General features: G+C 40.1%; 3 protein-coding genes and 2 long non-coding RNA genes across 15 annotated transcripts; 1 reads left to right on the top strand and 4 right to left on the bottom strand.

Annotated features, from left to right (window-relative positions):
• Positions 1 to 45,485: 45,485 nt before the first annotated feature.
• LOC125895242 (uncharacterized) lies at positions 45,486 to 49,864 on the bottom strand. Of its 2 annotated transcripts, none has more exons than XR_007450160.1 (3): positions 48,596 to 49,864; positions 48,238 to 48,429; positions 45,486 to 46,610 (listed from the first exon to the last, which is right to left on the bottom strand). It is a non-coding gene; the product is annotated as an uncharacterized LOC125895242 (long non-coding RNA). The 2 variants fall into 2 exon arrangements; XR_007450161.1 differs by having other exon boundaries at positions 48,978 to 49,864.
• A 1,817-nt stretch (positions 49,865 to 51,681) lies between these two features.
• Positions 51,682 to 262,735, bottom strand: LOC125895241 (uncharacterized). 3 transcript variants are annotated; one of them, XR_007450158.1, is made up of 9 exons: positions 262,619 to 262,735; positions 260,939 to 261,020; positions 259,217 to 259,263; positions 239,723 to 240,005; positions 239,330 to 239,397; positions 106,191 to 106,489; positions 70,302 to 70,374; positions 56,717 to 56,802; positions 51,682 to 53,875 (listed from the first exon to the last, which is right to left on the bottom strand). It is a non-coding gene; the product is annotated as an uncharacterized LOC125895241 (long non-coding RNA). The 3 variants fall into 3 exon arrangements; XR_007450159.1 differs by lacking the exon at positions 259,217 to 259,263; XR_007450157.1 differs by lacking the exons at positions 239,330 to 239,397; positions 239,723 to 240,005; positions 259,217 to 259,263; positions 260,939 to 261,020; positions 262,619 to 262,735 and adding an exon at positions 149,470 to 150,127.
• Positions 100,494 to 103,044, bottom strand: sox2 (SRY-box transcription factor 2). The gene has a single exon (XM_049586902.1). It carries the CDS (start codon positions 102,464 to 102,466, stop codon positions 101,498 to 101,500), a length of 969 nt encoding a protein of 322 aa, XP_049442859.1. The 5' UTR covers positions 102,467 to 103,044; the 3' UTR covers positions 100,494 to 101,497.
• Positions 262,736 to 262,778: 43 nt separating the features above from the next.
• dnajc19 (DnaJ (Hsp40) homolog, subfamily C, member 19) lies at positions 262,779 to 266,054 on the top strand. The gene is made up of 6 exons (XM_049586903.1): positions 262,779 to 262,913; positions 263,332 to 263,383; positions 264,261 to 264,334; positions 264,498 to 264,577; positions 265,672 to 265,742; positions 265,845 to 266,054. Exons 1-6 carry the CDS (start codon positions 262,911 to 262,913, stop codon positions 265,913 to 265,915), a joined length of 351 nt encoding a protein of 116 aa, XP_049442860.1. The 5' UTR covers positions 262,779 to 262,910; the 3' UTR covers positions 265,916 to 266,054.
• Positions 266,055 to 267,051: 997 nt separating this feature from the next.
• Positions 267,052 to 278,814, bottom strand: fxr1 (FMR1 autosomal homolog 1). Of its 8 annotated transcripts, none has more exons than XM_049586894.1 (19): positions 278,660 to 278,814; positions 276,457 to 276,509; positions 276,243 to 276,336; positions 276,082 to 276,153; positions 275,616 to 275,764; positions 275,276 to 275,369; positions 274,940 to 275,056; positions 274,257 to 274,427; positions 273,938 to 274,016; positions 273,737 to 273,846; positions 273,477 to 273,572; positions 272,125 to 272,256; positions 271,727 to 271,961; positions 271,418 to 271,511; positions 271,174 to 271,295; positions 270,849 to 271,058; positions 270,505 to 270,582; positions 269,641 to 269,726; positions 267,052 to 268,968 (listed from the first exon to the last, which is right to left on the bottom strand). In XM_049586894.1, the coding sequence occupies exons 1-19, from the start codon at positions 278,708 to 278,710 to the stop codon at positions 268,804 to 268,806; spliced, it is 2,208 nt and encodes a 735-aa protein (XP_049442851.1). In that variant the 5' UTR covers positions 278,711 to 278,814; the 3' UTR covers positions 267,052 to 268,803. The 8 variants fall into 8 exon arrangements, with proteins under 8 accessions (XP_049442851.1, XP_049442852.1, XP_049442853.1 ...); XM_049586895.1 differs by having other exon boundaries at positions 273,477 to 273,569; XM_049586896.1 differs by having other exon boundaries at positions 273,477 to 273,563.
• Between the last annotated feature and the right edge of the window lie 9,544 nt (positions 278,815 to 288,358).

Below are 288,358 nucleotides of genomic sequence, written 5' to 3'. Positions count from 1 at the left end.
GCACCCCCTGCTGGCATGATGCGGCTGCGGTTTTTTTTTTGTTGTTGTTGTTTTTTACCCTCATTGGTTCCGGGGCAGGTCCCGCCCTACTGTGCTGTGATTGGCTAATACTCATTACCTCGTTGTTGTGCTTGTATGCTCTCAGTATTTCGATTTAATACTATACATTAAAGAGTAAAACATAATACCTTTTATTGCACTGTATTTTACTAACAGCTTTAGTTACATTAGTTACATAAAAAAAAAACTATGCTTTTATGATGTGATGCAGTAGCCTATTCTACAGATTTAGGCTACCCAGTGGTGTAAGAAGTATCAAATGAACTACAGCATTAAAATGCTTACATGTATTTGTCAGTGGTAAAAACAGAATACAACAATAATTTATTATAACACTGTGAAATTAGCCTTGTAATACTTTAAGTATTTTTCTTTCTGATAATACTGAATTGTAATATTGATTCAAGAGTTTTACTTGTAGGCCTAATGGAGTGTTTTTAGACCATGGTATTTCTACTTTTACTTCAGTAACGGACCTGAGTACTACTACTACTCTGTCTCTTAAAAGGTCTAGTTAATAAATATTCCCTCTATAGAGGTGTCAAAGCAAACATCTGTTGTTTCTACGCTAAAACTCCGTCCTAACAACTGACACACAGCCAGAACTGTGTCCGGAGGCTGTATATTTAGAAGCCTACTGTGGCATGTGTGTAGATTGTCCAACAGGCAACGTGTGAGTGTGCCTCAACTCTACATTGTTTTTATCAAATCTAAGCAGTGAGATGAAAACATACAGACATAGTTTAGTGAAACTTTTTTATTCCACAGAGGTCGTTGAACTTGAATTTGAAGGAATAAAAAATAAATGACTGAAATTACTCATGTCTGACTTTGATTATTACTGGCTTTCAAGAAAAAAGATATATAAAGGTTCAGTTTTCTTTACCAACTGGATGTTTGATAAATGCATCAAAGAGTGACTCTTTCTTTCTTTTGGATGCAAATTACAACAGGATTCTGCATTACTTTATCATGTATATGCTGAAATTATTTATTGAACATGATCCATCTATCCCCACTGTTGCTGTATTTCTATGTATATTTTTATAAATACAAGCCTTAAAAATCTGTCTGCAGTTACATCAGTCAGTGATGACCAATAAGAATTCATCTTGCTGAGTGGCTTACTGTCAGCCAGTGTGACAGAAGCTAGTTTACAGTATGTATGAGGAAACCATAGTTAGATACTATTTTTAGATAGTAATTTTTTAGGTTCAATTTCAATTTGAAATATTGTTTGAACAGTTAAAGTAGTTTTCACATGTATAACAGCAGAATAATCTGTAAAAAAAATTCATTTTAGAGGCAATAATTCACGCACACCTCTATGGAGCACAATCACTGTTTGTCTCATAAACCTCACATTACAAGCATTTTGTTGTTGCATTGCACTTTCTTTTCCTCCTGTTCCTCGTCAATGGATTTCTACCTATTGAACATAAAAATGGTTACTGTAGAAAGAAAAAGGCTTTGCTCGATGTTTCTGAGCAACGTCAAACATTACTTGGGAAATCTCAAGGTGAAAGGAGAAAGGAAAAGGAGCAGGAAGGAAACAAATACACCGCCAAGTGACAAAATGAGAAAGACAGACATCACAAATATGGCTGGTTTTGTGTGTAAATAGTGTTTGAGTGGAATTTTAACATTATGCAAATTCATCAGCATGCTGCAAAGCATTTTTCTTTGGAATACCATACATACTGCATTCCTCATGAGAAAGATTGTGTGTCTAAAGACAGACACTTAACAGCGAGTCTGGTGTTTGACATTGTACTGTAAGTTGACAGCTCACTTAACAGAGACACTGAGACAGAAGAGCTAAACAACTAAAGACTGTTGTGTCTTTTCATCTCTCTCTCTGTCTCATCCTCTCTGTCTCTCCTTCCTTCTCTCTCTGACTGAGACAGACAGAGAGAGAAACCACTGAGCAGCAAGAGCAACAGTATCTGCTGTAATCACACTTGTCTGTCTGCAGCCTATTGACTCTGGTTAACTGAGACCCACTCTCTATGTGTGTGTGTGTGTGTGTGTGTGTGTGTGTGTGTGTGTTTCTTTTATTTATTTAAAAGGGACAATGTACAGCTCAAACATAAATGTCACCATTTGATGCACCGTACCAGATTATAGCTTCAAGCTAATTCGCATCTGTAGTCCCTGTGTGTGTGTGGGTTTGAAGGTCTGAATGTACATCCAAAGTTTATGCATTGCTGCATAGCTTTATTACACTTAAATCCCCATTTAATATGCTTTATTTGTGTTATTTCATACAGTATGTATTGTATGTATCGTTGACACACTGGCCATCATACCTACAGTTTGTTCAATGCTTTCTGTCCGCTAGCCTAATTTATACATTTTATATTACACATACACAAGTTCATATTTATACTTTTATTTAGCTGTAGGCCTACCCTTGTTAATATTTTGTTACTTAACTTCTCCTCATTTTTCCAAACAAATATACTGTAAATATTTGAAATGAAGCTAAGCATATTATTTGACTGTGTGGCCAGACCTCATGCTTCTTCTCCCCTCTGCTCACTTCATCTATCTCTCCATTCCTCCCTCCCTCTTTGTCCAACCTCTCTCACTTATCTCCTTGCTCACTCCCTCCTTCCTTCCCTCCCTCCCTCCCTCCCTCCCTCCCTCTTTTCCTACCTGCCAGCTGCTGCTCAGGGCCTCATGGCTCTTACAGTTCCCAGACAAAAGAATGGATAGAACTACAAAAAAAAGAAAACGAATGACAGCTATGAACTCCTTTGTTCCCTGCACCACTGTTCTAGTCTAGTTCTCTCTCTCTCTTCTCTATTTTATCCCTGAGGGAGTCTTCGTGGTCTCTGGTGTCCCAGTCTTGTCTAACGGTCACTCAGACCGTCTTGTCTGCACAACTTGAACTACAATGGCCCACTCTCTAACACAGGGCCTAACACAGGGCCAGCTGGGGCTTCATCTTCACTCTTGTTTATGTTACAGGGCCAAAAAAGGTCAGTCAGGATATATTCCTCAGGTCCACTTCAGCTTTCTCCAATGTCCCTCGTATCATTAACTTGCAGGTCATTCTTTTGCCTGGGTTATCTAATGTAGTTATGTAATATCTGTATGACCGGGCAAAAGATGGACTCATGTATGAGGGCTCAGTCCGTGTAAAAGAAAAATGTATTTGTCATTTTGGGTGGAAAGTTAATCACTGCTTCAGTATGCTCACTTGTAACATCTCTTTCCCGGTCCAAATGTTATAGTCATTTACTTGTGGTCATGGGAGTCGATTGTGTTGGAGGTGGGCATGCAAGGCGCAGGACTTTGTTACCAGTGTCCAACATTCACATGCTGTCCTGCGCCCCAGATCATGGTAAAATATTGTCTCCTACTTCATATTAAATTACAATATAAATGTAACTTTAAGTTGACAGGTTTGTTTATCCAGATAAAGTTTGGACTTGTTTAACAGAACATTTTTCAAAGAAGTTGTTCAAATACTTTTTTCCACATTTGGTCCTGTACTTACTACTACTAAAAGTATCACACTTTCAAAATTCCATTTTTTAAAAGAATATTATTTATATAACCTACCACAATCGCAGTACAATAATTACATTTACAAAAAATATAAATAATAATAAAAGATAATTAAAAAAAATATTAACTTAAAGAGTTTCAGACAATGTGCAAAAATTCCTGAAAGCACAATGATATTCTTTTTTATTATTCAGCTATACACAATTAAATCATAGCAGCTCTGCATTCAATAAAAAATATTGTGTGTTGCTGACATTATAAAACCAAGAACGTCTTGAGCACAAGGTTAGTCTCAGTGTCTAAAAATCAATACAATCCCTTAATGTACACCTGTGATGTCACATACGACGAGATCTGATTAAAAAGCTTTCAGGGTCTTGAAATTGTCCTTGAGATTTTTCAATAGAAGCATTGGACAAAATGACATTGACATGAATTAAAGGTATATTATTTAAAAGAATAAACACAGCTGATATAAATTTGTCCCAGAAGCCTGACTAGCTGACACACTCAGACTTATGATTCACTGTCATTCGCCCAAGGCTGCAGGACATTTGTGTGTTAGGACACACAAAAGACAGTTGATCTTTGATTTATTAGGGTCCAAAAAACTTGCTCCGCCTCAGGAAGAGTCACAGAGAAACCCGAGCTTTATGTTACATGTCATCAGCAAATGTGGATGACAGTTGCAGGTGAGAACGTTACTCTTCAAATATGTCATATCCTGAGCTTAGGCCCTGTATTAGAGTAAAATGTGAAAAAAACTGGACCATGGAGATGTGAAATGTCAAGATACCAAATGGACAATGAAGAACCACACATGCTCAGGTGCATGCTGGTTGTATACCCGCCTAATTATACATCCCTGAGCTGCCTATGCCCAACTATTACATGACCAAACCGTACAAAAAGATAGCAGAGGAAAATAAATAACTCACAAGTGCAGGATAAATAAATAAGTAGTTCTCCATCCTAACATGAATTTCAATTGTAATTGATCAGTGTGCTTCAGTAGTGAGTCAATTATGGCTAAGTGGCACAGTCAATGCAATAATGATAACACAACTTCTTATGTGCATGAATTATGATCTATCCATTAATGGGGTATTCTGTCAATTTGTTGAAGAATTTTAATAGATTTTATTTTTATTTTACTTCTCATCAAGTGACATCACATACAAATAAATACTTCAGGATAACTCTTCACTCTTAAAATTTTAAAAATCTTTTAATATGATTCATTTACTTTCTATCAAATCTACACTGTCTAAAGTAAACAGAGAACAAAGTTTTCATATTTAGAAAGTTAAGAGTGTCTGAGAATCTGTCAGAAGTATTATTTTACTTTTATTTCTAGAGATCTTACTGGTATAAATTATATGATATTATATGAACACACCTTCACCCTCAGAGGCTGTGCATACATTATTCATTCATATATCATATATTCTTAAATCAATTTAATACAATTAATTAAATCAAAAAAGTAACTTATAACAGAGGTTAACTGATGTGAAGAAAGCCTAAGGTCAAATTTGTCAGCATCACTTCTTGAAGATGTGAATTATGTGTGCGCAGAAACAAGGCTGAGATTCAAAACATTCAATCTAAAAGGAGGCATTTGTGCAATTCAGTAATTGATTCTACAATGAATAGTTCTGTGTGGATGGGTAAATGTTTGTGAGCGACAGAATCAATCTGTTATGATAAAGACCTCCAGAGAATGAATGTTAATATTTTTTGTTTTGTTTATAAGAATGCAGCAACAAGGAGGCAAAGACAATTTTCCGTAAGGTACATCATATGTTATCATTTTTATCTGCCAAGGTAATGGACACCTTTGTCCCTGCTGTCAACAGCTTTCTGATGGAGTGAAAGCAAATGTTATATCAGGGCTGAAAAATGAAATCAACGTCAAGTACCAAGAACTGCAGTTCCTCTAATGGCCACTTGAGGCTGATTCAAGAAGTGAGTCAATCCCCACAGACCCCTATGTTAAAATTCCCAACTTTACAGCTGATAAATAATAAACTGATAAGCCTGATACAAAAACAGGTTTTGGTCTCTATAGCTAATGTCAAAATACATGACAACTGTGCAGGGTTAAATCTTTATACAACTAACCTCTTTACATTTATTAAGGCTTTAAGTTATGCATAATTAAAGGCAGGCCGCTTTGCATTCACAGGCTTCTGCCGATAGTATCCTCAGGTTTTCAGTTGGATCCCCTTATTTTCTATTTTATTTTTAGCTCTGTTGCTTCGGTCCAGACAGAAATATCTTAACAATTATTTGATGGGCTTCTGTTAAAGTTTGCACAGACATTCATGGTGCCCAGATGATGTGTCCCACTTACTTTGGTGACCTCCTGACTTTTTATCCTGCACCAAAATGAGTTTTTTCATATATGATTTACAGTTAAATGTACTGGTTTGCTATGAGATTTTCCCTTAAGGATGAGCTGCAATGGCTTTTTAAGGACTGACTTTACCTCTAACACTAGTCCACATTTTTGGCTGTTTTATGGCTGTTTGTTGCTACAATCAGCCAGACCACTTGTGCTCCAGTTGACAGTATTGAATGTCTTCTTTTGCAGTCTGCGTTGGTCGATGTTTGCTGTCCACACTCCACTCTTCATTTTGTCCTTGTCTCTTTACACAAATAAAATCACATCCTGCAGTTGGGATATCCACAAATATTTCACTAATTCTGAGACAAATCCAGCACATGAGGATGTTTTTATCTTACCTCATACCACATAGAGTGAATCCACATCTGTTTGTATCCTCTGCATAGAGATATCACACACTGCCTGATTCACACTGCTTATCAGCCTAATGACTTTAATAATTTATCACAACCTTCATCTCCATGTAATCAGATTACTGTCATTAAATCCCTTTGCATGTCAATCAATTTCACGTCTCTGTCTGACAAGCTGACAGGCCGTATGTATGAACAACAGGATGTTTTGAGACAAAATATTTAAAGCCACAGATAAGTGACGTGTAAGTGTGTGTGTGTGTGTGTGTGTGTGTGTGTGTGTGTGTGTCTGTGTCTGTGTCTGTGTCTGTCTGTGTCTGTGTGTCTGTGAGTGTATGTGTGTCTGAGTATTTTGTCAACCCTTTACTGATTGACATCTGACTGCATTCCTCACAGGTGAGATGAAGTGCATTGTGGGAAGTGTTAATGTTTAACAGAGTGTACATATGAGGCAACGCTGAGGCAAGAGAGGAAAGATGGACGAGAGAAAAGAAAGGAGGGAGATGAAGATCTATCTATCTATCTATCTATCTATCTATCTATCTATCTATCTATCTATCTATTGTTAAAGAGTTCCTCTTATTAACCTGCTGCCCTCAGGATGTTAATAATACAGGAGGAACTAATTTTGAATTTGACACCAAGGATTGCCGGCCTTTAGCTTTACAAAATACCTCCTCCATCAATTATTGAAAGAGCAAATCCAATATGGGAGGGCAGGCCACACTGACGGACCGACAGAGGGACAGAATGAAAGATGGACTGATGTGGAAATAGGCCGATACACAAAGAGGCAGACAGGCAGGTAAATGTAACACACCTTGTAGTTTCCATCCAAATGTGGCACAAATTTCTAGAAAGTCTACAAAAGAGAATGTGAAATCATATGTGCATCCATCCACAACTGTTATGTGAATTTCAGGAATTGGTTCATGGAGAGGTGGTCATTCTCAAGTTAGTCTCTAGTCTAGTCAGTCTTGGATTGAAGAGCATGTTCTGCTGCAGAGGATTAACAATAAATGTTATTTAGTAGGGAACATACACACATTCCTTCAGTCGGTGTTCCTCTTTTCTGCCTGAGACTGAAGTACTGTGCTGTTTTACTAAAACTATGACCTACTGAACTTTAACCACCCAGAGCTGCTGAATCAGGAAACACACTGCATGCAAAATACAGAAAGCAAAAGCAACAGAAACTCTGGCACAGTCAAAAACGTGTGTGATCATGGACAAATAGCAGTGATGGAACGTCAGTACAGTTCTTCTGGGTACTTTGCTAGAGTACTACCATTTTATGCTACATTAAGTTCCCCTCCACTGCACTCCAAAAGAGTTTATGGTACCTTTTACAGTTAGTGTAGTATTTTTCACATTGCAGTATTTCTCCTTTTACTTTCTATCAGTCTGAGTCAGGATTTCTTGCACACATCTCTCAAAATGGAGGTGTCTGAGCCAGTTGCTAGCAGCTAACAGTGCTAACAACACAAACAGTGCTAATAACAGCAACAGTGCTGACGGTATTAACATGACGGGGTGATGTTACATTGCTGTGATTATCACTGCCGTATAAGTGCGGTGCAGAGTGGTAGCCAGTGGGATACAGACACAAGGATGACATAGATCACATATGCTAACATACACACACGGTCAGCTCATCTACCACAACAAAACACTGACTGAAACAAGCAGAGGGAGCGTGACTTCCTTCTCACTCAGGACACCTTTACTCCAATATATCTTTACATAGCAAATAGTTGTTTGCTGCTATATTAATGCTTTAAATGTTGCATTCTTCCACCACTGTCTAACATGGCTGCCAAGGGATGGTTATTTAACCTGGAAGCTCTCTGCTGGAATATTTTCTCGACCACAAACCGCCCGCCCCGAGAGCAAGCTGTGAAACACTTCGATGCAGGACAGGGGAAAAGCTGAATGTGATCTGCATGGGACTGGTGCGTGAGTATGATGTGGTGTGAGGATTACTGGTGCTAATACCAGGTGTTAGGGAGCAATCACCCTACCCATACACACACACACACACACACATACACACACACACATACAAACACATACACGTCACAGCCCGTCTCCAAGCACCTCAGCTCTCCATCAGCACACAGATAAGACAAACACAACACCCACGCACAACTGTGTGACTCACCGCACACAAACACACTCACACAGGTGTGCGCGAAGAATTTGCACACCTGCGCAGAAGCGCGTTCAGAGGGAAAAGCACGTACACGTTGTCATTGGCGTGCACGCGCAGGCACACATACACACACACACACACACACACACACATATCACAGTGCATTTGCAGAGCTGGCTGGCTGCCTAAGCTGCTAATTACAGCTGTGTGTGTGAACTCTCACTCTCACTGACTGAACAACCCAATATTAAACAGCAGAGAGAGAGAGAGCGAGAGAGAGAACCTCAGGGTAGTTCCTCCATAATCCATATTTAATGGCTTATTATGGTACAGCCTGTGGTTGTGTTCTGCTTGTGTTTTCATTAGGCCGATTAAAGGGATATTTACAGAAACCTTCTGTTCTGTAAATAGTTTCTGTGTGTGTGCATGTGAGTGCGTGCGTGCGTGTGTGTGTGTGTGTGTGTGTGTGTGTGCGCGCGCGTGTGTGTGAAGATGCTCCTCTCAAGCTTTACAGTCTTTGACCTTCATGCCCTTTTCTCTGTAATATACAGTCTACAAGCAAGTTGTGTTCAGCTAAAAGCCCTTAAGCCACAGTACAGTAGACTGTAGAGAGCAGCTCAGATGGCTTGTAAAAACATATTTTATTCACTGGATTATGTACAAATAATTCAATTTAACCTTTCATTCCCATCAATGACCATTCATTTGTGAATGGAGGTTAGGATCAGTTATAAAGTGAGTAGCATAGCGGTGTACTTACTGAATATTTATCATAGTTTTTAATACTAAAAGGCCCAAATAAACTCTTTTATCAGCCATATTCTACCTCCTAAATTATATTTGTGTAATTTAATTCCTGGTATTTTTTGTTCTTTCTTAGCTGCTCTTATGCTCCAGCATGTTACAGGAAATGAAAAGTCTTTTCATTTCTTATTTCTATTCTTTAGCCTTGAAATAATAAAACTTCAGAGATGCTTCCCCAGACTCATCATTAAATGTCTTTCCTGTCACCAGAAGAAAATGTTGGCATTGTATGTTTCTGCAAACCATGAATATGTTACATTTCATACGTATCATATCAGTGTTTCTAAGGGGACGTAGTATGTGAGCCGACTTTGTCATCAGGAGGTGGAGGGGATGGTGGACAGCATGTCACCTGGGCGAGACGCCTGCCAAGCTGCAGACCACTTTTTGTGACCAACTAAACATAACAATTGTGATTTAGTGAGTCATCACTATGTTTGCAGCGGGGATAGAAGTGCGAAATTTTTTTTTTCATATATACTGTATGGACCGAGACATGACTACATTTCCTGTGGACATAGCAGCACTAAAAGCAATTGTATTTTAAAGAGACATTGCTGCTTTTCCAGCGGGTCTGGGTATTTTAAGCCAAAATATGATCTTTTCTTAACAATAAGTGACTTTTTTTTTGGGCTAAACCTAATTCGACATTAACCTCAGCATCCCTGAATTGTGAAGTATCCTCTCAATATATCCTCTACACAAAAATGTGCAAATGTAACATTGGTGGTTTGTAGAAATGTAAAATGCCAACATTTTCTCTAGAAATTGGATTGTTCCTCTTCAACCTCTGTGATCTAACAGTGGAGACAGGCTTTGATAAGGAGTCATACGAACATGGGCAGATGCTGAAAGCAGAGAAGAGAGTACAAAAGTGGAGTAATTAAATGTAGAGCAGGAAACAGGTTTATCATTGAAGTCAAGACGCAATAGCTGCTTAGGCCTATTCTGACACCATGGAGTCAGAACAGCACACATTGTTGCATTCTCAGATCAGATTATCTTTGAAAACAGATGACAGTAAACTAACAGACATTATTTACGCACACACACACAAACACACACACACATTGTAAATAATGTCTTTACTTTGTGTGTGTGTATGTATGCGTGTGAGTGTGTATGGTTTTTAGCATATTATCTATGTGCAACCTCAGTAAGGAAACGAAGTAACGATTCATCCTGATTCAACTGAGGAGATGAATTTAAGGCAGTTGACCCTTCACACAGTTGTAAATCCTCCACAGATGATTTGACTTGTAACTTGTTGAGGCAAAAATACAAATGAGCAAATTATGTATCACTGATATATATATATGGTCCAGGGGAAAGTTTACTTAACTCAGCATAGTTTACTTATTGTATGTGTTGTTATGTCTTACATGAGTCCGTTTTTTTGCAATCAGGAGCACACCTTTTGGTCTGACTTCACACTGTTTATCTACTCGAGGTGGAAACTTTAGTTTGCAGTTGTTCACTCACTCACTCCAGTATTTCCTAATGACTTAGTCAACACTCAAGCTATCTGTGTGCATGCCTTGGTGTGTGTGTGTGTGTGTGTGTGTGTGTGTGTGTGTGTGTGTGTGTGTGTGTGTGTGTGTGTGTGTGTTTGTGTGTATGTGCATGTCTTGCGGTGCCCTGGTGAGCCAGCTAAGCCTTCACTTTGCCTCAGACATGTGTGGAATTTTCCCTCTTCATGAAAAATAGTCTTGAAGAAAATTTAACCTAGAGGAGGTGTCTTTGTGCTGGAAATGTTGATGGGAGGGTGGGGAGCTGTTGGGAAAAAAAAATCTACTATGGAAAGGTGTCAAGTTGTATCCAGTCTTTTAACTGCCATTGCCATAAAAGTCATATAGATTTATTCAAATTATTAGAAGCTGCACTAATCACTCTGTGCTGTGTTTCCCCTCCACCCTACAGAACATTTTAGCATCTATGAGTTCATTGTTTAGGTTTCATGGTGAGCAGATCATTCTCGCTGCTCTCATCTGCATTGTTTTAGTTCTAATAAACCCACTGCAGCCTACACAACCTGATTAGCAACAAATCACAGACAAAATTAACAATTTCCCTGTGAGAAAAACAGAGTGTTCAGGAGGTGAACAGCCAGATATTTCCCTCCGGAGTTGGTAGAGCCCAAAGCAGAGCTAAAAGGAGAGTGAATATGGATGTTTTATTGGTCATGTAGTCAGAGACATGTCTCCAAATGAATGCTTATGTTGCTCCACGTCTGCTAGATCAGCCTTAACCCCTAACCCTTAACCTAACAGTAAAAAGAAACTGTTCATTAATTCCAGTGGCCAGAAATCGTGTGAGGTGACACCATCACACTCATTTCTCAAAGGTTCCAAACACATAATTGATGCAAAACACATACAAATATATGTGCATGAGGAACACGCTTAAATATTTTACATTTTCTGCAAATGTGTCTGCAGAAAATGTAAAATTTGTGACATTTACTTTTTTCATTTTTTCTTAATGATTAAAGCTGTAATTTATACATATATTCTTACATAGAAATCTTTCTAGCATTGTGCAATATTTTACATGTTTTCCTCCACCCAAGAAGCTTTAATTTGGTAATATTAGTCTGAAGTACATTTAGATTTCAGATGTTAGAGAAATCAACAAGTAAAGTGCAGTGATTCAGTAGCAGTGGTGATAAAGGTTCTCTTAAAGGTTCTCTTTTCATTTTCTTTTAAAATAGTGATGTGGATGAAATATGATCTTCTGTTTTTACCTTGTTCACACTCAACACTGTATCCATAGACGTGGAGAAGGACAATAATAACACAGGGTTTTGGTGTGTGTGTGTGTGTGTGTGTGTGTGTTCATGCACTGTGTGATGGCGGATGTGTCCTCCCTTCTTCTGATGCTCGGGCCTATGTGTGTGTGCAAGCATGCATATCCCCCAATAATGCCCGTCCTGTCTGTTTACGTGTATGTGAGTGTGAATGTGTGTCCGTACAGTATGAGGGTGTGTGTGTGTGTGTGTGTGCCCACAATACTGTTAGGTTGAGGTGTTGACAGAGGAGGAAGGTAAGAGTTGCAGAATTTTCCAGATGACTGCAGACACTGATGGCTGAGCCCGATATAATATTATAATGACCAGACTGAATGGGCCAGACAATGTGCTGGTGTTATCTGGAGTTAAGAAGAAAGTCACAGACTCCTCCCTGCCCGCCTGGTTGTTGAAAAAATCCACAGGTCAAATACAAAATATGTCTGATGGACAGGTGTTTAGGGTTATGAACATCTCTTTAAAGGAGCATTCTGCCGCTTGAGGAAAATGATCATTTCTATAATACTGAATTCAACTCATCACTCATTATTTGACACCTTTTTAAACAATATCTTACTCTATTGTAGTTACACTGTTTTATTTTCTGCACTTTTATTCAAATGATTGTATTTACTTGTAGTGTTTAATCTTTTTCTCCCTGTAGAGGGCTTTGTAACTTTGTTTTGAGAGGTGCTATATAAATAAAGTTTATTATTATTCAAGGAGTTTGCAGCTGTATTTACTTGAATTGTTTATGTGATTCTGTTTTACTGTCAGCAATAAATAATCTGTGTATATTGGTGAAATTTAATTAACCCCAACAGGTCTGAATAATCTTAAGTCAATTCAAATCAAATGTTTGCTCCAACGAAAAGTAAGAAAAGGCCGTCCAACAACTCAACGCTGTCTTATGTACGTGTTATATCTTGTCATCTTGCAGGTTAGTCACCAATATATCCAGGCATGCCCAGCTGCTCCAATTTGAAACTACTTTTATCACCAGAATATCTCATTATCTAAAATCTACATTTGTTAAAAACATTAAACACATTATATGCATGAGCCATGAAAAGCAAGTTTTCCGTGGATGGACACTTATTCTAAATTCTTTCATGCAGTAAATCTACAAAGTGCAAAACATGTCGGTGTCGCAGGAATTTTCCAACTTCAGAAAAGTGTAACCTGCCAATTATGGATTGAACCTTTTGTGTCAAGCCTGGGCCAGCTGCTGTGAGTGTGTGTGTGTGTGTGTGTGTGTGTGTGTGTGAGTACACGAGGAAGTGGTGGGGATGAAGCTCTGTCAGCAGGCTGGATTAGACCCAGTGCAGCTTCAACAAGACGAACCTTTTCAGTCCTTCTCATCAAAGAACCCCACAGACACACGCGCACACACATACACACAACCGTCCTTCAGTTTCACACTCGAGCAAAATCAGTGTTCACACTGGGTACAACACACCTGTTGGTGTGTGTGTGTGTGTGTGTGTGTGTGTGTGTGTGTGTGTGTGTGTGTGTGTGTGTGTGTGTGTTTGCGACTGTGTAAACCCTCCTCCAAGCAGCAGGGTTTTAGCGAGTGCATTTAGAGATCAGAGGTTTCTCAGGGCGATAATACAGCAAACTCCACTCCCTCCCTCCCAACCAAACCAAACCAAATACACCTGAAAACACTCACACAGGTGTGTGTGCATGTGTGTGTGAGTGAGTGAAAGGGGGAAGGGGAGGAGAAGGGTGTGGAGGGGAGGGGAAAGTGAACACACAAGCACTTGCTCTAATATACAAAAACAAACATGCAAGTTCGCTCTCATATCTCATATTCTCTCTCACACATGCATGCACGCACACACACACACACACACACACACACACACACACACACACACACACACACACACATTGATCCAGGGCTCGCAGGCAAAGGATTATGGCTCTGTGGTGCAGCTTAGCTCCGATGTGAAATGTGAGGAGGCCTTGGATTGAACTTTCAGACTAATTCAATAATTACAGCTGTTATGAGCAAGAAGATCTGACAACCTGTCTGTCTGTCCCTGTACCTGTACCTGTCTGTCTGACAGATCTGTCAAACAACATGTCTGTCTGTTTCTGTACTTGTATGGCCAACATGTCTGTCTGACCTGTCTCACTTAACCACTGTCACTGTACCACCTCTGTATTTGACCTGTCGCTGCACCTGTCTCTCTGGCCTGTCAGCCTTTATACCTGTCTGACCTACCTCTGTATCTCTAACCGTTTGCCTCTGTATCTGTGTGACCAACTTGTCCTTCTGACTGTCTATGTCTTTACCTGTTTGTTTCTGGACCTGTCTGTATTACCAGCTGTCTGTTGTTCAGCATCCTATCTTTATATCTTAAAGATGTCTGTCTTTACTACCTGTGCGACACTATCATCCAACCTGTCTGTTTATCATCTGTCTTCCTGACCACCTGCCTAACTTCTTTTCATTTCGCTTTCGCCTATGTGTGTGTGTGTATGTGTGTGTGTGTGTCACCTGGTAGTTATCAGGTCACAGAGGGTTTAGTGGTTGACTGCCAGAAACATAGGTGTACTGTAGTTGCCGTGGTAACATAATATGGCAAGCATGCTGAAGGTTTTAAGCCCCGCCTCCTGTAGACCTCACCTAGTTTTCTACTTTGACAAAGTTTACATGAGGATTTTTGGCCAACCAGCTTCAAATGACATTTACAAATGACTTTTATGGTTTTGTAACACTGCGTTCATTTCCCACACACACAACACATGCCAGGAACGCTTTAGACAATCACAGGAGGCCTTTTGAAAATGACAACTGACAGCTGATCTGATATGGTAAAGGTCACCCACATGATGTCATCAGGGCAGATGTGGGGCATCCAGAGATCTAAAAGTTTTACTCAAGGCTGTAAAAAAGATAATATGCTTTAAATAAAGTTCATAGTTCCATAGTGAATGACTATACTACTAATAGTCATTCACTATAATGACTATTATAGTACTACTAATACTACTAATGACTATACAGACAAGGAACACTTAGTTTCACCCAAAAACAATACAAATTGTAGTACTTTTGTACATGAATAAAGGCTGTTACACACTTGAGGCGTGATGAATAAACGACATGTGAAATACTTGCCTGCCAATATTTGGCATCAAAACTAGTCATGCCAGCAGCAATGCAAATTTGCAACACTTTTCAACACAAAAGGTTTTGATGAGAACAGATTTGCCAGCAGCGATACGAATATGCAACAACTAGTTATCAGGATCCTGTTGACCCAGAGCAGTGCCTAGTCGTCTGTCTGAGGTGAGTCGTTGTATAGCTTCAGCTACTGTGAGCTATTTTATTGAGTCTTCTTCATGCTTCAACTGAATTTGAGCTCCCTCTGGCTAACAGTTATGTGTCTAGGGCTTTTATTATGAAAGGACAGAAGGAGTGGATCTGGTATGTGCTGCCTTTGTCAAGGTAGGACTAATAAAGTTTTCCATCTTGGTTCAAAATACGGATCATAGACAGAGCCTCAATGTTGTTGTTTTATAATCCTCTTAATTATAGGCACAGCATAATTGGTTGATGCCTTTATTTGCGGTATGAAAGCTCAGAAAAAGCGAACTCATTGGCTTTTGATGAAAGAACAATAGTTTGAAAAATTGCAAATTATTTGCATGATAAAAAAAAGTCTCGCATGTCACTGTGGGCATTTAATAGGACTACAAAAAATTAGGTTGTCATAAAAAGTTTGTTACAGACACAGAGGGACAGGAGAGAAAGATAAACTACATAAAATACAACAAATATGATAACAATCAATTTCTTCATGTCTTTTTTGTTACATTGCATGTTTAGATTGTTATAGCTCTAAAGAGGATACCATTGATGACATCATCAGTGTTATTTTCTCAGGCTTGACAAAACTCCCCCAGAGCCACGGAAGTCATCAGACAACAGCATAAGTACCACTCCTGATGACTAGTGAACCGACCTTTACGTGTAAAATCTGCAGAGGTGCCCTTTAATATTCAAATGAGTCTGAAACATGTAGTTAAATGTTCCTGCAAATGAATGTTATTAAATTTGAGAAAATGTTACATTAAGATTAATTAAAATGAAATTAATTTGCAAGTTAATTATAGCAGCTATTATTTGGCCTGATTTTGGTCAGTGAATTTACATTTTCACATTTAGGCAATAAGTTAATGCTCTAATCCTGAGTGATTCAGCGTGGCGGTTAAACCACACTGTCATTACAAGTTACCAACAGCAAAGCAGAGTAGTTACAATGTGTGTTTGGATTAGATATTCTTATTATTATTTGTCATTATCATTTGGAAACGAGAGAAAGGAAGTAAAACATTTACTGTGAAGGTTTTTCATCAGTGGTCTAATTAATGTTATGTGTTCATAATGACATACAAATGTGGTTTTGTTGCATGAATAATAAAGACATAACACTTTGTAGCTCTGTGAATACAACACACAACACTGTGAGGTCTCCCAAATTCAGACCCAGTTTGTTTGACCAACATTAATATTTAGGACAAATGTAAGAAGAAATAATGTTGTCAACAGTCAGAAAAAAAGTCGGGAGATTTAGACTTCAGGATGTTCAACAGAGCCTGCATTCAACCCCAAAACAGTAGTTAGTACAACTTGAACTGAGGTCATGGAAAAGCTTGAACATAAACAACAAACAAAAGTATGATTGAGCTCACATTGTTTGTGTTATTACAGCAGCTTTGTGGTCCGCGCATCTGTGTTTATGTAAGTGTGTACACATGCATCGCCTGTGTCGACGTTCAATTAAGTGCATGGAAATATGTGCATGTGCGTATGTGTGTGTGGGTGTGTGCGTATGAAATCAGATGAGCTCACTGTAGCACTATGAATGGTAATCATACAGCCCCCTCTCAGCAGTCGTGTGTAACCTACTGAAACCCAAACAAGAGATGAAGTGTGATAATACACACACACACATGCACACACACACACACAGACATACAGTGTGATAGGAGATGCAAGGCTATTGTGGAACTTGAACCCTCATGTCTCACTGCCAGGTGATCTCATGTTTTGGCCCAAATAAGACGGGGGGTGGGGGTGGGGGGTGGGGTGGGGGGGGGCACAGTAATAAATACACCAGCAGTGATACTGTAATCTGATATCTGCACTTGCTGCTGTGAATGTATCTTCACAAACCTGTGGTTGACTGATTACTGTCTGTCAGTTATTAAGCAGGGACAAATATACATATTTGGCAGGAGCAGGGATGAAAATCATTTTTTTCCTTCCCGCATAATCACCTGTGACCAACCCAAATAATGAGAATAAAATTAACCTAGCAGTAGAACACAATCTCCTCTGCAAAGATAAAACTTTGTTCATTGATGTTTAGCCATAGTTGTAAAGAAATGTGCTTCATGGTTGACTTTAACTTCCAAACAGTTCTTTTAAACACACTGAGCTAAATGTTGTTTAATTTTTATCATCAAAGGGGACTTGTAACCTTTTCATCTCTGTCTCTGTCTCTTCATTCTCTGTCATAAACATAACGATAGAATGTCGGATGTTCATATTAAAGGTGGCCAAAGTCTTAAATCACAAGGTACAAGCTGACGTCAGCTTGTGATATGGTGCTTCATCAGGTGTTTATATCATTCAGCTTACACTCCCAGCTGGCACTGGACGTCAGTATGATGTCAGAAAGATGTTGGAATCTTGTCTCAGACAGACATCAAATTTTGGTTGGAATAAAAATCAGGTTGATGATATTTTAATTTTATGTTGTGTGGATGTAAACATTAGGATGTTTTGCAGACATTGGTTTTGTTCTCCATGCCCTACCACTAAATGTCAGTCTATGTCAAGGTGATGTTGGCATAAGGCATTTGGAAGACACTGGATTTTGGTCACTTAACATCAATGTAAAAACAATACAATATCTACATTGGCATTACATTGAATTATGGTCACCTGACATCACAACCCATATTCAAATAAATGTCAGCGTCTAACAACATCAGTGGCTAGCTGGGCTGTGACATACATCCTGACATCAGGGAAACGTGATCTTAGTTGCCAATATTGTTAATTTCTCCCTAATTTTGCATATATTCTTGCTGGAAAAGTTTGTAGATTTGGGTTTAAAAGCTTTTGTTGATTATTTTTCACAGTAGAAAGTGCTGCTATACTCAGTTACAATAACTCCCACTGACGGTGCACAGACACCAAGATATGGAAGACACAGAAACGTCGACCAATCAGAGCAGTCTGGGCTTCTCGGGAGGAGAAAGAGACAAGTATTAAAATGAAGCGTTTCAAACAAAGGGCAAATACAGACAGCACAGACTGTATGAGGACTGTCAAGTGTTTTAACTGAAGCATGTTAACATGTTCGAATAGAAACTTCAAATACAACTTTGAACCTGAATATGAGCGTAATAGTGCCTATTTACATGACACTATGTCTTTCTTTATTATAAAAAATCCCACAAGAATATAATGTATCTACACAGTAGTTCAGGTACGATTCAGGATGAGCACAAGTGTAAAAATAGAGGAGCAGGAGTCACTGCTATGGTAAAAACCACACAAGTGTTTTCACTTATTTTGCCTGATCAGACCTCTTCTCAGAGTGTTTGACATCTCCCTCTCCCTCCTGTCACTCCAGTTGTACCTGTTAAGGCGGGATGACTTTCACCCTCATCATTCTTATTGGTACACTGAGTTGGTAAAACGTAGCAGAGCTCAACCCAACTTAAGCCTGAGCAAATAAGGTCTTATCAACTAGAAAAGCTGGTAACACCTGTGTGACCGTGCAGGGCCTCGGAACAGAGAAAGAAAAATAGCAGCTGAGAGGAAAGATATTCAGTAAATGAAGATTTATGTTTTGATCATCATCAAGATAAACACAAAAATGTCTTAAATCCACTTTCATGCACTACAGTTGGAGTTCAGAAGGAGTTTCAGGAAACAAAGCTTACATTATAAATTTATTTTGAGGGAGAAGCATCGGGTGCATCACAGAAGAAAAGCTAAGTCACGTTTTTCTTACAAAATTCCTCATAATGCTTACAACCACACACACACACACACACACACACACTGACAGGTCGTGACCCCTGTGAGCCCCCACAACCCCTCAGGTTCCCCACCAAGTGGAAATGGCATTGGCGGGGGGGGGGTATTATTTGTTCTAATTAGTTTGGTGGCCTGGAAAAAAAACAGACTCCTCCTAAACTTCATTTGGTGCCCCCCAGTCCTGGATAAAGAAACTAATATTTTTCAGTCAGGGCGGCTTAATAATAGTGTTTTGTAGCTACACAGGCAGATTTTTCAGACTTCAGAGACGATAATTATAAGTTGTTGTTTTTTTTTTAAAGATATTTTTTGCCTTTAATGGATAGGACAGTTGAGTGTGAAAGGGGGAGAGAGAGGGGATGACATGCAGCAAAGGGCCACAGGCTGGACTCAAACCCAGGCTGCTGCGGCAACAGCCTTGTACATGGGGCACCTGCTCTACCACTAAGCCGCCGACGCCCCAAGTTGGGGTTTTTTAAAATTTCTTCTGCAATGTTTCCCCCATAACCCCTAAACTTTAGCATTAATTGTTCAGGAGATTGCAGAATTGTTGTAATTTTCTGCATACTTCAGTCATGCTCTGAGAAGAATTTTATCTTCATACAGTTCAATGTGATGTAGCTATACTTTGCTGTGCCTATGGAAGTGTTACAAACTTACAAGGGAATACTGACATTTTTATTCTGGGCCTAACTGTTCCTTTAAGAAGAGAGAGAATTACTGGGGTGAGAGGGACGACGCAGGGAAGACTGGAGAACAGAGGAGGGAGGCAGGGCAGAAGGGATGGAGGGCAGTCACCTGTGGTGTGGGAATGGAGCAGTGCTCTCCACGGGGGTTGGTGGTTTCTCCTGCTCCCCACTTCTCACCCCATCCCTCCCACCACCACCACCACCACCACCACTCCACTTACCTCATCCCCCTTTTCATCTCCTCCTCCTCTCTTTTGGATGCAGCTGCAGGAGGGGAGGTGCGGGTGGGTGTATGTGGGAGAAGCGGATAGGTGCACAGTTAGAGGGGTAAAGTGACAGAAGAGTGACAAGAGACAGAAAAGACAGAGACCAGGATGGGTGAGTGGATGAAAGCCGGGGAAAGAAACAAACCCAACTGACTGCGCGTTTATGTGTAGCGTTATCATATTAGAAACATTAAAAAATACATAACACATACAAATTGTGGAATTCAAAATTGCTTTGTTATTTGGACTGATTGTTTGCCTGCTAACACTTTATTTTATGACTGCATCACTATATTAATGCACCAACAGTGGCTTGCAGTGAAGAAGTTGTCCTTTGCATCTACAATGTTTGTGTTGTTGCTGAATGCGGAGCTTTATGCTTGCTTGTACCAATTGTACCTGCTGACACTTCTTTAGACCTCTAAAACCCAGAACTAAAACTTTTTTGTACCTCTAAAATCAACATTGGATTTTTTTTTGTACGTATTAAAAACAATTAAACATGTTGAATACCCTAACCCTAACCCCTAACTTCTCTTTGGTACCATGTTATCGTGGCTAAATATGTTTCCTGTCACTGAGAATTTGCTGCAAACGTGTCACTTGAAATTGTAGTGATAACCCGTCAAACTATACACGATGACGTACTTGAGTAGGTGTGTGTGCGTGTGTGTGTATGTGTGTGCTGCCCTCCGTCCCCGAGGCAGCTGCTTCCAGATGACCTCCAGCAGCGAGCTGTCGCTGGACATCTGCATCACACAGACACACACACACACACACACACACACACACACACAGTTTGTGTGCCTGTGCGTGTACATACAAGTGTGGTGGCCTCTTTTCTGCTTGGTTGGGATTCTGTCACAAGTATTCGAAGCGTCTCACAGCCACACACACTGACAATCACTGACACTAACTACAGGAGACGGACAGACAGATGTGAGTGTGTGTGTTGCTGATGTTAATGATGAGAGAAAGAGTCGTGTTACTACAGTGCCGCCGAAATCACGGCCCGTGACCCTTTTATTAGTAGACACATGCATGCAAGTGTGCACATATCATAGTGTAAAAATCGTTGGTTGTAACATAATGAAATACAGTTTACATAAATTATTATTTTTAAATGAAAAGAACCTATTAAAGACATAACATTGCAACCGAGAACTTTCCCACAAACTTTTTTTGTTAAATCTTTTAACTGATTGTCAGCTTGCTTAATTATCACAGACTCTCCACCTTGTTCATTGTGCTTTTCCCAAGGTTGATTTCAATGCTCATTCTATGTTTCCTCATTGCATTGTACACTTGCAACTTTAGGGGAACAGTGATCTCTAGTCTGTAATATAGCTTTTTATTGTGATTTAAGTCGAGTAAGCATCAAGTTTAATTCTCAACCTGAGAAAAACAGAAAAGAGATGTCAGAATCAGAAAATATATAAGGTCTGCTTTTCAGCAGTAAACTTTGGGAGAAAAAAGGTAAGGTGAATATGTAAACAAATAATTACAGTAAGAAGTAAAGAATATAAAAGTGTAAATCACTTTGCTTCTGTTCTTGTCATTTAGTTAATATAGACTTACACACAATTGCTGTGAATGAGTGTGTTTATAAAGTGAGAGTGGTAATAAAGATTCTGATTTGTTTTCACAAGCTAAAACTGAAGCTTCAGGGTTTACTTTGCGGTGGAAGGAGCCCAATTTAACTAAAATGCTGCAGCTGTAATGGGCCCTGACACACCAAGCTAACGGTCGGCTGTTGGTCAATGTTGGGCTGTCGATGAGCGTATGTCGCCATAGTTTTTGCAGTGCGTCCCACACCATCGGCCCTTGTCGGCCCTCATTGGCCTTTTTTTTTTCTTTTTTCCCCATCTGATTATCATGTTGAATTGCTGTTGGAGATGGCAGAGCCTGTCAGTGAATGAAATCAATCTGACTGGCAATTCAGTTCAGTGCACGAGAAGAGAAACGGATGTGAGGAAAGCAAACAAACGACTACATTCAAGAGATTGAAATATTAGGTTTACTGGGTAACTAGGTAAGATTTCTTTTTAGCCATTGAGCTCTTTAGCAGAAGCAGTTCACAGTTGTGTGTGTTACTGTTCACTAGTGCACAGTAACTGTTCTTTCAACAAGTTGTGCTGTTAATGTGCTAACTGGCTAACTCATGACTTGAATTCGTCTTGTCGGTCTTCCAGTTTACTCTTTTGAATAACAAATACAGACCATTGCAGCCTGCTGCTGCCGGAGAGTTATTTCATCTCATGCAGGTGCAGAACGTAAGTGTTCATTGGCTGCTGGCTGTAGTGGTGTGTTCAAGTGCAAACTTTTGGCTGAGACACAGGCAACATGAAGCAATGCAACAGTCAGCCTTCACTGCAGCTAGTTCTGTGATGTTGGTTTGGTGTGTCTGGATCCGTAATACACCACAACTTTATAGGTCCAAGATAATATATGGATAGATTTTTAATTAGCACTCATTACACACACAATTACTGTATTTACATTACAGTAAAAGCACTTCTAAGAAGCTATTTTGTGTCTTATGCTGTAAACTCAGTTCTTCTTCTCATTGGTGATAAAAAGGATTATAAAACTGACATTGATCTTATTATCACTGAGAACATTAAACAGTGGTAGTTCCTTTTAAATTAAGTCAGTGAAAAAAAAACAAAACAGACAGACAGACGGACAGACAGACGGACGAACAGGAAGACGACTTTCTTTCCAGTCGTCTCTAAGTCTTTCTGCTGTGCACACAAGTTGAACGTCTGACAGAGTTTTCCGGCAATCTCCCCTAATCTGTTGAAACAATGTGCTGAGGTGTGTGTGTGTGAGTGTGAGTGTGAGTCTGTGTGAGTCGGGTAAGGTAGGGTAGGGTCCCACACCACTGTGATTGGGGTCAAAGGTCGTCAGGGAACCAGGGAGCTGTCATGCTCTATTACATGGTGCTTTGGGACAGAACTAAAACCAGAGTGAGGTGCACTGAAAACTTTTTTAGTCCACTTAACAGCCCCATTTTACACTCATCTGGACACTTACAGGTTATGCATGACCACACACGCACACACACACACACTCTCACATACTGTATTTGAAGGGTTCTTTAATTCATAGATGACAGAAAAGGTCATATTGGTGCTTACATGCAAGATGTTGGATGTATACTACTCTTTTATACTATCGATATGAAGGTGTAACTCTTTTCAAAAACATAGTTTTTTAACATCTTTTCCCCAGTGTGTCTCATTAAACCAAGCAACTGTAGCAAGGGTTGTTTTCTTGAGTCGTCCTGCATTGCTAGAAATTATTTTGGTCACAATCAGTAGCTATGATGGGGAATAGGGGTAGGTGATATAGATAAAATCCAACCCTGTCACATAGCAAAGCTTGGTCAGTGACCCATCTGTGTTAGACACCAACAAACAGTGGCCCCCCTCACATGGCAGTAGGAGATGCCCTGGGCGATGGCAGTTGTTTACGCTCCAGCCAACTACTATATTAAAAAGAGCAAGAAAGTAAGCATGGGGTGCGTGGTGCATTTTGCACCTGTAACTGACAAAACTGTCCAAGAGATCATCACCAGTCTGAGTTCGTCTACATGCTGCCTCGATGTGTTACCCACTAGATTTCTAAAGTCTGTGCTGAGCAGTTTGTTACCACCACTCGCTCACATAGTTAACATGTCACTACAATCTGGAACATTCCCAAAGGCCTTGAAAACTGCGGTCATAAAGCCTCTCCTAAAGAAGAGCAGTCTTGATGCCACAGTACTGAACAACTACCGGCCCATTTCAAATCTGCCGTTTTTAGGCAAAGTCCTTGAGAAAGTTGTTTACCAACAGCTTACTGACTTTCTCCTAAAGAACAACTCCTTTGATGTTTTCCAGTCAGGTTTTAGACCCCATCACAGCACTGAGACCGCTCTTATTAAAGTGACAAATGACATCCGCCTCAACACTGACGCAGGCAAAGTCTCAGTTTTAGTCCTGCTAGATCTGAGTGCTGCTTTTGACACTGTTGATCATGAGATCCTTTCACAGAGACTAGAGGACTGGGTGGGCATCTCTGGCACTGCCCTAAATTGGTTGAAGTCCTATCTAGAACACAGGAAGTACTTTGTTGAAATTGGTAACTGTGTCTCAGACCACATGGCCTTGACCTGTGGGGTGCCCCAAGGGTCAATCCTGGGACCCCTTCTGTTCAATCTCTATATGCTGCCTTTAGGCCAGTTAATACAAAGTAATAATGTGTCCTACCACAATTATGCAGACGACACTCAGATCTATGTCTCACTGACAGCAGGTGAATATGGACCAGTGGATTCACTCTGTCACTGCATCCAACAGGTCAGTGTGTGGATGCAAAACAACTTTCTCTAGCTAAATTCAGACAAGACTGAAGTCATCATTCATTTTTACAATACCTTTGGTCTAAATATGGTATTTCATCTTTTTTTCTGATTTGTGAAACAATAGTTTATTTGTCGCATTATATACAACACTCTCGTGACTCTGTACCAGGATAAGCAGTTACACATGATGAATGAATCAATTAATGAATGAATATACAATGCTGGTTTCAGTTTCACATTTGCCTCCAGTATAAACTTTGCATTTCTCCTGTCAAACAACTTTTTTCTCAGTGAGTAACTGTGGTACGAGGTTGTTATACACTAAAAAAAGGAAACACACTTTCATGGCCACATTCTTGGCCTCCACCTCTCCTTATAATTGATAAACCTGCTACGCCATCTAGGTAAGCAGTAGGTAAATCTCTAGATATCACTAATGCAGTATCATGGCTGTTTCACGGGCGTAGAAACTAGCCAAAAACACACCAGCTTCCTGCAACATTAATGTCTTCTTCCTGCACTGAAGCATGAGACGGCACTGAAGACAAAATAAGAATACTAACCAGGAATTTCTGGCTTCTTTTCTGACGTAACGTTTGGCCATGCATCACTGTACCTTGAAAATGACCACTAAAGAATGTTGATTTGAAAAGGTTGTAATGGGTTTGTCCTTTCTATTCTGAGGCAACTTTCCACCATCTATGAACAGACTATTTCCCTGACAGAAGGTGCTCCCAGCTGTCCACAGCCTATTCATCACTCCAACAGGATGGCTGACTTAATGTCTGCTAGCGCTGCACACAGAGAGACACGTGATGATGGAGCACAGTGCACGGTATGCCTGGGCAGCAGGTGTGTGTGCATATGTGTGTGTGTGTGGAGAGAGACACAAGGAGGTAGTCTTTTATCTTTCATCTTGTCTGGTCAAGTCAAGATATGATCGATTGGTTGAATGACCAGCGGCGGAGCAGGGAGGTGGCTTCTGGGGCTCCAGCCCAGAATGTTTTCTCAAAAGCCCCGAATCTATGCTGTTCCCTGAAGAAACCTCTATGGAAAATTCAGCTCACAGTAAAAACCTCCTTAACATCTGGGTCAGAAATAAGGTGAGCTTACATGAAGTTATCAGAGAACATAGGTGAGCACACATTAACAAGTGCTGGGCTAGCAGCCCATCTGCGACATCAGAGAAACATTGATTTCTAACCTGAAACTGCTTTATTCAGTGTTTTTACTGGTTTTAATCAGCTGGTCTGTTTGTTTTGGAGAGGAAGAGACCTCTGCGGAGTATTCAGCCTTCGTTGAAAACCTCCTGAAAAATGAACAGCGAAGGAATTGGGAGACTTCTTAGCTGGTTGCAATCTGCAATTCTCACCACTAGATGCCACTAAATCCCCTGAAATCTTACACACTGTTACTTTAAAAATCGTAACATTAAACATTTTTAAAACCTACCTAAGATAGCATGAGTGAAAAAGAGTCATCCTCAACATTTGTTGTCTTATGGTTTCAGAATGATGAAGACAGCATAAGAACAAATAGATAGAAAATGGGATGTAGACTCTAGAGGACGACTATCATGTTTTTCCCAAATGACTGATAGATTCTTAGGCCTTCTGTTTTGTCAAATGGCTTGAAAAATAATGTATAAAGTTGCCTTAAATTAAGGGGAAAAAAGCTCCCCTAGGTTTGGACTAAGTCCCAAATGTGTACAAAGTTTGGCTCTGACTTTTTACTATTACTATTTGCAAAATCTTGGAGTGTTGGGTTATGCAATTAAAACTGCAGAGAGTCCTGAACTGCCCCTCTGTGTGACATCACTACAAGACAAACTACTGTGTTTAACTTTTCTAATAATGGGTTTATATATATTGCAGTGTGGATTCTGAATAAACAGTTTGTTTTTTTGAATTCGGTATAAGTTGGAGGTCTGGAAATCAAATATTTGTTGGAAACACTGCATCAAGCATACATAATATCTCCACATAGCTCTACACAGCCAACAGACAGATATCGTAGCCATGACGATATATAGTACAACATCACTCCCTCTCGTGTGGTATTGCTTAATTAGCCCAAAGACCGAAAATGGAGGGAAACAGTCAGCCTGGCTCTGTCCAGCGACAGCAAGAATCCTCCTACCAGAACCTGTGAGGCTCACAAAGTAACACCGTATATATCCCATTTGCCATTTGCAGGGGATTATGTACCGGACTATTTCTCGGCTATGTGCATTTACTAGGCAACCAGTTAATTACTCATGTGAACTTGCGATTAGCAATGAAAGAGCTGGATTTGGCCAAAATGACATGAGGTTTTATGTGGACTTTAAAAAGTCTTAAAAACAGCTCAGAGACACAGAGACATCCCAATATCATCTCATGACCTTGAAATTGTATTTACTGTACCGTGTTTGATTACAGCTAAAAATGAAGTGAGTATCTTTCCTGACCTCTGCCACTCCTAACTCTAACATTTTCCAGTACTTTACTTGCATCATCCACATACCTTCGTACTCTTGAACAACACTGCCCTGTTGAGAAACCGATAAGGGGACACAAAGGTGAGCTGTGAGAACTGCTGTTGCTGAGATGCTGGGATTACCAGCCAGCAGGTCTGTGTGAACTGGGTGGTGATGGTGCAAGCTGCTCCTAAGCAAGCAGCTCATGTTTAGTCGCAGTCTAGTGGAAAAAAACCTGCCTAACCTGTCCAGTACTCCCGCTGCCATGTCAGTGTGTGTGTGTGTGTGTGTGTGTGTGTGTGTGTGTGGGCTACTTACCTCACTGGGTGCTGTAGGAAAAACATCCGAACATTCATCAAAACAGCAAAACACAGATGAAGATAAGGCCACTCTGTTTTTGTATGACATGTCTGTTTTTGAGCGTGTGTTCCTCACAGAAGACAGAGAGGGGTTTCCGTGTGTGTGTGTGTGTGTGTGTGTGTCAGAAAGAGGGAGACACAGTGTTTGGGAAAGACACAAGACAGGACATAGAGACAAAGAGCAGGCTACATCTAGTTTTAAAGCCATATGCTGCCACCAAGTCAAATATCTGACTTTGATTGGAGCTCTCTGGAGGCCAGATAAGAAAAGCTTCAGCAGTGTTTGTGTATACGTGGTTTTCAGCTTTCAAGGCATCTCGTTTTTCCCTAAGTCTGATAACACACATTAAAGGCTGCAACAGCCTGAGCTCCTTTATGAGCTGTGTAGGGGGGCATAGCATCCTGGCAACGGGAAACAAAATAAGGCAACAAAATGTCAAAATAGGCTGTTTATCAAAAATGACCTGTGTGACTTTTTTTCAGAACAACTCATATGAACATTTGTTGATCTGCAACCTGGTTAAAGGAACTCTTAACTCATGAAAATGATCATTTGTATAACAAGTACTCATCCTGTATTATGTTCGTGAAAAAAACTTTCACGTTTTTCTCACATGCCTCCACGGTAAACAAAGAATCTAAAAACAGAGAAAAAAATAATTCTTCATGAATTGGAGTAAATGATGGCTGCATTAAACAGCGAAAGAATATTAAGTATAATCCAAATCTCATTTATCCAGTTGTATGCTGCTAAACACTTCCATTCGACCGGTCTCGCCCCCCTGGGCAAGCATTTGTGTTTGAACTCTGCACAGTACAATGCACACGCAAAGTTCAAATGCACTTGCTTACTCAAGTGCACTATTTGTGTTTTGAATAGAAAGGTTTTAGACAAAATGCACATTTGGGAAGTACTGTACAAATGACTGGACGAATGAAGCTTGGATTATACTGGATGGGTTGAGTGAGGTTTAATCACAGAAATAATATCATAATTTGTACAAAGAAAAGTACAGACCCGTACAATCTTTTAAATTAGTCATTTAAACCTTGTAATTATTAATTCATATCCACACACTAACACAAGACAAACAACATGTTATTCTGTATGTTATATTTAAGCAAACCAACCCCCAAAAAGATTTGGCATTGTAGATTTCTGCAAACTACAGATTCAGTACATTTGTACATTATTATGTAGCTGTTAATGCGTGGTTAAGTTTAGTCATATAAACCATGGTTATAGTTGGGAAAGGGTCACGTTGGGGCTTTTGTGGCACAATCACAGCTGGAGAAACTGTAGATGTCACAGGAAAAAATAGTCACTTTTTGTGGCACTGTCTTCGGTGGAAACACAGCAACAGGTAGCTAAAAACCACCCACATTAGGTGACTAAAAAGCCGCTGGAAACACAGCAGTGACTCGCTTAAACACAACAGGTTTTGTTGTTTGGTGGTCTCTGACAGTGATCTGCAGCTTCTATCTATCATTTAATTGTGTATACACACATATATGTATACACACACACACACACACACATATATATATACATGTGTGTGTGTGTGTGTGTGTGTGTGTGTGTATGTACACACTCACTGGCCACACCTTGCTCGTACCAGGTTGGATCCCTTTTGCCTTCAGAACTGTCTTAGATCTTCGTGGTATAGATTCAACAAGGTGCTGGAAACGTTCCTCAGAGATTTTGGTCCATATTAACATGATAGCATCACACAGTTGCTGCAGATTTGTCGGCTGCACATCCATCTCTCCATTTGATTGAGATCTGGTGACTGTGGAGGCCACTGGAGTACAGTGAACTTACTGTCATGTTCCAGAAACCAGTTTGAGATGATTTGAGCTTTGTGACTTCCTGCTGGAAGTAGCCATCAGAAGATGGGTACACTGTGGTCATAAAGGGATGGACACGGTCAGCAATAATACTCAGGTAGGCTATGGTGTTATCCACCACACCATTACACCAGCAGCAGCAGCCTGAACTGTTGATACAAGGCAGGATGGATCCATGCTTTCATGTAGTTTACACCAAATTCTGACCCTACCATCTGATTGTTCTTAGCTGACAGGAGTGGCACCTGGTGTGGTCTTCTGCTGCTGTAGCCCATCTGCTTCGAGGTTCGATGTGTTGTTGGTTCAGAGATGGTCTTCTGCATACCTTAGTTCTAACGAGTGGTCATCCGAGTTACTGTTGCCTTTCTATCATCTTGAACCAGTCTGGTCATTCTCCTCTGACCTCTGGCATCGACAAGGCATTTCCACCCAGAGAACTGCTGCTCACTGGGTGTTTTCTCTTTGTCAGGCCATCCTCTGTAAACCCTAGAGATGGTTGTGTGTGAAAATCCCAGGAGATCAGCAGTTTCTAAATTTCTCATACCAGCCTGTCTGGCACCAACAACCATGCCACATTTAAAGTCACTTAAATCACCTTTCTTCCCCATTCTGATGCTCGGTTTGAACTTCAGGAGTTAGTCTTGACCATGTCTACACGCCTAAATGCATTGAGTTGCTGCCATGTGATTGCCTGATTAACTATTTACATTAACAAGCAGTCGAACAGGTGTACCTAATAAAGTGGCTGGTGAGTATATATACATATAAACACAACTGAAAGCAAAAATATAAGAAAATAAAAAATATAAATAACAAGTAGCTGACTGAGTGTGTTTATAGTTTGAAAACTGTAATAACTTACATTATTTATGTGTACAAATTATGGATTCATGTGCCCGCATTAAGTAAATAAATTACAGCTGCCAGGCTTTGTGGAAGAGGTTTACTTTTCAGTCTTACTAAGAGAAGCAGGAACCATAAATTTAATCCCAACAAACTGAATTCTGTCCCTCAGCTCCTGTAGCAATGTTGAACTTGATGCCAGCGCTTGGACGACGTAACCTGTCATAATTTCTCTTACAAGTTGCCCAGCATGTCACGGCCTTAACATTAATAAAAGTGTAGCTCCTCAACAATCACAAGCAAATCTACAACACTTTCACATGTTGGCAAAGCTTTTTCAGCTAAGGAATAATATTTAGTGAAGTGTGAGTGGGATTTTATATATCCGCGTGAAGCCTTCTGTTCTTTTCATTTAAAATAGCTAAACTTATAAGTGAGTGTTAAAATTTGATGAGGGATGGGCTCACGACTTTAAAGTGTTTAACTTTTTTTTTTCTCCAAGTCTTTCATCTCTCCCTCCCAGAGACATTTTAATATGTTACACATTAACTCTACAGATGATGTCGGAGGCGACAGACCAACGTGTGCATGGCAGAGGCGTGTAATTGTGCCGTCGCTCGACTCGGCGGTTTGTTTTCCGAGCTGGGAGATGATTGGAGCTGATAAGACGAACCTCTAAATATAAAGTTTTGGAATCATTAAAACCATGTAAATATTCCCCTCCAATCCCTTTACACTAATCCCCACCATGGCCAATGAAACCATTCATTAGAAAATCATCAGCTTTGCAACATTCCAGGATTTTTGACTTTATGCGTGTGTGTGTGTGTGTATTTGCATGTGCATGTGAGCATAGAAGTGAGGGAGCCTGTGCATGTGAGTGCATGTAGCGCAATTATGCATCTGTTTCCGTGTGTGTGTGTGTGTGTGTGTGTGTGTGTGTGTGTGTGTGTATGCGTGCATTGCCCTGGTGTGCGCTGCTTATTTATGCAAATCACTGTGCCATTTTTATTTAGGTATAACTGACAACATTAGGTCTAATCCTGAGGAGAAAGTATAAGACATTGTTTCTGGTCCATTTAAAAGATTGGCAACACAAATCCTACCTGGTTAACATTTTGTGGCCCAGCTTCAAGGTCAAGAAACTGTTGGATCTTTGAAAAAATGTATTTTATTAATATCTGTTTTAGATTTGAGTATGCAGTCTCTGGGGTTCAGGCTTCTAATCAACTCTGAAGCTGGAAGTATAGAAGCTTCCTGATGTGCAGCTCACCTACAAATTAGGTTTTGTTTTTGTGTTGGAGACTACCATAACTTTGCTTGTACTTGTGAGAATAGCAGTGGTTTTATGACTGGGAGTTTTTGTTCTTGCCTTATATTTTCCAGGAGGTGATATTTCTCCAGTTTCTTGGGTTCTTTAAATTAACAAATACTAGTTTAAGCCTAATGTGGCTCTATCAAAATTTAAAACAAAGTATTTCACATGTAAAATTAAAAACTAAAAAAAGCTTACTTTACCGTAGTTTGGTGTGGTACGACGTGCTCAGAGACACTCACAAGCTACCTGCCAGCAAGATGGAGGAGTGGGCCTCCATTTCAGGCCAAGCAGTGGGTATCGGTGAACCTTCCCCCAGGTGTGTGTGTGCGTGTGTGTATGAGTAAGAGAGAGAGAGGCACCCTCCTTGGCAGCCAGTTTGAGGAAAGATTATCTTGACAAATTGGATAAACATCTTGTGTGTGACAGGATGCTGATGGAGGGTCTGCCTGCCCACACACACACACACACACACACACACACAGTCATAGTCACACACACCTGGGGTTGTTGGTTTGTTTAGCCAAAGACCGTGTGTGTATTTGTGTGTGTATGTGTGTGTGTGTGAACCCAGCCTAAAGGCAGGTAACAACAGGTCTCCCTCCTCAAACAGAGCATGCAGGTTCTCAGGTGTGTCTGCCCGCTCTGCTTCAAATACCCGATGCACATTTGTGTGTGTGTGGAGAGTGGTACTCTATAGAGAGTTTAAATTGATCTCAATGCTGTTTTCATCCTATGTTTGATTAAATATGCATATAATATCTACAGCTATCCTCTGTGCGTAGCTGTAAAACCATAACTCTTTGTTGATTTGTGGTATTTTCCGTCTCCAATTAAGTCTGATGTTTTTCTTTTATGTTTACTGAAATGTCCAGTGTTCTGTGTCTGTAAGCACCCATAATTAAGGAACCAACATTTACCTTATCTTAGTGTTAGAATCCTCCAGGGCGAGTATCCAAGCTTTTCTTGCCAAGAGCCACATGCAAAAAAAAAAAAGAGAACTTGAACTGAGTTGTAAGCACTTTGTGTTGCACACCTTTATCTATCAGAAGATGATTATATCACTGTTAAATTTCACTCACTGGTAAATATCACCACCTCAGTCAACCACCAATTTGTCATGACAAAAACAGGGAGTCACACATGAAATGAACTTAAAACAAATTAATATAACCCAACTATGACTCTTAAAACAAGAGCTACAACTAACATTACCTAAAAGAAACCAACAATGGTAATTAAACCTCACTACTCAACCTAGCATCCCTGCTGCTAGCTTTCCTATTCATGGGAGTTCTGAGTGTATGTGTTATCAACAGTGAAATATTTCACTTTAAATGAGTACACATTTTTTGAATGGCTTTAACTTTGTTGACAAATGCATATTGTGTTGTTTAGGACTTAAAATCCCAAATTTAGAACTTTATTTGATAGGTAGATCAGGGCTTGTCTTAAGATTTGAATGCCAAGACTTGCGTATTTGGACACAATAACTTAAGCCATGTTTCTACCAAAAACTATGGAACAGTTTCTTTAGAGCCAAAAGTAACCCCTATGGACATGTATCTAGACTGTAGCTTTGTTTAGCGTTTCCACAGCAGACAGTACTGCTACAAATGTGGGTAGGATTGTTGTCACTCACTGTTTCGTCCAGCTTTTGCTGTATTTCCTCTTCATCGTGGATATAGTGAAATGTCTGCACCTTGTTCATCGTCCACAGATCAGGTTTGCATGCCGACATTTTTAGAACAAAAAGAGAACAAGCTGGATTGAGAGTCTCCCACTGTGGTATAATTCAAAATAGTGGGTTTGTGCAATGAGTCCTTGACGCCGCTGGAGCGCACCTGAGCGACACTCCACCACGTTTTTCCTCCAAGCGGGGATCAGAGTATATGCCAGTTGTAATTCATATATATTTTTTAAATGCTTAACGATCCAGTGATCACAAAAAGTGTATGTCATTTAAGAGAGGCAATAAAAGAAACCCAAAATGAATGGTCAGTGTTGTCATATTGACATTTAAGGTGTGTTGATTGATTCATGTCGTCAACTCATGCATTGAGTCAAATAACAAGTAAATGTTCCTCCTTAAAAGTGGCCAGTAGCTGACAGCTGTCTGCACAGTGAAATGAATAATTATTTCTCAGTCTACAGCTGCTGCTAGAGGCAGCAAATCATAGTAATAGAACTTGCCACAGTAGGAACAGTGGTTTCAAAACTAAAAAACAGCCTCAACTCAGCCCTGAGCAAGAGATATGGTACTTTATTGACCAATGCACATATTGCAGTGTTTCTACCTCCGCTTTTTAGTACCGGATCAGTGTGTTAGGTACCCCAGAAGAGGGGTGATGAAAAATGACAACGGTTCTGTTGGTACCACCCACAACTTTTTACAATGGAAAAAGAAAAATAACCATTCTAATGTGTACCGAACGGAACTGAACTGAACCAGACTGCTTGGTGGAAACAAGGTTTTAGTCCAACTTCTGCAACTTGTGGTAATACTTTGATAATTGTATCATTATATATATTATAGAAAACTTTATCCATTCCCTGTGGTTTTTGTGATATAACTTTGTTGGAGGCTAGTTTAACCAGTCATACACTCAGATACGCTGTAGTAGCATGCCGTTAAATCCTAAACACATGCAGCACATACAGTAGATAGTCACAGACACTGGAGTCATTGAGAGGTTAATTCATCCACTCCCACCCTCTTTAAGTCCCACTTTGATGGGTCCATCTCTTTTTAAATCCAGGATTTGGCGATTCGTTATCGCTCTCCCTCTCTTCTTCTATCTCTCCGTCACTCGAGTTCCTCTCTGCTCCACGGGGGGTTCGAGGCTCTCGCATTTGGAGGATTTTCAGGGCCACTTTTGTCTTAATTAAACCAACAGCCCAGCGCTGAGTTCCACCAGAGGAACAGAAGATGACTATGGCGTACAGAGGGACACTGAAATCAGTGTGTATGAATGTATGAGTCTGAGTGTGTGTGGGGATGGCACAGAGAGGTCACAGGCTTTACTGCTAGCATAGCAGTGCCATGCTTGATGCTCTTATATTCACACTTTCCATTTCGGGCATTTAGCCAACGCTCTTATCCAGAGTGACATAAAATAAGCAAAATCCAGCATCGCCTCTCCCCATCGTGGCTGATAGCAGAGTATTAAAATTCCACAAAGCACAACATGACCAGCAAAACCAGCAGGGCGGTGGTTTTAACTGGGGTACATTGTGAAGTAATAATCATGAAATAAAAATGAAAGCTTTACAACAGCCACTTCTCACATTAGCAACTAAAATGAGCTTCATTGGCACTGGAACACGCTATTTGTTGCCAAAAGAAAACACAACAATACATAAGAAGTATCAATATCAGTTAGATGTGCTGCATTAAAAAATATCTGTCAAATGAACATTCATAGAACAAATATAAGAAACATTAGCAGTAATTAAAACCTGGTGTTTCTTGTTATCATAGCACTATCAGCAGCTGGTGAACACTCTTTAACACTCTCTGTAGAAACATTTGGTGAAGCTTAAAAATGTTCTGTTTTCTTGCATTTTCCCATCTGGTCAAAGTTACTATCTTGAAGTGCAGCAACAACAAGCATTCAATTTAGCTAACAGGCTACATGCTAATGATACCCAGCTCAGTTGTGTGTATGTCAAGTAATTACCCAGGCATAAAATAAACCAGATAACAACATTAAAATGGGGGTTTGTTTATAACATGACTGTTATGGTGTCTTACGAGGCAAATGTGCTAAAACGGCCCCAAATCACTGTCATCGGGAGAAGCATGCTGCAGCTTCAGGAGCAATGCCAGTTAAAGAACACATACGGCAAATACAACGAAAGCATGTTGCTAATGAAATAACAGGCTGAACAAAACCAAAAACAAATATGATGACATGCTACAAATACAGAAACTATGTTAAATGTAAAACACATAAACCCCGAAAACAAATGCAACAGAAATATTGGGTCAACACAACTGCAGTTCTCCTGGCCTCTAGGGGAGCACTAAATGGAAAAGTTTGATTTTTTACCAGAGAGAGAGACAAGACCAGAGAGTGTGTAAAGAAGCAACATATAAAGATACTTATCAATCAATCAATCAATCAATCAATCAATCAATCAGTTTTATTTATAAAGTCCAATATCACAAATCACAATTTGCCTCACAGGACTTTACAGCATACAACATCCCTCTGTCCTTTGGACCCTCACAATGGATAAGGAAAAACTCCCCAAAAAAACCCCTTTACGGGGAAAAAAAATGGTTAAAACCTCAGGAAGAGCACCTGAGGAGGGATCCCTCTTCCAGGACGGACAGACGTGCAATAGATGTTGTACAGAACAGATCAACATGATAAATTAACAGTAATCCGTATGACACAATGAGACAGAAAGAGAGACAGAGAGACAGACAGAGACAGATGCATATCCATTTTTACATTTGGCCATATTATTACACAAAATTATAAAAGAGAAACAGATTTACGTAGCAACTGAGTGCACTGTGTTTTCTGGTTATGTGTCAGTTTCTGTTACATCTGTCTTCCACAGTTTTCGTGTTTCTGACTTTGCATCATTTCTGTAATTGCAGCATGTTTGCTGTTAATGTGTTTGTTTTGGACTTGATGCGCTTTTGAATTGGCTTTGTTTCTTAAGCTGCACAGTCACAAGGGCTCAGGGAAGTCCCACCTCTACTTCTGCTTACTTCTTCATTGTTATCCAGTGTTCTGGCTGAAAAAGAGCACAAAATACCAAAATTACATTATCGAGATACTCTTTTATCTCACACTGGCAATGTCTTCTATCAGACTGTTCACATACACAGGCCCAATACAAACGTAGAGTTTGCAAGGTATATTTATGAATCTTGTTTCGGCATTCACTATCAAATAGGTCATGGCTGAAAAACTGCATCGTCAGCAATAGCAGCTTGTTGAAAAATACACACTGACAAGCATCTCCGTAGCAAAACAGACATACACCATATACAGGAACCCAATCTTTATCCTCACAAAATCCAATAAGATGTGACAGAGCTGTTTTTTGTTTGGTTAATTAGACACTGCCTTCAAATGGACATAGGAGGTCATGTAATATGCTTGTCAATAAAGTTAAGCTATGAAAGCTCAGCTGCCAGGCAACAGCAAACTGACTGGCCAACAAGCTAGCAAGCTAGTGAGTGGGTAAAGTAATACAGGAAATAAAAAGGCATAATGACAGAGGGAAAAAATGAGGCCATTGGGAATATCATCATTTCCCTCAGACACATATGAATACAGATATACACATGCATACACATCTAGATGGTGCCACGAAACTGAGCGTCTTGAGTGCTGCTAGCTTTGTGGCACTGTTTACCACATGGGACATTGCTAGCTAGCATTGCACCCATACTAATGAAGGTAATGAAATAATAACACAGAGGGTCTGTAGTCTGACCCAAGACGACAAATTTGTTATTGCCTCCCACATTGTCAGCGGCAGCACATTAGCTTCACTCCTTCTGTTCTTACCTTTCACAGTTTACACTGCATCACCGCTTACCAGAGTGAACTTACTCACACACTGAGGCCATGGTGATGAGTTCTTCAATATATCATAATATCATTTTGTTTCAGATTCTGCATTGACCTGTTCTACAAGTTTGTATTCAACACAATACCTTAGTATCTAAATGAAATGTACTAAAAATGTATATGTGACACAAAAAGGAAATGTATTATTTTGGCCAGTAAAAATGATGCCTGGTTGGTGGATTTGTTTTTTCATCTACCAGTCCACCTGACCGGTGAGTAAAAAAGTTAATTTTGGACACTTTCTACCATTCAACCCAAAAAAATAACTTCCATGGCACCTACCATGTCTAAAAGAACATGTCACAACTTGTGAACTCTTAGCTTTCAGAAAATGTCCACTTCAAAGGTCTGCAATACCAAAAGATCTTGTGAGCACAGTAAACATGACCCGTCTGAAGGCAGCACCCATGTATGTAGGAGAAACCAAGAGAGTCTGACTTGTTTACCACAGATGTGACACACCTGAGAGAAGCCAGGAGAGAAACAGGATAATCTTGACAGGGTGAGCATGTTAGATGTAAGGTGGGCCATGTTTTAGCAGTAATTTCCTGCTGAAGCTGAATTTTTCGCCATCAAAACACATTGATTAGCAGGTGCTTTTTGGAGTGTCTAATATTCGAGACATCAAGATGTCACTGTGAATAGATCTCACTTCAAAGTCCATGTACAGTACTTAGCATTAACTAGATATAGAGTGTTGAGTTGTTTTAGTAACACCCAGTACGTTTACATGCATGCAGTAGTCAAGCTAAGCTCGTAGCTCGGGTTAATCAGTCAAGTCGGACATCTCGTCTTGTCTGAGTATACATGCAGAAGAGAAAATCGAACTTCTGACCAAGTATGTCTGACTCCGCCTCGATAGGCAGCGCTGTGTCCTTTTTAATATAGTGTGTACTGAACTAGTTCCAGTTGACCTGAAGAGAAAGCTTACGACTTATGAAGATGGAGGAGCATGAATGCAGTTTCCTCATCCGTCCAGAAGTGTGTCTTCTGCTTCTCGGTTGCCATGGTTTGTTTGTTTTTTTAGGAGTTACTGCACTGCTATACTGAAGTGCTGCTACGTCATCTCCTTCTTCTTCCGGGTGAAAGCCTGCGAATGAAAAAGTGGTGCATGCGCAGAATGGCGAGTCCAACTCCAGTGGGTACATGCAACAATAGTTCGATTTTCAATCAAATTATCTCGGTGTGTTAGTCAAGCTACAGATAGTACAATTTCAGTTGGACTAAGCTTGCATTTAAAAATCTGGTTTCAGTTGGACTAAGCCAATAATTCGATTTTCTCAAGCTGCATGTAAACGCACTGACTGTGTTGGGGTGTCAGCAGTGTGGGAATATCAGTGGACTGTGGGGAGGTTACAGGGTGGTGGTGAGTGTCACGACAGGCCACAAAAAGAAAGTCTGTTCACTGACATACAGTGCTCACTATTAGGGTTTTGGCAAGCAATGGCCAATGTAGACCCTCAAAACGCATATTCAGTAATGAAGCCACACATACACACTCATCTAGTGGATATCCCTCTCCCTCTCTCCCTCTCTCCCTCTCCCTCTCTCTCTCTCTCTCTCTCACACACACACACACTCTAAATAACGCCACTGTTGTCAAAACCTACTCAATACAATGTTGCCAGTCTGTGCATTGCTAAAAATACTCCAAGCAAACAACCTCATCTGTCTCGTCTGTGTGTGTGTGTGTGTGTGTGTGTGTGTGTGTGTGTGTAGCAAGTGAAAGAGGGCACTAATCAACTAACAAAGAAGAGCTTTTGTGGAGAAGAGAGGAATAGAGATTGAGAGAAGAGAAGAATGGTAGCCAAATGCTATAGATAAAGGGCAACGATAGACAGAGAAGATAAATGAATAGATGAGAGTGAGGGAGCTGAAAAGACTGAGTCATGACAAGGCAGAATAAATGTCATTTTACTGAAACACAACTGTATATTTGTACATATATGATGTTGTGTGAACAGCCCTTAAATATCAGTCTTATGCTGCTTGGGCTGCTAGTTTGGCATCTTTGTGAAACACACTGGACTTTCCTCCAACTCTGATGTAAACCCATCTGCATCATTATTAGATGCTCAGACCATAGGATGTACACTGAAGAGCGTGAAAGTACACTAAAGCTGAGTCGGACGGGAAGTGGATGGGTCCAACAAACCCTAGACTTTGACCTCGAAGAGCAGAGTTTGAGACCAAAAAATAATAGCACTGGTTGTGGTGTCTCTGCCCCTCAAAGCCAGGCGTTTTTAGCAAAATCTGCAAACTTTGCCTCACGATAGTAATTTTGTTGATTACACCTAACTGCACAACCCCTCTTACCGCCACAGTTGTGCCACTCAAAGCCGGGTATTTTTTAGTGATGTCTTTTCTTAACTTTCCTATTGGTGATCCGGCATGGCTGTCAAACTAGGTGGGGTGGGCCTACCTAGGTGTAGAGCCTGTGCTAGTTTGAAAAGGGCATACAAAGGGACCACAGCTGATGAGAGATGTTTAGCACCGTGAGGAAGACACATGGTGGAGTTTCCTCCTTTCCCTATGAAGTACTGTTTTAAGTTATTGTCCATGTGTTTAGTATCTACAACTGAACTGTCATTGCAGTGCCAACGCTAAGAAGTGGAGAATGAGTTGACTGAGTGATGGCCGTCGGATCAGGACCAAGACAGCAGGGCAACAGGTGGGCCCACATCACTTGCCTTTAGCCTGGCAGCCCAACGTTCACTCTGTGGTATATGTACAAGCTAGCAGAGCCCTGGAAGCCCTAGACAAGTGTTAACCCTAGGTTTATTTATTTTGTTTTTATTCATTCTTTATTTAGCCAGGGAGGTCCCATTACGACACAAGATGTCTACTAACAGGGAGTCATGGTCAAGTAACAGTTTCAAGCGCCCAGGGTTGTGCTTGCTGTGAAACTAATCATAACCAGGGTTGTTACTAGGAGTTGAAAACATCTGGGGTTTTAGTCCTGAAGTGGTAACAATTTTTTACCTGGGGGTCCGGGGGTTTCTCCCCCGTGAAAATTTTGAATGACTTCCTTTTAAACACATGACTTTAACGTATTTTGACAAAGAATGAACACTCTTCTATTGGGCTGCTCAAATTGTTGGTTAAAAACCCTAAAGTCCCCCAGTTGGAACGACTTTGCAAACACAGAGTGAAACAATGCAGTAATCAAGAGGAATATGCTGATGCTGCACATCAAATTAAACAGCAGAACCTGGGCTACAAGGCTGTATAAACTCTTTTTACATGCCCCAAACACAGCTCAAACAACAAATAAATAAATAACAACAAATCCAACTCCATACAGCACCGATATCCCGACCCAATTGGCATATTTTGGGCTCTCCTTCAACGCCACATTATGCAAAACACACGCCGTTCATCTCAAATGAAAGCTGAGACTCCACTGTTTCCAAACCATCAGAGAGCTAGAGGCCAAAGAACAACAACAACAGAAATCTTTTAGCCAAATTATATTTGTAATATTTCTCTTACCTTGTTGTTTTTGCCGTGAAAGCTCATTCTGCTGGTAAACATTCCTGGTAGACGGACGTGTTGTGTTCAAATGAATCCGGGCGAACATGACGGGCTTTAGGTTCTGGGGGAAAAACGGCACCTCCCCCACAATGGCGTTCTGCTGACTCTGATTGGCTTACAGTGCTGTCAATCTCGTTTTGGTGGGTATAGCGTCATTCTATTGGCTCTAACGAATCAAACGAGGTGTCAATCACTCAAATCGACCAATCCGTTGCGGAGATAGAGCCTCCAATGCACAGAAGAGAAAATCTGTTTCACATTTAGATGGTGTGTGTGTGTGGTCAGTTTGGAGTGGGAAATACATGACAAAAACGAAACGGACAGTTGTGTACAAGACTAAAACGCGGCGACTCTGTGCTGGCCACCAGTATGCACAATAAATACACTTGTAATACAGAGTAGCCTGCTGCCTCACGCGCGTCAGATTCAAGCTAATGTTAGAACCAAGAAGTGGTGGGCCCTAAGGGGGTTTCAGTGCTGCGGAGCTGCAGAGGTGCCGTTGCACTGGGAGGTTTAAGATGGTTGTCATTGCAAATGTGCCTAATATGAGTGGCCGTCGGAAACCATTTCCGAATTTGGGGGCTCCAACCAATTGCCTGGTTTGCCTATCCTGTCTGGGCACCTCTGAACCTAATAGGTGTGAATCACCAAAAATACGTTCGGGGCTAGAATCAAAACATCCGGAGCTGAAGCCCCGGAAAAAATGCTTGGTGATGCCACTGATCATAACCAAGTGGTTTTGTTGCCTTAACCTGACTGCCGACCCTTTCTGCCTCAATATACAAGGCCTCTTTAGTACCGTCTGGGCTTCCGTCCAAGTGGCAAGATATGATGAGTGGGGATGAGATCATGTTGAACAATGATATGACGCCAGATGTGTACATCACTAACACGCAAGTATTTCACGGGGAAAGTTTTATAAAATGTCAGTACTATTGGCATTTCGGGGCCATCTTGGGTCCGATGCTGGTTGAGGAGATAGTTCTGTACATTGAGTTGAGCAGGACCGTGATGTTGGCTCTGTTTTCCCTTGTGGTACTGCAGGGCTAATTTACAGCTTACACACAGGAAATGACCATAATCCCCTGAGCTTCCCTTAATCTGCAAACTCTTTCTGTTCTTCATGCTCCAAATGATTGGGTAACACACACACACACACACACACACACACACACACACACACACACACACACACACACACACACACACCTACACACTCATAGTCCTGAGCTGCTCAGTGGTCAATGGTAAAGGAGATCCCGTTCAAGGTGATTAAGTCTTCTCTTCAAGACAACAAAGAAATAATCCGGAAAACTTTGACATTATGCCCAGTGGGACTGACTGTAATATCTTAGCAGCTGCTGTTTACCCTCTGTGCTTTAACTGAGGAGGCTAACCTGTAACTATGTATCTTAATATCACTCTTTGTGCACTTCCAATAAATGAGACAACGTTTCCAGGAAACTCTACTGGCTTAGTTTCTCTCTGCAACCGAGCCATTATATTTTTTATTGGTATTGTTTTCCAAGAGCAGAGGAGACGTCTCCCTGTTTATTAGGCTGCACTGGAGCCATATATATAAAATAATGTTTGGCTTTTTTTCAGTAGCATCCTGTGAACCCAAAACAAACTGCCAACCGGAGACTCCATGCCAGTGGATGTTTCGGATGCAGGCCGTCTCACCTTGGTGATGATACGGAGGATGCTGTTAGGGCCAACAACACTTAGCTCTGAGTGCTGCCAAGGTAAACGGCGTCCTCCTGTGAAATGCCTTTCGGCCCGTTTCTAAGTGGTTAATGTGGTGTCTGTTGCCAAGGCAACACAGCACCTACCAAAATTATGTTTTAGATTTTTGGCAGTGCCTAACATCCATTTTGACAAAATAAAGCGTAAACAGGTACACAAATATTTACAGGGAAGCGGTTTTGATTTTTCACACGGGCACCCCCGCTGAGATGTGAGACCATAACACACACCTCGCTGTGATGGGTAGTCATGTGATCCTCTCAGGTATTATGGCCATTACAGCATTTTCACACTTCAGCTAATACACTTTTCAATGGACAAATGTGCTTTTAAATTACAATAAATTCCTCTTGGCTGGCACAAATTCAAGACAAATTTGTGAATTTGTGTGTGTGTGTGTGTGTGTGTGTGTGTAACAACACTCAAACACTTGGCCATGCTCCCAGTATGGGCTGCCATGGAGCACAGGTTAGGCAACCAGGGCCTAGATGAACTGAGAGCTGGACAGTGGTGGATAGATGCATGACACTCCACCATCTGCACTTTAATCACTACATCTCCTTCTCTCCATCTGTTAGTTTCATTACGTTTTCGTCAAAAGACTTTTAAACTGTGGTCTGATGTAATGGCATTTTCTTACACCAGAACCCCGGGAAGACATGTCCATATTGGACAGTTCTGCACCTCATGATTTTCACTCAATGCCCGCGTTAAGTGCCAATGCAGGAAGTAGTTTACCCTTCATGTAGTGAGGCTGAAAGTAAGAGCGTCAAGGTCAAGGTGGTGGATTGGCATTAAAACTTTTATGCAGGAGACTGAAGTTTGCATCCTGTCACAGACCTGCAACTCATGTTTGCCTTTTTATTATCTATAATCATGATCTCCTCCTAACCTTAACCAGGTGTTTTTGTTGCCTAACTCTATGCTGAATGCTTTTAAGAGTACCTTAGCATCAGACTGAGTGTTTCACTGCCCTGTCTAGTTGAAAATTTCCATCATGTTTCAACCTCTGGGTTCTGGAGTACACCTGTGCTGTACATCCCTGCAGCAAGGCGAGAAGTTAAACCCGAGTATATAAGTAAATATAAGTGTTTATAAGTGAAAACAAGATTTTCAAGGGTTTCAAGTTAGTCTTTCCATACTGGAAAATGTACATGACAGTTGTCTGCAAACTGATGTTTCCCAGTATTCATGGCCTGTTGTATGTTTTCATGAACATGATGAAACGCTGGGAGGAATACATGCTTTTATCAGCACTGAAGATCCTTCAGCATATATCTTTAATGTGTGCATGTGGTCACTATTACTACACTTATCTTGCCGTGCACATAAATTGTAGAAAGTGAGAATTTTAGAAGCATTTGCATGAATGTAATCTGGGGTTTTGTAGAACTGATTTCTCACAGCTATGTTTTAGTTTTTAAGGTGCATTCCAAGTTTGATTTCTCTATCTGTTTCACTGTTGCTCCTCTCCTTTTTCACTTCTTACCTTTCCTTTTGACACAAAAACAGATTTTCCCTATACTTTATGTCCTCAAGAATCCAACGTTACTGGAACAAAGCACGATTGACAGTGTTTTTGGTCCGTGCAGTTTAGCAAATGCTTAAAGGTGAAGTATGTAAAAAATAAAGGGGGATTTAGTGGCGTTTCATGGTGAGGATGGAAGATTTCAGCCAGCTGAAACCTCTCCCATTTAGAGCTGCTTTACTGTTCATTGTTTAGGAGGTGTTTTTACTGGGAGCCGAATTAGCCACAGAGTTTTTTTCTTCTTGAAAACAAATGGAGCTGAGATTAAAATCAGCAAAAACACAGAATAAAGCAATTTCAAGTACGAGTCACTGTTTCTCCAAAGCTGTTTAGGATGACGGAGACGGGCAGCAGTGATGTAAACCGGTAAAAACACTGAATAAAGTAATTTCACATTATAAATTAGCATTTTTCTGATGCTGCTTGTTGCAGATCAGATTCTAATTACAGTGCCCAACGTGAAAACATGAATGGCCATATCTGCCATGTGCCAGTGTTGGTTTGTCTGTTCTGGGTTACAATAGAAACATGGCAGTGAACGAGGTGATGTCCATAAATGAGGACCTGCTCCCTACGTAGACATAAATGCCTTTTGCTAAGGTAAGACAAGGTAACACAATGATTTTTATTTTCAAGTGAACATACACTAAAGAAAATATACTTACTATATCCTATTCCATTTCGGCTAATACACTCCCTAAATCCTACATACTGGACCTTTACGTGAGAGGACAAAGCACAAATGAGGCATATCATGCACTGAAATTTCTTAAAAACCATTAAAGAAATGATAAAAATCAGTTCAAATAGAAGTGTCTGATTGAAAATGGTATCAGTGCTTTGCAGATTTAAGGATAAAACGTGTGTTTCCTGTTGTGATGAGGAGGAAAGTGTCTCCCCTGCTGTTGTCTCTCGCCCTGAGACTGCATTGTGTTTCCTGTTTGTGACAATCAACGCCATCAACTCCAGTCACCGCCTGCACTTCATTAGGACTCTGTTCTAGATGAAGATGAAATGGCATGACACAGTTTGATATGAAATGAAGAGGAATTGCTTTATTTTACCTTTAAGACTGTAACAGAAGGACTGACGTGAGGTTATTCAGAGGCGATGGGAAGAGATGGAACAAATGATGAAAAGGAGGGAAATGGGGTGAGATAGGATGAGACAGAAGGAGATTAAGAGATGAGAATAAATCAGATTGAAAGTGAGGAAATAAGTTCAAGGGAGAAGATGATACAACACATAGGCAATATTTAAAACATAACTGGGTCATATTTCTAACAATAAACAGTGTTGTTTACAGCACACACCAGTCTTTCACTGCACAACATATGAAATGTGTTGTTTTATTTACATTTAGGAATTATTATTTTCTGTTTCTGTGTCAAAATACATTGGTGAGTTTATCTGGATTACATTATAACAAACAAAAAACCTTTACCTTTACTACTTTACTATAATATTTTCCATTGCTTGAAAATGTATTTTTCTGTTGATTTCCTGTGATATTGTTATTGTAATATCACAGGCTTGACAAAGACAATAATGTTTTACTACTTGTATTCATGTTTGTGCAACAAGAGTTAAAATAAAAAAAGATGTATGACATCATTGTCTGCAGACACAGTCGTGTGATTTGGAGAACCGGAGGCGAGTGTGTGGCACCAATTCACTCTCTGGCTGTTGGGCTATTCAGCCTCTTTCAAAGGAGAAACTGATGACTTACACACACTCTCACACATTTATCAGGCAAGTGAGTAGGCACATTTGTCTGTTTTTATGTATGCGTGTCTGAGAGAGAGGGAGAGCCGGGGGAAGCCTATAGAGGAAATCTGGCATTTATTTGTATTTTACTGAAGCATTGTAGACACAGAAAAGTAAAGCCATTATGATTACTTGTCATGTCACATCATGTTTGAAGATATTTAGGGAGTTACAACAAAGCCTAGAAGCCAAATATCGACTCTTAACATATTCTGCATGCATACAACAAACCCCAGGCCACATGATATGGTTGAATTATTAGTATCTTATGGTACAGTGAGACCAGCATACATAATACAGGGGTCTTAGGGATCTTGAATCTCTTAATAAACACCTGTAATCAGTGGTGCAGTGGAGGGTATATGTGGGTATACAGGGTATACCAAGCTGTCCATTTACGGCATAGCCACCTACCAGCCAAAAAGCTGTACATCTTCATTGTAGTACACCCATCTCATCAACAACCATGACACCACTGACAGGGATTCCCTGAACATACGAAAATGAAATCTTGGTGGGGTCTTAAAAATGAATTATTTTCTATTTACAGTGGTGGATTAGGTATTTGAATCCTTTACTTGTAAAAGTAGCGATACATGACAGGCCTTTTTTGTCCAACATATAAAGTTCTTACATCAGCTCTTACATCTCTAAAGAAACTAACATTATATAGTTTTTGGAGATCTGCTAGTTCACAGTATACTTAACCAGGAAGCTTTGTGGAAATGTGTAGAAAATGATGACCTAGCTGTTTTATCACAATTTGATGGAACCACGATGTGCAGTCATAGCTTGCGTTTGAATATTTTACATACTGTCATACAGCTCTAATTGAGTGTTGAAACAAGCAGACACATATATGACATTGCCATATGATGTTTATAATATATTTGAAGTGAACTCTTAAAACGTAAAGTAGGAATTTAATTATAAAGATACCTGTGCTCAGTGCAGAGCTTCAATGTCTTGCTTTGTCTCTCCAGAGAACAGAAAAGAGAAGAGATTGTTTCTCTGTATTACTAGTACTTTTTACACATATATTGTGTTATAGGGCTGCTACAAAGTCCTTTATTTATGCCTCCTTCGCATTTTTACACAGTGCCTAACGACGACGGCATCATGCTGCTCCAGTGTGTGATTGTAGACTGCATTGCAGCATCCTGCAATCAAAAAACATGATGTCAGAAGTTACAACAGCATAACACCATCTCTATCATATGGCAGCTGATCTCGTCCTCTGCTCGGAGGGTAAGAAGCTCCCAAATCTCATTGTTTTCCCAATTTGTGGACATTTATGGCTGCTGTTCTTTGTTCTTGACTAAGCTGCTAACTGCTAACAGCTACTTTTTCAAAACTCCTGTGGTGGGTCGCACGCATAACACGTCTTCAGAACGTCTTCAAAACGTCACATCCATGCCGCCCATGATCCCGTCCTGTCCAGCTTTCCTGTTTAATACAGACACAGTCTTGGTGCTGTTACTTCCTCCTGTGGCGAGACCACTCTGAACCCCCATTCCACGATCGTACAGAACGGTGAGGCGGCATAGCGGTGCGATATTCTAATCCTAAACAGGTAGTGTAAAAGGGGCTACTGTCACCTGTCCGTTTGTCTGTCAGTTTGTCTTTCTCCTACAAATCTAACAGATAATTAGCAGAAGTCCCCTTCAAGGGTGAAAATCGAATTTTTAGTTTTATGCTTTGGCAGCTAGACAGAGAGCGGAGTGAGGAGTGAGAAAGACGGATGCCTCCTCACTGACCTTGTAGCTAAACTGTAATAATGTTGAGCCATTTCTCTTTCTCGTTCTGCTGTGTGTGTGTGTGTGTGTGTGTGTGTGTGTGTGTGTGTGTGTGTGTGTATGTATGAGAGAGAGAAGGAGGTGAGATGAAGAGAGTATTCCAGAGGGCTTAAGGGCATTTCACAATGTTAAAGGGGTAGGTTTTCAATTACAGTGTGTGTGTGTGTGTGTGTGTGTGTGTGTGTGTGCGTGTGCGTGTGTGTGCGCGCGCACGCTCACATGCCACCTACACCTCTCTGCCACTACAGCAGCTGCCTTGCATGCAGTAACATTCACTTTTTATGACACCATAACTGACAGGATAATTTACTGCACGATTTATTTTGTCTTGTGACATGAACATGAGAGTGTTGAGACGTCAGTGTGATTACAGTAAATACAGGAGATCACTTAGAAGCCTCTGATGCCTTCTAGACTTTGTTTTACATTCTATGTCACCGGGTCAGATATGTCTTAAAATCTGATGCCTGAAATGCTTAAAATGATTTATTCTCATGTTTACCTGACAAGGGTCTCTTGTGTCTGCATGTGTACTGATAGTTATCTCTCAGGAGCCATGTTGACATGTTGTTACAGTGCTGCAAAAGCTCTAAGCGAGGAGGGGGATAGTCAGTGATACGTAGTGTTTGACATGTGAGACTGTAGTTAGCATACTGTATCCTGTCAGCAGCCAACATATATAAATACATATAACATGTGTTTATCTGCAGAGACCCTACCCTCAGCCTGTATTTTCTTATTTTCTTCTGCTGTGGTTGCGACATTTATTGGCTGCAACCTTTGGGCAGTGGTGTGTTGCCCCCAGAAATTACAGCACGCAAGTGAGGTCTGGGCTTTATAAAGAGGTAGTGACTAGGTGCCAGACTATAAGCAGCACGCACATTTCTATGGATGGTATCTCTTTAGATCTCCCTTTACCTTTCCCTTTAATTGATTTGAAATAAATTAATCCCAAGCATATGTGTATTTGTGTTGCCATTAACAAGCTTACCTTTGATGCTGTCTATCACCTCTTCCTCATTTTTGCTGTGGAGTTGTCACCTGAGGTTATGCATGAATCCGCTCCATCTGTTTGTATTTTGTGCAGCCATGACTCTTGTATGCTCATTTGCCCACCTGTCCTTGTTAGCGCTGCGCCCAGGCATTCATTCCTCTTCTCTTACCCAGGGTGGTATCTGCGCCTCTATGTCGATCAGAAAATAGTTTGAATCTCTTGAATCTTACAGCATAGTTGAATAGACATTCTGGGAAATAGACATATTTGTCTTCTTGATGAGATTTAGATCAGTGAAAATTATAAATAATAAAATAGAAAATAATAAATACAGGGAGATATCCCAAACACCCACCTGTTGCCACACTCAGTCATCAACATCCTCTTTTTCTCCTCTACTTTTGTAAGCTGACACCATTTCCCTCAGTGGAAATGAAGCTTTTATTTACTTTCATTTCACAGATGAGAAACAATAAATTGTCAAGACAATAAACCCCCAAGAAACTGGCATTTTAAGTCTTGTGTGATATTTATCCTTCAGGAGGGATTTATCCAGGTTTCATATGAGCGGAAGAAATCTCTGCCTGTCGCTAGGCTAATTTACGCAATGTAAAATGCCATAGGCTTGTGCTAATAATGTTAGCATGTTGTATTTGTTTGGAAAATGTGTGAAGTATGACAGTTGTTCTGTCTGTGAACCTTGTGAGTAATAATGAACTCAAATTATGTGCCGTTACCTTTGTTAAATGTTGCTGTCGTCCCTGGCTTTATATAAGAAGAGGAAAAGTTTGCTAACTGCTAGGCTAATGTGTTACCTTCTTCAGCTTTGTGGTTCCTAACGGTAGTATGGAACCGCTGGTTTCTAATTCTAAGTCACATTTTGCGTTAGCTTGGCTCGTTGGGTGCTGGTAACTGGCAGTCCAGGCTAATCCCACACACAGAGGAGGAGTAAAGACGGAGTATTTTAACACAAGAGCCGGTGTTCTGACACTGACACTTTTCCGTGCCATCACAGGACAACTACAAGGCTACGTCACACACACTGCCCATAAGGCCACCTTCTTAAAGGGGATGCTCCGGCAGGTAACAAATGTAAAATGCCAAAGGCTTGTGCTAATAATGTTAGCATGTTATATTTGTTTGGAAAATGTGTTTTGTACAAGACAGTTGTTTTGTTGGTGAACCTTGTGAGTTGTAATGGAGCCAAATTATACCCTTCCCTTTGTTAAATGTTGCTGTTGTCCCTGGATTTATATGAGAAAAAGAAAAAAAATCGCTAGGTGCTAGGCTAATTTATACAATGTAAAATGCCATAGGCCTGTGCTAATAACGTTAGCATGTTGTATTGGTGGGGAAAATGTATGCAGATGAATGCAAGTGCTTTGTCTGTGAATACTGCGAGTTATAGTGAAGCTGATTTGTGTATCTGTGTTTGAAATTGTCTCGATTAAGCCATGTTTAATGTGTGTTTTGGGTGTGTTTGAATCAATTAAACTTTACAGCACTTTACAGAAACCTGCAGAGTGACACAGACACACCACCACTCAAGTATAAACGCTCACAACAGCATAGGCGACGTGCGTAGGCTATGTCAACAGGGTCTGCAGCACAAGTATTTAAATAGCAGTACATCATCGTATCCAGACTAATTAAACTGAAACTGAAAGCCAATATATCTGTTTAACTGATGAATCATTTAAGCAACTGTATTCACTGAAACAACATAATGTGACTGACATATTGACTTATTGAAAATTAATGAAAAATATTGGAGTTATAGTTTGTTTACTGCAGTCTTACATTTTGTTTTTGAATGTGTCTTCACAACGAAGGTCTCATTTTCTTCTTCTGCTTCTTTATTCCCAGCAGACTTAACACTGCAACAGTGTATACTGTCATCAACACATAGTTAAACAGAGAACGTCCATTAACTTTGTGTTGAATACCTAACTGTTGCCGCAGTACATCCAGATACCTCTCTTTTAATGTTATCTTTTATGGCCATCCGCCATATATGCGTACAAACCCACATATACATGAGTGAGTAGAGTTTAAGTGTCTGTCATCACCCTGTGTAACCTGATTAATCTCTGTGTGTATTTCAAGTCATGAAAATAACACAGAACATACACAGACACTGTAAGATATCCATCATGAGAACACTTGCTGTCCTGTTTGAAGCTTTTAATATCAACATGAAAATTAAATTAAAGCGTTATTAATAATATAACATTTTATTATTATGATAACATTTCAGTTACCAGGACAATCTCTGCAACAGGTGATCATGCTGCTGAATTTATCAATGTTCAAATGATTAATTATCATCATCAGCAGAGATATGGATCAATGAAGACTTTTGGACAAAAGTACAACTGTGAGATCTTGGTTTTACTAAAATTCTTATTTCTGTACTTGTGCTTTCATAATGATAATAATGTAAGCCTAAACACAACACTTTTTTCTTGCTATTTCCTATCATGCTAAAGTACAGATTTTTGGTTTGTTTCACCAATGTTGTCTGAATGTGTTGTGTGTCTAATGAAAAAAGTCAGGTAATCCATATTAGACTTAAATAAGTTGAATTTATTTGTTTAAATATTGATGCTCTTAAATTTGAAAGAAAAAGATGAAGATTCTGCAACAAAAGTTTCAGTTTATTAATTTTAAGTTAGGGTTTTTTTTTTTTTTGTTTTTTTTTAAGATCACAGTGAAAATGTGAGCCATTGTCACTTGTGTGTGTGTGTCTATGCTCCTCACTTCACCGTGCTTACTGATTAATCTGTCCATCGATCAATATCAGCTCATCTCCACCCTGCAAACAGAGATATCAGTGACGGATCGCCCTGATTTGTATCAATAGACAAGACCTAATCAATAAGGTTAAACACACTAATGTGGTCCTAGAGTGTGGGCAAACAAGTGTGTGTGTGTGTGTGTGTATGTGTGTGTGTGGATGGGTGGAGGAAAAAGGCAAGCTGGGGGGTTTGACTCTGATGTAACAGAGTCGGTTTCATCACCTGAGGCATCGGGGATGAGGAGGAGAAGACGAGAAGAGACAGAAGGGAAGCGACATGAAGAGTCTAAAATGACACACACTCTCTCTCTCTCTCTCACACACACACACACACACACACACACACACACACACAGATAGAGACATTAGGTGTCACTTTCCACCAGTAGCCTGTATGACTGTGAGTTATGACCACAGCTATGCGATCATTTACACTCACTGCTGCAGATAGCCAGGGGCTACCGTTTTCTGTGTTCATGTGTGTGTCTGTGTGCAGAGATTTTGTTTGTCAATACACAACACTTGCTGGAGTATGGTCTGTCTGAAGGACACAGCTGAAGATAAACCCAAAGTGGAATTTTTATTTAATTTATTCACATCTCAGAAGACACATGTAATAAATCCAACAAGACTTTAACTGCAGGCATTAAACCTTAACTACATTTTACATAAACAGGTTACATAAAATGACAAGGTGCTTTAGTTTTACTGTCCAGCGCATTAGTAGATACACATTCAGCTTCAAGTGTAGACAGAAAGAAACATGTCACAGCTTTTCAGAAAGACTCATGGGAAACTTTGTGTAAGAAAAAGGCTAATGTGCTAATGTTTTTTGTTTGTTTGTTTGCTTGTTTGTGCCACTTGGGGGCAGTCTAAAAAGACTTTAACAGAAAATCAACGTATCACATATTAAGCTGATATAGAGAATGTGTTAGCAAATGGTTGCTGATGTGCACATCCAACAGTTACAGAGCAACATGATCACTCATGTGGAGTTATGTTTGTGTCCACCTGATGAATGCAAGTCCACTAGTGAGTCTCTTTTAGCTCTGCTTTTGGTCTCTACCAACTCCTGACGGTAATACAGTATGTGTCTCTTTAGCTGCTAAATGCCCCACTATGTTCACCAGATACAGTCATTAACCATATGGTCCATAAAGCTGAGGGGAGCTGCAGATTCAGGTTATAAATCTCTGTAGGATCATATCAATAAGCAAAGCTTTTAAAATTGTCATCTAATACATTGTTATGGGGGGAAAAAAATCGATTATAGCTGCTCTGATGTTCGAATGTGCACATTTGATATAAATACTCAGAACATAAATATCACAATAAACTAATAGTTTTGGAAACGTTTGGTCTAAAATAAAAAAAAGTTTTGCTTCTGTTCCTTCATCCTGAACTTGTAGATTGCCGTTTTTTGTTTTTTTTTTTAACAGAAATGCCATGCTAGCCATGTAAAACTGACCGTCATAACACACAAAAGATACATTTAGAAGATAATGTGTGACTTCTTGAAACTTCTATTAAAAGCAGAGCAAACCTTAGTGTTCTCCTGACCATGAGTGTGAGGAACTCAGGTTCTTAGTCAAGAAGTTCTCAGGTTAGGGCTCCAATAGCATCAGGCTACATCCACACAAATATGATTTCATTTCAAAACAGCGTTTTAAAATGAAAACAATCTCTGTACCCATGAGCATTTTAGCACCATTTTAGAAATAATTTCTGTCCATACTCACACGCGTGAAAACAAGTATCACATGACCATTCACGTACACTGGGCATGTGCATTCCAGAAGAAACAGGAAGCAAATTGTTGGTTGGTTGATTAGTTACAGAAAATACTATAGAGTAAAAGTTCTTTGCGTCATCCAACCAAGAGGTCGAACTGTTGCTGAAAGTAACACATTGGTATAAGGCAGAAAACAGATTAGTTGCAAAGCAATTACGGCGTCATTTTTGAGCAGTACCAGAAGCATTTTTGATCACCGGAGGAAGCCATTGCAATGGGAAAGAAAAACCCACACAAAAAAAGAATGAAATCACAAAAGGTATATAGGCCTTGCTATAATGTTTTAGTTTGACAAATTGTGACTGATAAGACACAATCAGGAAGTGAATATGGGTGTCTGCATCAGTGTTTTTAAAAGTCTCTGTTTCTGCCTGTCCACACTAAAATTTTCAAACTAAAATAGGGTCAGCAGCATTTTCAAGTCTCAGTTTTTGGGGTTTGGAAACACCATAACAGTGTGGATGGATGCTAGGTGAAACTGTAGCAAAAGTTTTAAAACAAAACTATATTAGTGTGGATGTAGTTTCAGACTTTTACTTTAGGATGATTCCTTCAGGTGTTAAAGGGACATACCCGTTGTTATTACCAACCCTTCGCCAAAAATGTACAGTGGCACTGCAGGTTTCTAATGTAAATTTTTCATTGTGTTTATGATAAAACGAAGACAAAACACATATGAAAGCTGACATTGCACAGTGTCAAAATCCATACAAGTTTAATCCATGTCATACAACATAATGTAAATGTGAAAACACAGGCAATATAGCATGGAAAATCCCCCAAAACAACAGGCAAAGAAGGTTTTCATGTGTAGTCCTTCAAAGTTTTTCTCTGCCTGAACATTTTTTTTCCCAAATCCTCAGAGAGCCGTGTGTCCTGTCCAGCTGAAGAATTCGTTTCAGTTCAGGTCAGGTCATTCCGGTTCAGATCAGTTCAGCTTGATTCAATTTAATTCAGTTTGCTTCACCTGCAAACTGCTCACACCACTGACAGCAAGCTCTCATTTACTCTCCATCTCTTGTACTCCTACTGGCTTGATGTTCCACCTACAGGGAGACAGAGACGCAGCCTTAGTGTGTGTGCTGTTGAGAAAAAGACACACACGACTCAGGTGTGTGTGGATTTAATACCTCTAGTGCAATTACACTGTTGTAATATGAAAACCTCCAGGATGTCTACTTTGAGGAATAACAGGGTGGTGTTTCTTTAAAAAAGCTAACTGTGAAAAAAACATACATTTGTGGAAAATATCAAATGTGTTTTGTTTACGTCATGAGAACATAGTGAATTCTTCATTTAACCAATGACTAAAAACATTATAAAATGATGTACATACAGCAAAAGGATGAGGTGTCTGTCAACTCAACTCAACTCTCTCTCTCACTCTCTCTCTCTCTCACACACACACACACACACACACACACACACACACAAAATTCAATCATGTCTCTGCTGCTGCCTGGGGGAAACAGTGTGGAAGCCTCACTATAGTGGAAAATCACCTTTTCCATGTTATTTTACACAGCGGCACCTTCACTACACACGCACACACACAGAGGGTCGGGCTGCATTTACACCAGGAACCAAGAGATCTGATTTTTTTTTTTTTTTTAACTCTTTGTGGTGCGGATCTCACACCGTCATGGCTGTCTCAGCCAGAAGAGTCAGTGAGGAATGTGATTTTTATACAACCGTGAAGAAGAATCTGTGCCTCAAAGAGCTAATGTGATCTTGTGACAATAGCAGGTTTGGTGCTGCGAGCTTTCTAAGTAAGGTTTGTATCACATGATGCTGGACTTGACTGCCAACAGGCTATATAGCAAAAAAATATACAGTATTGATCACTGCTAAAAAAAACAACAAAAAAACAACCTCAAATCTCTCAGTCATTAACTTTATTTTAAAGGGTGTGACATCAGCCTTATTAATATACAAGTACCCTAAGTGTAACTCATAATTTTTTGTTATTTATATATTATATAGTAATGAATGTATTATTGATCTTCCCAAAACCAATTTCTGTTCTTTTGAGTGGAGATAAACTTTATAAGCACACTAGGGACCATATGAGCCAAATCAAATTACACAAAATTCTAAGAGAACACAGATATGTGGGAAATATTTTGAATGCACAAAAAGTTTTGAACATAAGCATCAAAATCATGTGAGCAAATCAAGTTCAGGGGTTTACAGATTAATTTAATTATCAATTAATGTGTCATGGATGTGAATAGGTGCCACATGCACATTTAAAAGGGTTACTTTCAGAAACAAACAAACAAAAAAAAATCTAAATCAGTTCTATAGGTGTGCTGACTCAGGGACAGCGTAAAATGAAAAAAAGTTGATCTACACTAGTATAAATATTTGAAAGCAATTCAGAATGCTTTACTGAGAGCTTTACTGTATTATATTACGTTATGTTTATATATTTTGAATTGTCACCTGTTACCTGAAATTTGTGTTTTCCTTTACATAAATGAAGACCTTCCCATCATAAATTGGTGCATAAAAAAATCACTAGAATGCAGGAAATTAAATGTATGATGCTTAAAATTTCTGAAAATTTCTCCTAAAACTATGTCTCCCATAATGTTAAAATGAAGCCTATGCCCTTGGTGCAATCAAACAAGATATATGTTGTAGGCAGCTTTTATAACCTTTGGATAAAGCCAGACAAACTGTTTCCCCATATTCCCAGTCTTTATGCTAAGCTAAGATAAGCTAACCAGCTGCCATCTACATATCTGCCATACAGACAAGAAAGTGGAGTATCAATCTTCATATCTAACTTTTAGCAAGAAAGAACATAGCTTGACACAAGTATCACAAAGGCAGGTCATATGAGCATAATCCCACTTTAGGTTTCAAAGCAACTTGATACTCAAAGAGATCCAAAGAGGCCAAATTATTTGCATCCAAAGTTGCAGAGCATTGGTCAAAATCATTGAATATGTCCGTGGGAACAGCCTTCTGGTGCAAAGAAACCAAAGTCATGAGTTAAACAGTAATCAACATGGACCCAAAGCACATACAGCTCATGTTGCAGCAGAGTGTTTTTTCCATTAAATGTTTTAATTAATTTGTCTACCTTTCATTCTGTCTACCAAAAACACAGTGTGTTATTGCTCCAAAGGAAGAGTTCACTGCTGGACAAATATCACATAACTACATGAGGAGATAAGCAGCACTGAGCAGGGATCTGTGGTGTTCGGCTAATGCTACAACCATTTGCGAGGCCTGTGGTGTGATTCAGAGTGTCAAAGAGGAGGGAAATAACATGTTGAGCATCTCGTCAAATCGCTCCGGCTTTAAACGGCCTCTCTCCAGAGTGTGTTTAGGAAATTAAAGGCCAGGGATTTTTTTTTTCATAATTGTCTGTTTTATCATTTTATTACAGCTAGCTTTCCTCTGATGGGCTCCCTTTATGATTTATCAAATACAATTATTGCGTGACTTATTTCAGGAGCCTCTCCATTGCTGAGGACCATTAGTGTGTGTGTGAGAAAGACTGTGTGTGTGTGTGTGTGTGTGTGTGTGTGTGTGTGTGTGTGTGTGTGTGCGCGTCAGCTCTGGTGTATTTAAATAGCATTAAGTAATTGGAAAAACAGGAAAAGAGGCTGGAAAAGCTAAATTGTCTTTGTGGATTTATACCCCCCATCCCTCCTCTTTGGCTTTCCCTCTGTTGCTCTTTCTAAATATTCCACAAGCTTCTATTTCAAATGTAAAATAGGATAAATAATAAAAACCTACTGTTTTAACTGAAACAGAGAAACTAATATAAAATAGTTTCATTTTTTTTTGCTGCTAAGATATTTGTTCTGTCAGATAGGGAGAGACAGAGAGAAGGAAAGAAGCAGAGAAAGAGAGAGAGGTTAATTCCATACCTTCCACTCGCTGTTAATGAAGTGTAGGTGGCGTCCCGGTCAGTGTAGCTAATTGAACACTGGAGATTACAGCAGCCGCTGCTCCTCTGTGAAAGGAAGGCCGTGTTCATTAGTTGCAGCCATATAATATTCATTCTCTGTAGAGATATGTAGATAGTAATCTATGCAAAGAGCCTCTAAAGCTCTCAATATGTACTGTGGTAACAATAACTCATCGCTTGAAAAATGACGGGTGTTGGGCTGCAGTCCCTCCTGTGTTCGTCGTATCTTTGCCTTCCTGCTTGGATATGTGTTTATCGAATAGTTTTACATATAGTGAGCTTAGTGTGTTGGCAAAATTGTGGCACTATCCCAGCAATGTTCGAGGACTGATGTGTATAAATACTCAGACTCTTGCATTCAAAATCTTATTGAAGTAAAAGTACATAAAGTATATACATTAAGTACCAAAAGTAATGGTACTGGTCATGCAGAAATGGCCCTTTTCAGAATAATATCATCATTAGACTGTGATGCATTAATGTGTACATTACTTTAATGTTGCAGCTGCTGATTGTACAGTTTACTGTAAACACTTTATATACTGTTGAGTTACTTAATCCATAATAATAATACAACTGTAAACTGTACTTAAGTACAGTACTTGATTAAATGTACTTAGTTACAGTCCACCAATGCCCCGGGTAGCTATCATGCTCCTTTAAAAAAAACAAAAACAAAAAAAAAACAATAAAAAAGTTAAGAATACACCCCTTGTTTGTGTTCAGAAGCTGTTTTAATATTATATCAATTTACTTATTTATGTGAAGAATATTGCTAAATGTCTGTTTAAATAATTTGATACACACTTAGTGGAAAAAATAACTGGTTTTAGAAAAGGTTAATGTCAATGTCTTGCAAAGCTTTCTACTTATTCTATGTACCATATATCATAGAAGAGTGACTGTGGAGAATGTACAGATGAAGGTGTCTACAAAGATAAGCAGTTATATAAGCTTTTTGCATCTCTGTGAATGGGTATGAATATATATGTATGTGTACACACGTAAGTACTTGGGTATCTAAGCGCAAGGATTGGCGTCTTGTAATGTAGATTTACGAGTAAAACAACTTCCTCTAATGAATGCCATAAATAACAATGAATGACCCTGGACCTATGCTTGGGACTTTCGGTGGAAATGCTCATTGTATGGTCATAAGTGGATCCATATCTTGAAAAGGACACAAATTGATTCAATGGACAATCGCACTGAAGGTGCTGAGATGGACTGGAGTGAAACAGCTCCTGGACTCGGCCCCTTTCCCTTTACCAATGATACAAGAGCGACTCATTGACCTGACCTTTTGTTTTTGATTTCTTTTTTATGACTGTCTGTGCACTTTTCTGTTCTACTCTGTTCTTTGTCTTTTTTTCCTGTACTGTACATCATTTATAAATATATAAAAATAAAGTTTAAAAAAAAAAAAAAAAGGAAGAAGAAGAGTGACTGTGGAATAAAAATTATTCCTACTGTCGCAGTCTGCCCTACTCTATGACTCCAAGTACACCGGGTGAGTATTTTAATGAATACAGCGAGACATTATGAATCACAGGGTCTGTTTTCAGTTAAATGTTCTGCCAATTTTAAGGAAATAAGTGTGCAAAACAAGATTACGTAATTAAAAGAAGCACCAGTAACCCCAGTAAATTGTGGCGTTGTATTGCTACCTCTTGGCGTTTCCTGTTATTTTCATTCATTTAATTTCGTCTTCACACCATGTGACATTCATGTCTGCTGCTTCTGTAATTTTTTCTTTTAATGTGGTTTTGCAGTGAAGTAATGTAATAATGTCTGGGGGCAATATGCTGAAGTTTTTCACACAATAAGAGGTTGTTTCTCTGAATAAACTGCATCTATCTCCCTTAACTGCATCTTGCCTCTGTTTTTTTTTTAACTTAGCTCTAACTTAGCTATGGATGCAAAGTTTTTAATAGGCCTATACACATTTTTTCATGTACTTCCGAACAGGTGGATGGGAGCCTGGATGGGACAGTGAACAAGCAGCCGTGACGCTGAGTTTCCTGATGCTGCAGTCGCTGCAAATAGAACTCAGTAGAAACCCAGCACGTCTTTATCAGGAGAAAAACAAAACCCCTCTCTGCTTCTGTCACTTTTCTAACCCCACCGAACCCTCTCCTCTCCCCTTCTACCCTCCCTCCCTTTCGGGTTGCCCATCCAGCTCAGTGGGACCCTCTCTCTCCCTCTCCCTGTTTCTCACTGTCTCTCTACCTCTCTCGCCCCCTCCCTCAGGGCAGAAGTAAACCACGCCTTGAGGCCCTGCTCCCATTGTGTGTCCTCTGCTACTTCTGTTTGGGGCCTTTGTGTGCCGCTAATCAGCCGTGGGGCCATGCTCAGCCCCGAGTGTGTGTCTATGAGTGTGTGTGTGTGTGTGTGTGTGTGTGTGTGTCTGTGTCCCTTGCCCTCATTACGTAGCCACACTGGGAGGCCAGCATGGGAAGTTTCTGCCGCACTATACACCTCCCTCCATCCCTCCATTCCCCCTTCTCTCTTTCCCTCCCTCTAGCTGTCCATCACTCCCTTCCTCCCCCTGTATCATCTCACCACCCCAAGACTTAAAGCTACACTGGCCATGGTTTTTTATAAAGCTACTCCTGTTTAGCCTAAGTCAAGCATCTGTCTTCTGTTACAAACTTGTCCTAATCCGATATATTTATTATTAGTATTATTTAGTATCAGAATGGTCGCTGGCTTGACATACTAAAAGTTTCACACGTAAATTGATAGTCGAAAAGTATTCTAAATAACATTTAGTGAGATCTTTCCTACGTCATCACACAGTGAGAAGATAATTGGCTCACAGGATTTCTGGTATTAACATTCTCAAAAGCAAAAGTTGCTTCTTGTTGACATTAACTGGTTAAAAATGAGCAGTTAATTACTTCACTTGAAATATCGCAACAGATGCAGAATAATTATAAACTGTCTGTACTTTATATACTGTACTATACTGTGTAGAATGTAAAAAAAAAAACAAAGCAAAACATTTTAGCCTACACTTGTGACAAACCTTGAATACAAGCCACACAGCCACTACATTTTGTGTATCTATTACAATCTATATTACAGTCTGTAAACACCATGACAACTAAGCAGACTATCTGCTGATGAAGGCCACTGAATGTTGCTGAAAGCTCAGGAACATTGCCAGTTTCTGAAATCAACTATTTTTTTCCATGGTCAAAAATGATGAACCTTCAAACTCAACTTTTTATGTTCAGTAATTAGTGTAGACTCTTTGATATGACATTTCATAAAAAATGTAAATTGACAGGTTATATCAATGACAGTATGAATAGTATTTGACATTTTAATTGCAGCACACAAATAAAATAATCTGTGAGTGTAGAATAAATAAGTATAGAGCTAAATAAGTGATGATGGCAAAATGTGAGCTTCTCCCCTCAGGACAGAGATTACTAAAGACTGAGTCTAGCAGGTTGAGAAACTCTTGCTATCAAGTTTTTACATGCTTTGGATGAGTCAACTGATGATGAGTAGTTTTCCATGTAATTTGCGGATGATGATATTATGCTGGCAATCAAGTGAGTTATTTTAGGTGAGCTTGTGTGATGGGTTTTAATTCATATGCTTTTTCAAGTCTGTGTGTGTTCTGTGTTTCACCTGGCTGCAAGAAAAGTTTATGATTGGGGACAATAAAGTGGAGATAAAAATGTTTCCCTCCTCTTCATATACAGTATACCAGGCTCAGTATCAACACAAAGTTGAAGGGAACAAGATCGCGGTACATGACACACTGTTTGTTTGGCAGGTGATTGTACAGTAACTAGAGCTTATTGTACAATAATGGAAAGTGTGAGAAAAGTGAAGGATTATCTCTGAGAATTCTGTCAGTTTCATTGTTACTTAAATATGTGAATAAGCTGGACCACATGAACTGTCCGTTGCTCTCTATTGCGCCCCTCTGTCACCAGCTGGGTGCCCCCTCACCCTCCTGTTTCCCTCCTCCTCCACTTCACCTCCTTCTCATCTGTCCATCCCTTCTTTTCACTCTCTCTCTCTCCCCAGTTTCCCTCCTCCTTCTCACATCCATGATGTATCACCTGTCCGTGTGTGTGTGTGTGTGTGTGTGTGTGTGTGTGTGTGTCTTGGTGCCCGATGGGGTTTTAGCCACTGGAGCTCTTTGACTTGAGGACAAGCGTTGTCTGTTCATCGCTCATCTAAACACACACACACACACACACACACACACACACACACACACACACCCTCTCTCTCTCTTCAGTCAACAGCTACACTCCTATCTCAAATTTCAGTGTGGGACCGAAAACTTCTCTCTCCCTCTGTCAGTCTCGCCTCCCTCATTACTTCCTTCAAATGAGTTATCACACAGGTTGGTCATGACCCATATTTGTCATACAGCACATAATGAGGTTGTTGCTATAGCCTATTTTACACTGTCTGTTCAAGGTCGAAATTTTGCTCTGTTATTCCACCTCACCATTCTTTATATAAGGTAGAATCGCAGAATGGGGTGACAGAGTTCTCTCGCCTTTAAGTCAGCAGTGGAGGTGGTAACAGCAATGAATCAACGTCTGTGAGAAAAGGACAGCCAGCAGGGCGGTACTATGAGCGGCACAGGTGTGATGTTTTGACAACATGTTACTTGTGTGACCCACTGTCAGGAGATTTAAAATGCAGCTGATAGTAGTTAGCAGCTAACTCATGAAAATCAGTGGCCAAAAATGTCCAGAAAACAGTGAGGGCCGGGAGCTCCTTACCCTCCAAGCAGAGGACAAGATCAGCCGCCATATAATGGAGATGGTAAATGATAATTATTGCCTCATTATTTTTTAGAAAGTGCTGCTCGACGCATATGTTACATGTCACACTCGAAGCTGATGCTGTTGTGTTGAACATCATGCCCATCGTGCCTCTTTGGCTTTTGGGGTGCCGCAAGCTGTCTAAAATCACACGCTGGGGCGGCATGATGACACTGTTGTCTGGTTCAGCGTAAAAATACAAAGACAACTAAATGGAGGAACTTCGTCGAGGCCCTATAGTGTCCGTGTAAAAAGGGCTTATGTTTATTACCATTTCTACCGAGAGTGAGAGAATCAGGCTTTGTGTCTACTGTGATGTATGACATTATAGCAGATTATGTCAAGTCACAGGCAGTTCTATTGACTAGGAATTCCCTGTCAAATTACTAGTCCAGTTAGGTCATTAGGACAGTGCAAGTGGAGGAACAGTGTCACTTTCTTACGGTAAGATTTACTGCTGAAGTTCCTTTGATCAAGGCATCTAACCATCATCTGTCCAGGTGGTGCTTCAGAGGTCAACAAATGCCCAAGTTCAGCCCCACATGCTCTGCGAATCACACTTATTTCAGCTGCTTGAATCTGTGAACTCACAGTTTTGGTCACTTCCCCAAATTCATTAGCACTGTAGCACAGATGAAACAGTAAATCAAGAGCTTCTCCACCAGGCTCAGCTCACTTTTCAACATAACAATCCAGTACAACTCCTGTGTAACTGCATATATTGCACTAATCCACCTGTTGATCTCCATCTTTCCCTCAGTCGTTACCAAAGACCCAGAGATTCTTGAACTCATTCACTTGTTAGCAACGTACTCCCCATCCTGAAGGGGGGATAACACATCATGCTTCCAGCAGAGATTGTGGCCTAAGAATCTCTTTCCAACTGGTTCACACGGATGACCCCAACAGAACTACATCATCTGCAAAACGCAGAGATACAACAGAATCAACAACAAATACCAGATGTAGTGAAGCCCTCCTACCTGGAGCATACTTTATTGACCATGAAAGGTCTGAATGACTTTTCAGGGCCTTGAGAAGACACCCTGAGGGACAACTGCATACCCTCTCCAAGGCCCAAAAGCAAATGTAAACTAGTAGGGCAACAGCACTACAGGGACTTCCCTGGGGGACCAAGAGCCTTTTGAGGAACTTACCAATATTACCTGTGTTACAACCAGAGGAAGTGGGAACAAAAGTTTGTTCCTCTTCAAAAGTTCAAAGTGGCAGAAAAAGGTTTAATTTGCGCTGCTTGTTTTAAGTCTGCGTTTTGACAACTGGTCAGTTGTTCCAGCACCCTTGCATTAGCTTTACCAACAAGACAGAACAGTGTGATTACCGAAAACTGCAGCAATGACTGGAACAAAATTCAAGTTCCACAAAACAAAAACAAGTTTAAACCAAATGCTTAAAATGGAAAGCCAAAATGGAGTTAAGACAAAGCAACAATAACTACCTACCTACTGCTGTGAAGGATTTCCACTGGACAAAGGTGACAAAACTGCTATGACCTGAAAACATCTATTAAACCTCTTGAGTTCGGTGCAGGGAGGGCAATACGGGAACTTTGTGTGTGGGTAAAAATAGATGATAATGAGCGGTGACTCAAGGCTTCCCTGACCATAATCCCCTGAACAATCTGCATTCATACAGGTGTTCACTAAAACCAATTACCAACAGAAGAGGAAGAGCAGAGGATAGTAAATTATTATTAGTAGTATCAAATAACAGTTAAACCTCTTATTTTTCCTTTTTCACTTATTAAATAATACAGTTTTCCTTTTACTGCCTTCAGTGAAATGGATGGGTCAAAATGAATATATTCGCAGTACATCTACACTTCAGTCAGACATCGAGTTTATAGTTTATAGTTTTTCTTAATTAACAACTGCTTTATATTTTGCAGAGTAAAGTAAACAGCATGACCAACATCCAGCTTATGCCTAGTAATACATAACACAGTGGACTTGCTGCTCTTACATGTTTACAGAACAGAAACAGAACAGAATTATATTTCAAAGGCTGCATATTAATGTCTGGACAGCTCTTAGAGATGGTAATTGAGCTTTGGTTCAGTTCACGGCTAATTACCCCTCTAAGACTGTCTCTGCTATGTCTTTTGTATTTGTATGTGTATCGGTTTCAATATGTAAGTCCAGATATTGTGTACAGTAGATCCAGTATGTGTCACTGTGGTATTGTGTACCTCATCCTCTGATCCTCTGTATGGTTAGCAGACCACAGAGCTCTGAAGGGGCTTTTGCAGCTTATTCAAATCAGCCCAGTCTTCTATGAGAGCTTCTATTAGTTTAGCTTATACTGGCTTGTAAGTGAGACTAGACAAAGGTAGAATGCTTATATTGATTCAGCTGATATGTGATTTTGCTGCCACTGGTGAGAGCTAGTTAGTCCCAATGATTTTGGTGACCATGCCGAACGCAGGCTGTTCTCGTGCACTGCTCCTACGTTTTCCTACGAAAAGTAATGCACCACAGTTTTTACAAATCCCACTAAATGATGAGCCAGTAATTCTTGCATAACCTACATATTTTGGAAGGCTGCGATCCCTGACTGATGCCCTGACTGGAGGGAAGAAGGAAACAGTCCCATGTGGCCTAGTTAGGAGGCAGGTTGGGGAGGTGGACAGGTCACAAAACACAGGACTCTGATCCGGGACATTCCCTGGGAGACTGTCATTTGGAACCGTGTGAGTCATTTTAAGGTACGTCCACACAATCCTCAATAACTTTACTCTCCTAAACCTAAAGACACCCATCCATGCTTCTTTTCCTAAACCTAACTTAATTTGCCTGAACCTGACCTCCATTACTTTAAGTTTATCATCCTAACTTTATGGGAAGGATGTAATGTCATTCATGGGGTGATAATTTGTAAAATATTATATGAAGTGTTGTGTGTGCATTTTCGAAGGATATCATATGAACCTTTGAATGAGGACACATTACCAAACCTTCAGCTAAATTCCAAAAACAGCTTATTGATCACATTCATGCTCCCCAGAGGATAAACTCTCCCCCTTTTGAAAACCTCATAGGTTTTCCTCTTTCAACACCCTTAAGCTAAAATATTTCGCCTCTTGCACACAAGATATTTCATGTCCTAATTTGCAGGTTGTCATTAACTTATTCTGTATCCAAGCAACCCATACACCTCCACAAATGGAACATGCACACTGCCACTGTTTTGTTGTTGCCATGTCTATTAAGATTTCATATAAAAATTTAGTCCCCTGAAAAACAAGAACATAATGTACAGGTATATTTCTCTTTTGGTGCCCAAGGGAACAGTTTTTTTAATGACCTTGTTGCCTTCTCTACAGTGCCAGCATTCAGACTAATTATTTATTTTATAACCACACTATGAGGAAGGCCAACACTTTGGTGTCAGGCTGCCACCGGGGCCTTGATTGCTTTTTAGCCATGTTGGGTTCTAAACATTCAAAAGTAGCATTCAATGTTTGTCATAAAAGCACATGATGCATTTCAAACAACCCTGGAGAAGACACATCAAACAGAGAAAAGAGATTCCCGCTTGGAATTTATGATTTTGAGGGCCAATCTTGCACATTTTAGTGCTGCCACAATTTCCATGAACCTGTCAACCTGTCTTGTTACTTTCAGACCTGTTACTGTGAAGTGATGTCGTAGGGGCCATTGTAAAAGCCTCTGCTATAACTGAGCTGTAAATCCACAATATTCAAATCATGTTTTTTTTCAAAGATCAAAGTGTGGAATCATCATCGGAATCTGACTTTGGTATTTTTATAATTATTCAGGATATTAATGGTACTTTGTTTTTTAAACGAGTCTGGCATTACAAGTCAAGTCACTGGTAAACACTTTCTCATGTTACACACTTTTCAGTGGAGTTACGGTGAAGGTGGTGGAGCAGGAGTAAGGTGCAGCAGACACACTGAAGTGAGCAAAAAGAGTAAAAGAGACTCTTGCTTCATTCCCCCCAAACTTGTAATGGAGGTTTGATTAGCAAGCATGTAATATACTTTACCCCCACGGATGGAGACAGAGGGGGAGGTATAGCAGGAAGGAGGAGTGTATATAGGCTGCCCTCTCAGCAGGTCTCCTCATCTCCCCTCCTCCCTCCACCTCCTCCACTTTATTCCTCAACTCCCTCAGACCAGGACGTAAGTTTCCCCCCTACTTGAAAACCTACTCACCTCCTCTGCCTACACACACACACACACACACACACACACACACACACACTAAAGCCTAACGCCATCTCTCCACCACCTTCTTCCCCCCTATAGCTGCACCATGCTGTGTAAGCGGTGGGTGTGGGTGGGGTAGGATGGGGTTGGAGGTCAGAAGCAGGAAGAGGTTTTTTTTTTTGGTTGCCCGCCCCCATTAACAAGCTGCACGTCTGCATGCAGGAAGTTGTTTGTGCACAGACACAATGCAAGTTTATTTGAATCCAGCAGGGAAAAGTCGGCTGTGTTGTCACTCAGCTGGTTTTAGGGTTAAAGGCTAAAGAAAATGTCGAGGTAGCATCCATCAGTGCGTTGCTTCTACTGGCAGAAAAGATCAGGAACTAACAGTCATCAGAAAGAAAAAAAAGCCCTTTTAAATGCACATAATTAAACTTCCATCCATAAGCCCCTGACAGTTAGCTCTTAAATGTTTTTCTTTTTCTTGCATTGTTATCTAAAAGCCTATTTCTTTTAATTTTTGCAGGGTGGGGTCGTTTTAATTGTTAATAGCAATTCACACCAATAATGCCTCCACAGATTTTTTAAATGTACAACACTAAAAATCAAGTTTCCTTTCTGAGAAAAAGGTTTCAATCCTAGACTTGTGTTTATTTAGAGGAATATACCATTTTTTGGCCATTCTAGATTGTGTTTTTTAACTCTTGAACAACTTTTTACACTCCATCATTTTGTTACAGGGCATCCTAACTTTAATGTCCTATTATACTTTGAATTATGGAGGCAAGACACAATAAAAATGCACAAAAAATTGTTGTCAAAATTAGTCACCAGTGGATTCTTTCCTCTAAGACAAAAGAAAAAAGATACAACACTATCAACATTCACTTTACTTTGGAAACACCACTGATAAGTCACTGAATTTGAAGGATTCATTAAAAAAACTTTATATGAACAATACAATTCCTCTTCATCCCTCTGTGCCTCCCACCACGCCAGATCAGTGTTTCTCTTTCCCCCTCCGCCTCACTGTGCTGTCGGCTCGGGGTGTGAGCAGAACAACGTTAATGTGTGGAGACACCTGACAAGCCTGCTGGCCTTTAGGGCTCAGCCTAATCACTCTGGACCCGAACCCATCGGGAATTAAACCTGCAAAACCAAACAGTCACTGTGGGAGCCGGCTGGCATTTGCTGCAGCCACTCGAAAGGCTGCTGAGGGACAGGACGCTGCACGCTGCATGTTGGTGAAAATGTGGTGTTTAAAGAGAAGAAAAATTCAAGTCAAGTCAGCAGATTTATATGCAAACATGCAGTGTGAACAATGTGGTGGGATACATACATTTTTTCTAAGAAATGTCAAAGATTTTGTGACAAATTGGAGCAATGGACAACCTGTAAATACGGAAATTTGTGCATGATTTACTTGTTCATGTCACTCACTCTGCCATATGTAAATAAGAAAAGACCAATTTATTTGCATGCTGCATGCATTGCTTATTACTTAGAAGTTTTATTGAAGCAGAAAATATCAGAGGGAACTCCTACATCTTCTACTATTGCTACATCTGTCAGTAATTCTATACAGGTTTTTGACTGTGACAGTAAATCTGGCAGCAGTGAGGTCTCAGAGTTGAATCCTGCACACATGCAAAAACATATTCATGTGCTATTGTATTAAAAAATGTCCAAAAATTATAATTCTGTATGACCAGGCAGAGTCTGATAAATGTGGGCTTACTCCAACATAAAGGAGGCTTGACAGCGAGAGGCCAAGAGTCAGTCTGAAGATGTCGCTGTAATGTGTTTGAACTGGCATTAAAGCTCTTTTGCCACCATCTGGAGTACAGTAGTGCGTTAACTTTAAAATTAATGGGGATTTTCCAGCGTTTAAAGTACAGTAGCTTGTTAACTCCGGTATCTGTTAAGCCACGCAGGGCCCCTCTCCACTCTCTCTCTCTCTCCAGATGCCCTCATTAATTTTAGATTGGCTCTAAATGAGTCTCCTTCATCGTGGCCGAGGTTTTCTAAATTAGATTCATTTATATTTAAATTGTGAAACAGGCGTGGTTAATGAGAGAATCATTATTTTTGGGGTTATTTCAGATGGGCTGATAGTTGGGCAGCTCAGTGCTGTGTGAAGTGAAGCCACCAGAGGAGGCACACATGATGTGAGAAGCAGCAGCATTTGGGCTTTTCATTCTCTGACTAACAGTGAAAAAAAATCACCTTTTCACAGGATTTCAAAATAAAAGCATTGGTGGAAAAAGATCAATTGCCAGTAGCAGCACAAGCACTGTGTAAATCAGCAAAACAAGAACAAATGAGGGACTGATGATGGCTGAGTTTTGCATGTGTGAGAAACAAACAAATGAAATTAGAGATGGGGAGAGAGGGGAGTTTTTTTGCCGCTTTGGTCCAATTAATGTATTCTACATTTGTTTCTCTGTCTAGAAAGTTGGTATGTTTTCTGCATCTTATGATGGTAGGGAGAATATGCAAAGTGGGATACACCTGTCATACATACACCACATTGTTTGTTTCCGTTGCTAACACCTAATTTAACACTCTTAAAACTAATGTGTCATTTTCAACACATCTGTGTAGTTTTCAGCACCACATGTGCCAAAAACGCATTACAAGACACACATGTTGACTTAACAGGTGCCTCTATCGACACATGCGGCCCTGACAAAGCAGCAGGACGCCTCTCGACCTAAACTGCTAAAATTGGAGTGTTGAAAATGTCACATCTGAGGAAAAGTGCACATGAGGTGGAACAACAAACCCCCCCCCCCCCCCCCCCCCGGTCCCCATGAACCTATCCATCCTTCTCATAAAAAACACAAATCACACAGCGCTTTACAGCTGTACGTCTCCTTACAAGGCGTCCTATGGCAACCCCCAGCTTCTCCCCGCCAGGAATTTGACTGTTAGGAATCTAAGTGCCAGGCGTTTAAAACCCGAGGAATGCTATTGTTCTGGTCACAGCTGCACTAGCACTGGCCGGGCTACTGCTGCCACTGTGTGAGTGAGAGTGGGTAGGAGAGGGGAGGTGAAGGAAGAAGGGTGGGAGGAGGCCAAGGTGTGAAAAAGGCAACTTTACGTGTTTCCAGTGCTCTGCGGTCTCATGACAAAGCAGCACATAGTTGACAGCAAGTTGACACATTCCTCAGGCCTGGATGGTTGCACACTTCCTCTCTCTCTAAGTCTGTCTCCCTCCAGCATCATATATCCCACTTTAAGTCTGTCTCTCTTTATATTCTAAATCAGATAAATGTACACAACACTAGAATTGCAGAAAACACTATTTATAAAGAGAAAAAGCTGAGGATTAAATGTAGGTATGTTCATGGTAAATGTACTGTAGAGTGGGATGAACCCCGTTAAGTAAAATATATTTTAAAGCTTCTTAAAATACAGAACACATTTTAGTCTGTAACGGTGAATGACAAAATGTGTAAGAATCAGCACCAGATAGTTTTGCTTGTTCAAACTATGTCATTTTTTGGGACATTGTAAGTGTTTGTTGTCAACCAAATAAGACTGTCCTCACAAGATATAACAGATTTGATCACATCACACCTGTTTTTGCATCTCGGCATTAGCTTATGGTCAGTTTCACAATTGATTTCAAACATTAATTTCCTGTCTATAAATCTCAGTACCCCTCTTATCTGCTTGTCAAATGTGAAACTATTGTACACCTTAGGTCATTGAGCAATTGGCCTTCTGGTTGTTCCAAGGGTTAAATCAAATGTTGGTGAAGTCACTTTCGTTAGTTTAATGGAACTATCTGCTAAAATTGCATTAAAGGGGCTCTTTCATTACAAGCAAAATCAAAATACATTTTTTTCCCCACACATTTGGTTTGTTTGTAATTTAACCTGTGTCTGAGTGTAAAAAACAAAAGTCTTGACCTTGGAATCAGTACTTTTACAATAAATGACAAAAAAATCTTGACTCAATGTTCACTTGCCAGATTTTTTTTTGGCTCTTTTAACCACATATCACAGTCTTCTTCAGTGGAGTTTGTTCAGTTGTTGTGGAGAAAGCTCAGTCATTTTGTTCACACTACTTACAGTACTTGCGTAGGTCACATGATGAGAACTGGGCTTCAATGTATTTCCATGACAACTGTGGATATATATATATATATATATATATATATATATACACACACACATATGTATATATACATACACACACATATATATGTGAACCAGGAGTGGCAGCATAAGCAACTGTTGTGTGGTGGGCGGCCCCCCCCCCCCCCCCCCCGCGCTCTCTCTCGCTGTCTCTCTCTCTCTCTCTCTGTGTCTCTCCCTCACTCTTTCTTTCTAGTAATTACCATCCAGCTGCTTGGAGGAACAATGCTTGGCTCTCTTCCAGACGGCTGACTTCATACACTCTGTGCCACGCTCAATTTGGAGCGCAGCGGAAGCTGGGCATGACTGGCACCCTCCAGGGCATTGCTGTGTCTCTCTATGGGACTTACTATGTGTATGTGTGTGTGTGTCTGTGTGTGTGTATGCGTGGGTGTGTTCCCCTGAACCTACCAGTTCCCAATTGCCATCCGGTTCACGCATTGTCCCGGTCTCTTGATCGTGTCTTCACTCTCCAGTTAGGTCACTGGAGAAGCAAAACAAATTGAAAAAAAGAATTAAAAGTGATGATCAGTGACAGTGTACAGAGTAGAACAGCAGAGTGTTGCAGGTTGTCATTAGGGAAATCTTCATGTTATTTGCAGTGTTTAGGTAAAGATCAGGGTCACAGCAGCATGTGCAGTGATAGCCAAACAGAAAATTAAGATTGACACCTATAGAAAACCAGACTTCTTTGACAGGTGATCCAGCACTTCACAAAAACACCACAAAAATATTAATTGAATGTATTTAATGAAATAATTGTGACTGAATTCATAAGAGGTGGATTTCTCTCAGCCTTGGTTAAAAGCTGCAGAGACTAAAAGTTCACAGTGAATCCTTGCACACCTACAACAGTCCACACTGCTTCCTGATACAAAGTCCCTCATTATATGGTTCGAAAATGCGTGCGCGCGCGCGCACACACACACACACACACACACACACACACACACACACACACACACACTCCAAACTTGGCTGAATAGGGTGCAGCACGACTCGGCTCTTCCTCCTGCAGTACAATGAAGACCTGTTTGGGTCCAGTATGCCCAGTTACCCCAATCCCACTGCCCAAAAAAGCAACACAAACACACACATACACATACACACTATCAGTCCCAGTCTGTCTCTTACTGTTTTGGACAGAAGGGCATTTAAAGAGCAGAGACAAACAGCAACAGTTGCTAATTGTTGTGTAACAGTTCGACGAGGAGATAGCAGCATTAAAACAGAAGTCTTACAGTTCTTTGAGACAGTCACACCATCCTGCTGACATGGTACGATCTCACATGGCACTGTTTCAAAGAAACTATAAATTAGAGTGCCAACTCTCCTGTTAGATTCCCACAACAAACTCTTCCAATGCGACCAAGCAACCCAAAAGTCACCCAAGTTGCAAGTTTTCAGTCTTGTAAATCTCTCAGGGAGACTGACTCCTTTTTTCATTTAACACTGAAGTCTGTTACATAGAAATTAACATACCTATTGTAGGGAATTAAAACATTACAATTGCACCCTCATTGATCAACTCTGTCACTAGACAAAGCCTTGACTTTTGATAACTCTACAAAACCACACATGTTGCATTTAGCTGTGAAAGTTTTTGAATGTTCGGTAAGTGCGTTTCCATCCACCTGAGCATTTCTAATTTGCACATTAAAAAGTGGAGTAGGAACAGCAACAACTCGAAAGAAATGTCAAAATTCCACTAAAAGTTTTCAGCTTTGCCTGAGTAGGAAAAAGTTAATGTTTCAATAAAGGCAAAATGTGAAAAGGTGTAATGGAAACTGTAATGGAGACTTGGCAAATAAATCATGACGTACATGAAGCATGTGAATTATTTGCAACTGAAGCTTTGGAGAGATTAAAAGAGATTAAATAAGGATAGCAAAAAAAAGCAGCAGACCAAAACATGAGATCCATGTGGCCTGTAACGTTCCACCAAGTAATACATGAGAAAAACCCCCCCAACAACACCATATTTCCATCATGTTTTCTGCCATATAAGGATTGACTGTCCCTCTTTTAATTATGTTATCTTCTTACACCCTCTTCCTCTGCAGTGGTTTAATGGCACCCAAATCCAGTATTAGGGCTCATTTATACTCCCCTTATGTACCATTGCAAACATCGTAAACGCCATGCTCTCATACCTCCATGCATCCTTTATGATAGCGCTGATTAGGCCAATAGATGGTACTAGAGGGCAGAGTCAAAGGTTTCAGTTTTGGCTTTTCAGTTAAGGCAGTTTTGTAGACGGGGATGGTCTGTGATGCCATTAAAAATATCGCGACATGTGGATGGAGAATTCTTTTCACTATATTTCTGAGTTGTTCTGTTCTGCCATTTTTTAAATGTCTTCGTCGTCTCCTACGGTTGTATCTCGCTTGAACTATGCTACACTTCCTCAACAATCTGTGATGGTACTGCTCCATTTCATCCATATCTGTGAGCTTTGAGAAAACATGCACAAATACAGACGAAATTATCACAGAGTATGGACACAGGGTCCATCCATGTCTGTATATGTATAATACTGAGTATAAATGAGCCCTCAGTGCCACTAGTGTCCAACTCCTGATAATCATATATTAGTAGTGGACATTAATTTGCAATTTATTTTGCTGATTATCTGGAAATTCTGTTAAAATTTGCGCTACATTTTGACAGAAACATGACTTGAATTACTTTTATAATATGTGTGCATTGTATTGACGGTATTGTTATCATTACAACTTTGGTACATTTTTGTAAAGACCATAGTTATGGTAAACATGATATAGTAATTTATTTTTTTAAAAACGCTGGTCTCTCATGTTAAAGTAAAAAACAGTCTTTGTTTTCATCTCTAGATATCTAGATAATGGTACACTACTCTATACTTTGGCAAAAAATGTTGGCACTGTAAGTAAATTAAGCGCTACAGAGTGTTTAACTTGAATGCGATATCTTTGGAGACTTAGCTAGTTTCGTTTTATAGTTCATGGTTTGTGTATGGCAGGTTAAACAAAAAAAATGTATTAAAAATGTATGGCTATACTGTACGATGTCCAGTGAGGGTTAGGAGTTGAATTCTCATGTAACCTAATGGGTACAGTAAGGTAGTTTTACTGCCAAGCCACTCAGCTACAACACACAACGGGTATGGTTACATAGCTACTTCAACCTAACAGTGATGGCAGCGAGGAGAATGGTAATAGAAAACCTGTAGGGAACAGTGCTGCCAGTGTAAACAAATCAAATATTGATATTTCCGAAGTGGAGGTGCAGATATTTTGCGATTGTTTTCAGCACTCTAGTCCGCCATATCAGTTTGAGCTGACATCCTGGGCCCTTCAGATAAGCATTTCCATCAAACCGCCTGAGCTATGTTATCTAAACACGTTATCATATCTATATTAACGTCTGCTTCAGTACAGTCACAGTATATTCATATGAACTCCACCACGAATACAATAACAGTAATGTCATTCCCCATTTGCAAGGCATGCGGCTGAAGTTGTCGCAGAGTGGCAGAGGGCCAGCCCAAAACAAACAGAGGTGTGTTTCTGATTTGACTGCTCACCCACTGCTGTTACAGAGTTAATAGAGAGACACAGTGCAGTGTACAAGCCATGGTTGTCTTTTTAAAGTCTGTAGATACTGACTGAATATCTAAATGTCTTGAGGGCCAGTTTTACTTTTCTATAACAGTAAAAACACTTGGTTTGAAGTATTTAACAGTTGGTTCTGCTATCGTCAAAGGTACTTAATAGTTAGTTACTTTACTTCCCCAAAAATAATCTCAGTTGGTTTCACTTGCCAAAATATACTTTGAGCGGGTTTTACTTTACCTCACTTTACATTTGGTTATGTTTCCTAAAGTTATAAACTGTGTTTTGTTTTATTTTACTTTTACTTTCCTATATGTACTTCAGAGTTGGCTTTAGTTCCCTAAAAGTTAGTTAAATTTGATTTTACTTTATTAGATGCAAATTACAATTTGCTAAAGTTTCCTTGCAATTGTTTTTTACTTTCTTAAATGTACTTTACAGTTGGTTTAACCTACCTAAATGTAATTTACACGTAGTTTTAGTTCGCTACAGGTGCTTTACAGTTGTTTTTACTTTCTGAAATGTAACTTACAGTTAGACTTAGTTCCCTAAAACCACTTCATACTTACTTTCCTACATTTAATTTGTTTTAGCTATCAACAAGTACTTTACGGTTGGTTGTACTTTCCTAGATGTAATTTACAGTTAGTTTTAGTTCCCTAAAGGTGCTTTCTAGTTGTTTTTACTTTCCTGAATATAATTTAAAGTTTGTTTTAGTGACCAAAAGTACGTAACAGTTGTTTTTACTGTCCTACATGTACTTTACAGTTTTAGTTCCCTAAAGGTACTAAATAGCTGTTTTTACTTTCCTAAGTGTAATTTACAGTTTGTTTTAGGCCTCTAAAGGTGCTTAATGGTTGTTTTAACTTTACTAAATGTTATTTACAGTTACTTTTATTTCCCTAAAACTTGCTTTATAGTTAGTTTTACTGTCCTAAATATAATTTACAGTTTGTTTTTACCAAAAGTACTTTAAGGTTGGTTTTACTCTCCTGAAAAGCACTTTACAGTTGGTTTACTTTCCTGAATGGAATATTATGTATAAACAAAACAAGTCTGATGTATCCCAGTGTAAATGAACATGAGGAAGGACTTACTGCACTTACTATGCATATAGTATCTATGTATGAGTAAACGACATCTATGCCCAACTTAGCACGTGTATGCATACGGTATAAGCGAGCTTGAGTTCACGCCGCCTGTTTTACAAGGAGGTATGTATATATGTAAGTATGGATGCACGTATGCATATCTGTGTGTTTACTGACCTCATGAACGCAACTGCATGTGTGCTCATTTCTGCGTAGCTGTGTGTGTGTGTGAGCTTGTGTTAACACGGGTGTGTGCGTGCGTGTTAACGGCAGCGGGCCCCCAGGCAGGGCCCCCCACAGTGTCCAGGGGGATTGTGGGTAGTTGGGAGAGGGTTTGGAGTCTGGCTTTGTTTGTCACTGTGTGCTGACATCACTGTGCTGATGGCACCAAATCCCCCGTTCTACTGCACACAGCACTTTCTATACAAAACACCAACACACACACACACACACACACACACACACACACACACACACACTAACACATGGTGCAAGTAATGCCAACTTGGCCAAAAAAAAAAAAGCTCTTTCTCTTTTTAACACACATGCAGACATCCATGTACGCAGATATGGATGCACCACACTCACACACACCTAACACAGGATGCATTGTGATTATCATATTTGTTGCTATATTTGGACTCCTGTAGGAACTCCAAATGACAAATGTGCTCTTTTAAAAACACATTCAACATTATCTTCCACCTGTTGATAAAGTTTTATGACCCCCGCGACGCCTTGGCTTATCAATGGCAACAACAGATACTTAATAAATCACTAAATAAGATGTCATAGGAGTTTTGAGATTAGTTGCGAAAATCCCACTCCTATGTACTGTGGGCTCTGATGTTTAATGCTGATAATACATTATAACTGATGGTTCAGAGTTGCAACAAACACAGTAACATCTACATGTTAAACATGAAATAATTCAACATATTAAGTCAGAATATAGTTACATACATGTTTTTTTTTTTCAAGTATTTCACTGCATCTTCAGTATTTTCATACATGTCAGCCATCGAATTGATAGCTGTCTCTCTCTCACACACACACACACACACACACACACACACACACACACACACACACATACATACACACACAATCTATTTACTCATAAGCTCAGCTATCTGACTCTGTCTTTACATAGCCTGGTTAAACATTAACTGGGAGCCTTTCTCTCCCCTCCAGTGCTGTCTTTGGTATGTATGGGGCAGGAGGAGTTGGGTAATCGGGTTGATGACACTTCCTCTCAAGCCTGAAGGAAATGGGCAGCCATTTTTCTTTATTAGTGCATTGTTTATTGGTTGCATTTGTTTGTTATGGGCAGCAAAAGTCCTCTTCCACCAGTGTTTATACGCACATACAGCATAAGCACTCAATCTTAATGAATCGAGTCATGATATCTCAATGATGTGTCAGTGTCTTGCTCAAGGACACTTCAGCAGGGCAATTGCTTGGTGACACCATTTCAACCTGCATCCTTTAGTTGAATTGCAGTCTCTAAAACCACTCAGCCTGCCTGATGCCCTGGTATGGTTTTGTGGTTTGTAGGGCATACAGTGACTTAATATGGTCATACAGACACACAGAAATCCTGAGCAACACACACAAAGAAACAGAGGTACACACAAAAGGCATGGCAACATGCACACACACATACACAAACACACAACCCACTGCTCCTAAGGACCCAGGAAAGCAGTTGGGATGGACCCAGCACTCAGAGCCACTCAAAGCCAATCAAAGCTGATGATAGCTCAGACATTTACACCATCCATCCACTGCCTCTCTCACTCGCTTACACACATACAGGCACACAGAGGAAAAAAATGTCTTCAGGTGATCGCCATCATCGTTACTACATCACTCACTCAAGGAGGGGAAAAGAAAAAAGACAGAGGGAGCATCTAGACAGAAAAGGGTGGTATAAGACCTGCACTGAACTCTGTAGGATTTGAACATACTATTGGTGGAGGTCAATATTTGAAGTGTGGATGAGATGAAAGAATAATGCAGGGGAAAACATAAACCTATTGTAATGAGATTCTGGCTTGCAGATGAAAAATATTGTGTTGAAAATGTTGATTCAAAGAATTCAAAGTGTAAACACTGCAGCAGGATTACACTTCTGCATGTCTTTGATTTTTTTGCTGATGTGCAAGAGGATGCCAAATTTAAAATCAATTGAAACAAGCAACACAGTTCACAGTTTTATATTATAACGGTGAAAATATATAACAAAGCAGCTTTAATTCAGTTTTTGATTGATATCGTTTGTGGTCAACTGTATCCAAAATCTCTCTGTGAAATTGGTGTTGATTCTCATTTTGAATGTTGTCACTATTCTGTATGAACACTTAAAGTCTGCTCAAATATACAGTGTATTTATTTTCATATTCTTCATTTTACACATTACTGCCTATACATGACAGTGGTCGACAAGAGCAAATGTGCTGCAATGGCCCTAAACATTTCCATTAGGAGAAACATGCTGCAGTTTCAGAAATGATGCCAATTGAGAAAAACATGAAAATCCAAAACACATACAACAACGTTAATGTGCTACAAATGAAAAAATGTACTGCAGAATATCTAAACATATACAGTAACAGCAAACAAGCTGCAAATACAGATATAATGCAAAATCAAAAACACAGAAACCCATACAATAAATCTAACAGAAAACCATGGCACAATCAGTCAACTCAACAGATGTTCTCCAGGCCTCTGGGGGCAGCAATGAGTGGAACAGCTTGATCTTCAACCCGAGACAGAGACCAGGCAAGAAAATGTGTTTGCATTAAAAGTTTGAAGAAAATTGAAGTAAAGGGGCGACATAAAAAGTATGTATTCTTTTTTACCTTATGTCATTTACAATGTTCTATAAGAGCACCAGATTTACATAGCTAGAACTTTCGTGTGTGTCAAAAATCAAGCTGTTCTACTTAGCGCTGCCCCTAGAGGCCTGGAGAAGTCCCAGTGTGTTGACTGGAAATGCAGTGTTCGTATTTGTGTGCTTTTAGTCTCTATACACAGACTCTACATTCAGTGAATGCAAAGTCTGTAGGCAAACCCCGGAGATCCTGCCTCCGGAAGAAGAGCGGAAGAACCCTGGTTTCCAGTTGTGGGCTGTTTGTAGTCCGTATGATATTGACCAATCAGGTTTGAACCGGCTGCAGTTGTTGCCAGGTTAAACGCTCCGTATGATGAACTAACGAGGCGGAACATAATTGCCATCACTGCAAACTCTGAATCCATCGCAATGGTTCAGCATATTTACTTATATAAAAACAGAAGTTGGAAACGGAAATTCCGCCAAAATCAAACCGGAATGCCAAAAAATCGGGGGTCTGTCCCCAGAGGCTGTATCGCTGTCTGCCAAAGTCAGACGCCGAATACAGCCGATGGGTTCTGAGAATGGTGTGCTTGTGACTTTGCATTTCTGCATTTACAGAATGTTTTCAAAAACATCAAGAAATATTGATTTCTTTTAGCACTCAACTGTTTGCTGCACTTTTGTGTTTCATCTGACACCATGCTCTGAATGATTCTGAGGCACAATGACGAACCAGTTTAGTTAAATGAGTGATATTATCAGTGTCATTAATCATCTTGACTCTAATTATCACACTCCTTAACTTAAGGAGCTGTTTTGGCTCTCCAAATAATTTCACTGTATAATTCTTCAGGAAAAATTAGTGTTTTTAAGGCCTGATGATTCAAGGTCTGTGGTTACAAGAATGAAAACATTTGTTTATTAGAAATCACACTGTGTGTCAGGTGTCATGTAAGATAGTGTTTCAAGTTGTTTAGAAACAGAGTGTGACTGAGTCAGTGTGAAATATGAGTTCAGTCAAAAAGTAATTACAGTAATATATTTGGTGGTGGTATTTAGCAACAAATGGATCCAAAAGAATGGGAAGAGTATTTGTGCAACAAGGTAGAATAGTAAGGATACAAAAAAAAAAAGTATACTGACATAATACTCATTATAGATTTATCATCTTTAGTTAACAGGTTACTCAGGGATTATTTTGTAAGTGTGCAATCGACTTAATTGGTGCACCTGCTTCCTCTCAAAATACCTTGTCTACCATCTCACTACAGTTCCCAGAATGCCTCTCAACAACTTGCAAACAATGGGCCTAAAAACTTGCATTCATCAGCTAGACAAAGCAACAGGTGATAATGATAATGTGGTGACAGAGACAGTGTGAGTTTTTCAGGAATTTGTTCATGGATGGAAGTGACAAGTTATATGGCAGAGATGAAAAAGTCATTATGTTTCTGTGGTAAGGACGAAGATGTAGCAGAAAGCTTAGTCACACACACACTCACACAATATGCACAGTTGCCTGCATGTTCACTGGTACTCAAACACATTTTCCCAATGGTTGAAGACTTTTTAATAAACTTTTAATGACCACTCCAAGAACACACCCCGTCCTCTGAGTACTGCTTCTCTCTCTCTCTCTCTCTCTCTCTCTCTCTCTCACACACACACACACACACACACACACACACAGGGTCCTGTCAGGGCTAACTAAGCGGAGTGGCGGGCAGGGCAGCGTTTGGATTGGCTGGACAGGGGTTGCCGGGGGTTACGGTGGATTTGGTGGACCACCTGCTGAGACTCAGCCGCCAACTGACTGAAAACATTTACATCAGAAACCACCCAGGATAGAGACAGAGAGAGACTCAGAAAAAAATGGAAGTGAAGAAGAGAAAGAAAGTATTTTTAATGGAATCAAGAATTCATCGTGGCTGTAAACTACACTCATAACATCAGTTTCCTTTTCCTGTTACCTGTTGAAATGGCACTGATGCAGCCTTACTGGCCTTTAAACACAAATAATGAAAGTTGTGGTGCCAGAAAAACTAGAAACATCACGTATGATCTAATACTCACATCATCCAGCCAACAGAAAATGCTAGAAATCTTTCTAAATCTTGCTGTTTTTGTAGCACAGAGGAAGGTTCTGGTGGCTTCACAGACACACAGGACATGAGAGTGAGGGGACTACACCTGCAGTGGCAGTGGGGTGGCAGTGGAGGACTTTTGTGTTTCATGGGGTAAAACTACTTCCCAATGCGTAGAGTGTTCAAGGTGTCCATGTGAGACTAAACACAGCCGGAGCTGTTTATGTGCATGGAGGGGGTTTGGCCCACATTCAAGGCAACAACAAAGTTTCATTGACAACAGCACAAAAACTTTGGTGACCGCTGAACCTCGGCTGGGCCAGAATTAATGTTTTTGTTTTTTTGGGGTGTCTGTACAGGGCCGGACCTGTACCGACTTGTGTGTCACATAATTTCTGAAAACATGACCATGCTCACTTTGAATGGTTTGAACTGTCCGCTCTTAGCCAGAGGATATGGAATAATGCTCCATCTTAAACTTTTTGCGTGTTCATGTAGTCATGTACTTTGATTAAGAACAACTTTGACATACTAGTGATTGAATAGTTTCATTTTACATTGCGTACAATATTTGTACTGCCCTACATTTTCGACCATACCACATTTATTTGACCGCCTGTAGACAGTTAGTAGTTAGTTCATAGATTAAGTTAAGTTAGTTACATATAAATACATAAGATCATCTTAGAACTAAACAAAGGGTCATAAAGTAGTGGAAAAGTATAACTTAGCTTTACCTTAACCAGCTACAATATTAAATGTTGCCTCTATGTTAATGCATCATTAATAATGATCCAAAAGTCTGAAAGGATTCACTGATACTTAAGTGCATTTTGTTAATAATACCACTGTACTTTTGCTTAAGTAAATTTTGACTTTCACTTGTACTGTCACAGTGTGTTGTTGCTACTTTTACTTGCTGAAAAGATCAAAAAACTTCTTCAATCACTGCTTTTTAGGAAAGTAAAACCAACCAATTACTTAAACTTGTAGTGGAGTATTTTACATTGTGGTATTGGTTCATTTACCTCTAATTTCTTTGGGATGCTCACCCTGGTTTTCTCCCACTTTCCAAAGATGGATTGGGTACTTTGAAACAACTATTAAGTACGAGTATGAGCATAAAGCATCATCCTACTAAAGAAATGGAAATGAACATCAGGGTAGCTGAACTGCAAAAAATCCAATTACAACAAAGATTCATTCAGAGTCAGACATTCAAACACTCATAATCAGCTTAATTTCAGTCCCAGAGATTGAAAAAGTTCTGGTACCACAAGTGTTTTAGATGCAGAGCTCTGCAGTGGCCCCTGCCCCTCCAAAAACAGCTATTCCCCCTCCTCATCCCCTCATGTATAAGGGCCAGGGCCCATATGGGGGCCTGGGCCTACTTTCTCTCTCTCAGGTCCTCTGTGTGTGCATGTGTGTGTGTGTGTGTGTGTGTGTGTGTGTGTGTGTGAGTATGTGTGACCCGCAAACTGACCTCCTCAAACTTCAAACTGAATACTTCTGGCAGTTACCACGACGACAGAGCTCTCCAAGCCTTATCCTACTTACTGAGACGAGACGAGGAGCGAGGAGGAGGAGGAGGAGGAGGAGGAGGAGAGCAGGAGCGAGAAAGTAAAGAAAGAAGAGAAAGACAGAGAACGGTGTGGACAGAGAGAGACACACACACACACACACACACACACACCGGTAAAGAGAGAGAGAGAGAGGGGGAGGCAGAGGGAGGGCAGCCTGGCAGAAAGCGAGACTTGCTGCTGTTGCATCTCTGTGTTTTTCATGAGTAGACAGTTTACTGGGAGATTATTCACAGTCTGGTATTTAGCCTTATTAGGCCACTGCTCCCAATACAGACATCCCCTCCCATCATCCACCGGCCACACTGAGGCTGTATTGTTTGTTTGTTTCTAGGTTTTATTTTTTACATTTTCCTTTTCTCCATATAAAACTTTTATTCAACACACAGTGTGTTCATTTCTGCTGTTAGCTCACAGTAGAGTGGGAAAAGGGATTTTAGGCATCTGAAAGTAAAAGTCCTGCTCATTTTCTGCACATGCAATGTTGACTGACCGGCAGTTGGAACACTTAAAGCTTGGATGAACATAAAGCTCTCCATCCCTACAAAAGATTATCAAGTGTCATCAAAAAATCTGTTTCTGTCAGTCAGAGGTACAATCCTGTGTCCATAAAAACTAAAAGAGAGAAGTCCACTACAACTCCCAAAAGGCATTTCAGTTAGAAACTTCAATCACAGAACTTAAGAGTAAACTAAAAACTATACAGTTTCAATCAGTTTACTGTCAGATTCTGGATCAATTTTGGACAACTAGTCTCCCAATTAGGGCTGCCACTAACGATTATTTTCATTGTCGACTAATCTGTCGATTATTTCTTCAATTAGTCGACTAATCATTTCATCGAAAAATGTGTTAAAATGTTGAAAAATGTCTGTCAGTCTCGCCCAAACCCCAAAATTACGGCATCTAATGTCTTGTTTCATACTCACGCTGAAGGGTTTTAGTTCACTGTCATGGGAGAGTGTGTAAAGCTGCCAATATCTGAACGTAAGAAGCTGCAGTAAGAGTATTTTGGGGTACTTTTATAGTACTTTTCTATGAAAAATGACTCAAACTGATTAGTCGACTACTAAAATAGTCACTGATTATTTTAATAGTCGATTAGTCATCGATTAGTCGACTAATCGTGGCAGCCCTACTCCCAATTAGGTCCAGTTCGATGTTTGTAATTGCCCTCCGGAACAACACTATTGTACACTTTTTCTGCTGTTTACTGCAGGTGTTTACTTCTATGGGTAAGATTTAGGTACGAAAACAAACTGATAGCAAAAGCATTGTTGTTCTGCTCAAAATAGCTACTTGGTTAAGTTTGGGGAGAGGTCGTGGTCATGGTTAACAGACATCAGCTTTAGCTGTCAGTAGACAGCAAACAACAGTCTCCCGTGTTAAAATCCAGTGTTTTGTTTACCCATCCATCCATCCAACAACCCAATCTTTGTGGCTTATTACAACCAAATCACCAAAATAAATGTTGGCATTGTACGGCCCTGTAACCCATGGATATGTTACATTTGTGTATTTCATATGTAGTGGACATTAGTGGTTAGGTTAAGGCACAAGAACACTTGGTTATGGTTAGGAAAAGTTCATGTTATGGCTGATATATACCGTACTGTTGCCACAAATGCTGCTGGAAAAGTCACAATGTGTCGTTAAAAGACACAGCTGGTCTCGAACATCAGTCTGCAGTGAACGTTCCCAGGTGAAAGTTAGTGTTTTTTGGACCCATCCACCACCCCTCCCAGCTGCCCTACTCGGACTTTCGCCGCCTTAACTTTCGTTGTTGTCACACAGTGTTTCCCCGTGCCGTTAAACAATGATGGTGACCGGCTGTGTATCATGCTGATGTGAAAGGATGCCATTTTTTATTGGCGTCCTCAACAACTTCAGAGTTAGACCAGGTTGTATACACATGTAAACAGAACTACGTGATTTGAGAAACGTTGATATGATACTTTGAAACATAATGTAAAATGTAAAATATCTGTGGTTTGCATGAATGTAAGTGTCAATTTTTTATTTTGGCAACTGGGCTAATTTATAACTATTTCACACTTTGTTCCTGGTACAATAATCATAATATAATAATATAATCAAAACTTCTAAAAGCCATAAGAGGTCTTTGTCACTTGATTGAAAAAAATATTGCTATTAGCCATTTACTGAAACAACTCATGCTGTCATTTTTCTTGGTACAACAGTCTCATTTTGAACTTATTTATTGGTGTAATTTTGTTCACAACTGTAATGACAAATTCATGCAGCTCTGTTTCTGGCTTCCTCTCCACAGCAGCCACCTCTATGGTAAATGGGTATGGCAGTATTTAGAGTTATTCAGATACCAAACTGATGAGAAAAAAATGTTTCTCAGAAACAAAAATGAAATATTGACAACTGATGGCCATAGCATGATGCTACTGTATTGTTATCTTATTGTTGTCTGCTCGTGTTTCTATGTTGAGGAACACTGAGAATATCCGTAAAGTAAAGCTCTGAAATGGGAATTTACAGAGACATTTTAGTAAAAACCATTTGCCAACTCCAAAAGATCCAGCTGAGCTTTATGTCACAGATTTCCTTGAATGCGCATTTCAAGATTTGTCATTGACAGAAGTAACCTTTGTTAGATCATTTACAACTCGTAATGAATTTTTGTTTTCAGGCTACACTTCTTCACGAGTTGTAAACTACTTAGCATATGACATTTTATTGCTAATAGCTTCCTTCAAGTGCCATAGAGACCTCCCTCCATGCTGCTAAATATCCTGCAGGCCCGTCAGAAAACATGGCCAGAGGGCCATTCCTGCTAACAGAGATTCACACACAGCAAGGGTCCTGACAAGACTGAAGAGATGGACAGACAGACAGACAGACAGAGATAAAGACACAAGCTCTGTCATCATTGTCTGTTTGTAGATATGCAATTGTAAATGTTTGACTGTGTGTGAGCCTTGAGAGGAGCAAGTCACAGAGATCTGATGGAAGGAGACTCAAAATCAATAGTGTCCATGTTTGTGTCCTCGGGCTAGCTGTCACTCACCGGCCCAGAGGCTGAAGTGAATGATCCATCTCTGCTTTAATCTGTGCTCAACAGCCTCACCTGGCTCGTTCCCAAGGCCACACACTTGACGTGCACACAGCAAGGCAAAAGTCTCAGTGCTGGGACAGTTGGCAGCAGTAAATGTCCTGTCTCTCCCAGTGCTGCCAATGCTGTTGACTCACCAAACACGTAGAGACATTATACTAAAAGACGGAAAGGAGACAGCAATGTGTCCTGTCCTCTTCAGACCTAGACTGCCTTTTTCTCCCTATATTTCCCTTTCCTGTCCAGTCCTGTCTGCCAATTCTGTACTGTCTTTTCCTATCCTACAATGTCCTGCTCTGTTTTACCCTAACATCCGATCTGTCCCATCTTGCCCTATATCCTGCCCTTTCTTGTTCTTTCACACCCTGTCCTAGTCTGCTCATTCTTTGCATGTCACCTCCATTACTGTTCTGCCCTGCTCTGTCTTGTCCTGTCCTTTTCTACCCTGTCCTATCATAACCAGTGCTCCCCTGTCCTGTAATGCACTCTGTTATGTCCTGTCTTGATCTATCACACAATATACTGTCCTGTCTTGCTCTGCTCGCTGCATTCTCGCCCTGCCCTGCCCTTCCTGGTTATGCCCTGTCCTCATCTGTCTTGTATGTATATCCCTGTCCCTAGACCGCATATGTTTGCACTGACAATGTACAAACCAATTTACATTTAAAAAATAGATTGTGCTTTTAAGATAAAGGACGCTGACAGAATCTTCCTTCAGCAGGAAGCTAAGACCCAACGGGCTGCTAAAAAGCTTGTAATCAAACTTCCTCCTCCACATTAACCTTCTCGTCACCTCATTCAAAAAGTTTGAGTGCAGCTTTTCATTTGTGGAGCTTCTCGCACACCAACAGCAAGTTCTTTGTAAAGACAATTTCTATGTGGAATTTGTTGAATAAAATCCTTCAAATAGGTTGCTATCATTAACACATCTGCCTCTAGTTTTTGCATATTTTCGTGACTACATTTGGTCTATTTTTTTTTGTCCTGTACTGACCTTTCCCGTTCTCTTATATTTTGTCATGATCTTTTGTCCCGTTTCTGTTCTTTCATATTATATATTTTTGCCACCATTTTTGCTATTCTGAACTATTCTGATCTTTTTTTCCTCTGGTCTGCTCTGACATATTCTTCACTGTTGTACACTGACATTTTGTTAAACAAAAGGTTTCTTTGAGCCTACCAAAACCTCTATGTGGTTTATACTGTAAATCAGGTTTTTAACAAGTTTACTACTGAAATATATTTTCAAGGAAACGGCTGTTTTAACAATCTGGGCCTTATTTGGTAGTTCGGCATCATTCCCAACCATTCTGACATAATTTTACTGTTATAGTTTATTGCTAAAATCAGAAATGGAGCAAAATTGACTTCAAAACATGGTTATTAACATCCCTAACATCTTTATTTTTACTAGACTGAGTGTCACAGTGATTTAATCTGCATTGGCACATGTAGTTATTTGTATTGATTGTCTAAACACCATATATGACGTGTAGTCTCTTGTGTGTGCTGCGCAGTCAAAGTGGGATAGCGATGATGTCCTGAACATAAACTGCAGACTGCCCTGGCTAACAGTCCTGAGCTCTCCCTCGGGGCTGCGTCTCACGTTTGAGCTCCGTCAGTTGGTAAATCGGTAAATGATCCTGGCTGTCATTTAATCAATATGAACAGGCAGCAGCTGTCACATATCATTGTCTCCCCTGGGGGTCGTTGTCAAGACGCAACATAAAAAAACATGAGTGCGTGTGTGAATGTGGGTGTGTGTGTCTTCTTTGGTGCTTTATTTGATCCATTTTTCAGAGGCCTTTATTGTGACAACCAGACTAAATGAGGAGCGTTCGCTGGTTTCCTGCAGTGTTCTGCTCAAAGCACAGGGGACCATTAGGATATTAAAAGAAGCACTTATTTTGTTTAAAGCTGAAATGATTAGTTGATTAATCAATTAGTCCAACAATACAAAATTAGTTGCCAATTATTTTGATAAATTACTTAAATTATTAATTGTTTATCAAGCAAAGGAGCCAAAGAGTTACTGATTCCAACCTCTTAAATGTGACTCTTGTGGCCTCTTTAAGGGTTGGGACAGCTGGTGTGATAAAACAAGCCAAAGACATATTGGACTCTTTGGAAATTGTATAGGCATTTTAGAGATTAATCGATAAATCAAAAACACAACCGAGAGATGAATCAGAGGTTCAGATCACTGTCCCTGCTCTTCAAAGATCAAAATAAATGTTTGAGATAAATTGGAGCTCCAGTATGTCGAGCACAATGTTCAAATGTCAAGAAAAACAGTAGAGTAAATAAAGTATGGCTCTGAATGGCGGTGTGTATGCATATCTGATAGCTCCACGTAATAGATTGTTTTCTTGCAATACGTCTGACAGATAACAGGGCCAGTGACAGGAGGGGTCTCAGGAAGTTATAATACTGCAGGGGGTATTCCTCTCCTGTCCTCCTCTCCTTTCTTTCCTCTTCCTTTCCTCACCTCTCCTAACGTGAGACAGTGAAATCTCATCCAGCCACTCTGCCTGCCCTTATAGCCAGCAGGGAGGGACATGTCATTTCACTTGTGTGCATGTGTGTGTGTGTCCCTTACTGCCGCAACACACAATGACGAGAGCAGAGGGAGGAGGCAGGTGGGGGGTGGTGGGGGGGTGACAGGGCTCTGATCTCTCAGATAGGGAGATAGCCACCTGATTCAAATGGCTCGCTTGTTCCCTGCAGTCACTTGATCGGCGTGTGAACTGACTCCTCTCTTATTTACAATCAAATGCTGCTGCACTGACCTGCCCAACCCAACCCCGGCCAGACCTGTCTCTCTCCCTCTCCCCCTCCCTCTCTGCCCTATATTTTCCATGTCTCACCCACGCACACATACAGGTGTACTCAGAAACACCGTGATGGAAACTTCCACAGATGAGGCCAGTTATGATCACGCAATCTTTTGAAATATGAGCTCAAGTAAAGGTCAAGCTGATTTTGTTCATATTCATAAATGTGTGTTCTGCTACTCTTTATCAACACTCAATATCACATAATATTAAACATAAAGCCACTTCATCACAGCTTTAATGTTGGATTAGGTATTAGGTCTTGCCCGGTACACAGGATGCAATATATCAAGAAGCATCAAAAGCAGTGTGTTCAGTGTAAACTGAGAAAAAAGTGAGTTGTACAGTGACAATAGAAATTATATTTTTAAGAAAAGGATATCTAAGATTACCATATGAATATACTGTCTCATGAAAACAACTAGTGTAAAGCTTTTTGCGAAGAACAATTTGACTAAAAGTTACAGGTCAGCTTCAGAAAATGATGTTTGCTGGTTTCCCTGAGCGGAAAAGACCTTGTAGCTTTGTGATTTATGTGGGGTTGAAGATCAAGTCCATGTCATGCATCATTAGGGTCCGGGCAGCTAAGCTGCCAGGACACTATTGTAATCCTAGGTATTCTTCTTCTTTCTTCTTCCGAGGAAATCATACTTCCCATGGATGAAAACTCACCAGACTTTGCACAAAGGTCCGGTCTCATACCAGATATCCTCAGCTGTAAACTCAAGCCAGTAGTCCTGATGGTGGTGCTACAGCAAGCGTCTAAATTTCAAAACTTTGAAAATTCATAACAAATCAACCATACCTGCTACAACTTCACAACTATCATCAAGCTATAGGCCCAATACTGAAGAAACTTTTGTACACTTAAACCTATTAAAAACTATGAAGTTCATCACTCTGTTTTTTTTTTCAAAAACTGTAAAACTTCTTAAACCTATCTCCTCCCAAAAATTTTGCTTCAGACTGTCCTACACAAACTACCTTTCTCAGATTTTTGATTTATGAAAAATAGAGCCTACAGTGCATCAAAATGTTTGACTGTAAACGGTACTGTAAACATATACATGCAAATTCTTGCTAAATAAATATTCAGTGTTCATGAAAAAATGACAGAATTCTAGAGTCATGGTAGATGATGTGTGGCAAATTTCAGAATTTTTGACAGCATTTTGAATTTTGCTCTGAACAATCAGAGTCAATGTAAAAATGGAAATTTTAAATATCAGTTTTTCACTTATGAAGCAAATCAATCATTGTTACAAACAAATTACCAACATCTCCATGCTGTCTAGATGCAATATGTGTATTTTCAGATTTTTGTCTTAATAACTGAATTTTTTACAATGGTTTGAAATCTGCCTTTCCATGCACGGATGGCTGCTTTCCTACACAACAGTGAATGGCTTACTCAATTTGTGAAGCCACTGTTGAGTTGCTACTTGCCAGTTAGCTCAGAGCGGTAGATGACTGTCTTAGGTTCCAGAGGTTGCTCAGAATTGCCGAAAAATGCCTGGACCTGACCCATCACTGCACAGCAGCTATAATTGTTCATTTTATGATTTCTTAAAGGCTACACCTTTTTAGTAAAATGTCCTTAATTTCTGATGAGTTTTTGTGGTTGAATGATTGTGACCAACTACAGCTGTGTTTTAGGTGTTATTTGTAAGTTTACTATTTGCAATTTCATGTCAGATGTTATGCTCATGCAAAGAAGGTGTCTTGTCAGTCCATGTGAGCTGGGCACCTAAATATGTGCATGACACAATAAGTATCATAACTAACTGACTGTATATGCAGAGTAAGTTCATATCTTTCAATTTAAGATCCAAGGGTTTTTGGTGATGTTTTATTTGATTGCTATGCTTTGCTCCTATTTAACACACTGTGCTGTGACTATCTAATGCAGGAACCAATAACGCCAACCAATGAGACATCTTCTAATCTAATCTCATCTCATCTCATCTCATCTCATCTCATCTAATCCAGTTTAACCCAATCTAATCTGTGTTTTAATGGTTTATGCCTACGCTTAAGATGGTAGAAGATATTGTCAAGACTTATTCACCGGGCTACACTGATTTAAGAACAATGTTACCAGGATCTAAACCGCTGAATTTGAAGGGACAATTCAATGCAAAATCAAAAAGACATATTTTTCCTCTTACCTGCAGAGCTATTTACCAGCCTGGATTGTTTTGCGTGAGTTGCAGAGTGTTGGAGATATCAGCCGTAGAGATGTCTGCCTTTTCTCAATTACAATGGAACTAAATGGCACTCAGCTTGTGGTGCTCAAAGCGCAAAATAACAATTGAAAAACTCAACAGCAATGTCTCTTTCAAGAAATCATGATCCGGTTACTCAAGATAATCCACAGACCTTGTTGTGAACAGTTTCATGTAGGAACTATTTTCTTTCTACTGAGCTTAACCTATCAACCATATCAATGTGCAGAAGGAAGAGTGCATCTACTGCTAGCTCGCCTGAACGTTTCAGCTCAGCCAAGGAGGAGATGATGAGTAGATGCACACTTCCTTCTACACAGTGATATGGTCAGTGGGTGTAGTTTGGGAGAAAGAAAAAGTTCCTACATGAAACTGCTCACAACAAGGTCTGTGGACTATCTTGAGTAACCGGTCATGATTTCTGGAAAGAGATATTGCTGTCAAGTTTTACAAATGTAATTTTGGCACTTTGAGCACCACAAGCCGAATGTCATCTAGTTCCATTATATAAAAGAGAAGCCAGACATCTCTTCAGCGGATATCTCCAACACTTAGCAGCTCACACCAAAACAATCTAGAGTGATAAAAAGCACTACAGGTAAGAGGAAATATGTATTTTTGATTTTGGGACTGCCCCTTTCAGCAGTGAAAAAAAGGGGCAAAATTCAACAGATGACACACGTTAAAAACTTAAAACTCCTTATGATACAAATTTCAGTTTATAACTTGAGGAAAATAAGAAATGCTCATCTAAAATTCTTCCAAATGGGCCTCGGTCTGAGTCAGGGAGAAACAACTTCAGTCTGCTGCATCTGTCTGTCTGCCTGTCTGTCTGTAACTGTCCTGTCTGATTATCTCTCCCAGTTGGCCCCGAGGGGACACCCACACTGAAAGAGGCCACTCTTCCATTCAACAACAGCTTCTGTCAGAGAGTCGGGGAGAGGGAGAGGGAGACCTCAGAGTCACCAGCTCCAGAATAGCCTGATAGTGACTGATGCAATCAATCGAAATCTACACTACAGTCAACATGATCGACTGGGAACGAGGTTTTATGCTTAATAAAAGAAAACCGCTCTGCATGGGAGATGGACAATTGTAGGAAAGTGAAGACGGAGGAGTCCATGCAGCGTTCTTCCAAATTCACCGTTCATTTCTTAGCAAAAATACAGAGAAAGATTTGAGCCACACGGTGACATGAACAGCCTTTAACTGCATTTCAGAGAAGCAGCAGTTCATGGATTAAACGCACCATTATCACCTCATGTATAACATAACTGCCTGGCTCATATCAGCCACAGCAGTCTACACCAGTCAAAACAAAGTGATGTACATACATTTAGTGTCTCAATGAGCTTTACAGATGTGAGATACTGTATAATCTGTAGGATGACAAGATGTCTGATTACATTACAGCACTAATTGTGATATTATCATGACATTATCATTATCTTAAAGATTAACGGTGCCAGTAAATCGATCATGTCACAGCTTTTATGAGCCCGGATCTTAAATGGTTATTAATTAAGTGGAATTTCCTTCTTGACAACAACCCAGAGTGGGCACTGCTGCTTATATCACAGCCATTTTCAAAGCTTATGGTGTTTTATGAGTAGTTTTCTGTAGGAAAGTTCACTCATAAAACATACTTCATTTATGCAGGATTTAATCCAATGTCTGCACAGTTGTAGTTCCACTATCTCTGTGAAGAATACATCCTGAACAAAAAGTGTAACCTGGGATTCATTTAGCCAACACGTAGAATACAATCCAAGTAAACCAGCAGAGGTCCGCAGGTCAGATGAATAATTCACCACTGAAAGAGATATGACATTTCCACATGGAGGAATGTAATCTGGGGTGATGTTCTGTGTGTCAACATCATTCACTGTAACAGCCCAGTATCGGAGCACTGAAGGGTCTAAATTCATCAGCATGTCACACAAAAACATTTGGCAAATGACATTTAGAGGAGGCTTTTATCTGATTCCTGAAGAGAGGAGGAAATAAGTGCAGACTGAGGGGAAAACACAAGTGGGGAGTGTTTGTCTGAAGGATGAGCTTGGCCTATATAGCCAGAGTGTGTGTGTGTGTGTGTGTGTGTGTGTGTGTGTGCGCGTGTGTGTGTGAAGCTGAGAGCGCTGTCATGTTGATGTCACCAACAAAGCCTTTAAACAACTCCAGCATCTCTGTGACACTTTGTAATGTTAGCCTACCCTTAAAAACACATTAACACCTTGTCCTGTGGGTTAACACATATTAGCAACATCAAATAATGACGTGTGGAAATGCGATCGCCTATAAAACACTTTCAATTCCAAACACATTTTAAATAGCCTTGATTGTTTGTTTAACATATTAGCAGTATTGGCAGGTCTTAGTCTGTATGGTAAAAGCAAACGCAGCATCAACAGTGACAGTCTGCTACAAGTGTCGGGACATTTTTAAAAGCAGTTTTTAAGTTTGTAAAGTGACCTTAAATCATATAATGAAGGCAGTTGTATAAAAATATATTATTGGTAAACTCTCTTAAGGTTTGTAAGAGTGTTTATATTTTGGTGACAGTGCCTTATTCCTCAAAAAGAACAACTATTAACATGTTAAGTTTCGGAGGAGACCTCTCTTTAAACAGCTCACATTATTTTTTCTTTAATTTTTTCAAATCTAAAAATCTCTAATTTAATGAGAACTGCATATAAACATGATTTTTGAACTAATGATGTGTTTCAATTCTAAAAATATGCATCATCTCTGGTTATGTCCCAATTTTTTCATCTTTATTAAAACCTAAAGAGCTTAGGTTGTTGCAAAACGTACCACTTCAATGCTTTCCTACATATCTGGTTTTTAATAGGGTTGAAAGAAAAGAAAAAAAAAATATTTGAAAAAAAGAAAAGAAAAAAAGGATGAATTATTATTATTATTATGATTATTGTTATTATTATTATTATTATTATTACCATTATTATTATAGTTAACATACACCTCCTCACTGCTGTTTTCTTCAGTAATACAAATACAGATTTTGCATAACCCCATTTAGTGCAGTGTCATTTGGATTATGGAAATTACAATATATGAAAATTCATACAGTAGTTTTAATCTTAATTCATTAAAACACCTGATATAAAATATATATATATATATATATATATATATATATATGAGAGATTATAGATACATATGGTCAAATAAAACACACTCACTAACACATCCATACACATACACACAAACACATTCATTCTCTGCAGCATTCATTCAGAAGGCTCGCGCATGTCCCCGAGGGCTAGAAAGGCACGCGGACTGTGGACCCCCCTATTTTCCTACTGCCCCCCCCCCCCCACCACCATTTCTAAAGCTTTTATTCTGAAAAGCAACACACGCAGCACAGACGAGCAAACTGTGGCTGCCGTGTGTACATCCTGCTGTTAGTACAATATAGCACTGCTGGAATAATGAGCGCTTTTTTATTATTTAAATGTGAAAGTAGGCCACTTTATTATCTTTGCAGAATTTTAAATCAGAGTATTTGCTTCATTTGAATCTCACTCAGGCCCTCCAACATGTGACTCTACACCTCTTCATCCACTTTTTCTCTCAACCGTTTCTGGATGTGTGACATTCTAAAATAGGACAACCCCCCCTGCCGCCCCCCCCTCCCCGTTTAATGTGCGAGTGGAGTTGTTGGTCAACAGTTGGGTCGGGGGGCCAGGCAGAGGGAGGGGAGGGCCGGGAACAATGGACGGTGCTGTTGTGTGCTGGAGTCGGTGGAGGGAAAGAGAGGAGAGAGAGAGGGAGAGAGTCAGGCTGATGACAGAGTGAAAGAGGTTAGTGTCTATGCTGGGAAATGAGACCAGAGGAGGGGGGTTCCTGTGTCTGTTGGCTTGTTAATGATGATTCAGTCCCATCAGCTCAACAGCCTTCTCTATCAAGGAATCTCTGAATGCCTATAAAGCAAGCTCAGCGGTGCCATCACAAGAAGCACAACTGTAAAAATGTAATTATAAAAAAAACTTTTTAAATCACCAGTCCACTCTGTTGCACATAGAAGTAAATAAACAAACGCGCATGTGCAGAAATTAAAATAAATCGATATAAAAACAGAATACAGAATATATTCCTTTTAAAAATCAATCAGTTGTTCCATTTTTTAATACCACAGAAAAATATAACTGCCTTAAACCATTTTATCAGTCTCAAAAAATATATAAAGTTCACAAAGAGTGAACAAAAACTGATTTTTTTTCTCATTTTTTTCTCCACATTTAAAAATGAAATTATGTGAGTGCAGGCTATATTTCGTTAACAGTTCATTGTGAAACGAAAAAAAATCTTCACTCCAGAAGCCTCCGTTTAAAAAAAAAATTCACCCTGATTCAACAAGTGACGGTGCCGGAAATCAAAGCTGTGCATGCATGAGCCGAACGATCAACACAGCTGCAGCACCTCAGCCAACTGGATCACAATCTGCACCCCGTGGGTGCTGCGCGTTAGCCAGTCACTGCAGTGTTGCCGTGTGTGAATCCAGCAACGATTTTGTGTCTCCACAAGGCATCCCACCCTTCTCCCCCTCCGCACCCCCTCGCCCCTCCACCCCTCCTGGGTCTGCCAGGCTCCTTGAGCCGGCCATGGGTGGCAGTCAGCCTGGAAACCCGCTGATATTGTTCCAGACGAGCGATGTGCTGCATGGGAGCAGGGATATGGTTGTTCTGCTTCAGAGTCTGAAGACAACAACCTAGAAATGGTTAGAGGCTGTGGCTCTGGGCTGGGCCACTCTAGACAAGTGATTTAGATTGTCGTGATTACTACCACTATACCATCATTCCTCCTGCTATTGTTTTATGCGCATTTTTTAAAATAGATTTTCCTGAGAAATTATATCAAGAATAAGTCGGATTTGGTCTCTTTCTTTTTGCTTACACTGAGTGTGCAAACTATCAAACCAACCCCGCCTTTGCCCTCTCCCCCGCCTCCCCAGGCCCGAGGAGGGACATCAGTAAACACAGTTTCCAAATTTCCGGACAACAAAGGACCAGCAGACCGTGCGCTACTTTCACTTGGAGCTGCGCGATGGGCCGGTCCCATACAGTCAGTCACCTGTTGCTTCAAGCTGCCCGGATCAGCTGAAGAGCTGAAAATATCCAGAATTAAAGTTAAAACAAACAAACAAACAACATGTCTGCGTTGTGGATAATTGCCTTTATTTTTTTATTTGATTTAGAGACTTTGTTTGAACCTAAAACCCCCCCCCCCCCCCCCCCCCTTGTGCCTTTTCACACTCAATCTGTTCACATTTCCTGCTGAAAAGCCTGTGTCCTCTTCTCGCTCTCTAGTTTTTTTTTCAGTGACCATATAGTTTGTGAGTGGATGTCCTGAATTGGAGCTGCATTGTGCTCTCCCCAACACCAGCCAGCGGGCTCAGCAGCCAGCACAGCCAGCCAAGCGTTTGACGTTATTAAATAATAAAGAGATGCTGATCTGGTAGCATTGTTGTGCAGGAAAAAAGGCCAATTAGCGTGCCGTTATACTGTCATTATGGCTGTATTAACTCGAATTAGTTATAAGACAATGTGCATATTGACACTTGCATTTTGCTTTTTTCCCTATAGGGAAAATTAGTCTATACATTGAAATAATAGCCTGCGAAAATCAGCGATTCTAACAATGTAATGATCTTCCGTACAGTGGCTTAGACATACAATAAGAATTTGAAATACTTTATGGAATACAAACCAGAAAAATATGTAAACAAAAAGTTCATTAAAATAGCCTCTAAGTAGATATTTCAGACTCTAAGGTTTATTATCATCTTTCTAAATATCAGGTTGAAATTTATTATCAAAAATGATGGAAGTTGTTGTGAAGTTAAGGAGTTTATAATTCAGAAGCAGGCTACATTAAGTGGCATAAAAAAAGTAATAATATTACTTAAAATGTGTAGAATAATAGCAGCTTTTGTGCAGTGAGCTCATCTGATTTATTAGTGACCCTGTTGTTTTTTATGACAGAGCTCAGATCGATCGGTGTGAGCGCAGAGCTGCAGGCTTCCCTTGGCAGGCTACAGTACAACAGGCCTTATATTGTTGTTTGTCGGCTCCTCTCACAGAAAAATCCCCCCTCCCCTCCTCCCCTCCTCCTCTTCCTCCCCTCTCTTGCACTTTCTCCCGGCTAATCGCTTCAAGAAGCAAAATAGGCATATGTTATCAGAGGGGTGAAAACTGAGGCTTCATCAATAAACTGCTCTTAGAACTGCAGGTGTTGACACAAGTCATCTTTAAGACTTCATTAAACTAAAATATTTTTCATTTTGATCCGTAGTTGTCTGGGGTAACCAAAATTGTAAAGAAGCTTAACAAATACAAGGAACATTTGAAGGCTTTATGCTGCATCATGAATGTGAAACATTAGTGTGTCCGCCATTTTTACAATATAGCCAATCAAAGCCATGACACAGAGATAGTAATGATTGGCATTTGGTGATTGTTACTGTGTAAAAAAATCAATCCAAATAAATTATAAAAAGAAAAGAAAAGAAAAATCTAGATAAAAATGTTAAAAGTATGTAAATAACTAAAAATAGGCTAAACAGAATCAACATTTTACTGCATGGTGTCACCAGCCTATTTGGGCCCATTGTTATCTATTAATAGATCATGTTAAGAATTTTACACGGACAATTTTTAAAGTGACACCCATAATGCTCTGATGTGCAGTGAAGCAGAGGTAAAAATAAACTTTTAAAAGTCTATACAGTTTCGCACATGCATTTAATCATACTCGTACTCTGTCCAACAAGTTACAGTTACATTAAGAAGAAAGAAAAACAAAATTGTTTGTTGTTGTTGTTGTTGTTGTTGTTTGTAAAGAGTTGTTGATCCGCTGCAAACCGTGCATTCCTTTAATGATGGCGCTCTATAAAGCTGTCAGCATCAATGAGCAGAAATGATAAACGGAGCTCGAGCCGCTGGTGACGTGGTGGGGGGAGGAAGGGGGGAGGAGGAGGAGGAGGAAGGAGGAGGAAGGTGGGGGTGGAGGGGGTAGCAGAGGCCTCGAGCCTCTGAGAATGCAGGCCCAGAGCAGCGCGAGGCTGATGGCATGCTGGTCTGTGTCAGTGTGTGGTCCTATTCAATGGAAGTGAGGGTGTGTGTGTGTGTGTGAGTGAGTGAGTGAGTGTGCGTGCGTGAGTGTATGTGTGTGAGAGAGGGAGCCCTCTCTCTCTCTCACACACACACACACACACACACACACACACACACACACACACACACACACCGCCCGCTTCCCTTCCCTGCACCTGCGCTAGATCAGCAGGCTACTGGCTGCCATTCAGTCCCTCTACCCTCCACACACACACACACACACACACACACACACACACACACACACACACACACACACACACACACACACACACACCAAAGCTCTCTGCTCTGACAGTTTTGCTATTCACCCATTCTTACAGTCTGTCTCTGTGATGAAGGCAGAGATGTTGGGCAGTCTGCAGAAATATTCTGAGATGCAAAAAAAAAAAAAAGAAAAGAAAAAAAAAAGAAAACACTGGATATTTTTTTGGAGAGATTTTGTTTGTTTTTAACCTTCATTCACTTGTACCTCCTTTAGGAATCTAGATTCACTTGATGAACTTTCCTGTACTTTGACTTGCAGAGCCATCCTCATATGAGACAGAAGCCTATTCATCATTACAGAGTCAAAGTCTGGCTACTAGGTCCTCCTTTGCCTGTATAAATCCGACATGGCCTTTATTCACATAATGGAATCAATACTGAAAAATGTTAAGTTTTTCCAACCCATCATCATTAAAACAATTCATGCCAGGTTTGTGTTTGCATGTTGTAAAAACAGTCTGCCTCAGGTCTTCCTTAAAACAATGTCAATCAGTCATGGAGTAAACGCATATCCTGTGTTTTAAAATCTGAGACATTAATGCATTAATTAACTTTCTAGAAAACATACACAATTTTAATTTAGGCCAAGTTATTTCGTGATAACGGAGGTGAGCATATCGGCCTCCAGGCTAAACAGCGTCCAGTTCAAACAGGCCTACAAATTAATTATCGGTTTCCATGATGACAACTGGATTATTTGGCTACCACAGAAGATAAACTATATTAAAGTAAACTAACCAACGGAAACACACATTAGGACCACTGAACCGCTTCATTTGCGGGGTGACGTCATGCCCCCTCCTCCTTATTATCCGCAACGTGGTGAAAAGGGAAAGTAGGAAAGTGGCTCTCGTGGGATTACAGGCCACTAAGCTCGTTTTGTTTGTGTGTGTGTATGTGTGTGTGTGTGTGTGTGTGTGTGTGTGTGTGTACGTACGGGTGAGGGGGGTCATTTGACCTAATTTTAAAAATCATATAATCTCAACAACAAACACAGGACTTAGAGAGCGGCCAGTATAAACTACGGATCATCTAACTGGGCTGTGTTCTCGCATTGTGGACTAATAGCATTTTCATTTTTTAAATTCTACTAATTTATTTTTACTTTTCCACCTTTTATCAGAGGTCTGTCTTGTCTCTACCTTGTTTTAATAGGTTCACGATCCGCTCAACCAGAATCCTACAATAAAAATGACCCTGCATGCTATTACAACATTTATAATAACGCCTACCTGCCCATAATAACTGATTATTTAAAGTGCACAGAATGTAACACGTGGATGTTGTGATAAAGGCCACCAGAAAGAGCCCGACACGCGCCAGGTTATCATAGTTAACATCTGGGAGCTTTTTTTGTTTTTTAAAGCGGGGGCAAAAAAAGCAGAGGCGCGCGCTTACCACCTGTTGCAGTCCAAATATCCTCGAGCTGCGACAGCCAGACTCTGCACGCGAGCAACAGAAGGAGAGACGGATGGATGGATGAACGGACGAATGGGTACATGGGTGGATGGAGGGTGCGTGCGTGAAAGGATGGAGGGGAACACCTTGACCGGGCCTCCCAGCTCCTACCTATATCACACAGAACACACTTGTGTTGGTCCGCGTGCTAAATGAACCATTTTTAATAACAATCAGAAGCATATTAACCGCACCTTTATTTTATCAAAGTAGGATCACGGTGGATTCAATCCACGTCCACGCATTATCCCCAGGTGTAACATTTTAGACACTTGATTCCCTGTGTCACCGTCAGCGCTGCCGTGCAGCGCCTTTATTTAATGTTTGAACAGGAGCGCCACTGAGCTCCAAGCGCCTCTGAGATTAAATCACATTTTGGAAAGCGCAGGGGCTAAATGCGGGCTAATATTTTTCTACTGAGATAGCGCGATATCAGTGTTTTCAGAGTGAACATTTACCGTTGCCCTACTTTGTGACTGCTTGGCCTCTCTCACATGGGAAGGGACTATTTTATCTAAAGGCTGCAGCAAGAAAACACCAATAAAGAGTGACAGATTAAAGCATCAACTGGTTTTGATCGGCCAAAACTCGTCTACAATTAAAAGCCAACACCAAACCTGGAAAAAGGGGGCATCAGTATCAAATGATACAAGTGTGAAATCCTTTGCCTCTGGTTTTGTTTTCAGTTTTACAAGCAGCCTCGGCCTTAAACCCACCATCCTGACTGTGTCAACAGCCATCTTCACAGGCGTTACAAATAAGCCACAGCTTTTATGATACTCCTCAGAACATATAAGTTAACCATCAAATACATCATGTATTCTCTCCATTCAAAGACCTTTTCCAACACATCAAAGGTGCAGCGCTCAGCCGGGGAAAATAATCATTTCGCGGGGCCTCCGGGCCTGCAGGGGCCCGGTGTTCATGGAAAGAAAAAAAAAGAGACTTTAATGCGTCTACGCGTCCGACCTTTCAAAAACAACTTGTTTATCACCGGTGTTCTCGGCTATTACAACCAATTCAGCTGCTTGGATCAATAATTAATGGGGCAACCAACGATCCCTTGACCTCTTGAAGGTCCGGCTGAGAGGGAGGGTGAGAGGGGAGAGAGGGGGAGAGAGGAGTGGACGGATAAATACCGAGGGGCCTCTTCAAATATTCATCTGCCGGTTAATGTGAGCTGCGCTCCCCCGGGACCCAGCCTGCAAGACACAGCGGCCCTAATCTACCTCGCTGTACACACACACACACACACACACACACACACACACACACACACACACACACACACACACACACACACACACAGACAGAGACACACTCCCCGCAGATTTAAAACCGTTAGTTAAATTCAGAGCGAGCAGTTAGCTCATCATAAGGATTAATATGAAAGGAGGGGGGAGTAACCTGGCTGGCACAGAGACGCATGGGAACATTTTTGGAACCGGTTCCGTGTTTTTACGCAGGAGGAGTGTTGGTGGTGTGGAGTCACCGGAGAGCTTGAACCGTGAGAACCGGGGTTAACGGGAAACAGCAGGGCCCGTTTGATTAAACATTAAATTGAAATGGCCACACTCGAGACTTTATGTGGAGCCATTACATCGCGGGAGAAAAAGCAACCCGGCTGGTCCCGCTCGTCTGGCTCCTTTCAAGAGGGCTCACCTTCCATTTAGACCTAATTGAACATTTAGGCTGATAAGCTGCAGCTCTATGATTTGGAGGAAGAGGAAAAAAACACAGCAGAGAAAGCGTCCAAAAAAGTATCAGAGCCTATTAGTTAAACCAAACATCAAGAGGAACGGTTACAACATGAAATAAAAGCCTGAGCTCATGGGATTAGGTTGGTGTAAATACTCCAATATCCAGCTATGCTGTTGTCACAGTCAAGTGTCATTAGAAAATTAAAATGCACCAATGACAGAAATGCTGCTGTCACTTTACACATATAATGAATGAGGGTAATAACCCTGATTTATGCTTGTTTATGAACAACATATCTTCTCCCATTCAAAAACAGGCCCAAAACAATAACTACAAAATAATATATAAATCCAGTTGTTAAATTAATTTAAAAAGAAAAATAGGTATTTTAAAATGTACCTTGGGCCTCAACAGAAATGCTCATGGTTTTTTTTTTTTTTTTTTTTTTTTTTTTAGAACTGATGATAAAAGAGGAGAAATGACAGTCTATACCTGGGGATGTTGGGCATTTGGGTGGAAAAATCGTCCCCCTTTTGAGGAAACATGGCAACAAACTTTGGCTTGATGGGGCCATCCGCAGGCACTAGAAAATAGAAACCACGACGCACAAGCTGGATTATTTGATCAGTGGAGTTTAAAAGAAATTCTAATATTTATATTCATGAAGATGTAAAAAGTCAATGTTACATTTACAGTAAATGATTAACATCAGAAAACAGAAAGGCTCCACAGGCGGGTGACAATTCAACCTGCACATATTAAAAATAAAAATGACTGAGGAAAATAAAAATCAAAACTCAAACAATTTCAAGTATCCAAATTTCCAAAATTTATTCATTTCAAACTGCATATTGAAAAAAAATATACTCAGCTGAAATTGTAACTGTTATAAGGATGGTATTAGTTCCGGTATATATATACATGGAGTGGTTGGCTTCTGCGTACAGGCCACAATTTTTAAAATACAACTACGGGAATGAATTTTTTTGAAATAAAAACTTAAAATATCACAGTAAATATACAGAAATTGTACAAATCAATTAGAAAATAAAGAGCACAAGCGTCATACCTCTAACAGATGAAAAGTGGGAGACGGAAATATAAATTAACAACCTATATTTTAAGCTGTATGAGAGAAAAAAAGTGTCTTATCTTTTTTTTTAAAGAAATTAAAATGTTTAGTAATATTGACCTTAAATGAAAAAAAAAGCATTACCTGCTTCGTTTTTATGTCCCTTTTCTTTCCAAAGTTTGCAGTAATAAAGGAGCATAACTGATCGCTCCCATATAATTCCAGTTCTGCCATTTTCACTTTTAATATTTTCTGCAGAACTGGCATTGCTTTATATATAAAAACAAAAGAAAAGAAAAATGCAACCTCTTGCAGTTTAACAAACAATTTCATCTGATTGTAATGTTTCTTTGATAAATACTGTACAAAAGGTGATTGCAATAATAAAACATTTGATTGCGACTCCCACTTTCTAGTCTTCCAAACTTCATCCACCAGTGAAGAGGGGATCTCCTACCGTTCCTCTAGAGCTTCCTTAGAATAAAATGAAAGAAAAAAAGAGTCGTGTGTCCTTTTCCTGGAGACTTCTATACAACTTTTCCCACCCCGAAATTTTTCTGTACAAAAATAGTCCAACGTTAATAGTCCACAGTTTCTCTTATAAAAGTTCATTTTTTCTCTCTCTCTGCTGTGTGTCTCTTACATGTGTGTTAACGGCAGCGTGCCGTTGATCGTCGTCCCGGGCACGGCGCTCTGGTAGTGCCCGGACATGTGTAGCCTGGTCTGGGCGCTCTGCTCGCTGACCTCCGCCCCGGGCAGGTACATGCTGATCATGTCCCTCAGATCTCCGCTTTGGCAGCCCGGGGCGGCCCGGTGGGACGACGAGGTGACGACGGGCGGGCTGGAGCTGCTGGACTCGGACTTCACCACCGAGGAGGGCCCCATGGAGCCCAGCGCGGTCATCCCCGGCGTGGTTTGCTGGGAATAGGACATGGAGTAAGTCGGGGAGCCGTTCATGTAGCTCTGGGAGCTGGTCATGGTGTTGTACTGCAGGGCGCTCATGTCATAGCGGTGCATGGACTGCATCTGGCTCGGGTTGTGGGCGTTCAGCCCCGGGTGCTGGTAGCTCAGCTGGTCCTGCATCATGCCGTAGCCACCGTTGGTCCAGCCGTTCATGTGCGCCGCATAGCTGTCCATCCGCTGGTTCACCCCACCGCCCAGCCCGCTGCCCACCCCTACACCGACCCCAGCTCCCATCCCGTTTCCTCCCGGAGCCAGCAGCCCACCGGGCAAGGTGTACTTGTCCTTCTTCATGAGGGTCTTGGTTTTCCGCCGGGGCCGGTATTTGTAATCCGGATGCTCCTTCATGTGCAGGGCCCGCAGCCTCTTGGCTTCGTCGATGAAAGGTCTCTTCTCGCTTTCCGACAGAAGTTTCCACTCAGCGCCCAGTCTCTTGCTTATCTCCGAGTTGTGCATTTTGGGATTTTCTTGCGCCATCTTCCTCCTCTGGCCCCGGGACCACACCATGAACGCGTTCATGGGTCTCTTGACCCGCTCCGGACTGTTTTTCTGGTTGGGGCCGGTGCCGGACGTGTTGGTGTTGCCCGAGCCCCCCGTGTTGGTCTGGGGAGCTGGGGGCTTCAGTTCAGTCTCCATCATGTTATACATCAGGAACAGCTTTTAGTTGGAGCTCCCGAGCAGAGGAAAAAAGAAAAGCCACAGAGACAAACTCCACAAGCCAGAGGCAGGACAGTGAGGAGCGCAGGGCTGCTGCTAAAAGTTACCTGGCAATTTTTCTCTGCAACTTTTTTCTCTGGACAAAAACAAGCACCAAGCCGCGTCTCCACACACTCTCACTCTCTCTCTCTCTCCCTTCTCGGTGAGTGTGTGTCAGAGCGTGTGTGTGTGAGTGTGTGTGACAAAGAGCCTTCTCCCAATAGGTCCCTGCTATGTTGTGTCCACAAAACTTCTCCCGTCGCTTCTCCGAAAAAGCATCAACAAACTGTACTTTTTCGCCTCTGTCCGCCTGAGCCTTGACAACTCCAGATAGTTTTTGAACAAGTTAATAGACAACCATTCATGTGACGGGGCTGTCAGCGAATAAATGGCTTCGACCTGGCCAATCAGAGGCGGCCTGCTCCCCTGACACACCAATGGGAGGCATTAATTAGCATAAAGGGGCGGGGTCTGCTCTGCCCCGAGACACACGCATACACGCACACTCAGGCTGCCCATATGAGCCAAAATAAAGTACATATTTACTATTTCCAGGCACATGGAGAGATTTCTCTGGGAATATATATACCGTGGCACTTTGTAAACATTTGCTATGGTGGAGAGGAAGCTGCAAAAGCTGGCTGGCTGAAATTAGAAAGTGTCATTTTGCAAAGTGTACGAGAAAAATAGGACTAAAAACTTTCTAAATAAAAAAAATATATATGTCTAACAGTTTCTACTTAATAAGGGGATTTTTTAATGTTTTGGTTCACTTATTTATTCAAATGTGAAGCCTTTATTCTAACAATAAATCGGAAGTCATGCATAATAAAATAAGACTAGCCTAAAATAAATAAATAAATGTTTAATACATTCATCACATGTTGACATTAATGGTGTCTGTATCATCTTATGTTGAGCAGCATTGTTCTCACACTGAGTCCCAGCCCGTGACACTGCTGTTGTTCAAAATCAAAAAGTCACTAATGCCCCACTTACGGCCCCAATAACATAACAACACTTAAATAAACTTTGTTAGTTAACTCAAAGCATTGAATAGCGGTGGTGTGTGTGAATGTGTGTGTGAGAGGGGGGGGGGGGGGGGGGGCAACGGCTGGTTTTTAGCGTTGAAAAGAGGAAAGGTAATCCAAGATGTTTCCCCCAGTCCTTTTGTTTAGTGAAGTTGAATGCCAACACACAGAAGGCAGACGGGCTCATCTCAGCACAAATAAGCGGTTTTTGTTTGGGATGTTGTCGCTACATCTGTCCGGACAAAGACCCAACTCCACTCCACTTCCACTGCCACAGTGCTGCTGTTGTTGTTGGGGCTTTGTAGTGGGGGGCTGTGGGGTGGAGTGTAGGGTGGGGGGGATACACGGCCTACCGGGGACACGAGGGGAGGAGAAATAAAGGTGAGGAATATTTTAAGATAAAGTGTGTTTGCACAAAAGGCGCAGCTCATTCATATAAGCCTGAACAAGCGTGTCAGCCAATTAGTGTGAATGAAAAGCAGGCCTCCACCTGCTTCACTTGATTCTGGATCAAACCAACCACACTGAGATGATTATGAGATGAAAACCAGCATCATCGCATTTAAAAGCGGAATCACTCACTCATATAGTTTTAATGTCCAAAACGACTTAAGTTTTTTGGAGCTTGGAAGTGTTGCTGCCACTTGTTTTGCTTCCTTTCCTCAATCCCTATCTAAAGACAAGGCGTCCTGCTGCGTGACACCAGTGCCGCCTACTGGACAGAGGTGGGACTGCAAGCAACCCCAACCGCCAGACAGGTTTTTCCACACAGTGCAGAGCAGGAATAGAGGATGGCTGTTTTTGGAAGTTTCGTCAAAGACACGGGAAAAATATTATTTAAAATACATTTACCACCAGCAACAGTATAGAGCTAAAATACCTGACAAGAACAGGAGCTATTTAGTCACAACACAGCTTGTCTGGATCTGCAAGCCACACAATCCCAATAATTAAAGATAGATCAAGTACATACACCTGAAATAATTTAATTTAAATGCGTGTCTCGAGATTAAATCATAATTGAAAGTGAATAGATCAAGCCTTATTATTTTGTTTTAGTCATTTGATAATAAATGGAGGAGCGGAGCCCCCGTGCTCTCATTATGCCGGCCCCGGCAACCTTACATAAGATTCATCTTGTGCTTAATAGGCTGCGAGAGGCGACACATGCAGCTCGGTCCATTATAATGCAAGGTTGAAATGGGCCGCTCGGCTGCTATCTGCATCTGAGTGTGTTCCCCGCTACCTCTAATCTGCTTATGATAATAAAGGAACAGCGGGGCCCTGCAGCTCTCTGAAAGCAGGCCCCCATCCAGCCGGGAATGGCCCCGCATCCACAATCATCCTGAATTAAAGCCGTTGTTTGACAAAAACCAGGAGAAACTAGCGGGGCGGCTCCCTCGGACCACTTGTAAGCCCCCTGCTACACCAGGTTGGGATGGATACAGCAAATATAGGGAGCGGCACGCTGTGATATCAAAATACTGTTTTTGTGGTTGCACAAATTTACGTGATGGGATCACTGCAAAAAAAAAAAAAAAAAAAAAGAACAACAATATAACACACAAAAAATTATATTCTATTAAAAGCCGCGCAGAAAGACGTGTCATCGTGTTTAAACTCTTAAATAAACTAACATACAAATTATAATTTATGAGTATCGCTTTTATATTGGTGCATGTGAATTTACCCAAATAAAATGCAAATATCAACAAAGGGATTCATTCTGTTAAAGGGAAACAAATGGTAACTCTATATGGCAATGAGACAGACAGATTTCAGGTGAAATGGAAATAAACTTGTCTTTTCTTGCCACTAGGGGCCGTACCAGGGGCTGGGGATGTAGCCGAGAAAATACTTTATGAAAACATTAATAAGTCCCTCTTGGAAATAATTGTAGAAAACATATAGGCCTGTAGCACTATTTTTTTCAACATGAATAAAGGAATATAATTGTTCATAATTCTGAAGATACCAATAAGTCAGATGCTCAAAATATTGTTTCTTATATGATTCTTCCTCTTTCTGAAATAAACTTGGACAAATATGTATGTAATTTAGCCCGACAATAAATAAATAAATGCGATTATGGCATAAAACATAAACGTCTATCAAGTTGTAAATTTGACAAGATCTGCGTCGACATGTTAGACTATGATGAATTCAAATATAAAGTGATAATAGTGAAATATAAAGTGAGAATATAATTTAAAAGGTGATATTCGGCAGAGTAAAATAAAATTAATCTCTATAATAATGTGATAAAAGCGCTTCAGTGTATATAAAAAAAATAATACAGAGCGTTTTGTTTGATTTGTAATTTAAACTTTATGTTATTTAACATTGTTTCAATAAGTACTGAAAGAGGAAAAAAATAATTTGAATTAAATTACAAGCAGAAAGCAAATGTAAAATGTGATGACCATAGAGATGGTCTGTGTGTAGCCTATGTTGAGGAGAAACCCAAACCGGCCAACAACAACTCAGGCAGTCAGTCAAGCTCATGATGCCATGCGGTGTCATTCCACAACACTGCATGTTTTACACACACACCCCGACTCAAACACACACTAACATACCCTACACACCGACACACACACACAAACACACACACGGCTTCTCCTCTCCACCGCACTCCAACTTACTGCCAGTTTGGGAGTTGTCTTCCTCTCGTCTTGATTGGCAGAAATTAAACAAGATGCCATTTCGCTCAACCTCCTCCATATCTTCCTCTCGCTTCCCCCCGGCGAGGAAGCCTCAACTTGTCCGGGACAGAGCTCCCGACGCCGGCCGTGCAACGTCCACCCGGCACTCTCCGCGCCTTTCCCCCCATCCCCGGTAGTCCGCGCGGTTTCTATCCGGCAGCCGGCTCGCTTTGTCCGGCGTGCAGCCCCGTGGAGCCCCGCTGTCTGTCTGGAGCTCCGCTGTCTTCTTTCCGCTAGCCCTGCAACAAGAAAAGCCGTTTATGGCGACACACAATGTGAAAAGGGGGCCGATTTAAAAAGGAGAAGAATGCAAGCAAGAACAACAAAAGTCAGTTATAGCAAAGTCTATGCCTCTCCTCTCCTATCTTCCACCCCCTAGCTTAGCCCACATAATGAGCAGGAAAAAGCTTTATATTTTGTTCACTGGGTATTCACAGATAATTTGAAGCCATTGTTTCTGCCACAGATGGTTCTTTTTAATACAATAACGGTGCTCTTTGTGAATAGCGAGCCCACAATAAAAATCTAAAGCGTCCTCCTGAATAACCATTTTGTTCTCTCTTGTATAGGCCGAACAAAAGCGCCAGTGAGGTAATGGCCTGCCTTATTGAAAGCCTCAGAATGGGGATTTGATAAAGATTTTTTTCGCTCCTTTTTCCTTTTGCACAAAGTACACGGCAATGTCAAAGAGAAACTGACACGGCATGAAAAGGGAAAAAAGGCTCGAAAAAGTGCATGCTGTTGCAGGTTGCAAGCATTATTATAGTTATTATCGTCATCACGATTTATTTAATGACTAATATGATTGTTGTTTATATTATTATTTACATTTCTTAACTTTGTGCAAAAGTCAGAGGTGAGAGGTTGTTTTGGGGGCTGCAGCAGAGCAGGTCAGGTGCAGGCGTGTTATGGATTTTACAATGGAGCTTAAATCCAGAATACATTAGCCTCCAAAGGTCTGCTAAGGATTTGGCACAGTCTCATAATTTTGCATAGGGTGAGTCAAGTTGTGCTTGATAGAATTAAGGATTCAGGGCGCATACCCTTGGTGTCTTGCAGAAACCTCCTGTTTCTAATTCTACCCTTTTCACTACAATGGCCCAGAAAATATTGCATGCCCTTAAAGCATTGATAAGGCACTGTGAAATGTCATAAATGCACGGATGTTAATAGTAGGGGGGAATCAGGTAGACTAATGTAACCTGCTAAGGTTGAGATGCACGCCTGCAGGTGTGTGCAGTCAACATGTATTAGCTCCTCCAGGATGAATCCTGCAGCCATGTGCAAGCCACCTCAGTCTGCCCACGGTTGATGTAATTTGTAATTAACTCATGGCTAATCAATAAAGCGTTTAACAGAAAGCACAATGGACACACAGGGGATGATCCCAAGCCAAACATATTGGATGTCACTGATCGTTACAAGGTGAGGACACCCTGTCTATCACAGAGGTGGAGGGCGAGGGTGGAGGAGTGGGGGGTGCAGCAGGAAAAGATATGGGCACTAGATGAGGGGAGAGGGAGATGAATGGAGGGAAGGAGAGAAGGGCAGAGAGGAGAGAGGGGATAAAGGGGGGAATAATGGAGGACAGGAGAGGTGAGGAGAAGAGAGCAAAGAATCCCATTTCAACTGGCCTGGCGTAGTTCATAGAACTACACACACACACACACACACACACACACACAGACAAACACAGACTCAGTTTTCCTTTGCAAACATTATCCCTGCGTCTTACACCAATCACACGTATCAACACTTACACACACATTGGATTAAGAGCAAGGCCTTGCATCTTCCAACAGCCTGCATCACACATAAAAAAAAAAAATCAGCAGCAGATACTTTGCAGGTTTTTTACTGACTCAGTTCATATCAAAAGAGAAATGCCTGTACACTGACAGAACACAACACGTGGCACTTCATATGACAATCAATATTAATAATCATGTTTTGCTGCATGTACAAAATGACAAAAAGCTCGTCAACAGCTAATTTTTCCCATGATATGGAGCAGCACAAACCTTTTCATATTTGTCTGAACTAAATGTGTTCTTCTCTATGTCATTGCAAAGGTAATATCATATAAACGGATACTCCAGTTATTCAGCGTCTTGACACCATCAACAGTGACAGAAGGCTCTAAAACTGCTCCTAAAAAAGAAATAATCTGTATTACTTTCATAAATAAAAGCCTATTTTGCTGAATTTCCATCAATTCATGAAATCTCTTTCACGTGCTGCATCGCCTTGCTGCATTTTTCAGGCTAAAATCCACTTGCAAACAGACTAAGTGATGCACTTAACATTTCTAGAATTTAGCGGTTTTCAGCAGCACTAGCCACGACGGCTGAACAAAAACAACAGACAATGACAGAGACATCCACGGACACTGTGTATAGGTACACAACATTCCTAATGCCTACTCATCATTGAGCTTATAAGGAAATTACATCTACATCCAACAAGCAAAGACACAGAGTTGGTGACAGGTGATATCTGGAAGTGCAGTGCCGAACACCACAGCAGAGACCAGATAGTAGTCCGTTAGACAGGTTGAGTTGAGTGAAGAAGAGGAGAGGGGAAAGCAGCCGAATCAGTGCCAGAGGAAGGTTTAAAGACTGTGACAAACACAGAGGCAGAGAAATACAGCGAGGATGTCAGAGAGAGGCAGGCACAGAGAGAGGGGGGGGGGGGGGGGGGGGATCAGTGCTCTCAGTGTGAATAGGCTTAGCAGTAAAGAAATATGACTATGCCTCTTTATCTGATCAATCTGTGCCATACAGTCTAAATCACAGTTGTACCACTCATATTAGAGAGCTGGAGCACTTTTAATTAGAAACCCATCCACAGAGGCTCAGTGTGAAAGCACGAGTCCAGTGGCACCACCAGAGCCTTTAGAAACACCAGCATCATCACTGAATGCTAATGCATCTAACACTGAATCTGTCTATTGACATGTGCACACACATTTACACACACACACACACACACACACACACACACACACACACACACACTCATGTCAGCATTTCCATATGCATGAGAGTGGACACATTTGCTGCATCTGTTTTGTGTGTTTTCTCGTACCTCGGCCTGATGGGAGATCCACAGCGGGCTCCCTTTGTGTGTCTGCATAGTATTGTGATAGTGTGTGAGTGTGTGTGTGTGTGTTTGTGTGTGTGTCATACAGAGGCATTGACACAGTAATCAGTGAAAAGGGGGTTGCCCTATTGAGGGAGATGTGGCCAGCCAACTGTCAATCATGTCACACGCAAAACATTACCACACACACACACCCATTCATTATCACTGCTATACTTGCTCTTATGTGGGACATTATTACGAATGGCTGTTTTAAGGGTCATGCTGGGTCACTCACTGTTAAGGCTCATAACATGATATAAAGTATGCTCAGTACTGAGTTCTGATGAAGTCTGATTTTCATGCCATGTACCCTCACACCATCACACACTCCTGCCCTGAAATGTATAACCTTAAAGGCTGATCTGTATTTGTTTTTGGATGTTCCAAGTTAATCCTCAAACAAGATATTAGCAGATACTGAGTACTAAACAGTTTGAATCGAGATTTGGAGCATTAAATGCAATGCAACATGTTCTCATTTCCAGCTTATCAAATACAGCAGCCTGGTCAAAGGCCCTACGCTTCAAACTATGACGCTCTACCTAACCCTCCCCTAGTCTCCAGTCGTTACATGCATACGGTGTCTTTTCAAAATAAACTTTCGTTTTTCTTACAGGAAACAACACATAAGAACAATAGAACCAATATGGTGCAACAGGTGCAATTTGGTTAGGTTTAGGAAAAGATAATGGTTTGTGTTAAAATCATAGACTGGCTAAAATAATGGATGTAGCCACTGTGACGTCCCCCATTAATTTGTGTACTCCCATTTTGAAACCTTGAGTTTGGCATTATGGCTGTCGCCATCCTGGATGTTTGAAGCCAGAAGTGGCCATATTTGGATGAGAGGCTGCAGCTGTGAAGGAGCGAGGGGTCGATCTGACTCAGACTGTGGTGACGCCTCGTAGACAGACTGTAACTGAAAGCAGCCACGCCATCGATTATGCATAACTTTAAGCCTTAATAAAACGTTAACAGGTGAGTTACATACAGGTTTTCCACCTGTACAGTTGTCATGAATGTTGAAATTAGCTACATAGACTAAAACGGTTTTATGTACCAGGTTGTAAACATGTTTATTTCTGCTGTAAAGTTGGGCATTTTAACATGCACGTCTACGAGGATTGACTAAGTTAAAATAACTTAACTTACATTATGATTTAAGTCAATTACCAAGCCATGACCCTCTCCCCACACAGACTTTGTTGCTCAATGCTCTTCAACATCACCTGATTTCCTTTATGTTACCATCACAATCACTACGGCCATGTAGAGCGTCACAGTTTGAAGCATAGGGCCACAGACCAAGCTGCTGAATTTATGAGTTGGAATTGAGAATGTGTTTTATAGAACCACCCCTTTAATGACTTAAAGTATGTGTAAAAGCACTGCAAGATACATTCATTGTTATATTGGTATTTGTTAAAAAAAAAAAAGAAAAGAAAAGAAAAAAAAAAGATATGAATTAACTTCGACTAAGAGCCTCTGGCCAAAACAAAATCAAGAGAATATAGGACCATGTTAAAAATTGCATTTTAATATCACAGCATTAATATTAATTTCATATACTTAATTTTCCAGTTTTACGCACAATAATATCACCTACAAAGAATTTCAAAATATTACTATAAATTTTTATTTCATTGTAGACACTGTGGCTCAGGAGTTACAGTGGGTCGTCCACTAATCAGAAGATAGGTGGCTCGATCCCCAGCTCCTCTAGTCCACATGTCAAAGTATCCTTGGGCAAGATACTGAACCCCAAATTGCCTCTGATGATGGTGGTTCCATCGGTGTATGAGTGTGTATGAATGGTTACTGAATGGCAGGTGGCACCATGTATGCTATCCTGGGCTACCAGTGTGTGACTGTATGCGTGAATGGGTGAATGTGACTTGTAGTGTAAAAGTGCTTTCAGTGGTTGAAAGACTAGAATAGCACTATACAAGTTATACAAGTGCAGTCCATTTACCATTTAGACAGGATAAATGATCACATATGCCTACACAGACAAGACGGGCAGGAAGTTAACAAACTATAGGCCAACTTTCTATAATCAAACTCTATAAAATTTGTAAATGTCCACCACTAGAGAAGAGTCTGGTGATACTGAAACAGTAACTGGCCCGTCACTGTCCTACTCTACTAGATGATGTAATGCCCAGCTTTGATGTTGCTGCAAGTTTCGGCGTGGACGGACAACTTTTCAAAAGAGACTTGAAAATGCTAGAGTGGACATAAATTTCCATACTGTATGTAAACAGCATTTTCAACTTTATCAGCTGTGGTATGGACATGGTCAGACTCTGAAAAGTGCAGGACAGACACTGTAAAGTTGAGGATTAGAGCTTTAAAGATAGTAAAAATGCTGACCACCAGAGGGGAGGGTGGTTGGTCAGTCCTGCAGCTGTTTGTTCAGGAACCAAAGACACGCAGACACAGCTGTCAGATATTTACAGAACAACACAGCTCAAAGGCATGTCATTAATAAGGAATGCAGCATAAACAGTTTAAACAGAGCAGATACAGAAAGTGTTTGTTAGAAAGGCCACCATGCTTTTCACATATGGTTTATGTTAACATGTGTTGAACAATCTGGACTTCAAAGTTGAATGTTAGGTCTTAATAGATACATAAGACTTTGATTTGACTCTAAACTTTGTATTTTTCAACCAGCTCTGTAACAGTAGCCCCTTTTAAACTGCCAGATTTTCCGCGAAAGCTGCGAGCGTTTAGACACACAGAGCCGGATTGGTGAGTTGATCCGAGGTGCCCAATTTTCCGCCTCGTAGGGTAGTCATATTTGGCGGAATCCTTTTAGTTTTAAACAGACCGAGGCAGCCTTCCGCAATGGGAGGGGCTATTAAAGACTTGTGGGAGGAGCTGTTGATGACGCCACACGTGCAACCCACTGGTAGTGGACTAACAAGAAACAGCTGATAGCAGGAATTAACGAACAGCTAGTAGCAAGAGGGAAATGCAAACCTGACAGACACTGTAAAGATGAGCAACTGGGGAGACAAGGAATTGCACGCCCTCCTTGCCCTCGCAAACGAAGAGGCCATTAGCTGTCGGATGACGGGGACGGTGAAGAACAGGCCAACTTATGAGAGAATCACTGAAGGACTGACCAGCCGCGGCTTCCCTCTCACGTCACTGTTTACGTCACACGCTGAGCTACACGTTTTGTTACTTGCTCACACCCCCCCATTGCCCCGAAAAAGGCACATTCTGTATCAACAAAAGTAGGTAGGCGGCATTTTGCCGCACTCCCCAATTTTGTTTTTATACTACCAATGCTTTCCTGCAAATTTGCACAATTTCTGTTTAAAAAAGGCTAGTGTGACTCGAAGGATGGATATTCATGGCCCTGAGAGGATAAAGCCCACTGACTTTCATAATCTATTGGCAGAAATGGTATATAATAATCATAACTATGTTTTCATAAGTGTAAAATCACCTAAAAATAAGAAACACTGTGATTTTGTAACCTCAGAATGAACTGCTTATGTTTACATATGGAGCAGATCCTCTTCCATGGAGTCTACCATGTTGTTCTACAGTAACCCAGAACAGACAATCTAAACACTGACTCTAGATAGGGCCATTCACATTTTCACATGGGCCACCGTAGCTCCTCTACACATTTGGGAGAAGTTTCAGGTCTGCAACCTCACGGCTCGATGCCACTAAATCCTACACACTGGATCTTAAAGACATCCACGCATCAAAGATTTAATCTGTCTAATAATTGGGTTTATTTATTATATTTATTTACCAAATACCTGCAAAACTAGTTGCATTCAGGCTGAGCTGGACATTTTACTAAAGTACAGCTATGTACTTTGTGCTAATTAGCAAATGTTAGCATGCTAACACACTAAACTATGATTAATGATAAACATATTGAACATTAGACCTGCTAAATGTCAGCATGTTAGCATCACAGACCCGCTAGTGTGGCTGTTAATCTTGTTTCTAAACTGCTTCAGTACATTTGGCCATTTTGCTCCTGTTTTGTATGGTACAAAGTCTTGACTACTGGATGAATCTTTAACTATGAAATTAACATAATGTATTTAATGAACTGATCCATTATCATCATTTATCTCAGGTTTATCACAGGCATTTCATGTACAGCTGCATCTGAAGAGTAGCGTGGTACCTAAGAGCAAAAGCACAAATGATGATCCACAAAAATCCTGCCATATAGCTGAAATTTTTATTCTTTAGCCTGATGCCGGTTTGTTTGGTGAAATGTATTAGACCCTCACAAGAGTGACGCAATTATCGCCAGGTGTGTAGGGGAGGTACTGACATACAATAACCAGTTGTATATAACAAGCACGTTTCACAGACTACATTCCACCATTAATATAAACACCATTCTAAAGATATGCGTGTCATTTTCTACTTGCAGAGATCAGTTATCCTGTCAGAAAATATCCAAAACACCAATTAAAGAACCAGTGAAACATCCACACATTAAGACGACAGATGTTTAGATTTAAGATGAAACATGAAATTAGTCAGGATGAATTAATGTCACTACTGCAGACTTAGATTATCTAGATGATGATGATGAAAATGACATTTTTGTAGATTAGGTATTAAAGGATATATTATTCATAATTTTTAAATACTTGATTACAGGCTAACTTGTGTTTAAGGATCTCTTCATGACAACCAAACCATCGTCACTGACTGATGGTTACTAAAGGCTAATTATTTGACCGACTACGTGACTGTCATTATAAACTAACAAGTTAAAATGATGATCATCACTGGTCTGATAAAATATTGGATGAAAACACAGAAGGCTGATCATCAGATCAGCTAAATATTCCTCTGACATATTAAAATGACTATTTGTATAATAGCCAATTCAGTCCATTTGATTGACAGCTAATAATGATCAAAACCAATAATAACCAATTACTTACAAGATTGACGAGCATCAGAGAATGTGATTGATGGCTAATGTGCTATTTGAGCATTTGGTGCCATTTCAGCGCAGAAGTAAGCCAAAAACATCTAATCGAAACATCAGATCAGCCAGATGAAGAAGCGGACATTAAAATAACTTATTCACTGAGCTGATTGATGGTTATTAATGATCGAGTCAGATTAGCAGACCGGCTGAAAGGAAAACTCTCGTCATTTGAGTGACTTTTAAAAATGTGCTGCAGAGTTACAAGCGGCTGCATCTGGCAAAATGAAAAGAGTAGAAAATGAAAATCTGGTTTACAGCCATCTGTCACATGAGAAGAGGAACCAAACGATCTGACAGCACACAGAGACACATCAACCAAAGCAGAGGCACAATGCACGACACTCAGCTACCATGTTTGTGCAGGTAAGTATAAATGTTTAAACGGTCAATGCAGATAACCGTATATTGCTTTTTTTTGTACAGGTTTTGAGACATCCATATCTTAGATTAGATTTGTGCCTTGGCTCCAGTTTTTTCCAGTGAATGAAATTTTGGCTGTAGAGCTCACAACAGTAAAAAAATGCAAATGCATGTCCTTTTTCACAAATGTCTACGTTTGTGAAAACATCCTTAAAGTTATTGGTTTCTCCTTTGCCTTTTCTTTGACAAGTAAAAATCCCTGCCATGAAAAAGGTGGATTTGAATCGGATTAATTTGGAAATGCAACAATATTCAGAAAGCAAAATTTGTTCTTTAAATAATTTGTGAAATAGTTTTTTCAACTTCCAAAGAGGAGCAGGACCGAAAAAAGTTTGGGAACCACTGTTCTGGATGATCCACACATGTCACTAAAACGGTTTTCACAGGAACTACTTTTTTTTTTTAATTTTAAATGAAAAGTCCCTATAGAAACTTTTGAGAGTGTTTTTCAGTGGATTGTCCAAAATAATGGGGACCTTGATCTTAGAAAGAAATTTTGCTGGCTATTTTCTAAATGTAATTTTGTGAAAGAAAAGGATGCATGCATGTACACTGTCAGCATGTTCATTAGAGTTGCAACACTTACCGTACTTCAATTTGGACTGTAGATGTGAGTTTTTATTCGTCACAGCACTGGAAGGTCGCAAAATTAGCCAAACCAAAATTAGCGTGTCTATGCAGGTTTCATTAACACGGGTAAATCTGCTTAACATAGGCTATAGACCCTTTTCCCATTGCCAGTAGCTGTAGCTGTAGCAGACAACTATGCCTTCTGTATGTGGTTTTTCTTTTTTTGGTGTGTCACGTTCTACGTCATGGACAGGCCAGAACACAGGCCAGTGAAAATGTTACAGCGGTTACTTCTTTACATATATCACTTACTTATTCAGTCACTCTTTCAAACTTGGTGCAGACTAATTTGGAACAATGTTTGACGGCTGCCTGGGTGGAGATGGATGTTATTTTGTGATGGCGCATCATTGCATCTCGCCACTGAAGGAGCTAATATTCGTGCATTCACTCAAGTATTGTGTTCCGATCAACACTGATCAGAGCCAGAGGCGATAAATACATGTGTCTACTTTGGAGGCATTTGACCTGGGTGTGAATGCCAATTAAAGCCTTCCCCATTGCATTAAAAAGCCAGATGTAAGCGGGTGTAAGCAGGTTTTTTGTGCAGTGGGAAAGAGGCTGAAGTGTCACAAAGTGATCAAATTATTGTACAATATGGGACTTTTGGCAATATTGATCGTGCATCGCACAGAGGACAAAATATCGTACAGGTGTGATAATTATCACACATCTGGCGACAATGGCCACTGAACTTTGACAGCTATGAAAATTCACAATAAAGGACAACGACAACTTAATACTAAAGCCACAAGCTTCAACAACCAATCAAAAGGGCCGCCAGTCACCTGAGACAAATAACACAACTGATCAAAAACATCCCTAAAATACAAATTCAATTCAACTGACTTTCAATGTAGTGGGGTGGTGCCAGAAGTCTTGCAGACTGAGACCTCAAAACCTGGTCAAATAAAACTAAACTATGTGCATGGCTACACCAGAAGTAAATGAGGAAATAAGCTGTTTTGTAATGTTACACACACCAATGGCTCAAAGTCAAACTCTATATCCATTTCTGTGCATCTCTCTCACACACTCTTTGATTCTGGAGCTTCTATCTACTCTCTGTAACATGCCCAGGCCTCAACACACACACTGCAGATATATTACACATGTATACATACAAGACATTTCACACTCACTCCATCATACACTCATCTCTCTCCTCTCTCATCTCATACCCGGCCACCGCTGGTTTTGTTTACAGGCCAATTTGAATGAGAATGAATCTCTCTCGGATTTTTCTAGAAAGCGGTCTAATCCACGCAGGCTGCTGCGAGGCCCCGGCCCTTTGTTTGGGATTACTGCAGCTTAGCGCTCGCTAACAATGAGGAGATGAGCAGCTCACCTCATCGCCGCTAATGAAGTGTGGCGAGTCATTTAGCCGCTAGCTAGCTGCTACCGAGCCGAGATGATACCTTCACACACGCAGATACATACACATATGTTTGTATTACTGTACATGTGAGGACACTGACTGATGATATTAATTTCTGAACTTCTTATCCCTCATGGATACACACTGAGCCACTTGAACGCAAGTGTTGCCCTTAAATTTCCTCTCAAGCAGCTTCAAAGTTAGAATAAGTACATTACTGCAGACTTCACAGCATCATCCCACTGACTCATTGTCTGTATCATGTTAGTCTAAACACTTAATTGAAGCTATCATGGTTGTGAGGACTAAAAAAAGACACAAATTCAAGATGTCATTGTTTATCACAGCAGCATTCCTTTAGATGGGAAAACGCATAGATAATTTTGATCCCATTTCTCTGCCATCTCAATCAATGGAACATTTGGCACCTAGGCTGCAATTTAAAGCAGTTATAATCATTTTTTACAGATCATATGGCAACTTGTATATCAAATGTGTTGCATGTAACATCAAACCCACTTGACTCTGCAGTCCCCCTCAGCTCTACAGAGCCTCAATGCATCTTTCAGCTCATTGGTTTGGTTTTCCGGCCCGCAACTGTACTGTTTTGGATTGTTCTTCGAGCACAGCATGCAATTTTTTTTTTTTTTCAAAAAAGCTCTAAAAACTGAATGTGTGCTACCTGCCCAAGTTAGCAACTGGCTAATGAACATAGAGTATCTGAAACTACAGTTGGTGGAGCCCAAAAAGAGCTGAAAGAACAGTGGACTTACATTTATCAGATGGAGACGCACGCACACACACACACACACACACAACTGAAAAGAAATGCTAATGTTGCCCTGTGTCTGCAGTATGTGTAAATAGGCAAAAGTTTGCTCATGAATTTGCTACATCAACTTTATAAAATGAGCATATGTGGGTAGTTACAACTTGTTTATGCTTCCCTCAAAGTGATCAAAAACTGTGTTGTTTTAGGTTAAATAATGTGTCAGCTCTGGCTACGATAAGGCTGTGTTTAGACGGACAACACCACATGCCCCAGTCAACGTAACATGATGCTATTTTCATTTTGAATTACACTATTAGAAACCTAAAAAAATAATTTTTAAGTGTCCGATGCTGCTGGAGACAGACAAAAGTGATGTCCCTCTGAGTAGTAAAAATAAACACTTCCATGTTAATACTGACTGCTTTGTGTGTGTGTGTGTGTGTGTGTGTGTGTGTGTGTGTGTGTGTGTGCGCGCGTGTGGGGGGAGAATATAAGCCATGGTCACCAGGGTGAAGAGGCCCCAAGGCAACAGGAGAAGCAGGAAGATTTAAGCTTGGCAGAAACACACACACACACACACACACACACACATAGCAGAGGTCTACACTGAGAGTATGTTGGCCTGTCTTCTGACAAAGTGACTGAGCCTGGCATCTGATTAGCACGGACTGAGGAGAGGATTTTGATGTTTATCCAGGTCTAGGGATGATCATGGCAGGTTCAGACCTCTGCGCTGGCCTTGGATGGTTAGCAAGGGAATGGCAGTGCTTTGGTAATGGACCAGGACATTCCCCTGGCTTTTGGGGACACACACACACACACACCCACACATACATATAAACACACACACAAAGTACACTAACACACACGTGCATACACGAAAGGTTTGCTCACTTTACTTACGCTAACCTTTTTGCTGTCATCTTTATATAATACCATTGTAGTAACATCCTCATAGTAGCAGTAGAAAATTGATACAACAAAAGCTCCCGAAATTTGCATTATCTGTGACAAGCAAAAGAAGACTGCAGAGCACTAAACCAAATCAAAATGAAAACTTTATCTGAAGATTTACACTACCCCTCTAACGTGCACTAAACACACCACCAGCCACCTGTAAGCCTCAGCTGTTTGTTTACTGTCACAGTATGGTGTCATATTTATAGCAGGACATCACCTTGAGAAACTAACACTCCTTACATACACGTAAATATTTGAGGACTGCTCTGTTCCACCCTCTCATCGTCTATTTAGCACCTTGTCTACTAAACAAGTTAAACAGGGGAAAGGAATTCCTTCAAGAATAAATCATGAGTTAGAATATCTTCAGGTTAAAAAATAAATAGCTATTTTTCACAAAATCAATAAAGAAAGCAAGACACCTGCCAAGCAGTGGACTGCAGTAGACCACTGTTCAATACCAATAAATAAGTGGCCACCCAACTGGTGGGTTGCAGTCCAAAAAAGGGTCGCGCGTACTTTCTAAATGGACCGCAAGTGACTTAGCCTGGTTCCAGACCATAGACCCCGCCCACTCAACTGAGTAGGCTTGCATCTCTGGTCTGGCGTACTGCAATGAATTTGTGATTTATCTCGTCCAAACAATGGACGGACCAATGAACGCTGGGGGTGGGGCGGGCCTAGCGATTAGCCAATCATAGCCACGCTGATGTCAAGCTGTACGCCGGTGGGTAACTGGTGAGGATAGCAACAATGGCGACTGCTACAGATCTTACAGACCACATTAACGATGCTATCGAGGTATTTCGCCACTGCTCGCGTTAATGGAGGACCAAATTAAGGAAGCTGCTAAACTGGATCGATGCAGCTGGGCGTGCACGATGACAGAGACATTTTAAACGGGCAATGCTCGCTTGTTTTCGGCACCCCCGATGCATGGATACTAATGACGTCAGATTCTGGGTGAGTCGTTGATCTCTACTGATTGGTTAGGGAAAAATCAAATTCCCTTGTAAATCGCCTTCAATAAACTATGTCAGACTGAAGGTTCTGGGAGCTTCAGTCTGACACTCAGGCTACAAGTGACTTGCAAACTTGTCAAGTTTGTAAAAAACACACTTTATTTTGAAGTACAGTGAATTTCCTACACAGACCTTGAATTTTGAAGTGCTGTTTCCTGCTGTAGAGTAACTAACGGACAGTTACTTGACAGAGACAGCAAACTAGCTCCACAACATGGCCAAACCCCAAGTATGATGCTGAATATATTGAACTGTGTAGATTTTGAATGAATGACTAAAGAGAAATCTGGACCTCGTGGCTGGACCATTTGGGAACCACTGCAATAACAAACAAAAGCATATATTTTTAATGACACATTGTGCCATATTTGTTGTAAAGTATTAGCCATATATTAGTATTTTAAGCCAAAGCATGATGTTTTCCGAATCCTAACTAAGTGGGTTTGCACTTAAACCTAACTACACATTAACCACAACATTGTCACAACATAAAATGGAAAACTTAAACATAAAGAAAGGGAAAGTTTCAACATATCCTCTACATATGAAACAAATTTAACGTATGAAATGTGGCGGATCTGTAGTTTGCAGAAACCTACAATGCCAACATTTATTCTGGTGACTGGGCTGTATAACTTGAGATTTATCTCCTTTTACTTATTTTTGTTCTGAAGCAAGACGAGTGGTCATGATGGGGTATTAGGACAATAAATGAAAGTATTCACAGACACTGAGGCCTTATCTTAAGTGTGCTGGAAATCTTTGAAATGGACACGAACTGTCTGAAGTTAATATTACCTCAGTCCCACAGAGCCCATTAGTCTGTCTCTTATAACAATGTAAGGTACCATGTTCTTGTAAAACTTAAGGTGTATTGGCTAGGTTACTGATTGAGTGGGAATGTTTGCTTTTTTTGCAACACCCTGCTGCGTGTGCTCTCTCACACATGCACACACAGACACACACAGTTATTTCAGTCTACAGTGTCTCCAGCAGGCCCACAGAATGTCGAACAGTCAGAATCACAGAGTCAACAAGCTGTAAAGTGAAGAAGTCATAAATGTTCAGTGTTTATCTTCAGGCTGAGAAACCTAGCACCTCGCTGATAATGTGTGTGTGTGTGTGTGTGTGTGTTTCAGGAAGGCCTCAAACTCTGTGGTCAGGACAAGTCGTGACTCCCCAAACACAAACACACACACACACACACACACACACACACACACACACACACACACGTCTCCATCCTATTTAAACAGCGCCTGTTGAATTTCACAACCAGCTCATAAAGGACGCAGAAATGCATTGAGGTCCACGGGAAAATAAATCAAAGCTGTTTGCGTAACTCAGTGTGTGTGTGTGGGTGAGTGTGTGTGAGTGCATGTGTGCGAAAGGCAAAGAAAGTGTGACATTACAAAAACTCAATAAGAAAATTCACTCAAAGGCATAATGGCATGGCTGCATACGAAAACTGTGTGAGCAAGTGCCTTTTTGACAGAGACACCACTGACACAGCATTGTAAGAGGAGGCAGGCTGTAAACATGTTTATATCCACCTGCTTGTGTGTGCATTTGGAACTTGTGCATTAAATACCTGAATATGAATGCAAGAATTTTTTTCTGAATACTGCAAAGAGTTTTTATTGGTTGCCAGAGACGGTAACATTATAAAGAGAAGATGCAATTAAAGGTGATTTAAAAAGATTTTCTTTCTGTAAGTGATGACATTGGAGGACACGCTTTAATCACTTTTGCCACTGTTGATATAGAATCAGTGTGTTCCCACCACCCTCCATTTAAGGCCTCCACTAGCAGGAAAACACAAAAATAAAAGATAAAGAGGGTGGCTGAAAAACATGGAGGACACATTTTAATTTATTAAATCAACATAAATACATCTTCGGGTAGAAAACAGCAATTCTGTTATTTACACAAGTTACAAGGCCTTTTCACAGCAAACATTTTGACATGTCACAGTAGGAAAAGCATAGGTACAAAATATATATATGATCTGAAATCCATTTGGCTGCGTGAGTTTCAGAGCCGTGGTGTTGTGCATGCTGGCTCACTGTCACACTGTCATAACTTACATGTACTGGGACACTGGAAACAGAACAGAGCCATTGTTAATGTTTCAGTAACATCTCTGCTTCTTCTGTGACGAGTCAAAATGTCTGCTGAGAAAGAGGCCTATTATGTTATCATGTAACACTCAGGAAAATTTGCATAGCAATATTTGATGAATTTGCTTTTTCCAGATTTTTGGATATTTTTCTTAAAATAAAACATTCTTAAACATTCTGTTGGAAAGTAGACGCTTAGAGGAACAAAGTACACTATTTTCTGGATCATAAGTATTAATGAGATAAACTGCAGTATGTACATTTTATACAATGCTGTCTATTAAAGTACTCACTAGTATAAAAAATATTTAGACTCATGTTCTTGCACAAATGGCCAGGTGACCAAATATACCCCCCACATGACTATTTCTGGCTATATCCAAGCAAAAAGCGTAATATTTTATCACATTTTATCACTCTGAAAGGGGCCACATTCTTATACTTTGATTCTTCAGTACATGTTGCAGTTAATACTTGCAGTTTGCAAATTTTTAGATACTACTTCTTTTACTTACGCAAATGATTTGAGTGTTTATTCCTCCGCTGACATGTTTTATAGCACATGCAACAGATGGCAACATCTGTCTGTGCAGTGAAAATGAGTGTGTGTGTGTGTGTGTGTGTGTGTAAACGTGCATATCATCATCAGCGGATACATATCGCTAGGATATGTTCCTACTTGCTGGCGTGTTTGCTTGTATTATTTCACAAGAGCATTCCTCTGATTATCATCTTGTATGAATGTGAAAGTGTGTGTTACTCTCGCTCTGTGTGTGTGTGTGTGTGTGTGTGTGTGTGTGTGTGTGGTGCTTGTATGTGTGTTTGCCCTCTACCAAAGGGCTCCAAGCTGTCATGTTTTAGCCTCCTACGGTTAACATCTGCTGCATTTAGTGCTGCCATGTCGCTCTGTGATACACACACTGTCTAATAGAATCAAAATCACACGCTGCCACGGTTTATCATGTAACACACACACACACACACACACACACACACAGGCTCATTATTCTGTCAGCCGGTAAACCAACCAGTTGCTGGATTATAGATATATAGATACATATATATAGATATATATTTTAAGGACTTTAGACATTTTATTTTAGAATGTTGACATATTCTAATTGTATTTAATCATGAATGAATATCGATGGCAATTAATGTAGAAGACATATAGACAGATATCGTGCGTGCACTGCCAACTGTGTTTTTCACGTTAATTTTTTTCTCTTATTTTCCATTAAATGTGAGTTTTATGTGAGAGTTTTGTGTGTATCCACTGGGAGACTCATTTGCCAACATTTCCGTAGCACCACAACAAACACATTCATTCTGACTCTGATCACATCCAGTTAACAAGGCTCCCCATACAGCGAAATGGCTTTTTGGGTGACTTTTTCAGTCAATTTAAAGGTTTCAGACTTCAGCCACAGCTGGACTCTCTGGGGCTGGATACTTCAATACTTTCAAAAGTACCTAAAAATCACTCTGCTCTCTTTCTCCGACACAGACGACCGTAAAAATCCAATCTTCATAACAGCTTCACACCTATTAGCTCTGATGTGGAAAACTAGATGACTCCACTGATGTTCACATCATCAACCCTAATACCAAATATTTCTGGGCTCTCGAACCCAAACAATGCTGGCATCTGCTGCCGGACCACTTCTTTAATGGAAAACCCTCTCATCACTCTGGCTCCCTCTTTCTCTCTGTGTCTGTGTCCTTCGCTCGCCCATCCAGGCACTAATGTAAATGAAAAGCAGTGGGACGGGGTGTGTTGTTAATGTGTGGACAGGGACAAAAAGCTGAGGGTCTGGGGATATTGTATTGGCCCTGTGACACACATCCCAACCTCAACACACACACTCACCACCTCCTCCCTCCTCCTCTATTGACGGTCAAAATCAATAAAAATGATCTTGGAGTCCATCCACCATTTGGCTGCATCATCTTGGAAGTGCCTTCTTTAGGATATAGCCGACATACTGTACAATGGGCCAGCCGAGCGTGTGTAATTTGCCATTGATTTCCACCCCTCCTCCCTCTCTCTTCCTGACTCCTTAGCCCCTAGTCACTGCACACAACACAAAAAAAACTAACTTCATCATACACCCCGTTAATGCACATGCACAATAACCCTCTTTTCTCCTGCCCTCTGGTAATTTCACTCTTTCTTTATCTTTTTTGCTTTCTCTCTCTTTCCTCCTTTATCTCCTTCGTGCTCCCCTCGCTTCGTGCTCCGGCCCTATTCCTGAAATCTCTTCACAGGTCACTGTTCTTTCACTGCAGTAATGGACGACTTGTGCAAATGCTGTTTGTGCCCAACCTGTTTTTTTTTCTCCATCTTTCTGCCTCTATTCTTCTTCTGGAGTGAATATCTCAATATTGATGTTGTCAACCACTCATTTCTAAACACATTTTAGCTTTTCTTTGCAATATCTTTAATATTTTTACTGTATATCTGCAACTTTTATTAAGCTTCAACATGATTTTTTTTCTCAATCTCAGATCTCTTGATCTTAATTCATCACTTGGTTGAAATGAACATTGACCAAATAATCAAGTGTTTTCTGTTGACTACATGTGAAAATTTGAGGTTTATATGGTATGACTGATGACGTGCACTCATTTTGTAATGTTTTCTTATCTAAAGACTCCGACTGATGACTCTGTCACTCTCTTCTGAAACCTGGAACCATCAGATTTTTGGATTTTTTTGCTTGAAAAATGACTGGAGAAATTTCTTCTATTCAATTAGGGCTGCCCCTGAAAGTCAGAGATTTGAATCATAAATTGGAGACCCATCAGTCGACTGAGATTGTTTCAAGTCGAGAAGTCGGTTTTTTTGGGGTTTTTTTCCGCTAGTCAGTGTGCTGTGCAGTTTTCTTCTGGGGATGTTTTGGTCCCCATATTTTGCTGCAGAGTGAGGGCAACATGAGGCTCCAAGATAACATTATCTTCTCTCCTCTGCTTAGAAGTGGTGAATTTACAGCAAACAGCAACTCAATACAATAGCCTCTGGCTTTTGTTTGATATCTAGTGTTGGCAAAAAATAGTCCATTTCCGATCTGTCTGCAGTTAGCTTGTTTACTATATTATGTGAACACTGAGCCCATTCCAACTTAAAAACTTAATATGGAAAAGAAACTAATCTTCAAATACTCATATTGAACAGCCAAATCCAATTTGACTGACATAATTTTGAGTCGGGTACAACCCTATAATCACCTTACTGATTAGTACACTAATCATTGCAGCATAAAATCCATTTGAAAACCAAATAAAGACTGCAGTACTTACAGTTTCAATCGACAAAAAGTAATAAAAGTAGAAAATGTCTCAAAGAAGAAATTCATAAAAGCAGACATCTCCAACCTCAAATTTTGTGTACTTACATTTTCCACTGAAGATTGGTTTCAATAGCAAAAGTTTCTAATCATGTCATTACATTAACGTTTTTATCACTGCTGATGCATTTCCAATTATAGGGGTGACATTTTTGTCACAGTGATGCAACACTCAAACTATGATGCTCTGGGTACTCCTGCAGTGTCAGTCAATTTCTGTGGTCTCAGGAAACGTGGGTTTCGCTACCAAAACTTCTTAGTTAAGTTTACAAAAGAAAAAAACCCTCATGTTTTGGTTAAAGTATGTAAGTGTATCACTGAACTTATGCAAGAAACTTAACAAGTCTGTCACATGATCTTAACAAGGTTACGTTGTTCAAAAACTTGACATTGATATTGGTCTCACAATGGATATGAACAGCGGTCTCCTGGGTGAAAGTCCTGAGTGTGTTTAACCCATCCACCACCTCTCCCTCCCACCCTAACTGTGTGGATTTTCTTACACTTTATGCTACATCGTTGCCATGGATAGAGTTAGTTGAAAGCGTCTCACACAAACACTAAAATGTGCCTTGTGTGTTGGTATTAAACGCCAAGGGCCACTGAACAAACTGCCGTATTTGATGCCCAGGGAAGAAGAACAGGTTGAGTGATGATGCCTCTGTTTACAGTGATGAAGTTTCTAAACTTTCTGATAATATTTCTACTCACAGCGAGAACATTCCTTTACTTGGTGATGATGTCTCTAAGGTAACACTAACACCTGCAGGTTTGCTCGCCTGGTGAAGGCCTCTCTAGGTTGGTTGATGACATCTTTAACCTCAGTGATGAATGTTTCAAAGACCCAAGACCTAAATCTGATTGTAAAACCTGTTGTATATCATGACAAAGATGTAAAACAACATACGTTCAACTTAGACCTGAATCTGAAGAGCTTGTTGCTCCAGAACCACATGCAATATTCATACACACACACACACACACACACACACACTCACACAGACAACTGTCAGTCAGTCTTTGAGAGCAGTGTGTTGTTTGTTAAGTCTGACACTTTGCCTCAGCCGCTCTAAGCCTATTACTGTATTCTTTCTCTGCTGTTCACAACACACACACAAACATTCACACACACACACACACACACACACACGGTGGTGCTATCACTAACACCGTATTCAATAAGCCTATAGCATATCCTTCAGCCATATCGCACATCATTCTCCCTACAAACACACCCTCCGTCACACACACACGATATCTGAATCTTTTTTTTCCAGAGTGGTGTTGTCGTTGCTGTTTGTTGAGAGTATCATTTACAGCCAAGGTGTTTGAAGAAAGACACCTCTCCCGTGGCGTGGTCTATGTGTGTGTGTGTGTGTGTGTATGTGTGTCTCTTTGGAGTGGGGCTTTGCTGCTCCTGACACCGTTATCAGCTCTAGTCGAATGTATTTCTTATCGAGGTGGAGGTGTGGAGGGAGGTGGGGAGGAAGGGGGGGGGGACCGACGACCGACAATACAAGCTTATCAAACGTCCTCAGCCACGATTCGGCCTGTCACTCAAGACCTACGTGCACGCTCACACAAGCACACACACACACACATACACACACATATACAAAAACACACACACAGACAGGAGGCCCTTTTTTGATTGATAGATGGCTTTCCCAACAAATAGAAAGCTGGGATCAACATCCTCATGGCCTCTTTTTACCTTACACACACTCATGCTTGTGCATAACGTATGTGTGTCTGTGTGTGAGTGTGTGTGAGAGAGAGAGAACATTCCAGAGTAACAAAGGTGGGATTAGGGATGCATTAGTTGGCCATGGAGCGAGAGGCCTGTCAATAACAGCAGCCAGAATAAACCCTGAAACCTCGATAAGAAGACAAAGGACGAGCCAGATAGCAGCAAGCAGAGAGAGAGAGAGAGAGTGAAGGAGGGAGGGAGGGAAGAGGGGATCAATAGGGGGAGAGAGGAGGGGTGAGATAGATGGATGGAAGGATGGAGTGAGGGGATCAATATCAAGAGACAGGAGGAGAGAAAGTTTTCTCAAAGACAAGAGAACGGGTGAGGCTGGGTGAGGATAAAGGGAATGAGGGAGAGGAGGATAATGAAGGAGAGGATGCTGAGAGTAGGGATGTGGCTAAGAAGCAGGGTTTGACTGAGATGAGTTGATAACTTTTGGGATTAGGAGGCTTCAGTACTGATTGGCTGTATTTCGTCTCCACATCTTCCTTCACTTCAGTGACACAAACAGCAAAACATGGAAACAACTAAAACTAGCTGTCTTATTGTTCTTTGTCAACTAATTATTTCATCAAAGTCCATCATGTTCATATAACTCCACATTTGAGCCTGGCTTGTCACTCCACCTCAGCTGGAGGCTATGTAATAATAACTATATATGTAATATGTAGCTTCCCTGTATTTCAAATGGAGGAACCAGGGTCTGAATTCAGTTCCTGGGCCCCCAAAATGTCTGTGTTCTGGGGGTAGTACTTTTCCATGGCTCAGAGCCTATCAGGGTGCAGTTTGGAGTTTGAATTTCACTTACTGGTCAAAGACAAGTCTTTAGACTTTTACAAGAGCCCGGTCTCACTCCGAAGTTGTCAAAATGCAGTGCTTGGGCAGTTGACTTGCGGTGTCAGAAACCAACGGAAAAAAGGTTAACATCGGCATGATACGCAGCCGGTTGATGTTATAGTTTAACGGTGCCTGGCAGCATCAGGGGGAAAAAGGGCAGGACAAGGACAAAAGTTAAGGCGGTGAAAGTCCTAGTGGGGTGGAAGGGGTGGTGGAGGAGTCCAACAAACACCGACTGTCACCCAAGAGAGCGGTGTTTGCGTCCCGTCAGATTCTAAAGCCAAACCTTGTTCTTTTCATCCTAATCCTAACCACGTGCTTTTGTTGCTTAAACCCAAACACGTGCATTTGTCACTGAAGGAAAAAAAACGTCAATTCGTGGTGTTGTACTGACGTAGTGCATTTATTTGGAAAGAGACTCTATGTATATGGTAAATTCCCTGTGATAACAGAAGTGTATCTTGAAAGCAGACAATGCATGTAACAGGCAGAACTTGACACAGTGTCCCAGAACATCAACAAACAATGCACCCAGGGTACCTTGCAAGTCGTATATGAACGTGGAAAGTCCATTACCAAGCACGTCAATATGTGATGAGGTTGAAGCGAGATTGTGTTGCTTACAACCCCCCTTTTTCCACTGCAGGAACTTTTCGATGTGGCCAGGAGGAACCAGGGTACAAATTTAGTCTTCAGTCATAGTTAATAGCCACAAAAAAGCACTTGTTCTGGGGGTAGTACTTTTCAATGGCCCATGACATATTAGGGTGGCGTTTGCAGTACTGAGCATCACTCACTGGTCAAACGACAGTATGCTCCAACATGTGTAAAACACCATGGTTTTCTGCCCCGATTGACTGAAATGGCAAATTGAGATGCTTGTGTTAAAGCCTTGTCTCTTCATCAACCAACCAGACATCTTTCAAGGACAGCACAGAGAAACGGCCTTCACTGCCTCATGCATACACTCTTTTTAGTGCTTTTACCAGAAACACAGTGAAAATCGAAGTGTTTGAACCACGGTTATTATGAGAGGATCCTCAATCAAATGGTAGCCGCCTGTTTTTGCTTCATACTCGTCTTTAAATGTGGAATCCCAAATATACAATCAATGACTTCACAGCCCCCCAGAAAGACCGTTAATATCAGTGTCACCACTCGAGACCTAAGGGTCAACATGTGCAATATTTCTTTTCCTCAAGAAATGAATCCTGGTTAAAAAAGCCTCTAAAACACCAAACAGACTGTTCAGACTAATCTGTATACATCCAAAATTAATTTTGCTCTTTTTAATGTTTTCTTTTGTTTGTCTGCTTTGTTTGTATTCTTTTTCCCCTGTGTGCTGTAAACACTTTGGATAAGCTGTGTTGCATGTAAAGTGCTATGTAAGTAAAGTTGATTGGATGCAAGTTGTGCAGGGGCAGCACAAAGAAAGATGTAATTTATCAGTGCTTATTTAGTAATAATTTAAGTAGTTGACCAACAGCACTGCAAAAATCCACACCACAGTACCATGATCATTTTAATATTCTGGCTTTGGATCTTGGAAAAATGGGATGAGATAATACCACTTAATTTAACTGCATTTTTAGTTCAGATCAACACAGTAGTTTGAAGAACAAGTTTAAATCAAGAATTGGCTCTCACTGAAATCTGTAAGACTATATCATGCATAGAAAGTAGCATTTTCCTTTTTTGGGGGACAAAAATCAATATTTTAAGGTACATTTCTAACTCGGTAAGACTAATATCTTGCAGTGTATAGGTTTGTCACTTCAACTATACATAATAACACATAAACTGGTTTACAAAGGAGATCCAGCTGAGGCCTGATGAGCTACGTTTTGATGGAAAAGGAGCTAAATAACTCGCCTGTATGCTATTTATCATCCTGCCAAAGACGTGCCATCTTGAATTGGCGGTTGAAGAGCGGCGGGCTCTTAGTCACAACAATCCTACAGAGGCTTGAACCAATGACAGCAGGGCGGCGGGCAGCAGGCGGGTGGGGAGGGGGCGTGTAATTGTTTCACCAGCTCTCATTAATTGATTTTCCTCCTTCATTTATACTGGAAACACTACATAGGTCTGGGAGGTATAGGTAATGATACAGAGGGAGAGACATGAATACTGAGAGAGGGAGAGAGGGGAGAGAGAGAGAGAGAGAGAGAGAGAGAGAGAGAGAGAGAGAGAGAGAGAGAGAGAGAGAGAGAGAGAGAGCGCGAGAGCATCCTGTTGCCGTCAGCGTGGCAGCGAGCAGCTAGCTGTCACACAAAGACACAATGAGGCCCAGCAACAAACAGCCACTTAAAAAACAGCCTGGCAACAGAGAGCAAATTCAATTAGAGAAGTAATTAGTAGATACAGGGCCAGGCAGCGGGCTGCTGCGACGCCACAACACAGGAATTAATAGACGCGGATAGGAGGAGGACGCTGTCATAATTAAGAGGCAATCACCTATGTCAATGAATACCTAAAAAAAAACACAGCCCCCCAACGCAAAACTATTAATTCAGTGATCAAAAAATATTTCAGGAGATGATTAATACAGCAAATTCATTTTAAAAGACTAATTTCTGGAAAGATAGCAAGACAATTGCACATAATGTACTCTGCCTGGCATTTATATTGCTAATTAAATTTTTTCTTTCTGATAATTTGTGGAAGGATTGCTCTTCCCTGTCCTTCTCTCCCCCCCCTTGTGTGTGTGTGTGTTTGCTTCTTCTTGAGTTATGAACCAATGGAGGCAGTGTTGCAGCAGTGAACGCACAGCAGAGGCTGCCGAACAGAGCCGTGTCTCGAAACGCCTCCCCGCAAAAACGCCGCCACGCATGGTCGAAAAAAACAACATGAAAACAAAACAGAAACACAAAAAACTTGCCATTTCTTTCCTTCTTCAACTCTGCAACATCCCTCCGCCCTCCCCTTATTTATCTCCCCCTCAACACCACCAGCACCACCTCCCCCACAACTCCGCAGATACAAAAGACCCAGCAATTAAATTAGACGATAAGGACGTGAAATAAATCAGCAGGTTATTGATTGATTTGTCTCTCTTGGGGTGGGGGTGGAGGGCGGTGGCAGCTATCATTTCACACCAACAGCTCCTCTATCGCTAACTAATTACTCTGTTCCTAAAATCCCTCAGATGAGACACCAAGGTTTCATATAGCAGATAGAGGGGCTTTGCAAAAACATAGGACTAAAGAGAGACGGAGGGATCTGAAGGATTAGAGAATCATCAGAGAGTGTAAACAACAAGAGAAATGTTTCTTCTGGGTAGCCTTGGCGTCTAAAATGCAGTAAGTGACGGGATTGTTTGTCTTTCGGCCTGATGTTGCTGTCAGCCCCATCAGTGTAGAAGTCCTGATGCTGACGGAAAGTCATTAATCTAAACAATAACCACAGAGCTGCCCAGAGACGCAGCAGTGTGAATGTAGTCCAAGGTTTCTCGTGCGTCTCGACAACTGAAAGGAATACACTGGAACATGAACTCTTTAATGAATATATGCAAGCTTACTGGCCACACAATTGATGTACATACAGATCAAGATACAGCAACTCAACACTAAAATGCATCATTTGTAAATTTATATGTCTACATAATGAAGACAAAAATGGCGAAGGTATTTATTGGGGCCTACTTGACTTCTCTTTACTGCACTGAGTACACAAATACTTCAATATGTATAACATATACAACAACAGAGATCACCACAGAGTAAATAAATGAGAAAAACAAGACACACAAAAAATGTATGTAAGTAAAAACATCCCACAAAATCTAGAAGGTGGAATCTGGCTTTAGATATAAATGTTAATCAAACTGTTTCAAAGTCTAGAATGAACTCCTTTGTATGGAACTTAGCAGAGCAAAAAACAGATTTTTCTATGTTCTTATTTTCATTTTAGACACGTTAATCCATCTGTAACCGTAGTTCCCAACCTTAGTGGTTTGTGATTACTTATAATGAAGCAGTGTCTGCTTGTGACCCCTCGTCCCAGGTTTCATAAGTCCATGAGTTGTGGACATTGATTTTCACATTGAAGGTTAGTGTTTAAGTATTACCTAAAATTCCATGCTCCACGTGAAAAAAGCAAAAGTCGGAAAAAAATGAGTGTGAAATTAAGCAGAAAAACAATGTTTCTTTTCTGATCAGTCGACTTACCATCCTTCACATTTATCTTGTAACCAATGGAGAGTTCTGACCCCAAAGTAGAGTCTTCCAGGGATGACATTTTTCTGTGGGCCAAGATGGAAGTTAACTACGCCCTACTTCCATTTTTCCATTGGATATTGGATTATTGCAGAGGATAAGCTCTGTGACAAACAAACATTTATGATAATCTTCACGAATGAACACCTCTTTCATGATTATTAAAGCCCAAGTGCGATCAAAGTAAAAAGCTAACATTAGGCTAACAAATTACACCTCTGTCACATGATTTAACATCCCTACCACAACAAGGCTGTAAAGCCATGTTTGGCATGATGACGTTCTGTAGTCTCATTTAATAGCTTGTTAGAAACTTCCTTTTTTATATCATTTACATTTTTTAAGTTTTAAAATTCACAAGTGGGGTATTAACTGACATGTTTTATATTGTACAACAAAAGTCTCTTAAGCTTGTGTTAACCACAGACATTCATTCAGGCATCGAACCAAAAACCCATTCAAAAAACCCACTGATTTTGAGACGAAGAAACCAGGAGTGCAAAAATGCTAATTCATTTATGGGATTTAGGACTCATTCCAGGGGCACATGGTTGGGTTTCTATCCAAATGTAGAGCAAATTTTAACCACATTTTCAGAACATCCGCAAAAGTAAATGCAAATGTGTGCACTTTCACATCGACTACTGTTATGGAAATATTGGGAGTTGGTTCATTGAGAGAAGCAGTAGGTGGCACAAATTTTCTCGTCAGGTGCAATTACACCACTGCAGAAGAAGAGGGCCCAACGAGATGACTTTATTTATTTATTTAAAGCGCCTCAGTCAAACCTCAAACGAAGGAAAACAATAAAGTATAATAATGGACAGCACACTGGACAATAGAAATAGAGAGTTTTGAACAACTTACATTACAGCTGTGTGCTCTTGGAAGACCTCTGGTAACAGCACTATGTGTATACCTGAGCATGTTAAAAGCCATCTAGAGATGATGAAGAAAGCTCACAGTGGCCTATGCAGTGATGCTTCATAACTGTACATCAGCATTCATTTGTTGTATCAGTTTTCATTACACACTGACATTTAACCAATACACCAGCTTTTTTTTTTTTTTTACCTGACACAAGCATAAAACTTTTTTGCGATATTTTGAGATTTTGTCAAACTTTTGACATTTCCTCTCAGGCTCAAGAGGTGGATGGAAATGAACCTACTGTTCGATTCAAACACCAAAAAAGCGGCCAATGTTTTTTCCTATTGCTTGCTGCTGAATTTAGTCCCCAATGGCAATCTGCCTATAAACCTATTAGAGAAACCAGACTCGTATAGAGCTACAAACAATTTTGCACCAAAATTATCTGAAGGTTTTAAAATCCCTTTTCTGACCTCCTAAACTTCCATCAACCTCTAAATGGTTAAAACACATAGTTCAGAATTCACTCAGAATGCAGTTGGACCCTGGTAGATCATGGTCTATATATTTTATGCAGACCTATTAAATAAATAGGTGTAAGTGAGAGCTCTGGTATAATTTAATTTAAAGTTACAATAATCAAAAACAGACTGACCTCCGTTTGTGGTGTTGTAAGTAAAAACAAGCATTTAACCTACTAAAAGAACTAAACCGATTAAGACACAGGAAAACTGTGGATCAGTCTCAATTTTCACACCAGAGAGAAATACCACATTTTCTTTCATTTTCTATGTGGAAATGAAAAGGAAGGGCCAGGGTCGGGGGGGGGGGGGGCAGGCTGTGATGATGAGCTGAATTTCCACATCTTTTAAATACAGATTTAGTTTCTCTGGCTCGGTTCAAAAAACGGAGGGAGATCTCCATACGCAGAATTTACATATTCATCTGTGACAGTTGGGGGTTATTTGGAGCCCTATTTGGAGTGATGTGAGAAAAAAAAATATCCACTTAGCCATATCATCACCTACGATCGGGACTCATAAGCCTGGCAATAGGCTGAGAGGGGAGGATAACACTAATATGGCCTCAGATTTCTATGCGGGACTAGTTAATGCTATTTACTGAGGAAGGTAGATGATCGACTGGGGAGCCGAGAGGAGAAGGGAGGGAAGGAGATGGACATTAAGTGGCCTTCGGAGTCTGTGGCCGCTGCTTTGAGAGCCAATTACCAGGCTAATGGAGTTAATGCCAGAGATGAGATGGGCTTGGGAGATGAGAGAGGATAGCGGGGATGCCTGACACTGAGACAAACTGCAGCGGAGAGAACGATTAGTGTTTGTTAATCTGATGGGCAAATCATTAAGTATCAAACATTACTGTAACACATCAGGACAGAAACCAAAACGGGCTGGAGGGGCGAGGAAACGCGCCCACAAAACACACGCACGGACGAGATCTGTCTCGGTTTCATGATCCGTCATGTTAGGCTGCAGATTAAAAGTGTGATCTCCGGGCTTATAAACGATTTAGCCAATTACAAACGTTATCTAAAAACGCTTTAATTTGCCATTCAGAACTGCAACAGGGGCCCTCGGAGCCGTCAATGAGGGTGATTAGAGCCCAGATTGCGGCTTCGAAAAGGCCCCAAACATCTGCTGTCAGAGTGACTTGGAGACATCAACGCAGGAAAAAACTCTTCTTCAGAGCCTGGCATCTGATTAGAGAGGAGAGGAGAGACGAGGAGAGGGAGGAAGAAGGAGGGAAGAGAAGAAGAGGATGAGATTAGAAAAGAGAGGAAAGAAGAGGTGGAAAGACCTGAGTTGGTCGGCTGCCAGCTAGCTCAGTGTGACAGGGAAGGCCCATCTGCGCTCCCCGACACTCAAGATGGCAGATGTAGAAGCAGATTGATTTTCATTCAGCTGTCATGATACACAAGTGGAAAAGAAAACACTTGCACGCGCGCACGCACACACACACACACACACACACACACACACACAATCATGGTGTTTGAGAGCTCTGTCAAGTGCCTGGGCTGCTGTTGGCTGTCGGTCTGCCAAGCTGTTTCTCTCCTTCCTGTAATTTCCTCATTCTCTCTCCCTCCCTCTCTCTCCCTCTCTCTTCCTCCCTCTGTCTCTCTCAACGAGCGCTAGCAGAATCTCAACGCCACATCTGGCGCTCAAATTAAATCATTTACAGTCCATAGAGAGAAGCGCGTTTAGTGACAATACAGCCGGTGGGGAATCAGTGTGTTTTCTCTAAGCTGTGACACCATCGTCTCCTCTGGCATCTGATTAGATGTCACCGCGGCGCTGTTCAGATGTGCGAGACGTGTTTTCTCGCCGCACGTTAGAAATCGGGAAGGTTGAAAATGTCATGGAGGGGAGCTGATCATCTGGTGGCGTCGCCTCTGACACCTGCACTCCTCTCTCTTTGTGTCACGGCTTCCATCTGCGGGTCGCTTAACTTAAGCAGATTTTGTTTTTGTTTGGGGATGCAAAATTGTGGGAGTGAATCAGGATCATGATGACTTTTTTTTTTTTTTGTTTTACTTCCACAAATGTTTACAAGGTCACTCAGGTATTGGTTGGAGATCATGTGTTGAAATGTGTGGAGTAATTCACAAGATATGAAAGTGAGTCACTAATCTCTCTGACAACCTTTGAGTGAAGCACTCACAATCAAACTGCAGGTGGAGCTTCTGGCTGTACTGCTCAGCTCCAAGCTTCAATGTGTAGCAAAAGTGAAGCAGAGGATCATTTGCGTTTCATTGCCTGTGGTAAGACCGAGAGGTCCTCAGTGCTCAAATTTTAGCCCCAGTCAAAAATGGGCCTGTGGAGAATCTGTCCACATCCACAGTGCATAACTTTTTATTATACGACCAAATATTCAAAAAGGGACCCAAGGAAAGTAAGACCCTGTCTCACAGACTCAAGACCTGATTTAGATCTGATCTAAATTGCTGTCAACCCAAACAAACACTGACAGCAGCATGGTGCTCCACCAATCAACAAGCTGCCACAGTCAGACATAGCAGCAGCACTTCACACTCTTTATTTCACATCAATTTTTCTACTCTTATGATTATCATGTAGCACTTGATCACTTGCAGATCCATTCAGGTATTAGAAATATCGACACAAACAGCTAAGATGCACGGCAACACAGCAGGTCACACCAATTGGACTGGACATAATTTTGACCTGACCCGACTCAAGTTTAAAATGGTTCACCAAAGCATTCTCCATTCAAATCCAAAGCAATGACACTGACTTCACTGCCAAGTGACCAGACATTTGCAACTGAAAGGTCCCCCCCCCCCCCCGAGTCTTTCATCTTCACTGAAGGCCAAGACAATGGTCCAGACCTGTTCGAAGCTCCAGCTAATGATAGCGAGGGTGTGGCAGAGACAACAGTCATGGAAAAAGATGTGTCTGAGTGGTGTCTCCATCTTCAAATTTTCAATCCTGTCTTCCTCCTGATGAGACACTCAGCTATGTACATATAATCTTACCTATCTCACTTCAGAAATGTCAATGTGATACCTATGATAGGTACAAATGGAATATATTTGTGGTTTGCAGAAATGTACAATGCCCATATTTCTTCGAGACTTGGCTGCAGAGAGAGTTGATTTCTGTTTTTATCAGGAACTGCATCCATACGTTGTCCGGACGTTTCTGCAACTTACAATTTACATCCAAAGTCAACGTTCAATCTTTCTCTAACTTCAGACATACCATAGCCTTAGCTGTGTGCAGAAATTGTAGAGAGTGAAAACATGGTCAGTAAACATAATCCACGGTTTTGCAGAATCATCCCATATCATTCTTGTAAGGCGACAGGATCAGATGTCTTATTAGAAGGCTGCCAGATCAGATTGAACATGTTTTAGTTAGTAAGTTTAGTTTAGTTTAAACATGTAAAGAAAAAAAACACATAAATTGTGGCTACGTACCACACACAAGACAGGACTAAGAAAGAGGATCGAGAATTTAATAGAGCAACGCGTTTCGCTTACAGCTTCATCAGGCTCATACTGAGCACAGGAAGGCGGTGGTTTAAATAGCAAACAGCACTCTAAGCGTTTACATATATAATTGAGCAACAAAAATATATATCATATATACACTGTTTCAATGGCAGAAATACCAATACACCATATAAAATATGAAAAAACTTTACAAAGTCAAATACATTCAAATAGTAATGCAAAGTTAAGTCAACATCACTACTGCAAGAGTGACAATTACAGCACATCATGTCAGAGGTAAGGTGATCTCAGCTTTTTAAGAACAGCACGAAAAAAGATAATTTCTGAATATTAAGAATAACGTCATTGCAGTCACAAGATAATATCAGACTGACAAGAACAGCAATATCTAAACTATAACAATGATTATCATCACTTTAAGCCTCAAGAACAACAAAATCACATCTGCACGTAACTCTAAAGGAATGAACTTAGATCCAGTGTTTCATTAAGTCCATGAGGTTCCATACTGTTGAGAGTGAAAATCCAAAAGGACTCTCTCTGTAATAGTTTTTTAGTAATATCTCCCCCTCTTGGAAAGGGAGAGATTTTTTCAAGGCCCACAAATTTGAGGGATGCCGCTAAGCTGTGAGCCTCGCGTTGCTCTATTAAATTCTCGATCCTCTTTCTTAGTCCTGTCTTGTGTGCGGTACGTAGCCACAATTTATGTGGTTTTTTCTTTACATGTTTGTACTTCTGCCGCAGTACCAGCACCTTGACTTCAGCTGTGCACGGGCATTTTTCTATTTTTAGTTTAGTTTAGTTTAGTTAGTTTTAGACCCTCGAGGACAGAGCTAAGAGCCATCCACATCAAGAACGATAACTTTAAGGATAATAATGTGAATCCACACGGATGAATTGTAATGTTCAGTAAACACTAGTCTCGCTCACCAGACCTCAAGAAAAGAAAGGTCTGGCTGGGCCGACTCTCACTTTAAGATTGGAGAAAAAAACGCCCCGGCTGCTTGTATTTCTTTCAACCAATCACAATCGTTCTGGGCGTTGCCACAGCAACGGTGTGCTTGCAAAAATATTGCCGGGTGAAACAGGTTTTGGTGTAACACGCCCACAAAAATATCGCCTACAGGACGCGAACCATGGCAGAAAAATGGCTACATCCCCGCAAGATCAAACACTGCAAAAGTTAGTAAAGGGCGTGCTGAAAACGGTTGAAAACTGCTACACAACTGGAGGTGGTAGGGCGGGACTTCAGCGGGTGGCTCGTTCCGCGCAATGAGAGGCTGATCTATGCAGTGAACTTCCGCCCACTCAGACTAAGTAAACACTGGCTCCAAGTATGCGCTGCACGCTCCAGCCGGATTTTGATTGGCTGTCAATGTTTCTATCGTTCATCAAATCGCTCTGAAAATGATCACCACAATATTTTTCACCACTGTCGTAATTTTAATGTGTGGATTCCGCCCTCCATTTGAGTTTTTGAATAATATATTTATAGTTACCATTACAATTATTGAACTTGGTGCGGATGGTCCATTTCTTTTCAGGTGACAGTGTAATAAAGCGCTACTCCCAACAGTGCTTTTAAAGTTAAGTTACTCTTTATGAAAATCTTTAAAACCTGGATTAGAAATGAGAATTTTTTTTTTTTTTTTTTTTTTACTTAGAACCCTCTAACTTTGATATGATATCTTACATAAGGGTTTGAATATTTACCTAACTACGAAATAACTAGGGCTGTAGTCAACCAAAGCAAATCTTGGTCGACTAAAGTCGTGCATAATCTTCAACTAATCGATTAGTCGTGGGGAAAAAAAATCTGCACGTTATTTTTTACTTCTGCGGTGGTGCGTCTGTGTCACTCTGTTACACTCCAAAACACTAGTTGGCGGTGGAGGACTGTGTTAAGTGCTGTAAACTTTAGTTCAAATCAAACATTATTTATATAGTTGATTCAAAACTCACATTAAACACACTTTAAACATGGCTTAATAGGGACAATTTCAAACAAAAGTACACAAATTGGCTTCACTATAAATCGCAGAACTGACAGACAAACATCATTGTCTTTATCTGGACACATTTCCCCCACCAATACAACATGCTAACGTTATTAGTACAAGTCTATGGCATTTTACATTGTATAAACTAGCCTAGCATCTAGCGATCTTTTCCTCTTCTCATATAAAGCCAGAGACAACAGCAACATGTAACAAAGGTAACAGCACTCAATGTGGCTCCATTATAACTGACAACATTCACCGACAAAACAACTGTCTTATACTAAACACATTTTCCAAGCAAATACAACATGCTAATGTTATTAGCGCCAGCCTATGGCATTTTACACTGTAAAATTAGCCTAGCGATGCAGGGATTTCCTATGAAACCTGGATAAATCCCGAAGTATAAATCCCTGAAGGATAGATCACACTCACAACTTAAAATGCTATTTTAGTGGAGGCTTTACTGTTTTCAAAATTTATTTCTTATCTGTGAAATACAATACAAGCTTCGTTTTCACTGAGGGAAATGATGTCAGAAACTGACAGGAGGTCTGCTTCACCGCCGCTGGAGCTGAAGGTGGGCGAGTTCAACTTTCTGTCAACAAAGGGGGTGTTTTGAAAACACCTCCATTTTCACAGGTAACTTAGCCTGCCCCCCCCCCCACCCCCCCCCGCTGCAGGAAATAATGGATTAATCCTGGAAAACTATTGATGTAGCATTTTTATCTTTGTGAAAGTAACACGGCCATTATTCGACTCATGAGAATTTGGTCGGACGAGAGCATAGCGACCAAATAATGGACTAGTCGACCAGGAGACTACAGCCCTAGAAATAACAGCTATCTTCCCAACATCCCTTGTAGTTGCCCCTGTTTTTCTAGTTTTTCTGGTTCCTTTATAGCATATATTAACATACTTTTTTGGCTTTTCTTTGTAGTAATCTAATTTTTTGTTCATTTTGTGTTTTATATTGCTTGTTTTAGAGCTGCATATTTTCTATTTTGTTCTATGTTGTCTGTAATTTTATGATGCTGCTTGTCTTTGACCAGGACACTCTTGAAAAAGAGCTTATTAATCCTATTAATCTTTTTCTGGTTAAATAAAAATAAAAAAGTAATTTGGTTTAAATACTTACAAACTACATTTAATCTAGAAAACATTTTACAGATGCAGATTTTTTTTTACCTGTCGTTTTTGTCTTTATTTTGATAGTGAACAGCAGAGACCTGACAGGAGATGGCTGAGGAAATGATGTGCACCAAGGGTCAAGGTCATGAGAGCACCCCAATTCAGGTTTTACCATTTTTTTATTGTCTAAAAATGACTATAATTATATCAAAACACAACAGAATAAAACAGATCACTGTTAGTATCAAGAAAAATTGCCTTTGATTTCAGAATATTTAAGAAAAAGCTTACAATAAGTTGACTTGAAATGAAGTGTAATAATACCACCCCATTAGCAGCTTGTCTTAAGAAAAACATGATTTCAGGAGTCATTAACAGACGAAATGACTTATTAAGACAGAGATTTACTATTAAAAAAGGTACCACGGCAACACAGCCCCACTAAAAGCACAAAACACACTTTCACATGATGACTGCTGAGCATAATGTGTCCACACCCTCCAAAAGTGAACAATAATGACCATTGGGGTTCTGTCAATCAGCTAAAACTGACATTAATAAAACATTCCACTCCCTGCTAATCACATTCAGCTGTCGTTAACTGCTGCTCTATCAATGGCTAATTCAGGCCTAATAAAATCATTAAATATTTGTCTTTTTTTTGCTCCAAGATTCATACATGTCATCGTAGAGACTTTGGGAAGCCTCATAGAAGGCTATTGACTTGTAGCTCAGCCTGGGAACGAACTGACTCCTGTGAAATCCCTATAAAATATGAGACTGGTGGTCATCCATCATTATAGTCAGACAGCACAGGCCTTTGTTTGTCCGGCACCGGCCAGCACTGGACTGGTCTGGCTACTGGCGAGACTGTAATGTGTGTGTGGGAGAGGGATGGAGAGAGAGACAGCTGAAACAGAAACAGTGTGAAACAGACAGCTGTGTGTGTGTGTGTGTGTGTGTGTGTGTGCGTGTGTGTGTGAGAGGGAAGCAGTTGACCTTGTGTCAATTAGGAGCTCATATCGTTCCATTCCCCAGGGGCGAGGCCGACTCTGAAACATTAAATCATTTCATTCACTTCAAACCGATCCTGCTGTTTCCCCCCTTACACACTGCCTGTGTCTGCAAGCTCCCGCTGCCCGCTGCCGAGCCGACATTTTTGCTAAACTGTGCATGAAAGTAGCTCGAACCTCAGAGGCTTCGATGTTGCTGTAATGCCTCGTTTCGTAAGGGGTAAAAGATCAAAAATCCTTCAACAGATGCACGACATGTTTTATTTGATCAACTTACTGATGTTGATATGGTTCATTTGGAGGTCGGCTGGGAGGCAATGAAAAGTAAATCTACAGCAACCCAAGTTAAATACATCTGGACACATTTCTCTGCAGATTAATTTAGCCACATAACATACTGACTCCTCTGTTTAAAAATAATAGGTTAAATTCTCATATAAAACAGAACTAGACAGATGTAAGTATATGTTTTTAAGATGAAGGCTCCATTTACTTAATCATTCATCTGTATTCTTTTGCAAAATATCTCAAAAACTTTAATGAAATTTGGTGAAAAGTTATGTTATTATATTTAAGTCTATAACTGAACACAGTTTGAACATTTCTGCTATTTTTCATGAGTTCATGCACTTGGGTTTATGTATGTATACATAATGTATGCTATGATCACTTATAATGTTCAATTTTTGTTTCTATTATACATTTAGAAGTCAGTCTGTGCGTAGATATACACTCCATTAGTGCTTTCTTTTGCTCATGTAGGTTTTGGTCTTTCCTATGATCATCAGATGGAGAATATATGGCAAATTTACCATTTTTTCCACATCACTGTCAGATGGTATAAGCTACAGTATATTTAAAAAACTGCAAAAACATGATGAAAAGTCACTTAACTAAATAAATGACTTCAATAGTCTGAAACTGAAATTTGTAGCTGAGACAATCATGAATATGGGCCACCTCTGTTGGGTTAAAATCTGTGATGTAAAAAAAAACAAAAAACCTCAAAATAAAACCTAAAGACAACTAAAAAACACAAGACTCCAGACACTGATGTTTTACTGTGTGGATTCATGTGTTGAGCTTGTGTGTATCGTCCTGTTCAGCAGCTGCTTTTGACAGAAAAGTGTAATTTCCAGCATGTCCAGCGTGAGGAAAGATATGTTAATGTACTTCTAACACGAACTGAAGCAGGACATGTTCGTAACGTTGTCTGCAAACATAACATGAAGCATTCACTAACAGCAATTAATGCAAACTAGTCAGTATAGTCTCCAACATGTAAAAAATAGCAACACATTGCTCAAAGATAACTTTTACATCTCTGAAATGTTCATCTGTTGAGATGTTGATTAGGTTTGCACAAACACACACTCATTTAGAAAGTATCACACACACACTTAGGCATTGTTAAACTTTATGCAAATTCTCAAACTGATTTAGTAATAAATCCCATATTTCCGATCGTTGTTTGTTGGTGGCAGACTCCAAATCAGCTTTTCCATAAAATCCTCTCTGACAAAATGTGACAAACTATTGTTGTTCTTTGTCTCCATATCACTCTAATCCTCTTTCTCTCTGTCTCTGCCTCTCCATCCCTCCATCCGCACTCCCCAACCGCAGGGAAAGGCCTCAGTACTGACCGCCGTGAGCACACACACACATACACACAGACACACAAACACACAGCGATGTTCGGCTCTGTGGGTCTTACTGGGGGGCTAAGCTGTGTGGTCACATTTTACATATGTGTGTGTTTTCGTGTTAAATGGGGAGTTGGCCTGAGTGTCACTGGGTTTTGGCTGTGGATGTGTGTCAACAGTAGATGGACTTGGCCGGACTTTGGAGAGGGCTAGCCGGATTTGGCTATTCTGACTGTGTGTGTTACTTGTTGGCACATGCTCAGGTTGATTGGGGTTGGTTGCCGTATGCATACATGTGCATGCCTGCAAGTGTGTGTGTGTGTGTGTGTGTGTGTGTGTGTGTGTGTGTGTGTGCGTGTGTTTGGCCGTTGTCGTAGGTATGCTGCAGATCAGTTTAAGCCTTATAAACCTATTGTTGTGCAATAAAACCATCCTCTCTCATCTCTTATAACCGCTTTGTTTGATTGTCTATCCATGCTTCTGCTAATATGCACACACACACACACACACACACACACACACACGCACACACTGAGGTCTAGTACTCTGTTATACATTGCTGCAGGCAGAACAATGCCATGCCTCCTTTTTTTTCAAATTTAGGTACAAAAAAAAAATTCTTCTTTTCTTATAGGTTTTACTTTGGTTTCATGGAACTGATTTGACAAATCAGTTGACAAGCTATGGGTTCAGAGACTGATCACTGATATAAAAGGAGAAAAGGTGAATGGCTTTCTGACATCTTATTAAAGTAATGCTTTTTAAACTATTTCATAACAATCCACTGTGCTGCTCTGTGTTAATGACGCTGCTGTCACACATAAACCCAATGAATCTAATAAAAGGTATATTTGCCAACCAAAGCGTCAATATATCATACAGCAGATGAAGTGGTTTACTTTTTTAGGATGTCTTTGTCTTTATAAGATCTGCATAAACTTGCTATCTAAAATAACACAGAGGAATTACTATGATTAATCTTCTGCCCTGACTATGCGCGTAGGTGCACAGCTATGCAGGGAGCTAAAAACCCAAGAAGATAGGAGGTGGCCTTTGAAATTTTTACTCGAAATAATTGTGAATCTATAAAACCTGATAAAACAACAAATTCATAAGTAGTGACTGTAAGAAAATTAGATTGATAGATGTAAGAAGGAACTGTAAAATTAGCTACGTTATACCTCATGCCAAGAAGAAACAAATATGGCCTGTGATAGATCAACATTAGACCCCTATAAAGTACAAGTCCACAAAAATAAAAAAAGTAAAATACATTAAAAAAGCCAGACAGTAAAATAATAGTTACCTTGAATGTTGTTCTATTAGCAAATCATTAACCCTTAGACAACTAGAGTAATGCCTAAATGAATATCATTACACTGTATATGGAAAAACTAATATCTGAAATTACAGTCACAAAACAGCAGAGTTGGTGATAATTCTCTCTGGATTCACAACCTGTTCTCATTCTCTCTGGTTGTCAAATACCGATGCTCTGTCACACCCCTCGGTGTTTCACAGTGGCACACTGGGCACCCTTTAATGTCTTAATGTGCTGGTAGCTGTAACACATTGTAACATGTGGGTAATGTTGTGAAACAGTAACAGTAAGATTTAGGCAACAGAAGTGCTTAGTTAGATTTAGAAAAAAAAAAAGATCGTGTTTTGGGTTAAAATAAATAGATGAGTAACATCAGTGCATGATGACTGTACACAAATTCAGTAATGTTATAGACAGACAACATCGACTTTTGGCTTTACAAGAGACATGATCTGTGGTCTGCTGGATGGAAGTCTGGTCTTGGTTTGAACCATTCACCTACCTTCCCTCCCGCTCTACATGGACTTTCTCGCTCTTTATACTATGCCAGTTGCTCACAGCGTCAAGTTCTGCTGCAGATAGGTTTACACTGCAGTTAGCTGAATGCCCGGTGCATCTCTTAAAGACGTTAAAAGGTGTCTTTTGCATTGATATCACACATCAATGGGGCATAACAAAGCAGTTGTTTTTAACACCCTGGGAATGAGAACGGGCCAGGGTTCATTACTATGAGTGACACCTGTCATATAAGCAAGAAATACTGTTTATAGCAGCTTTGGGTAACCAAACACTAACCCCATAATTATTAACTTAACAAAATGTTCATCCTTTCATACCAAAGCTGAGCACATAAATATTTGGATGTTAATCTATTCTGAGTCGCTGTGTTGTGTCTGTCTGTTTCATAATCAGACAAATCTTTACAGCTTGCTGATGACTTCAGATTTTGAGACATCATTTCTTATTTTATTTGTTTCTTGAAACACCCAAACAATTAGAGCACTGTAGAGACCAAACAGTTAACGCGATCCTACATAGTTTTGTGGTATATACCATCAAACAGAACTAAAGGACTAATTATAATTCAGTAATAATGCACAGAACTTCATAGAGCTCTCACACTATTGTCATTTTCAAATCCAGATTACAAGATTGATCTACGAAATTGTTCTCAATGCAACTTTAGCTTGATTAAAGTTTATTAGCGCAAATACAAAAGTGCCAATAAGTCTGTGTTTATTCCCCCGACTTCTCAGAAACGTCCCTGAGCTGCAGTTGTTGTGAAGCCTCCTCTTCGGTAAACTAACGCTGCGCTGATTAAAGTGGATTTAGAGCTTGTTGCATTTGATCAAAGTCCAGCTGATATCAGAATCGCGGACCAGCTAAGCTCTCAGAGCCAAATCCATAATAATACTCTTACACCACCCACAACAAAGAGACAGCCAACACAAGTAAATAAACGTAGGCAGAAAATATCATTTGAGGACCCCTCCCATCTGAGTAAAATAATACCGCCGAATACAAACTGCCATAATTGGTGGGAGAATTAGGCTGATAAGAGATGGGAGTTGGACAGTAAATCCATTCAGCTCATCTGTTTACTATTGAAGCTTTTGAAGAAAAGTGTTGTTTGTCCTTGTCGGTGTGTCACAAAGATTAGCGTCACACAGAGTTATGGATTTGTACAATTATTTTACTTTATTTTTTATTGATCTCTTAGCTGCAAGAAAAAAAACCTCAACAACGTGAAAAGCTTTAGGTTTCCGACCAAAAATATCATTACGATAACAAGTTTGATCATGTTTGCAAATGAGTGTTTTAGTGTGGTGGGTTTATTAGCTGAGCTGCGTCTTCAAAAGCAGTTTTGTAAAAACCTGTACACAGCGCTTTCAGCTCTCTTAATGTGCCGCAACCAACTTCACTGTCAATATTTTCTCCCTCAACACTAACCCGAACAGCAGCTGCACAGCAGGGATGGTGAAACACTAATGTGTAATGTCTTAATGTACAATAAAAGAGATGCAACCTCTAAAAGAAACGCACGCACACACTTTTCTATCCCATCCATGCGTTTGCCTCTCCTCCTCTTAGGGAGCGGTAAAGTTTTCTCCGTCAGCCTCTTAAGTGTCTGGCCTTCAGCTATATTACCCTCTTTTCCTCGTCCCTCCACCTATCCCTCCATCACATCTTAATGTGTTTGATAAAACATCAGGCATAGAGGGAAGGGCACAAGGCGGATGATGTGCTTTTTTGGCCAAAACAGGCATCAGCTAAAGGATGAGGATAAAGGGCTGAGTCTGCTCTGTCTGTCTATCCGAGTCTGTCCGTCCACTCGCTGCATTAAGAAGCCGTCCGGCTTCTTTTCAAAGCCAGCCACTCTCGTCGGACCGCTGCATCTCAGGGCTTTTGTCCCCCTTCAATCTCCCCATCCCACCACCGCAGCCACCCACCCCCGCCTCTCTGCCCGCTGCTGAGTGTCTGTAATGGCCCAGACGAGGAAGGGGAGGAAAAAAATAAGGAAGTGAGAGAAATGGAGGAATGGAGGGAGAAAAAAAGAGAGTGAGCAGGAGGAACTGGAGGGTGAAGGAGGGAAGGGACAAAAGGAGGAGAGGGGAAAGTGAAGGAGAGAGTGGTGGCGGAGGAGAGAGAGGAGACACAGGAGCGAGATGCATGGGGGGAAAAGGAGGCCGAGTCTTTAGGAGGAAGCCAGGCGGCACTAAGCGTCTCTGTCGCTGCGCAGTCAGGCCTGCCTTCCCCCTGGCCACGAACCCCCCCCCCCCACCGCACTGCATCCCATCCTGACCACGCTGCACTCCTCTCCTCCCCTGTCCACTTCATCCTCTCATCCTCACACACTCACACTTTCATTTGAATTTGCTACACTTGTAGGGACTCTCCATTGGATTACCTTAAACCTACTGAAATCGAGGCTGTCTTATGGCATGGTCAATATATGTCTGAGCCAGCCAAGTGTTGTTATAATGAGGACGAATGAGGATGAAGTTAGGTTACTCAAGAATGCCATCATTGGGCATGTCAGTGGTACTATGCAGGTTTGTGAGTACTTTGTATGAAAAAGTATAGTTACTTTTAAGTTTTTGTCGTAGATCCTGAGGGTTGAGGTGTTAAAGGTGCTACGCATCATATTTTAATTTTTAATTTTACTATATAACTTTTGAGAAACACAACTTCCTTGAGGGGACTTGTGGCAAAAAAGTTGCACATGACTTGACTATCCATAAACAAAAATGTGAGCACTTCGAAAAAAGGAGTAACAGCCTTTACAATGCAAAATTTGGGATTTGCTGCAAAATCTTTGTATTGCTTTACAGCACATAGCACTGAAGAGGGTGCTGTCCTTCCAGGGTATATGTAGACAAAACAAGTTTTCATAAATGAGTAAAATCCCCCTCAAATCACTAAATTTAGACTGAGACAAGTTGTGACATCTTAGAGCTGTATCTTAATGTTGACATCTTTAACACTTTTACAATAATTATGCCAAGTCAATAAAAGTAACTTATATACTGATGTTTAAAATGTGTATGTATAGGATGAAAGCATCATCAGTCTTTCTTAGTTTAGCACAAAATCTTCTGTATTGCTTTACAGCACAAAAAAGAAAGATGATTCTTCAAGTGTAAATGGAGCCAAAGTTAAAGTTTCTGATAATTGCAAAACTATTTTCCAAAATGTTCATCCTCTTCAGTAATTCCATATAACAGAGCAAAGTGAGAGTGCAATAAGTCGCGGCATCCTCTAAGGAGGCTAAGAATGAAAGTAGTCTTAATTTTGAGAAACACTATCAGTGGAGCGAAACGAAGAGTCATCTTCGCTGTGGACTAATTTGTTTACAATAATCACGAGAAGGTAAGAAAAAAAAATTAATTTGACAACAACATATCGATGTCTCAGAAACACAAAATTACTATTTGGCTGTCACAAACTTCAGTCTTCCTGTTTGGTCCTCACAAGAATTGGAACACAAAGAGCACACACACACACACACACACACACACACACACACACACACACACAGCCAGTGGCCTCAGGACTAATTGCTAGATTGGAGCAGATTTTCTAGTTCAGTTCAGGGCTGTAATTGTGAGGAGAGCAGGGAGGAATGACAGGGCTTCAAGCTGAGAGGACAAATCACCAGGGGCCGCCGATTAGACTGCACTGATGTTCACATGTCCGTGTGTGCATGCGTGTGTCTATTGGGGGTGAGGGGTTAAGCCAACCATCTCTCAATTCCAGGTTTCCGTGGCACTGACCCCAAACTGCCCCCCCCCCCCCCCACACAAACCATGTTGACCCCTACAGACCCTACGGTGCCACTGAGAACACTAACAGAAACTACTTGTGTTGTGAGAAAACTACTTCTCCGCTACCAGAGTTTATCGAATTTGAAGAATCCATAAATCCCAAAATATGTTTAATATAGCCAACTAAACCAGGACACAGTATACTCTGCAAAGTGATGTAGGATGACTCTCAGACTGAGTGGGACAAAAAGAAAGTTGTTTTTCTGATCTTTGAGTTAAAGCAAGTGCAGTTTATGATACTGCGCCACCTGGTGATGGTGAGAATAGCATGTGTGACCCTATCTTTATTAAAAGAGAATTAGTGATAAATCACTCTCATGCATGAATCATACATCAATCAGCCTTATTTTATGCATGATCCATGATGATGAAGATATAGAAAAATAGAAACGCATGACAATATTTTAGAGAAATTTCACAAATCATGTTTTTAGGAAAGCACGTGTCTTATTAGGACTGTTCCCTTGCAGTTTGCACCCTGAGGTCACCTAAGAAATCAACACGTTTGAGAAAAAGATTTATCAATTGTAACTGGCAGAGTTATTCTATAAAGTCGCAGTTTGACTGACACTCAATGGTCTGAGTATCATGTCCTACTGAATAGTATATACTGTATATAATGTAGAATTGGAACACAATAAATGACTGTCCTCTCTCAGGACCATCAGCCCTTGATCTCTCCTCTGCTCAACATCCTACTGGTCAGCTCCCTGTCTGAATGTTTGCAAGATGAATCGTCAGAGTGACTTGTTCTTGGTGGATAAACTGGTTGAAGTGCAACACTGTTTAAAACTGCTGATTTAACATGGTGTCACTCAACAATGACTCTAAAATTAACATAGGTCATCTGAAAGCAGAAGCTCATACAGAGAGAAAAAAAAAGAAAAAAAAGACCAGTATCGACTCCATCCCAGCTCTTCCTCTCTGCCTCTGTCTGCAGGAGCCTCATCAGACACAGCGGGACAGGAAGGAGAGACCACAGAGATGACAACACAAACACACACACACACACACACACACACACACACACACACACGCACAGAAAACTCAATGTGAGCAGCATCACGAGAATTCTGCTAAATCTGCATGTAAAAACCGACACAGCCAGGAGAGCCTGCATGGACACTCTTCATGGCCTCTGACAGTTACTCCTCACACTCTCTACATCTGCACCCACATCTGGACTCCATAGCTTGTTTCAAAAAAAGTGAGAGAGACAGGTGAGAAAGAGGCAGAATAAGAAGAAAAAAAAATCAGAAAGTCAAAGAGAGCCAATCAAGCTATTCTATGTCACAAAGTCAGTCAATCACTCAGCCAATCTTTCAGTCAGCTTACCTTGCAGTGATGTCATGGTTGTCATTATGACAAGGCCTACGGTCCTGTTGTCTGATTGGACATCGGCCGCTGTCCAAACCAGCATTACATCCATGACAGGAAAAGGGAAAAAAAAAGACTGCGCACTCTAAAGCTGGAATACTGAATTGTTGTCTGTCTGCTTATATTTTGGTCTCTAGTTGTCCTGCTACCTGTCTCATCCCCTGCTAGTTCTTATACCTGAACTGCTTCTAGACATCCTCCACAGCTTCAGAACTGTTGTCTCTGACACTCATGCAGCATTTCTATCCAGGAAAAGTAATATATTTGTCTATATAGACTCCTGCCAACCTAGTCTCACTATCACTTTCTTTCCTACCTGGCATCCTACTCCTCCACGAGACACATTATTCCCACGTCATCCCTCATTTTTAGCCCACCTAGCCCTCCTCTCCAGCTATGGCATCTTAATCATGGCCTCTCCTCAGCCTCCCCACCTTAGCCTGGTTTCCGGGCCCACCCCGCCCTCTCACCTTCACTCTTTCCCCCTCCCAGCCTCCCCTGGCCCGTCATCCCCCTTGCCCCCAGCCTCGGAGCTCCTATCCCGGCCTTGGCTCTCCCTGTCCCTGCCTCTCCTCCAGCCTGCCTTCCCCTCTACTCTGCCTCCCTCAGCCCCAGCCTTCTGCTCAGTGTTCAAGGGGAGAGCCAGCTAGGAATGCTGTGGCTCTAGACGTTTTGTCCAAGCCCTAGGTCTCTTTCACTGAGGCAAGATTAGTTCATACAAAAACTCAACAATACACCACTGAAAGCCATTGTTGATATTCAACATTTTTCACATAGCGGAGCAGAATAGACAATGCGGCAGCCGGGAAAGCCCGAAGCGGACTAGCAGGGTTGATGGCTGATGGTATCTCAGCTGAGCGAGGGCCTTAATCCCTTTTTATACACACACACACACACACACACACACACACACACACACTCACAACAGCCTGGAGACAGCAAAATCAATACTGCTCTCTCTCTCTCTTTATGTCTGTGTGTGGATCAGTGGGTGGGTAAGTGTGATACTGAGAAAAAAAGAATAGTACTGTTTGTACCTGTGTGTGTGTGTGTGTGTGTGTGTGTGTGTGTGTGTGTGTGTGTGTGTGTATCTGTGAGTGTGTCTGTGAGTGTGTTGGACTGTCTTGGCACAGAAACAATAAATGTAAGTTTATGAATTGCAACAGTCTTCCTAATTAAGGAATAAATCCAGATAATTTGAGTGACCAAATAAATCAAGGTTGGCTGGTGCTTAATGATTAATGCTGCTGATATATGATTATATCATGTCTATATTTTACAATTACAAACCAACAAAATGAGCTGTTAAAGTTTAGAATAACATATGTGATGGGTTTTTTTTGTAATCTGATGTATTGCAGTGAACTTATGTTATATTAAACATAAATTTAATCATTTTAGATGTGATCTGACATTTTACTTGAGGCCCCAGATGTCCTGAGAGATTATATTTTTACTTCATGTACACAAGATGATGACTTTTGCATACCAGTTATAAGCTTGTGTCCATAAAACAAAACATATCACCTCTCAGGACTTCAAGGGCTCTGAGGTTGTATTATATGCAGACTGTGATATTTATTTCATCTAAATTTCAAGAGGATAATCTAAAATTACATTTGGTTTGAAGGTTCTTCAAGAAATTGACTTCTAAATATATCAAGCAGACTTTTTCGAGCTTAAGACATCACACCTAACTCAAACAGTGTTGGTCAGTTTTTACAGAAAGATTCTACAAAGAAATTCTACAAAAATCACCCTCAAAGATGCAAGAACCATTAAAAATCAATGCATTTAGAATCTTAAGTAAAAGAACTTAAGTGATATAAACAAAATGTACTTTAAATATTGAAAGTAAAAGTACTGATCAAGCAGCAGAGTTGTATTATTATATATAGCATAACTGTATTACTGATGCATAAACACTTACATGTGTTTGGTAATGGTTTAGCCATTTCTAACTACTTTATGTACTATTGGTGTTTTATCTGTGATCTTTGAAGGGATCATATGAGTCAGTCTAAATAAATGGTTACTATAGTTATTAAATGTAGTAAAAGTACATTTTCCTCTGAAATGTACTGGAGTAGAAGTGTAAAGTAACAGAAAATAGAAATGCTTAAGTACAAGTACTCAAAATTGTACCTGAGTGAATGTACTTAGTTACTTTCCACCACTGCATTTGGCTTTCAGAGTTGGTGTCCATATCTCTGACAAAACTGGGTCATCAGTCAAACAAATCGCAAATAAACTAAATTTGTTATGGACTGCAAAACTAACCTTTAAAGCAGTTGAAATCAGACACACCTCATCTCTACTATTACTATCCTGAAGGGTTTTTTCACACAGAAATACTCCATAATCTTCTAAACGTGAGAACAGAATCAGCCTTAGAGGATTTACCTTGACACATTGGAACGTGCTGCAGAATGTAAATTGCATTCCTGGAAGATTAATAGCCAATGAAGCAATAAAATGAGAAGCAAATTGATGGGAGAAAAAAAAAAGTAATTTCTAGATAAACTACTCCTCAAGTTTCAGTCGTGAGAACAGAGCAGGTTTGTGACTTTGGACCTGGAATCAGTCTGCAGCAGCCGTTATGATTACAGCTGGTTAATGTAATGAACGCCCTGTCATGTAAAACTCATAAATCATGTCATGCCGGCGGAAGCATTTCATAAAACATGATTAAAAGTGTCGTGTAACATTGGGAGCTACGTTGTCTGAGTGAGACATGTTAATTGTGCACTAATGATATGTAATGAATGTCATCAGCCCCGAGGCTTTCGGCTAACGAGCTAAATGAACTGGCACTAATGGGCCTGTTAGCTTATCTTAGCGCTAACATTAGCTAGCATAATAAAGGGTTCGTCCTCTGCTGACAGCGGCCGACGGCTGTGAGTGGCACTGCAAGTTTCCCGAGGTGTCATATTACAATTAGATACTTCTTTTAAATGCTTTTTAACAACAAAAACAACAGGAGGAGGAAAACAGACGTTGAGTGCTTTCTGACACACCGACAGCTAATCATGAAGACACAAAAACAGAAAGAAACAGACTTATTGTTATGTGTTCTCGCTTTGCTTTGAACTAAAACCTCCTGCTGCCCTCCACCTGGACTCCAGATCCAGATCCAGCTGCCAGGCTTTCCCAGGACCCCCAAGTCCGCTAGGTAGCAGAGGAGAAGAAGAGGAGGACGAGGAGGGAGGGAAGAGGGGCCTTCTCTTTCTCTCTCTCTCTCTTTTCTTTCCAATTGACCAATTGACAGCTGATTGATGGCTATCTCCTCAGCCCGACAAAGAGCAGCATTAGCATGACTAAAGCAATGTACAGTAGAGTGGGGCAAACAGTAAATTACATGTTACCCCCCGACTCCACTCTCTCACTCTCTCTCCTCTACTCACTCACTCACTGAGCCGAACGCCACGGCAGGCAAACAAAACAAAACAAAGTATGCTTTTTGTCCCTCCTGTGAGCCCTTAAACAGTACAGCTTGACAGCTTCTTTAGAAGGAGACACACAAAAGGCCTGACAGAGAGAGAGAGAGAGAGAGAGAGAGAGAGAGAGAAACACACACACACACACACACACACACACACACACACACACACACACACACACACACACACACACACAGTACCATTTGAATAAGACACTGACCTTGGGGAGGGTTGGCGTAGTGTGATTTGGGATGGCTGTGTGTGTGTTTTGCGGGGCTACACTACACCAAAGACAACAGGGATCTAGGAGGAGCAGGAGACACATGAGGGGTGTGAACTGTAAATAGAGAGAATATTGCACGAATAAGTGTGTTTTCAGATCAGGGCCTTGTTCTTCATATATTGGTGATCTAATTAAAGCAACAAGTCCTCCAAAGTACAAAATAGGTTATCTGCAATTTTCTTTCATATCAGTGGGATGACAGCATTCAATCTCTGAGGGATTTGCCTTAAAAACAACATATAGACTCCTACAAAGTTCCTCTCAATCATCACTTATAACCCACTGGAAGTGTGTGGCGGTGTATTCATCTGCAGAGACCCTGCCACTGCCTGTATGTTTCTTTTTTTCTTCTTATTTTCCTGTGCACAGGTGAGGTTTGGACTTTATAAAAAGGTAGCAAGCAGGTGCCAGGCCTTTGATGGCATGCATCCAATAATCTGGGGTTGGCTTTCACTTTCACTGTCACTGGTGACACTGTTTACAAACAGTAATCACAGTCCATGCATAGTATATCTTTACGCTTTGCGCTGTCAGTATGCTTCAAACTGAAGCGCTATCAGTGCCAATGACAGAGATAAAAATAGACTGCCCTCAGATGTGGTCATGCAACACGCTGCACAAACTGTTTTTCTTAATATGCCAAAGCCTTTAGGTATGAAAAACTAGGGAACAAGGATGCAAACAAAGTTCTCTAGTCTCCATCACTCCCCCTCATTCATTTCAATAAGGGCATTTCACCGACACAGTGGGGGTGCTACAGCATAAGTATATTTTTTTCTAAACATTTCCAGCACCATCATCTGGCAACATACCTGCATTGGCCACAGAGATATGTGCAAGCTCATCTGAAGACTGCAATACAAACCATAATTCTTTTGTTGATTTGCTAAAATGTTCCACTATTTATTGTCTATCACACTGTGTTCACTCTACCTTGATACTTTTATTACTTAAATTTAAAAAATCCTGAGTAAGAATAATAACTGTCTGAAGGGTGAGCACATTAACAATGATACAAATTAAAGCAATGCACAGGGCATCCGTGGACGGACAGATGGACGGATGGATGGACAGAGGGGTGACCACATACTGGCCTCGTCTCCTATCACCCTCTGTCTTTTCCCGTCTCTCCCCCACTTACGCCAATCTGTTCTCTAATTGTTCATTCATGGTGTGAATCTTTAAATAGGAGGCCCTAGCCTGGCGCTAAGATAATGACTCGCTCTGTGTCGTTAGCTAGCGAGGCTAAATTACCGCTCAGTGCAGAGTTACCATGGAAATAGGCCACAATGAAAGTGATTAGTCTTGTGTCTTTTACACACTGAGATGCTTTGCAGTTCAGCAGGAAAGATGGAAACCCTCCATTCCCTTCTGCCACTGTATCTGCAGCAAATTGTATTTTCAGAGTCAGCTGCTTTTATAGCATGGCATGTATACTTTGGTTGCCTCTTGGGAATCAGTGTGAACTCATATATATTGCACAGATGCTGTCTGTTTTTTATCTGGTCCTTATCTTTTCAGTCGGGGAAGCCTGTCCAATACATGTCAGGCAGGAAGGTATTTGTGGCTTTTTACATAAAGATATCAGTATCATCTTCAATTTTGTTTTATTTGCAGAGTCAACAGACACTTTGAGATGCTTCTTACTTGCCGTGAGTTTCTATGACAACCTTTTTCAATTATCAAATCATAGTGTCCCATCCTTTGAGGAGGATTTTTTTTTTCACTGAGGCAAGGATTTCTAATAGATTTGTCTGAGATTTGTAGCAGCTAAATGTTGTATTTAGTTTTTTGTTAGATAGCTCTTCTTTACTGTTTTCAACTGGCTTACTGAGCTTCATGTTTCCTTTTTTTAGCTTTCCTTGCATTGCCTCTGTTTGCTGTTGCCCTCTATCTTTCCTTTTCTCCATGAATAATTGACTGTTTGTTGCTCTGTTTTCTCTGACTCATTTTCCTCTCCTTCACTGTCTCTGTCGCTCAACATACAACTCTTTCTCTGTGCAGGTGTATGTGTGTGTGTGTGTGTGTGTACTTGCTCATCCACATGTAAGGATCCTAGGGGTGACTGTGAGTGGCACACCACTGATACACAACAGGGAAGTATTCTGCCCACTTCCTATCTGCCTCTCTCCCAAACAAGGCAAAAGGCAGGAGAGGAGAGGAGATGAGATTATCTGTCTCAGTGTGAGGTTGCCAGTCAATGTGAACATCAGGAGGAGAAACTGAAATAGCCATCATTACCTGGTCTGCTGCTGGCACCCACTGAGAGACCTCTGTGTGTGAATGTGTGTGTGTCTGTGTGTGTGTCTGCCAGTCAAAGTAGTGGTCTCCAGAAGACCGGTGATCATAATATTTCTCACCAGAGGAGGATGAATGCTAATCAGTGGAGCAGTGATATGATGATTCAGCGCATGAACGCATACAGTGTACAGTTTTGTCTTCAAATATTTTCAAACATATCGAAGTGACTCCGGGGTACACTGAGTGGAAAAGTTTTCATGTTCCCATTGACATTACCAAATAACACATCTACATGACTCTGGTGTTTTATAAGAAAACATAATTGCTATTATGCAGTGGTAGAAGAAGTCTTCAAAGTATAAATACCACACTGTTAAAATACTACGATTAAAAGTCCTGCATTCTAAACCTAAATGTGTGTAAGTATTATTAGCAAAATGTACTTAAAGTATCAAAAGTAAAAGTACTCACTCTGCAGAAAAATGGTCCCTGTTAGTGTTTTACTATTGTGATGTTTTTGGATGACTACTTCTGCTGCATTAATGTGTAACATTAATGTGTTATATGCTGTTGGGTAGTGGGCTACAGCTATACAACATATTCTATAAGATCATCATATTTGTTGCATCACTGTCCTGTGAAAACACAGAAAAGAGTAAACTTTTCATGGTGTCAGCCCTGTTTTCAGCTTTATGACCAAGCATTTTCCAGCTTATCCAAAAAGCTTTAATGTAGACTATTAATATAAGGAAGTGAAATAATTTTCTCAACAGAAAAAGGAACACTTCATTCAGTTTATCACAAACAGTCAAAATCAACACACCTGGAGATACATGGTTTTCACTGGACAGGAGGGGTTGACAAACTCTAATCTGACAAGAAACAAAAGCTGTCAGACAAATGTAGTGGAGTAAAAAGAACAATATTTCCCTCTGGGATGTAGTGGCGTAGACATACCAAAGTTCCATAAGATGACAATACTCAAGTAAAGTGCCTCAAATCTGTATTTAGGTACAGTACTTGAGTAAATGTATGTAGTTACATGGCACCAGCTGTTACGTTCTGCAGCAATTTTTGTTGCAGTGAAAGAAGTGCTACATTTATTTACCGCAACACAATCATAGGGAGGTAGTCGGGGTAGACTGTGGGGGTACAAAGAGCAGGACTTAGACTAGGGCCCACATCCTAAAACCCACAGCATCAATATCACTTTGACTATGGTAAGTGAAGGATCACGGTTTTTAGGCCTTTTTGTTGTAACATTGAATTTAAGACATTTTAAGACCGGCAGACACCCTGTGAATCATGCTTTAGTTTCTAGGAGTGAATTAACTGTAATAGTTTATTACTATGTACTATATTTGCTGTTGCAAATTACTTGCATATAGGTGTAATTTCTAGGAGAGTTGACAGAATTATGACAATTTATTAAAAGTACAAAGAGTTACCTTAATGCCTTCACTAAATTGCATTGACTCAATACTTTTCGGAAAAAAATTCTGTTGTTTTGATTAACTGAGCAAATATTTTGCCACTTAGCCAATATACTACCACTTTTCCAAACAAATGGCAACTGAAAGTGCTGTAGGATACGTTTTACTATGGATTACCTTACCTTTCTGATACCCCAAAGGACACAGCACAGAGTTGTAAAAAGAGGGAGAGACACTGATTGGCTTGCAGCCTTTAACAGTGCAAACAAACCTAATATTCCCTCACTACTGTGTCTTCCTCAGAGTCAAAATGGACAAGGATAGGCAATAAGGCGAATACACACATATGTAGTGAAATTAATTTGTGAATACTCTGCTAAATTAATGCTTTCAGGTCTTCACATCACACAAAGCAGCTTGATCAGCCTTCTAGCTCAGCTGAATTTGACTCAGAATGTGAAATGTGTAAGAAAAATATTAAAATTTTCTAACCTGGTGTACACATTCTCAGATATTTGCTTGTGACCTTTTGCTGATTACATCCTTGTATGATCTGCGAGTACAGAGTTTTTAATTCTGGGTTAGACCAAATTAATTCTCCACCACTGTTCAGATTTGGTACCAATAAAATTCCACCTGCTTTTTTAGTTGAATTTTAGGTCAGAGTTGAATTTAGTGGTGGAAAAGTCAAGGTGATACACACTGTTTTTATTCACACAGCATTTTAGAGGATTGTAAAGATGACCCTGTGTCTACTGATAACTAAGCTAACAAGCTTACATGTCTCTTATGTGGTGACGTGAAGCAGAAGATGTCCATCAGTTTATATAATCAGACTTAAAGTCACATATTATATACTTTTAGTACAGTGTGTCTACTTTTAACTTTTATTATTGTATATCTAAGCATCTGTTGAATTAAACAATTTCCTGTAAATCTCTGGGGTCACTGAGTGCATGCGAATATCATTTTTTAGCCTGATGAGACACATGTTGGCGTCTACATTTTGAAAGAAAAACAATAGTCATCAAAATCTCAGCTGAGTCTGTTAATGACTTCTGTTTCCGGGATTTTGGATAAGCTGATAAAGTCCACTTTCCTCTGCTGCTTCACTGGCTCGGACTGTAACACTCAAACATACGTGGTGTAACACACACATGTTGCTATAGGAGACAAACTTTCCTTGACACGCAAGTTTAATTTAGCAAACTTTTCTGCCATTTTGTTTGGCAGCACCAACTTTATTCAATTAAAAGACAGTTCCTGGTTATTGTCTGATACTTTCTAACAATCTATTACCCATCCAGGCCCAAGCTAATGCTCTTAGCACACATTACTAGCAGTAATCCTCATCGCCGAGCTAAAGCCGTTGTGTCTGGACAAGTGAGTGGGACTGCAGCAGTGACAGCAGGTGCTAAAGCCTCAGCTAACCCTGACTAACACCGCCTGAGCTCCATAAGACAGGAAATGCTGGGAGGGATACTTACCTACTTACTGAATTACGTACTTACACACACACACATGCATCACACACACTCACTGACTCACTCTCTCTCACATACACATGCACATAAAGGGCGGTGACTTAAAACAAAGCCGGCGTGCTGAATGGAGGAGATGATCGTTAGGTCACATCTACATGACAGTGCCGCACCGCAGGAAAACGACGGGGCTTCCTAAACCCCTGGAAGGGCTAGCGTTAGTCCTCAGACCTGTATTCTCACAGTGAGCATGTGTGTTTGTGTGTGTGTGTGTTAACTAAAGAATAACACATTTAAAATTCTAACTACCTTTACTGTTAAGATTAACGCTGCATAAATCAGTGGCATTAGCACCTGGTTAACATTGGTTGAAAAGGTGATATTGACTGCTCACAGCTGTCAAACTTCTGCCGCCAATATGTATTTGTTGATCATTTCAGATCTGAACATTTTGATTTGTTGCTGTGTAAACATGCAATAAATCCAGGTTTAAGAGCCAAGAGAGAGGAAAGTCAGTTTTTAGTTTCCGTTAAACAAGCCTCGTTGCCCAAGTCTCTCCATTGTTTTAAAAACTCCTCATAGTCACAGTAATTTAGAAATAAAAGCTGCTAGTTAGAGCACTCCTACTGTATTGATTTGCTCTGTCAGAAAAGGTGGAAAAGGTGAAATTATCTGAGTGTGGAACAAAAAACTCAAATGATAACCTGTCAACATGATGGGAAAATCCACACGACAGTAATATGGAGAGAGATGAACCCAAATAAGCAAGTGATGAAGAAACTTCAAAGCTTGAGTGGCAAAAAAAAAGAGTAAAAAATTATACTGCAAGCCTTGTATGACACAAACCTTCATCATGAAGAAACAATAGAGCAGCTGACAAATCTTGTTTAAGGTTAAGGAAAGACTGTCTCCCTAAAAGAGTGAAAATGGACTTGAGGCACAAGGAATAAGTTGTGTATGAATGTTATAGGAGAAAGGGTTGTGTAAAGTGTTGCTCCAAGTTTAAGACTGAACTATTATTACTATTATACTATTATATATATTATATATACTATTTTCTTAACTCTTTTGATGAGATGAAGATCCTGTTCAAACGTTTCTCAGCAGATTCACTTTCTTTCTACAAAGATACTCAACACATAAGTCACATGAAAGGCTTCCAGTGACTATTTGATGTTATGCTACTCACAAATTACAACGTTTAATGTGACGTCAGTGCAATCTCTACTAGGGATGCATCAATACAACTTTCGATCCAGATACTGACACTGAGACCTCGGGTATCGGTATCTACCATGTACTGATCCAATGCCAGTATTCGATTAATGAGCTATATGCCTCACTGTGTGGAAGTGACTGGGATCATTCTTTCATGTGTGAGGCAACATCAGGCTTGACATAGAAATAGCTTTCCTTTTCCTAAATTTTACTGAATTGTCATTTATTATTAAGATAAGAAACTGTGTACCAGCAACTTGGTAAATGGTAAAGTGTGAACTTGTATATGCATTAACAAATTCCTCACAACATAAACAGGAATTAAAATTCCAGTATAAAGCAATACAGCAGCATGCAGTCTACTGGTGGCTGCTGACGTATAACGTGGTGCAAACAAGTGTAATCATAATTAAACACTGAATTGAACAGATGGGGCCAATTGACATCAATACCCAATCCATCTTGAGCCAGAGTCAGTCTAATATGTGATATCAAAATTAGTGCATCCCTAATCTGTACTGTATGTATAAAGGAAAATATAAAATTTCAAATGGTACTTACAATAACAGAATATATATCACCAAACTTTCACAAAATTATACTTTGTTTAAGAAAACCTGTTTTCTGTATTTAAGACTGCAGTTAATCCACAATTACTAGCACCACTTTGTATGTTTCGAAACCTGTTGGTGGCGGTAACGGTAAGGAACATTTTGTGAACTAAATGTAACTGGATCAAACGTGTCACTGTTGTGGAACTGCACTCTGTGTTTATATCGGTAAAATAGTACTTTGACTGTAGTGATATCCTTGCTGATGGAGAGTTGGAAATGCCATCAGTTGAATCAGGAGGAATATCATTACCACTGACAGAAACAACAACCACTTGTGATCTTCACTAGTCAACCAGGAAGAAATTCGAACACTGGACAATCACAGTACCTAAAGCCAAGCAAATACCTGCTGACACCACAACACAGGAAGACTCCTGCCATGTTAGTTCATGTTTCCACCATCGTGCAGAGAAAATAAGATGTGTTCACAAATAAACCACCTCTTCACAGGGCTTCCTTGTGAGATTACCATGACTACAGCCTGTTGAAAACATCTCCCAAAGGTTGTTTCATGGTACTCTGACTATCAGACTCTTGTAAAGAATTAAGAGAGGATGTTCTGACCTCTCCTTGTTGGAGATCAGGAGAATTCTTTGAGGTAAAAACTATCAATCAACATATTGATTAGCACTAATTAGGATCAATCCCACTGTGTTTAGCTCAGCGGGTGAAGTCTGCTGTGTGTGTGTTTGTGGGCAGTCATGCATGTATGTGGCTCCATATGTGTGTGTGTGTGTGTGTGTGTGTGTGTGTGTGTGTGTGAGTGTGTATGTTTGCCTGTATACATTCCTCTGAGTGTGTGTGTGTTTCTTTGTCTCGGCTGTCACCCTGAAGGTTATCACTGTAGTGGCAGCATCGTCAGGTGACAGCCGTCTCCCATGATGCCAAGCGAGACGTCAAACTGTCCTTCCAACCAGGGTTCCCTTGACGACCAAAGTAACACACACACAGGCACGCACACACACAAAACTCACCCTCCTCTAGTAGTAGGTTGAAAGGTATGCGTGTGTGTGTGTGTGTGTGTGTGTGTGTGTGTGTGTGTGTGTGTGTGTGTGTGCGCGCGCACCAGAAGGGCTGCTCAGACTTTGATAAGCTATCACATGTCCCAGGTGATGGTCTCTAACAGCACATCAGTCCAAAGGCACTGCCTGACAACCGAATCAAACGCACCCAGACCAGACATCCTGGCAACCTAAACCAAACAAACCCAAACTGATGATATATATTATACATACGTTTCCCTGAAACACACTCGCAAAAAAAGGAAAGCCTTTTATTTGAGACTGTTTACCCAAAAAGGAAACATCCCTGATAAGAAAGTGGATTTTAGGGACACGCTGGTGGTTCAGTTTACTAATGTGTTTACCATGTTGGCTGGAAGGGCCACAGGAGGGCCGTACAGTGCAGCAGGCCACACTGATGCTAAGCTTTCATTGCTGCCATGTTTCTGCACTGCACTTTCTAAAGATCACTTGTCAATCAAACAACAGCATTTTGACGGTGCTCTTTTCACTGCTCCTGCTAAGCATCTTCTTCTGTTTAAATAATATTCATAGCCTTACATGACAAGCTGTTAATACAGGAAGCACAGTGGACTGTTATAGTATGAAAGCCAAATTGCCCCTTGGGGATGTTTTATCGTGATCTACAGTGATGGGTTTTTCATCTTTAAAAATAAACAAGAAACTTTGCAACCAGCTCTATGTCACTGAAAAAAAAAGTCCCATGGCAATTAACAGGGTGCTCCGGTCGCTGGTGGCACAGAAGTAAGTTAAACACTGTTCATTTGCACACACTGCAATGACACAGAGCTGTTTGAAATCTGCAAAGTTTCCCTTTAATGCCTCTAGAGGACAGTGCTCAAAGAAAAACTACAGTTCACTAAAACTTAGATGTTTAGTGTGGGTCATTAATTATTATGACATTCTACTCACTAAAGTATTTGAGCTTTTGAGATGGCAACATTGGGGAAAAAAGTGGTTAACCAAAGTTATTTCAAAGAGAAAACCAACAATTAAAGTATTACCTAAACTGTGCTCTGTTCACCACAGACTGCAAGTAACCACAGCAACAACACTGATGCTTCACAAGTCACATTATCTCACGATTTAAATCTTGCCTACCCAGGGATTACTACTTTCTATAAACAAATTTTGCTATTGGTAAGAGTATAAGGACAATAATCCTATCTAAGGTGTCCCTGTATGGAAAATGATGGACTTCACTTCCACTTTGATTATCATGTGTGAATCACAGTTGTTACCAAGATGACAGAGTAGCAAATATCGGTGTATTTTTGGTGTGGATTTTCCCTCTTCAGGGGAAGAAACTCCATCAGATTCAAGTAGATCTGCTGCATGTCCTCCCCCCAAAAAACAATCCAGTGAGCAACTATTATCTCTCATTGCTACATAATCAAGGGGCACTGCAGAAAATAAGTCACATCTAATACTATACAAAAACACACACAAACATCTGCGCGCACACACACACCCTCAGCATGCCTTGTACAATTACAGAATTACAGCATCTTGGAAATGAGACATGACAGAAAAAGCATGCTAGCACTGTAGAGAGCAGTTTCCTTTCTCACACTCATGCACGCACGCACGCACGCACACAAGCGCACAAACACACACACACACACACACACACACACACACACACACAGAGCTCTCCCATAATGAAGTGTTTCTCGGGCATGTCAGTGACACAGGTTCCATTACCTGGCCTGTCACATGTCACCTTGGTGATGGCCTGTCAGATACTGTTTAGTTGCCATGGTGAGAGGCATTAAAATCCACATCATTCAATAATGCAAGCCGTTGATTGGTTTAGCTGTTGAAAATTGTTCAGCATAATGTGGCGTGTGTGTGCGTGTTCTGTTGTACTTGTATTTGCAAAAACTTTGCTGGTCACTATTTCTCTGTCAGTTTATTGTTCTATGAGTACGATTTCTGGATTAAGATTAAGGCCAAATCTGAGCAGAAATCACAACATATCTGATTTAAACATCCAGATTTTTTCCTTCAATTAATAAGAATTTGTGCTGGATGAGATCATAGTTACTGGCGACAATGGGGAGTCCCAGATTACAAGATATATTCATCTCTGTATGTAGGACATTCATCACATTGTAAAAATATAGATGTCTGAGAGGTCCTCTCATCTATAGACAAACCAGAATCAAATGTCAAAGTTTGTAGCCTGCTGCTGCCAAAATTTGTGAAATTCTGATCAGTGAGAAGGTAAAGAATGGCAAAGGTGTTTTAAAGTGGAAATGTGAGCAAAGAATGTTGGTTTGATAGCTAGAAACTATGTTTTCAAGGTGTGTTAAATTGTTACAATGTCAGTTTAATTTCTGCTCAATTTTACAACCTAAGATATTGTTGACGTTTGTTTGCAGCAATTTTGCCATTCCATGTCCACGAAACTCTGAACAGACATTCAAGCTACCCAGAGGACGAACCCGAATGACTTTAATGATCCCATGCCTTTTCCTCTAGCTCCACTATGAGGGTGACATTTGTATTTTTCAGTGAAATGTCTCAACAATTGACAACTGGATAAATTGCTATGATATAAAATACAGACATTCATGGTCCCCTCAGGATGAATAACATTACTTTAGTGATCCCTCAACTTTTACATTCCCCGACATTCTCTCAATCAGTGCAAAATTTAGCACACTAACATGCTAAGATGGTGGCAAACATGGTAAGCAATATACCTGCTAACATCAACGCGTTAGCATTGTCATTGTGAGCAAGTATTTAGCATTTAGCTCAAAGTGGTGTGTAAAGGTATTGGTAGAAATGGTTTATAATGATCATAGCTCTGTTTACATTACTTAATGATCATCTGAAATAAGAACTGTTGTGTTTTTGTTACCTTATAATGAGCCATTGTTACCTCGATACGGAGCAGGTCCTCTTCTGCAGGGTGTGCCATATTGTTCTACAGTGGCCCAGAATGGACACATCAAACACTAGTTCTAGACAGGGCCATTTGTGTTTTCATGTAGGCCACCATAGTTCTCCTGCATGCTTGGCACACAGGATAAGTATCAGGTTTGCAATCTTACCGCTAGATGTCACTAAATCCTACACACAGAACCTTTAAGTACAACCTCACAGAGCATCTAGCATTGCTGTAGACACTTCTTTTGACTGAGAATGTGGACTTTTGACATGATTTGATTAAGGATATTTGCTGTGCTTTATAGGTGTATTCAGTTTGACTACAGTGATGTGAAAATTGCACCTTTTCGATTGAATTTGGATGTTTCAGATTGGTCAGTGAATGGATTGGCAATGCTTGAATTATAAGAGCCACAATCCCAAACACTATTAAAAAGTAACAGAAAAAAAAGACTGAAATATGGGCCAAAATCTGCAGCCCTTGTGAGTTAGTTAAAACTCAGGGCAGCAAAACAAGCACACATGCATTTACAGTATGTTTGCATATTTATCACTTTGATTCCGACAAGTGTAATGTGGGGAAAAAAACACCAGTAACAAATGTGACAAGGAAAGCTGATCACACACTCATAGTACGGAGGGTAAATGAGCTCTAGATAAGAGAGGAGGAGGAGTTTTGGTTCCATTCAGCTGAGCTCTACAGAGGCTCTTGTGTGTTCTTTCCCCACCGGAGGAGAAAATAAGAATAATTGATTTCACTGTTTTCTTCTGGTGTCAGATCTGCTGCCGTTCATCATCATCAAATCTATCGCACTGTCCTTCTCCCTCTCTCTCTCTCTCTCTCTCTCTCTCTCTCTCTCACTCTCCTTGTTTGTTCTGCTAATTAACTTTATTACCCTGATAGCTCCCCACTGCCTCTGACGAAAACAATTACCATCTCCCCCCTCCACCTCTCTCTCTCTCTTCTCCCTCATCATCCCTTGCTCTTTCTCTTCTGGCAGAGAGCTGTAATTAGTCCTGAGGCTTTGCTGCTGCTACTCTTACTATCTGTCTGCTTCTCTCTGCATGGCTTTCTATGTTTTCATCCAACTATCAGGAGAACTTTTGAAACTTTTGACTTGAGATTAAGTTAAAAGTGAATTTGGTTTGCTTAGTTCAACTGAACTTCTACAGAAAATACAGGCTTAACGATATTTTACAAGTCCATAAATTTCTTAATAACCTCCTAGAAAGACACAGATAGCCTGTTAATACCATGTGTAAATGAGGTCAATGTGTCACATTCATTTTTACTGCATAATATTTGAGCATCTATTTAAAAAATACATCAAAAAAACTTTTGTAATGTTGAGGAAATTAAAAAAAAAATCTATTACGGTTTCCATTAAGCTAAATCAATGCATCATCATTTGCATGAAAATAATAATTTGCATGAAACCAAACTACTTTCTGTGTCCCTCACTGTCTGTTACTCCCCCTCTCTCTTTCTCTCTCTGACATGTCCTGGCAATCTCTCTCTTTCCCTCTCTCTAGTGGCAGACAGGACAGCATTACATTGTCAGTGGTAATTTACCTCTCATCTGTCTTCACTAATTATTGTCACATTCATCAGATTCATCAAGGCAAGAGGGGCTCTTGCGGGGATTGCACCATTTGCCGTTAATACAGCATCAACTGCTATTAGGCCCAAGAAGCTGAGGTGTGTGTGTGTGTGTGCGTGCATGTGTGTGACAAGAGGGACAACGCATATTCATCTCTAATTAGACCAAGCTGTGTGATTAATTATACAGTCCGCCTTTTTTTACTCCAAGGGCTGAGGATGATGTTGTTGATGGGAGGTAAAATAAATATAGAAGAGGAAGAGGGTAAAAGATGAAGGGAGAGAAAATTAAGAAAGAGGGGAAGAGAAGAGACAGAGGAGAAGATGTCGAAGATGTCGGGGCAACGAAACATGGAGTGGGGAAAAGGGACGCCAACATCAGGGGGAGGGAAGAGAGGTTGAAAAGAGAGAAAAGGAAACTGGCAAAATCCAGAGGGAGCGAGGCGAAGTGAGGGAACGAAGCAGAGGTGAAGTGTTTTGTCATGTGCTCTCAGTGTAATTCCCACCTGACAAAGAGGCCCTGAATCAGGGGGGAAATTGCAACTTGTCACCCAGCAAATAAACTGCCCTGATAACTGATTAATAACGCACACCTGGGACAGCTGACTGCACGCACGCACACACACACACACACACACACACACACACACACACACACATGCAGATGTAGGCACATGCTGAGACACACTTTTAAACAGAGAAAGAACCAACACATCTCTGCATACGATATTCGTGTATATGTCAGCACATGCTAATGAGTGCACAGATGGTCTTTAAGAACACATACACACATTTGCACATTCATATTTTCAAACAGAGAAATTCCTTGGGGGGCGGCACGGTGGTGTGGTGGTTAGCACTCTCGCCTCACAGCAAGAGGGTTGCCGGTTCGATCCCGGGCGTGGGAGCCCTTCTGTGTGGAGTTTGCATGTTCTCCCCGTGTCAGCGTGGGTTCTCTCCGGGCACTCCGGCTTCCTCCCACAGTCCAAAGACATGCAGATTGGGGACTAGGTTAATTGATAACTCTAAATTGTCCGTAGGTGTGAATGTGAGTGTGAATGGTTGTCTGTCTCTATGTGTCAGCCCTGCGATAGTCTGGCGACCTGTCCAGGGTGTACCCCGCCTCTCGCCCGATGTAGCTGGGATAGGCTCCAGCCCCCCCGCGACCCTCAAGAGGAATGAATGAATGAATGAATGAAATTCCTTGGCACATACAACTGAATTTCACAATAAAAGAAAGAAAAGATTTGAAGCTCATTGTGGCTTTCACCTTATTCAATTCAAATCTTAATGGACATGTTCAGAAAACAAGTTTTCGGTAGTTTGGTTTGCAAAGTTGCTAGAACTATGTTGCTAAGATGCTTGTACATTCAATGGAAAAGGCCAACTTCAAGGAAGTAGAAGCCTGCTGGTGTCAGGACAACAACCTATTCCTGAATGTCAGCAAGACCAAGGAGATGATAGTAGACTCTGGAAAGAGGCAGGGAAGGATCTGTGCCCCCCGTAATGTCAGTAGGTCCTCGATGGAGAGGTTGGTCAGTTTCAAGTACTTTGAGCAGTTTTCTCCTATGAACTCTGGGCAATGGCCAAATAATCAGGTCTGAACATTGTCCAGAGTGGCCTCTCACACATGTAGCAGACAACAGGAAATTGTCCGTGAAGTGTTTGTACGTCTGGAAATACTCTGTTCTATGCTCTACAAGAGAGATGCTGGAGGCAGTGTTTTATTGATGTAATCAGTTGGCCATGAACAACCTCTTCTTCTTTTGCCATTCCTTGAATTTATCTGATTTCAGCGCTGGCCCTTACTGACTGAAGTTCCTAAATCTCGTTGTCTCTCCAGTTAGATAATTGTGTTGGTGTCATGTAAATGACCCTTCTTCTTCACCGCTGGATGTTTATATCCTTTTGGTTTCATGCCAGTCGCATGATCAACATGCCCACTTGCTCACTGTTAATTCTTCGCACAGTGATCTTCTTTTTGAGCTCTATCAACACACGGGCTCAGTCGACTTTGTACATAGAAGCTGACAAGTTAAAGTCAATCAGCTTAATGTCTGGTCCAACGGGTATGGACGTTTGTTTTCTGACATACAGCTCCTGTGGGTAATGTCTGGATAAAATCAGGGTTACAGTGGATGTGTGAAAGGGGCTTCGGTGTTACCAAGGGCCTGACCTGGGTGCTGCATAGTGACTCAGTGGTGAGAAAGGCAAGGCAGAAACTGTTTCACCTCAGGTGCTTGAAGAAATTTCAGGTATCCCCTCAAATACTGAGGAATTTCTAAACTTCCTGGTATGGAAACAGCACTGAATAGACTGCAAAAAGTGGTTTGTTCAGCTGAACATACAAGGGAACGGATGGTGTTCTACTTTGGCTATTGGAAGTTTACACAAGAAGCTGCAAAAATAATGCCAGAAGAATTACTAAATATCCCAACCATTCGGACGACTGCTTTTTCTCACTGGTGAGGTCAGGAAGAAGGTAAAGGATACACCAGGCCACCACCAAGTGGCTCGGTAAGGCCACGAGGATCCTAAATGAGGTCACTGCCTAAGACTAAGGAAACACTATCCAGACTTCATCCTTAAAACTCTAGGGCTGTATCTAATTCAGAATTCTATCAGTCGAATCAGATTTGGCTGTTCAATATGAATCTGAATAATATGAATGGATCTGACTATTCATTCAGAGGAATCAGTGCATCAGCATGGAGCATTGGATTTTTCAGGTCACTTGACTTTGTACCAGTCTCTCATAAAAATAGTCGAATGAACAAAATGGCATTAAGCAATTTTTATAATGCATCTGTAAGGTTTGAACATTGAAGCTGTAATACAACACCACCTGAGAAAAAAAAATCTGACCATCCAGTCCCCAGAGACAAAGACAACAACAATGGAAGAGGGAGAGAATTCAATTACAGGCAGATAGAGCTCCTGATAGACTGAGAGGATCAGCTCTGTTCCTTCTTTTCCTTTTTCCTCTCCTGAGATGATACACAGGCTTACACACACACACACACACACACACACACACACACACACACAGATGTCAGTCAGTATTGGCACATACTGACCCACCCAGGAAAAGCCATTTAGAGTGACATCTACTCTTGGTGTTTATTATAGCCTTACACCTCTCTCTCTGCTGCCATACCCCCAGCTGTATTTCTAAATGCCCCCACGTTCCTGGCCTCTGATCCTCGCTGTGATTGGACAACAACAGTGGGACCAGGACGAGGCCAGGCCAGGCCACGCTGGGTGCCCCCAAACTCTCACACTTCCTTCAGCACACACACATACAGCAGGGCCATCTCCTCCAAACAAAACCTCTTCATCTGCAGCACAATGGAGGCTCTCCTGAAAGCCTATCATTTTCACTGGCGCTGGGTCGAACGGTGACGGAGAAGAGGAGGAGGAGGAGGGAGGGAGGGAGTAAGGGGACAGTGTCGAAAATTGGATCAGAGCCGAGTGTTGTCGTCGTGAGTTTTATCAGCGGGGCCCGATGCCCAAAAGGTCATCTGACATAATGGCTGATGAATTTAAAAACAGCGGATTTTCATTTGCAATTTTCAATTTACCCAGGCGGAGCCTCTCACGACAGCCCTCTCTGATAACCGTCTCCAGCCTGTCAGCGCTATCGCACCGCCTGTCACAAACATCAAGCAGCTGTTGCAACCAGAGAAGGAGCAGCGATATAGACAGAAAGAGAGAGACAGGTAAAAAGGAAAGAGAGACAGCCAAAGCAAGACAGAGATAAAGAGTGAAATAACAAATGTGTTATTTTAATGGTAAAATACAGGGACAGAGAGGTTGGCAAGGTCGGAAAGGTCAGGTCAGGGGTCTTATCACATCCTCACCAATCCTCCTCACACTCTAATTAGACTTGTTAAATTATTGCACTTTGAAACATCACTCATTTATTCTTTATTTCATGGCTTTATTTTTATGCAACAACCCCACACTGGGTTGGAGCAGTGGCACCCACAAAAGAGCATTTAAGGGGCAAGTTTTGATATGTTTTAACTGCCCTGTCACTAATACTAATAATGCGTAATGATTAATTTTTGTCAAATCTGCGGCAGAGGGAACTACAGAGTATCTGTACTAAATTTCGTTAAAGACGTTACTCTCATCTGGCTTGGCACAATCTGAAGCAATAGGACAGAAGACAAATGTAAACAGGTAATAGTGTGAAGAGATGAGCTGTGATGATGATGGTTCAATGTCTTTGAATGAGTGTTTACAATCAGCCATTTTGGTTGCTTTTGAAAATGTCTTAACGTCGCTCCTCTAAGCTACTCCCAGCATACTTTTCCCATCGTACTTTTCAGCAAAAAGCAACTTAAAATTTTGAAGTCATCCATACATTAATTATCTTTTAATTAATTTACAGATGTGCCTGCACACCTAGCACTTTAAAATGGACCCGCTACAGTTGTGCCTTAAACCTGATCCGGTAAGTGACAGACGTGAGGATTTGCTGTCCGGATGTGTTTTACATTATCAGGCCATAATGTGGTTAATTATACACAGCTAAACACTTACATAGCCAAAAACTGAAAACAAAATTACTGCTGTCTATAGGCGAAATAATCCTGTTTTCTTTTCTGTTTTTTTTATTCACTTCATAGGCTTTGATAGATAAAATAAATCTGGTGTTACTGAAGAGGAGGATATTACTGAGTTTCTTTAAATTCCTGGATGACGTTATCGCTCTCTACAATTTTGGCCAGTATCTCAAACTAATAGGAGAAAATACAAGTAGCACAGGCTACACAATATTTGTTTTTGAGCAGGATATGATATATACAAGAGCTTATTTTAAAAAAAAAAAAAAATCCCTGAAAGTAAGTTGCTCTTAGTGATTCCAGGACAGTATTTCAAGATTATGAATGATCTTACAAAAACAAAAGCATCAGTAGAATGAGCAGTGGCAGTCATTTTGAGTGAGAGGGCAAAAAATTTAAATAAAATTGTGAACTGCAGAAAGTCATCAGGGGACACACTGAAAAAAGAAGGGGAAATTCTGTTTGAAGTGTTGTGTCAAAATATTACAGCAATGAGCAATCAGAAAAGACAAAGTCAAGGACAGCAACTTCTATCTTGAATTCTTTTCAAACTTACGCAGATGTACCTATTGGCTTTGTCTTTCTTGTGCTCTCTGTCAACCACAGTCATTGTCATTGTATGGCGGCCATTTTGGAGCGCTGGAGATAACCGTGATCTTCCCAGACATTGAGCTTGTCTCCATTCAGGATGGAGGATAAAATCATGGCTCTTCAGTGGGCTTGCTGTGCAGAGAAGCGGGGCCCAGAGCCAAGGTTTCCAGCGCAAACAGCCTCGCATAGCTGCTCCCCATCACTGCCTATTCATCCCTCCACATCCCACCTGACAGAAAGAGAGAGACACACAGACCAGCAGAGAGAGGAAGGCTCTTGGCAGTGAATCCAGGCCTTGCTGGGTTCAGTTGAACAGCTGTGTCTAATAAAGTGTCTCGCCTCAAAAAAAAAAGGAAGAGGGGGATGAATGATGGAGAGATTTAGTTGAAAAGCTTAAATGACAGGGGCCAATTTCTCCTAACCAGGAGGAAAAGGTACAATGAGTCTACTGATTGGTGGATACTCAGGTTTAAAAGCTGACTGATTGGCTTGAAGAGGACCCTCCTGCGCATGTTTAGATCTATAGCATGTCGAAATTCCTTCTATCCTGCATGTGGCCTGCGTTGGGACAGCAGGATATAGAGGTAAAAACTGAGACAATGCTGTTGCATCCTGGAAATCAGGTGGAAAGACAAATTATTGTCAAACCTGCTGCAAGATACTAACACAATGTAATGTGCTTTTCAAAATGGTTCCTTTCACATCAGAAAATGATACTTCTATAGGGCACTAACAAGACTTGGCCAGTGGGTGGCAGTGTATGGCACGACGCACTAGGGTCCACTGTGGTGACTTAAACACAACTATGGCATCAAAACCCATGCATATACAAGAAAATGACTTTTACATAGCTGTCCACTGTAGTGACCACTTTACGTGAAAGGGCTAGACAGGGCCATTCACGTATTCACGTTTTTGTGTCAGTCACCATAGTTGTCCTATGCGTTTGGTACACAGGAGATGTTTCAGTTGGTTGCAGTCTGCAACCTCACTGCTAGATGCCACTGAATCCTACACACTAGACTTTAAAGGCAGGAATTTATTCAGTGTGTTTGTTTTCGGTAAATAGCATAGTTTTCAATATTAGTGATGGGGTCTGTTTTCTGAGTGTAGGATTCAAATTGTGTTCCCAAACACAAGAAATTCATAGGAAACTACAAATTGGATATGATGTGGAAGACAAAAGACAGAGGACAACATTTGATCTATGGTTCAGTGGTTACACTTTGAACAACATAAAATGTGATGCAATTAATCATCTTGGCCCCCAGTTTGTTGAGTGTGATGTAAACATAAACAAACTTCGCTCCTCTATTTCGTTCAATCTCCCCCTGTGATTGATCCATGTGTCATAAGGAGCACAGTTTTGTTGAATTTTAAGATGAAATTCATTATTTAACTGTGGAAAGAGATGTATTTAGTCTTACTTTCAGTTTCAGTTTCAAACTTTGGATTTAATTATTTTGGCTACAAGGACACACCACTGCAATAATGAGTTTTTCCTTTTAACCCTCTACACTGCTGCCATCGTGACAATTTCTCAATCTGAGGTCTTTTTCGTGTGCATGCACTCCTATAAAAACTATTGGAAACCAAATTATCTGTATACATGCCCGAGGTTAAGGTTAGACCAGGTCTGTCTAAATGGAATACATCACCTCCAAATTACCACTTTTATGTCAATTACTCATCCCATGTTACTTTGAATTTTGAAGAAAACTTTGCTTCTCACATGCCTGCACAGTGAACAAAGACTCAAAAAAATTGTTTTGGAGGAACTGAAATCAAAGGGAATCACATTTAACAACATGACAAGTTAACAAGTACATTCCAAGTCTCATTTATCCAGCCATATGCTCAGTACATCCTTAAGAGACAGTGTTTTAAAGGGTTAGTTTGGATTCACCAAGGCCACACAATAACACAATTAATTGACTAAGACAGTGGAGGACCAGCAGCTCCTGTGTTCAGCAAGGTAAAGTTACTGTTTTTGTCAGTGGAGTCTGGCTTTAAGGAGAGCATAAATAAGTTTCACTTTTAGTTCAGTTCCCCATTGGAAAGGGCCGTCTGTTTGGGAAGCACTGAGCATCTAACTGGATAAGTGAGACGTATTATTATACTGTAAGAGTTGTGCGAGAGTTTGTATAAAGATGTTTTTATGTGGTTTTGCTGTTGTAAAATGTTGTTGCTTGTGACTTCATCAAGAATTTTCTCAGTTTTTGGATTCTTTGTTCACTGGAGGCATGTGACAAAAACAAATTCAACATAAAACGGCGTAATTGTTAAGACAAATGATCATTTGGGGGGAGAAGTTCCTTTACCCGAATTACAGAAACCAAGTTTCTTGTATGGCATTTAACAAACGCATTTACTGCAGAAACCCTACATGGAGGTTATTTAGGTATATGCAAGTATAGTCACACTTTGCAGACTCGAGGTCAGAGTGAGGAGGCTAACATTATTACACAGCAGACAAATTTCACAGCACTCCACCATTTATTTTATAGTGGAAAACCAAGGAAAAAAATACCTGCTGAATTCACAAAGGTAGGCAGGAAATTTTCTAACTTCCTGACCTGATATGTCCAAACATCCAACAAAAGATCAGCATTAAGCAACTGCTGAAATCAAGCACACCATAGCAGACATGTTTTTCCATTTCAGGTTGATAAACTAAGGAAAAACCCATTTCATTTTAAGGCAGAACAGGGGGGCAGGACCAGGAGAGAGAAAAACAGCACGATGGCCTTGAGAATATGGATCCTTGCTTCCCAACACCTTTGTTTGTCTCGGAGTGCCACAAGAGAGCCATACGTGTGTGTGTGTGTGTGTGTGTGTGTGTGTGTGTGTGTGCGTTTGGGGGGGATGAGGGGTGAGGGATGGGGGGGATGCTGGGCTGTGTGACAGAGTCTCTCTCTGCATTAATTGCTTAAATTGAAGCGCTGCCACGTCTCTGTGAGAGACGCTTTGATATGATAATGGCAGCCTTCTCAGCACAGGAGAGGCCTGCTTTGTGTGTGTGTGCGTGTGTGTGTGTGTGTGTGTGTGTGTGTGTGTGTGTGTGTGTGTGTGTACATGTGTGGATGGTAATTTGGTGGCATGCACCTGCCAGCACACCACTGTCTCCAGTCGCCATCAACACGGCCACGGAGACAGTCAGAGACAGACAAACAGTCTCAGAAAGAGAAGGCTCAGCTTCGTTGATCAGGTTTTGGTGAAGATGGTAAAATGAAGGTGATGAAGATGAAAGTGAGGATGATGTGACCACTCCCTGTGATGCATATGTTATCTATGTAAACTCCTAAAATACATTTTTCAGGATGTTTTTAATGAACTAATGCAACTCCAACACATTGTCAAAGCGTCTGCTGTCCTTGAATTAATGTTATTTAAAAATAACAATGTTTTGATTCAGTTCTTTCAGCTGAACTTACTGACTGACACAGGGGGCATTCAAGACCTCTCCATGTAATGTTCAGAGTGTTAAACTATCATTGCCGACACTAATTTTAACAGACCCAAAATATCAGTTGCCAGCTGTTGCAGTGATCAAACAGAATAAATTCAGGGGGCTTGTGATGCATGTAAACAGCCTAGTCATAAAGCTACTGGGTATTTAAAACCTCTCCACAACAGCTCATCATTGTCCAGGACATGCTGCATTATTCAGCATCGTTCAGGACTTTTCCATTTCTAGAAACCTATATTGAAGGTTTTCCTGCATGAATGGTGCTCACAGGAAGTCACAGTCTCGTTTTATCTCAGCTCTGACCTTCTCACAGCTGTCCAAAAATATTAAACTACACTCAAGGTGCATCTTGGCTCAGTATCCTCTCGCACAGTGTAAATTTCTATCTAACTTATTACCTCAAACATCACTTGAGTGCCAAAGACACTTTCAGGATAACTGAAAGAAGACTGATTTAGGCCAATTTAGCTGACCAGTTCAAACACAGTCCTCTACTGCAGCTCCACTGAAGCAGGAAGAAGCTTCAGTGCAACAAAATCCAGGACTGGTTTGAAGAAATGTATAGACAATAATTAACAATTAAACAAAGGGAGGGCAGGTATCAATCAAACTGTTACAAAATGTATTCATCAATGTGTTTATTGGATATTATCCAGAGTGCTTGAGAGGAACATACTTATGAGATATATTTATGAAGCTGTTGTAACACCTAAACTATGACCACTGATACTACCAATAAAACCATCCACACAGTAACCTAATGTCTATATCATTTAGCAACCACTCTGTTTAGCTACTACTCAAGACCTGTAATGCTTAGTGTATTAACGTTTGACTATTTATCTAATTAGCACAGTGCTTTTGAACCACTGAAATGGCTTAAACGTAGTATTATTAATTATGGTTTATGTTGTAAATTAATTCTAATATTTCTGATTTTTAACAAGCAGAAGGCCGTTCCTGACTTTAGCTTCATCAATTTCCAGTCATTCCAGTTTACTTTGTCACTCCCACCATTGCAGACCCAGTCTTCCCCCGTCTAGTTAATAGCATCTCTGCTTCATCGTGCGTCATGGTTACCAGAGCACCAATCGACTTCACTTCCCCTGATGATGTCACAGGTCAGCGGGGCTGCCATTAAAACACAGAAGAATCGCCATGGTAACGCTGAATGTTCTGCCATGGTGGTGGCCGTGGTAGTTGTGGGAGAAGGTTTACTGGAAGGGAAGTGTGCGTGTGTGTGTGTGTATTATTCAGCGGTGTCTGGGACACCGAGTTGAGTCAGCCATTACCCAGAAACCTCTGCAGCTTCAGGAGGAGAAAGGAAGCACTGTGTCCCGAGGTCTGACACATGCACATGTACACACACACAGAGAATGGTCTGATCAAACACACACACAGACACACATACGGACCTCCTGGTTGCTTGCTAAGCCAGCTGACCTTTACTCAGGCCACCCACAGCTGACCCGTCCTCAACCATGTGACGAGGTGGGAGGCCAAAACTACTACACTGTCCCATGGCCACACACACACACACACACACACCGATACCCTAACTCTATCCTGTATTGCCTTGACAAATTTTTTCAGATGGTGACACAATGCACCAGGTGAGCTGAGCTTAACGGTTGTGATTTGGTTTGTAGTACGGTATCCTAATTATACTGTGCCCCAAAAATCTGTACAGCACCTGAAACTATGTTTTGCGCCCTCATAAGATGGTGATATCCACAGCAACACTGCACCTGTCAGGCACATGTTGATATTTCGTAATTTCAAATAACTATTTAACATTAAGTAACCTATGGAGTGATTATTTTGTAAGTGGAGTCTTAATACACACCCAAAATACTGACTTTCATTTAATTTCTTTATTAAAAAAAGAACAAAAATAAAAGACCAAAGCCCTTGCACCATCGATCTCTCGAGTGTTCTAGGCATTTAATTGGGAGGGCTGCATTTCCAATTTTTGAAATGCTTGAGATTAAAATGGACTTATTATAAATTGCTTTGTACAAATGTGTCTGCCGAATGTATGTAAATAAATATGTCTGTGGACAGATTCTGTCACAACTTAGTGTCACACCAGTGCAAAGTGTAGTTGCGATAACAATCAAGGCTGAGTTTGAAGATGGATGTAGCCTGAGCAAGAGTGTTGGAAATAGGGCTGGCTAACTACGCCTTGCCGACATTAGTTTTTAAGTTGTGGATTTTTGTAGTATTGTGGCTGGAGTGATCCCAGTTCATGAAGTTGATCAAGTTCATTTTTATTTTGTTCCCTTAAAAGTTGAGATTTATAGCTCATTCTTGACAGGTTTTCTCAACTGCTGTTTTTCAAGGTCAAGGATGAACCACGGCTCACTGTGGAATGTTTGATAACTCCTATGATGTAAAACAGCCTAAGTCCTTTCTGCATTGTTCCATCACAAAAAAGGAAAAACATACAACAAACAGATTAATGAGGAGTGTGTCTGAAGTATATATTATGTATTTAATTTGATGCACCGAGGCTAACTGGGGGACTACGTGTTGTAATGTGTTTATTTTTATTTCGGTAATAATATGTTGATTGTATATATGTGTATGCTGACCCCTAGTTCCAAGACAAATTTCTCTAAGGAGACCAAAAAATGAACTGAACTGAACTGAATTGAACTGAACAGTGGATCAATCTTACGACAGATTCTGTTTCTTTAACTGCTATGGCACTAATGTCAAATGACTAAGTGTAGAACTTGCTTTGGTTATGACAACTACAATCTATGCCATTCTCTAAATTACATTTTATTTTTTCTCCCAATATGCAAACAAAGGTTTTATTTTTACACCTTTTTGTTCAAATATATACATCATATCATATTTTGATCAATTCTGGATTATGATTGAAAATGTATCTGTAATGTTCAATTGACAATCTATCAAGTGAAGATGTATTGTGATCTTGGACTAAGTAACTGACTGTCACAACTTTCCCTCATCTCCTCCATATTGCCTGAGTCATAGCAGAGTTGAAAGGGGGATGAGAGAAGGAAAGGAGGAGAGGAGGGAAGCTTTGGGATCCACCCAAGTGCTCTTGAGCTATGACACATTTACAGTTTTAGCAGACTGTGGAGCAGAGAATGTGTGAGTCAGAAAATATGTGTTTTCTACAAACACTGGTGCTGACGGGCTTGTCACACACTATTAATAGATGCTGGATTGTATCATGATGAGTTGCTCCTATTGTTCATACTGTATATGTGTGTGTCTTTAGAGTGTGTGTTCGTCTTTCCCCTGCTGCCAAAGGCCCCATTCCCATCCCTTGATCTGGAACAATGTGCTTCAGTCAGAGGGAAAGACAGAGCTGCCTTAGAAACTGCCCCCCCACCCTCCACCCCAACACACACACACACACACACACACACACACACACACACTCCCTGCCAGTTTCAACACACTCAAAAAACAGCTGAGTGGCACTCTTGCATCCAAGCCTCAATAAACCTAAACATGAATACATGATTCCAGTCTGTCGTACACTTAATGCAGCATTACGACAGGATTTTCACTCCAAGTATACAACACTCACACATCTTCACAAACAGGGGCCGTCCCATGAATAATAAGTGTCCAACTATGCCAGAGGTCACATCCACGCTCCACTCCCCACAGCTTTCCCAACCGACCCCCTCATTAGGGAAATGTTTGTCCCAGTTGGGAGGGTGGGATGGGTGAGAAACAGCGAAGAAAAACAGGGAGGGAGGGGACGGAGCAGTTGTTAAAGAAAGTTAGGATGTCTGAGAGACTTCAGTGACTAATTGCAGTCGACTACTTTGTTGCCAGATTTTGTCACTTAAAGCTTCCACAAAAGGTTGCAGACTTTTAAGTATGTGAGAGAAATTCTCCTGAAAAAGCGAGTCCCCTCCAATTGAAAACTATTATTGCCGTTAACAAGTCTTATTTCTGTGGGAGACCGTGTTTGTGCTCAGTCATATTCATCACAACACACAAACAAACTGACAGTCAGCAGTTTGCACTGTGTCCACAAAATTGGGCACGTTGGCAGAAAAAAATGTTTTACCTTTCAGGAGACGGCAGGAGCTGCAAATGCAGGTAATGAAAACACTCACTTGAAAAGAGAAGAGCTTGCATGGATGTGCCAAACATTTACATTTGGCAAAGTAAGAGTGGGAAATTAAATGAAAGTGTTATTCTCAAGTGTTCATTTGTATGGGGACAGTAGTAGTTCAGGTGTTTGCTGATGTAATGAAATAGAAATGCAGGTCAGCACATCCTCTGCTCTTCGTAGAGAGCAAAAGAGAAGAGATGAGGAAAGACAGAAAGAAAGAAAGAAGGAAAGAAAGAAAGAAAGAAAGAAAGAATGAAAGGACAAAAGAAAGAAAGAAAGGACGTAAGAAAGAAATTACTTAGAGTTTACGTCATCCTTCCATACTCAGCTCTTCAGTTACATTAGCATATTGTTGTTTACTCCTTTTCATTCATTTTTTAAACTTTATTTAGGGCATTTTTTATGCTTTATTGATAGCGACAGAGAGTTATGGAAGGGGGGAGAAGGGAGGACCTGCAGCAAAGAGCTCTCGGCCGGACTCAAACCCGCACTGGCAGCAGGGATTCAGCCATAACCTCTGACCTGACCTGCCTGGTATGCATTTTTAATTTCTCCTAGCTATTTGGGATCACAATGACCAGATAAGTTTAAAAAACTAAATACTGTCAATAATAAATAAGTCCCAATGTCCTAAAATGAGATGATAATAAAGTCCCAATGTCTTCGAATAAGCACTTCCTAATTAACAGTGTCTTAGCTTATTACTGTTGCTAAAAAACTAAAAACATTATTATTCATAAATAAACAGGTTTCAACCATAAAATGTCATCAGATTTTGGACCGTGTCCACTTTTGTGTCAGGATCAGCTGCAGCCTGACTTGGCATAGATGGCTACCATCTTGTTTTTACATGGATTAGTGTATTGTGTTCTAACTACCACTAGATGGCACAAAAAAGTGTCCACAAATAAGGACAACAGGTCTAAGTTAAGCAAAATTAAGAATTAAGGTCAATTAAACCCAAAACGCAATGTCCTCATATGAGGGCACAGGGTCTCAGGAGGATAAAGATATGCCCTCTACCTATAGAGCTATCACAGCATCCCTTCATTCATTTTTTGTGATAACAATTACTATAAAATACTTTATGCTGAGTCTTGAAGGCATTTCACTCCCTGAATGAGCCCAGAAACCCACAATGTTTGGATCCAATATTGATCAAAAAAATTAAAATGCACATTAATTATGGAGATTCATTGGAATCGTACAGAGGTTTCCATCTTTGCTCAGAGATTACTCACTTCAACAAACAGCTTCATTTTGTTTGTAGAGGAAACATTTCAGTTTCTAGTCTGTCATACATAATATTGCCAAAGGTACACAGTCTAGCATTGATAAGAGCCTTGGGTATGTATTACCATGAATGTACAGTGTATATCTGAGCTGCTGGGGGAGAAAGGTGCCTTGCTTGACCTTGCCTGACCAGGTTTAGTCTAGTAACTTCAGCGCAACTGAGACAGTTAGTCAATTTACTAATTAGTTGATCGAAGGAAAATAAAAAAATTTGTAGGGCTGTCAAGCGATTGAAAAAATAATCTAATTGATGACATGCTCTGTGATTAATTAATCTCAGTTAATTGCATACATAACATTTTGCTGTGAAAGTATTTGAAATATTTCAATTCAAATGGATTTCGGCAGATGTGTCTTAAGAGATTTTGGGCGCAATTGTGCTTCTCAATAGTGGCTTGTAAGTTGTGTCAGAAGATGCTATGTCTAAAGCCTCTGTTAACCCCCTGTCCTCTATCACTGAAACTGGTCTGCAGTCCACTGCAATCCATTTTGCAAGGGAAATAGTTAGTCGGTTACTTACTCAGTTTGCGTCTGAAGGCCTGGTCGAGTGTGGCTTGGCAAGGCTGGCTGCCAGCACTAGCATCAGAGGCTGTGCTAAATGATTTGCATTGAGGCGATGTTTCAGGCTTGAAATATTTCAATGGCACAAAAAGTCAAAAAAGTCTGCAGGAATTGTAGAGAACGGTACTCTTATCAACAGTTCCATCAGCACGTTTTTTTAAATGTAAATGTTACATTTACAGGGCCAAGCAGCATCGCCTCATCTGTCTCCATCATGTTACAAAGCTACTGTGGCCTTCAATGACGCACCGGGTCAAAGGGCACTATGGAATAGTGCATTTCAGAAGTTCCTTTCTCCAAGAAAGCCCTTTCTGGGCTTCGGGAAACTGATGGACTTTTATTACTATTTTCTGGCAGTTTATAGACAAAACAACTGATCCACTAATCTATGAAAATAACAGTCAAATTAAAAAAAAAGGTCTGTTGCAGCTTTTAACCCCAGACATTACAACAATTGGTTGAATGACTAACAACTGACTGATATGAGTGATGAAGATGTACAGGAAGATAGCTTTATCTCTAGTGGACACACACACACACACACACACACACACACACACACACACACACACACACACACACACACACACTCCTCTGTTAGTGGCTCCTGCTTCCACTGAATGAATGAAAGCCTCTGTTCTCTCTGGCTCTCGGCCCTCTTCATGCCCCGCTGCTGACTGGCAGATTGGAAGTAACAAATTGCTGCGTCCTCAGAATGATAATTAGCAAAGCCATGAAGGCGGTTTTGTTTAAAGGGAGCATAATGTGAGCCAAACTTTCTGGTCTTTCTCGTCACCTGACTGACTTCTTCTGATACCCTGAAACTTTACAAACACACACAGGATTCAAACCTTTTGAGTTTAGCTTTCAAATTCAGTTATTTTTCACCACTGTCTCAGAGCCTCCAATAAGTCACCAACAGCATAAGCTAATTCTGAGCCATGGGGCAAAGGTCCAGGATTGTTTTAAGTCCAAAGAAACCTTCCATTGATGTCTCTTAGAGCAATCTCTCTGGCATGTATATACGTATTATCTTAGGTGTGATGAAAACAGAACTTGGTGGCCTTTTAAAAATCGAGTCTCTACGGTGAAGAGAGAGTCTCCTCCCCTCGCTCCGTTGCCTTTAGCACAGCTCCAGCATCTCCATCAACAAGTCAATAGAGGCTCTGGCTCGCCGAGACATTAGCTAGGAAGCTATGGAGGTGAGCAGGGCTTATTATAAGCCTCTTAGTGATTCTGCAGGAGGTGAAGAAATGGTCTCTGTTAGGGGAATCAATCCCCGGGTAATTACCTAGCCACACTGCAGGCTGCTGAGGAGGACTAGGACCCGGCTGAGGCTGCGGAGGCTAGTGAGCTCCAGTTCAATAAGAGCCTTTTAAGAGAGCCCATTGTCTCAGACTTAAGAGAGGGGAGCAGACTGATAATGATGATGACGATGATGATGATGATAAATACACAGCCAGTAATCAAGTGGTGTTTGACAGACACAAGTGCACAGCAGGGCTCATCAGAGTTTAGCCGCACACGGACAGCCAATCTATAATCCACCCATCGTTGAGACTTGCCTACCCTGTTCAGGGTCACTATCCCAGCATGCACTGGGAGAGAGGAAGGGAAACACCCTGGACAGATATGAGACACAGGGATAGAACAGGTAAACGCATTCCCATTTCTTAACCTCCATCCTTGACCTTTGGTATTGTCATCAAGTGAAACGTTGCGGTGTCCCAAATCATACCTCTTCCAAAAGGAAAGATTTGGCATCACAGTTTCATTCATTTCACATTTTATACGATAAACATAACACCATGCATAGCTCAAGGAAAAGGATGGATGATAGAGGACATTACAATCCTCCATTTACAAAAGACAGAAAAAATAAGATTCTCCAATCCTTAACATGGTTTCCATTCAGCTTCTGATGATTTTATATGAGTCATGGGTGGTGTCCTATTTCATAGTGGCACCACTACCCCTGATAATTCTGTTTTTAGAGGGCAACACAAATCCAAATGTCATTCCAACACAAAGAGGAAAAAGTATGGAGAATTTTGACAAAGATATCCATTGATGGTAATAAATATTTCCTGGTTTTTGGGCAAACCCTCACCATTACTTCTTGTTTGATGCATTTTATCATATCTCATTATTTTTGAATCAATGTGTGGTCTACATTTCATCAAAGATTTACAGTCCTGCAGAACAACAATTTTAAAATTAGCACTGAAGTACAAATATTTTATACTGATGATCAGACTGAAGGTTGTTGTTTCAACAGCCAGTACTTGATCTAGGTCAATGGCAGGCTACACAAACCTGAACACTACTGAGAATGAGAAAACTATTCCATAAAACTAACTGCTTCTGATATCCTCAGGTCAGACAACCAACAATTCCTCTACTTCTTCTCCTATTGTGAGGGATGGGAGATGTCTCCAGCAAGCTCAGACTCTGCCCCCAAGAGGTAAAGCTACACAACAACAGCCTACAGAGCAAGTATTTTGGATTGTTGAGCAGAGTAAAGGTTGTTTGTGAAATGACCATCACTACTAAATTTAATCAGAGCAAGTCCACTAGCAGCACCAACCTGGAGGCTATTGAAAAAGATCAAAGTATTCTGTAGTGCATGCTTAGAAATACTTTGAAATACCTCACTGTGGCTGTATTTGTCCTTGTCATAATATAATGAACATATGTAAAATATCCCTTCTTTATTAATTTTTTTACTCTTTACATCTGTGTTGTATTATTATTGTTGACTAACCAACAAGTACAATCATTTATTGACCTTCACTAATTGCCAAACAGGCAGACAGACAGGCAGGGAGACAGATTGGTTAGCAGACAGATAAAAAAAAGTTAGACAGACAGGCAGACAGAAGGACAGACAGACAAGCACATAGCTAAAGCCTTGCTACTCTGACACCTGGAAAGCTATTTGCAACAATGCACACAGGAGAAGGATATGGAAAAAAAAAGGTAAAAGAGAGAAACTAGATAAAGTAAAAGCACTCTTTCATATGAAATCAAGAGTTTAGGGGGCAGAGTTCAGCCATAAGTGGCGCTGCTACAACACGGCGCAGAGAAAAATTAATTTCACATTCTTTAATTTTCAGAATAAAATGGCCAGCCATTTCAGGTCGAATAATTGTTTGAACCAATGATTTTATCATTAATCCAACAGCAGCCCCCGAGAGCTGGGGGTCACACCGGAGGTTGATTAGGTACGAGGCTGCACAAAGAGCCCTCCAGTCGATGCCATTGAAAAGGAGCAAGTCATTTAGATTGTGAATTGGTCCCGGGGCTGCGAGGCTCGCTCCATTACAGGCCATTTTCAATTTCAGCCTCACAATAAACATCAAGCCGGGCCAAGGAAATTACAGCATCTTGGAGATGTAGCCGAACAGATAGGTGGGGTACGGACAAGATGACACGGCTGGAGGGAAAGGAGGGGCAGGTAATGCTGAGGGCTGGTGAGCGAGAGAAAAAGCAGAGATTATCCAAAGTGGAAAACTGGAGGAGAGAAAGAGAAAGAAATTCCAACCTTTCTGACTCTGACAGTTCATACAGCGTGTGCATGTACTTAAAATACTAATGTATGTGCTAATACCACTGAGGAAAATTGTCTGGACTCCTATGAATGCAACAGCTTTTACGCTTTATGACTTTCTTGTCCTTGCATTAAGATTCTTTGGGGCTGAAAATAAAATGATGAACGATGGACATGAACAAAACAAAGACTTGATCAATAACTGTTCCACTTGCCTCATAAATATCAACAAGTCTCACTTGTACTCTGTTATGGTACACGTCCAATAAATGTTGGACTTCACAGAACAAAATGTAAGCAGCAAACAAAGAAATGCATCTATTATGCCAACCAAGGACTTGTCATCATCTAACCACCATCATTTCTTTTAATGCTGCACTTTTCAATTACACGCAGACCAAGTATGAATAAGCAACTATTTGTCTATCTAATAGTGTCAGACACACAAGTGTACAATCTCGAAGCACACATATGTTGGTCCTGAATGATTTTCAGCCAGTGAATACAAGCGCAAATGCAGATTGTTTACACCGTAAATATTTGTATAGACCATTCAGCACAAGTTTAATTACATTAGTTTCATTTGTGCCTCAAATCAATGGACATAATTTCATTGCTTTTGTTACAATGGTCTTGTTTACTCATGGTTTACACAAATCAATGTAAGACTGAAATTAATGGGAAAATTCATCATTTCACTTAATCACGCTGTGTAGTCAAAGGAAAAAAAATGTCATGTCAACATTTTTGTTTCATTTGCCTTCTTACTTTCTTCCCATACAGAGAGGATGGTTACATATGTAACTATGGTTCTCTGAAGAGACAACACCCAGCTACATAGTCTGTATCTGCCCACTGTGACATGGATAATCAGTTGGCAAACTAACTGACCTTCATTTATCATCATTTTCAATGGAGAGACTTAAAGTGCCCTTAAGTGTTCATATAAAACAAGTTCATAAAATATATATATAATCATATAAAATGTTTACAATTATCAGCTCCCTCCGTTACAAATGTATTGAGACATTTTAAGATACACTTCAACAGGAATCTTAAGTCTAAAATATGACAGCACCACCACCAATGTAACAAATACAATACAACAGTCATGTACCTCAAAGCAAGCCACAGTGTGCATGCATAGAGAGCTGCATTGAACTATTTTCAAATGTACACAGTATATAAGATTCAAGAGTCAGTCACCTTTCTCCGAGATTTTTTCTTTTCTCCGGAAAGGTACACAGTATGCAAATCCAAAAAACAGCAAGTAATGCTAGACACAAATACTGCTGCTTCAAGCTACCAGATGCTACTTATCATGTGCTTTCTAGATCAGCTACTAATGAGGCAATGGTCATTTCTGACATTGGTGGTTGCAGAGTGGACAGAATTCCCCTGACAACAGACCCAGGAGCTTAGAGAAGTCAACTTTCATGTTGCGAAACATGGCACAGCAACACAAGAGCTTGGGCCAATACTAAGTGCTCAAAACTCTAAACAACAAGTAGAAATATCACTAAATATTTTTTCTGTTTGGCGGAGGTGGAAAAGTTAGTACAACAATAAAAAACAAAATGTGATGATGGGCTATGGAAACACACCTGGCACATAAATCTTTACGTACATGAAGCATGTGACTTACTGTCACTAAAGCTTGGGCTCGACCAAAGATTAAAATATAACCGCAGACAAAGACGTCAGATCTGTGCAGACTGATGAGAAGGCTGTAATATTGTTCAAATATTACATGAAACAAATTTAAATGTCATATTTCTACCACATTTATACATGGTTTTCCACTGTCTGAGGTTTTATTGGTGCTCTTGTGATTCCGCCATCTAATTGCACCTACTTCTTCTGCACCAGTTTAATGGCATTTGACTGGAGAATTAGCAGCACCAGCTGTTTATCTAGATGAGCCCAACTCCATACATTAGCACAACTGATAGGGGATGGAAACGCGCATTCATTTGCATTTTCTTTTGCTGATTGTATGGAAATTTGGTGAAGATGTGCACTACATTTGGAAAGAAATCTGACCAATTTCTGCTTTCTAAACTTACCCTCTAAAAGGTGCCAACTACACCTGTCATGTTAGAGCCATTTTCACACTGGAGGTCAGATGAGAAGTCTGTAGATGCTCCATAGAGTCATGAAAGCCCTAATAAATAATATTTTCTAAGAAAAGGAGCTGAAAAACTTTCAGACTCAGTAATCAGTGGACGATAGTTTCAACTGAAGCATCGCTTTCCGCAGCACATGAACCTCATGTCAGAGCAATATTCCAGGTACGCCTTCACTAGCCTAACAATGGAATAATTAAGCTGCTGGCAAGACACTGAATACAAACAGCAGACATCTGTACTGGTTTTCACAGAAGCCACAGAAGCCCAAAGACTAGGCAGGACACAATGAGGTGGTTTGTCTCAAAGCAATTATCCACATCACCAAACTCCCATGGGTCAGTCATATGGAATATGGGTGGAGAGATAATCTCAATGTGATAGAAGATAGTTGTGGTGGTGTGTGTCTCTGTGTTTTGGGGAAGATTCTGGGTAAGGCTGCATATGGTGGACGAAAATACATTGTTTAAAATTATTTGATAAGTGCCAACTGCAACAATCCAGTGTTCCACATAAACAGCAACAGCGTACACAGAGGAAGCTGAAACATGTGTCCAAGATTTTACTTCATACAAAATGATAAAAATACTAACACTAGTCGCTGTGTAGTTGGTTGCACCGACAAGAAATCCATACATGATGATCTCAGATTTGTTACCCTGCCATGTCTTAAAAAGACAGACGAAATAAGGACTTCGGCTGCAAGTTGTAGACCAGACTGGCATCATGTTGTCGCCAACGCCATGTCCCCTTTTAGGGTAAGCTGTTGTGTAACTGGTAACCAAGGTTTTCACACTGAGTTTGAGGCTCATAAGATGCGAGTGTTCATTATCAGTGTGGTCAATCACTAAATGATGTTTGTAATACTTACCTCTGATGAATAGTTAACGTTAGCTTGAGTGGGGGGCTGCTGCAGTAAGTTACAGTCATACAATACAGCAGCATCAGCCTGTCATCTCCGACTGATCTCAGCCTAGATCAAACAGTTGGCACTGAACAGGTTGGTTATTCACAGACTAAACTCAGCCTAATGATACCTGGTGATTCAATTAAACATGTATTGATGTTCAGATAAGCAATATCTGGCCACTGTGTTGGGTCATTGACACACTTGGATGTGGGTTGACTTAAGGGACTTCTAAAGGGACATAAGGGCGATCAACCTTAATTTATTATGGTGTCACATACGCTCAGGTTCAGGCAAGGTCGCAAAACAATCAGACATGTTTACAAAATAAACATTTGTTTAACAAGAAATAAATGCATACAGACATGTAAAAATTTAAATCCAAACACACTTTGGATTGCATTGACATCTGTTGGAACTTTGGCTTTGTATCCCCCAAAAACAGGCACTGCCTTGACGTATTGGGAAATATCCACAGGTTCCATTTTGATGTATATTTACTTAAGAAGCCAAAGAAGCTGTAAAAAAAATTGAAACTCAGATCTGAATCAGACAAACTTCAATGGCAGCTTTTGGTGCTAGACAGTTCAGTGCTATGACCTACAACACATTGTCAAAATCACTGTCACATATGAAATCTTACGCCAGGAAGAGTTTACCCCAAGATCAAAATCCAATATCATTATCATCATTATCTGTTCTTCCAAGTATCAATGGAAACTCTAGTGTGACCCATAAAGACACAGCAGATGAGCTTTCCGCTGTACACCAGTTCAACACAAAATGTGAAGGGTAATCCAAGGACATTTGGGGAAAACAACTGCACTGTTGGTCTAAGTTGACCCCAATTTCTGTTATGTAGCATTGGGAAACTGTAAATACTTCTTCATGTCTAATATGAAAACAGAATGAAGGAAAAGGTTAATTTCAACTGACGTTTTGGAAGTAAACAGTGCTTTTAATTAGCCATCAGATTGTACCTTAAAAATAATTAGTGACATTGTTCAGCAGTGTGTTCAATATTTTTGAATTTGTGTGAAAATGAAAGGAATAATTTCAGTGTAGCTCGACACAAGGCCATAAGAATCTGAAAGGAGCGGCTAAACAAAAACCAAAGCAATAAAAAAGAAGAATCCTTCTCTGTGGTGGTATTAAGAACATTAAGCACCAGCATTTTTTCTCCATCTGTGGCAGAAAATCAATGGTCGCGGCCCGCGGGACAGCCGGAGGCTAATTTTACCCTGCATTTTCTCTGGCGGCTAATCCCGCGGCCAGGAGCTAAACCAGGGAGAGCAAGATGAGGAAGAGGAGCAGAGAAGAAAAGGAAGAGAGATCTCCCTCCCTAAATGAATATTATCAGCATGAAAACAAAGTGACTACCTGAACAAAGTCTATTTTACAGAACCACTTCAATAGATTTTACCCCTCTCTCTCTCTCTCTCTCTCTCTCTCTCTCCCTCCCTCCCTCCCTGCTGGGTGACTTTGGGTATATTTCTATACGCACTCCAAATACTACTTACCTTCCCCTACCACCCCAAAACCACATACACACACTACATATAGAGGGCAGAAACAAGCAGATGCCTGGATACACACATGCAGACAGCTGTAATAGGAGAAAACTCGATCAAGGAGCTCCTTGACAAAAGCAATTTTAAGACTAAAGAGAAACTTCTGATGTGTTTCCACATGAAGATTCACCTATTTATTACATGTATTTCCTGGAGAGGAGGTGGTGGTAGATAGCTTAACCCCAGCTGAGGAAGAAGAAAGAGGAAAGCCTGCTTGCATTAGCCTCATCGATGTGTGTCCTCTGCTTTCATACCCCCAGGTCAGACACCTGGTTAGGGTGTAAAGTGTGTAGAATAAACTTAATATTTGGGAAAAAGAGGTACTGGTTGTAAAAAGATATGACAGCCTGCTCTAGTAATTTGGGACAGTCTAAACAATTTAATACAAGTACTAAATATTTACTTTTTTTTCAGCAAAATCACATTTTAACTGTGCAAGTTCTGATCCTGAATCTAAAAATATTCTATTGTAGTCAAACCAGGGAAGCGAAATATATGGTGAGAGAGCGCACGAAACAGAGGGTGGCAGCAACACATCGGAGCCTATCTTACATACTCCTGAAAATACAACTAGAGGAAGAAGAAGAAGACCTTACTGCCATGCTACCATCAGCATCTTCTCATTTATCCATATCACATTTTCTATTCCACCCAAATTTAAAAATATTTTGGTGATTTTAAGGACTTTTTGTTTTTCATAGCTGGTATTTCCATGCAAATTCAAAATATGCATAAAAATGAATGGAAATGCACTTCCATATTCAACTCTCTCAGAAGCAGAAGCATTCATGCTGCTGTGTGCTTGCATAGGTGCGTGTGTGTGTGCCACAGCACTGGCTTACACACAATGACAGAGAGGAGGGGTGCTGTTTTAGTCATTAAGGAAATGAAGTGAGGGGTGAAATCTACTGAGGGAGATAGATTTCTATAGAGTCATGGTACATGCTCTATCACAGCAGGCGTAATGCACGCGCGCACACACACACACACACACACACACACACACACACACACACACACACCTTAATCAAATCTTTCTGCTCTGCTACTGATCCACTCTGCACCGTTGCATAGGAACAACACGCTCAACTGTGAGTGTGTGTGATGCTGTGTGTATATATGCATGGCTATGTCGATAAACATGTGTTTATGAACACTATTATAGACAAGTACACATCTGTGGTGAGACCATAGAGAACAACTCCTCTCACACAATCACACATAAACGTATGCAGGTTTTCTCATTTTTTTCCCATATATTTAATGTGTTGTTTTGGTTTGGATTATCCAATGAAATGAAACGTTTCCAATGAAATGAAACATATCAAAATGAGTACATGAATTAACAACTTCATGAGGGCAGCCTGTATAAATAACTTCTGTACTGTATTTCTGTAGCGACCACCCAGATGGGCTGAACCTCAGCCAGCCTCACAGCATCTAAAAAAACCCTGGCTGTTTCACACACCCTTTAATAGAAGAATGATACAGAGGGGGAGTGAAAGAAAGTGGAAAAGGGTGGGGTAAATGGGATGAGGGAAATAGACAAAACAGAGAGGAAGAGGGGAGGGTAGAGAGAAATGAATGAAAGGGGAGAAAGGGGGAGATGGGATGAGAGAGAAAGGAGAAAAGGAGGGTAGACGCCTCTTCCACATCACTGCCTTCAATTTAACACAGGTGGTAAAGTTAGCAGATAACAGTGATAGTTTCACCAAGGCTTCGCATGAGGAATGATACACAACAGACACGTACAGATTTCTACCTTCACCCGTATGCTATGGGGGGGCAGGAGCTGAGATGAAGGGGGAGATGCTGGGATCCAAGGACGAAAGAGAGAAAAGAGGAAAAAGAAGAGGAGGGGCAGCAGAGAGAAAAACCATCACAGTCTGCCTATTCCTGTGACCGTGTGTCTGTGTGTGCACGTCAATTACACAGAGCTGAGATAGTTTATTAACCTCTCAGGCCTGTAGGTCACCTTAGTACCGCAGGTTAGGACCTGCAGGTAATTGATGAAGTACACTGTGTCACGCTGACCACATCTCCGCACCACTGTAACACATGGGTAGTTTTTTTTTCCTTTAAATACACCAGTGTAGCTTATTTAGAAGACTTCCCACTGCCTGCAGGTCTGACACACCAAAACAACCTCAGCTCAGAAAAATGAGCCCGTTCTGCAGCAGATTCATAAAAATGTAGTTTTGAGGCAACTAGTTAGTTTCTAGTTAGTAAATTGATTTCCTTTTAATTGTCAAAAAACATGCACTCTCTCCCCATATTTATTTTCATGTTTGTTATTGTGTTAACATATTCTTTATTGTGCTTTAAATGATTCATTATAAACTGTTGGAAACAGTGGGATCCCAGTGAAGGGAGAGCAATTTTTGATGCATGGAAACACAACATTAAAATGAGAATCCATTTTACATCAATCAACTCTACTTATTTACTGGTTAAAAAAATCAGCTTAAAAAAAGTATTACCTGTAAACCTAAATGGTGAAAACTCTTACATGATATGCAGTTTGTAGCAGACATGACATAAACCAAGACTAGACAAGTTGATCACTCAAGATAAATAAATAAATTAATTCATAAATGATTAATCATTTAGGTCCTTTGCTAAGCAAAAGGGTCAAAAATTTACTAGCTCCTGCTTCTCAATAGTGAAGTAGCTGCTGGCTTTCTTTGTCTAATATGATAATAAGCTAAATATCTTTACGTTTTCAAGTGTGTCAAAAAGTGTCAAGTGTCAAAAAAATGATGACGTCAACTTGAGTTTTAGGATATTTTTAGGACATTTTTCTTTTTGACATTTTATAGAATAAATGATCAATCAAAAGAACATCTGGCAGACTAATGCATGATGAAAATAATAGTTAGTTGCAGCCATAGTTGAAATATAAATCCAGTAGCCCATTAACAACTAAAATAATTGAATTTTAAACATAATTTTAAACAAAGCTATAGGTAACATTGGTGGTCCAGTATCACCCAAAGCTTAAGAGTTAGCATAGCACACTGGGGAAAATTATTTACCAGAGACACATAGATGACACAGGCACATAAATCAGTCAACCTAACCTTTAAAAGGTCAACCAGGCCTCATACCAACCGCAAATGACAGAATAAGCCAGTATCTTGCAAAATGACACACATGACCACGGGATAATAACCTCTATGAAATCTAATCTGCCACCTCTGTGGATCAAGTTTGGCTTGTGCACATGACAGTGCAGGATTCAAATTAGTGGTGCCCCTCTCAGCTGAGCTGTAACGTTAGCTAGCTCAGTGGTGCTAAGTGAGCTAGCAGTAGATGTATGCTTCTTTCGACGCAGTGATAAAGTTGGGGTGGTGTAGTTTGGAAGAAAGAAAATAGTTCCTACATGAAACTGCTCATGATGATCTGTGGATTATCTTTAGTAACCGGGTCATGATTTTGGGTTTGTTGACTCAACCATCCATCCTAAAGTTTTCCCTACTATGTGATTTGAAGGACTGCAGTTACTCATGATGGCAGTAGGTCGCTTGTCATGGAAATGTAAACAAGGTAACTTTAAGTGAACAAATAATCAGCAGTGTCGCTTTTCTTGTAAGGACACTCTCCAGAAACTAACTGTGTATTCTTCATTCATTTTTTCTCATTCTTGGTTATAGCTGCACACTAAAATGACCTCCTCCTGTACAACCTTAAAATTAAAGGTTGCTGTCATCAACAGCATCCACTTTTCTCTCAGTTGCTAAATTCATCTCATGACCTGATGAGAAGTTCTGAGTACCAGTAAGACACAGCTGCTGTGTTCCCTAACATTTTTAAAAAGTAAACAGAAGATGGTGTCTAGCAGGTAAAGCTGTCCTCCTCCCAAACAATCAGCGCTTGGCTCATCCTCATTAGCAATAAATCAAAGACTCTGAAGAGACGAAAGACAAACACTGTGACTGTCACAATATCCCTCTTTTGTTTGAGGCCACTGCATCATTCGTTGAGGTGCGATCAAAGCAGCTTAATGATGAGCAGAGGAAGATAAATGAGGGACAGCTCAAACCTTAATGAGTGACGGGAAACGAAGAATAACTACTCTCTTGTGGATATATTCAGTATATTCATATTCGCTGCCGTTGTGTGTCTGCGAGCTACAAAAGAGCGTTTGTGTGTGTGAGTGCGTTTGAGTGTGAATAGAGGTAATGGGCAGTACAGCTGGCCCTGCGCTCAGCTTAAATGCTGCCTGATTGTTTTAGCTCATCCTGGGTTTGATGATGGAGATGGTGTTGTTGTTCGAACAAACATACGGCGCAGCAAGCGCACATCTGTGGGGCGCTGACAGGTGTGGAAGAGACAAGAGGGGAGATGGTGTGAGAGACAGAGACAGAGACAGAGAGAGAGAGGGAGGGAGAAAGTGAGTTTTGGAAACCATCCCAGCGCCAAGCAGAAGCCAAATTAAAAAGAAAATCAAAGCCTTTTTCCTGTCCACTTGAAGATGATAGCGCTGTTAGTATATGAGAGAGAGTGGAGTGGAAATCTGCATTATATCAGCTGTGTTCACATCAGGAAAATATGGGCAGATTCAGTTTAGAGGAGCCACAATCATACCATCACAGCAGGAAGGGCAGATGTCTGCATGTTGGGAAACACACAACATATGCTGGTAATGTTTATAGATGTGAGTCACACAGTTGCTTTAAGCTTGTTACATGCATTGGCTTTTCAAAAAAGAAATTCTGTTTTCACTATAAATGTACAGTTTGTGCACATTAAATGCATATAGTCGCCTTTTTTAAATAAACTGTATTTTATGCTTTCTTAGGTTGAGGCAACAAAAGTATATGTTTAAGTTTAGAAAAAAACATCATGGTTTACTATGTTTGTTACTAACACAAATTAACATCATGTTACATACAGGACATACTTCACGTAACACACATCCCTAGTGTGGTATGCTAGACATATTAGCACAGTATACTATTTACTAAAATAAGTATGCGTTACTTTTGGTTTCACATGGGACACAAACAGCAGTCTCCTGGGTGAAAATCCTGAGTTTTGATCCATCATCCCTCCCACCTACCCTCTGTGGGCTTTGTTGCTCTTTAGACTACAGCTCTTGCTCAGGGTGTCAATGACCTACCCAGTGCTCTATATGTCAGTTTCTGATGCTGAGGGCCAGGGATGTAAATATAGACAGTGCAGGCAGTGTGGTTGCACTTGATCCCGTGAAGTGGGGGGTCCACAGAGAGAGTGGGCCCTTCAACAATGCGCTGGGTGGAAAAATGGCCCTTATGAGTGACTGCCAACTTGAAAATATGCCTGTGTTCAAAGAACTCTGATTTATTTAAAACCGGTGCCATTTGGTATATATGCCCTTGAAAAAGGCAAACACATCTCTGTCATGTTTATTTTTTCTTTTTTGTAAGATAGTCATTATCATCTATAACAAAATGATATGCTTATTCTATAACTATAAATCAACTATTCTTTAAATCAAATATTCTGTAACCATAAATCAACTATTCCATAACTATAAATAAACTACTAAAAGTTAAAATTAAATTAAATAATTTCCTATTTTCTTTGTTATTTTTTTGTTATATACAGATATGTAATGAAGAGTGCCGAGTAATATGTATGTTGAAATTCTCCAATGTCAAGTCTCTGATTATGTGACGAGACAATATGTGAACACACGTCACGTTAAGTGAGTAGAGTGACAACGCCCAACCATCATTTCTTCGTAAGCCTAACATTATCAGTAGGGGTGCTGATATCATACAAACTGCATAGCTTTTTGTAAGATATCATGACAACCTGTTTATGAGGACACAGTGCATGGTTAAATGTATGTAGATGGCGGACATCCCAATGTTACATCCATTTATACTTGCTGAAGATTTCATTCCAGAAGAATGGGCATTAATATGTTGCTATAACAGCCTCTACTCTTCTGGTTTCAGCTGCATGGATTTGCTCCCATTCTGCCACAAAAGGGTTTAAAGAGGCCAGGAACTGATAATGGGCAATAAGGTCTGACTCATAATCAGTGCTCCAATTCACCCCAAAGGTGTTGGATGGGTTAATGTCAGGACTCTGTGCAGGCCAGTTAAGTTAAAACTCAGAAAACAACATGCTTCTAGGCCTTTCTTTCAAGACGGGGCCCCATTATTTAAAATATCATTGTACATTTTAGTACTATGATTTTCTCAAATGGAACCAAGGAGCCCATGAAGAACAAAACCACTCCACACAGTGGCTCTGTGGCCACTATATGGAGCACAAAGTCTTACAGATCCTGTGAGATACACTCAGTGGCCACTTTATTAGGTACACCTGCACAATCTTAGGCAATGTAATTCAACTGTTCTGCTATAAAGTTTACATTCATCATAATATTCAGCTTTTGTTGACGGATATAAGGACGTTAGTTCAATTACATGTTTTCAAGTCATAGTAAGTGTTGCTCTTGCACTGGATACTATATTTAGTTTCTAATAATTTGTTCCACTCATGTCTCTAAACAGGGAGGACAAAAATTAGAAACATTGCTCAATATCATAGAGAATTTATAGCAAAGCTGTAGCAAAGAATTGGGGTAGACTGCACAAGTCTAACTACTTAAGTGCCCATTAAGTGTATTTCCAGTTCTACTAATGCTACTGGGTCACTTCGGGTGACTACATTAACTTTTTCATACATATATTAAAAGAAATTATTCAATGTTGAATGCAAATTATTAAATGTTTTTGCATTCGGCAAACATGCATACTTCTAAAGCAAAGGGACCAATGACCATGATCCACAGATTAGTCCAATTCACTCTCAGATCCTCCTTATTCAGATGACTGACTTTTCAGATGTTGTCATGTGTTAAGGGCAAATTGTTTGGCTTTTTCTTTGAAGTGGGGCCAGCAGGTCAAAGATATGTGAATTAGTGTCTTTTGACAAAGTTTTTACATTCAAATATCTACGTTATAATTAAACAGACCCTTTATGTAGTTTTGAGAAACCAGAGTAGGCAGCTTCTCAGAACAAAAAGAGTCATGCAGTAGTGAATCAGAAAAAAACTTTAAACTATATTTTTCATATAATTAAGTCGTTACAGTATTGACCAAGACTAAGGGTGTAGATGATGAGAACTCAGAGACACTGACAGCAGACACTTTGAAAATGTTGGAGTCATGTATAAAGGAAGATGAATAACCGAGGTATTCTAAACCATGTGAACATCCTTGATAGGATCAAAACACTTACTAAAAAGTAGACCTGGACAAGTGTGCATGTAACAACCTGACTGTGCATCCTGTCCCTACCACATGACAGGAGAGGCACAATTCAACAATGCAGTAAAGTATTTCAGCCTGTGCTAGCTGCTACATGACCACACAGTAGCCCTATATACCAAAGATGAAAGTTTACATTTAATGTCGCCCACAAACTGCTTGTTTTTTTTTCATCCTCTGCCACTTTTCCCTACATTCATCCCTCCATCCAAGCCCCAACAGGCCTCTTTCACAGCACAGAGCAGATTACTCGCACAGCAGACAACGGCGAGCTTCAGCCGCCGCCGTTCAACAACTAAGACGTTTTAATTTCTTACTTTTTATCGTAGCCACGCAGACCACTTTCAAACTACTTCCCTTTCGCCTAGTTCCACTTCCAAGCCGCCCAAATCTGGGCCTCTACCGCCCCAAAATCTTCACTGCCCAACAGTCCCTGGATGACCTCCCCTCCCTGGAATCTGGCTAGAGCTCCAATCTTGGCTTGATGGGGTGCGTGGAATTAAAAACCAGGCAATTACAGTGAAAAATTGAAATCTTGTGTTTTGTATGGGAGTGGTGTGTCGAGGGGGGGAGGGGATTAGGCTAAAGCTGGACTGGCGGTTGAATGGTGAATGAACCGAAGGGTCCCTGAAAGACGCCACTTGTTATTAGAGTGTGTAAACACTGCCAAGCTGCTGAGAAGCTGGTAAAAACACATCGGACATAAAGACGCTGCCTGTGGACACGTCGTATTATCCCTCAGTACATTAACTGGCTGCTAAATACTTGAGGATTCCAATTCTTCCCCCCTCCTCCATCTCTCTCTCTCTCTCTCTCTCTCTCTCTCTCTCTCTCTCAAAGTATCTCCCCCTCTGTAATCTTTTCGAGACAATGAGCGAGAGAGGGAGGAGATATACAGCAAGGAGGAGAGAGAGAGCCACAGATCTACAGTAGAAAGTCCGTTAGGAGAGTTGGGTTTATCTCTATCTAACACTGTGGGCTAGACACTGATCTTAACCCACATGAGGGAAGAGTATGTTATTGGAAAGCAAATACAGTGTCAACAAGATGAACCCATAAGTGAAGACAGTTTACATTTCATACAAAGTAGCCACAGCCAATCATCTGAAAGCAGGCCTTAGCACCTAGATGGAGACCAAACCTCAACAACTTCAAAGAGCCAGGAATATAATCCACAATAAAACAACATTAACAGAGTAGTCAGACCATCTCCAGACATGGCCACTGAAAAGGGTTTCCTACAACAGACTTCACATTGAACTAAAAATTGTTTTAAGTTTCCATTCATCAACAGATTATTTTCTATTTTAACTGATTGTTCGGTATAAAAAATGCCAAAAAAATATTGACAATGACCATCATAATTGCTCTGTGACCAAATCAACATCCTCATTTTCAGTCCAAAATCAGTTGACTATTATATGAGACCGAGAAAAACAGCAAATATGAATAATTTTCTGGAAGTGAAATAATCCATTAATACTAATAGTTTCAACTCACATCTGTTTCGAGTGTTATCACTGAATTAAATGGGCATTATCAATAATCAGCATATGGATTAGAAGAGTCCTGCTACACTGATTAGCAGATTCAGACATTGATGAGCACAAGTAATGGCCATTTAATGCCAATAAAACGTTAATTTTCCTTCATTAAAAGTAATGTTGGGTCAACACATTCTCCCTTTGACCTCTCACATATCAACATTCGTTCATGGAATTTCCACGCCGTGATATGACGTGCAAGGTACACTTGGTGCACTGGTTGTTGATGTTCTGGGACACTGTGTCAACTTCAGCCTGTTACATGCATTGTAAACGCACGTGGTTATATATAGCCAACATATGCACGTGGTTGGGTTTCGGAAAAAAAGAATACCTGCCTCCCTAGTGAAAGGTGGCGTTTGTTGGACCCATCTACTGCATCCCACCCTCCCTACTCAGACTTTCCCCTCTTAGCTTACATTGTTGTTCAGCCATGTTTCACCTTGGTGCTGCCGGGTGCCATATTAGAATAACGGTTACCAGCCGCGTATCATGAAGATGTGACACCAGCAGTCACTGACCAAGTGCCAATATTCAGCAACTACGGAGTAAGACCGGGTTGGTCGGGTGGGGATTTTTTCTTTTTCTGTTAAATCTGACTGGAATTGGGTGCAATGTTTTTAGATATGTATTTAATAATGCTTTTGTTTTTGATTGACGGGCCTAATGTGAGAGACATGCTACAATGTATAAAAACTCAGTAATCTGATTTTTTTGTTGTGTGTTGTTAATATATACTGTAAATATCACATGTATTGAAATCAAACTGTTTGAGCAAATAAAGTGCCTTTCTGCATCTTTATCACCATGTTTATTTTATGATAGTGTTGAGCTTGGCAATAAAGTTGGACATACTGAGGCAACTCAATTATGGTACTACAAATGGTTTAACCAGAGGGCACAATGTTAAAATGACAAACAAGTAGGAATCCAACACATTACGCAAAGCAGTTTGTATCTAAAATAAATAGCAGAGAGCACTACAGAAGAATTTAGTGAAGTTTCAAGACATCATGCATTTGACCCTGATAAATAGTGTGTAGAGTCACCGGGTGTTATACAGTTTCTTATGTTGGCAAAAAGAGTTGAAATATGATCGTACAGCAGTGTAAAACCAGAAATACAGGGAATCATTCCCTGGAACCAAGTGAACTGATTAATGTTTTTACATGAGCAAAGTCTCTATCAGAATTCTCCTTTTGATTCAAGTCGTCGCTTTTATATTCTTTTATATATTTAACAAAGCAAACTTCTAACAAAAGCATCTTCTGAGTACAGTCAATATCATGACATCAATAGGACATACACACATGGCTTTGATCCAGCAGCAGCAGTATGGCAGTATAGGTGGGAGCAGCTGAATAACAGCAATTCAGTGAAATTTCCTTTTTTACCCTGTTGGTGCAGTGTCACATGTGCCTGCTGATCTACCATTATTCTTCATCATTTCCACACTCCCATGATACACTGTAATTTCACCTTTCTCACTCCATGCCATGTGTCACAGGGTGCCATTACAACTGCACAAACTGGAGTAAGCCTATATTATTCTTAATATATTGCAACCTATACTCTTTATGTCATTACATCTCTCCCCCACTCCCCCGCTCTGGTGAATGAAACCATCTGCATAGTAAGATTACGCCTGTAATTATACAGCCAACAGCACATGCATTGTTTCTATATGTCTCAAACACACACACACACACACACACACACACACACACACACAGCCACACACACTCACACATACACACACATGCACACACAGAGTGAGCGTCTGGCCCGGCAAGGCCATTATAGTAAACCACGTGAGCGACTCCTATTCACAGCTCTCTATTGTTCAGACCAAGGTAAGTAGGGGAGCCTTCAGACTGTAATCACCTGCACACACATACACACACTCACACATACACACACTGATGTGGAAATGAGAGGAAGGAGAAAGTGAGAAAATAAATATTAGGATGGAAAACAGCAGCTTGTTAGAGGTGTACATGTCTGTGATTGTCCATGCATTTTTGTAAAAATGTGATTTTCTACTAGTAACAAGGAAGTAAATTTATTACTAAAAACAACAAGTCTGATTCCGGTTTGCTGAGATCCACAAAGGGAAACAATAATAAGCAAAACAGCCCAACCAATGCTTTGATGGTATGTTCATGAACTTGAGTATGTGTATGACGTTGTTTTTTTTTTTTTATTGTCACCAAAACAAACCCAAAGATTTTTTTTAAAAAGGAGCAGATGGACTTAAAATATTTTTTACGAGTACACCTAAAAGTTGTTTTAATTTCAGCTACATAATTTCAACAAGCAAGATCCTTTGAATAAAAAGGTTTTACAAGTCCAGAAGACCTCATCTGAAAGCTGATTCCAAAGAAACTTGGGGATAATAAGACCAAAAAAATGCATTACTCTCGTGATGATGGTGACACACCCCAAGATCAGAGCGTATAGCAGGTCTCCCTGGGCCCAATCACGTATAAGATGTACTGACACACAGACCCAAGACTCACAGCATTACAGTGTCCAACTCTTGACCAGATTCTGGGTCAGGTCTCCGTTTACCAGGATCCAAGAGGACCAGAATCAACAAGTAACTCAGCAGCCAAATATTACAGGCCAGAATTAGCTAAAGGCAGATATAATGACACACATGTAATACATAATGCCTGACAAGGTATCCATTAGTGATGGAATCAAAATCAAAAGTTTTTCACAAGCCATGACTCCATTTCCCTGGCAACACCTGAGGGTTTGACTAATACCTGGAACAATCATTACCATCCATTAATGCTCTCACCCTAGGAGGATTTAAAGCCAATAACACTGTGTATGGTTGACAAACAGTAAATATGATTTGAAGGTATGTTAAACAAAAAGACTAGTTAGCTATCCAGCCATGTCATAGTCCCCAAATCAATATCAAGGTTTTCAATAACAGCAAATGTGGTGTGAAATTATTGTTCAAGCGATGTAAAGTATCAGTAAGTTTAGAGAAGCAGTGTTGAAGTCACTCATTAATGTAATTAGGTGTTAGCTTGTTATCATGTTGCAATTAATTGTAAATGGAGGCTTTAACTGCATCCATAGTGCCATGGTTACTGATTTTAGATATTTGCTGATTTTATTATGTCTCCAGTGCATTTATTTAGAATAGGGAACAGACCGTCTCACTGGAAGTACTTAGTAGCTGTCATTATCAGTTTTTAATAAATACCCTACAGGCAACTAGAATTTTAAAAATGGTGTATATGTCAGTATAGATTATAACAAGAAATGTTTAAATAAAATAGCCAAAGATATGCTTGAAGTCACTGAGAATCAGTGTCGCCATTATTTAGTTGGGTGCGGTTACATGATGGTTTCTCATTCAGGATGAAATGAATCTGAATGAAATCATTTGGAATTAAAGTTTTTCCAGGTAGTTTACATGGGAAATATTCATTCATTCATTCATTCGAATGAGGGTTTACACGGGAGATCAGTTTAATCGCCTTTTAATCACCTTTATTCGGGTCCGCGCAAGGTTTGGGGCAGGGAAGGTTTCTGATTGGATAGGGGGCGGAGCTGATGTTATGTGTTTACGTTTACCAGAAGAAAACACTGTAGTCCTCGCTCCGGATAACAAGATGCTTGACGATGCTGTTCTTAGTGCCTTTTTCAGGCTTGTTTTGCTTATATTCTTGAAGCAGCAGTACAACAACAACCTTGTTCTGCTAATGCTTCGTCTGTTGAGGAGGAGAAGGGAGGTAGAAGGTCGAAGAAGGGAGATAGAGGACCCTGCTTTGGTGAAAGGAAAAGAATGGTTAGTGCAACGAGTCGCACGCGCACTATATACGTCATCGCGCCAGAAGGGCAAGGAAACAAGCATGCGCAGAAAGACCAGAATGAACTTAAAGAGGAATGAGTGTATACAAGTGCAAGAAATTCTTTCATCCGGAATTAGAAACGGAATATTCCAGCCCCTTACATCAGAATGAATTTTCAGTCGCATTGGCCATTTTCATTCTGAATTAAAAGATCACTTTTAATAGGACTGAACTTTCATTCACAATGAAAAGGGAATTAAACTGTCCATGTAAATGCACTCACTGTGAAATTTTTAACTGCATTAGAATAAAGTAAATGTCTGAAACCTAAACCAGCTTTTTTCAATAAGATCAGTTGGGCTTTAGTGAAGATCTCGAGAAAACATAGAAACATGCAAGACTCCTATGTAATGGTTAAAGTACAGAGATATTAATTTCCATGAAAACACATTCTCTGATGTTAATTTTCTGTGCAAGTGAATGAAAAAGTATTGGACTACTCTCAAATAACAGTCCAACTGAGAGTCCACCAGCAAAAGATGAAGGTCCTGCTGGTCAGCTCCCAGTATGAATGTCTAGATGTGAACACTGTCCTGCTGGAGAACCTGAGCTGAAAACAGACAGTGACAGACCAACAGAGTCTGTGTGTGTGTGTGTGTGTGTCTGACAGATCCCCTATATCCTGACAAAAGACAGGGATCAGACAGGATAAACAGGCACACACACAACCTCCAGAGGATCTATAGCACATTTCTCACACACACACACACACACACACACACACACACACACACACACACAAATACAAAGCTACTGGCATCATAGTCATACTAAAGGAAGTGACTGACCTTTTTTAATGCTACCTGAAGCTGAACAAAAATGGAAATAAAGCCCCTGAAAACAGACCAAACGAAGCCAATGAATTTTTTTAACTACAAATGGGCGGGAAAGGACAAAGACATCATAAAATGGAAAGGTGAGGGGCTCTAGAACCCCACTGGCAGAAAAAAAAAAAAAAAAGAATCTAATATACATTAGATTTATACATTTATGCAAACCACGGATATGTTACATTTGTTCATCTCACACATATGTCATAGTTCAGATTACATGTTTATGAGCTGAGTTTCTCATTAGAAGGAGGAAAGGATGGTGGATGGTGTGACACCTAGGCAAAATGGCTATACCAAGCAGCAGACCACTGTTTGAGACCAACAAAAGTGGGTTATGACAGGTCAGGACATTTACAGCCATGTCTGTCACAACCAAACTGTTATTCTAAGCCAAAACATCTTTTACTAACCCTAATCAAGTTGGTTTTGTGCCTAACCCTAACCACACTTTAACCAAAGTGTGATCTAAATATAGATTTTTTTTCTTCAGAGGTTTTAAGTACCTGGACAGTACCTGTGGTGCTACTGATGTTTTTCAGTGTGAGAGTAAACATGTCCAGTTTTGAAAGTACCTTGCATGTCTCAGAAGAAAAGAGTCACCCAACCAAAGCTAATAGGTCAATATTAACAGGAACACACCTTCAGCGGTCTCAACCATCAACAGCGAGGATTCAGAGTTTTTAATTTGCAGGGAGAGATGTTTTATCAGAACAAATACGGACAGCGGACTGTAAGGTAAACTAACAGTGTTGAAACAGTGAGGTGTTTTAAGGTGAGAGTCTACTTTAAACGGAGTATGTAGCATGATCTGTGCCAACCGGTTGTCAGGAAATCAAGCATCAACAGTGCAAAGCATCATGGGACAGCAGGAAAGACAAAATTTAGAGCCACAACATCTATAATCGCCTAATGTCTAAAAGTGACTGAAAGAGGGTAAGTGACTGGAGCCACCAGTGAGTCAACCATCACCTCAATCATGTCATGATTTAAAGTAATAGATCACATGAGTGCTTCTGTTTGCTTCCATCATAATTCCTAAAGCCACTGGAGAGCTTTGCCATTTGAATGTAAACATGTTGTTTTGGGGCCTTTGCTGATGCCACATTCCCACTGCATGGTAGTATCTTTATTGATTTGATGAACAAAAGTTGTGTATAGTGCCTAGTACATTTTTTGGTATCACCTCTGCTGAGGCTTCAGGACATCATGCACAAACCCCTGATTTTTAAATAGCCAGGCTACTTTCAATAGCGACCATGCTTTTTCTTTTTCACTCAACCCAATTTTTAAAAATGGCAGCATACAAAACTACGCCATACACTGCTAACATCACAGCTTAGAAATGATGTAGTGCAGATGTTTCTTTGCTATGTTGATCAGCAGAGAATCCTGCCTACACCGAAAGGTAGTGGAAAATGAAATAGAAAAAAAGCACACGGTACCAAAAGTGAGTTGAGCCAAGTTGAACAATGAAGTGGAAATGAGGCACGTAAGACTGATAGAAAGTTTTTTTGATGATCCAATGGGCCAAAGGCTATGATACTAAAAGCAGTAGGTTCCAGGAGAGGAGATGATAAATAATACCATGAAAATCTTGCCATATCTAAAATGTCTAACATAACTCCTACTGGTAATAATATGGTACTCACCGTACTCACCAAGTTAACTGAGATCTGGGAAAACACTGACATTGACAAAAAATGGTCCAACATGGAAAGAAATGTGAGTGGTCTGACAATCAGCTCACATTTCTGTTGTACAGGAAGCCCTAGGTTGATTAAGCTTGTTTGGCAGAAAGAAATCAAAGGCAAACAATAATGTTCACACCCAAACTATCAGCTTTAAACATCCATCACATTTACAGAATGACTTCCTTGTTCAGCACTGACCTATCATACTTGCCATAGTGCTACGTGATGGGGGATTATCACTGACATTTAAGGGCCACTCACTTTTTGGTTTTACCTTTAAAAGTAGTTCATATAATCAGGATAAAGCAGTTTGTTTACAACCTGTCTGAACATCTGGCTTAATCATTCTTTGATGTTAACATATGCAGACGTCTCAACAATTACTTTAGTAAGTACAATGTTGAAATAAACTGGAATATTCCTTTAAGCATCATTGTCAGTGTAAGCAGATTGATTTCATTACATTTCATTATGCAGCCTGAAAAGCTGCTCACAGCGGGGAATATCGTAACTCATATTTAACTTGTCATCACCTGTTTGAAACACAGGTATTTGTTTGCATTAATTCCACTCTCTGGTATTTCCATCCACCCTTTTACTCCAAGCATCTCTCCCCGCCTGACATGTTTTTATTAGTTCAGTGTGGTGTTCATTAGAAAAACATACAGGTAGTGTAACCTCCCCGCCCTCTTTCCTCTCTGAGGCTGTGGGAGGCAGCAGAGCGAGCTGCGTTTTTTTTTCTCCTTCTTCTTCTTCTCTCTCTTTTTTTTTTTTACAAGCAGAAAATTGTTTTGTGGTGTTTCACGGCTGACAGGTTATGGTAATCCAGGAGGAGCACCGGTCTGGAAACTAATGAACTCAGAAAGAGAAAGAGGGAGAGAGATGAGGTGGCAGCGTATCACAGTATTGGGAGCGGAGTTGTTCTTGTATCATTGATGCTTTATTTTACTTGTTCCCACAGATGGAAAGTACTGGCATTGTGCTTAATTAAAGTGCATTCAGCTCTGAGATGATGTGTTACTCTGAGTGATCGCTTGGCTGACTGACAGATCGTGTGGGTTTGATGGAAGAAATAATGCCAGGGAACTGATGCAGTAACCTGGCACTGAGTTAACGCACACGAATATTCACATATGTCCCCTAAATTTCCCCTTCTTGTATCACAAAACATTGAAGCTAAATCATGCTCAGAATAAGTGAAATACTAGTACTGTAATACAGTAGTAAAAACAAATGTTTTTACTACTGTTTTGTTTTTACTGTTCCATCACATTAAATGATTTTTTTAAACATTTTGTGCATGATTTTATGTGCAAGTATTAAAAATTACTTCTAAAATATTTGGTATATTTGGAAAACAATGTTTGGATGTGACAAGAGAAAGCTGTATTGGTATGAGCGCCTGAATTAGTCACACACCTTCCACAAGGTCAATGATGATGCAGGAGATAGAGATTTTTTTAGTATTTAGTGAGAATCAACATGTATGGTGCACTGTGATAAATTTGCTTTTCTTGGAATGGCGAGTTTAAGAATTACTGTCGAAATAAAAATGCAAAAACCACTGTGGTTCATGAAATGCATAACACAATCACATAATACACTTATGATTCATATAATATAATTTCGACCAAACATTTTACAGATATTGGAAATTCAGTTTTATGGTTTATTCTAGTATAGTAAATAGACCATATATTGTAATACATATATACAATATAAAAAAGAAGGCATATTTTTTGTTTTGAAATGCACAAAAATACACCCCATTATGACTATTTTAATCAATCTCAGAGTTGTTACCACAAATGTCACAAAAAATTAATTTTATGATGCTATATTCTGTCCTCACGATGCAGGTGCACAGTAATGCAGTGAGTTACTTCCGAGGTTGAAGGACACGAGTTGGCCCTCAAAGTTTTAAAACCAGTACTGGATAAAACACAACAAATTCAATGATAGGGATTAAAAAAGATAAAGTACCATGAACAAGAGCTAGTTCCAAAGTTTCGTAAACAAAGTTTCACCAGTGAAAGATCAACATTAACGTTGAGATGAAATGAAAAATGGTTTTCCACCCCTTTTGAGAGCACATCCCCGGTCATATTGTGCATCATGGCCATCAGTCAGTCAGTAACTTTAAGCCACACAGAGCTAAGATTCATTGGATAGCTAGATAGCAACAGCATGCTACCTAGGTGTATCTTCAAGTATAATTGCCACCCCAAACCTTGTTCCGTTACCCTGAAACACCGTGGTTATGGGCCCATTTGCTAGAATTTATTCACTTTGAAAAAAGTAGTATCTGTGACAGCTCCAGATTATGCACAAGGCCTTTTACAGTGGACTGCTTTAGCAACTACATGGAGCATACAATAGCTTCATCTCTCCCTGACTGATATTGCTATCCTGTCGGTGTACATGTGCCCTCTTTTCAACGATCAAATAAGATTCCTTCTAATGTTATATCCAGCCTCATTCTCGGAACCCATTGGCTATATTTGGCGTCTGACTTCCGGCAGATGCCGATACAGTCTCTGGGGGAAGACCCCCGAATTTTTTTTGGCATTCCGGTTTGATTTGGGTGGAGGAAGCAAATTTCCGTTTCCGACTTCCGTTTATATATAAGTAAATATGCTGAACCATTGCGATGGATTCAGAGTTTGCAGTGACGGCAATTATGTTCCGCCTCGTTAGTTTGCCGCATGGACCGTTTAAGCTGGCAACAACTGCAGCCAGCTCAAACGTGATTGTTCAATATCACGCGGACTACAAACATCTCAAAGATCTCCAGGGTTTGCCTACAGACTCTACATTCAGTGAATGTACAGTCTGTATATAGAGACTATATCCAACCTATGAAAATTTAATGTCGCACCTATCCTGTTTTACTCAGAAATACATAACAATTCTGACGCTACTGTCAAAATTCATCTGGACTTTAAGCTCCACAGAAAGTACAACAAAGTATTTAGTAGTTTTACTAAACATACACAGAGGCCACAAGATTAAAAGTAACACACAACGATAAGCCCAACACACAATTCAACAGTTATTGGGAATGTTGTATTAGTAGCATATTGTCTTCAGACAGTGAAAAACCAACACAATTATGGATGCACCGAAATGGCCGAAGCCGAATAAAATTAAACGCTTGGCCGAATACCGATTGCCGTTGTTTAGTTTTTCATTAGTTTTTGCAGATGAACCCCCTCCAGATTAGTGTTGTCACGATACCAAAATTGGGACCCACGGTACGATACCAGTGAAAAAATCATGGTTCTGAGTAGTATCACGATACCACAGTGAAAATGAGGCAGATGTGCCTTTTGTCATTTATAAAAAGATAAATCACTTTTCTGTGATAGATAAAAGATGCCTGTCAATATTTGTTTAGTCACATATCTGACAAAATGGTGGTTTTAAAGGGAAACTTCGCCGATTTTTCGCCCATTTCTGCGTCACTGCAGTGTGTGCAGATGAACTATGTTTTGCATCCCCCTGTGCCACAAGTACCTGTAATTCCCTGCTCATTTACGGGCAGAGCTCATGACGGGTCAGTTCACCTGTAAGTGTTGACCTTTAATGGGATGTCAAATGTAAGTAATAAGTGATAGTGCACTTTTCCTATGTTGTATTACAAAGGGAGAAAAGTTAAGAGGAAATAAGACAAAGGAAGTTAAGCCCATAAATCAGAGCACTAATGTCATGAAGATGAAGAGTTGAAGGGTACCATATCTACAATCATGTGGACGATGAAGATGTGATCGTCTAAAACTGATATGTGTAGCGTGATTTTTTTTCTCTAGTGTAGACATGTAATGAGCTGCTCCACCCCTTCCCCCCCTCATCCTCCTCCTCCCTCCATCACAGAAAACATATTTCCATTTTAAGGCCTTAAACATGATCAAAGGATCGGCTTAATATAATCAGTTCAAAACCCATTTATTACTGTCTCCCTCCTCCTCTTCCTCCCTCCTCCATTCCCTCCGCCCGCCTCCCACCTTTTCATTCACCCTCCATCCTTTCCTCACCTCTTTCTGTGTCTTTTATTCTCTCCTCTCTCTTCATCCATCCATCCCTGATTCTCCTCCCTGCCTCCCCCACTACCTCTCCATTTCATCAGCTCTGTGTGTGTGTGTGTGTGTGTGTGTGTGTGTGTGTGTGTGTGTGTGTGTTCGCTGTGTGTCTGTGCCCTTAGCTCTATCTAGCCTGAAACAGGTGCTATATAATAGTAAATTAATTAGACGGAGAAGATGCGCCTTGTTCACCGCAAAGCCCCTTGTGGCCTGCCAGGGTCTGACACACACATACACATACACATACATACATACACACACACACACACACACACACACACACACGCTACAGCACACAGCCACTGGGAAAAAAGCCATCTGGGCATGGCCAGATCCCATGGGAGGGTGTGTAAATATGTGTGTATGTGTGTGTGTGTGTGTGTGTGTGTGTGTGTGTGTGTGTGTTAGAGGGAGAGATTTTGAGTGATTGGCCGTGAAGTTGACTGCAGTGATGGTTTTACATGACAATTAACCCTATTAGCCCCGTGCTCACTGAAAGTGTGTGTGTGTGTGTGTGTGTGTGTGTGTATTTGCATGATATATAGAAGTAGAAGCACCAATTTCACTTCAAGATACTCGTCCTGAAACAAGCATTGAATGGCTGTTTTGTCAAATTAACGAGTGATTAGATGATGGTCACTAACAAATATCAAAACTTTGCTTTAACAATATTAAATAAAGCCTGATTCAGTGCAGGGAAAAAATATTCAGACACGTATGACCCTTCATGGAACACAGATGCTTTTTTCAGCTCGGTGCCACAGCAGTGACCCTGGGGCCATTTTGCCAAACTTGCAACATGCAAGATTTGCACCATGTGATTGTTTCCTCTCTGGTAATTTAGTGTGTTTCACTTCTAGAAACAAATGCCAGACTTGCAACCTATGCATGAGCATGCTGGAGCCTCCCTGGATGCAAATGTTTACTGTTTTCCGCATACACCTGTCACTTGTGAAACATAATGTTGCCACTAATTGGTCAGAGTCACGCAGAAAACATCTACAAAAACTCCTGTGGCATATTCAACTTCTCCACTGTTGCTTAATATGTTTAGGCTATGTTCAAACATCAAGTGCTTTACCAAGAAATCATGAAATATGCTATGTTCCGTTTCCAACTATGAGGCAGCAGTAGCATGACAAAGTAGTAATGTAATGTTACTGCAGGCAGTAAGTGTTTAATACGGGAAACAGATTTGACATATGATAAATGACAGGACAAGGAGTTGCTTGATTGTCCAGTCTGGTGCAGGGTTCATATTGATATCTGAGTAAAGGAAAGGACTGGCAACCATCCATTATGCAGCCTACTTCAAGTAGACTGCATAATGGATGGTTGACAGTCCTTTCCTCCTTCCTTACTTCCTCGGGTGAAATTATTCAAACCACAGTGAGAGAAGGAAAGAATATTGTGGGTGGCTTTGTCAGTGTTAAAGATTTTACCAGATCTGTTCAGGTCATTTTAACCGACTGTTTGACACACAAATGCTCATGGCCCATGACATGGCTACCTATCCGAAGGAGTAAAAGATTTGGCCGTGTGAAAAGCTCCATTGAGTTAAACCAGCTAAACACATATAGCTACTTAGCTAAATTAACAAGACAACACAAATGCAGACAAACTCTAACACAACACACTGGTGAATGCATGCAGAAGAGCCCTGCACTGCTGTGACAGCACAGCCTGAAATCAGTAGAGACAGAGACAGACAGAGATGTGAGAGACAAAGCCGAGAAAGTGACAGTTGACTGTTTGATTGACAGGACCGTCTTTTGACTTTGGGTGTAATTACTGAAGGGTGGGGGGTGTCGGGGACGAGGGAATACGGGAATACAATAGTGACTTGAGAGAGGAGGGGGAGGAATCTGGGGTTTAACTGATATGAGATGCAAAGGGCGATGCCAACTGCTTGGGGTTAGACCTGGCAAGAGCCCACATTTAGTTTCCTGGAATTCGACGAATTTTCCCATAAAATATGGAAAAACGGATAATTTAATGTTTGCCCTACAGTTCAACTGGAAGAAGCTGCAAGCCACCAAAGCTGCATCTAAAACTATTTACTATTCTTTTTGTAGTCCATTATATGAAGTGAGTTTACTGCTTGGTGGTGGTGTGTGAATGTTTAGTATGTATGTATTATACTCTGTAGGGGGCTTAAATTATCTTACAGAGCCATGTGCTACCATCATGCATTGCACAGACAAACATAAGATAAATTTAGACTGCAGCTTATACTGTGTACAGTCCTTTGCAAAGAGTTTTCTTTACATAGTGTGTTATAAAAAGTGAATGAGTGAGTGATTATGAATGCAAACTGATATTGATATAAAAATATAATAGATCATTACATGTCACAAAGAAGTGTACAGTATTTGAAAGTACTTGTTTAAATCTGATCAGGCCATAATTTGGATCAAGAGAAGCATTAAAGGGGACATATCCTGCTCATTTTTACATTTACATTTTTACATGTTTACATGCTCTGTCTGAAACGCTCTGTTTTAGCGCCTGTCCCTTCAAGACCCCTCCCGAAAAAGCCAAGTCTGCTCTGATTGGTTAGCGTTTCTGGGACTTCCAAATCTTGGCTTCTTTGCACGCTCATTGCTGCCAAGGAATGACTATAATGGAGTACAGTATAGCGGCACTTTCTAATGTAAAAAAATTTGATTACTTTTTGCAGTAACGAGTACCCTAACGCGTTAGTTTGCTGTTTGAGTAATCAAATACTTGAGTACATTTTCAAACAAGCCATCAGTTACTTCCATTACTTTTAGAACACTGGTCCTTCAGCTCCGAAACAGCAACGACTGTCTTTTGGTTCTAATAATGGAGATGACGTTAAACCTATCAGCCTGAAAGAAGCCACGAAGCTTGTGGCTAGCTACTTGGTCGCAGAAATGCTGCCGTTGTCTACGGTGGAGTCTAAAAAAAGGTGGAGGAGGACTCGCTGACAGACAGGGCAGACTCAGGAGGACTTGCATTATGCCTGGTACACGCTACACGACTTTTCTGCCTGTTCTGAAAGTCACTCTGTCACATTACACGATTGTGGAGTCATAAAATCGTGCCGTGACTTGGCCAACAGACATGACACGCTACACGATGGTACTCACCAATTATCCCTGGTCGTCTTTCATGGCATGTATGCATCTATTTTTGTTACTTTTACTATTATTTGAGTCACTGTGTCTGTTCATGTGCCAGCCGACATGTTGTTGTAGTCACCAAAAAGCGTCAGCAGATGGCAGGAGCTACATTTGAAGTACCATACGTAAACATTCAAGCTACTGTATCCTCCACAACCAAGTTCCTACAAATGTTTCACAATAAAAGCCAATTTAGAAAATGGAGGGATTCTCTAGCTGAGGTTACATGGGGCTTTTAATCTGAAAGAAATTCAGGAAGTGTTGAGTTTGAAATGACGGCGCGATGTGTTATCAAGACAACGGGAGCGGATAAAAAGTAAATATATAAACACACAGAGGGATTAATAAATAACGGATCGTCTATAATGTAGTTTGTTTCAAATGAAGCTGGGAGCCTCTGCAGTTGTGGTGAGTAAAAGCCCCGCTGCTATTTGTTAATGTTATTACTTTATGTCCGACTGTGAGGATGTACCACTGTTTGCTAGCTTGATGCTAATGACAGTAATGTTAACTCAGCGGGTTGACAAAGTGCCTCTGCTGTTTCACACCATCATTTCCCCCTTTTACTCTGTGTGGTAACATCCCTAGAGGAAATATTAAAATGCTGGGGTGTTGTTGTCGTACAGTTGTCTACGGCAGCAGATCGTTGTGTGTTTCTACTGGTCAAAGTGATGGCTGTGATGGGAGAATTGGATCTCAGTGAAGGGCAAGTGGTCCATAACTTTAATTTTTTGCAGACAAAAAATGTAGTCTTAGCGCCCTGTGGTCCATTGCCCAACAGGAAATGTAGAATACTCAAAAGTACTTTACAAGTGCTTGAGTTACTTTTCTCAGGGAGTAACGTGGGAAGTACTTTAAAAGTACTTGAGTTACTTTACTCAGGGAGTAACTCAGTAAAATAAATGGTTACTTTAAAAAAAAGTAACGCAGTAAAGTACTTTGATTACTTTTAAAGTAACCCTTACCCAACTCTGGACATAACAGAGGAATAAATGACATCGACAACTAAAATTACTGTTTCGCCTGAGATTAGCATGTAGCTACATGTAGCAATGCAGGCTATGTAATGTAAACAAGTTGCAGTGGTGTGACTGGAGCAAATAACCACAGAAGAAATTCATCATGAGCTCACGTCAACTTGCCTCGAAAAGGGAAAAACATTGTAAACACACCATCTGTCCGAAATTTAAGTGTACTGTAAGACATCTAGAAACCGGTAAAGATACGATGCTTTGGCCTCCCAGAATCCTCAAAAAACAAGGTGAGTTTTCAGACATGATCCACCTGAGTATTTTGAGATGTATGAGTGTGAGAATTGCTGGAAACATTCCTTTGAAGTTTAAGCATCACTGAGCTGGAAGGTCACAAGGTCAACACGTGAGAGTGTCTTATAGAGATGTGAGATTATCACTGTCAGGTCTTCTAGTGCCACTGTTACCACCAAGACACAATGCAACAGCCAACAGCTTGCTAAAGGGATTAGCTGTGCATTTCACTTTTTTTCAAACACACACACACACACACACACACAGAGTTCCCTGGCAGAGTCTCAGAGCTTCATCCATGTGTCACACAGATTTAGAGATTAATCAAACAGAAAAGCGACAGAGGGAGAGAGGGAGAAGAAAGGAGGGAGGGAGTAGGGCCAAGTGCGAGGCCCCCGGCCAGGCAGTTTGAGGGGCCCCGGGAGGGTACCGACATAGGCTCTCTGGGGCCCTCAAGGAGCCTGCTGGATCATACACTCGACAAATATTGGGATTGGAGCTCCAGCGAGGCAAAGGCAGAGCAATGTGTGTGTGTGTGTGTGTGTGTGTGTGTGTGTGTGTGTGTGTGTGTGTGCGTGTGTGTGTGTGTGTGTGTGTGTGTAAACCCCTGAAGCAGATGGTCGGGGATGTTCGTTTAAGACAGACGATTGATTTTAGGAAACAGATATCCAGCCTCGTTAAGCAGAAAGCACCTCTGGGGCCTGGTGAGGGAGGGAGGGAAAGAAGGGAGGGGTGGATGGAGAGAGAGTGTGCTTGTCTAACCTCTGCCACTGCCAACTGTGGAGAGATGGAGGGAAAGGCAGAAAATGAGGAAAGAATAAGCGCATGAGAGAGGAGAGGAAAACTGCACCTATTGAACTTCATTACTGCTGTGGGAGAGAGAGGGAGGAGAAAAAAAGGAGAAGAGAGCATGGGGGAAAGAGGAGAGGATAATGGGGTTAATGCCGGCAGACAAGCAGTAGTGGTGTTGGGGTTAATAACACACACACTCAGTCTCTCTGGGGAGGGAAGTAGGTGGGAAGCCTGTATTTGATCTGCCTGTAATACATTAAATGTGTATGAGCACACGCTGGTGTAGTCTGTGAGAGTGTGTGTGAAGAGTATGTGTGTGTGTGTGTGTGTTTACAGGTCTGGTTTGAGGCTGTGCAGTGTTTTCTTACATAAGTAAATCACGGAGCAGATGGAAATCAGAAATCATTTAATACACTTCACCTAATCCAATTATCTAACACTGACATAACATCATTATAAAATGACTCTCCTGTTGCCACAAATAATAAAACCTGTCACTTCTTTTAAAGGCTAAGGATGGAGTATTATTCTATATTTTCCTTATTGCTGAACAGAGACCACAAAAAGATCAAAACCAACAATGTGTTAGTCCATTTCTCAACAATCATGCCCTGCGACACTCCGCCTCAAGCTCACTGGCTCCTATTGAGGACTTAAATAAAAAATAAAAAAAACAGTTTGAAAAAGGCTGGGTAATGTAGTTTTTAGGTAAACGTTGCTCAAGCATGATGTTATATAAAATATATCAGGCTTTAGCTACACAGAATACCTGTAAATAGGATAAATTTATTGTTGTTGATTTGTTTAGGAAAACAATTCAAAATTCAAATAAAAAAATAAAATAAAAAACAAAAAAGTGTGACTGTTTGAGAGTTGAAACAAGTAAAAGTGCACATTTCTGAGGAGAAACTGTGATATAAAAGTCAACCTTGAGAGAGTCTGTGTGGCAACATCATCAGCGAGGCAGTAATGGCCTGCCCAGGAAAGAATGAAAAGAATCAAAGGTGAAAGAGTGAGAAATCTCAGGCCTCTCAGGGTGGATTAATAAAACGAATGAGAGAAATACAGAAATAAATGGACGGATCAGATCAGACAGATAGATGGAGGTGGAGAGTATTTGTTGTCTACGGCCTGATGATAAAGATAATAACATAGGTGTGCTCTTTATTCTTTACTTATTGTTTCTCATTCAAATTGTAGCTCTAGGGCAAATTACATAAACTGCTACATAGCTCTGGAAAACTAATTGCGTATAAAGTCCTAAAATTACAATAATGCACAGGGCTTTTAACATTGATTTTAACATATCGCTTTGCCTATGTTGAAACGCTTACAATATGGTGGGCACACAAATGTACTTCTGGCACTGTCAGATATTTTATGCTAATATATTTGAAAACCTGTGTAGTCTTATTATACATACTGTAACAAACCATATCCAATACTTTGTTTACTTGGCTGTGATAATGTTTAGAGGTGGTTGAAAGACTTTTCAGACCTGTTGACAATGCTGACACCGGACAAATCTTTCAAGACGTGCTGTGGATGCACATTTAATGGACCCTTGGACCTCAGATTGAGCAAATGTATGAAATTACATTTGAGATTGAGACGAAACAAGAATCGTAGCGGGAAAAAAAGTGATTCTTTATCTCCATGCTGAGAATACTACTACATGTATATTAATTTCTGTATTCATGCCTAGCAGCAGAGGCCGTGGCTTAACCTTTAGGCTGTGCGGTGATGTTAGCAGGATAGCAGATGACACTCTTCTCCACACTCTCCTCTTAAGGTCTCCCTCCTCTCGCCTGGTGTTATTCCAGACTTCCTCTCTGTACTAATCAGGGACGTGACATTGCTATGGAGGTGCGCAGCAAAGATTTTTTTCCCCCATGCACGCAAAGATGCGACCTGTTAGTGTAAAATCAAGCCTCCTTCCTTCCGTACATCCCTTTAATTGGCTAAAATAATAGCCTTTCATCAACACTGTCTTAAAAATGCTTGGCACCGACGCAATTTCTCTCTTGGTCTCTATTTTTTCCAACTACCCTCCCCCCATTTCCTCTTTTATTCAATCAAATCATGGTCAGTGCGGATCTCCACTGAGGCCACACTGTAGCCAAGTCTTTGTGTTTCAGCATTAAGAAATTAGGATGGAGACTCCACCACAGAGAGGCAGAGAGGAGAGGTCTCATTAGTCCACAGATCACAAAGAGGAAGATTATCAGTCTGCACACAACAGTTAGAGATTTAAATGACATTAAAGGACATTAAATGGAGCGGCTGTCATTTTGATATGATACCTCTATCTGAGGAGAAAGACAAAATCCAGTGAGGATCTTTACACCTTTTTAATATTATACTGCTTCTGTGTGATTGCAGCATCACAGAGCAACTTACAGCCATACAAAAGAAAAGAAAATGTCTTGAGTATTTTTTTGTCCCTCTACAATATTAACGTGGTGCAACATAAATAAACAATGCTTAAAATACAGAATTATAATTTACGATGAATAATAATGTGTTATAACATGTACACTTATGCCAATTTAACATGACTAAGAATAAACATCATCACAGTGTCTTTTCTATTACCTATAAAAAATATTTAAAGGACAACAGAAATTGTTTGATCAAACAGGATGTTTTCATACTTACAAGAAAATGAGAATTCCCGTCTCTCAGATATCAGACGGCCTTTCAGGATAACTGAAAATCTTTCTGTCTGAGTATACGAGAGGGGGGAAAAACACCAAAATAGATGTTTGCCTGTGTTTGTTTTCCTCTCTGTACGTTCTCTTGCATTCTCTCTATTTATGCACCAAACACAAATTCACATTACGACATTCAGCCGCACTGAAAGGCAACACGGCACTCCTTGCCATCCACATGTAATTTCTAATGAATACATTTTTTTCTCTCTCTCTCTCTGTCTGTCTGTCTCTGCCTGTTTTAGGCCACAATCATTTGTCATTTCAGGAGCCCTTTTCATACATTTGCTGTAGAGAAACGCTCCATTATCCGAGCTGACTATCTTTTCTCCTGTCTGGAGTGTCTGCACGAAACAGACCAGCAGGGGATTCACACACACAAAAACACATTACAGTCAACCGACACACACATATCTTCAGTTGAAAGCGAGAGCGACAGATTTAAGGATGGCTGTGCTGAAGCCAAACTGACGGAAATGCTGCTTCTTCTTTTTTTTCCCCACACATTGGCCAAATAATATTATTTTATGAGAGCGGCGAGGTGCTCATGTTGATTTATTGCACAAGCCAATAAAGACCTGTGTTAATTCCCTATAAAACTGTGCATTGTGGGACAAATGAGGGCGGTATAATGGAGTGTGATTAATCACATTACAGAGACACAGTGTGGTGTGACACACACACACACACACACACACACACACACAGGTTATAATCCGGAGTCATAACTGTCAACAGTATAGTGGATCACATTGAGTTACAGGACAGACTGGCTCCTAACAGGCCACTCCATGATAAAATAATACTCACATCAGTGAGGAAATTAGACATGACATGGAGTCATAGTTTTTGTGTCATATCCAATTAACTCAACAGTTTTATTTATGGAAAATTAGCATTTGTAATGCTTATACCTACATAAAGGGTTTTGTTAAAGTGACATTTCCTTTAATTCAGAGGGGGAAAAAAACGATTTTTAAAACACAGCAAAAAAACATTTATTTATGATTTATCTGTCAAATTTTTTCTGTCCTGTAATTGCCTTTGTACCAAAGATCACAGTCTGGGGAAACAGAGTGGTATTTTCTGTAGCAATAAACAAATCTGAGTCGCAATCAGTGCAGCTGTATTTGCTATCTAAAATCCAATCACCTCAAAATGTGTCAAACTCCAAATCTTGTTTTTAGGCTTCATCATTTAAGAAGTAAAAACAAGAAAATGTATTGTGATTTAAAATTTGAAACAGTGATTGTTTTAGTTTATTAGTGCAGCCTACACCTCAGCTTGGCTCGCAGCTCATGTGCAGCAGCTCACCACAGCACTGCAGAGCAGAGCAGAGCAGGGAAGATGACTGAAGTCTAGTGCTGTGATGCCATCTATTGGAGCCTCAGCTGCCTCTATAGCAGGACGGAGACAGAGGCGAGAGCCTCTTCAAAGCATAAACCACACAGAGACAGAGAGACCCAGAGCAGCTCCAAAGCCCTCGGTCTGTTCAAAAGAAAAGGGAATTATGAACGTATAATGGGTCAGTTTAAGCCGTATCAATAAATGGTAAGTAAATTAAACCGATGGCATACTTTGACCGATTTTACAGAATATATAATTGTAAAATGTAAATCTACCAAAAAAATGGGAATGATAAATGTTAACATTATTACTGAATTAATTCTTTGCACAATTTTTAGAAAATAAATTGCTGCATGTGGTTGAATGAAAATTATTACTATGAGAGTGACTGTAAAAGACTGAGATCACTCAGATCAGCAAGAAGCTGCACTGGATGTGTTTAGTCTAAATTTAAACGGATGAACACGCAACTGAAATTTAAGTCTTTTAGAAAAATCATGGGTGGGATTTTTATTTTTCTTATTTAAACTGATCTTTTGTTTTTGGAAGGTGGGTCATGAGACGCTGCAGGATTCTGGATTACAGAGGGGAAAAAAGACTACCTCATGGATATAAAATATAAATGTAAAATAAAACAAAAATGAGCCATGGATGAAACCTGGTTTGTGAAGTCCTGCTCTCAGCCAGGCAAGGTAAAATTGTTTTACAGATTTTAAATATAAGCACCTCAATCAAAGCACTTAAAACACATATGCCAGACGCCCTCGCCTCTTTCAGGTAAAGCACATAAACTTGCATCGACAAAAATGCATGCACGCTAGAATGAGGTCGTTCTTCTCAACATTTTACACTCAGGTTTCTAGTGTGGGAAATTTTGTGCCAAAATATTTTAGTCTCTGAGTGTATGTTCTGCTTGCAGGCTTCTTGCAAAAATTGTAGCAACAAAATAATGAAACTGATTTTACTGTCAGCTGCTAAACATTCATCAGAATATTTTACACTTATGAAAAACAAACATTTACCGTAGTGTGGAAAATGTGGCAAAATCTATGGAGCAGCACCTACACCCTCTTACCAAAACCCAAACTAACAACACTGTGTGGCATTACATTAGGCCTTAAATATATAAAGAATTAATTCACAAAAAAAGAAATGAAACACGTCCTAAAAGAATCAAAATAAGTGCTGACTATAAACTGTGTCAGTAACTGTGTTTTGGAAAGAAATCCAACACTAACTAGCTGATATCTGATATAACAGTAATATCAGTAAAAATGATAATCTTGCCTTAATCTTTAAAAAAAAAATCTATGTTTTAATCTAATTCTTTCACTAACAATCCACCCATCTAGTGCTGCTGCCGATCCTCTACGGCAAAGCTTGTCTGTTTTTAGGTGATGCGCAACATTCGTGCTACATATGGGTTATAGTGGTTTCTATTTAACTGCACATAAAGTACATTTCGTTAAAGAAAAAATCTCAGAATGGACTCAGTTTTTGGGTTTTCTGTGTGGGCGGTGTAAATTTTCAGAGAGCGCAACGCGGTTTGTACATTACAGATACCTCGGCACACAGGATCCAGTCTTTGGCTATAAGACCTCTCTGTTGTACCAGTGTGATTAAGTTCCTCTGTGTGCCGGAGATAATGAAAACGATCCTCTTGTTCTCTCTCTCTCGCTATCTTTCCTCTGTGGCGTCTCTCTCTCTCTCTCTCTCTCTCTCTCTCTCTCTCTCTCTCTCTCTCTCTCGCTCGCTCCCTCGTCTCTTTATTCCCTTTGGTTTTACTGCAGGGGGCACTGATAGCACATTACTGATACACACACACAACACACACAACATGCGCGCACAAACAAACTAATGCTCACAGAAAATTCGACCCAAAGAAGCAAGCTAAGGATGCTAGATGTATCAGGACAGTGAGCATAGAAATATAGAAATATCATGCAGCTGTGGGAAAACTGAAATGTAATATAAAAGCTTGATTTTTTTTTTTTTTTTGGGTTTCCATCAACATGTTTCCTCTCCACACTATAGCAATACAGACATTCTGGCTGTCACAGAAATGTCACAGAAAAATGCAATCTACAATGTTGTATTTTGTCATGAGCATCAGAAATGATGAGCATGTGCAGTCAACACTGCAGTAATGGCTCTGATATTAAAAACAACAGTGCACTTCACCAGAATGGCGATCTAAAATGTTTCAGCTGTGAAAATGAGTGCAAATACATATGAAAGATAAGGAGCAACATGCTCCTCACAAGGACAAGAGAATGGATAGAGAGAAGATGATCAATTAAGACCCATTAAAGGTTGGATGTATAGAAGCGGCTGATTTGTCTTTACATAAACGAACATTAACCCTGCAAAGATGCAAAGACAAAAACGGGCTGCATCACTGCGTTTCTGATCTCATTTGGTCTCGTCTCTAAATGCTGTTGATTGGATCTCCTTCTCAAAATGAGCTGCTTATAAATGTTTTCACCCTGATGATCATCGATGTGAGACGCTTCTGGTTCCTGAGTTTTACTGATGTTCTTTGATGAAATCCTGTGTAAAGTCCAAACATTTTATAAGTGAGGCTGTGTATTAGGAAGAACATGTCAGTAGGGGAGTTATTGTGTGGTTATAAAGTACAAAACAGCAACTTGCCACAAGGATTCCTATCGTCCTCATATCCTGAGTTAAAATGAGGGACCAAAAGCCTGGACTTCTTAATGGACCCTAAAAATGCAGTGAAAGCTTGGACACATCTAAACAAGGGGGGGCCATAACTCAAAGGCACACAGAGGGCGTGAGGGGCATATGCACTGAAACACACACAGGCCTCTATTACTGATGTATAATTACTTAGTATTACAGAACACTTTCAGTCCAACACCACACACCACCACATCTACAGGCATGATGAACCTGCACATACTGAAATACACATGCTCAGATTAACCCCTCTGTTAACACTACAGTTCACACACAAATGACCAAGCCTACTGACACAAATGTACAATAGCAAACAACAAACATCTTGTCCTCAACCAAAACACATCCTGCTGCAAGTTTAAATCAACATCATAGACTTCAAAAGTTACCGGGCACTGAGGTGCAGCTCCCCTCATGCTTTGGACTATTAAACATGTAAATGTCACTTTTGTGTGGTCAAAGAAACAATGTACTACAGCAGTAACAGGCAGCCACTTGACAAAGACAGCAAACCAGATCAGTGACATGGCCAAATGCAAGTATGATGCTGAATGTATTAAACCGTGAGGACCTTGACCTAATGCTTGACCTATATATACAGTGGTGGAAAAAAGTTTTCGGACACCCAATGCATTTGTGAAATATTGCATTAAGAATCACTCTTAGGTCTTCAAGTGCAATTTCTTTTAATACAGTCACAGCCAAAATACTAAATAAATCCTAAAAAAGCCATTAAAAACTTAAAATTGATTGGTTCCATAAAAATACATAAGAAATTTTGAGTATTGGGTCATTTTGGTACCAGTGATGAAGGTCGTTCTTTTTATTAAAAGACACAATTTTTGTTGCCAAGCTTCGTGTCTACATAAAGCCAGCACATTTGAAAGTTCTTCAGACACAAAAATGGCTAAAACAAGGAACCTAACGCAGGAAACACGCCTGAAGATAAAGATTCTCAGCCAGGAAGGGTACAGCTGCCACCAGATAGCCAGGAAGTGCAGATGCAGTCCTTCAGCAGTTGGATACACTCTGCAGAAATACAGACGAACCAACAGCTTGGAAGACAAACCAAGATCTGGGTCAAGGGTTTCTTCAGCAAGAAATGACCGCATCCTGATCCGCATGTGCAGGCAAAACCGCCAAATGACATCACAGGAGCTTCAGCAGCAGTGGTCAAACCAAACTGGTGTCCAGTGTTCCACCCCGCACTGTCGTGGCCGACTTTTAGATCATGGCTTAAGGTCCTACAAGGCTATCAAGAAGCCCCTGATCAATGAGAGACAGAGGTTAGCCGGCGTCGTTGGCACACAAGAACTGGACATCCAGGAATTGGAAGAAGATTTTGTGGTCAGATGAGTCCAGTTTCCAGCTTTATCTTCCTCCTACTAATGTGAGGGTACACAGAAGGCCAGGCGAAGCATTATCTCCAGCATGTACAGTACCTGCTGTCAAGCATGGTGGAGGCAGTATCATGGTTTGGGGATGCATGAGTGCTGCTGGTGTTGGTCATCTCTCTGTCTGTGATGGCACATTGAACTCTACCAAGTATTGTACCATTCTCGAAACCCACATGCTCCCTTCTGCGCGTGCACTGTTCCGTCGAGGTAAAAACTGGATGTTTCAACAAGATAATGCCCCTTGCCACACATCCAAGGCCAGTAGAACTTGGCTGCAGGAGCACAGTATCCAGGTCTTAGAGTGGCCAGCTCAATCCCCGGACATGAGCCCCATTGAAAATCTGTGGTGGATTATCAAAAGGTCTGTTTCAAAGCATAAACCAGAGAATTTAGAAGAATTAAAAGCAGTAATTCAAGAAGAATGGGACAAGATTACCCCTCAACAGTGTGAAAGGCTCGTGGGGAACATGCCAGCCAGGATTAGAGCTCTACTACGTGCCAATGGCAGGACTACTAAATATTAATCTAATGATGTGATGGTTTATTTATTTTTTGTTCAGTTTTGAACACATTCTCTGTTATTTGTTGACTTTGATAGCGACAATATTGAGAACTGACATATTGAAACTGTCAAGAATTTAGTTTAGTTAGTTTTTCTTGTAAACAATAAACAAAAAAATATAATTTGTATTTGTTTGTATCTGTCTAATGCAGCCACACCTTTTGAAACACAAAAAAGATTTTTCCACAAATATTTCATGATAATATTTGAGATTGTGCAAAATTTTAAGGGTGTCTGAAAACTTTTTTCCACCACTGTATATAGGTGCAATGGGAAATTATACAATATAGAGTAAAACCCGAAAATAAATTATTTTTGGGTCGATGAGTCAATGGGTTTTTGAATGGGTTTTTGGTAAAATGCCTGAAATAATGTCTGTGGTCAACACAAAATTAAGAGTTGTTGTTTTGTTTTATGACATACAATACATCAGTAAATACCCCACTTGTGAACTTTGAGGCCTCTATGTGTATTAAAAAAGGTGGTTGCTTACAAGTGGCCAAATGAGCAGAGCCGCGCAAAACACGGCTTTACAGTCTTGTTGCAGTGGTGACATTATTTCATGTAACCGTAGTGTTCGTTTATAGCCTAACAGTAGCTTTTTACTCGTGACTTGTCCTTGTTTGACTGGATGTAGCCGCCTTGTGTTCAGCACCACGGACAGAGCCAGCCAGGGCTGTTGAAATTTGGTCCAGATTTTCCTTTAGTGAAATCACCTACAGTGTCTTTGTATAGATGTGGGGGATATGCATGTTCTTATTTATTTTTAACATAAATGTTTTATAACAAAGTCATCTAAAAAACAATGTTACAATATTACTATATCAATATTACACACACATTTGTACTTCTCATAACAAACATCACAGCATGTAAAAACCTTTCAAACACTGTATCTTTTCTGTATGTTAGACAGGAGGTGTATATACAGTGCAGGTCACAGATTTAAAGATTAAATGAGTCAGTCACTGGTGTGATTAGTATTAAAATGATGTGAGTCATATGCTATGGCCTTCACAGTCACCATATCTCATAGCAACTGATCGACTCCAACTTACAGAAACTGTGTTGGTGGCTTAACATATTTCTAATTGCTGTATGTTGTTTCTTTCCCTTTTATTTGTCACGCATCTGTACATGAATGGTGAATTTGGATGATATTGAAATTCAATAAAATTGAAAGTTATGTTTGTTTTATTCCACTGCAAGCTTCAAACTTCTTAAATGAGCCTCTCACTGTCACTAACAAAGAAATTAAAGAGCTGTATAGCATATCTATTCATTTGCCTGTTCCTATGGTCACCTGTGTGAACATGTGTTTTTTTTTCACCAGCACTTGGCTGTGGCATCCCAGCTCAAGGCTAAACACTGAATAGCACACATGAGGCTTCATCGTCAAGCGCCAGAGCTAGCCAATAGCAATACAACTCCACTGGCCTTGTCTGCAATGCCGCTGCACTCTCTGAGGCCCCTTCAAAAAACTTCACCATCCCCATCAAGTGTACCTTATAATCTGCTTCACTAAAACGACCTGCTACACTGGCAACATCATTTTTGGAGATAATAAAAAGGGAAATATTGCTTTCCGTGGAGGTGTGGGTTCATCAAAAGAGGGAAAAAAATACTAATTTTAGTGATTTTTTTTTTTATTTATTTATTTTTTTTCAGAACTACCAAACTGAAATGTAACATTAAGCATACTGGGGATTTTTTAACCACTCCTGTAAACCACTTCATGGTGATGGCAACTAAAGTACAGTTCAAGTACGGCTGATTTAACGTAACTAAAAAACACTAGCTAAGATTAAATAATATGGACATGTTTAAACAATAAATTCCACATAGATTATGATGAGATGTGAAGCAGCGACAACAACAAATGTTTTCAATTCCAATTTCCATGCCCATCCATCCATCTGACCTTCACACCTATACTCTGTATGACAGTTTGTGTGACAGTTATGTTCACAGATTTACTAATTACATTGATATAAAGCAAATCTGGTCCACATAAAAAGATCAATTTGTAATGCAACAGTTACATATAAACATCATTTAGTCGAAGCCGACCAGTGACTAACTAAATGGTGCCAGTGGATTTTGTTTTTAAGCCAGTATGTTATTATCAAATTACTATCAGAAGTGTCAGAGAGAAGAGAGTTTGAAAACAGACCTGTGTCGGCATAATTTTGTCAGTGAGGTCAATGGTGAAAGTGAAGAATGATGATTTGTTTCTAAAATGTTAGTTCTGTCAAACAATGACACTCCAAAACCCTCAGCTCTATCAACATTTAAAAATGGCTATTATAAGCTATATTCAAGATATCAAACTAAACATCAATCTTCAATGCAAATTTCCAACTTGTATACTTAGATGGATTCCAACAGAAAAACTTCAGAGAAGCCAATTTCTTTGTTACACAAACAAGGAGGTGCACAGGTGAAGAGAGAGGGTCCTCTGTCAATAGCAAACAATTACACTGAGAAAAAAAATGAAGACATTACAGTGCGTTGTTGAACCAACTTCCTCATAATAAAACAGCTACTCACAAAACTAGGATGGACACCTGAGTTGACGACTTGTACTAGAGTGGCACTGGAAGAGACCCGACTTCGATATTAATCGCTTATTATCAATAGAACTAAAACTCCAAGGCCAATGGGTTAAACAGAAGGATGAAAATGATAATAACAATAATAAAACACAGAGGACTTTATAAAGATCTGGTAGACACATTCACAAGGTTAGCGTTTTTGCTTTAATGCCTGATGTTTTGGCTGCTCGTCGACTTTACCCAACACAACAGCATTTTATATGAATAAAATGTAAAAAGCTGTACAATAACTCAAACTTTAAACCAAGCGGGAGCAAAGTATTAGACAAAGTGTGTACAGAAATGATGGAAGAAGCTTTTGTTTTTATATTATTGTTTCTTATTTTAATATGTTGAGCTTATTTGACTCCTAAATTGTAAACCTTTGGCACATTAAGTGTATTATTGTTTTAGCTTATCCTTTATATTCATGGTTCTTAGTGGATTCTATTATGTTTATTCATACAAAGGTTTGATTAATATGCATTGTTGAATTTTGTCCTGTCTTGCTCTAAGCGCTCACCAAGACAAGTTCCTCAGCATTTGTTGTATGGCAACAAAGTTAACTCAGCTTCTTTGAGAGTGCATCCTGTTCTTTCATTTGATCTACTGTAGTAATACAATGTATGGTTTATATTTCTATACAGTTCTACCATTATCCTGTCTATCCTTTGACAAAAGGACATAAAGAGACGAGTGAGGCGATAACTCAGAGAGCGCACTGACAAAAACTTGGTTCACTGACGTGCGTCCAAAGATTGAAACCATCATTTTTCTCTTGGGGCCTAATTTAATTTTCCAGTCGACCACCTCTGGGTGCCGAGCCAGTGTTTGAAACCCACTTACGTACTGTATGAGGGCGACGGCCGTGGACTGCGAGGCCACTGGGTCTATCTGATAATTGACTGTCAAATAAAGGGCTGTTCCTCTCTGGAGTCCTCTCTGACACCCACATCAATCTGTCTTCACTTAGAGAAGGCCTAGCCCAGCCACCCACCTCCCCTCCCTCCACCCTGCCATTCATCCCTCCACCACTTCATCCCTCGCACCCCTCCCTCTTTCCTCTACACCCAATTATCCATCCATCTATCTATCTATCTATTGGCCCTGACCATTTATCCCTCAGCCTCTCTCCCTCCTTCGCTCTATCCCATCAACACCACTTCTCTTGACGTGCTAACAGCTGTTTGACAGTAATGGCTCTAAAAGCAGAGCAGGGTGCCAGTCGATGTGTGTGTGTGTGTGTGTGTGTGTGTGTGTGTGTGTCTCCTTGCATGTGTGCGTGTATAGGATAGCCAAGAGGCCTTGAGGCCTCAAGAGCCTTGCACACACTGCCATCAGCGACAACTGACGGCTCAAACACACATGCACACACCTGTACACTCACATACAAATACACACACACACACACACACACACACACACACACACACGTTCCAATCAATACCAGGTGTACATCTATTCAGCCTCACAGCTGGCATGCCATTGCAAAACTATTTTCTTAGTAGAAATGATGAAAAATGCACTCTCATATATAAAAGCAAAAAAAAAAAAGACTATTTATTGCACTATCAACATGTTTTGCTGAACTATCACTGTAATTGCACTCAGATGAAGGACTGAAAAACTGAAGTGTGTGTGTGTGTGAGAGTCGACAGTCGAGGACTGTTTTGTACACAGGTCACTTCTCTAAACAGTTATGAATTCACAACGTCACACACCGAGGCTAACACTTAAAGCAGAAACCCTTCATTAGCAGTAAAAATTCTAAACATTTGTGTGACTATGTTTACATCACTTTATGTATACATGTGTGTGTGTGTGTGTGTGTGTGTCTGCATCCTTGCATGTGTGTGTGCGCATGTGTGCATGTTCACCCCTCAGTCATTTGTCCCTCCCCTCCCCAGGCTGTGTATTGTGATGCTGTCATCTTGCTGTTTGATGGATGGCCAACGATTACACGAAGCCTCATCCACTGGCTCATCATCTGCACCATTAGTTATAGATCCATACACACACACACACACACACACACACACACACACGCACACACAAACATTGACTTCTGCTGCTACTTATCCAGGCGGCATCTTTAAGGTGGCACGCACACAAAGACACACAGCGGTGTATCTGTTTGACTTCTCTACATGTATATCTCCCATTCACTTTCTTTCTGTGTGGTGATGCTCCTTTCCTGCTCGTCATATAAATCCCACACAATAAGTTTATCTATTGCATATTTGGGCCTATATATTGTTTCTATCAATGCCTCCTCCTTAAAATCCAAATCATGTTTGATTTCTACTGTGCTAAAACTAAAAATAAGAGTGCTTAATTGGGTGAGACAAAGCAATAACAGACCAACTTCAAAGGGACAAAAGCACAGAATTAGAATAACAAAAAGGTAAAACATAACTTTACTGTAGAGGGTATGGCTCCTTTCCTCTCCTGTTCTCCCCTCTGCTCTATTTTCCAACCACTTCACAACTCTCTCAGATTAAATGTGTGCCCATTATGGGTAATCCCCTATGTACATTGTTGTTTGAGTGTTGAGTGCTGCAGCATTCAGTTTCCCAGAACGTGGTTTCAATAACATGTGACAATAAATTATGACAGAGAGAGAATATGAGAGACAATGCCATTGTGTGTGTGTTTGTGTGTATTTAAACAAGAGTAAAATGAGATGTACATCATCTTCCTTCCCACTGACCAAACTGTGATTTCATTTCAGATACTGGGCCTCTTTTAAGCAACAATGGTGAAGGAAAACAGCCTGCATTAGCAAAATAGAATTAGCAGTATGTTTCTGTAAAATATCATATAGGCTAACACTGATGAAACACAAACAAGTAAGCTGACAAAGAAAATTATCTGAGAGGGGCGAAACAGTAGAATTACAAATTAGAAAATAAGCATTTCCCTGTTTGTAATAAGTAAATGTGCAAAAGGGGATTTGTCATAATTGTCGTCAGATGGTCCTAACAGATTAATCTTTCAGTTAGAAAATGTTATGTTACACATGTACTTTTATTTCTTACTCATTCTTTAAATAAAATATTTTTGAGAAAGACTGTCTCTATGAATAGTTTTGTTTTGAGAGAGCATGTTCAAATTTGTTTGTCAAGAAAAGGTTAACAAAGAAAAATCTCTTTTTTTACAAAATGGCCATAAAGTCACTGAAACAAGATAATCTTATGGTATGAAATGAATAAAGTAACAGTTTATAGTTGTATTTTAAAAATTGGTGTCCCACAATTAACCAGTTGAGCCAAGCTTACCATCCTCACCCACTCACCCTAAAGCTGCAATGTGTTTTTATCACTTGTAAATAACAACAACTGTGTAGGTTATGTATTTACATTACCATCTGTGCCATTAATTGTAGCTTTGAACATGCAATGACTACCATTAACTGTCAGTGTGGGTACAATTAAGCTTTGTTGTGGCTAGCAAGGTGAGGCAAGTGGCCATGGGGCGCAAATAGTCACAGCAAGATCAACAAAAGAATGAAGTAAGGAGAAATTACAGCAAACCTTTATGAATATAATGTCATCTGAAAGAAGATGGATGGATGCAAAATGTGTTTAATGCTAGGTAGGTGAAATAGTTGTGGACAAAAGTGAAAATAAATTGATGCTAATAAAATGTATGCAGAGGTTGCCTTGTAAGAATAAACTCAATTGACAAGGGGATAAAAATAACTGCATAAAAATTCTTGAAAGAAACTTTAGGTGCACACATAAGTCTCTCAAGCACAAATTCATAATGCAAATGTCATGACTTCTCCACTTGTATGATCTCTCTCTTCTGCCTCCTACCTATAAGGACATTAAAAGAAGACATTTTGTCAGGAGACACTGTTGGTGCACCTGGTCGTCGGATATAGTTGAAGAGAATGTGACTGCAGTGTCAAGGTAATGTTAAGAGCTTCGAAATTAACTTAAATAAAACTTTTAATAGAAGTTACTTGTGGCTGGTGTTTTACTTACTTCTATTTTACAATGAGTAAAACAAAGTTATCAAGTCAGTGAATCTGGATGATGACAGGTTCAGAAGGGTAACGAGTGGGAGATACTAGCTGAAATTAAAAACACTGAATTTTAACAAATAACTTATTGTAACTGTGCAGTACATCAAAATTTAGCATTACATCTGCAATAAATGATGGGACTTGGCCACTTGGGGGCAAGTTGTGAACATAATATTGGCATGTCGTCAACTAAGAAGTTGATATCCTTGTTTTTTGTGGAGTTGGGGAGCATTTTTTTATTTCCTAAATTGTGGTGATTTATTTTTTGGAATTTCAGAATTGTGTTTGTTTTATTTTTATGTTAAATGTCTTGTGCTTCTTTGTGTTTTCCTTATCCTCTAACATCTTGGGACCATGTTGGAAATAATAAAGTGTTATGACTTTAACATGTTATCCTTTGGATTTTTTGTTTTTGTATCTGATAATCCACAAATAAAATAAAGTTTTTGGCAAACAGTTGCTGATTAATACGTACAGTAGTTACAGAGTAGTGTTATCATTCATTTGGAGTTTCTGTCAACATTGACTTTCTGCCACTACATGCGAGCAGGTAGTGGTTAAAGGTTTTTCACAGAAAATAGCAGCCTGCTGTTGTGAAAAATCCACTATGAGAGTAGTGAGAATGAATCAAAACAGTCCAGTTGCAGCTGGACAGCTAATCAATGAGCTGAAACTCACTATGAAGCTCTGTAAAGCCGAGGGACTCTGCAGATTTGGGGAGGTGACCCCATAAACAGGGCAGAGCTGTCTATTAAAAGGAATCTGTTGTTACGTTATAATCTATGTAATGTCTAAAAGGCAGGGTTCGGAAAACAAAAATCAGCAAGAAGATAACTAAATACAATATGTATCTAAGTCTGCCCAGGTCTTTAGAAAGCTGAGTGGTCTTTAATTTAACACAGTACTTAAACCATGCAGAAATTGCACGCCTAGAGAAGAAAATGTTATGACTGAAACAACTAAAACTTCAATTCGTTATTTTTAAAATCAAGAGATTTCTGCCCAAACTAATACATGGTAGATACTGTTTTACAATTTAAAGTCCTGGAAGATTTGCTTGGGATCAAAAAACATATTACAAATCTCAGACTGTCCTTGGGGAATAAATCATTTCTTTTAGCACCACTAACTTTAACCCTCTCCTGTTCTCTCACCTCTTCTCCTTATCAGTACGAGACAACTTCTGATTTGTGATCAACACCTGGAGCTGAGAGCTGCCCTACAGCGTCAAACCAGGAGGTTTAACAGCTCGACTGTCCCTTGTTCCTCTCCGTCCACTAATGCAGCTCTTAACACTCTCATCACCCCTCGCTATAACCCTCATTAGCTTATCACGACAAGACAAAAGGGGAATATTAACACTGCCTAGCCCGCTTGGGGGCCAAGCTGTGGTGTCACATCTAGATAGCAGGTATTACTGTGCGAGTCTCCCCATCCTCGTCCACTGATACAACTCTGTAAGCCTCTCATTGCCTTATCATCTTAAGACAATACCCCTCTGATTCCTCCTCTTCTACCTGAGAGTCGGTGTATTTACCAAGATATTCACTGGTCATCCATTACACGTGGCACCTGAGACTCAAACACACGACCGCCAAACTTCACCTTAACCCCTCAGGATCCTCATTACCTTATCTTGGGGAGACAAGGAAGAGCAGAGGTAGCTTTAGTTAGCTTAAGGTCTGACTGATTGACTTTGCTAGTGCTTGGATTAGCTGTACGGCTAGCGCAGCTCCTGCAGGCCAAGGTGAGGGCTGTCTTAATGCAGCAGCTTTGGGGCAGAAAGCTGCCTAATTTCAGTTTCTATCGCTTCTAGCAGGGCTTCAAGAGGCTTCCTGGGAGCCACAGTGAGCGGCAGCTAAGACAAAGTAGCATGAGGTTAATCCCAGCTGTGGAGAAGTCAGAAGGTATTAGTTGATATTTAAATGAAGGGACCAGTACACACCTGTTTAAACCCTTCATGTGTCTGAACATATATTATTCATACAGTAGGTTTTTTAACTAATATGCAAACAGACACAAAATTGCAAAGTAACTGTGCAGTACTGTATATGTTTGAATTCAATCAGGACATATTTGTGGGGACATGACAAGAGAAATGGAGCTTCGTATGAAAACTTTAACAGAAACAAGCCTTGACAAGGAAATTACATTTTGATAGTGCTTTGCCTCTGCATTGCAGGGCAGTTTTGGTTGTACCACAATGAAGGAGCAGCATGTAATGCATATCTACCAACTGTCCTATTTTCACCGTTTCCAATAAATGTATTTTATCAGTTTTTCTTTTTTAATTTGTTGTGTTGCCCACACAGTTTTGCCACAGAAACTGAAATGGAAAAATCACTTTTGATGGGCAGGTTCCCAGATTGGATTGTTTACCCATACCCACACCACACGCTCCTTTTAAATGTAACCTGCCAACCCAAAATCTCAATTTAGGGGGTAAAAATGCCCCATGCTTCAACTACTCATTATGTCTAAGATAGGACTTTGACATGAAAAAACAACAAACAGAGAGAAAGAGAGAGAACTAATGAAATTCAATCAATATTATTAAAATATCTGACTAAAAAAGTTCAGAAAACCTTTTAATGGTCTTCATATATAAATCACACTAAATTAGAACAATCCATCTCTTTGTTGTGGCGGTCCATCCAAACAAAGCCAATATTTTCCACCCAAAATACAGACCGCGTTTTCTAACGAGGTTAGGTTATAATCAGAAATCAAGTACAGCAACTTTAAGAAACTGATCTGTGATGTCTGAAGTGTGAAGTGATCAAACATAGTTGAGCACACAGTGTTTTCAGAAAAGCCTAAACAACAGGAAATTCTCAAGGCAATTCAATCGAACGCAACTGGACTTGGTTTTGTCTTAGAAGACGTTTCACCTCTTATCCAACAGGAAATTGTTACATATGTTTTTCTCCACTAAAATGTAAACCATTATCTGGTAAGGCATGATACTGATACCCCCCCCATTTTGTATGTTAGTATCATGTACAGGTGTTCTAATTGACATATCTTTTTGTTTATGATGTCAGACAATACTAAAGAATTTATTGCAGGTCTTAATGGAACTACCCAGCACAACTGTCATGAAAGAAAATGTAGCATGTCTTATGATCATCTCAGTATGTCATCCTTTTACAAGAGAAACAAAAAAATGTCAAGAGAATGAGTTTAGTACAATGTTAACAAACCAAACAAAGAAGAAATCTGAATAATCTGTGTTAAGAACCCTGTTTAATAATCACTGATTCAACATTCAGGGTTCCCACACATTCTCATGGACAAAATGTAAAACTTTTTCATGACTTATAAGGGACCTTTTTTTGCCAAACATGTCTGGCATTTTTTAAACATAAAAGATTCAAACTCTGTTCAATCAGAAAATAAAGAAATGTACATGATGGTTAACAAAAGGTTGTCACACATAATTGACAACATTCCAACTAAAACACACACACACACACACACACACACACACACACACACACACACACCTCATGTGTAGTGAGCAGGGAAATCAGAGGTCACAGGTTAAGTACAGAAGCCATCCAAATCAGTAGGTCAGCTGGCAGACAGAGGAAATGACAGGCTTAATGACTGGCTGCTGCTGCTAATGACTGGCTGCGCACAGCTAGCTGGGTAGAAGAGGAGCGTGACTGACAGATCCACACGCGCACACACACACACACACACACACACACACATGCAGGTGCAGTCTCACACACGCTTACAGATGAAATCAGCCCTTGGCCTCTCCTGTTCGATGAGCTGTAATTGGTGGTGAGACCCGACCATCCAGTCCTAAGAGGCGGGGCCCCACTCACTACTTTAACAGCCCATTAGGGGTTATTAAAGGGTCCTCAGGGAGCTGTACGGGTCACAACACATCACTAACCTAGCAGAGATTAATAACCCATGAGATTTAATAGAGACGATGCTACTACGGTCAAATTCAAAATCATGTGCGACACTGAAGAGGGTGATAGAATGACAAGAAGCAGCTGGAATTTAATATTAAATATTTATTTTGTTACTTCCAGTTATGTTTGATGTTAACTGGTGTCATAGCTACATGGATGTCTTTTTGATATCTTTGAAATCTGTTGATGCTACATCAATTGATGTTTCTCTTGCACTCAACACATGTATTGCAAATTGTTTTGATGTATTAGGAAAAATGGTCTGTTGATGGTACATAGAAGTTAGTTAATGTCTCACAGGTTTCACCACTAAAACCATATTTGTGGTGGCTTCTACTGTAAATCTGAGTGGGCTGGGAACTTGTACATGTATGATGCAATAAATAAATAACTATCAAGCAATATATTGCGCTAATGTTTCTTTCAAAGACCTCTTACTCTCAAACAGGTCTGCAGGTGCTGAAATGGTAGTTTATGTACTGATTCAATAAATGACTTGAGTGCAAGAACTGTGTGTGTGAATCTCCATCTTTAATTAATAGTGAACAGACAAAACAGTGCAATATCAATACACTACTTATACTTTTATTTATGCTTACTGTTAGCAGAGTTTTAATATATAGTATAGCTTTAACTTGGAACATAGTAGTCTTAGTTAAAGGGATACAAGACTTGAGATTCTCATTTTTTGATGTTCGAAATATTCTTTAATTTACAAATGTTTAAGTGCTGGTATAAAGACACTTTTTTGTAAAATAGGATAAAAATACTGTGAGGTTTGAAATGCTAGGCCAAGTGACTGCAATTTAAAGAAGCAAGAAAGTGAAAAGCCACTGTATTCCTATCTTTGCCCCTCACACACACAAATATGCATGCACACACACACACACACACACACACACACACACACACACACACACACACACACCTGGGCTGGGGAGCGAGGGGTTGAGCAGTTTGTTGGTAACAATCAAAGCAGCGATGCATGCCGTGTGACTAAGTGACTGTAACCCTCCAGACAGACTGGGACTCTGCCTGTTAGTGTGTGGCAACACCAAGATAGCTCATTACCCATTCTGTTCCAATTGAATTTTAACCAGCGTATTTGTTCCAGTGCAAATTCTGACATTTCAATATGCCAACAGAGAAATCAGCTCATTTGAATGTGGCTTGCTTGTTTATTGTTCCCTGAAGAACAAACAGGAGGAGGAGAAGTGTGAAACTTTACTGATAGGGTGACTGAGTTGTCTCAGGCACAGCAAGATCAACTTTAACGGGGGTTCTGCAGTATTCACCAAATTAAACTCAAGACTTTTCAATACCTTACTTTATAGAATCCAATTCACTATTTTTTCTTGTTCATACTCGCCAAAAAAATATAAAGCCTACAATTATTTATCAAGAGTATGAAAATTGACATTTATATCACATTTGTCAGCAATTCCCATCTGTATTTAATAATAATTCATAGTGCTAGAATGGATCAGATGGGATCACATCAGCCGCAATACAGCAATCCACATCTTAAAACAAATGAGGGGCAGGGGCATAAGGTGGGAGGGTCAAGTGGCACCATACCTAATTCCTACCACCCTACTTTCACCCCCTGGCTCTGAATACACCCATCTTCAAACTCTGCCTTCATTTTGATCTTAACTACACATCTGTAAAGTTTCATGCCTGCATCTTGCACAGTTGTGACGCAATCACATTGACAAAATCGGTCCACAGACAGACATATAAACACCTGGCAAAATACTAAAAAGGGGGCTTTTGCGGTTGGTGCCATAAGGAACACATTTTGCCATGATGACAAACACACACACAGACTCACAAAATGAAAGCAATACTAGCTGTTACATCACTGTAGCAGCTGGTAAATATAACTGATCAATTAATGTAAAATGGACCCAGATAAATGGCAGAAAATTAATGGATGGATTACAGTTTAAAAAATAATTTTTGTTGATGCCAAAATTGACATTTGAAAGTTATGAGGAATGACTGAATACCTTTACAGTATAAGTAACAAAACGTCAAGTCAAACGATACCTGCTTTTGATCCTTTCTGTACCCAGATGTAGACAAATGTGACTTTCTGTATGGTTTCGCTTGCAGCCAATCACCACTAGAATTCTTTGATTTACTGCAACGTGGGATTGGCCCGCTATCATAGCAGCTACAACTCAAACAATCTGTGGTGTGGTGAAGTCGAGCACAGTGTATTTGATGAAGTTGGCGGTTCAGTGTGTCGAGATGCCACCAAAACATTCTCGAGTTTGGCAGTACTGAATCCCTGTGGCATCTAAGGGCATATTATACAACTGAATGCTTCCATTCACATGATGGGTATCAAATGGAGTAGAGAAACTAGAGACTGTCTTGCAATGGGATCACTCCAGCTGTGATAAAGGTGATCCACGACTTGAAACAAATGTGGGTCAGAGGTGAAAAGTGGAGAGGAATGATCCCTTTCCTACTTCCTACCCCCCTACATCCTCATCCTCCCCAACACCCACGTCCGAACTCTGCCTCCATTGTGATCTTAACTACACACCTGTAAAGTTTGCATGGCTTTGACACTATCAGGTTGACAAAATTTGATGACGACGACACATGCGCTCACACACACACACCCATGAGGTGACAACAATGCCAACCATAACAACATTATCGTGGCTGGAAAAAAAGGTATCAAATAAAGTACTTTATCGTTATCAGTATCACTTTAAGGGCACTGGTATGATTTTTTAAAAGATACTCTGCCCTAATGATTCCGTACATTTTGGTTTAACTTATTATTAAGACAAGGAACTCTTGCTATGGCAACCCACAGTATGATATACCTTGCACACCAATGTAAAGTGTCCAAGTATTCCTTGTTCACTTCTTCACTACTCCTCACATAACAGACACTCACATGACCGTAATATCTGGATCCATCAAATGTGATGCATTGCATTGTGGGATTGTTTGCAAAAACATGGTCTACATGCCATGGTCGCTCATCGTGCATTCCTGCTTAGAGTTTGTGCAGCTTGATTTAATTTGTGATTTGGAACCAGATGTGAGCTGAACAACACAGAAGCACACTTTAGTGATCATATCACCTAAAGACTAATCCTGAGCTGCTTTTCATGTACACAATGTAACGTAATGGGATAATGAAAAACTAGAAACGTAAGCAGTAATGGTAGTCTGTACAAAGATCTTTAAAGGGGCAAAAAGCGAAATCGTTTCAGGTTTGCTGTTGTACACTGCCTGTAGACCAAAACAAAGTGTGTCACGAGCCACTCCTCCCTCTACCTCTGCTCTCCATTCCCCACCCCCCTCGCCTCATCTGTGCAGCCAAGCACCGCAGCATCTCCACAGACTATTACATCCAGACGGTCCCAGTGTTTCTTCTGCAGGCTCCACTTCACTCAGCTGCCCGATATACCCGCTGCTTCTTCCCACATTAACCTGAATAACAAACCAGGGCTCGGTGCTACGGTTGGATCCAAACGGAGAGCTGGGGCTAACGTTAGCTGGGAAGCTAGCGGAGGCTAACTGGCTGTGCTGGCAGCTGAGTGAAGTGGAGCCTGAGGAGGAAGCACCGGTTAGCCCCAGTTTCACTACAGGCAGATTCACTCGCCACAGGGGCGAAGAAATAAAATCTAAACAGTCAACTTAGTTTGGCCAGAGATATTGGATAAAGCGAGATACCCCACTCAGCTCACTTCCTGATTCAGTGACATCAGCGCCACGCCCCCGTAAGAGACTTGCGGTAGCTCTGAATGTATTGTCGTCAATGAGGAAAATGAACGTGATCACAATTTATGGTCAATTCTTTCACCCTATAGTCACTAAAGTAAATACTGGGTTCATTTTCCACAAGTCACACATCTTACCAACATTTTGACTCTAAAGCTGCATTTTTCATCCGCACAGATCAAAAGAAAGTTAACTTTGTTTGAGCCCTGTCCGTCTCAGAAAACAAGTTCTCGCGAGATCTTGTGATCTTGATAAACAGGCGGTAAAATCACAGTTAGCTTACAAACAGTTATTTACCGCTATTAATAAATAAAAAATGCCCAAGCTTTGTGCAGCAATAGGCTGCAATAATAGAAAGAATGTATTTTTATTCCACCTGCTTCCATCCGCATACACAGACATCCACAGATCCTCTGTTCAACACGGTGGTGGTGGTGGTGTGGGGGGGGGGGGGGGGTGTTTGAGGGAGAACAGGCTCTGATTGGTAACCACGCCCACTTAGGAGACAGGAAGAGTAACCGTTTTCTTAACATTGGATAACCCTACGGTGGAGTATCTCCTCTATCCAGTATCTCTGGTTTGGCTTAGTTTATCAGTTAGCAATGTCTTTCACTCACTCTCAGTCTCTGCTGTGTTTAGCTATTTCCCTGCTTTCCTGTTAGCGTTACCACTAGTCACCTGCCACGCTAACGTTCCTACTCTTCTCCGTGAGCCTGTGAGCCCGCGGCTCATGGCTCTGGCTCACGCAGAGTAGGGACATTAGCATTAGCTCCTGGAGTTAGCACTAGAGCTACTACAGCTACCGGAGTAACTTACAGCTATGGAGCGCTTCTACCAGCTCTTCAAGTCACTGAGCCTCGCCTCCATCTCAGCAAATATATTACATTTATTACAGGTACCATCATCATTGAAGTAGGCAGGGGAATAGCTAAACACAGCCCAATCACATGAACGTACATGAACGCGCAGCCGGACCAGAGAGAGGGTGTGTGAGGTCATGCTATACTCCAGATGAAATTACACCTCTAGTTCTTCACATAGCAAGTTTTTAATTCCTTCAATCTAGAAATGATGAATTTTGCTTATTGCCCCTTTGAGTTAGGTAAAAGTACCAATGACACAGTTTAAAAATACTCTTAAAAGTAAAAGCCATACCTTCAAATTTTTACTTAAGTATTAGCATCAAAATACTTACAAAAAGTAAAATTTTACAGAATGGCCATTTCAGAATAATGTAGTGTATTACATTGATGCATATTGCAGCTGTTAAAGGTGGGGCATAATGCTGGGCAACCTGTGAATGTGTCCCAGCCCAGGAACCAATTGTCATATCTTAACCCGTTTTATTGAGTAATTCATTATTTGTTTATTATATAGTCTGCTAAGCAATATAAGTCACTTCGCTTCTGACTTGTAGTGGAGTAGAAGTATAATGTAAAAGAAAATGGGAATTTCCAAGTAAAGCACAAGTTCCTCAAAGCTGTACTTCGGCGCAGTACTTAAGTAAATGGAATCACTTTCAGAGTGATTTGATCAATGATATCAGTTCATCAATATCCATTTTACTAAGCTGCCAACTCAGCTGGAGCAAGTAGCATGTGCATGGTGCCTCTGTTGACACAATGTTCTTATTCATGAGTCTGAATGCTCATATAGTTATCGTTATCGTTATCGTTCTTAGTGTAGATGGCCCTTAAGACACTGAGCGCATTTCTGGATTCACATCTTGACATCCTACGTTCACAATAAAACTCACTGGCATCTAATACGGTTTCTCAAATAGTAAACCCTCTATACACCCACACAGTCCTGTTTCACTGCCATCAGGCCTGTTCCTGTGTGACAACATTTCTGAACTGTTTGCGCTGGTACGTATTTATTTCACTGTACAGTTAAACTCTGATACATGGTGGTATTCTCTGTAACAGTAATATTATGTAAATAGAAGTATAAGGGTTTGAAGCAATATCACTACAAACAATGTAGTTTTGTCATTGGGAAAAAATCTATACCATAAACATGTAATGTTAAGTAGACACAAGGAGTAATTTTGTGATAAAATGTTTACTTTTAGGGTGTACCTTCCTCCCAGCAACCTGTGTCACCTACAGTGTATGTCTACTCCAGCTTGAGATCAACTCCACTTCCCAGATCGTTTTGCCATAAACCAAATTAAAAGTTACTGCTGTATTCAAACTGGCTGCATTACGATCCTGTGTGCTAAAACAATTGTTTGACCATCACAATCCAATGCAGTTTCACAGAAATGTGTTGAAGTGTCATTAAATTGTAAACATTTCACTTTAAAAAAAAACACTGCAAACAGAAAAAACTGACCCGCAAATTAAAAGAACTATCACTGACTTAAACAACAGTGTGAATTCTACACTCAATCTAAAGCAACATCTGACGAGCATGAAAATAAACCATGTGGCAACATAGTTTTTACTTCTGCTGCATTCAAGTGTTTCTTTTTTTTTTACTTGCCAGTAACTCGATCCTAACAACATTACACAGTGTGCTACAATAACTTTCATTCGACAACATTTAAGATACTTTAATCATTCTGAATTGTCTGTTAAATGGCAGGTACCATGCGGCAAAGTAAAACCTGTACTGTAAATACATTCTGTTTCATCATAGGTGCGTATGGAGCAAGGAGGCACAAGAAGTTTGCTTTCATCTGCTGTATTGCACTAAACTGAAACAGAGAATATTTTAAACAATACAAGACAATCACCACTAACCTAAAGTATCATGGCATTCAACATCATTTGCCAGGTGTGAATTTAATGTATTGCCTTTGGTTTTTGTAAGTGGTTAAAAAAAAAGATTCCCACCTCCAGCTGCAACTCTAAGACAAACTCAAATACAGTAGTTCTTCTGTTGTATAAAAATCTCTGAATTTAAGAAAAACAAAAAAGTAATAAAAAGACAGGTATGAGGGGATTTTCTCAGTGCAGGGTAGGTTTTAAGTTAAACACTACCAAATGAGAGAAGTAGAAAATCTATTAAAGCACACACAGACATGCACCTTTACAACACAACAAACTTAATATGACTTTCATTCATGCTTTCAGCTACAAAGACAAGGCAGTGGTCCTGATTTAATTCAGGCACTTCAGATGGCACATGTGACATGGGATACACAATAAGTAAGAAGGAGAAAGGCAATGGCTGTGTAAGAGATACACAGAGAAAAAAACAAGTAAAGGGTGAGATAGACAGACAGATAGTGGGAAAAAGATATAAATGGAGAAGGAGAAGGAGAGAAGAACAAAAACAATATGTATCTGACATATAATCTGTCATAACTCACCATTCTTCAGTCGCGATGCAGGTAGAGACATCAGCTAAGAGCCCAATCACTGTAAACCAGGAACCAATCTGCAGGCCAGAGACAGCAGACGTTTAAATACACTTTAATGACATGTAATTATGAACAATTTAATCATTTTAACTTCAAGAAGGAGTGCTACTAATTTACAGCATCGGAGTCGCACCTAACATAACTACAGTCTGTCTCTTAAGGCTGTCGAACAAATAACCAGTTATTGCTTTGACTACATCTCAGGTGAGCTGGGTAAGTGCTTTTATAGGCATCATGCAGCATCTCTTAACCATATTTCATTACTCTTCTTCTGAGTCAACAAGTTATGGCTAAGTTCAGTTTGCACAAATAGAAATTTACTGTTATTTCAAATGGTCGGACCTGGAATAATCCACCACAGCAGTCTGCCCAGGTGCCACTCAGGTAATAATCCAGCAGATCCATGCAGGTAAACGCTGAGTGTCCCTCAGCTGTCAGGTGCTCCACTCCAAGACATCCACGCGGAGGGACAGAGTATGAAAACAGTCAGCTTCCTGCCCCTCGTAATTCTTCAGCACAATGATCCCTGCAGGATGTTTCATGTCCTCCTCTACATCTTCATCTCTCCTCCACACTCCTCCACGGAGGTGTCGCACCTCTTGAATGTAGGGCTGGCCAGACGCACCTGCAACAGGACAACAGGTAAGAGGGATTCAGCAGCCTTCAGTGCCGGGGAAACCATTCTTTCATCCCTCTTCTCTCCTCAGCATCGACAACTCTGTCTGTTCCTCGGAGTGTCTCTGCCAAGAGTAGCCGGGCACAGCCGTCCTGTTTTGCCGCTCTTTGCCAAACACACAAACACACACACATACACGCACATACACAGAGGAGAGTGTTGTGTTTTTTGTTTTTTTTTTTTTCAGCAGCCGAGCTAACCCTGAGCCGGGGCCCGGTCTGCCTTTGAGATGCTCTCTAGCCCACAAACACAAGACGGCTTTCATTATCTTGCCCGTCGCAGCGCAAGGCCTAGCTTCTAAAAGCTACTGATTTCTTTCTTCCCTTAGCCCCCTGCACAAAGGGAGGGCATTTTGTAAATTACTTGCTCGTTTCAGACCAACAAAAGGTACTTTCATTGAACCCTCCTCCCCCCCCACTGCTCTCCTTCTATCCTCCCGCCATTTGATTTTGCTCAAATTTGATTACAAGGCTTGAAAAAGGAGGGGAAGAAAAGAGAAGAGGAAATAAGAAAGCCCCACAGATGGCGTGTTCATTCAGTGCTGTGAATGGCTTTATATGGGCTGCCTTTATACATGTGGCAATCCAAAGACGCTTCAGCCGCTCCGCTAAAAAAAGAACTTGACAAAATTATTGGTTTGGCGGCTTTCTTACACGACTGACACGGGGAACTCTGAGAAAGAAAAGCCCGCCTTCTCTTTCTTTCTTCCGCTCTCCTTGTCTCTGCACCTCACACTCTCACTGGGTCGTACACCTTAATCAAAACAAACTAAATGAGGTGTTTGACTGTGAGAGAAAGAGTTTGTTGTGAGTGTGTGTTGTCATATTAATAACCACCTGCCCTGGCTCTACACTAGGCCAAATTCCAAGACGACAAAGTCACATATTCAGCAAAACGGACAGGAAGGAATTTAATAAAACGAAACACATTCTGAAATCTAGATTTGATAATACATATGCGCACACACACACACACACACACACACACACTCACACACACATCCAGCTCAAATCAAACAGCTCAACTCAACTCGAAAACATTAGCCAACACAAAGCGCAGAGCGTTCTGTTCTCTCACAGGCTATAATCCTGTTTCCACAATGGACCACTCACTCTGCACTTGTTTTGCTCAGGAGGATAATTATAGGTCTGTACACACACACACAGCTTTAGAGCTCTCTTACTTTCTCGGGAACACACACTCACACTCATTTGCAGCAGAGGGGTAGCCAGTGCAGAGTGAACTATGACTTGTTATCCCATTACCAGATCATCACACTCTACAGAATGTAGGATGAAGTGATGGTCTGATGGTCTGGGACCTGGCAGGGCCACTCTGGGTCAGACAGCCTAATAGACGGGAGTCAGTTAATTCCTGGATCCGTTGACCAGCCAACAGAGTCCAGGTCACGGGCTGTGTCATTCCATCAGTGTGTTGAAACCACCTTAGTAACCATCACTGAAGTCAAGCGGCCCAAACAATGTCTTTCACAGGCAGAAGAATTTAAATTGTACTGCAGCCATATCTTTGTCTTTCTGATACAGCTGCTGAACTGATCTATGACCCAGAAATGAATAGCTGAGATTATACCGACAAGCCACTTGCAGTGCATAGAGTGAGGGAGCTGTATCTTAACATGGCATGGTACCATATGGAATATGTCCAGTTTATCTGAGCTGTAATGAAGTCATTTACAGAATACCTGGACTAGGAGTCTCCAGCTATGATAGCTGCTCTGTGAGGCTGTACCATCGACTGTAGATAAAGATGGATGCCACATCTCCTCCTCCTCCCACTGTACAAAAATGAAGTCAAAGTAACCTGGATATGGCCATTGCCATCTTGTGCTGGTGACATCATTTGGAGTCAGAATCGGCAATCTCCCGGCATCTGCCAACACACTGGTCTGGCCAATCACGAGCAGCACACAGGGCTGTCAATCATGATGTCATACCTCTTTTTTATCACAGCAAATAACTAATTGAAACCAAACTTATCAGAAAAACACATAAACACACATCAATGTGATAAGAAGTGCCTAAAGAGTTTTTAGTTTGACCCATGTCTCATCAGCTATCATGGAGGGGGCAGGCTTTCAGTGTTCATTTTGGCAGCTATTTAGATTTAGTCTTAGTCTTGAGACGAAAATGCTTATTTTATTTTATAACTTTTAGTTATTATGTTTTCTCTATCTTTCATTTATCTTTGAACTAATACAGTTAGGCTAATTCATCAGAAATAGAATCAAGGTGACAGGTTGTATAAATATTTCATTTAGACATTTTTTTTCTACAACTACAAATAATTTCGACACACTTCGAAACATTCAGTCATTTTTCTTCAGCAGTTTTTGACAGGTTTAAGGGGTGATTTGTGAGTGCACACTTACTGATCATCATTTGAAAGGCTCAACATCTCTCATTTATGTACTCAAAAACTTAGACACCACAAATAAATAATCTCAGACAACTAGGCTTTTTAGGTTCATTGTAAACTCTGACTTGTCAATCTCAATGTTAAGAACAAAAAAATAACTTGACAAAAGCCTGAATTCTCTCTTAATCTGCAACATAATAGTCTGGAAGTTTAAACTCTCAAAGAGTTGATGACTAAAGCTAAATTATCAGCTGTCAGAAAACTGATCTGAGTTCAGACTGTTCACATACTGCACCGCCACAGAAAACTGAGCATTCTGCCTGCCTATCAAACAGCTATCAACCCATAAACCTTCCCCAGACAGTCTGGATCTGAGTCCTGCAGGGATCAGAGAGAATCAGCTGAGAAGACCAGCAGCTGGTGGCTGCTTGCTCTGCTGCCAGTCAGTGGCAAACAAGGGGAGCTAACTGCAAACAGCCACCGCTTTAACTAACCAGCTCAACAAATCTTTTACATTCAATGTATGCTGACATTTTGCCGCATTAAAACAGAACAAAACAATAAACAAAACAAAAACAAATAACAAAACAAAAAGTAGGGCTGCAACCCAAGATTACTTTATTGTTTTTAAGTCCTGTCGATATGCTTCCTGATGATTACTCAGCCCATCAATCCACTAAATGTCAGAAAATACTGAAAAATATTAAATCCATCCAGGCCACTGTCACAGAGGACTGAGCAACCAGAAAATATTCAGATTCCAGAAATTAGGACTACAGAACTTCACCTTTTCAAAATAGTAGTACTCAAACTGACCAGTCAATCAACAAAACAATAGCCATTAATTCAACAGTTAACAGCCAGTCAATTAAATGTTACAGCTCTAAAAAACAAAAACAAACACAAACTCAAAAACAATTTGCTCCTCATCTTTTAACGAAAGGTAATCTATACTAGATGGTGTATTTTAATTGCAGCAGATACAAAACATGACAAGTACATAGAAGAGAAATAAAAATCACAAAAGATTGGGAACTGCATTGTCCACTCAAATTAGTAAGCTTGATCATCTATCTGTTAGTCCTTAACATACAGTAACTAATGAAGGGTCTCCATGTATTACCAAATATGTGCTGTTTAGCCTTCAATATGTAGGTTATCCTCTCTGTTAGCATGCCCGACCAGCCAAGGAGGCAATAAGGAGAAGTACAAAAGACTGACGATCCCAAGACACATTTATTTCCAACAATACTATTCACCATTCACCCACATCAGCACAGGCACTTTCAAACTGACTCCTTATATACAAAATGTCTTTCAGGTAATGAGCTGGACTAAACCATTTGTCAGATAAAATGATAAACATACATATACACATATAGCAAATATTTACACAAACCCATTACCAGAAAATATACACAATCTTAATAAATATTTAAACACCCCCAAAATAAACCTAACAAATACACACACACACAGAGAACAGGCAGAGGTAAGTTCAGGCTAAAATCAATAAATATGTTCATAAACATTTCTTCGTGTGTTTCTTTCTGTACAATAATATATATATGGCAAATATGTGAATCATTAACTTACGTTTAACATAACAATAACGCTAATAACTCAGCCAGAGAGTTAGTAACGGCGGCTCGACGTCACACTCTCTAATGGGAAGTTTGATAGCATTTGTCTCATCCACTGAACAGTGCTTGGTCTGTGAATATTTTTTCATAACTGTGCAATAAATTTTTTGGCATACAGTGAGCTGAGGTCTATAAACGCTCGTTCATTTGTACTATAATTATGTTTCTTTGGATATAAGCCCAACAAAATAAGTTTGGATATAAGCCCAACAAAATAAGTTTTTCCAGTAAAATTTGTTTTGAAATTATCTTCTCAATTATAACTCTTAACTCTTCCCAGAATATTTTAATCTTTGTGCATTGCCAAATACAATGAAACAGTGTCCCTCTGACTTTTGTGCATATGTCTGGTATGTTTTTGTTATATCGATTTAATTCCACCGGTGTTACACATGGCCTCATTAACCATTTATACTGTATTAGTTTTAGGCGCAAAACCACAACATACACTTTACTGTATGATGACAAAGTGCAGACTTTCCTCTGTTTGGTTGCTAATGAAAGGACTCAGTAAGCGCCACATTTCATATGATGTTGCAGCAGTTTCCCATGACTGCCAGGGCAATTAGCTGAGAATCCTGCCTACAATGAGAGGATGCTATCCGCAATGGAAAACAAAACAGAGAAAAGGGCCAGGTACCAAAAGTGAGGTGAATCCAGCCTAACTATGCAGTGGAAATGATGCATTACTTTACTGTCTAATTAGTAGCTAACATTTAGTACAACTGAGGCCCATTGTAATGTCAAATAATTTGCAGGTATTTGGTTAGAAACCAAAAACTTGGACAAACGGACAAAAAGTCAGGAGGATCACCGAAGTCAGTAAAATTCATCCCCTGGGGACCTTTATGTCTTATCCTAACAACTACTGTCCACCCAGCAGTTGTTCAGTCTGGACCAAAGCGGTGGACGGCACAACAAACAGACCAACCAACACTGCTAACTCCCTTGTTAAAGACTTGCCTCCAAGAAAATTACGAGCATATGCTGCTGGTTTGTAGGAAGTTCAGGGATGCAGTCTTTGTCAGTTACGAACCAAAGCTATGGAACACACTACCTATAGATATCAGGTAGAGCAGCTTGCTAAATATTTTTGAAAGAAAGCTAAAAACGTATCTGATCACTTTAGACTGAACTCGCTCTGACTTTCCTGATACAGGTCTGAAACTCTTTTTGCACTTTTACTTCCTACTTACACGTAATTTATTGTTCTGTGTTGAATCGACACATAGGTTACGATGTAGGCTCCACGTCAGTTTGTTATGTCGTAACCTACGCCATAGCCTGACGTGCACCTCCCCAGAATTGTAACTACGTGTCGCAGTGACGTAGACCTCCTGTCTGTCGCTGTATACTGACTAGGGTTGGGAATCTCTCTGTGACAGACGATTCGATACATATCTAGATACACGGGTTACGATACGATTCAAAAAGGATATATTTTTAATACAGAACGATTCGATACGATTCCAAACAGTGTAGGAACGATACGATTCGATACGATTCTATGGTTAACATTTGTTGATGTAGACATTAATCATATATTAGAAAATAAAAAAGCCAATTCTATAAAAGTGACATTCTTGTACTATTTTCAAATTTGTAAAAGACCACATCCCCAAGCATTGTTGCTGTATGGCACTGGCAAAAATAAAATAAAAAGACAAACAACAACAAAATCACACATTGTCTGTGTTTTTGTATATATCTTATATGGACTTGAGTCTGGAATAAAGTTTATCATAAAGCTGTACAATATAAACATAAAGCAGAATAAAATAATAACATGCAATGTAGGGGCAGAATCTGACATCTCCTGTTATTAGTTGATATCATGGACTGTGATGACTAGCAGCTTACCACTGACAGCATGTCAGACTATTTCTCTGTGTTTGCTACACTCTGTGTTTGTCATTTGTAAAAAGATAAATCACTTTTCTATAATACATCAATGATATTTCAATGGAATAAATTACTTATTGACTTATTCATACTTCAAAAACAGCATGAATAAGTGATTAACATAGGGGGGATCAAAATAAAATAAATAAATAAAATCAAAATCAACCAGCCACCCTCCTCCCCTGACAAGTAAAGAACAGTCCCTAAAGTGCGGTGAGGTTTGTGGAAATGTGAACGGCTCGTTTCTCCTCTGACACGTCACATACCTGTGTGCTGGTGCTGCCACAGCTCAGCTGTTAAGGTATTTTTGGGAAGTCATGACACCGATGAAGACTTCTTGGACCTGGAGCCGGGCTTCTCGGTCGCCACCACGGAGCACTATGGCCTCCGTATTTGACAGGAATATGTATTTCTGTCTGTGTCTGTGACCCCCCCCCAATCCCCCGTTCAACCCACAACCGGCAGGATTCGCCTTTAGTTTCTGCTGCGGCTTGGCTGCTCCCTGGTTTATCCAACCAGCATTAGCTTCTGTTCCTCAGCTCCACCGGTCAAGCTGGCGCTGATGTTTACATCCATTATCGTTGTCAGTAATGCCTGCTACGGAGCATGCCGCCGGCTCTCGTGTTGTTTTAGAGATGCAAACTGTTAAAGCCAGTCAACCAATTGCTAGTCTCGCGATACCTGATCCATGACTCTACAAATCGATTCACCTAAGGATTCATGGCTGATTCGTATCAATTGAGGAGGCTGCTACCGACGCAGCCGTATCTCTTGCTTGTCAAACCGAATATCCGGTCGTATCGGTTAATCGTTCCCAACCCTAATACTGACACCATTTCCCTCAGGGGAAACGGAGCTTGTATTTACTTTTATTTCACAGATAAGAAACAATAAATTGTGAAGACTGTAAAGCGTCCACTAAAATAGCATTTTAAGTCTTGTGTGTGATCTATCATTCAGGGATTTACACTTCGGGATTCATCCAGGTTTCATATGAGGGAAAGATCGCCAGCCACTAAGCTAATCAATACCATGTAAAATGCCATAGGCTTGTGCCCATAACGTTAGCATGTTATATCTGTGGGGAAAATGTGTCCAGATTAACACAAGTGTTTGTCTGTGAATGCTGCAAGTTACAGTGAAGCCAGTGTGTGTATTTGTTTTTCAAGTTGTCTCTATTTAGCCATGTTTAATGTGTGTTTTGTGTGTGTTTTGAATCAACTAAACTTAACAGCACTTAACAGAAACCTCCGCCACCGACTAGTGTTTTGGAGGTGTAACTGCAGAGTGACACAGACACACCACTGCACAGGTAAAAATGCTCACAACAGCATAGGCGACGTGCGTAGGCTACGTGCGTAGAGTCAACGCACGACCATAAATCCCCTTTTACGCTTCACGCTGCTGCAACTCTTTTAAAGTCTTACTTGATCTTATGATTTATAGTTTTACAACTCTGTGATTTCATGAATTAGTCAATCCATGTTTTAAATGGTTTTAAATGTCCTTTTATCTTGAATTGCCTTGTCTGTTTTATGTCCATTATGTCTATTTTCACATGAGGCACTCAGTATTGCCCTTATTGTAAAGCACTTTGTGCTGCATTTCTCTTATGAAAGGTGTTATATAAATAAAAATCTATTACTGTCTTGTCAGAGTTGGATGAATAGTTTTCATGATTGTCGCCCAATTCTGAAGAAACTGCAGTTTGAAGCAACGCCTCAAGCCACAAGGGGTCATGGTTAAATAACTAAGCTTGTCATTTTTAAAACGCCATCAACAACTGACAGCAAAGAGGAAACTAAAACAAAGTGTAGAGGGCCATCACTATTCTTTTTCAGTTGTTTCAAAGACAATACTGGCATTACATGACCTAAGGGGTACTCCAGGGGTTTTACGAAAGACACACGAAAGAAGGAACAGTCCAAATGGAAGCAGCAGCAGCCAGGACATCCTAACTTTTATTTCTTGATATGGTTTGAACTGCAAAAACACATTTAATACTTCATGTTGTGCAACTTGGTAGCATCTTTCATTAGACCCGCCCATGATGGTAAATACACGATTCAAACAACATCCTCCGACAACAACAACAACAACAACAACAACATTAGGTTAAATTTTTAAGACTGAAAGCACTTTCTCAAGAGCTATTGTAGACAGTACGCCTCATTTAGAGTGAAATCGACGTGTAAAATCAGTGCACTGCCCCTTTAATTATCCACCACTCCCTCTGAAGAGACCGAAACCAACAATGAATTAATCCTTATTGAGAATCATCTGTGTAGCTCAGTGGTTTTCAGACTTTTTCTGTCATGCCCTGCCTTCAGAGGCCGAAAAAGGTTGTGCCCCCCCCAACACCACCACCACCGACACACACAAATTCTGTTTTTAATCAATCATTAACATTAACTGGGGAAGCAACTAATAAAAAAGGACCCAAGCTGCATTTTTGTGAAATAAAGGTCAGTATAATAGCATCAGTTTATTTTCCAATGTATATAATATTCCTTAAACTTTGTTTCCCTTTATTCCCCCACCCCTCCCTTCAGTTTGAGAACAACTGGTGTAGCTACAGCCTGATATAGCATATGCATCTGTGCCTCTACCATACTCCGAAACACATCCTCCTTTAAAATTAACTACCGTATATGACTTTAAAGAAGAATCTATAAGAATTAGTCATGACGTCTTATACTCTTGCTGTGAAAACTATGCAACGCCTTTGAGTTTTCCCACATAATCTGGTGCAAGAAAATTCACTTCAGCATACAGTTATCTGAGAGGTTTGACCAAAAATCTCCAGAAAGTGCTCATTTCAGTCCAAATGTCTTGAAAAAAACATTTAGCCCAAAAAGCTATTATTTTACACTCCTACAAACAAAAAATGTGAATTGTCTCTGCATAAAGTGAGTTATTAATATGAAAGTTATTGTAAGGGTGCTTCAAGAGTGACAGGCTTGGTATGGTTTAGAGCTGGAGTAAGCAAATAAATACCTGTGTCATATACAGCTGTAATTTTTCAACCCCCTTATTTTTAGTGGAAACACTTGTCTATGTAGACACTGAATATGGACATCCTACAGTTATGAAAACACCTGAAGTAATTGCAGTTGTTAAAATTGAGACGCATGAGAAACACAGAATGTACCTGAACTCTTCTAAAGGAAAACATCTTGGAGAATTTAAATAATCCACCGGAGAATATTGTTTTAATACAACAATAACCCTGGGCTGCACACACCAACCTAAATCCTAACACAGAGCGACACACACATACACACAGTGTTTCAGAGGGCAGAGATATAAAGCTGTAAAACGCTGACAGGACAGAACAGCAGCTCTCACAGCTTCCATATCTACCACTTTAGAGATATTAGCACTACCAGCCATCATCACCAGCCGACCCACATTACATTTCCTCTCCAACCTGCCTGACGGAGGCTCAACACAGCATAGCATGGACACATTTTCCCAGAGATGCCGCTTTTTTTTCCCTCCAAAATGATGACAATTTTGATTCAGTTATTACTGATGAGGGCAGAGATTCCCTCAGTGGTCAGAGAACATTCATAATCAGCAGTTACGTCTCCATCCGCAAACCTGAAGTAATTATTGTCTCAAGATAAAAACGGCAAGCAGGGGTGATTTTTTTTTTTTAAAGGAGAAAATAAACTAGAGATAGAAATGACCTTAATATTATTTCTCTCTCTGGGTATTTCCAATAAGAGTATTCCATCGGAGGGTTTGATAAAAGGATTATGCTGCAAGCTTTATGCGGCTGGAGTCAAATCTGGATATGGACGGAGAGCTGTTTGATTGAATAATTCTTGTTTCCTTTCTGCCAGGCTAGCAGTCCTCTTTGGGAAAAAGTAAAAAATCAGCATTATGCCAGATTTATACATGTGCTCTGACCGTCTGTAGAAGTCAGTGTGCCTCTGCTGCACGTCTCCCTGTCTGTCTGCATGTTTGACTGTTTGCATGTCTGTCTGGGAAGATGTAAAAACCTGCTCTGGTGCCTAACAAAATAAACATATTCATTCTGTATTTCTGGTCGCTGAACACAATTTTAACAAGCTTTGTTACATAATGTTACAGTGGACAGTGCCCACAAATGTTTTTTCTTTTGGAAAACAACTGCTGTCTTCCTTCTCACCACCATCTAACCAGGTAAGTTCAACAGAACTTACACTTGAGAGCTCAAAAAGCATACATTATTTCTCTTACATATGCAGTCTTTTATCTTATGCACACAAGATGAAAATACATAAATCTGTCAGGACCTGGGGGGCTTCAAAGTAATGATTTTCTAAGGCATGTTTTGAAACCAGAACAACAGAGAAAACTGCAATGTTGATATTAGAGACAGCTATAAACCGGAGTCTCACTATAAGAACAACAATGTTTGTTTGAGCTGTTTACTTCGCAGGGATGTCACTCTACAATCAGTCAAACTTTGCTGGAAAAATATGTAGGCTTTCGCTTAAATGTGAGCATTGAGTTTCCAACTTTGTTCAAGTTCTTCCAAATGTCTTTTTTATTGTCAATTAATCCACTTCAAAACTACCTCTCTCAACAAGAACTGTCTGAAAATCCGTGTAACTATGAAGGTTATCATCACAAGCTTGAGAGAGTTTGCTCCAAATACTGTGGCACTTGAAGCAGTTTAGCATATTTGATGAAGCTGATGTATGTGCAAGATTTTTGCAGCTTTCAGGTTGGATCCACACAGTTGAATGTGTCATTGTAAGTTGCTTTGGATAAATTAACCAGCTAAATAAATGTAATGCCATGTAAAGAAATAAATGTGAGCTTTCATTAAGTTCTAGTTGTAAAATGAAGCTAAGAAAAAGGTGAAATATTTTGTAGCTTTTGTCTTTTAGTTTATGTGCAAAGTAAAATCAGACCATTTCTGACTACTTTCAGAGCCAATAATGTTTTTGAAATACGTCACAGTAAGTGCAATACAAACATGCATTAAGCATACAAATATAATATAATATAATATATATTAATATAATATACTGTAAAAGTAAATCACATACTGATTCAAAATGCTACCACTACAACCAAAAACTAAACAGAACATTTTCAAATTAACTGAAATTTAAAAGGAGAAAACAATCCTAAAAAAAACAACTTATTTTTGGCCAGTCATAGGTTGGTTAGTGTCTGGCATGGAAGACATGTAAAAATATAATTCCATTAATGGATGAATTTTGATTTAAACTGTTTAAATCACAAAGCAGTGTTCATCTGCTGCTATCAGGCATCATCAGCAGGCAGAGCACGCTGCCGTTTAGACGTTTGACCTCAGAGTTTAGTTATCATAACAGGGTGGTGACCTCACGACCTGCAGTCATTACTGCTGCCTCCTCCAATCAGCCCTCCACAGCTCTGATAAAGCCCTCTGGGAAAAACAGGCTGCTGGAATAGAGGTGACATTAGATTTGTGTATGTGTGTGCGTTAGTAATATTAGGGAGTGTGAGTGTGTGTGTGTGTGTGTGTGTGTGTGTGTGTTCTACAATGTTTCTTTACTTATGAGGACCAAGATGTTGTCACAGTGATAGAAAAATGAGGAAATCCCACCAAAGTGAGGATATGTTGATGCTGCTCACCTCTCCAATGGCTTAGTTCAGGATTAGCACTTTGCTTTAGGGTTGAGATTAGAATTAAGATGAAGCACAGGTGAGGAATGGGGTTAAAAAAGAGCATAGTTTAGTGTTAGAACTTGGGTTTAGGTTAAACGGTTACTACAGTCACTGACAGACAGTAGCAGGAAGACTTGAGATTGACAATTTTGAGGTTAAAGTAATACATCTTTATATTCCTAATGGATTTAATATCAAATCAAGATATATTCTCTTTCTCACTCTGACAGGCTCAAAATGTCACTGAAATCTAGTGCAAACATGAATATGTTAGGGATTTAAAATAAGCTACTTTTGGGGCATTTTCTTGCCTTTAATTGAAAATATTTGGCAGAGTTCACAGAAAATGAGGGGAGGGTGCAGGGAGGTGACATGAAACAAACATCCTTGTCTGTCTTTAAAGCAGGGACTTGGACTACATAGTATGCATCTAAGACCCTCAAGGGGTTGGACATTTCTTTTTAATTCAATGCTTATTTGCACAGGGACAACCATGTTGCATAAGCCAGTACCACACACCGCAACATTCATAGCTATATTGCAATGCTCGTCCCTAGACAGGCCTTAAAAATACAGAAAATTCAACAAATATACTTGGACTTTGTATGAGGATTTGCAAGTTATTATAATACGCACATTTTGTCTTAAACATGATACCAAATGCTGAATATGACATGTAGTTTTCCATTTCTGAGGGATTTTTGTGTCATTTTAAGACAAACATATCAAATTTTGGGGGCTGCTTTTTTAACACAAATAGTATATTTGTTTTGCACAGTCAAGGAGAAAGGCATTACATCGCTCTCTTTTCAAGCTTCTTCAGTGTGCACTTTTATTTTCAATGGTTCGCATTCACACATTTTGCAAACTCCTGCACAACGCCTAACTTAAGAAAGAAAGAAATTTTCACAAACATTCACACATAACTCATAACGTAATTCGAGTAGCTACCCTATGAGGAAGCTGAGCGTTTGGGCCTAACACATCATCATGTCTACCTGAGAGCAGGCCACCTTTCCTCTATCAGCACACAGAGGTGTAAGATCAAACACCACTTGAACAACAAAGGCTCTATTTTCTTTCATCAGTTATTAAGTAACTGAACGGTAATTTAAAGATGGGACTTGACCATAAAGCTGAATCCGATAAAATCAACAGAATCACTACAGGCAGAGGGGTTGATTAAATAAAAAGCCTCAAATACGACAATAGTTGTGCAACAATATCCCTTTTACTGAAAGAGTCAAATACCCTCAAGTTGTAATGTTTAAGAAACATTAACTTACTACTTGAGTATTTCCATTTTTTGCTGAGACTACTTTACTCCTCTACTCTTCTACATTTCAAAGGGCAAAACTGTACTTTGTAATCCACTTCAGTTATTTTACAGCTTTAGTTAATAGTTAGTTTGCAGTTTAATATTTTACTTGCAAAGCATATTAAAAGCGCTATATGTAAGAATGTGGCCAAAACAGTTACTGCACTCAAATTCAAAATACTGCCGCGAGTTGTGTCCCCCCCCCACAGATTCGAGGTTGCTGGACAGCGGCATACTGGAGACTGATTTGTTTGCCCATGGGCAGCTGCCGTGGCAGGGCCGCGTCACCACGTCCTTGATCTTCGGTTTTCCAGCGGACCGTTCGAGCAAGTCTGGCTTCTCTGCTGCTAACGCTGCTGCCGGGATACAGCTGAGGAGGAGCCGGCTGCTAATGCTATGTACCGGGACACTGCTAATGCTGCTTGCCGTGCTGCTGTTGTAACTGTAACTGATGCTGAGACTCTACTGACTGCGTGACTGGTAGACGGCGGTGGGTGGCACAACAGGCCAAAACACAAATTCAAAACATAAACATGATTTGCGGACCGTAAAATTTTTTTTAAATGCAAATATTCTGGCTGTACTATTGTTGTCAGTGAGATCAGTATGTTATATGAACATTATTCCTTAGTCTCTGTGACATATTAGGAGGATTTTACGACTATTTGCTTTAGACTTCTTACATATAACTACTTTAAGATCTTATAAAATGTGATCTACTGTTGCAGAGTAAACTACCCAACAGCATCTAAAAAAGCTTAAATTATTTTCAGCTCAACTAACAATAGTAAATGCTACTTGCATTAATGCATCTGCAATAGAACTAATCATAAAATAATGTAGTATACATTCTTAACACCCTAACACTCTTTTCTGTACTGAGCATTTCTAGTTTTGGTACTTTAAGTAAAACTATTAGCAATATCTGCCTGAATATTTTCACAAGTACTTTTAATCGAGAATTTTTATCGCGCAGTATTGCTACTTTTATGGAAGAAAAGGATCTGAATACCTCCACCCCTGGCTCAACCCTCTTCTTAAGACAGAAACACACACAAAAAAATCTTTAGTGCTGTTAAAATCTCCCTTTGACCTGGAGCAATCTGATCTGGTATATGTAATTCTACAATGTGTTTCAAAATAATATTTAAGATCTGGCAAATATGAATGTGCAGCGACACTCTCTTTATACTAAAAACACTTTGACAGTCAATGTGTGTTGGGTCCTTCCATTGTAAGAGTATTTCTCTAAAAAAAAACTCAGTACCAAGGCAAAAGACAAAATGTCTTTTGGGACTTTGACTGTAAAAACAGAAGAGATGAGCTAGAGTTCAAAAGGAGACAAGCTGAAGGGTAACTAGCAACCACTTGTTTGAATGACAGAGAAAGAAATAATGTGCTGATTCAATTAATTTAACCACAAATAAATGCTCATTTTCCTCCTTGGGGAACTTCCCTTAAAAGAAAAAAGAATCGTTACCCTACATAGCAACTAAGAATTTCTCCAATCGATTTATACTTTCATGTATTGCAGGTTAATTAGGTCTCAGTGTAGCTTCTGTTTTTAAGAATAATTTGGAGATCATCATTAATCCAAAACTGAAGACACTGAATTGTGGCAAATAAAGGCATTAAACAATTGTTTGGAGGGCCTGTTGCATCTATTGTCAGTAAAGAGTTTGCTGGTTACCACCCCTCGTACATCATTTTCTGTTACCCACAATGTTGCATTCACATATGGTCTTGTAGGTCACAGAGATATTTGTAAGATGTACTTTATACTTTACAACAAACGCCACTACTGTAAGAGCTAAACTTGAAATACCAGTCAATGACAAGTGCCAATCCAGATTTAACAAGTTTAGACATGCTGGTTTGTGAGAAAACGATCAAAATTAAATACAATTGTACATTTATAGTTCAGCATTCTGTGCATGGAGTAAGCAGCCAATAAAACAAATGTTTTTTTTAGTAGCAAGGAAGTTCTCCAATGATGATGTGTTCTCTTGCCTGCATTGTCAAATGCAAAGTCTGTACTTACAGTAGTTGAATAACTTGCACATAATTTAAGGGAGAAAAGATCTGACTAAGGTGACAGACACTGGTGTCAGCAATTTTGGGGCTGCTGGAGCATTTCAGTGGCTGCAGAGAGAATTTTGAACTGCTTATCCATTTGCATCTCTTGTAATGTGTACAGGAGTACAAAACAATCTCAGTCCTTGCTAACAACACTGCATTTCATCATTCACCTTCAGTCCCCTATCTTGTTACAAAATCAGAATATCTGACCAACAATTTGGGTCCATATCTTAAAATATCACAGACTGCTCACCAGTCATGTACTGTAAAACTGTTGCCCTAACAGATGCTTCTGATGATCATTAAGTAAAAAGGTACTAAGAGTTTCGCCTGAAAACTTTTTCTTACTGATGATGAAATGTATCAAAATACAACTTCATCAAACCTCGTCTTTAGTAAATCAATAGAAACTGTTAGACACTTGAAAGTAATTTGTTTGTACAAGAGACTTAAATGTTAAACATGTAACCAGATCAATGAGCATTTTAAGGATCCAGATCATTTCAAGTAAGCAAAAATTTTGTTAGTTGATGAAAACATGACTTATTCAATCATAATGTAAAAAAAGCTGCGTAAACCGGTTCCATTATGAAAACAATTCTCTGGCAAACATGCTAAAGGCGGTACAAAAATTATCAGCATGTGTCACGTATACGTATGAACGTATCATGTCAAAAAGCCAGCAGGAGCACCACGCCTATTGGCAGAAATGAGTTGTTCTCATGAAGTCACTCCAGACAATGATTGGTCAGGAAAATAACAAGAAGTCACAGCACCCGCCATCAAAACTTGACTAGCATTCAGTTCAAATTAGACGAGCAGGAAAGATTTAAATGCTTTCTTTACTTGTTGTCTTTAATTAAAAGGTAATTAAAGAGAAAGCGTTTCATAACAGAGGATGAGAGTGTCACCAAACTGCACACACTGACAGTTTCAAAAACTTCTCATCAACTAATGACAAAACTTTTATCATCATGTAAATGTTTCCATAAGGAATAAAGACAACAGTGCAAAGCTCGCTGTCATATTAAAGCATGCAAGTCACCTTGATACACGTTCATTTCAGCCTCCTCAGTGCACAATGCAAATGCAAAGTCCAACTGCAACTCACAAAACACAATCAAATGCAGCCCTGCATGGATCAAAACTTCATATCATCCCTCTTCATCTCCTCCAGGCAGCCTCACAGTCTACCTCCTGAGCGGGGGAAAAAACCCTCTCTGTCCCCAAAGTATCTTATTGTCATTCCTAATCACTCCTCAGAATCATAAACAATCTCACAACTTTTTTTCCTTATTCATCCCTCTCTGTTTATGCAGTTCCCAGAAGGCATTGCCTTTTAGACTCTCCCACTCCGGCGGCAGAGATGTCAGGAAAACAAATAACGGCGGGAAACAAAACAAAACAAAGTCTCCTGAAATACCTTGTGGATGCCCAGAGGAAGACACTGGACAGACAGATGAGCAGATAGGTTTCCTCTGTCCTCCTCTCTCAGGCTGCCTCCTCTCTCGGCGTGCTGTGGAGAGTGACTGCTCACAGCCCGCCTGGCATATCTAATTAGAGCCAGGCTGTTGCCACTATCGGGCAGAGGATCTACCTCTCCAATCTCTCCTGACTCAATCTTCCCCATCTCTGATTTTCTTTTATATTTATGCTGGAATATTTAATTGTAGACAAAAGGTTACTCTGGGCTCTATTCATCGCACACAGGCAGAATAATCTCCTTTAAAAGGCTTGACATTTCAGGCTTTTCAAAAGGGGCTGAAAAAATTATATCCCCGCTTTTGTTAATCAATGAAGTAGAACTCCCCCGAACAAAAGAATTAAATTGCTTGGTTGGGTTAATAAAACACACAGAAATAGCTGCTTCCTGTGGGCTTTTGTGCTTGCCACTGGCTCCCCCCATATGCAACCAGCACTGTAATTCCATATGATTTGGGGGGCAAAACTCTCATTTCTCCACACAGTTGGCTTTTTAAATCCTATTGAATGAGCAGTCTGTGAGGCTGGCTGATTGGGACCTCTTGCCTGAGCCTGGCTGCCTGGCTAGCAGAACAGGCTCTCTCCATTCAAATATGACTTCCACTAAGGAGAGACAGCGGGTCCACTACAATTTACAATTTCTATACTGCCCCTGCCTCAGAAAAACATTGTAATTATGCAAATGATAGGGGTAATAATTAGGCCCTTCACTGTCCCATTGTGTTAGCTGCTGTCGTGTTTCGGTCCAATGGTATGAGAGAAGCAGCAGGGCACGTTCGGGTTTAAATTGCTCCTTACAGACAGCCTGCAGATGTTCACAGCATCTTCTGCCCTATAACTAGCCATCACCCCGAGCCAGGGAGCCTCCATACATATACACTACACAGTGGCAGCAGACTCTGATTTAGCTATGGGAAAGCTGCCTAAGAGCAGGATGTCACTGCAGCATACAGCTGTTGTCTTATCCAGGGGCCTGCTGGTACTGATTACTCCATTGCAATCTTCAAACTGTTTTACCTGTGAACACTACCTATGGGCTATATTATGCCTACTACGAGAGCAGCTCAATTAGCCAGGCGGTGCTATAGGTGTTGTACTGTAAGCCAAATGTTTCATTATTAATTTACTTTCAAGTCATTAATCAAGAAAAAATTTGTGTGCTTCTCAAATGGCATGATTTGCCTTTTTTAATGCTTGACATCACTGTACACTGAATATCCCTGACTTTAAAGGGACAGTTTACCCAGGAATCAAAAACACACATTTTTCCTCTTACCCGTTGTGCTCTTTATCAGTCTTAATTGTTTAGGTGTGAGTTGACGCCTGTTGAGGATATCGGCCATAAAGATGTCTCCCTTTTCTACCATATAATGGAACTAGAAGGCACTTTATTTATTTATTTATTTATTTATTTATTTATTTATGGTGCTCAAAGCAGTAAAAAATACTTTTTAAAAAAAAATCAACAGCAATGTCTCGTTCCAGAAATCATGACCTGGTTACTCAAAATAATCCATAGAGCTTGTTGTGAGCAGTTTCATGTAAGAACTTTTGTTTCTCTACACCACAATGCCCTCTAAGCATATGACCATGCAGAAGGAAGCGTGCATCTACTGCTAGCTCCCCTAGCACCACGTTCGTTAATGACACAACTCAGCCAAGGAGAAAACCATTAATGTTTACATCTCTTGCTGTCACAAGCACTTGCCTCCGTTTCATAAAAAAAAAAATAAAAATAATCAGCAGTCACTGAGGTATATACTGTACCTATAGGCGCATTCACACCAGCAGAGTCCCGCGGACTTGGTTCGATTGGGCAGGGAATGCCGAAAAATTTCACAGCTTCATTTGGTTTGGTTCACTTTTACAATGCACTTTTTAAAACGGACCAAACAGCCTGGACAACATCACACAGTTACAACAGCTGCTCCTTTGGGGACGGTATTGCCGGAAATGACCACTGACCAGGAAGGAAAAAAGCATGAGGAAGAAGAAAACCCAGCTCATCGATTGGCCAGGACCGAAAATGGTAATCCATCCCCTTCAGCCAGCTTGGTTACCACGAAAACAAACCTCTCTTTGGTTTGCTGGATAGTCTGTTTGCATTTCCCACTGTAAGCGAACTGCACCAGGGTTCACTTGCAAGTGAACCGAGACCCCCAGTTTTCAAGCGGACCAGGGTTCGCTCGTTTGATCCGCACCATTACAATGAGCGTTCACACCACTCCAAATGAACCGAACTATCCGTGGAAGTGGACCAGGGTTTGTTTAAAACCGACCAAATAGCGCTAGTGTGAATGCATCCTAAATGGTTGTTAAAAACAACAGACAACAGGTGATGACATAATGTGTACCTGCAAGATCAGGGATGTTAATTTGCACTGAACTGCTGATATTTTACTGAGCATTAAACAGCTGGTAAGAAATGTTGGGGAAGGGAAGCCCTGCTGCAGTCAAAGGGCCAGTACAGAGAAAGGCTAAAGAGAACCTACTTCCCTCATGCCATATGACTCCTGAACAAGAACACTGCCCAGGCTCCTGACAGACAACTCTTCTTATGTTATTGCCTTCACTATTCTCCAGCACCCTTCCATATTGTACTTAGATACATATTGTGCAATGCACATATTAACTTAGTTGTATTTATTTTCATTGTCTATATTTCAACAAGTCCGAAAACTTATGGGTTATAGGTTGTATGTTCCTACCGTCTTAATGGGACCCACAGGAAAGTCTCCGTAAATTAGGGCCCCTCCTGGTGGAAGACATATGACAGTTAATGGTCGCAGTTTTACACGTGATAAACATTGTAAAACAGTTGCAGCTGCACCAGAACTGTGTGATTAGGTTTTAAAATAAAGATGATTGTTTGGATAAAAATAACTATGTTTGTTTCTAACGTAACATATTGTAACGTAGGCTATCTCATGTGACATCTGTCGCATGACACTAGACAATACTGAGTTACGTTCTTAAAATGGCTTACGGGACACGAACATCAATCTACTGGATGAAAGTCCTGTGCTTGTTTGACCCGTCAACCGTTCCTCTTGCCCTTGGTGGACTTTTTCACTTTTTATACTGTGTTGCCTGACTTCCTCCTTTGATCCTTTATGTACTACCGCGACTAGAGGTGGCTGCTTAACAACAACGTAAATACAGGTCGTCATTTCTACTTGTAAAAATGACCTATATTATGAGGTTGTACATATGAGGAGAAGAGTGCTTTCTTTATTATTCTTTATTATATTACATATATTGTATTTTTATGTAAAGAACAGTACTGCAGAGGACAACAAAGCATTTCATTACACACTGTAGGAATATGTCGAGAATGTGACAAATAAAACCTGAAACTAGAGAGAAAAAGAGCATAGCTTTGTAACGTTCTTAGTTTTCTTGAGAGCATTGATCAGGTGATGTGCCAATCAAAAGATGAAGACTACATTTAATTTGGCTGACGAGTGAATGTTTTTAAACATTCTGTTCACATATAAATGTTTCAATAGCTATTCAAACAACAGCTAATACCAAATGTAACGTATACATTTAGAAACTGTTTACATGGCATTAGTTACAGTAACACTTGTAAACTCTTGAGATGTGTCACCTTGCCACATAGTAGGTCAATCCTGGAGAGTTTAACACAATATGATTTAATTCTGTCTGGTAAAATATTCCAGCTAACCACCACATCATACTCAGGGTCTTGGGCAAAGAGCCATCTCATTTGGTGAACAGCATTCATCAATATAATATTGCATTTACCATAGGTCTGGGCTTGTAGAAAGAAAAGCAAGGGCTGTAACAAAGCCTTTATAGTCTATGCAACCAATATCTAAGCTTTTATCTCCAAATATCAATATTTATGATCATCAGAGGCTGGACATTAAGCTATCTATTGTTACACTGCAAAGACTAATCAACATGTATATCTATCATTAAAAAGTTTCCTTTGCAGTTTCCCTTCAATTATCCTGAATCGTGTAATCATCAAATGAGGATATAAAAGCCATCATTACTCACAAAAGAGCATTATATGTCAAATGGAAAGGACTAACCTAATGCATGAAACAAGACGTTGTCAGGGACAATTTTACACAATTCAAAACAACGTAATGTACGAAAGGTAACAAAAAGGTTACAGTATTGGTTATCCTTTCAAAGTTGAGAAATAATTGCTTAAACAGAGCCCTCTACATCCATACAGGTGTTTTAACTTATTCTCGTGAATTAAACCTGCCCTAACAGTTGCAATATATATATCTCACCTCTGTATGTTTCCTATATGGGGGGTACCAAATATTGAGTTGCAAAAGTGGGTCACTGAGTAAAGTGATAGCATGCACATGTAATCATGCAGGCCTAAGTTACATACACACAAACTCTGAGGCAGTGAGAGTGTCTGACAGTCAAAAGCAACCACTCACCTACACAACCCTTTGGACCAAGGAACTGACTGCAGAGGCCTGGATATAAATCAGTATACTCCCTGCAGCTGCCCTCTTCTGCCTGTGGATTAAGAAGAATCAACTGTTAAATTATATTAATTGACTTATTTTTAAAAAATGTTGACTCAACACAAAATTATATCACTTTTAAATGAAGACTAATTCATTATATGCAAAATGTACCATTACTCAGCTCAACTCATATTCTAAAAGGTTCTGCTACTACTGTGTAGCTGGTCTGGTGTGACCAATACCTTACACGGGCTAGTGTTAGCAAACTTCAGATTGATATTGCTGCGTAACTGACATGACTTTAAAGGGGAACACCACTAAAATTAAGAATTCCAGTTTGTTATTTTCATGGCCTAGGAATTTTCAGTCAATATTTGTGAACACCAGCTTCTCTACATTTAAGCCAGAAACAAAAGATGTCTCAAACCAGAGATGTCATCAAGTATAATGCCTGGAGCTGCTCCACAGACAACAAATGGTAGTCTGATTTTGTGCACCCAGAGATGTTTGTTTTTATACTCAATTGAGCTTTATACTATTGTAATGTTCCCTTGGTTGCTCTCACACCATGTCCTAACAGCAAGCGAGTATCTGACTATCATACCACATGGCGTTACATCAGATGTTCTCTATCCACACTGGAACTCAATCACGTCGTGCAGCTGTGGTATGTACTTCTTTATTATTCATATTCACAACAATACTAGAACAGGTGCGCATCCCACACAGAAATACTTCAGACATTCAGCTCCTTGGCAATCTTCCTCCAAGCAGATACCAACTTATTTAGGATTTTGTTGTGAAATTTCGAGTATCATATAGATAACTCTTCAATTTAACCTTGTGAATCAGCCATTCCTCTCGCTTTCAACGCCAGCAGCTCAGAACACATCCTGCTGCATATGCGTAAATTAATTTAGTCATTGATGCTCGCTTGGGTTGCACCCAGTTAGGACATGGTGTTAGTGTCATATAAAGCATCTTCCCAAAGTGTCTATGGAACAGCTCCAGACTTTTTACTCTATGACATCACACATTTGAGTTTTAGGGCTCTAGTTTCTGGATTTGGGAGAGAACTATCCATGTTTACAAATATTTTTGGGGTTTTCTTGGACCATAGGAATAACGTATCGAAAATGGGTGTAGTGTCCCTTTAGGTTAGTCCTTTAAACATACTACACAAAATTTCAGCAATTATATATCCTGTAATATTTAATGTTATTTAAACACTGTTTAATGGAATTTACATAGCAAATGCCCTTGCTACAGTTTCCTACTCACTCCAGTACTCTTTAGCTGCCTGCAGTACAGTTTAAATGCTCTCATTAGCTTTCTAACTAACAAAATTGCATTTCAAGCTGATGTGAGAGTGGTTGTAGCATTAGCAGTGCAGTAAGTTAATGCTAAATAGCCACCATAAATATTCATTTTTAGCAAACGCAAAGTAGCATTTAAACATATTTACAGTTAAATTGCACAAGTGTAAATTACCTTAAACATTACCTTAAATAACATTAAGTGTGCCAATAGTAGCATTTAGCTTGGCCACATGGAAACTTCTAGCTTTTTAACTGGTGTAGTTAACAGCTAAGCTATGTTTCTGGGCAAACACACTGAAATAAAAGAATTAAAAACCGTTTTAATTACCGACAATAAGTTGACATTAACGTCTAACTTCCACTTTCATGCACGGAGGACCATTTAGCCGTGAGACAGCAGGTGAGGAGTCTTAATAGTCTTGTAGGCGGGGTTGTCATGTCTAACAATTAGACAGTTTGACCGGGGGAGTACGCACAGTGAGGGAACAGCGGATGTCAACGCTTTACGACAATTGCTCTCCATTTCCGGTACAAACACATGCATGTCCGAGCGACGAAAACATGAGAGGTCAAAAGTTATGATCCTAATCTACAGCAGAAACGGAACGTAACGCACAGACATGGTAGGTCGGGCATGTTATTTACTAACTGGAACAACAGTATGTAAAAGGCTGCACAATTAACAGCCTGCCTAAAAGTTTTAAAACGTAAATTATAAACGGCTAAGCTAACGTTAGCTTTACCCAAATGTGCATGACCCAACACGACGTGCCAAACCCAGCTAATATTTGATTCACCGTTTTGATTAGCCAGTGAACCAACATTAGCATGGCAAGACATCATTGGCAGTGGTTTGAAATTAACGTAGCTAACGCTAATTGGACTTAATTAGACTTCACACGAAGCTACTGCTTGGTTATGTGGCATTTGTTTACATTGCAGCCACAGGAGGACAGCTTGTTAGTAGGTGCTGGCAACTCTGTGTGTCCTCACAATGTTAATCTGATGTCTCTCTCTGTCTGTGTCTGTCTCTATATACAGGCCAGTTCCATGGTGGCAGTGGGACTGGCTTTGGCAGCAGCTGGATTTGCAGGTGAGTAACTTAGTTTGTAGTTTAGGACCGAGCACCTTGACACAAAGTCCAGAAGTTTATCAGATAACTCACCTTCAGGAACACAGATTTTCTTAACAATGCAGTACCTGCTGCAGCATTTCATATGCTGAAATTAGGGCAAGGCAAGGCAGCTTTCTTTGTACAGCACATTTCATACACAAGGGCAATTCAAAGTGCTTTACAAAGCGATGAAATATACAACATAATAAAGGAAACAGAAAAGAGTAAAGAGAAAACATATATAAAAAAGGTCAAATTAATTACTAAATGAATTAAATTAAACTGTAATTCTAAACTAAGAAAATTATTTTTGTTTCATATGCTTTAAGAGTTTCTTTGATGCAATGAGTAATAAGTGGTTGGAATATGGTTCATTACATTGAACATCAATTTGACTACTTTATATGTGTGATTTTTGTATACATTAGTAGCCATAGCATCAGAATCAGAAAAGGATTTAATGCTAAGTAGGATTTCACTTACAAGAAATTTTCATTGGTTTTTGCTGCATGCATTAAACGTACCATTAAACTTAAGAGGAATGAAACAAGCCAAAGTACTGCAACACTAAAGACCTTAAATATAGACCTGAAAATTTGCAGTAAAGATGCAAAGATATTATTAAAAAGTACTATAACGTTCACGTAACGTTTTAGGATATAATGATACTGATATGGAGAAAAATAGAATTGATTTTAAACATATCTCCCAACCTCACTACTGAGAGTACAGTATCAGTAGTATCAGTGTTAAAATTTCTAAAAGTAGTACAGACATTTCCACAACTTTACTTATATATAAATATACACAATATAAATATGCTGGATGCGAGCTTTCCCTCTTCTTTGTCTCCCAGGTCGATATGCCATGCAGGCCATGAAGCAGATGGAGCCTCAGATGAAACAGGCCCTTCAGAGCTTCCCCAAGACGGTAAGAAGGAAACACGCATATATTAAGTATATCTCCAAATGGAAGTACGATATGTGCTGGATACCTCATGATGTCTCACTTTATTTTTATTAAGTGATTTTGCTTGCAAGGATCACTTAGCAGACCAATCATGGTGAACTTTTAACTTTACATGTTGCTGCAGGCTTTTGGAGGAGGGTACTATAGAGGTGGATTTGAGCCAAAGATGACCAAGAGAGAAGCTGCCCTGGTTTTAGGTGTCAGGTATGTGGACACACTCTGTCTGTCACCCAGCACTGGACCTCAGTTAAAGGATAACTTTGGTATTTTTTTAACCAGGACACTGTGTTCCCATGTTTTAGGCATAAGTCAGCAGCTAATGGGAACAACTATTTTTGAAATTGGTCCAGCATTGAGCAACAAAACAGGGTACAATGATACCACTGAGGCTATTTGAGCGTCTCAACTTACATCCACTAGACGTGCTTCTTTGTGACTGATTGGCTCAGATTATTATTGTATGTGTCAGACAAAATTATGAAAAGAATCCCTACAGAGATATATCTTTTTGTTAATGAGTAAAATCCTTTTTGATCAATCAGAAATGGCTCCAAAATCGCTATCACTAAACCCACCAGACTCCATTTACATAAACGCTAATTTCATCATCTTAAAGCCTACTTCATTTAAAGACAGCAGAAACAAAATAAAATTCACAAAAACTGTCTTGTTTGTCTCGTCACTATTCCAGCAATTACTGACTCTGGTTTGTTTGAATTCTACCCTTAATTCACCCAGTTAGATGTGAAACTATGCTGGCTTTATACGTACTAAAATTATTGTTTCTTTCAATGGAGTCTGGTGGGTTTGGCGATGGCGACGTTGTGGCTGTTTCTGGTTAAAGAAAAAGGATTTTACTCTTTAAGAAAAGGTCTGTGTCTGCAGGGATCCTTTCCATAATGTTGTCAGACCCTTAGAATAATAATTTGAGCCAGTCAGCGGCAAAAAACAAGCATTGCTGGCAGACGGAAGTTAACATAACTAGTTATACTGCAGCTTGTTTGGCCGCTGCTTGCTGCAGCTCTCTCACTTAGTACTGGACCATTTTAAAAAACTGTAGTTCCCATTAGGCACTTAGCCACAAAAATAATGGAAATATGGTCCTGGTTGAAAAAAAACAAAGTTGTTATTACTGTATATCCAAGCTCACACCAAAATTAAAGAATTAGGTCTGTGCTGCATGTTCACCTGTGTTTCTGTCGTCTGTCTTTGTACTTCCTGTCAATTTGCTAATCACTACTATTCACACTGATTATTACAATAATAACTGACTGCTGTTGTATCGTTCTGTCTTTCAGTCCCACAGCCAACAGGACTAAGATCAGAGAGGCACATAGAAAACTGATGATCCTCAACCATCCAGATAGAGGTATGTGGTGCTATAGATACTGTAGTGCTCCTACAGACATTGGTTCCCATAGCAAAAAATCCTGAAATGTTACCATGGACACTGTGTGTGTGTGTTTGACAGGTGGATCTCCCTACCTAGCAGCAAAGATAAACGAGGCAAAGGATTTCCTGGAAGGCCAGACAAAGAAATAGAAGTGATGATGCAGGCGATGAAATAAATGTGATTCCACACTGCTCTGATCTCTGCTGTTGCACTTGACTTGACTCGGGCGATTACTAGACTTTTCTAACTGATTGTTCTCAAATAAAATCATGCTGTACAAATTGTTAATGGAAGCTTCCCTCGTTATTATGTTGTGTTTTAGATGTGTACTTTCCAGGGAGTGTTTCTCTGTGGTGATTTTCCACAAGACAGGAACTTTTAACAATTGATTCACATTTAAACCATGCACTTATCCTCATATATACATTCAAAGAGTTTTTGTTCACTTTGAATTGTCAACGAAAACCCACCTGATTGAACTCAAACTCCTGATGTATGGACAGGAGGAACAACGTCACACAAAAAGTTATCCCACAAAGCCCAGTGTATATCAGTGCCATGGTAAGGGGTTTAATTTAGGGTGGGTTACACACACATCGTATAATATACTAGAGAGGTAAACAGTTCTCTGGCTGTCAAGCAGCAGCAGTTGGACGTTCCATTTGCACTCGCAGTGACTTAATATAGCTCTGACACTGTAAAAGAGCCAACAATTAAGAGTCGGGCTGATATCTAAGATAAAATTGTGCTGGATTGCATGCATGCATTGTTTGCCTATGAGTCCCTTGTGGTTAGACATGACATGCCACTATCAATTAAACTATAAGGAGAGGTAATTACCTAATGTATTTACATTTAATGGTTCTTAAAGAAAAAATGCTTACCATAATGAGTACCAAAAATGGGTTTAAAGTTGTAAAAATCTTCAGGAAGTGATCATTGGAGATTAATGACCTAACATAAGCCATGTGGAGGCTTGTGACATTTACACTTACGTGACACCAATCCTTCAATTTCTTAATTTTTAGCTTGATGAAGGTAAAATGTGTCGCAACGTAGCATTATAAATGAAGCATTGTGGTGCTACATAGATGCCTCGACCTACAAATCATAATCCAGGCATAAGGGAATATGCGTGTTTTGTACAGACCCCAGCAAATATCATATATATTTTTCCACAGTGACAAACAAATGCAATATGAATGCCATATGTTGGTTTTTTTTTTTGGCATATTGTGCAGCCACAACTTATGTTGTTTTACATTCCATAAGAGAGCCAGACAAGTGGGTTTGAGATCTACATGGAAGATCAAGTTTATTTAAGAACTAACTGCATACAAAACATATTGCACATCAACCAACCAGAATGATCCTTAAAAAAAAAAAAAGAAAAAAAAAACATACTGTAGTTGCCCCATCAAAAACGATTGGGATGTCACAACTCTCAGTAGTCCAAATTGTCATTTGTCTCAAAAGGAAACTCTAAGTAACTCATGTTTTAGTGTCGAGAAAAAGAAGAGCTTCTCTTGTTTTGCCCCTTTTTTTGTTTAAATACTGTACATTTTTTAAATAAATAAACCAAATAAATCTCCTTCCTCAGAGGAACAGTCGTGACCAGTTTCCAGCCAGCCAGTCTGTGGAAGAACCATGAAAATGACATCATTGTCACCTGGGCTTGGTTTTCCAGAAACATCTCCAACACCAGGGTACTCAAAACAAGACTTTTGCTATAGAGAGCATTTACAAGGGGATATCAATCTCCAAGATACTGCAAACCGGCTTCGAGTCTCTCCTGATTTAGCTGGATTTCTGGGAGGAAAGAGCACTCATTATCTCTGCTTGTCATATATCTGATGGAAGTGCCCGATGTTTAGCAATGAGATGTTTCCAGGAAACCCAGCACTGATGGCTACATCTCTGTCCAGCACTTAACAGTAAACAGGCCAGTTTCCAGACTCAACTACAATCAACTTTTTTAACAGAAAAAAGGCTATGTTTCAGTGCAAAGAAAACAACTCCTCTATTGTTTGTTTCTTTTCCAGACAACGCTGTAATAACATTTCTTGTATGACCAAAGTGGTTGCATATTGAAAAACAGAAAGCAGCTAATGTCAAACTCCTCAACAGATATATATATAAAGGATAACTGGACTCTTTTTTTCCCCACAAACATTAAGAATAGACACACCTGATTTTAAAAAGATATGCCTCTGAAATCCTTTCAGGGACTTTCAGTGTTTGCCTCCACCCGCCTACAGTGCCATAAGGGAATTTATAGCACAAGGAGACAGCTTGTGGTTCAACTGTGGCAGGCAAGGGTGACAGAGTAACACGGAAACAAGTGAAAAGATTTCAGATGGTGTGCAGAGCCAGGCAACAACATGTTGAATCTACTCTCAAGGCACAACAGATGATCACGTGTATGTCAAACATACTTGGGTTTCCAACAAACCTATCTGCACTGTGGTACTGCTCATGCAGAATATTTAATTTACAAACTACAGATGCACAAAACATCCTGAAAAATGTTGTGGAAGCATCTTTCTGAGCCCACCTGGTAAAAGGCAGACATGTTTCTGTTCTAAAATCCTGCTTTGATATTATTTGTACTGATAAAAAAAACAACTGCTGCATTGATACCATAGTATGGGTTTGAGTGGAATCCCTGTCTGCATTGTATACATACTGCATTCAGTCCGACCTCTCCCTGAGCTCTCAATGAAGAGCGGACTGAAATGTACAGTTACGTAGATGTCTGTAAGTTTGTGTGTGTTTGACTATCTTTGGCAAGCTCATACAGGAAGAACTATTGTAAAAAAAACTGTAGTAAAATGAATAGTTGGACAGAATGTGTGTGTAAAGGGGAGGTTGAGGTTCTGACCTCAGAAACCTTGCGCAGTGGAACAGGTTTCAAATACTTGCAAAGTAAAAAATAACAGTGCTTGTGTTTCATTTTAAAGGCTGCTCCAGAGACAGGGAGATTAAATTAGGCGCAGCCAAATCATTATTTGAAACCATTTCCTTTGCTTGGGTCTGACTAGGAGAGTCCATTAACAACAGGTTGCAGGTTAGAGTCCCCCTGGTAGGAGACTTTGGCGGGAGCTCCGGTGGCATCGCTGCCCTCGCTGGCGGCAACGTTGGAACCATTGGTGGTTACCGGGGCAGACGGTGGGCCGTCCTCTGCAATGGCATCCACCTGACCCTGGACAGAAATGTGGGACGGACAAATTATGCACTTCTGATGCATTCAAACAAATTCACAATGATGTAGCCAAGGAGAAATCATTTCATTAAGCGACTTCATAAAAGGTTAACTGTGATTCTGTCGATAATTTCTGCTGCATTCATGTGATGTCAGAATAATCAAAAAATTATTCCCTAATGAAAAAAATGTACGTGAATGCCCCCGTCAAATCGGAACCACAACTTGGAGTCAGCGAATATTTCGGTACACGATTTGCTGAGTCGATGTCCAATTATGCAGAAACATGGTGGACGAAAGTAAATGTGGGGTTGATAGAGTGTAACTTTTTTGTTAATTCAAGTATTGTTAGAACATTTTTTTTAATGGCATTAAACCTCACAGTAAGTCAAGTAAAGCAATATTTTAGTGGTTTTAGGGAATGTACTGTTGCAGCAAAGTCTGGGACAAAATCATTAATATAAAGCTTCAAACTGTTTCAGCTTACCTTGATAGCAAAATGAATTTCCACTGAGACATTAGTCTCAGCCAACCTATCACCCAGATGCTTCCACATTACAACTTAAAGCTCATGAACCCACCAAAGATGAAAGATTGCCTCTCTATTGGACAATGGGACCATCCATGGAGCACTTGAATGCACCTCTACTAACACATGATGTAGGTACTAACCACATCCTTGCTCTTCTTGGTTTCCTTGTTTGTGGTCATCTGTCTGCTCTGAGATTCAGCCCGGGATATGTAGTCAGCCACTGTCACTATACAGACAAGACGACAGAGAAAAGAACCCACTGGTCATGATATTGTTCTCAGAGGCCAAAATGCTCTCTCAGTGCTGTAAAGCAAAGCGAATCTACCCCAGACCTTTAGAGCCTATTTACACACACACACTGTAGTTTAGTAGTAAACATGGACAGTAGCAGAAGTTGCAAATGAGGAATGTGGAGAAAATAATTTTTCACATTTGCCCCATTGTTGGTCAATTGCTGTGGAAAGCAAGCACGTTTGACGGTTTTTAGAATGTTACAGTAGATCCTGTCAGGCAGTCTGAAAGGAGATTTCCAGCACTTTCAGACTCTCCAAACAGCACTACTTCTCGTAGGTTTAACTTGAGGCCACATATACACAACATCACAGAAAAGGAAGTTGGAGGTCAGGCCTACTATGACACATACAAAAAAAACAAACAAAAAAAAAAAACACAGGACTGCTGTTAACAGTTTTACAACATGTAAACAAACAAGCTGTAGCCTGACTGTTAGTGAAGAGGTAAAGAAAGTAGCGAAAGAAGATGCATTCAACCTGCACAGCAAACCGGTGTGGACGGTGAGTCAGCCAACCATGTCCAATATATTTAGCAAAAGCAACACTCAGTTACCACGTCATCAAAGAGGCCTGAACGATTTTAACACCTTTTTGGTTTAGTATGCTGTTGGTGTCACACGTAAAACAAAACCAGGCCTTGTGCGCAACCTTTTAGTCAAAGCATTAGGATCACTGTATGGGGAAGGGGATACTCGCAGTTGCTATGGTTACCTGGCTGCCTCTCCTCAGGCAGGCGGGCACGGCGACGGCGACTACGGTTACGTCGCTGAGGTTTAGCCTCTGAGTCATCTAAGGGTGTTAGGTCATCACAAAGAGAGGGATTTGGGGCTTAAATTGCCTTTCAACCAGAGACCTGTCTTTGAGCTGCACAGCTCAGACAGCTAAAAAAAGCACTGTTAACGCTAAGAAATGTATGACAGACTTTCTTACTAAGAGACTCTGCCAAAAATGAATGTACCCAGACAACACTGTTTTACATGTATGCACTGTTTGAGTTTGTGTGTGTATGAAGAAGTCTTGTCAGATAATCTTTCCAAATAAAGCGACCTCCTTACCGATTCCATTTTCACTCATTGAGGCATTGTCTGACTCGCTCATGCCATCCATCAGTGTGGTGTCCTCGTCTGTTCTACGCCGCCGGGATCTTCTGCGGCGATTTGCAGGCATGTTTGACTCGCTAGCATCTGTATCAGCTGTCTGGTCAGTCTCAGTGTTTGTCTCTGCAGCACCGTAGGCGTTGTTATCCTCATGGTACTGATGCCCTGCTGCAGAGTCAGATTTACAGAAAATAAGTTAGACCTTGAGTCTAACTACTGAATGACAAAACTTTTTATTGTGTGTGTGTATCCCACTCCCATATGCTCTATGAGGGGTTTTTACCAGAGCTGTTGCTGTATCCTCCTCTTCCTCCTCTTCCCCGTCCTCCAGGCCCCCCTCGGCCTCTGCCGGGTCCAGGCCTCCTGCGACCATCTCTTTGTGGTCGGGAGCCTCTCTCCCTCTCCCTGCAAATTCAGTAGTCAGTCAATCAATAAATAATATGTGCATGTTTGAAGCAATAACACAGCTTACACTAGAAAAAGCTTCAGACTTTGTGTGTCTTTATTAAATTTACAAATAGCCTCACCTGTCCTGGTCCTCTCCAGCAAGAGACCAGTCACTGAGCTCATCTCTGCGCTCTGAATCAGTCTCAGAGGCATTGGACTGCTCTGAGTTGGTGCCTGGAAGAATCAGGCAAACACAACAGAGAGGCAGCAACACAGAAAGGTAAGTGAAAATGTTTCTTTTTGTCCAGATATTTCAACTCTAGCACTATTTCTATAGCACTATATCTTGCACAAATGTACCATTAGTTTACAAATTTTAATACACCACTATCTGTCAGGAAATAAGTTGATTATCTTTGTTGACTATATGATTTTTGAAAGGTTCCTACCATATCCAGCGCTGTAGCCATGGCCTCTCCGCCCACGCCCTCGACCATTGTAGGAGCGACTGCCATGTAAAGAGGACGAGGAAGCATTGGCACTACCATCTGCGTTATACCCTCCTCCTCCTCCTCTTTCGCCTCTGTCGCCTCTGTCTCCTCTGTCCCCTGGGCGGTGACCCTGGGTGATCTGACGTAACTGTTCATCAATCTGCATCCTCTCCAGACGAAGCTGCTCGACCTCCTTGAGGGGAAAAAGAAATGGAAAATGGTAAGAAAAAAAGAAAATGAGACAAAAGGAAAAGCAAGAAACTGAAAACATTTGTGATTGCATTTTTTCTTTATGATTCTTTTTTTTTCTTCAAAAGCGTTATCGCCTGATATACATGCACAGTCATCATACACACATCTCCACCACATCCAGTGTGCCTTTTGTTGCATGTTCTGAATGTTGCTAGGCTGCTTCCCTGTGTAAAATCCAAAATCTGCCTCAGCTCTTCCTCTAGCTGCCGGCGCTCCACAAGAAGCTCCACCATGTCCTACACACACACACACACACACACACACACACACACACACACACACACACACACACCGTGCAAAACAAACACACACAAAGCACCAACACAGCACGAAACATGCATAAAACAGGACACACAAATACACATGCACAAATGCAAGACGTACACACAGTGAAATTCACACCGCAGAACAGCAAAGTGATTAGCTATGAAGATTTATCATAAATCTGTATGGCATTCACAATAACTGTAGACTGAAAATATCAAAATTATAATTATCAGGTATTCCCAGAGGTGGTAATAAACTGTGTGTCCAGCTGTCCAACCTCAAGTAAATGTCCAGCTGATTATTATCAAACTTCAAACTACCTTCGGCTCCTTCAACCCCGCTGCCTGTGTGGTGGATTTCTGTCCTCACACATTACCATCTAGCTGTGACTGATCGAGCTGTTAGCCTCAGAATGGAATAAATGTACAAAGACTAGTTTGATTCATTTACCAAAAACCTACAATGTGACCAATCAATCTATGTCATCTCATGAGCTGCGTCTGACAGATCCTGATGCTTTTCATGCGGTTTAATTTAGTGACTAGACTAGCTCAGAAAAATAAGTAGTCACCCATAAAATGTGTAGCTTCTGCTCCTATTTCACAAAGTTTCACAAATATTTTAATTCATAAAAATGTGCCACATCATTATGATGTTAGCAGAGGTAGTCTTTACACTCAAGTACTACTGTGTGGTGAACCTTGCTAATTCTTTTCATTTACTGCATAAAAACATATACTAAGTATTTTTTTTACATTTTTGCGTGATTCATGTTAAATAATTTATAATTACCATTTAGTTTTACATACTTCCCTATCAGGTATGGCTTTATGTGAGTACAAACTGAAATCAGTGTTACTGTTAAGCCTATAGCAAAGCTTATGACTATATTAGCACTTATCACTATATGCTATATGCATGGCCACATGCTGGTGGCCAAAAAAGTGCCAGTTAGACCTTATGTATGAAAATGATTCCAACATGCGTCCATGGTGCCACCTCATGCTGCCAACTGAATGAAACACTGGTTGGCCAGGAGATGCATTAAGAGGCAGCCTGAAATGGCTGTAAATTGAAGCTGTGGCAAAAACATACACAAACTTCCATCAAAACAAGCCCTTTCCATATTCAGCACACACACATACACACACACATATATATATATATGAAGATCCTTAAGTATCCTTACATTGAGGTAAGAGATGTGGTACTCCAGCAAGACCTGAACGTTGCCAATACTTTCCTTAGTACCAACAAAGGTGAATGGGACCATTCCCTGTGTCAACAAAACAGGAAAAAACACAGCGCACATGTTAGTATGGGACTGACTTAAGTAAATGATAAGTGTCTACATTATTTGTCTAGATAAAACAAAACTGGTGAACCTTATCAATGCTCTATGAGCTAGCTTTATCAGTGGCAGTAAAGACGTGGCAGTAGCAGGCTTACTTCTTGTCGGGGCTGCTTGTTGTCATTGTCTCCTTCTATCCTGACCCTCACCACACCTGACTTGTCCACAATCTCCTGGATGACCTTACCGTTCTTACCAATCACTTTGCCTGGGAACAGAGAGACACAGATATTGTAATGAACATCAGATGAGTTTGGGGTACTTTCAGGCTCATGCAGTAAATGGGTGTGCCTACATACCAACAAGGTTTCTGGGCACCTGAACAGAATCCTCCACAAACTCCAGGTAGTTCCTCGCCTTTTTCACTGCCTCCGCTGTCTGAAAGACAACTCAGGGTTACTTTATCTGGCATACATTCAACTAACACAAATGCACAGTCAACAGTAAGCATCTGTTTGTTCTACGTCCTACATACTTGTTTCGGTTTAAACACACGTTCAAATATGTCCACACTGTTACTCTCAACGTTTACTGTTGTAAGGCCTTGTATTCATTTGGTCCTTTTTTAACATTGAAACACTCGTGTCTCCACCAACACCCAGGCACACAGCACCCTACCTCTCCATAAATCCTGAAAGTGCCAGTCTCTTCATCCAGGTCGATGGCAGAGACACCTGGAACTTTTCGTGCTTGCTGGATGTTGCTGCCATGGCTGCCGATGGCCAGGCCCATCAGATCCGTTCTCACTGTGAACTCCTCCTGGAAGGACGACACCAGCTGCCTGGAGCTCTGCACACACACACGAGTAACGTTTGATTTGTTTCTAGTTCATCTTTTATTAAGTGAATCTTTTGCTTTTAATCAAGTCGCAATCATTGAACCTAAGTTTTCTAGCCAAAACAGACAAAACAAAAGTTTGTTTTCTATCCACAACAAAGCCAATTTAGCCAATCAGAATGCTCTTTACTAACAGTTCCCTTTTATTTGAAGTCTATGCATTAAACCACATACCTGCAGAGAGTATTTTTGGGAAAACATTAATTTAAATAATATTTAAATGTCACCAGTACTCCAAAACATTTGATTGCCACAGCCTAGTTTTGAGTGAAACCATAAGTGCCCCTAAAAAAGTTTAACTTCATACGGTATGATCATATGGTTACTAACTGCCCCTCCTGTTGCCATGTTGACCAACTACCTTTCAAATGATCATGTTATGGTTACCAATTATTCCCTTAATGCGTACTAAGCTGCCTTCATGACCTTCAGACTGAGCCACAGTGTTCTTTTTACCAACTGACCTCCAGGTGTTTTGTGGCCTCGTGGTTTCGTGACATTAACAGCAGCTTGGTCCTGATGCTGCGCAGGTGCATGTCACTCAGCAAAGACACACGCTTCACTGTTGCCTCATTGGTGGACTACACAGATACAAACACACACATACACACAGAAAATAAAAGAAAGCATTATAACATACATTGACCTGCTCCCTTCTTGATGACGACTAGAAAGAAAGGAATAGGTGACTCATCCCCTGTACAAACATGGGCAGGACAAAGTCGCGACATATCATGTAGTGGTGTAGATGCTATAATAAATATCCAAATGTCACCACAGGAGTACAGCAAGGCACTTACCACAATCAATAGCTGGCTGGTCTCAGGGCAGTATGAGATGCGACAGGCTCCAACAGCTTTCTTAAAGTCCTTATGGGCGTTCTCATTCTGGCACCTGTAATATAAAAAAAATTTATTACTTTAAACTTCCAACACCCTGATGAAAACAAATGGTTAACCCCTATATCTGACATACAGCTGACAGGGGACTGGGAGAGAAATGCAAAGTACAGACCATATAACAAATAAAATAAACAATCTTTAATCTTCAACAATCATTAATTATGAAGATAACAGGCACTGAATTAATTTTAAGATTTGTCCCTCCCTACTATTGTAAGTGTGAAACTGCTGTACATACGCTTCTTGTAGATCCTGAGGAACAGAGACAGTGCACTTGTGAAAGGTGTTCTTGGTGATGGCCTTGTTGGGGTTGACTGGCCGCAGACGCTCAAAGGTCACTATCTCATTGTAGGTAGCGTCGCAGGCTGCATACTCTATCACATAGAACTGAAAAGACAGACAGGGTCAGTGTGTAAAATAAAATTTACAAACACCAACGTTACTGAGTTCAGTTGATTAACTTATAGTAATACTGAATATGATGACTCGCAATCATTGTGAACTGATTTTCAGGACCACAAAAGCAGTATTTTAGCCACATTAGCATTCTTTACTCAGCACTCTACTAGTTATAAGTTATAAATATATATTTATGGCCGCTATATTGGTCAATTTTAATGAATGTATACTTTGTTGGATATCTTTTTTATGCAAATTCTAAGCATACAGTGTAGACACTTGTCTTGATAAGGAAAAGTACTCACCGTTCCCTTCATCATGCGGACTTTAGCCAGCCACCAACCACAAGGCTCCTGTTCATTGGCTCTGGAGAGGATCTGACAGGAGATTAAGAACGAAACAGGGTGAGGGATACAGAAGTAAACAATGAAACAAAAAGAGAAGAACATATGGGCGCCCTCCTCACCTCCACCTCATCCCCCTCTCCCATCTCTTTCTTGCCATCAGCAGGCGGTGGCAACCTGACGTCACTGAAGGGCACCTGGCGCTCTGGCTGCCAACTGAAAACAAGATTCAAGATCATTTCTTACCTTGCTAATAGTGTTCTATATGTGTCTTAAAAATTAAAACTTGACATGTTTTATAAAAACAGCTGGAATACAGGAGAAAGGGAGACTCACTTGTTCTCAAAGGCAATGGTGAGAGAGTCATCGTGGATATCTTTGACAACGCCCTGCAGGACAGACAAGGGTAAGCACATTACAACATGACAACTGACTAAAATAAGGGCCACCCATTTAATTTACAATAACTGTGCAGGATACAGAAAGAGTTGACTATCATTCTTCAAGCAACCTTTCCATTGTGATGGATATAAAAATATTAAGAGGCATGCATTACATGGTTTTAATTTAAGTATTGAATACTGCAATGTTAAGTGCACATTAAAACCTAGATTTGGCAGCATATAATCTGACTTGTTAATCAATAACTGTGACTTAATAACCAATAGTGGTCTTGGCCCAGGCGGACATAAGCTCCCAAATACAACTTCCCCCAGCAAGTTCTGCTGATTATTGAGAGAAACAGAGACATGTTTTCCTGGAGTTTCATGTCATTTTTCAAGGCTTTTGGGAATCAAACACAAAACTGCATTCAACTCAAATGCTTTTGGTTGTCAGTAAGAGTCTCAGCAGCTTAAAATCTGGGCAAATAAAACTGTAAGTGCCATGTGTCATGACTAGAGACCAATAAGAGGAAGTGGTATTTTTTTATTTATTTGAAACAAGGTTTTAAATGCCAATAATTTGTCACAAAGTGACATTAACAGCATTTCCAATGCAAGTGCAAAGGAAATTGTGAGTAGGACTGAGATGACTCACTTTTTTAGTATTCAATTAATTTTTTCAAGACAATTTGCCAAATAGTCTCTAGTTGTAGCTTCTCATACATGAGGATTTGTCATTATTATTTGCCATGTTTGATGGTTTTGGACTAACAGAGTCAGACGACACATACAGCTGGAATGATCTGAGCAACTGTAACGGCCGTATTATAGTATTTTATAGAATTAAAACAGAATCAAGTAAATCATCTTGAAATTGAAAAACTAGTACAAAAATACACTACCATTAGATGCATCTCTAGTTGAATGTATACATTTGTGCCAGTGTCTTTTGCACATCATAAATATACATCAAGACTAGCTGTAAAAAAGCTTATTGACTGACCATACACAAACACAGAACTGCATATTTCCTAGGTATTCAGGAGCTGAAAAATGTGAAATTAAAACCCCCTGCTCATCTTGTTTGATTATAGTGTCAATTACATTATATTTTTAAACCAGAAACATAGAACTGTAAAGCCATGAAATTTAAGAGTTCAAGATTCAGCCTGGGCAGCTGACCAGCAAGCATTTGGGCAAAATGAGTCATGAAACCAGGGCTGGGTCGTCGGGTACACAGAGAAAACACACTGAGGACAGTATCAAATAGTAGCACAGGAGTCATGTGAGGAATTGAGGTGAGGCCAGAAAGGAAAATGAAAGAAGGAAATGAGTCCATGTAGCAGAGGAGACGAGAGAAGGAAAGAAGGAGACACATAGAAGAAGAGATCGGAGGAAAAGAGAGGGGACTGTTGCAGACAGCAGGTCTAGAAATAGCTTTTAAGTCTACGGTATCAGTGACCCTCTCCTGGCATGCCAGCTGGTCAGGATTGACAAGGAACAGCTGGCTCACACATACAAAAAATAGTTTCTGCGTGATGAAGTATCAAATAATAGACAGCCGCTGAGTAAATGCAGTTTAACCAGAGCTCGAAAACACTATCATTAACTCGCCACGATGCCTCCTAAACATCACATACTTCAATATGATACATAACCAACAGCACTAATAACAGTCAAACTACTCTAATAACCGAATAAAACATACACGGTTTCAATCGGCAGCACATATTTCACAGCTTAGTGTCTAACCACAATTTAACGATACTTGAGCCTCATCTTTTGACGTCAACAGTTAGGCAACTAGCAAGTTAGCTAACTTTAAGCTCCAAGAAGCTACAACCGGACGCCAAGCACTTTTAATAAAAGCATTTATCGGTTATATATTCAAGTAATAAGGCATGCCATATTGCTTCCTTCACTCTGGGTGTAAAGAAAGGTCGCTAAATAGTGACAGTAGACGAAGACTAGCGAGCGATGTCATAGCTTAGCCAGCTAATTTTGGCTAGCACTGCTAGTACAAGCTAATGGCAGGCAGCTAAGGGCTTCAGAGCACGTCGGATATAGTTGCTCTGGTCCGTAAGACTTCAGCTCAAATACTGTATCGTGTAAGGTGGCTAAATTGTTTCATGCTGAACTGATAAGCCGGTATTTACCTTGTAATAAGCCCCGTTGGAGCCACGGACCTCCACCGCCAGTTCTTCCATATTGGACACGCAAAGGATGTTGGGACGACAGGTGCTCCTTGAAGCATCAGGGGAGACGCTTGAAGGCTGGAGAGGTAGCTGCTCCAGGGCAGTGCTATGTTTAGTGTTCACTGTTGTACGAATATAACTCACTGAAAAAGGCTTGAATGTGTTTCCTTGCGCCGGTAATTCAGCAAACTAAAGCCTCGTCTGACATATATATCTCCCTGATGTATTTTGGTTGTCGTGGCCCTTTAAGAGAGTGTAGTAGGGGCTGTGATCACATGTAACTAGGTAGCCTACGTTTACTCAAGTACTGCACATGAGTACAACTTTGAGGTACTTGTACTGTACTTGAGTATTTCAATTTCATGCTACTTTAAAGTACTATAATCCACTACATTTTAGAAAACAATATTGTACTTCTCACTCCCCTACATTTATTTGGCAACCTTAGTTACAAGTTGCTTTGCAGATTCAGATTGTTAATACAAAATATAAACTAATAAATGATGATGTGTTATTATGGGTTATGCTGCATGGCAGTATATCAAGTGTATGAAAAGTTAGCTCCACGTTTACCAGCTGCAACATAAAAGTGATGTACACTGAGGTAAAGCATTGGTGATTATATAATCCAGGGAAACTGTGTTATTCTGAAGAGGGCCACTCTGCATAGTAAGTAATAATAACTTTATAATAATAATAATAATAATAATAAATTTATTTATATAGCACCTTTAAAAACAGATTTTACAAAGTGCTTTGACAAACAAAGCAAAAGCGGAATACTCAGAAAACGAGAAAAATAGAGGGCAAAGCCATGAAAATTACACACACAAATGTTAGGTAAAGGCAAACGAGAGTAAGACCAAAAGGATTAAAAAAAAATACATATATATATAACAAAAGAATAAATACAAATAAAATAATAAAAGATAGACTCATTAAGATAAATAAATAAATAAATTAACAGATAAAAACTAAAGTTTAAAATCTACTATTTTATTGTATGTCTTGAATATGGATCTGAGTCTGTAATAAAGTTTAACATAACATAAAATCTAAAATAGATGACATCACATCAAGGCAAGTCTATAAAAGTGGATTTTAAGAAGTGATTTCTTAAAAGAAGAAGTACTTAAGTATATTTTGATACCAATACTCATGTACTCATGTACTTTTACTCAAGTAAATTTTCAAATGCAGGACTTATACTTGTAACATAGTATTTCTACACTGAAGTATTGTGACTTATGCTTAAGTAAAAGATCTGAGTACTTCTTCCACCACTGCATAAAACTTAACTCCAAACAACAGTTACATTTGTGACTAAGTAAATTCACTGAATTACCTTACTTACTGTAACTGCAATTTTGAGATACTTTAATTGAGTACTTCTCTTTATCCTATAGGCTACTCATTCCTCCACTACATTTATTAAACAACTACATTTAGGATACTAGTTACTTTGCAGTTTAAGACACTCCATACAACATATCATTGTATAAAAATATGTTGCACTGTTTTGATCAAATATATTACAATAAAAATAGATGTAACTTTATTTGTCCCACTCAAGAAATTTTTATGGCAAAAACGCTCTGTATACATTAGCAACATGAATAGTATAAAGAGTATAAATATATATTTATTGTGTATTTCTTTTTTATATGTACAATTTCTTTAGTGATACATGATATGTATGTCTATGCATGCATGGTAAAAAAAAGAAAAAAGAAACAAAGAAAAACATTTATATACATTTCAAACACAGGGAGGTGCACATCACAAATGAAAAACTATGTTCTAAACTAAAAAGCAATTTAAAATACTGCACAGAGAGGTGCACCAGTGTTACAAATGATAAAAATTACAAACATACAACTGTACAATGGTGCATCACGCAGTAAGTAGCATAGAATATGACTTAACAGCAGCGGATTTAGTTTGAGGTGCATGATAACAGTACACGATAATAATTTGTGTCAGTGTCCTGCAGTTACAGAAATAAGAAATAATTACAATATAACAGGGGTCACTCCTCTGCATAATGAGTATTACTTAGAATGTTTGAAGTCTGTTTTGCTGATAATACCACCATGGTTTAGCAAAGTAAATAAGGGACTTGCACTGATGGCATATTTTTACAGTATATATTGCAACAGTAGTATTGTTACCAAGAATGAAATACTCCTTCCTTCCTTACTAGCGCAGTCAGTTACTGACAGTTATTTATTTTTATATAATTTTCAGTATATTATGGGGATTATAGCGGGATAATTAGTTTGCCCATCTTGTTTAGTGCTCCTTTAAATCACATTGAGCTGCCTCACATCCACACATCACAAAATGTCTTTCAAAGTGTCATTAAGAAAATGTACATGAAATTTTTAAAAATGTAATTCCCAACATTTTTTCCTTCATTGTCCCTATGAAACCTTGGTTTCTCCACCTAATATGTATTACTTATTTGATTTAAATGGTTATCCATATATCTTTGGGTTAGGCTTCTGCAGTCTATCTCCAGTTTTGAACCTCCTTACATCATAAAATGAGACTTTGCAGGTAATATGGAAGAAAAATACAGCGAGCAGCAGAGAAAACTCAGAGAGCAGTTACAGATGGAGCATCTCTTATCATGCTCTGATAAAGCAAGCTTCATGTTGTGCTTGCATCTAGGGGGGAAGAAGAAGATAGAGACTGCACCTGGAGACCCTCACCCAAGTGAAGAGTTGTGGCTGCTCTGCTGTATTTTACAAGTGTGAATCAGCATTGAATTCCTGCTGTGTTAAAAGCAGTCACATCTGCAGTTCTAATTGTAAGTTTCACACACAGAGTCTGAATTTCACATTGCTGTATCTTTATTATTTTGTTTTACAGAGGAGTAACAAATATTTCAGCTGATCCTAAATGTGTAGGCTGGTGTCATGTAATGTGGTGCGTTGTTTTTTAAATTTTTCTAGTGCTAGGGCCTATTTCCCACAGTCAAAATGAACCAGTTGGGCTGCTTTACTAACAAATTTACTAGGCCTAAGTCAGTTGTCACATTTATCATACATATTTTATCCGATCTTCATTCATACTTCACAGTGGAAATGACGGTGTTAAGGTTGTGGCATACAAAGCATCCACCTTCAGTGTTAAAATGTACCAAAATATCAACAGCACTGAAAATACCTTTATGTTTAGTGGGCAGGTTATACTCTCCTCCTGCTGACGTGATTCCAACATCATTCCAGCCTTCATTCATTCAGCAATGCAGCTTGTAGTTAGAGATATTTTGAGGGCTTTTTTTTTTGGCCAAGTATATTTTTCATTGGGCTGCTTTAAGATAAACACACATCAGACTCCACATTGAGTGTAGTAGTCAGTTAAACAGAGGGAAGGCGCCGGTGTGTGTTTTAGAAACAACCACTGTGACACCTAGTGGCCAACAGATAACCTCCTGGGGACTGTTCCTCCTCTACATCAGATATTTATTCTGATTTGGCACCACCATGAGACTGCACCAGAGACACACTGCAAAACTCACTGTAAAATCAAACTGCAGTGGGGCATATCAGTGTCACATGTTGACAAATATGGACAATATATGGCTGTTAGCTAATTATAGCAGGAGGTAATTTGAAAATTTTTGGATTTGGTCACAAAAGTAAGATGTTAAGTCAGGATGTGCTGAGGTACAAAAATTGGTCAGTTTTAGTCACTCTGACGTTTGCAAAGTCATAAAATCAAAATTATCACCAACAACAAAATGCCCGGCACGACCTAAAATTGATGAACCTAAGAGAGGTTTTGAATATTTAACAAAAGAGTAGCCCCCAACACCAACTCTAATATAGGCAAATTTATGCTTGCTGTTTAAGCAGTAAATGTATATATTTTCAATTACAATTAACTGGAAAAACGTACCTATTTTTCATCTATAGATAAACTCTTTCTCCAGTGACTTAGAATACTTTTTAATCATTTATATCGTCAAAACTACTGACTGAGCCTTTTAGGAAGTACGTAATTCCCTGAAGATGTCATATTCAACAGGTATGTTAGTAGATACAAGTGTTGTTTTGTCTCACACTTTTTGTTCTATTTGTTACTACGGGGACAAAAATAATACTTTTCCAAAATGGAGGCATATGACACCCCCAACAAATAACATTGTCATCATTGTCATGTTATATTTTACAGCATGAGAGCCAAACATTTACAAAAAAAGTATCAATTAAAATATCTGACTTTTTTTGTAAATTCCACAACAACCCTGTGAGGAGCTAAATGTACATTCACACATGTGGGAAAACAAAAGAAACTGAACTTTAATAAGCAGACATCAACAACTTATCACCTGGCAAGCAAAATCAAACTCTGGGCAAACACAAATTGATAGATTAATAATAATTAAATGAAGATATATGCAAGTAAGCAAACGCACACCCCAAAGCCACCAAAAAGTAGCCATTATTATTAATACCATATAATACAATGTGAATATTAAGTCATACCAAAAGCACAACATCAATATCAGTGACACTGTATAGCATTTAATCATGTAGATTTAGACAACTGGATGCATTTTGACTTACATACGAGAGGAATTGCTGATATGTAATGACATAAGAAACTGTTTTTTGTCTTGTCTGATTTACTGCAGTGGCTGCACATCCCTGTCTGTACCATTACAGAACAAGACATAATGATCACACTCTACTTTTAAATTCCACTGCATGTAAAAAGCTTAAAACAGGCAGAGAAAACTGCTGCCCAGTGAAAGAAAGATGATTTATTATGCAACAACAAATAAAAAGCATATATCTGTAGGGATGTTTTAAGGTATCTTTTGATGTATTCCAACAGCGTGATGAGGCAGAGATGAAGACAGCGTGTTCCTGTGGTGTTTGGGTGTAATTCAGTGTGTACGTGCGGCTCTGTGGTGAAAATATTCTGCTCGGTCTGAAGACATTACCACAGACCCTCACAGTCTGCCTGATAGGCTGTTCTCACGTTCTGATTTAAACCAGTTTACCAATTCCATTATGCTAAGCCCGAACACTGGTTGGGAAATGATGAACGATTATGTGAAACACATAATCTCCCTGCTGCACCATCATTGCAATATGACAGCCAAATTTCATTCATCCTATCCAATTTCTTCCTTATTTAAGGAAAGAAAATTACTGGTCCCAGTAATCAGATATGTAGCGAGGCTGTGTGCAAGAGTTAAGCCCACTCCCATTAGGCTTTCTGCCTTGCTCTTGCTGTAGTCAAATACACACGAACACACACACACACACACACACACACACACACACACACACACACACACACACACACACAGGAAGACAGATACACATGTTCCACATGTCTGACCCTCCTCAGTTCTCACATCCCCTTTCACCCGTTTCAAGGACTATTATTTGGCCTTGATATATTCTCTACAACATCATCCGTTAGTGATGCCAGTTTGAAACACAGTGTCCCTTAAGTGGTTTAGAGAGCTGCAGACAGGCAGTTCTCCCACACACACACTTCAAACTCCCTCTTCTTCGTCTCTCTCCTCTGAAAAAAAGGCAACAATGTTCTTTTCCCAAACAAAAACATAATTTTTTTTTAAATTAGGCTGAATTAGATAAGAATGCAATTTTGTCTTTTTGGCTGTGATTATTCTCTAACAAAAATCAAATGTAATGAGGAGGCATTATTTGGCACTAATATTCATTCCCCTTCTCTCTCTTTCTATCTCCGTGGAGTAAAATCACCAGCGAGCTGCTATATTAAACACCATGTAATTTATTGCTAATACACTCTGGATATCATAGGCTCTTAGGAAGCTCACAAACAGAGAGAGGTGTATTGAGCCTATGGCTGTTTGCTCTCCTCCACACATGTCCAATTTCTCTCTCCAATCGGGAATGCATTATAGGTGTAATTGAAAATTAGTAGTACATCTTTTCTGTTTTTTCTTTTTTTTTCGGGGGGTAATTTATCAGGCTTCATTGTTCCTGTGTGACACCTCCAGGGCCTGTTTCTAACAAGGAGCCTGGAGCACCGAGAGGCTTTCTGCTTGCCCAGGCCCCGCAGCGCTTTCTCTGCTTTGTCACTAATTGTGGCCTCCTCTCCACTGAATTGTGATTCGGGTAAAAGAGCTTGTTGGCTCGATGCAATGAAGCTGCCGGTGACGCTCTCACCATTATCAAAGATACTCTTGATCTTTTCAAAAGCAGGAAATAGATTTTTTTTCCCAAGCCCCTGTTCAATCACACAGGGGGTTGGGGGGGAGGGGGGGGGAGAGAAAAAAGTAATTTGCAATGCGTCCATTAGTTCTTCATTAAAGCAAGATTAAATTGCACCTCAAATCACATCTGCCTTTTCTAGAGTAAAGGGTGACAGTTTTAGGGCCAAAACTAATTACTAGTGCCAATGAATGAGAGAGGAAAACAGGGCTGTTTTTACATGAGATAGTGTGGCCTGTCATTATATTCAGACTAATTCCACTCTGCCTGCTCTCTTAATGAGACCAGAACGTCCTCACATCTCTCTCTCTCTGTATCTGTATCTGCGCTCGCTCCAAATGTATAATTTTGATAGCACTTGGAGTTTGCATTAATTAATTTTTCTGCGAGACCTGCTACAAGTGCCAAATCTGTGATGTTCAGAATTATCATTTAGAGAGAAAGAAAGGACAGACAGACAGACAGACAGACAGGCAGACAGACAGGCAGAGATAGTCAGACAGTTGCTCAAACAGTGACAGAAGAGAATAAAACTGGGAGAAACTGCAAATGTTAACTTTAACTCTGCTTTAGTTCTTCTTTGTCTTTGCGTGCTAAACGTTACGTCATATCACTATGAATCCCTTCACTAACATAACTAACATATAATTAACTAACATATTTGGTGTCTTTTATAAAGACACAAACTTTGTGGCAGATACAGAAAACAAACAGTAAACAAAGGCAATTAAGTGGACTCACAAGCTTCATTTCGCCTTGTGTGAATCTAAGATTTACTGTAGCGTAAAGTCAAACTCTAGACTCTACTTAATAAACAAAATGGAAGGAATTCCTTCTCTTCATCTTTTGCATGCAAGAGGTGGTTAAAGCATAATAAGAAGTATAAGCAATTAAAATACTGTAATGTAGATAAAGGTAAAACAACTGGTAGAATTCTCTAGTTTCTCCTTTTCAAATGTGAGGATTTGCTAATTTTATCTGATTTATACCACTTCTAATTGAATAATTTTGGGTTTGGGACAGTTAGATGGACCAAACAAGACAATTTAAGACATCACATTGGGCTTTATAAAAGTGCAATGGCCATTTTTCTTAGGTTTTTTTTTTTTTTTTTTTTTTTTTTTTTTTTTTTACATTTTATAGAACATATGATTCAAGAAAATAGGATTTTAAATTCAAATTGTGATATTTGTTGCTTTTTTATTCCTGAAAAGGTGACATGAAGCTCTCATACAATGACTGTTACATGTGTTATGCAGACTAGACATACAAAACTGCAAACCAATGCACACCAATCCCGTTAAGCTCAATAAACACCTAACAGCTTCAGGCATTCATGTCAGTTTTTAAGTTTTGTTGTGTTAGGTTGTGTTAGGTTAGGTTAGGTCAAGTTAGGTTATGACTTCCGAAGCGTTTTGGCCCAGAATGTTCTCTTGAGCAACTTTTCAACATTGGTGCAATCTATTTCGTCAATATTCTGCAAGACACACCTGAGTTACTGTCTAGTACTGAAAAATATCTTAAATGTAATCCAGCTCCATGAAAATTTGAACACTTCTGTTCATAGTTTGACTTGTGATACAAAGAAGCAGCTTTATTTATTCAAAATTTTACTGCACCTAAATATCAATACAAACTTATAGCCACTTCTAGTATGTTGCTGTTGGCCTATCAGATGCTGAGAGGCAAACTACCTTTGCACTTTCCATCTGCAAACGGCCCTGTTTTCTTAACCTGATGGGAATACCGTAGTATACAGCCCTGCGCCCCAGCTCCTTTCTTCCTCTCCTCTCCCCTCTCTGCTCGGATCGACAGACGCTCTTCTCCTGTGCTCGAGGTTGAGGGTGGTTAGATTAGAGCTAAGAGCTGAGAGCAGCCGAGTCTCACAAACAGGATTTATCATGTTGTCTCACAGTGGCAGCCCTGCCTGGGATCACATGGTACTGATGAGCCCTGGGGCATAACATGCTTATGGCAGATACACTGCGATTTACAGAAACAGGAGAAGTGCAGAGTACACCAACTTAACATGTGTGCATTTGTTAACAGTGCACAAAGTTGAGATGTTGGCATCTTTAAATGAGTCAACAATGTTGCGAGGCTTTACCTCTGCGCTGTGTATAAATCTCTTAATGCACATTACAGGCTTTTCAGAGTTGCCAGCTGATTAGCCCTCTCAAGACGATTTTTGCCATCCTTAAATTTTTTTTTTTTTTTTTTTTTACATACAGTGCATTTTTCTCCTCGCAAGGTACCAAACCTCCTTTCCTTGCAAAAAAATATATATGCACTAGCACTAATTTTTTAAGCAGAGGAATCACCCCACTGGTTTCTGCTGAAGTGAGATTTGGCTGCAGAGACCGCGCTGGTTCCAGAAATTCAAACCTCATACCATTCCAGGCTGGGCTTATCCTAAGCTTGTTAGTATGTGTGATGCCGGGACCGATAGGGACCTCTACATTACCATAACGCTGCTGAATTAACTATGATCTTCCACTGCACCGGGAGAAAAACTGGCCCACAGAAGTTTTGCAATATGCTGTGCAGGATATTATGATAACATGCTATAATAAATGTTTATAATCTACTTAGTGGAGGACCAGAGTTCAAATATGTTTCTATATTAGGCTTATTAATGCTCCCACAGATTTGCCTGTTCCACTGTCACAGTGGTCGAGAGAAATATGCACACTTAACCAGAAATGGGAAAATAAAAGGTCTCAGAGTGATGATTAATTAAAGTGGAGATTGTGCAGCGAAACATTACCTGAAAGAGAGAAGTGCTGCGGTTAAAATGTAGTTGATGCTGCATCAAACACAATCCTTAAAGACACTGAGGACATATGCTCTGCAGTGGTCTCAGAATTTGGGGGCTTTAACTACCTGAGGACTTCACATTTTTCTATCACATGATGAGTTTTCTGAAGCTTGTATGTAGATACAATATTCATACTTTTGGCTGTTTTTGGGTCAAAAAATAAATACAGTTGAGGGGATTTTTTAAAAACTTCTGTACCAAGATTATATCCCAGCACTGTAAAGTGAGCTTTAAAAAAGCATTTGGACCATTACACAGGGTGATCAAATTCATGGAAAATTAGTTTTACATTTTTATTTTAAAAATGACACAAATATTTTAAGTCAATTATTTTACACCATTACACCAAATGGAAATATTCTACCTGTCTTGTGCTTGTGCATTTTAAACACATTTCCCCCCAAATTCAGCCTGACACTGTGGGTGTGTGCATTTTTTAAGTTTGAGATCTGCAAGCATTTAAAATAAAGTTCCATGTATCTGGGCAATGTTTGGCTGTACAACATGACATTTTGAGGCTCACCCATTGGTGGATCAGCGAGGGTTACAGGAATTGTTTGACATTTTTGTATATATGCATATCTGCTTTCTTGTCGAGAGTTAGATGAGAAGATCGAT

This window comes from Epinephelus fuscoguttatus, linkage group LG10 (genome assembly GCF_011397635.1).
Source record: "Epinephelus fuscoguttatus linkage group LG10, E.fuscoguttatus.final_Chr_v1".
Lineage (NCBI taxonomy): Eukaryota > Metazoa > Chordata > Actinopteri > Perciformes > Serranidae > Epinephelus > Epinephelus fuscoguttatus.
Note: the sequence above shows the minus strand (reverse complement) of the source record. Positions and strands in the feature narration are given on the sequence as shown.

What these genes read in the sequence shown, in the direction of transcription:
- sox2 (XM_049586902.1), bottom strand. Translation starts at nt 102,466, where the DNA reads ATGTATAACATGATGGAGACTGAACTGAAGCCCCCAGCTCCCCAGACC.
- dnajc19 (XM_049586903.1), top strand. An exon ending in GCCCTGGTTTTAGGTGTCAG is followed by an intron (nt 264,578 to 265,671) that starts GTATGTGGACAC and finishes TCTGTCTTTCAG; the next exon opens with TCCCACAGCCAACAGGACTA. An exon ending in CCTCAACCATCCAGATAGAG is followed by an intron (nt 265,743 to 265,844) that starts GTATGTGGTGCT and finishes TGTGTTTGACAG; the next exon opens with GTGGATCTCCCTACCTAGCA.
- fxr1 (XM_049586894.1), bottom strand. Translation starts at nt 278,710, where the DNA reads ATGGAAGAACTGGCGGTGGAGGTCCGTGGCTCCAACGGGGCTTATTAC. An exon ending in GGTGCCCAGAAACCTTGTTG is followed by an intron (nt 273,847 to 273,937) that starts GTATGTAGGCAC and finishes CTCTGTTCCCAG; the next exon opens with GCAAAGTGATTGGTAAGAAC. An exon ending in TGGCTACAGCGCTGGATATG is followed by an intron (nt 271,512 to 271,726) that starts GTAGGAACCTTT and finishes TGATTCTTCCAG; the next exon opens with GCACCAACTCAGAGCAGTCC.